Source organism: Pseudorca crassidens, chromosome 3 (genome assembly GCF_039906515.1).
Source record: "Pseudorca crassidens isolate mPseCra1 chromosome 3, mPseCra1.hap1, whole genome shotgun sequence".
In the NCBI taxonomy this organism is placed as follows: Eukaryota; Metazoa; Chordata; class Mammalia; order Artiodactyla; family Delphinidae; genus Pseudorca; species Pseudorca crassidens.
In genome coordinates, this window is record NC_090298.1 from 4,424,523 (window position 1) to 4,712,880 (window position 288,358).

The 288,358-nt window shown below is 43.7% G+C and overlaps 1 protein-coding gene across 1 annotated transcript; it reads left to right on the plus strand.

The window, feature by feature from the left end:
- Window positions 1-65,859: 65,859 nt before the first annotated feature.
- ADAMTS16 (ADAM metallopeptidase with thrombospondin type 1 motif 16) lies at window positions 65,860-220,153 on the plus strand. The gene is made up of 22 exons (XM_067730343.1): window positions 65,860-65,962; window positions 72,364-72,689; window positions 104,898-105,180; window positions 108,916-109,115; window positions 110,599-110,682; window positions 112,893-113,052; window positions 114,612-114,717; window positions 122,006-122,143; window positions 129,808-129,961; window positions 139,518-139,613; window positions 144,365-144,513; window positions 145,686-145,858; window positions 147,679-147,809; window positions 149,774-149,897; window positions 150,307-150,551; window positions 152,412-152,550; window positions 169,734-169,860; window positions 205,656-205,857; window positions 205,964-206,158; window positions 209,103-209,327; window positions 218,079-218,226; window positions 218,992-220,153. The coding sequence occupies exons 2-22, from the start codon at window positions 72,426-72,428 to the stop codon at window positions 219,105-219,107; spliced, it is 3,459 nt and encodes a 1,152-aa protein (XP_067586444.1). The 5' UTR covers window positions 65,860-65,962; window positions 72,364-72,425; the 3' UTR covers window positions 219,108-220,153.
- Window positions 220,154-288,358: the final 68,205 nt, after the last annotated feature.

Consider the following 288,358-nt stretch of genomic DNA (forward strand, 5'->3'; position numbering starts at 1 on the left):
GTTGTTCATATTCTTATTTCTTTGCAAAATGTTGCTGCTCTGATGTGTTTTTCTAAGATCTGCACTGACCCTGGCAGCTTCCCTAACTGACCTAGTTCAAAGAGATTGATAAAGACCCACATGGAGCTGTTTCTGCAACAGGTAGACCAGTTGGAAGACAGGATGCTTTGCACCAAGAGACAGGATTTGAGAGTTGATGGTACGGCCTCAACGTAAAGATGTTTGTGGGTTTATGATTTAGCACCTGCCCCTCTCACTGGACAGCTGTGCAGGTGAGGCAGGAGGCTGGTCTGTCACATCCCCTGGACACTCATTCTTGGAGAAGCACAGGCATTTTGTCAATGTGCTTACAAACAGGCCTCTGGTGTCTCAGGGTCTGGATTCAAACCCCAGCTTGACAGCTTCCTGGCTATGTGACTTTGGTAAGTAAGTCAAAATACTTATTGTGCCTCTATTTCCTCATCTATCAAATGGGCCAATAGCAGTACTTCCACAAAGGATGTTTAGAGGTTTAAATAAGTTAATATAAGGGTCATTTATTCAACCAGCATGTGCCTAATATGTGCTAGGAACTTGCTACGCACACAGGAACCATCAGTGAACAGAGGAGAGAAAACTACCTCTGGATATAGAATTAGTGTAGGTAAAACCTACCACTGTGCAAGGTTGGAAAGTAGGGACTTACTTGATATTAATAATAAATATATAACAGGATTGATTTTTCCATAAAATACAAACATTTTTAATAAAAATATGAAAAATATGAAATTAATTTCCTCACCTCACTTAAAATCTCTGGGAACTTTAAACCCAGTAAGTTACTGACTCTGTAATGTCTTCATGGGGTTCTCATTAAAGCCTCAGCTGAGCTGACAAACAGAAGCTTGGGAAATGGATGTCTAAGGGGCTATTATAGAATTCCACTTTGTGTATGGAAAATTGGATAATCCAGGGTTCTGAGCTTGAACTCCAAATACTCTTGAGAAAAAGCGACCAGTCTATAAAAGAATGTAATTGTAAATTCCCATACTTCAATGGAAACATGCCCACTGGGAAAGTTCAGCAAGGACCAATTTGTATCTTACAATGAACTGAAGTTTACAAATGCATTCTAAATTTGTCTATCACCCAGGGATTCTTGTAATCCAAGACAGCAGAACAGCAGGATGCATTCTGCTTCTGAAACAACCACAATCCCTTCTCCCTGACTTGGACTCCTGCCAAGCAGGGTTCCTTCCAGAAGTAGCATTTATGCTAAAGGAAATGGCTCTGAGTCCATCAGCCCAGCTGGATTTGTATGGCGTTCATACATTTGAAGTGACCACTACCTGATACATGCTCACACATCTGTGTTTCATAGGTCGAGATATACCTGTAGATATCTGTGTGTGTGTGTGTGTTAAAATCTTTTAAGAAATCTATCCCATTTTAAATAGTTCAAATATTTGGAAAAAATTAGCTAGGAATTTGAAATATGGCTGGTATCTATTTTAGAACCTGCTAAAAATACATTTTTGTTCAGATGGCCACGATTCATTTCACTATGTCAGTATATCCTCTGTGGTTCGTTTACAGCTGGTTACTTGCCAGTGTACAATATAAGCAATTTGAGTCCTTCATAAGAGTGTGTTTGACGTATTTTAACAAATTCACTCTCCTCTCCTGATGATGCAGTGGTCCTGTGCTCAAGTTTTCGTTCTATGGCTGGCTTTAGAATTTAGAAAAACAGGCACACTGTAATTATTACAGAGTCCCACACCTCTGAGAGAATATAGGAAAAATCAGGGCTCACATACTAGCAATGGTACAGCCAAAGTTTAGATGAACTCTCAAAGTTCCGTGGTATAGTCATAGGTATGAATAGATGATAACCTAAAGACTTATCTATTGGTCAGTCCTTTATCCATCCACCTAAAACGGGGCCAAGCTAAGGATCAAGGTTGAAGGATGAGTGTAGGGGTGTGTGTGTGTGTGGGGGGTGTATACACACACATACATACAAGTTTATGTGTATATACACATACATCAATGTGTGCATGTGTGTAGTAGGTATCCTTCTCTCTTCCTCTGTCTTTGCATCCACACATTTCTTTTGCTTCAGAATCATGTGATAAAATTGCCAAAAATCTGCTCAAAGATCTCAGGTTATTCACACCCATGTAGGCAACTGTTAAACCCCAGGATCCTGCACCAGTGTAGTCTCTGTACAGATGCCATGAGGAACAGCTTTCTGGTGTGACATAGAGCATAGCAGAGCTGGCAAGAAGGAAACTGTCATCACTGAGCAACTGCCACCCTCAGTTGTTCTTGTCTAATCATTACAAAATGCACATTTAGAAGCTCAGGCTTGAGTCTGAGCCCTAGAACTCTGAGCCTGGGTTTCCTCATCTATTAAACAGCAGTAGCAATTGTTCTCCTGTCTGGAAAAGCTAGAGGATGGGAATGAGGTAATGGATGCACAGAGTCTTCTTAATACTGTAATGCATCTAGGGATGCTTGCATGCCCTGCCTGAACCCCTGTGTCCAGTGATGCCTTAGATCCTGGGAATGAGCAAGGCAGGATCCCAGGCCCTCGGGGTTTGAACCACAAGGAATCCCTAGGGAGGCTCCCAGCCAAGCCCCTGGGGTGAGCTGAGAATGTCATGTGGGTAAAAGACTGCAGTCAGAGGACAGAGCCAAGGCTTGGGAGCTAAGCAGAGCCTGGAGGGACCCCATGGGCTTGGAAGTGTGCAGAGGGCTGGGTAATCAGAGGATGAGACTGGGGCTGATCTTCCCCAGTGGGTGCATCAGACTAACTCAGAGAAATCGAGTTGGGGCAGGTTTTCTCCCAACAACTGACAACATTTGATCTTCATTTTCAGGCTCAATTTCCCCCTACCTACATGATCAGTTCTCCTGAAGCCAAGGCAGGATAAGAATTACAGTCAAGGGTACAGGAAGGCAGGTTTGAGCTGACCTGACAGTGACAGTTCTGCTGTTTGGACAGAGGATGCCCATTCTACCCTTCTGATGTCATTCCCTGTCTGAAAACCTCAACTTTTTTCTGTGTCCTGTCTTCCAGGGTGTCTAGAGTCATGTGTGAGTGCCTCTCAGTCCATCCTTAGCAGGACCTGACCCTTTGTGTCATGGTAGCAGGATTTAAAGCAGAAAATTTCTCAGAAATGCCTGGCGATGCACTTACCCATTTATTTACCCTTTGCTTTGATTTAGAGCAAATGGCTTCTTTTTGCTGTTTTTTTTCATTGTAAGATGCTGTGCTTTTGAGTAAGACTTTCAGTGTGCACTTCTTCTGATGTTACCATTTGGATTTCCTGCTCCCATCTTTACACCTGCATTCATACTTAGAAACATTTCAAATCTTTGTAATTGGACATCAGAGGACTTCAAGGTGAGAGATGACAGATGTGACATCTTAAGTGTGACCCTTCACCAATCTGGGGTACCACCATACCTGGACCCAACATAAGCTCTGCTTCTTCTTCTTCTTCTTTTTTTTTTTAAATATCTTTATTGGAGTATAATTGCTTTACAATGTTGTGTTAGTTTCTGCTGTATAACAAAGTGAATCAGCTATACATATACATATATCCCCTTATCACCTCCCTCTTGCATCTTCCTCCAACCCTCCCTATCCCACCCCTCTAGGTGGTCACAAAGCACCCAGCTGATCTCCCTGTGCTATGCAGCTGCTTCCCATTAGCTATCTATTTTACATTTGGTAGTGCATATATGTCAATGCCACTCTCTCACTTTGTCTCAGCTTACAATTCCCCCTCCCCATGTCCTCAAGTCCATTCTCTAGGTCTGCGTCTTTATTCCTGTCCTGCTCCTAAGTTCTTCAGAACCATTTTTTTTTTTTTAGAATCCATATATATGTGTTAGCATACGGTATTTGTTTTTCTCTTTCTGACTTACCTCACTCTGTATGACAGATTCTAGGTCCATCCACCTCACTACAAATAACTCAATTTCATTTCCTTTTATGGCTGAGTAATATTCCATTGTATATATGTGCCACATCTTCTTTATCCATTGATCTGTCGATGGACACTTAGGTTACTTCCATGTCCTGGCTATTATAAATAGTGCTGCAATGAACATTGTGGTACATGACTCTTTTTGAATTATGGTTTTCTCAGGGTATATGCCCAGTAGTGGGATTGCTGGGTCACATGGTAGTTCTATTTTTAGTTTTTTTAAGGAACCTCCATACTGTTCTCCATAGTGGCTGTATCAATTTACATTCCCACCAGCAGTGCAAGAGTGTTCCCTTTTCTCCACACCCTCTCCAGCATTTATTGTTTGTAGATTTTTTGATGATGGCCATTCTGACTGGTGTGAGGCAATACCTCACTGTGGTTTTGATTTGCATTTCTCTAATGATTAGTGGTGTTGAGCATTCTTTAATGTGTCTGTTGGCAGTCTGTATATCTTCTTTGGAGAAATGTCTATTAGGTCTTCTGCCCGTTTTTGGATTGTGTTTTTGGTTTTTTGATATTGAGCTGCATGAGCTGCTTGTATATTTTTGAGATTAATCCATTGTCAGTTGCTTCATTTGCAAATATTTTCTTCCATTCTGAAGGTTGTCTTTTCATCTTGTTTATGGTTTCCTTTGTTGTGCAAAAGCTTCTCTGCTTCTTTACTCTGTCTTTGTTCCTGAAATAAAGAGATGAAGTTCTTGAAGCTGGGGACCATATGTTGATAGACACAGTAGTTTTGGTCCAATTCTACAGAAAATTCAGGTGATTCAACAATCAGATCTTTCCCTTAGTTTTATTCTTGGGCTGCTAAATGGCTTCAATTAGAACCATTTGCTCTCAGCTTTATGTGGTCTGTCTACCACCAGCTGCACGTCTCAGATGGGAACATCCTGGCGAAGACCAGTTCCCACAGATATTTCTTGGTCAAATGTTTTTTTTGTGGATGGTGAATCAAGAAAGGTAGAACCTTGATAATACTGACAGTTTCTTCAAGGGCTTTGGCCAAAAAGTGACTCTGAGTGGAGCACTCTCCTCTCATGCTTACAGCTGCAATGGCGTTCTCAGAAGTAGCTCTCAGGTGAGCTTTGGAGGCTGTGTTGCAAACTGCTACACACAAGCTACTTCTGATTTTTAGGACCAGAGTTCAATGTCACAGGACAATTGAGTTTGGGCCGTGAGCTTGGAATTCCTACATCGCTCAGCTAGCTGCAACCGTTGTCAGCCCTGACTCTTCCTTTTAGTTAAAAAAAATTACCATGAACTAAAAACAAGCCTACCCAAATCTGTATAAGTTTTTCTCAGTCCTGACTAAGGACTATGTAGGTTATTTTTCTGGGTACTTTTGCATGAGCATTCTAATGATGGAGTGTAATTTGTTTGAGTTTCAGCTATGGAGAAGAGCCAAGATTCACTAACCTGGGTATATATCCTTGGTATAATTGTGTCTTGCTCGATTTCTTTGAAATTCACTCTGCTTTTCCTGAAAAGCTATCTTCTCAATCTCTTTGGTTTGTGTCTGCAAATCTCAATGACCTGAAAACATAAAGGGAGCTGATTCATAGGTTTTGGAAAACTTTGCAAAGAGGCTCTCATTTGGCTGGGTTCCTTTGTCAGGGGCCTGAATCTGATCCCACTCCCCGAGAGGAGTGTGACGGAGACTCTGACTCGGGTCCTGTTCAGCCCCTCCTGGGAGTGATTATTGAAAGAACAACCCTACCACATTCAAATCCGTAATTGTCTTGGATAGTATTTTTTCCTAAAGTTTCTCATAAGTTCTTTGTAGGTAAACTTGCCTCATCAGCCAAGGAACTGTCCAATTTCCATGAGGTTAAACGATTTCCCCAAAGACTATTAAATCTTAATCCAATTTCAGTAGAACAATCTCGTTCTATTGAATTCATTACAGAAATGTTTCCAAGCTTTAATTGTACGTGCCTATCTAGAAGGATGGTTTTATGTTCATCAAGTTGAAAGAAAACTCTTTTACTTGCAAAATGTTGGGAAACATTTATGCTCCTCATTCTTGTCTTATTTAAATATGCAATTTGTAGAATATGCCTTGTTGCTGAAACTATTAGTAAATCAGATTAGTATATTCCAGGACTTAAACTAACCTAAATATAAAAAGTATTTTAAAAAGCTGTATTGTAGGTTTGGAAAATAGATAGTGTTTGTTTGTAAACTATAACATTAAAAAGGGACGATTAGATTCCCTCTTTATTAGCCCTGGTAGGAAAAAAAACAGGCTATGCAAGCCGTGTGGTCACATACATGTCAAAAATAAAGAGTTTTTTTTTTGTGTGTAGGAGCTGGAAGGATAGTAAAGGTTTTTGGAAGAGCAGAGCAGAGAGTGCCACACTTCCAGGGAAGCACCCACTCCTGTACACATTGCAGAAGCCGTCCAAGATATCTGTTTCCCATTGAGGGGCCACATCAACCGAGGTTGGTGAGAACCTAGGACACTTTTTCGGATGCCAGTGCCTATCCAAGTGCAGAGTGGCTACTTAAAGGAAATCACAGATGACTGCAGTGCATGACAGGCGTTCAAAGGTGGCTTTGAGGAGGCACCTAGTCAGAGTGGGAACAATAAAAGGGATGCCAATGTGTATGTTGTAGGTGAGAGTTTAATTTGTACTCAGCCTAGTTCTCCAAACAGAGGCTGTCTTTGCTTTATACAAGCATTGTGTGCCACCTGCAAGAACCCTGACCATACACACGTAACATGTCTTGTCCTGTGAGCCACAGTCCTACAAAGCATTGTCCCACCAAAAACGTCATTTGCCCCTGTTGAAAAATGCAGAATCCATCTATTAGCTGCCTCCTCCAATTTCCCTGTATGTCACAGTCATCACCATTTTTCCCAAATCACCCTAACCCCAAGTACTAAGTCATATCTTGATCATTGCTGCTGTTGATCAGCTAATCGGTACCCAAGTACAGACATTCATCTCTAAAGGTCCTTCTTCCCAGCTCTTCCAGGCCGATTAGTCTTCCCAAGTCCATTAGCCCAAGTGTGGACAATACCAATATTCAGTGCTGCTCATCCGAAATGTAACATATGTAATGTTATATCCAACATTCACATTGTTAAACTATTCCTAGTCTGTCCATCTTATTCCTCTTGTTTCCTCAAGTAGATCAAACTTCATGTCCCCACATCCTTGCTAGATGAGTGACCCCTAGGGGATGATCGTTATCAGAGCTGGTTTATAAATCACAACTCTGACCCACATTAATGTATGATGTTCAGCCAACTACTTGAACTTCTCAGCATATCAATAACAACCTGTGTGACACACATCAATCATCCTCCCCAAACCAGAAAAGATGTCCTTCCAATACTATCACTCCTGTTCCAGATAGGTCTGCTTTTGGGGTCCCACCACCTCATCCAAAATCTCCATCCAGGCATCTGGTCAACCTCTGTTATTGCACATTTTGTGCCCACTATCCACCTTCTCCAGGGTCTCTCATTGCCTAGAACAGCACTGTTCAATATAAATATAAAATTAAGTGAGATATTTTACATTCTCTTTCTGCACCACGTCTCTGAAATCCACTGTGTGTTTCTCACTTACAGTAAATCTCAGTTCAGACCGACCCAAGTTCAAGTACTCAGTAGGTACACACAGCCAGTGATGGGTGTACTGGAAAGTGCTGGCCTAGAGAATCACAGCAGTGCCTGTCTGGCACTTATCACTCTACTGCCCTATCTGTGTTATGTTCAGATCCTAGGGCACCATGATAACATTTAAAATCTTTCAATGCCAAACCACTGCCAAACTAATAAAATAAATATTTCCTAGATGTATTAGTCTGCCAAGGCTGCTATAACAAAATACCACAGACTGGGTGGTTTAAACAATAGGAATTTACTTTCTCATAATTCTTGAGGCTGTAAGTCTAAGATGAAGTTGTTGGCAGGGTTGGTTTCCTCTGAGGTCTCTCTCCTTGGCTTGCAGATGTCAGCCTTCTTTGTTCTCACACGACTGCCCCTCAGTCAGTGTGTTATCTGTATCCTAATGTCCTCTTATTACAAGGACACCAGTCATATTGGATAAGAGCCCATCTCAATGGTCTTAATTTACCCTTAATCATTTATTTAAGGATCATATCTTCAAAGACATTCTGACATATCAGGGGTTAGGAGTTCAACATGACTTTTAGGGGGACACAATTCAGCCCATAACACTGGACTGTCATGGAGGGCCCTCAATAATATTAGCAGAAATATTTCTCATATCCTTCTCTTTTGTTTCCTAATCTCTAGGAAATTTTACCCCTGACTCACCTTAGAACATCCCACTGTCTGTTTACCTCCACATCTTCTGTTTGTCCCCCACAGGGATATGTGCCATGATCACCCTGCTGCCACGACCCTTCAAATTCTCTTCCAAGTTCCCTCCCCCAGTGGGCCCCTCCTTATCCCTTTATTAAAAGTAATGCATTCTTCAACCAAACCTTTAAAGTTGGCATGAACAGTGCATTGCCTCAGGTTACAATTATTTATTTGAAATATAATAGCACTATCGCAGGGTAAGTTATATGAAACTATGATAGAATGCCTAGCACAGGGATTGAGCAAGGGGGACATGTGGGATGCATCTGAGTCCCTTGCCTTTTATTACACAACCACATAATGAGAGCTGGTTGAACTGAATTAGGGCAGTCAGGAAGAACTTGGCAATAGGCGGTGATAGCTCAGTGGCTTATATTAGTATCTGAGTTTGATGAGATTACCATAGAGCCCACGCTCAACTGAAAGCCTTGTCGTAGACACAAATCTCAACTTGTCTACCAAATGGGCACAGCTATGCTTCTCCTGCGCTCTCAACAGACACTTGCACGCAGGCTTCTCCAACTAAAGGCAGGGGACAGCAGGCTTCATTATACCTTCTTGGCTGCCTCTGGCTGTCCAAAGCAACTAAACCGCCTCCCATTTAATCAAAGACTCACCTAAATCTTTGTTTTGAAATCACCTGTGAGTTTTTAATGAATATAATGATTTTTGTTTGTGCAACAGGATCAGTATATGACTTCTTTAATGATAAAAGCCCAGGTAGGAAGGGGCTAAGCAAGCACCTGGCCCAGAAGCATTTGTTGGACAAGACACATCTGAAAGCACCTGGCACCTCTCTCTGGTTAGCCTACTAAATGTCTCTGCTCCAGGGTCCTCGGGGAAGATGAAGCATTTGTGGTCCACTGCCTGCCTTCGGCCACCTGCAGCCTTCCAAATACAGGGGCTGTCGTTACCAGTGTAGATCTCCCCGACTGCTCTTTCCTCTGTCTGGAAGCTTAACCAGAAATTTCCCCAGTACAGTAACTCCTGGACTGACTGTGGAGTGACCCTGACTGGGTAACTCTGAACCAATATTCATCTCTTTTTTTTTTTTTTTTTTCCCTCATGACATGGATCAGGGGCAGTCCCTGAGAGACAGATCTTTTTCCTTTTTTTCTCTCTAATCCTTTATTCACTTCACTAGAAAAAGATAAAGGGATTTACCCTGTGCAGATGACTAGATTCTCTTTATTCTTTTTAACAACAAATGATGCTTCTATCAGATGTGACTCTTTAACCCTGTACAGTAAAAGGAGAAAAAGGAATCTTGAGCTAGAAACATATTTTTATGATTAATGTTTTGCTTATTCCTCACCCAGAGTTTAATGACCAACCCGATTTCAAGCCCAAACATTCACAATATTCCTTTTAAACAGCAGACTGGTAGGTGGGCTCTAGTTCTACCATCCCTGGGGTCAAAAGTGGTCCAACAAGGAAGTACTCAATAATTATTAACAATTATTAGGAGAAAAGTGGAGTGAGTATTTGCCTTTTGAGAACTACATCCCCAAATTAATGTTTTCTGAAGGAAAGAAAATGGTTGGCAGATCCACCCACGACTTCACAGTTTCCACTTGGGGCCCATGGTAAAGGGTGTGGCTGGGACTTGTAGGGAGGAGGTTACTGAGGGTAGCCCTGCCCAGATACGGACAGTTCCTAAAGGATTTAATGTAAGGGGTTTGCGTCACCCTCTGAGACTCCCAGGACTTTTCTATCTAGATCAAACTTCCCTGGCATTCTGATCTCCCCTCAGAATGAGAAATAAAGGAATCCCATACAAGGACTGTCATCTATGACCCCACACTGAACCAGAAATCCAAACAAATAATGTGAATTTTCTCCAAGTTCAAGGGTGACATTTTAATAAAGTGGGTTCAGATTGTATCAAAGTACTTGTTTCATGTTTATTCTAAGTTATTCAACAAAATCCCCACTGTTTTCTTTTGGAAGGTCGTGCCAAAGCCAAGTTCTATCTGATTGATGGATTGTTGATCATAGTGATCTGAAAGTCATTTCCTGCCATCAGGATAACCTGGGGCAGGTGGGGAATCATCTGGACATCTCAAGGCCACCGTAAACCCCTGACATGGGATCAGCCTCAGCAGGTTTACTCTGATCCGGGTCTGTGCAAAGTCCTCGACAAGGCAGAGCTGAGCTGCCCAGAGGATGTTGGCCTCAGGCTCTCTTCACTCCTTCCCCACAAGGAGCCCCAGCCCTGGACACCTCGTGGCCAGGCCGCCAGGGCATACGTTCCTCCCTCCAGGCGGTAGCATCTGACTAGTGATCCCTGTACCCTCGGTCCAATGCTTCATTGGTCCCAGTAGGGAACTGAGCAGAAACACCTGGTTTTTAGAAGCTGGTGATGGCTGCTAGCAAGCACATCTACAGCTTCCCAGAAAGGAAGCAGTCAGCCACCATAACAACGCACATCATGCTCGGTTGTGCAGGCATGCCATGTTTCCAGTGAACTCCACGACCTCAGCAAGGCTGACACAGCCAGTCCTGGGGTAGTGGTTTGATGGTGAAATAAAAGAAAACTGGCACCTGGCCATGCCCCAACACACAGGGACCATAGCTGCCCAGCCTTCAGAGGGCTCCCCCTACCAGGCACAGTGCTAGGGCCTTTGAGTGCATCATCTGGTTTACTCCTCACAGAAACTCTAATGGGACAGATGTTTGTAACCCACATTGCAAGTGAGGGAACTGAAACTTCTAACGGTTAAGTGATTTATTAAATATTTGCCAATCAAAGGAAGAACTGGGTTTGAACCAAAGTTTCCTCTTCTCTCTAAATGGCTGTTAATGTTAGGACTCAGCCGCATACACTGTCTCTTCTATACACCCATCTGTCTCTCTTAAAGCTTCAGTTCAAACTTCAGCTCCTCTGCAGAGTTTCTTCAATTTACAGAGAGGTCTTACAGCTATGTGCTCAGTTATCACACCAGCCCTGCTGAAGCAACGAGCTCTGCCATGGTTAGAATCTGACCTAAATCTGCTACTCAAGAGAATCTGAAGACCTGGAAGACAGGGAACAGGTATTTTGCTGTGAGGACTGCCAGCATCCATCACAGGATGGACAACATCCATTTGGCAAAGGGGGGAAAAAGGAAAGGGAAGAACAGAGGAAGAAGGAGGGATGGAAGGAAGGAAAGAAGGAAGAAAGGGAGGAAGGAAGGGAGGGACGGACTGGGGAGGAGGGAGGGAGGGAGTTAGGAAGGAAGGAAGGAAGGAAGGAAGGAAGGGAAGAAAAGTAGACTTTTTGTATGACAACCACAGCCATCTGTCAGAAAAGAATATTATTATTTCTAGTGTATGAATTGAAAAATAAATGGACAATTAAATGTGGCCTGAATTTTTCCATTGTGGGGTAATTAATGGGACAGTTCTGACCATGTGATCCACAGGAGGAAATTATCATATGTCCACAAACAGGGATTAAGAATCAGAGAGAAAATATTTGATTTCTATTAGGAGCCAATTAATGAAATTTTAATTCAACGTTTGTTGAGAGTGATAGCTTGATACTTACATTATTAATTGACCATATTTTCCTTAACTCGAACTAAAATAATAAAAATATTTAAGTAAAGAAAAACTGGTCCATTTTCTGACCTAATAAAAATATGGAATAATCTTCCCTAACACAGAGTACGATGCCAATAGGTGCTCAATGAATGCATGCTGAAAGCATGCATAAATACATGAATGTCTGAATCAGTGAGTAAATGAATCTTTCTCAACCATTGGCATAGATAATATAACAAAAGTGAAGACAGTCAAACTGAAAATAGGAGTGAAAAGCAAGATAAAGTTGAGCTCCCCAGAGGATTACTGAGTAGTAAGATAGCACCAAGAAATTCATTAAGAAGGGATTAAAAGAAAAGTCAAGGAAAACTAAGAGACACTTAAGAAGATACACATAGAGACTCCAGTAAACTCTCAGTAGCAACAATAGTCTACAAGTTGAAAATTGAAACAGTTTCCAATTTAATAAAAGCCCTGCATCTTTTATAAGAAACTCAATCTGATATCAAAGTGAGTTGAGAAAAACAAATCCACATAGGATCATAAGGTAGGGAAATTTAGAACAACAAAGCAAAGGAAAAAAATGTAAACATTTTCAGAATTTTGTTTAACAAAAAGAAATATGTTAGATTGGTAGCAGACTTCTCACTAGTAAAATTGATGAAGAAAGCATTGGAATAACAACTTGAAATTGCTAAGGGGAAAAAAAATCAACCTTGAATTATGTGTTGTTCCATGACTATTCAAATTTATGATATAAAATAAAACATTTTCAGTTTTAAAATTCTAAGCGAGTTAACTAACGTCCTACAATTAAATAAACTATACATGATAAAAAGAGGAAAAGTGTAGGTAGAGGCATGGAATGGGATTACAGAAACTATGCTCACCTAAGACCTTGCTAACATACATGTGGTATTATAATTAATTATGGGTCTAAATTTGATTTTTGTGGTTAAAGGGCTGACACTAAAATTCTAGATAACAGAAACAGAATGAGGAGGTCTGGGTGGGTAACTAAAGCACAACATGCTCCTTACCCTACTGTAGAAGAACAGAGATCCTAAATAGTTTCAGACATCGTTACAAAAATTCAGAGTGAACCATAATTACTAAAAGTATGGGTAACATTAAAGAAAGAATGAAGAAACTGTTTTAACCTAGTAGAAAGCAATATTAGAAAAATAAACCAAGAGAGAAAGAAAGAGAATTGCTGTTTAAATTAATCATTTTAAAAATCTTCCAAATGTTCCCTTCCAGGGGTTAGTGAATCCCTCATTTGTGAGTTGGTGCTCTGCCCTCACAAGGAAGAAACTCGAACTCACGTCCCAGACTCTTGCAGCTTAGGTGCAAGCATGTGACCTTGGCTCCACCAATCAGCATATTTGGACAAAACTGAATGAGGCTTCTATCCAGAAACCAGAACATCTAAAAAGTAGATGCCTTGTGGATTCCAGCATGGTGAGGGGAAGGGTAAAGACCCGTCCACCAGGTCCAGCCCTGGCATCCACACTGAGCACCGCAGGGCTGTCGGCAAAGGCTGGGCTGAGCGGGGCAGTGGGCTTTTCCTGCTATAGCAATCCCGCGGTGTCGGGTGGGTGCTGCTCCTGACTGAACCACCTCAAAGGATGGTTCTCTTCCTCTGGGACACTCTCTGAGTGTCTCCAATATTTTATTATTTATTTTCATGATTATTTTTTCTGTTTTAACGATCTAGAATTGATTTATGTGTAACCAACAACCCTGAAACGTATGATACCTGGTGAAGAAAACACAATGTCATTATGGTAATACTTGATTCAAGCAGGATTCTTCAGTGGATGCAAAAACTAATGAGTGAACATTTGATAAACAATAAACATGTACATAGACTCAAAATTACTTGTTAATTACAAAGGGAATATTAACTTTACCATGGGTTCACCTAACACAATCTTAACCAGGTAATCTGAGTTAATATCCCTAATGAGATAAACTGACATCCTCTGAATACAGATATGATGCCCTAGAAGGAAAACATTTTTTTAGCATTTATGCCCCCAAAGAAGCATAACTTGTGTTTATCATGAGGAAGCATGCAATAAACCCAAATTGAGAGACATTGTACAAAATAATAGGGCTGAATTCTTAAAGTCAGAATCATAGAAGAAAAAAGGACGACTGAGTACATATTCTGAATTAAAGGAGACTAAATAGACACGGCAATTAAATGTAATATGGGATTTTGAATTGGATCCCAGAGTATAAAAAAGAAAAGTAGCTGCAATAAATATTATTGGGAAAATTAGTAAAATTTGAAGGTGAACTGTGGACTAGTATGTAGGTAAGGTATGTACACGCTTATGGTATGTAAAGTATGTAACTGTATGTAAAACCTTTATGTAACTGAGAAGATGTACGATGCTGAGAATCTTTTACCTAATGGAAATACCAAAGATGAGAAACAATTTTATATGCCAACCCTAAAATTCTGGTTCTTCCGTATTTTCCCTCAATTTTATTTGTAAATTGCCTGTTCTTACTTTAGCTCATTACTTAGCGAATAAGAGCCAAGTGAACATTCAGCATTCTGCCTTCAAAATATAATTGTTCAAATCCAAAAGTTTATTTGGTACCATTGCTTTTCGCAGGATACTGCGCACCATGGTTTTACAAATTGTTCCACCACTGGTAACATGGGCCACCATAATTCCAGCCTCCTGAAAAATCCCCACCCCTTTTTCCAGTCTTGGCCACCCAGCCCCAATGCAATGACAAGCATTTTAGATTTTTGTTACAACACTACCCTACTTTGAAGTAGCAATGTCAGCATTAGTTCCCTATTATCATGATAAAGATGTTTCACAAACTGCCCTGACAGGCAATACCTTAAACCATGCCCAAGTATTACTGCCCATGTGCCAGTGGTCAGTTGGATCATTTCAGTGATCTCAGGGGCACCTTGGTCGACTGCAGTTCTTGTGAGTGCCTTTGCTGATGGATTCCGGGCTGTCTCACACATTTGGGGTCAGATGACTGTTGTCAGTCTAAGATGGCTAATATGACTGGGCTCTCAGTCACGGGTCCCTCACATCCTCCATCCCAACATGCATGTCATCATAGTAAGTTCAGAGATCCAAAAGAGAGCAAGGATAATCATGCCAGAGGACACGTGGAAATTCACATGTATTTGACATTCTTGGCTCACATCTAATTGGTCAAAATAAGTCACATGGCTGAGTGCAAAGCAAAATTGGAGGGAACAAAAGTTCTAGGGCCAATGAGTGGGTACAGGGAGACCTTTAATTGGGATCTTTATGCAGTCCATATACCACACAGAGTCACCTGACTTGCAGTGAAGGAACAACTCCAAATCAGTGTGGAAAATATGATAATTTCCATAGGTAATACTTGGTGAATCCAGTATCTATATAGAAAAACAAAAAAGAGTCTTGGCTACCACCTTACGCTAGAGACAAAAATCAACTTGAATTGGACAGACTTAAATATGCAAAAGAAAACAACAAAGCTTCCAGACACATCTCCTCTAATTTGTTCCCATCCTTATTATTGGAGTTGCCTCTAGAAAACACAAATCAGTCCATAAAAGTCCCCTCCTCAGAAATATGAAATGTCCCTACCGTCTTCAAAATAGATTTCAAACCTTTTTGCATAGCTCTCCAAGTCCTTCAAAACCTTACCTCAAGCTATAAGTCAGCCATCTCAGGCAGGAGTCACACCAGAAAACACCTGTTTTTTCAGAGCCTGGCTCTGCACTCCCCCACTCATGCTTCCAGCTTTCTGTGCCCCCTTTAACTGGTGAAATATTAATTATGATAATCAAATGGTATAGGCTCTTGAAACTTTCCAGGGTTCCCCTATCGCAGGCAAAAGGAATTCCTTCTCCTCTTTGCCTTTGCACGATCTGATTCAGAGCCACTTTGTTGGCTCCTGTGAGCACACAGTGTGACTCCTTTAGCATCCCAGCTCTCAGCAACATCCCTGCCTCCTGCTGGACAGCCAATAAGTGTTTGTGCAAAGAAGAAATTGATGGAAGGGAGACACAGGATGTAAAAAGGAATTTGAAATCCCACAAAGACTCAGAGGCAAAAAATATACCAATCAATTTTCACTGCAAAGTAAAGGAGCTGTTACAGTGGAGGATTACTGGACTGAAATGTCAATATTATGACATAGTACGAGTGTGTTTCATGTTTGGTAATTGCAATCATTGTTGCTTTTGTTGTGGTTATCCATTTACAATGCTTGGTGTCAGTTGATTTATCTCTTGTAAAAATAAAATACAGTGTGTGTGTGTGTGTGTGTGTGTGTGTGTGTGTGTGAGTTGTGAGCAAATGAAGAATCAAGGTACAGTTTACTTGGATTTGGGAGAAATGGGAGTTCATTAAAACTTCACATTATAATGTGAAATAAATGTTGATATTTGTTTCACAGTGATGGCCACAGTATCCTCCCCCCCCCCCTTTTAACTCTGTAGATTGCTAGGGATGGGGGGAAAAAGGATGTTACGTTCTTTATTGACCAAGTAATTTAAGTTCCAATAATTATTTAAATTAGGTTTCCCATTGTCTCTTATTTTCATTCTCACTGAGGGGAAACAGTCTTGTAAAAATAGTGGAGAGCGTCTTTCTAGAGATCTTTCTAGACACGATGGCTGAGCTTGGCTGGATGGCCCAGAGGGAAGTTCTTCGAACCAACAAGAGATTTTTGCTCAAGACATGCCCGTAGGAGCCTGTTATGATCGCAGGTAGTTACCCCTCAGCCAACCACAGCAGCTGAGATTCGTAACTTGGGTTATGTCTGTTGCTTAGAATGAGCTGAGACGTATTCCCTGGAATATTATTAGCCTTGAAGTGATTTTCCAGGCAGCCCATGACAAGGCTTATTTATTTTTAAAGAAGTCTGTATGATATTAATATTTGCCTTACTAATAAGATATTTGAAGACTGTTTCATTTTTTTCCCCTATACATGTTTAAGTGGAGTGAAATCCCCAAATCTTAGAATCTATTGTAATTTATATAAGACTTAAATTGAGACAGATCTTACTAAACTCTTTTGTTATGACTCAAAGACACATCTTTTTCCTGGTCACAAAGACAGATTCATTCTCCTTCTAATGACTCATTTTGATTGTTCTTATGGACAGAAGCTACCACCAGGTGAGTGTGGACTATGGGAGTGGGATCCACCAACTTGGTTGTACAGAGATCTCGGGTTGTTCCAACCCCTCCTTTACTGTCTGGTGCACGTCAAACACAAGAAGAAGCTTCAGCGTTGCAATGAAACAGCTTTGGCTAAGCTGATATTGGAAGAGCCAATAGCTTGCCATTCACAGTAGTGGAGACCAGGTTCCTGAAAACCACAGAGGGAGTCTGTTCCTGAAACATGAGCAATTCTTGCCCCAAAATGTGTTGTTGTATTGATATCTGGAGGATTTCTCCCACTTCCAAAATCATATTTGAATTTTTTGGGCTGCTTTTTCATTTTTTTTATTGAAATATAGTTGATTTACAATGTTGTGTCAGTTTCAGGTGTACAGCAAAGTGATTCGGTTATATACATATGTTTTTTCGGATTGTTTTCCATTATAGGTTATTACAAAATAATTAAGTATAGTCCCTTGTGATATACAGTAGCTCTTTGTTGGTTAATCCCAAACTCCTAATTTAGTCCTACCCACCTTCCCTCTTGGATAACCGTAAGTTTGTTTTCTATGTCTGTGGGTCTATTTCTGTTTTGTAAATAAGTCCATTTGTATCATTTTTTTCAATTCCACATATGAGAGGTATCATATGATATTTGTCTTTCTCTGTCTGGCTTACTTCACTTAGCATCAGGAATCTGAAATCAACCCTGGTCTTCCACACAGGGTGAAATACGAAGAGTTGTAGTCACTTAATGATGCTATGGAGACAGAGAATGTGTACACACAGCCCGAGACGCTACTGTTGGATCTGGGGCAGGGGTGGTGAGGTGGAAACCCTGGGTCAGCACCACTGGGTGGACAGACACTCACTAGGAGGCTCAGGCCCATCAGCACGTGGCCACCGCAAAGCAGCCAATATCACTCCAAAGCAGAGTCCACAATTTAAGGGAGAATTAACAATAACTGCTCCAAGTTTCTGTCCTGCTGGTTTGATAAAGAATGATTCCATGGGGCTTCCCTCGTGGCGCAGTAGTTAAGAATCAGCCTGCCAGTGCAGGAGACACGGGTTTAAGCCCTGGTAGGAGAAGATGGCACATGCCGCGGAGAACTAAGCCCATGCGGAGCAACTGAGCCTGCACTCCAGAGCCCGCGAGCGACAACTACTGAAGCCCATGCTCCTAGAGCCCATGCTCTGCAACAAGAGAAGCCACCGCAATGAGAAGCCTGCGCATCGGAAAGAAGAGTAGACCCCACTTGCCGCAACCAGAGAAAGCCCACGCACAGCAACGAAGACCCGACACAGCCAAAATAAATTAATTAATTAATGAAAAAGAAGAATTCCATGAGATGCACATATATTTGAGCTCTTAGATATAAACTAATTATAGATTACTCTGAGTTTTAAAAATACTAAAGCAAATACCTGCAGACTTCATATTTCATATTGCTCTGATAGGAAATGAGTGAGAAAGGAGTTGAAGAGATGTTTCAGTTAACTATAATCATCTGAACATTATTATATAAATGGCAATTCTAAGGTACCAATAGTTTTGCAAAACTATAACCGGTAATTTAAAAATACCCAAGAAGATGTATAAGGCCATGGATTTGAATCCTTACCTCTCCCAATTTGTTTCCGAAATGCCAAAAATAACATAACAAGGAAAATATTATACAACTTATAAAGTATAAAGAAGTCCTACATGCCTAAAATATGGAAAAGCTTTGGCAGAAGACTGAACTGGTGGAAACTACTGGCTAAGAGGAATCTTCTGTAGAGAGAAGGGAAGTTCCTCCAGTCCCCCTGAATTTCCTGTCCCATGAGCACCTCTTGGGTCCGAAGGTCTGAGGGTTAGATCAGAGCCCAGTGAGCAGAAGTCCTGCTTGGCCATGTTCACCGAGGATGGGGGAGGTCAACCCCCTCTGTCCTCAAATTAGAGATGTCAGTTTCCAATGACTTATCAATAATGTAAACAGACTTTAGAAAACTCTTCGAGTCCTTCAAGAGGTTATGACTTTGGGCAAGCAACAGAAAAACTTAAACCTTCAAAACCTCCTTCTTAAGCCTACGATGAGCATGAAACAGTGTGAAAGAAGTAAAGCATTTTGGGAGATAGCGTGGACACCATATTTTTAACTGTTATAGAGGAAGTTAATAACATAAAAGCTACACTAGAAAATCTAATTAGTGAATTAGAAAGTCAGTTTTTAAAACTCTTGAATACAGAGAAGGGATAGAAAATAGCTTTCATTTTGTGCACCCATTATTGCTGACTGGGGGTGGCTGTTTGTGTTAACAAAGATCATGAGGTTTTGCTTGGGTGCAGCAGGAAAGGATGTATTGACTGATAGGGCTGTCTTCTATGGTATGACTTCTGAATCTGAATTTAAAATATCATCAAGGATCTGATGAATATGAAGAAAAATAAAGCACACGTCTTCTAGGAACCGACCATTTTCCTGCAAAGAAACAAGCATCAGATCAGCTTACATGGCTGTGGAACCACCTTCACATAATTCTAAGGGAAAATTATTATGATTGTTGAATTCTATACTCAACCCACCTTCATGCATGTGCAATGGCAGAAATAAATAAGTAAAAAATTAAATAAATAGAAAAGAGCATAGAAAATATGTCATCTATGTGCCTCCTTTTACAAATTAATTTTCTAAAACTGAACTAGAATGAAGAAATCAAGAAAGAAGACATGGTACAGAAGAAAGATTGCTGAGCAATAGAAAATATTAAACATTTATTTAAGTAGAAACTATTGCTTTCTATGTATTCTAAGAAATACAAACATTTCTTAATATTTGTGTTTGCAAATATTATGAAATTATTCTTGTATTGTGTTTAATATCTGTATCAAAAATATTGTATTATTTCATCCCAACTGAGAGGTGGCAGTGTGGATAAAGAAAGACTGTGAGTTAATGAGAACTATTCATTCTTGACATTAATTGAAAAATAGAGACTCAATTGTATTCCTTTTAAGATGTGGTTGTAGGGCTTCCCTGGTGGTGCAATGGTTAAGAACACACCTGCCAATGCAGGGAACATGGGTTTGAGCCCTGGTCCAGGAAGATTCCACATGTGGTGGAGCAACTAAGCCTGTGCGCCACAACTACTGAGCCTGCGCTCTAGAGTCCGCGAGCCACAACTACTGAGCACATGTGCCACAACTACTGAAGCCCGCATTCCTAGAGCCCATGCTCCACAACAAGAGAAGCCACCACAGTGAGAAGCTTGTGCGCCACAACCAAGAGTAGTCCCCGCTCGCCGCAACTAGGGAAAACCTGTGCACAGCAACAAAGACCCAACACAACCAAAAACAAAAAAGATTGGTTGTAAAATTTCAGAATAGAAAAAATGACTCCAAAAAAGGCCTTCAAGAAAGGCTGAAAGTGATGCCTTGTTGGGAATAAATAACCAGCCAAGGGACCTGGGAGAGGAGGACAAGGACAAGGACAGTGACTCCAGTAAAAAAATGGGAAGTGCAGCCCCCAAATTCCTCAGGGAACATGGGCAGCAGCCGTTTTTCCTGGGATGAGGCCAAAAGGCTTAAAAATAAAAACATGTTGTCAGGCTGTGTCTTGGATGAGAGTTAAAGAGGGGAAAGGTGAGCTGCAAGCCACAGGACCAGCGGGCTCAGGCTGAGTCCTGAGAAGACTAAAATCATCACTTTGGAGGTCCTCCCATGGAATAAGAAGCTGAGAACTCCAGGGGGGTGGGGCTGGGGGTGGAGATGAGGCTGAGAAGGAGAAAAGGTTCAGTCTGGGCAACTGGGGCCTTGAGAGGCTGGTCTTACCCAGGAACTCGGTCCGTCTCTACAGGTAATGTCTGGTAGATGTGCTAGAGAGGATATATATATATATATTTTAATTTATTGGGGGCTTCCCTGGTGGCGCAGTGGTTGAGAGTCCACCTGCCGATGCAGGGGACACAGGTTCGTGCCCCGGTCTGGGAAGATCCCACATGCCGCGGAGCAGCTGGGCCCGTGAGCCACGGCCGCTGGGCCTGCGAGTCCGGAGCCTTTGTTCCGCAACGGTAGAGGCCACAACAGTGAGAGGCCCGCGTACCGCAAAAAAAAAAAAAAAAATTGGAATTGATTTACAAGGTTGTGTTAGTCTCAGGTGTACAGCAAAGTGATTCAGTTATGCATATACATATACTCATTCCTTTATAGATTATTTTCTCATATAGGTTATCACAGAATATTGGGTTCCCTGTGCTGTACAGTAGGTCCTTGTTTCTTATCTATCTTATGTATAGTAGACTGTGTGTGTTCATCCCAAGCTCCTGATCTATATACCTCACCCCACCACATTTCCCCTTTGGTAACCATAAGTTTGTTTAAGATATCTCTAAGTCTGTTTCTATTTTGTAAATAAGTTCATTTATAACATTTTTTAAGATTAGATTCCACATATGAGAGGTATCACATGATATTTGTCCTTCTCTCTGACTTACTTCACTTAGTATGACAATCTCTAGGTCCATCCATGTTGCTGCAAATGGCACTATTTCGTTCTTCTTTATGGCTGAGTGATAGTCCATTGTATTTGGAATATTCTTTACCATCCCTCTGTCAATGGACATTTAGGTTGCCTCCATGTCTTGGCTATTGTAAATAGTACTGCAATGTGGAGGATATCTTTAATTATACATTTTCATAAATTGCAGTTAGTATGTGTACCCAAAATTTTAAAACACTGTCTGTGAAGGAAAGGGACAGAAAAAGGATCCCCCAGCTTGGCAAGTTTCCAGAAAACAAACCCAGCAAAGATGTCCAGTAAAAATGTGTCGATGCTGGTCTTACCAATGTAGATGTTAGGCTGAGCCACATGAAACTGTCGAGATTCTGCTTTTTCACCTACAAAATAATAATTTCACATGGTTCAAACTAATCGCTGAAGGTCTCTGTTGACACGGTAAGGAGTTCATACTTGGCCCTGATCTGATTAACATGTATTAATCGTGTTGAAATTGAAGGAGGGTGCACCCCATTTCATTCAAGGAATCACTTGGCTTCTGGAGGGCACATTCCAGATTTTGAAATATAAAGAGAGAAACTGACAAGATCATTTTCAGAAGTTTCTTTTCATATGTTTACTAATGTGCATTTAAAGAGTTTATTTTAAAATTGTTTATTAGTATGAACAAATGAGTGACCAGAAGTAGAAAAGTTTTGTTTCTTTGACTACAAAGAATATCTTCACCTTATGGATAGTAAAATGGTTGTTTTTTTTTATATACTCCCCCAAACTATTCATAACCATTTGTGAAAATAAGCATAGGGATAAACTTGGAAGTTTGATCTAATGATTTAACGTAAAGTGAAGTTAATAAATAATCATATTTGTTAATTATAAGTAAATTGAAGTATTTAATTTAAATTTAATTTAATATATAATTTTGTTTCACTCAACATTAGCGACACTGGGTCATATTTAAAGAAACTGAATTGGAAACATACTAGCTATAAATACTGGATGACATGCTTAAGAGATGTCCTAGCGTTTGATAAAGGCTTTAGCTGCAGATCTGTGGCAGCTGGCAATCTGCCTGGATAACTTCTAGAGAAAAGCTGAAATTACTCGATATCTAAAGACTAACAAGTGGGGCTTTGGGAAAATAAGATTCTGGTCTCTGGCTCCCCTGGGACCTTCCTAAGCCCTAGAAGTCTGGTCAGGCAAAAAAAAATGCAGAGAAGATTATGCACAAGGATGTTAAAATTAAACTAAATACAAAATAGAAGCTTTAGGGAGCTACAAATTGGGAGAGAAGCCATTCCCTAATAGTAAACCTTTTGAAAAGCCTAACAGAGGAAGCACAATCACCCTGGAAACAAAACTGGCAGAATCTCCTCTTTAAGTTTAATATGGATCAAGTGAATTTTCCAGGTCTGAAAATATGTGCCCAGTTCTGTGTACACATGCATGTGTGCACACACACACATGCACACGGGAAACCAGAATGCTGCTGCAGGCTTGAACAGAAGAAGGAGAGATTGGAAAGAAGCTGAGACCATGGGATGTGGGCAGTGTGAGAGAAAAAGAGGGTGTCTCATCCATGCCACATCCCAAAGAGGGACACTGAGCCGTGTGTGCAGTACACGTGGAGACAAACCCAGGATGGGACCATGAACTCATTCCCCTCTAGAGTGTATAAGAGAAAGTTAACAATTGACAGGAAAAGCAGATTGGGGCTGTTCTGAGCCAAGTTAGACTGATGCACATGCATTCCTTCCCCACCTCAAAACAAACAGGGTCTTGGAGGGAAATGACCGGACAGCCAAGAGTACCTGCTGGAATGGAGACTCAGGTCTGTCCCCTGCCCTCCCCCTGCTGGGGTTTTCCCAGCTGCAGAAGCTCCTGCCAGGCGTTGCCCTGGACAGAAATCTCAGTGTGTCTCCTGGTTCTTGAGGGAGACCAGCCCCCCCAGCGTTCTCGCCTGGGCAGATGTAAAGATGGAGGCTGGTGGGAGCAGCCCTGGATGCCCACTGAGCAGAGAGGCGCTGGTACTGATGTTGAGGCGTGAAGCTGACCTTTCCTAAAGCCCGAGTAGATGCTTCCAGATGTAACTGGGATTGTGTCAAGCTGTCTGTAATGACCCCGTCCATGTAGAGCTATAGGTGCATATCCCAACTGCCTGGGACTTACCCGCCCATTGTGTTAAGATCCAGCACTCAGAGATGGGGAGCCCAGGAAAAGGACTCCCCTCACCTGAGGACTTGTTCCAACCTGTGTTTGCCTCACATTTAACAGTCATGAAATGATAAGGAAACCCACTAGTCTGATGGCATGAAGACTAGAGAGAAATCTTCAAACCATAAAGAATTAAAAGGAACAATCAACACATCTGAGCAAATGATAAATATGGGAGCTGAAGAGAGGAGTGTCAAATGCCTCTTGAAGGATTCAATTCAGGTCAATGAGAAGATGAGAGAAATGAGGAGGGACTCCGTTTGGAGAGCCTGGGTAAGGCATCCGACTGACGCAACAGACACATAGGCGGACACCCAGGCAGACAGACTCCCAGACAGACAGACACCCAGGCAGACTGACACCCAGGCAGACTGACACCCAGGCAGACACCCAGGCAGACTGACACCCAGACAGATACCCAGGCAGACATCCAGGCAGACACCCAGGTAGACAGACACCCAGGTAGACAGACACCCAGGCAGACTGACACCCAGGCAGACTGACACACAGACAGATACCCAGGCAGACAGAGCAAGCAGGTGTTAAAAGAAGCAAGAGTCAATCCAAGAAAGAAAGAAGAAAGGACCCAACACTTGGTCCATGAATGAAGCTCTGATGGAGGGAGAGAGAGGGAGCTTTTCTGAGTCCACGCTGATTATTGTAAAATGTGAGGCTGGTACTAATCTACCCAGCGTTACAAATGTTGCAAAGAAAATGCTAAAGGAGTACAAAGGAGGGAGGAATTATTGCCAGGAGGGAGACAGTCACAGTTCAACTGACTCTCGAAGGGTGGACGTTAGAGAGATAGATGCGGCCAGACAGAGCAGTGGACCTCAAGTGGGTGAGGCAGTGTAACCAGAAACCCAGAGGCAGGAGGCCAGGAGACTGCTCACACCCCCAGCCGCCGGGGGTCTGCGGGGGCACAGGAGGGGCGTTCAGTGTGGACAAGAGGGGTTGCATCTTGTACTAATTTTGATGAATTGGTGGATTTGTTTGTTTGTGGTATGCAATGAGGGCAGAGGAGTTGGATAGGAACTGGGGTTCTTTTTCAGAGAGCATAACAAAGATGAAGAGAGTGGGTGACAAGAGAGAGGGAAACAGTCCCAGCTCCTCCTCCGAAGGGTTTCTGCAGCGTCTATGACAGTGATGATCGGGGAAAGCCGAGCCCAGTAGCAATGGTGGAGGAGAGGCACTCAGACTTGGGGACACCTTTGTTGCTGGGAAAAGGAGCAAGATGAAATTGAAGAAAACAGTCAGATATTGAACAGGAATGTTCAGAATCATGGTGAGAAATATAGGAAGCTAAATAAACATGAAGAGAAGCTTTGGTTTCCTATTTGGCATAATTGCAATGTGTTGCTGAGACATTCAGATCAACACCTGAAACTAGCAGGATGAAGCTGGAGATGGGAAATTTGAACTGTGCTGGGAGACAGGAGAGCTCATGCCTTAGACAGGTCATTTCCAGACCTCAGCACACAGTGACATCATCTGGAGGGAGCATTAAACCTCCAGAGAGTGTCTGAGTCATCAAAGCCTGGGAACTGGCATTGTTGCTGCTAGTCAGGGCACCACACTTTGAGAATCACTGCCTTAGAAAGTAAATTACAAGGGGATGGGCTGTGGGAAAAGAACTGAAAAGGACCAAGGAGCAGGGATCCTACGAGGAGCTGTTCTCAAGCTAAACCACCCATCAGAACACCCAGAGGAGCTTACAAATACCAAAACAGACACAGCCACCACCCCACCCAAGAGAAAAAAGCTCAGTCCCGCCCCCCTCCCCCCCACCCTGAGACCCTGGTTGAGTTGGCCTTGTCCCAAATGGTGTCACTGGTATTTTTAAAGCTCTCTGGGTCATTCTAATATCCATCCAGGGTTGAGAATTGCTGATTAAGGAGATGAGAAGAGAGAGAACTATTTATTTATTTATTTTCTAAAGAGGCAGATAAAGACCCCAAGTTTCCTGGCACAAATCTTATTCTCTTTGCTTTCCTCAAGAAAAGCTAGGGAGACACAATTAGTTCAGAGACAGCCCAATTGAAATACTGGCAATTAAGAGAAGAATTACTCACTCTCTTGACATCTTCAAGAAATGAACAGTAGATGAAACTTCAAAAGCATCAATGTCCAGCCCCCACCTTAAACCTCCTAACCCAGAAAGAGGTTGAACAAGTGCTGTGGAAATTGTACAAGGAAGGTGCCTGGTGTGGTACGCACCATAGAGGAGATATTAAGGGCAACTCGATGATTTCCTGATCAGATGATCAAATGTAACCTGAAGTTGAATTGAATTGAATTATAAGACAAATTGTATTTCCGGCACACTGGGAGTTATTGCACTGCATGTGGATTTGCTATTTTTAGAGCTTGGAAAGCCCTTACAGGTGATGTAGACTGTATCCAGCCAAGGTTCCCCAACTGAGAAGGCAGACCCTGTGCTGGACCCTCTCCCACTCACCCCCAGTCGTGCCCAGGTCTCACTCACTTAATTTCTGACTCTGGCAAGAAAATTCTTTCTTTCTGCTATCCTCGGAGACAACTGAGGACATTTTAACTGATAGACATGTTGGTAAATTCAATCCAAGAAAAGTAAAACCAGTGCCTTAGCAAACCTGCCAAGTGTCCCCCATTTTGACATTCTTTCCCTCCATTCCCTTTTCTGAGTATAGGTGCTCAGATGAATAAAAACGTATTTTCAGCAGTCTGAGCCCAGAGACTGTGAGTACCAGGCACGCGTTTGCAGCAGTCAGCAATTCTGCTGGGTTGAATTGGCCATGTTTCAAGCTACACATTTTTGTAAAAAAAGAAGTCCCCAAATACATTCATGAAATAATTTATACTCTTTCCCACTAACTTTTAGCTGCCTCCACAGTACAGCTTTCCAAGTTTCATAAAATGCCTCTTGCTAGGGAAGTGGAAGTAATAAAAAAAAAAAAAAAGGGAGCCCTCATGCTCCCTCCCCACAGCTCCTGTCTTGCAAGTGGAGCTTGGGACCTTCTAATGCAGGCAGAGTTTGGAGAGTTAGACTTTATGCCTGCAGGCAAGCCTGGTGAGATTTGATTTAGAATAAGGATTGAATTCAAGGAGAGTCACATAGACAAGGTAGACTATCATTTCCATAGACATAGAAAAGGCTGGTGGACTCAGCTATAGTTTCTAAGTTGGATTCTCTGCAGTGAACTCTTAGTGATCAGGATAGACTAAAGGGTCAGTGACTTTATTAAAATTAAATCATCAGTTTTGGTTCATCAGTTGCAAGACATGTACCACACTAATGCACATTGTTAAAAATAAAAGGGAAAGTTCTGTGAGAGGAAGGGGACATATGGGAAATCTCTGTTCTTCTGCGTAATTTTTCTATAAAGCTCAAAATGCTCTAAAAATTATCTATTAATTAAAAAAAAAGTAAATTATCCATTCTGAGTGAATGCTATATAAAATTCATCTACTCATTTACCTACCTCTTCAAACTGCTGACCTTCCCTGAAGATGTTTTCTTCATTTTGAACTTTCTTTTTACTCCCCAAAGCCCGGTCATTTCATCATGGACTATCCTGTAATCTTGCATCATGCTGTAGTCCAGTGAGCTCTTCAATGTATGATATGAGGTAGAACACTAGGAGATGTAACATCAAAAATAATATTAGAAGTTGTGTATGTGATAATTCAAAGAGTAAAACAGCAACATAGAATGTAGAAAGACATGTTAATTATGTGTATTTTCAGCCTATTCAACTGGAATCATGAGGAAGAGTTTCAAAAGGCTATTAACATGTGTACTTTTTTTATCACATGCTAACACATATATATGGAATCTAAAAAAAAAAAAAAAGGTTCTGATGAACTTAGGGGCAGGACAGGAATAAAGACGCAGAAGTAGAGAATAGACTTGAGGACACGGGGAGGGGGAAGGGTAAGCTGGGTCGAAGTGAGAGAGTGGCATGGACATATATACACTACCAAATGTAAAATAGATAGCTAGTGGGAAGCAGCCGCATAGCACAGGGAGATCAGCTCAGTGCTTTGTGACCACGGAGAGGGGTGGGATAGGGAGGGAGACGCAAGAGGGAAGGGATATGGGAATATATGTATATGTATAGCTGATTCACTTTGTTATACAGCAGAAACTAACACACTGTTGTAAAGCAATTATACTCCAATAAAGATGTTAAAAAAAAGTGTGTACTTTTTAAGAAACTCTAACACAATGGAAATAAGATGTACATTTCTAGAAAATTCCGTGTTTCAGACTTTACTGTAAAGTCTCCGTGGGTCTGATCTTTTATCTGAGATGGAATTTCTCTGTTCTGAGTGTCACTGTGTTTGTAGTTGGTTCACAGAGAAGGTGAAGTCTCTGAAGTGTCCCTCCCACAAGGGGACCCGCCAAGACACTCATCCCTCAGAGGAGTCCTGCACCCGCCCCCCAGCAAACAGTTCTGGGATCCGAAATCAAATCCAAGCATTTGCTCCCTGGGAGAGAAAGATGAAGAGGAGGTCTGAAAGAGTAAACTGAATGTACTATATCATAGATATCAAATAGAAATATACAGAGAACTAGCTGGAAGAATACTCAGTAAGTCTAAATAATAGAAATAAAAGTAGAAAGAGGAAGTGTTGGGTAGAGATTACAGTGATGCAAAGTCAGAAAGCCAGGTTGAAGTGGACTTGATGATGGGAAAGGCCATTCATTCAACTATTTGAGGAACAGCTCCAAACATTTCTGGAATGCCAAGGAAGGTTTGCAAGAATCTCCAGGGCTGGAAGGAGGGAATTCGAAGCACCTCTGCCTGTTCCACAACCACCCTGAGTGTTCCAGGAACAACTCCTTGCTTGATGTTATGACTTTGTTTATTGTCAGCTGCTCTTGGCACTGCCCCATGTGGCCAAAATCTCTTGCCCACAGGAAAGCCTTCCTCACACAATAGGCCTGGGAGAAAGAAAACTGTCCTTGAGAAGAATGGCATTTCAGCTGGAAAGGAATTCTACCAGAGGCCAGGACCCCTGTATCTGCAGCCCAGAGTTCTGTGTCTCTGTGTCTGCCCTGAAGGCCAGCCTGGAAGGCCTCAGTGGCTGGCGTTATAACCCCAGTTTCCAGATACATTTTCTGAAAGTGTAAACTTTGCTGGCTGGTATTGTATAAACCTGGAGGGAATTTTTACTTTTTCTTTGAAGGCATTTGTCTCCCAGTATCTTAGAACTTAACAGTCACCCAGTATCTTAGAACTTATTGTGACAGTATGGCCTTCTAGCCCAGGAGCCTAACTCTGTGTGTGTGTGTGTGTGTGTGTGTGTGTGTGTGTGTGTGTGTGTGTGTGTGTGTGATATGCATGATTTGCCCTTGTTTCCTCTGAATTCCCTCCTCTAGCCCCTGTCAGGCCACAGGGACCTTGCTCTCTGATTCCTCTCTTTATCTTCTCCAGAGATGTAGCAAGTTTGCTTCTAGATTGCCACGCTGCCTGACTTCCATGTTGATATTTTATATTTAACATAAAGTTTGGATTTACAGAAACACAGAAAAGGGTGAGATAACTGACTATTTACCAGCCTGGGACGCTCTCCTCACTTTGGGGTCTGCTGTGTTAGGGATTTGCTATTGGACAAAACCATAAACCCTTCTCCTCAAAGCTGGTGACTCAGGGAACCAAGTAGTGGTACCAGAGAGAAGTAAGAAACCAGGAGGTATTATTAAACAAAAACAGACATTCTCGCAGACTGGGTGATCTATAGTAAAATATTTAGGCATGTAAATGTTATCCATCACACTCACTGTCATATTCCTTCATGCACCTTCGAGGTGCAGCCTTAGAAAGGCAAGGGTTTTCACATCAGAGTTGCCAGCATCATCTTAGACAATTCTGTTTCCTTATGTGTCCTCTTACCTGAATCCTATTTGCCCTCACTCTTCCTCTCCACTGTCCCCCACTGCCCTACCCTGATATCAAAATCTCTTTCACCAACAGGTGGACCTCATGTTGTTTTCTTCCTGTGTCCCTTGAGGCCAAATTCTCCATGAGGCCAAATTCTCCACAATGGAGCTCATCAAACTCCAGGAATTATCCATCACCTCATACCATTTATCCAAAACAACTTGTTACTGAGTCCAAGCTTGTACTACTCACCACACAACAGACCAGTAAATTGAGAGACAAGGTGTTGGGGCAAGGAATAGCTACTTTATTCAGAAAGCCAGCAGACCGAGAAGATGGTGGAAAAGCATCCTATAGAACCATCTTACCTGAGTTAGAATTCAGGCTTCTTTTATACTAAAAGGGGAGGGGCTGTGCCTGGTTGTTGAAAACTTCTTGGTGCTGGAATCCTTTGTTCTTGCAGCTGTGCAGGTAGGTCTGGTCACGGTCTTCCTATAAAACTCTGCCAAATGTTATTTTCTGTTGTGCAACTTTGTAATGGAAATGTTATACTTTTAAAGGCCAGAGCCTTGGGAATGGGCTATCCTGTGTATGTCAGGTTACAGGTAACATTCTTTTACAAAAGGTGTGGAGCCAGCATGACTAAGCACAGGCAGCAGACCCAAGGGTTAGAGCTAAAGGAACAGGTTCACTATGGAGTCAGGTTTGTTCTTCTCTGGTACAAACTGAGTGATAATGTGTTAGGGCACCTGAATAGTTTACCTGAGCCTGGCCATGTCATACCTGGATGGCCATTTTCTAAAATGGTAAATTCTAGAACAAACAGCACGCTGGAAAGGGGCCCCCTGGGCCCCAGCCCTGTGTCACTCCTCAGCATCCTCCCCCCACCCTTTCTCCCTCTTGCCCTGTGCTCTACCTGGTCATCCCTCCCTCCTGACTCAGGTGATTCCCTGCCCCTTTAGCAGGTTAAAGGCTCTGGAAGTTCTGCTACAGAGGAAACTTGCTAGCTACGTTCCACTGTGCTTTTCTGAAATGGATTTGGTCACAGATTCCTGCATCAAGAAATATTGCCAAACACAAGTTCATGTATCCAATGCACAGTGAGGCCAAACAAACTGAAACATCGGAGTTTGGAGCAGAGAAAGGTTTATTGCAGGGCCATGCAAGGAGAACAGGTGGCTTATACCCAAAAAACTCTGAACTCCCTAAAGAGTTTCAGCAAAGCATTTTTAAAGACAATGTGAGGGACGGGCGTAGTTGGTTGCTGCAAACTTCTTGGTGTTGGAATCCTTTGTTCTTGCAGTTGTCCACATAGGTCAGGTCGCCATGTTCCTGTAAACCTCCAACAAGCAAACGTTATTCTCTGTTCTGCAACTTTTTATCTCTATATGAATGGAAAAGTGTTATACCCTTAAATGTCAGAGCCTGAAGAATGGACCATCCTATATACTTCAGGCTATAGGCCACATTCTTAACTCGAAGAAAAAGCAATAGAGGACAAAGGTTAAAGTAAAACAAACAGATCTAATATGGAGTCAGATTCATTCTTCCCTATTACAGAAACACCTATGAAGATGCCTGAGAACACACAGTGGGAGTTGTGGGCCTGGAAGGTTTGCTTGGGTAGAGTAAAACTTGACTGCTAGTCATGATGATTAAAAATCCCAACTTGATTTTTGTAATGAGACAATCTCAAAATGGTATATGAAGGACAATGAAATGAGTACACATCACAAGGCTTGATCAGAAAGGACTCAAAAATCAAATGCAAGGGCAGCCCAGAGACAAAATCAGCATTGACATTATACACGGTTACCATAACTAAACTCACAGTTACTCCTCACATTATTCCCAAAACATGTGAGCTTTGACCAGAAATGGCAGAGGTTGGGTGTGCTGTCAAAAGGGGATGCACAAACATGAAACAAGCATGAGTTGACTGTTGATGTTTAGATTGGCAGCCTTAGTTGCATCTTTAATGCATGGAAAGAAAATCAGACTGTAAATGTGGTGATTTCCTTGTATTTCCTCACTTCTTAGTGTGTGTATAGCGGGAGTGCAAGGCATGTGTCTAGCAAAACAATAATTATTAGGGACCTACTTTTAACATCAAAAAGGCCACCAGTGATCACTTGCCTTGGGAGGTCAGGACATATATTCTCAGAAAGCTGGCTGTCCAGAGGCATGGAGGGGGTGGGAAATCACCACGAAAACCTCAGCTTTATGAATCCTGATGGAATCACTCTTGTCAAGACGGTTCTTTCTTGATGCCCAGGGTCCTGAGTGTCTCAACAGCGGTAGTGTTTCCCTCATCCAGGTCAGCAAATCAGTCCATTCATTAGACTACACAGCTCCGAGGACTGGTGGTGGCTTTCCAGGAACCTCTGCAGAGAGGATGTGGCCAGAAGCAAAATGTTGAAGGCAGGCCGACCAGGTCAAATCCCCACCTGGGCCATGGTCTTCCTTCACGCCTCTGGGTCCCCATGTCCTCATCCCTGAAGTGGGGATCCTCGCCCGATCCTTGTCCACCTAATCTACTGCAAAGAGTGATGGTGATTAAATACACTGAAAATAGAGTCTCTGGCACATATTCGGTGTCATGGGACCGTCAGCTGTCACCTGGAAGTTTATAATCAAATGGGGAGGTGCAATCTTCCTGGTGCTCTCAGGAGCCACGTGGCCAGCTGTGAGCATCTCTGGTTCACCAGGCTGTTCCTTACTTGTTGGGCCAACCATGCACAGGGGCAGAGAACACACAAGCCACATGCATGAGGGCTTTCTAGGACAGAGCAGACTTGAAATCCCTGTTTCTGTACGCGAGACACACTCCTGCTCGGCCCCCCCAGACATCCAGGCTTGCTTCTCAGAATCACATTCAATGGAAAGTATTTTCCCAAATATGGGCAAATGCCTGAAGTGAGAATCTGGTGCACCTTTAACCAGAAACCTCGTTGAAAACCAATATCAGACAGGAGAGCCTCTGGTATCCAAGAGCCTCGAGGTTGCTGGCTTTGAGAGTTTGTGGACACAGCGGACATGCAAGAGTGCAAGCCGGGGCCCTGAGCCCAGGAACCGGCATCTCTGACCCATGTGATGAGCAGAAAGGTGGAGAGCGCCAGCCAGGGGTGTTTCAACACCTGTTTAAATGTTGGCTTTGAACAAGATCCTTCAGCTTTTCCCCTTGGAACAGTTCTGTGCTTTAGAAAACTGTTTCTGAGCCAGGGAGTCTGTGGTGACCCCAGCAGAGATGGGCAGGATCTCCCCTCCCTCCCCACCCGATACGTGTTCCTGTGTGTCCACATGGGGAGTACCCTACCCCCCGCACCTACTCAAACAGGGGCACCCTCATCTGACATTTGGGCAATAGCCCCCTTGCCACTCTCAGCACCTGGATGACCTGCTTTGTCTCAGAACCTTAGCCAAACTCCTCGGAGTTCCATTGCCCTCCTAGGGGTTACGGAGTCAACTCAGATAAAGCATGAGTCTTTTGGTTGAAGGGCAATTGAATTCCCAACGTGATATATGGCCTAAGAAAGAACAATTCTGAGGGGCTGCAGTGATGTGTTTTGTGTTAAGCTCCAGTTACTCAGTGATGAGACCCGTCACTGGAACACTGAGAAATTCCATGGGGGTCAGAAGTAAGTAACGTGAAGGGTGAGGTATTAGCCGAGGTGGAGAGGCAGGCGGGCTAAGTAGAGTGGGACTCCAGGGACATCATGTCCTCCAACCAAAACCAGCGTCAGGCGGAAGGAACTTCACAGGACCCAGTGCCCTTCATCATAGGAAAGGAGCGGTGATTAGCTTGTCCCCGTATCTCTCTTTCGTCCGCACCGTCCCTTCCACTTATCTGCACACTGGATGGAGACATTGTATTAAATATAATTGTGCCCAATGGACATGGATGCTTCCATCTGCAGGCTGAGCACCCACATTCCAGCGTTCCGTGCCCAAGAAAAACAACTGTGATCTCCTGATGCCCAGCAAAGTAACAGTCATTCAAGCCAGCTATCCAATTATGGCAAAAGAACTCAAGAAACTCATCAGTAAATAAAATGTTATTTACACAAGAATGCTAACAAAAATGAAGGTAAATATATTGCTTTGATTTTAATCATTAACTCAGGTTCAAAGGGTGAATATTAAGTCCTTCTTAAACCATTTCAGGATGTTATTGTTTCTTTTGTTTCCTGAAATGCCTACACTTTCCTCATTCTCATCTCTTTCTTATAGATAACTAGGTATCACTCTGGACCTGAGTCAGTCTCCTAACGTGGGAGTGACATAAAGAACAGTCCTTCATTACCGCTGTCCCTCCAAGAAGTAGGTCTGGGTGAAACAGGGTCGACGTGTGTTTCTCCCGCATGAAAGAGGAGTCCGGGCAGCCAGTAGGAGAGCTGGAGGGTTGCACAGGGTTACAGAGGTCCCTGCAATCTGAGTGCAACCCATCCTTGGACACAGCACAGAGCCACCTTAGTGTCCAAGATCATCACTGGAGCTCCAGCCACTGCATCCACGTTCCAGCCAGCAGGAAGGAGGCAGACAGGAGCACACCCTCCTTCGAGGACACTCCCTGGAAGGAGAACTTGCCACCTGCGCTGACACTCCACCAGCCAGAACTGCTCTCCTGATCTTACCAAGCTTCACAGAAAACTGGGAAACATAGTCTTTATTCAGGGCAGCCATAGGCCCAAATGGGAATAAAGATCAGGGTCCTGTTAGGAAGGAGGGAAGACAACTTGCTGGCTCCCCCATATTCGTTCTTCCTATGACAAGAGAAGAATATTTAAGTGACCACAAAGGTGACATTTATCATGCAATTCAAGTTCCTTTTATGTTTCTGGTTACTGGAGCCAGGACTGGATACTTGCTTCCTGTTTTTCTGACACCTGAACTGTCCCCAAGAATACCACACCTTAGCATGCATTGAAGTCTCCATTCTCCCACAGGGGCTTCATCCAAATGCATTGTGAAAGTGCAACTAAAACTTTTGTCCAAAGGAGCATTGCCATTCCTGCCTGGATTATGCTGTCTAGCCGCCCCTTAGGAGTCCCCCTTTAGGAATAGGCTTCCGACCAGCTCCTGAGGAACTCCAGAATTGGAAGCCCACACCTCCACATCCCAGGGCTTCCTCAGCTCCGGAGAAGCCCGGAAGCTGACGAAGGCTGCACTCTGCTTGCTGTGCTATCCCGTGAGAAGGATGACCCTCTGTATGTCAGGCGACGCTGAAGATCACTTCCCTTCAGGTACCGCTTTTGACAGTCCCCATGGTGACAGGTGTGTTGTTAAGGACTTTGCATCTTATGGATTATTTTTTCTTTGTATTTATTTACTTTTTAAACATTTAAAAAAATTAACTTTTATTTTATATTGGAATATAGTTGATTAACAATGTTGTGTTAGTTTCAGGTGAACAGCAAAGTGATTCAGTTATACATATACGTGTATCTATTTTTTTTCAAGCTCTTCTCCCATTTAGGTTATTATAGAGTATTGAGCAGAATTCCCTGTGCTATACAGTAGGTCCTTGTTGGTTATCCATTTTAAATATAGCAGTGTGTACATGTCAGTCCCAAACTCCCTAAAGATCCCTTCCTTCCACCCTTCCCCACTGGTAACCGTAAGTTCGTTCTCGAAGTCAGTGAGTCTGTTTGCTGTTTTGTAAGTAAGTTCATTTGTATCATTTCTTTTTAGATATCATATATTTCTCTTTCTCTGTCTGACTTACTTCATTCACTGTGACAATCTCTAGGTTATTTTTTTCTTGAGACTCTAGAAATAGACTTCTTACCCCAGCCTCACTTTCCAGGTGAGGAAACTAGGGCTTGGAGATGGAAAGTGACAGTCCCTGGTCCATGCAGGTTGATGAGTAGGGAGCTTGGGCCAGGTGACCTCAGAGCCACAGTCCCACCCCCATTCTAGACACAGTCCCCTGCAGCGTCCGGTTAGGCCAGGTGGGGCCTCACACTATATCTTTGAAATGTAGTTAAACTAAAATGCATTTTTAGATGAGTAGGCAGCAAATGCTGCAGACTTTGCTTGCACAAGATTCTCCGGAGACTTAGTCCAGCCAGTTTATCGTGGCTTCCAACCAAATTTAGTTGCCACTTTTCATTAGTATTGTTTCAAAGCCAATGATGGATTTGGTAATGTGATTTTTATATGTCTAGCTTCTCATCGGCTGTCTCCCCAGAGACGGATTTTTATGTTGAGAGCCTCAGCACTCACATGTGTCTTTTATTGTCAGTGGTATTAACCAATACCTATTGATTTCCTGCTTATGGCCATTGGGACCCAGGCCTGGGAGCCGTCCCAGAACCAACTTGGCCCTCGCTGCTGTGATTCATTTTGTTAGGGTAAAACCTTTCATAATCCTGTGCTTTCTAAAAGAGCGATTGAGCCCCAGGCTGAAGCGAGCTGGTGGGCGAGATACCAACCATGCGGCTGAGCCTTTCCTGCTCTCTCTCCTTCTTCTCTCTGCCTGTTCCTAGACCATGTCCCTTGCCACATTATTTTCCATTATTGATAAAGTTCTATCTAGGAAAACGGTGGTATAAAAATCCATGGCAGACCTAGAGAACACTGCAGTTATCAATAGCATTGTATTGAATCATTTAATAGGTTGTAGTGTGGTACAGTTTGACCTATATCATTTCGTGATTTTCACAGTAAACAGTGTAAAATGAGCAAAATAAGGATTATTCTCATGTAGAGATTAGGATATTGGTTCAAAGCAATATGATTCACCCCAGTTCCTTTAGCTAGCTATTCAGAATTGCAAACTCACACCAAAGTCTTATCTCTATCCCGCTGCTTTCTCCATACATAACACAGCACTTTAGCTTATGAATTTGACCTTCATTTTATTTTATCAGCATGTCAGTTACTCAGTGCAGCCCAAAGTGGAAGTGGGAATATTTTTCCAAATGCTATTGATGGTGGGTTTTTTTTAATGAGTGCAACTAATAAGTCTTTGAAGCTTTCATGACTGGAAGAGTAAATTCCAGTTGAAGTTGTAAACCACCTAAATAAGGAGTGAATAGAGCTCTAAGGAAAATCTTCACCAGTGGTTCCTGCCAAACTTGTGTGTAAAATATGAACAACTCTTGGAGTTGAAAAAAATATAATCATTAAAATTAAAATTAGCAATAGCTAGGAGGGGCTCTAGACTGACCACAAACAAAGAGTTAATACATTGAATAGTTGTGCTGAAGATTTTTCTTATGATTAAGCCGAGTGGAAAAAAAATATAAAAAAAAAAACAGAAAAGCAATAAACAGGAACAGAAGCTAAATAGGAAGTAAAGAGATTACAAAATAAAATAGAAAAAGGAGTTAAGAGGTATGGAAGACAGATTGGAAGAACAGAACACATCTAAGTAGGACATCCAGAAGACGGCAGGATGACCCCCTGTCCGGAGGCAGGTCCCACCCTCACCCTACAGGCCTCCCCTGCCAACTGTCCCAGTGGTCCCAGTCCCTCCCCTGGTGCCCAGCTCACCCTCCCCCAGCTCCAGCGACTTAAGCTCCAGGCATGTCCCCCTCCATCGCTGCCCTGCCTGCCCTCAGCCCCTCCCAGTTGCTTGTGCTCCTTGGGAACATTTTGCCAATTCGTGGGCTGTCACCTCAAACCTGCCCTGCCTCAACTCTGCCCTTCAGAAGCTCTTCCGAGTTTCTTGTCCATGATGGCATCTTTGTTTCGTTCCCAGGTGCCAGTGCCAATGCTGTTTTCTTCCCATTTTCCTTATCACTTTTGTTATCTGGTAGAAATTCGGGAAGCAGCAATGGTGGGGCTCCTTCACATCTTTATGGTGAACCTGAACTGAAACACCAGTGGGAAAGACGTAGCAGACAATCAATCTTAGAGGCACATGTGACTGTCTAATCAACACTTGTGGCAAGAGAGTTGATTGAAGCTGGAAAATGTGGATGCAAGTTAAATTACGCCAGACAGAACTCAGGATCTGCTTGGAAATCTTGAAGGTACTGCTGGATGTTATATTGAGTACATTTAATACATCAAAAAAAAATACTTTTTGCTTTTCTTGTGTTGCTAAAAAAAGCAACCATTCTTTTTTTTTGTTTTTGTTTTTGTTTTTGTGGTACGCGGGCCTTTCATCGTTATGGCCTCTCCCGCCACGGAACAGAACATAGGTTCCGGACGCGCAGGCCCAGCAGCCATGGCTCACGGGCCCAGACGCTCCACGGCATGTGGGATCCTCCCAGACCAGGGCACGACCCCGTGTCCCCTGCATCGGCAGGTGGGCTCTCAACCACTGCGCCACCAGGAGAGCCCAAAGCAATCATTCTTTATGTAACTAAGTAGTTGATTCATGAAAGAAAAAGAAACAGTTACGTCTGGTATAAAGTCTAGTTTTAAATCGATGTCTGGGAATGTTTGTTAAATCCCTAAAACCCTTTATTTTCTGATTAAGTTTTGTTGCAAGCATTATAAGTTTGGTTATAAAAGTTCTCACTTGATATATTAAAATTCCTCATTAAGTATGTTTGTCATTGTTGTTGTTTACTGAAAGAGTCTTTCTCCCCAGTAACCTTGAATAGAGACAATGGAACTCAACAAAGGTGATGAGAAGCACATGTTTGTTTTCTCCCTCAGGTAAGAGGATATGAGAAGGATATGAGTTTTCATCACAAAGTGGGTGGAAGGCAAGGAGAGACCTGAGGTCTGACCATGTCCCCTGAAACACTGTCTTGGGCACAGGATAGGTGTCTGAGAACCAGAACATGTGCCTTTCCAAGTAGCTTTCTCCCACGGAAATTCTTCTCTTTATTTTTCATCTCTTCTTTTTTAGTTATCATTGAGATTCAAACTCTTTCTTCTAGTGAATCATGATAAAATGAAATTAGAAGATCTGAGTTCAAGTGCTACATTTGCCACTCCCTAAAAAAATAAATTGATGCTCTCCAGTTTTGGATTTTTAAGTTTTCCTCTATGTGAAATGGGAAATAATAGCGACTGAACTGGATTGATATGCGATTTTTAGGAAATATCACTGGGAAATGGGAGTCTGAAATCTCTGGGAGGCCCTCATGTGCTGCTTGGATTTAAATCCAAGGTCTTATTTGTGCACAACAGCAAATGGTGGGATTGGACACCCTCTCCTCTACCACTAGACCAATGGCCCAACCCTAGGTCCACTTCAGACCACGTGCCAAGCTACAAGCCTTCCCCCATTCTTGCCAGCAGTTCCTGATGTGCTCAGAAACTCAACACAGGACAGGACAGCTGGTGACAAAGTGTGATCAAGAATGTTCATCCCTTTGCAGGGAGGTCCAGAAAACCACAGCCCAGGTTCCTACAGAAAGCTTGTGTCTAACATCGAAAGACCAGCATCAGTGTTGGGACAGAGTACAGTTGAGGCAACAGGACTAATAACACATAACGAACACACACGTGACTCGTACATCTGGAAACCACTCACAACCCTTTTCATATATCAGCACATCCGATTCTCAAAGCAGTCCCATGAGCGGCACCATCATCAGCCTCCTTTTGGAGATGGGCACATTGTGCTGGGCGGTGGTGACTCACCCTATCTCTCAGGCAGTGGCTCTGGCATCTGTGCTGTTGACCTCGCTCTCCACTGGACAGACATGTGCTTCCACTACTCTGGGTTTAGGCACCCTCTGCTGAGAAAAAGAAAACATACAGTTTAGGACCTACCCTAAAAGAACAAGAATGTGAAAGGAAGCAGCCTGGCTAGAAAAGTTAAGAAAGGCTGTTGTAGTTGGCAATCAAGGCAACCCGGGAGACATTCACAGAGAAGTTTCAGGAGGTCCTTTGGGGGATGCAGCACGAGGAAGGGGACATGCTCAGGCTTTGGACAGCAAAGAGAAGGACGTTATGACAGTAGTTTAAGCATGTGACAAACTCAGAAGATCCTCCTTATAGGAGGTGAGACCTGCGTGTGTTTTAGTAGAAGGAGCAGAGCCATGAAAGGGGAAGATGTGGGAGATTCAAAGCCAATGTAGATATTGATGGAGCGAGGGTCTGGAGGAAGCTGGGAGAGGAAGGGGATTGGCTTGTAGAGCACAGATGGAAGAGATGACATTGCCAAAGAGGAGGTCTGCTTGTCCGTCTAAGACGGAAGCTTGTGAGAGAAGCTTAGAACCCATGACACCACCGGCACCACCTCCCTGGCTCTGTCACTGATGTCACAGGTGTGCCCTGGGGTGTGCCTGTGCAGAGACATTTATACAAAGTTCACTGTGTTCATCAGTAAAGCAAGAGGACCGCTCCAGTAAACTGTGTTGCTGTATGAAAACATCCTCCTTGGCTTCATTAGCCCTGTAGTCTAGACAGTTCCACTGAAAGCTGCCACTGTACTTATTCCTGATATCCTGTGCTCAAAGAGAAAAGTTGAAAGATCTCTCTCTGGATTATGTCAAGTCAGAGCAGAGACAACCACTTTCCAAAAGCAGCTTGTAGTCAAGGCTTGGTGTTAAAATCACCTGGCCAGATTTATGCCTCACTTGTAAGTATTAATGAGTGTCTTGTGTTTATTTTGCTTTGAAGTTGTTAAATGGAGAAGATCATTAGATTAACACATACTGTACAAATAGTCCCTTATCCTCCGAATCCCCCACTGAGGAAAAGAGGCATCTGCAAATCTAATCTGAAAGGTTAGTTTGAAGTAAAACTGTGGCAAACTTCCCAGAGGCTCATGGCTTTCTGGGTCCCTGACCCTGCATTTGTGTCCTGAAACCATCTCAGCAGTGTGAGCCCTGCCACCAACCTCAGGCCATTCCCCAAATACCCAAGAGGGAGGGAATTTAGTCAGCATAAATACTCACACCCACACCTGTGAAATAAACGTGCGTGTCATGTGCAATCTACTTAATCATAAAAGCCTCATGTGCTTGTACAGTAATCAACTTATAATTGTTTTTTCTAGGAGGTGTTAAAAATGAGGACGTGAAAATAAATACCAGGTGAAGGAAAGGTAGAAGGGTTTATCCTTTTTAGCTCTTTTATGACTTACTAATACTTTTGCATTTTGTGAAGTTTTCTTTAGAGATTCAGTACACTAGACGATTACTAATAAATCATTCATTTACAGGTCAAATGGTGAGTCTTGCAGACCAAATACACACATTCTATTTACTTTGAGTTATCGGTCCCCCTGGGCCTGAGACACTTTATAATCACTCTCTTCTTCTCTGCTGCTCTCTCTTCTCTGTCACATCCCAAGGAAAATGTCTGTTGTGCTGTATTTTGGTGAACAAATATCATTGAATATTTATAATAAGCATTCAACAGTAGAGAATGTTGCAAAATACACAAAATTGAACAAGAAAGCATCCCTTTATTAAGGAGGTTAGTGAATTAGCTAAGTTAACAACCAAGACTCTATAGCAGGTCTCCAAAACAATAGAAATAAAAGCAAAAATAAATAAATGGGACCTAATCAGACTTATAAGCTTTTGCACAGCAAAGGAAACCAGAAGTAAAACAAAAAGACAACCTACAGACTGGGAGAAAATAGTTGCAAATGATGCAACTGACAAGGGCTGAATTTCCAAAATATACAAACAGTTCATACAACTCAATAACAAAAAAACAAACTACCTAATAAAAAAATGGACATTTCTCCAAAGAAGACACATAGATGGCCAATAAGCACATGAAAAGATGCTCCACAATGCTAATTTTTAGAGAAATGCAAACCAAAACTACAATGAGGTATCACTTCACACTGGTCAGAATGGTCATTATCAAAATGTCTACAAATAATAAATGCTGGAGCGGGTGTGGCGAAAAGCAAACCCTCCTACACTGTTGATGGGAATGTAAATTGGTGCATCCACTATGGAAAACAGTATGGAGGTTTCTCAAAAAACTAAGAATAGAGCTACCATATGACCCAGCAATCCCACTCCTGGGCATATATCTGGAAAAGACGAAAGCTCTAATTCGAAAAGATACATGCATCCCAATGTTCATATTGGCAGTATTTATAATAGCCAAGATATGGAAGCAACCTAAATGTCCATTGACAAATAAATGGATGAAGAAGCTATGATACATATATACAATGGAATATTATTCAGCCATAAAGAAAAGAATGAAATAATGCCATTTGCAGCAACATAGATGAACCTATAGAGATTATCATACTAAGTGAAGTAAATTAGACAAATATCCCATTATATCACTTATATGTGGAATTTTAAAAAAGATGATACAAATTAACTTATTTACAAAACAGAAATAGACTCACAGACATAGAAAACAAACTTACAGTTACCAAAGAGGAAAGAGGGAGGGATACATTGGGCATACAGGATTAACAGATGTACACTACTATCTAAAATAGATGAACATCAAGGGCTTACTGTATAGCACAGGGAACTATATTCAGTATCTTGTAAAAAACTATAATGGAAAATAATTTAAAAAATATATAGATGTATACATATGTGTATAACTGAATCATTTTGCTGTACACCTTAAACTAACACAATATTGTAAATCAACTGTTCTTCAATTTAAAAAAAAGAATTTATGGCAGAATAAGTGCCAAGAGAAAAGATGGTTTATTAACCGTGACTTTTCATTTTCTGTATGTTTGGTGCTTTGACATTCAGGCCTTGCTAACCCTGGAGACACTGCCCCTTACAGGGCCAGCCAATTCCAAGAGATAGTGAGGGCACACCTGCAAGCAGGCCCTTCATATGCAAACCAACCCACTCAGAGCCCATGCCCCAGCTGCCCCCTGTATGGGGCACTTACACTTGGGATGCTTTTCCCTGCCCTAGACACACCAGGTACCAGATGACTACAAACAGAGCCCCCTGAAATTATTCAAATTAGTCCAATCCTAAAACTGCCTACAGAGCCTAGCTTGTTTCTTCCTGTGGAAACCACAATAAAGACTCTTGTCCACGTTGACCCCTCACTTCCTCTGCCTCCTAACTGACCCTGGTGCTTCCCCGTGTGGCCCCCCATCGTGTGTTGCATCCTCCTCTTGGGATCTGTGAGTCACAAACTCTAATTACAATGACTGTCATCTCCTGATCTGTTGGCCTCGCCAACCACCCTTATCCGAATTCTCTAAAATCTTCTAACTGAAAATGAGAGCTCCATGGACAGAAACCTGTTCTGTCTGGTTTACTCTTGTCCTGCAGCTTCCAGCACCATAATTGGTGCACAGTAAGCATGTAATAAATGTTTTTTGGATGAATAAATAAGTGAATGATCCAAATGCACTCTTCAGTTCCCCATGCTTGAAAACAAGAACTGTTTATCTTTTAACAGTGGCAGTTTATCCAAATTCAAACAATAATAATACTGAAATTTCATGCAGGCATTTCATGGTCATTGTATCTTTTCTATCACATCTCCTAATCCATGTTGCATTTTCAAAGCTGTAAGATATACGTGACATGAGGCCTCACACATTGCTTCTACTCAAGCGGAAAGTGAGAATCAGTGGATGAGAGGATGTGGAATAACAATCACCACTCCACCTCCACTGTACTGCTTCTGCCTGGGAAATGGTCCACAGGCATCAGGGACTTGCTTGTTCTTTTTTTCAGGGGGGATTTGCCCTTTAGCTCAAACTGAATGCTTTAGGATATAACTACGCACGGCTTCAATGGAGTAAAGGGGTGGCATATGGACACTTGCACTTAACAAAGAACACTTATTGTGCTCATTCCTTTAAAAGACACTGTGTCGTGTGGTTATTACCTTCCCAGGCCCTCTGTTCTGAGGCTGTGCTCACTAAGAACAATTCTGAAATGATCTTTGCCTCAAACCACTAGTCTTCTAGCATTGAGATAAGAACCCAGGTTTCATAGCCAAAGATTTTTTGGCTTTTGAGATGACATAAAAACGAACTAGGTGTTGACCAGGTGGAAAAAATGATTGCTTAGCCTCTCATGAATTTCGAAAAGAATTTTACCAAATCTGCCTTTGGACCATATCCAGTGTTTGACTTTTCAATTAGGGGAAGGATATCAATTATCACCCTAGCTGTCAGGTGGGTAGAATGGAGCACAGAGTGAATTTTGTTTTCTGTATGTTCACCCAGGATGCTGTGAATTTCCTGAGGCAACTAATACTATTAGTTAGGTGAAGCCTCCCTACATCAAAGAGCATATGTGCATTGGCTTTTCAATGCACCCAGGGCATGAACACATGAGCAATTGATTGATGTTAACAGCAATGGCTCTGAGGCTGTCAACCACATCCCTAGCCCTGGCTCTCTGAGTCTACTTGGGGTCCTTCATGCTGCCTCTTCCCTAACTTGTGGTCAAGGCTTGGGCTTTGCTTCCAAAAACACCTGGTAGAGCCCTCCAGTGACCCAAGGACTTGGATCCAGCTGGGTGTCTTGCTAGGTTTCTCTCCAGGATTATTTTTTTTTTTTCCCTCTGATCAAATCCTGCATTTTGGCTCAATAAAGGCTACAGAGAAAATTCCTCTATCACCTTAAACCCAACCCCAGATTCCTAGAAACCAAGCTTAGTTCAGGTCAGTGCCCAAGTCTCACTTTCCTGGAAGAGGGAATTGCACCCAAAAGACACACAGAGGAGACAAAATGTAACCAAGAAGAAGAGAGATCCAGGCCATACCAGGAAGTTTCTCCGTTCCAGGAGCAAAGCATCCCCCATAAGAAGGAGCAGGACCCGTCTGTCCATAGACCAAGATTTACCTCTCATGACTTACTATACACAATTGTAGCTAAACTAAGGAAAGAATAAATAATGTGAAACTTTTATTTAATAGTTAACTTTTATCTTTTATTTTTTTATTATTATTATTATTTTTCCTTTTTTTGCGGTACACGGGCCTCTCACTGTCGTGGCCTCTCCCGTTGTGGAGCACAGGCTCCGGACGCGCAGGCTCTGTGGCCATGGCTCACAGCCCCAGCCCCTCCATGGCATGTGGGATCTTCCCGGACTGGGGCACGAACTCGCATCCCCTGAATCGGCAAGCGGACTCTCAACCACTGCACCGCCAGGGAAGCCCTATAGTTAACTTTTATTTAATTCCAGCTGATTATTTTGTGGGTTTAACAATCTGGGTTAAAGAAACCTTAATCATTGCTATCCTCAGATTTCCAGGCTGTTTGGGAAACTGAGTGCCGTTCCTTCAAATATGCTGCTTTCACAAGCTTACTTCTGTCTGGCAATGCTCCACATTAAAAAATGACACTGAACTCACAATAATTTTAATTAGACGATTTAAAATGGTGTTAATTTTTTTTTTAAAAAATGTATTCTCAGAGAAATCTCAAATTTATTGACTTATGCCAAATAATTAAATTTTTAAAACTACATTAAAGCTTAAAGGCTACAGCACAATAATAATCTAGGGTAAATGTGTGATATTCCAATTTTGGAAACTAGTTTATTACATATATTCACTGAGCAATGTGAAGTTCTTTTTACTCTAGAACCAAAAGTAAAATTTTAAGACAGCTGGTAAGCTTGATACCAAAAAAAGCAATTCAAGAGGTAGAATTTATACAACAGAATCTCCCATATGGGACAGTTATAAACCCAGGGAAGCAGATCACTCTAGGAGGACTGCATTTTCTGGAAAGACATATAGACACCATTACAGAGGATACAGAGGATAAAGGACAGCCATACTTTATATTTAACTTACTTGGCAAGCTAGGCACATGGCAGCAGAAGCATGCTGCAAAATTCTAGAAAAGATCTGTTGAAATATACCAAGTCTTAGTGAGAATTCTGTCCTTACCAATAATCCACAGTTCAGCCTACTGCAGAGATAAAAGAATCATAGAATTATATGCCGACTCTGCAGATTGTTGAAAGGGGAAGACTAGTACCCAAGGGCCAGATCCCCAAGAAGAAAGGCATTTCCACAGATCATGTTTTCACAACCTCTCTTTACTGCACCAAAAAGCAGAAAAGCATGTAATGTCCCAATGGGTGTCCTTGGGAACATTCCTTTTTCAAGTATGTGCTCTGGGAAGTCAACAGAGATCAGAAATAGGAGATAAGATGGAAAAGGAGAAAAAGTCAGTGAGCAGCCAAACTGTACACTTCCCCACCGTGTCTTTTAATACTCTACAGGTACAAAAGGACATTCCAGAGGAAAATGTCCAGAGGGGCCGTATAGACAACCACAGAGAGCATGGGCTCCACCAAGCGTCTGCTTGTCCAATCCCAGGCCAGTAACAGAACAGGACTCTCTCTCTCTGACCCTGCCCTCGGGGGAAAGCACCCAGACTGGATGTCTGAAGGTCCTGAGGTGGGGGCTCCAAGGGTGTCCAGGGGCTGTGTACCCACGGGTCAGCTGGACCTCTGCATAGCACGTTTAAAATGAACAGAAATAACCAAGATGTACAGAGGAAATGTGCCTTTCTGGGTTTTTTTAGTATGTATTTATTCCATAAATTTTATTTTTCATATTTGTATTTCAGCAAAGTCACTAATTGTGTTGTTATACAATCAAGATATTCACATCAAGTATGTTCTACATTTATTTTTTCACCTCTTTATTGGAGTATAATTGCTTTACAAAGTTGTGCTCATTTCTGCTGTACAACAAAGTGAATCAGCCATATGTATACATATATCCCCATATCCCCTCCCTCTTGAGCCTCCCTCCCACCCTCCCTACCCCACCCCTCTAGGTTTTTTGTGTTTTTATTTAATTTTTATTGGAGTATAGTTGATTTACAGTGTTGTGTTAGTTTCAGGTGTACAGCAAAGTGAATCAGTTATACATAAATATATACCTACTCTCTTTTAGATTCTTTTCCCATATAGACCATTACAGAGTATTGAAGACCTACTGTGCTATACGGTAGGTCCTTATTACTTATCTGTTTTACATAGAGTACTGTGTATATGTCAGTCCCAATATCCCAGTTTATCCCTCCCCCCTTACCCCTTCGTAACCATAAATTCGTTTTCTACATCTATAACTCTATTTCTGTTTTGTAGATAAGTTCATTTGTACCCTTTTTAAGATTCCACATATAAGCAATATCATATGATATTTGTCTTTCTCTGTCTGACTTACTTCACTCAGTATGTGCCTTTCTTTTTTCTCTGAATCTGAGTTCACCTTCAGTACAAGCCCTCAGTTTCCCTGGTTAATAGCAAGGACAAAAGAAAACAAACACAAAACCAGAGTGAATTCTCGACCTGCCTTGTAGGTACCTTAGCAATGGAAGCTGGAAATAAGCAGCCGGCTCCTTTGGGGTCGCTCACTCTCTAGGGTGCCCCTCCCTCCTCCTGGGGTGGCATCTGCTCAGCGGTCTAGGAGCCACTATGCAAGGCAGACCCCTCCCCGCACTGAGTTCCTGAAGGAACCGGCAGGGAACCCCTTCTGCTCTGGAATCCTGGGCTTCTTGGGCACCCCTATTTCTCCTATGACCCGGGCAGCTTTGACTGCAAGGTGTCTCATAAAACCAGCCCAACTAGAGGTGGAGTTCCCTCCTGCCCCACCGGCCACTAGGCCACCCCCTCCGGCTTCCCCACTAACCAGGAAGGTCCTTATCCCCTTCCAAGGTGTAGGAACTCTTCTTGATCAAATTCTGGATCCTCCCTGCTAGAGGCTATAACAAAGTCCAGGCTGCAGCCTCTATGTTCTGCTTTTAAATGATTACAGCCTAGGTTTCAGGTTCTGAGAAAAACCCTTTTCTCCCCCCAGAACTTGGCTCTCGCCTTTAACACAGGGCTCTGGTGGCCACTGTCCCCAGAATGCCCTTTCAATGCTCACTCGAAACATCACTGCTCAGCGTGTGTGTCATGTTTCAGGTCCCAATGTGCACGGTCCACTAAGCCGGCACTTTTCAGCTCCAAGGCCTGGATGGTCCCAACCAATTGGTTCAGAATTCCTGTGTCTGCCCACCGGGCCTGGAGGTGATCGGCAGAGGCTGACCACCAACGTCCATCCCTGGTAAGGCTCTCAAATTCCTGCGGCTCCCAGCCAGTGCCACCAAGTTTTCCCCCAGGGGCCGGAGTCCAGACCTCAGGGGTGTGGCCAACCCTCCTTGGCTAGCCACCTCCTCCCCAGCCCCTCACCTCTTAGATCCCTCCTGGTGCTGATGCAGACAGCTTACAGAGAGCATCCTGGTGGGCTCTGTGCCCTCTTGGGGTTCCCTTTTCCCGAGTTGATTTCCTGTTCTGTCCCTTAGTGGGGTGGGCCCTGTCCCTGTTGGAGGGACAGAACAGCCTCTGAGGATGGCTATGCGAGTGTGAGTGTGCGTTGGACTCTCCGTATAAGTAAGAATAAATCCCCACTGTGACCCCTCATCTTCACCCACCTGCTCTGTAGAAAACCTAACTTTGGATCTCCAGCTGTCTCCCTCTGAGACCCAAGCTTGGGAGGAGAAAGGATGACCCGGGGGATGTTCCCCTAAAGCTCCAGGTTCTGTGTGTGGCCCGGCAGCACAGGTTACCGGTTCAGGGGCCGACAGCACTCTGGTATGCAGACGTCAGTGAGCAGCCCAGCGGGCCCCTGACCTCCTGTGAGCCCTGCGGGGACGTGACTCAGGCTGTGCTGGCCTCACAGGTGTGCCCTTGGCTCTAACCCAGCGTGGGTCACATGCAGTACTGTTAGATGGCCCCGCCACCGTCCTTTGCCTGAACAAGGCAGACAGGGAATCTACAGAAGCAGGTGTTGGGACGGGAATTACACGCCTTTAAAAAACACTTGTGGGGCTTCCCTGGTGGCACAGTGGTTGAGAGTCCGCCTGACGATACAGGGGACACGGGTTCGTGCCTCGGTCCAGGAAGATCCCACATGCCGTGGAGCGGCTGGGCCCATGAGCCATGGCCACTGAGCCTGCGCATCTGGAGCCTGTGCACCACAACGGGAGAGGCCACATCAGTGAGAGGCCTGCATGCCGCAAAAAAAAAAAAAAAACACTTGTGCCCTGCTAAACCACAGGTAATACAAAGACTAAAGAAAACACATTTAGCACTCACGGCTTGTAGCAGGCTGAATAATGGCCCCAAATGTTTCTGCTCCTAACCCCTGGAACCTGTGAATGTTACCTTGTAAGGGTAAGGCCTTTGCAGATGTGATGAAGTTATGGATCTCGAAATGGGGAGATGATCCTGGATTATTCAGATGGGCCCTAAAGGCAAACACTGATGTCCTTAAAAGAGGGGGAAGTGAGGGATTTGACTGAACATGGAAGAAGAAAAGGCCATGTGACCAGAGGCCAACAGTGGAGGGATTTCAGTCCAGTGAACCTGACTTTGGATTTGTGGCCTCCAGAACTGTGAGAGAACGAATGTGTGTTGTTCTAGGTCACCCAGCTGGTCCTTTGTTACAGCAGCAACAGGAAACTTATCCACTGCTCTGATAGCTTGCCACCAGCCCAGAGAGGGACAGCTACTCCCCCATAGCCACAAATCCAGGAATCCCAGAGACAGGACCCCAGCCTGGCGGTCTGGTCCCTGAGCCTCCTGTCACCTGGTGTCTGGTGCAGGCATAGGGGAGGTACTGGGCAGGAGGCCCCAGCCTCCTTGTGAATGGCATTCAGTGCTACAGGAGCAAGCTGTGAGGACACTTACCTCCTATAAGGCTGTGACCCATCCATGGGCTCAAGAAACACACATACCCCTCCTTGCACCGGGCCACGGTCTTCCACTGACTCTGGATTCACTGATCACGTCTGCACAGAGAAAGGCCTGGCACACAGTAAGGGCTCAGGAGATGCTGGTGAATGAATGAATCACAAATTGTTATACTTTCCAGCTTCCGCGTGCAGAGCCCCAGAATGTGGTGCCCCACGCAGGCAGGTGGGAGACTGGGTGAGCAAATGCCTCCACGGGAACTGGGGCCTCGTGCCATTATAGGGCCAGAGGTGCAGCCTGGACAACACAGCAAACTCCCCGTCCCCCCAGGGCTGCAACCTCTCCTTCTCTGAGGAGGTTGGAACCCCAGCCTTGGGGGAAAAACCCCTTCCACGTTGCTCCTTCCTCAGCCCTAAGGTGCCGCACGGAGTCCTCTTTACACATGCAGCCGCTCCATCGTGCTTCCACAGCTCCTTATATTACTCTCCTCCTGTTCAGATCACTGTGTGCTTTCCGTCTCATGATCGAATCCTGCCAGATAGGAAGGAAATCTAATTAAAGGGCTGCCTGACCTGTGTCAGAGTCCTTCTGGGGACAGTGGCCTCAGGGAGACCGGAGGAGAGATGGGGCACATCTGGAAATGGCTTCAAGTGGTGGACACAGACCTGTCCATTGCTCTCCAGGGGCAGCCACACCTCTGATGGCTGCCAGCCTCATCTGAAATCGACCAAATTGGGAGAACCAAAGCTGTGTGTTGCTGGGTAACCTGATGACCTATTCCTCGTATCTATGAGGAGGACAGGTGTGGACAAAACACACCCAGCTTCTCTCCACCCCTCCCTCTTCCTGCCCTGGGGAGGAGGGACAGCTCATCAACACAGTGACCTGGTGAGGAAGCGCTGCCATGGTCAAGCCGCTGCTTCACGTCCTCGCCTGGGAAGCCACTCCCTCTGCTGCTCCTTGTGATAAGGATGGGGTGGGGAGGGGACGGGGCAGCTGCCAGCGCTGCCCTCCTATGCCCGTCCCTGTGCAGAAAAATGATTCTCACATCCCTACTACAGCCACTGCGGTGATTTGCATAGCCACCTCCCACTTGCAGGGGTTTTATGCAGCTCTGCATGTTAAAGAAGGTGCAGGCATTCTTGTTTGCAGTTGAGATAAAGAGAAAGAGCAGCCTGGGGTGGGAGGGCTGCCATGGGAACTCCAGGAGGTGAGGGCTCACCTACAGACCTGGGCCACCTGGACTCCAGCACGTCAGGGAATTTGCCAGACAGCCCTGATCTATTGCACCATCTCTGCAGGCACACCTGGGGAGGACACTTCCTCTCCCTTGCCTTCGACTTCTGAGACCCGTTCTAGCAACTTGAATATTCATGAAAACCTGCGTGTCTGAGATCAGTGTGACCCTTCCCCAGGTCATGCTGTGAACAGTAGGACAATACATTTAGATTTGTCTAGAGTTCAAACTACTAGATGCCTTTCAGGCTAGATTGTGTCCCTGCTAATTCCTGAACCTGACCCCTGGCAGCGTCCACAGCCTCTGAGCCGCCCCCTTACCTGCCTCCCAAGATGCTCCAGAGACAAGGCAGTTCCCCCACCTCCGAGCTGGTGCAAGGGCAAGTACTGGGTGGTTCAAGGTCACACTTCCTGAGGCCCCTAGTCAGGCTTGTGCCAGAGAACACAACTGCAGTCCTGCAGGCTGTGGCAGGCAGGGCACGTAGCTAAATGCCAAGGCTGAGAGAGGGTGGAGGAGGCAGGACTGAGTGGAGATGCAGGCCTGGAGCTAGGGGTGTCAGACGAGGGTGTCCTGTAGGCCGCCGGCCACCTGGCACCACTCCAGAGGGTGCTCAGAGGTCTGGCCACGCATGTCCCCAGGCCATGGCTGGAATGAAGCCCCTGCAGAATGGCGTGCTCTCTGGACATGAGTGATGTCATTGAGAAGTGAGGGACGCGGTTGTCAAGAATATGCATGAAGTTACTGCCTCTTGTGAGCTCTGCCCAGGGGAACTCCTCTGACCTGGACTGACCGGTCTGCTCTTCAGTGTGTGGCCATCCTGTGGGGCCAGGTGGCAGCCTGCCTGCTCACTCCCGGGCAGTGGCAGGATCACCTGTAAAATGCACACCCAGTCTGGAAGGCTGCAGGGGGGCGAGGGAAAAATCAGGTCCCCATCTCAGCACCTTAGTTACTGTCAGTAAATGGACTTTTTTTGATACAGAAAAGATTGCAACACTCACTGTTAAGTGGCATGAAGGAGAAACAATGAGAGGACAGGGGAGTTAAAGTCCCCGGTGTCAAGGACATGAACGTTTTCCTCTGTCTCCTCAAGCTCACAAAATCAGATTACCTGGCATGTGGCTGGCAGGTGAGGCTGGAATGAACCCAGGGGCCGAGGGGAGGTGCCTGGGGCTCAGGCAGGCTTGTGAGTCAGGCTGGACTTCATCATCTGGTAGTGATTGTTTGTGGGAGTCAGACAGGACCTGGGCGGAGTGCAAAGGGAGGGATGAAGGAGGCTGTGTAGGGGCCGCTTCTGAGCAGGGTCAGGAACCATGGGAGCCGGCTGCGAGTTAAGGCAGATGGCCTAGACGTGAGCCTGGGAGTCACATGCAGGTCAGAAGCGTGGTATTTTGGATGGTGGCCATGTGTGCAGGGACTGGAGACCAATTAAAGGATCTGGGTGAGACCCCAGACACCCTTCACACGTTGTTCTTCCAACTTCCTTCAGCTATGAGCTACGAGCTGCCATAACGGAGTTCAGTTTGGTAGGTTTCTCCCCCATAAAGACAGTTTCTCTCTGTTTACTGCCTCTCTCTTAACCCAAAGCTCATCACATGCACATTTCTTTCACTTTAGAGCAAACTCTAGGACATACAGAGGAACCTACTGTGCCTACTTTCCATGGGCTCCTAAGGAAGATAAACCCGAACTGGCCAGGAAAGCGTGACCAAGTACACGTCTAGATCCTTATAAACATAATGGGTTCACAGAACTGAGCAGGAATTCATGACAACTGCACCCACGCTATTGTGTACTCTGTTATTCAGTGCCACATTTGTGGGTGAATCTAGGGAGGGAGACTTTATTATGGAATTGCAAACTTATTGTATGACTGTGAGTTCCCAGCTTGTTGGCACTTGTATCAAAAACCGCACATGGGGGCTTCCCTGGTGGCGCAGTGGTTGAGAGTCCGCCTGCCGATGCAGGGGACATGGGTTTGTGCCCCGGTCCGGGAGGATCCCACATGCCGCGGAGCGGCTGGGCCCGTGAGCCATGGCTGCTGAGCCTGCGCGTCCGGAGCCTGTGCTCCACAACGGGAGAGGCCACAACAGTGAGAGGCCCGCGTACCGCAAAAAAAAAAAAAACTGCACATGGTGCTCAGATCAGAGGCATAAAACAGGAGGAGAAGTCACTAAGTGTAGGGGACACCCAACTGCTGCTTCCTCAAAATCTCACAGCATCTCAAAGGGCAGACACTCTCCCTTTCATAGCTATCATCTCCACCTGGCCACTGGGATCTCTTGTTAAATCTGCCCTGTGCTCTGATCTTCCCATGGGCCTTTGCTCTTAGCATCTGCCTCTGTGCCCTTCGTTCCAGCCCTAGAGCTTGTCTTGGCTTTGCCAGGTTGCTCTGAATTGATCTGATGTCCGCGTGGCCCAGCTCTGCGCGCTGGTGTCCCCTTGCCAGGTGACCCCTGAGGTCTACCAGCCGCTGAGCCTCCCTGGTTTAGATCCTTTCCTGGAATCTGATCAACCTTTCCTCTCCTGTCTAGCCCGGAAGCATGACAAAGAAGAAGCCCAAATCTTTTAAAATATATAGGCAGATTTTGAATTGAGAGCCTTAAATCCGCTTCGTGTTGTAAAACACAAAGTTTCAGATTCTCCTCTCTGTGCTCGCTGCCGAGTGTATGGAGGAGAGGAAGGACACAGAGATTAAATGCCCACAGTTTATAAGCTTTCCACCTGGGAAGACAACTTCTTCCATGCCAGCTGCTCCGTCTCTGGGCAGAAAAATAATGTCATTCTTCCAACAATTTGCATGCTGAAATATATACAGAAGGCTTGTACTTTCCGCCTATCACTGGGGCAGAGTTTGGAGATTTTTCAGGACAGGCTGGAAGATACCAGCTCTTCTTTGACTGTTCAGGAGGGAGAGAATCATGGGTTTTCCTGAGAACTATAAAAGGTAAAATGAAACTTGAAAGTAGATCCGTTCCACCATCCAGGTAACTAACAGGCCTTGAACCCTATGGCGTGCTGGGCCCCTCTGGGTGGGAGAGATAGCCGTGAGCGTGGCATTCCAGAGGAAAGGTGATCAATAAGCAAGCCACCTGGCAAACAGAGGCTGTGGTACCAGGGGAAGGAAGAGGAAGAAGAGAATAAAGCCAGGTGAGCAGATAGGATGTGATTATCTGTTCTGAGAAGGTGTTTGTGAGCAAACCTTCTGACATGGAAAGATAGGAAAACATGAGAACCGTGTTTCCCACGACTGATCAACCGTGCTTTTTTTCAACAAAGTGACTTTTCAGTGTCTAATCCCATGTCTGTCCCTGCTAAGAGGGGCCTGTCAAATGTTTGAGGCAGTTTGAAAAAGCACAATCTACATTTCCATTGATTTAACTGGCCTTCATTATTATATATTGAGTTTATTTTTGAATCCCAAATTGTGCTGAAGGATGCTATCAGATTTGTACGCTTATCACACTGGATGTGGCTTAAAGACATTTCAGAGACATTAGCCAAATTCATCGGTCCTTTTGAGGAAACAGGTAGAGAAAGTTAGAGAGTGAGAAGCTTTTATTTGAATTACTAAGAAGTAACAATTGTGAACTCAAATTTCCCCAAAGATATTACTGTTTAGTTACTTTTGTATCTTAGTGATTTTACAGACCCACAGCTAGTTTTGTTCATAAACGCAACCTTAATAAAGTAATGATAAATACTCTGGTTTCTGTCTGTAAAGTAGTGTCACGTGGTTACTGATTTGGAATTATGTAATTTGGGAACTTGGATTTTTTCATCTCATGAAGATAGAATGAGACAACTGAAATAAAATTGCTCAATAACAGAATCATGATGTTAATTAGTTGTCCAAGGCATGGTTTCCCATTTGAATCTGACCCAGGGCATTAAGCACAGTACAAACTGTGGTGTTTGCAACATTGTAGATGAGATTCTTTTTCTCTGAAAATTATCCATACTTTTCTCTTTTGCAAAGATAAAAACTGGGTTCTCTTCCTCCATAATTTGTGTGAGTCTGAGGGGCAGTTTTTCCAGTTATCCAAGTCTTTACAAATGAGATGTGATATGGGAAAAACAAATCCAATTTGTCACATCAGATTGGCTGTGCTGTTCTTGGTCTTGGGTCTGCAGAAACGCTGAACTCTATTCAAGAGATGCAATCTTTATTCTGGAAGGATCACTGCAACTATTTCCCATGTAAATCAACTGGATTTGGAAGCAAGACTTAAAGCAAAGGAAATGATATTCATGTTGAATTTGGTCTTTACTGATCTGATACTGCCAACTATTTTTTTCTTTTGTTTTATTTCTTTTCAAAATAATATGCATTATTTTTCATTTACATGCATTAAAATTCATTTAAATTAAAGTACTATTAAACTTATATGTCAATTTCTACATTCCAGGCATTGTTCTAAGTTCTTTATAAATATTAACTTTGTCCTCATATCAACCTTCTGGAGTAGGTTCTGGTTTTATCATATCCATTACACAGATGGGAAAATAAAGTTTCATGTAGGATAGGAAACGCACTCTGGGATTCTCCATTTTATTATTCTTACCTGAAAAATATTTTAAGCTTATATTAATTTAATATTTAATTCATTATATCAATTTTCCTTTGCAGTATGTATGCACTTTTAAGAGTATGTGATTGAGTTTTAGGTCCATAACAAAATCTAAGATTTTGTTTTATAATAAGCAAATTTAATCTATTGTGTGTGTTGATATAATTTTTTTACATCTTCTGTTGTCCCACCTATATTTTCTTATTTTCATTTTTCTGTTGTTATTCTCTGGGTTTTTTTCCATGTACTCAAAATCTCTTTACTTTTCTCTTCCCATGTATTCTCTTTATTTTTACCACCACTATTTACTTTTAACTTTTCAAAAGGATTTTAGCTTAATTCTCTGATATCCAGAGTCATGAAGAAAGCAGTATATATTAATACTACCAGTAGAGTAGAATTTTTATCCATCTCATTTAGTCAGACATACATATGCGGATACACTTTATTTTTCCATAATGGTCTTTGTCATTTTGTAATGTAAGCAGTTACCTAAGCTCTCTATTTACCTATTTTAATGGTAAACTCTACTCATGTAATATCATATCTCCCAAATAATAAATACATAAGTATCTAGATCTTTTCAAAGCTGAAAAAAATCTATACACTTATGATGTTCCAGGCAAAATTAATGACAAAATGCACAGCCAGCCACATCTTGAAAAAAACATAAGGACAAAGACACGTGATGATTCTATGAGGATCCAGGCTGAAGAGCCCAACAGGTCACCAAGAAAACAAGACTGAATTTGCCTCTGGACCTCTCCTCTGCCAAAGCAAATGCCAGATCACAGCGTGCCATGCTTGAAAGAAAACATGCACCGTGGTTTGGACATTCTATCCAAGTCAACTTTGTCATAAGGTGGGGAACAGAAATACCTTGTCAAATGTGCTCTTGGTATCCCTTCCCAAAGATAGTCTGACTTGAGTTCAATTCTTCCATCGTCTTCCTTGAGGACACTTGCTCCGTGTTGGTCGCCTCCAGTCCTTGTGGTATCAGGCGGACAAAGAGGGGTGCAGGGATTCTGTGCTGTGTGTTTAGATTATTTCATGGAGCCCTCACACATATGCAAGACGCTGCTGTCACTCTGGTTGCTATGTAAGAAAACTGAGTCCCAGAGAGCCGAGGTCAGCTGGAAAGAGGCTGAAGGAGCATCTTAACAGGCTGGTAAGACCAGAGGGCGATTCTCGGCACGGGAAGGAGTGGAGACAGCCCCTGTTAGGGCTGCAGTCAGGAATTTACTGAAGGATGATTAATATTGAAAGATAAAGGGAATGGGGGGGGAAGGAGGATGACATTAGAAAAGAACAAAACTGACTTTTACAGAAGGGAAACGAGCAAGAAGGGAGATGGGGTGGTGAGATGTTTGCTGCAGGTGCCTCGCTCCAAGTGGCCCAGGCCAGGCACGGAGATGACAGACACGGGTCCATGGGTGGATCCTGGACCCCTCCCTGGCTGCACGGCGCACTTGGTATCTACTCCTCCTGTGCTGCTCTCCAGAACGTTCAAGGGTGGAGGACTGATGCTCACCGCTCTGTGACGTGGAAAATGCAGAGGTGGCAAGTGGCATCCAGGAGCCTTCAAAGCAATTCAGAGCCTTTTACGATCACTTGAATCAATGAATTTAAAAAAGGATTGGATATGGTATGTCTACTTCATTTCATTGCTCTAGTCATCCTTATTTTTTTTATTAGAATATAAAATTTGTATTTGTGTGTCTGCTACAGTCTGAGAAGAGAAAAAGTGACTCATCACCTCATACTGTTTGAAAAGCCATGTTCTGGTTGACTTTCCCATCTGTTTGTGCCTCCTCAAGACTCAGGGTGCTATGCTTTTTCCTAAATGTAATGGGAACGACCTCCCAGTTACTGTCATGCTTCATTGTCACAGTGACACAGTCCACACACAGGCCATGTTAAACAACAAGACATTCCTTGGAATAAGCGTAATTCTGAACTGTATTCTCCTTCCCACACCTGTGAAAGGGGATACTCCTCTCCATCTCCTTCCACGTTGAAGGAAGCTCTGGGAAGCACAGCCTTCCTGACTCTCCACTTCCTCTGCACTCAATGCTTCCCAGGAGGAGGAGAAACATAGGTCTGGTGATTTTGGAAGAGCAACTGGACGCCATAATCTCTCCCTTCCTTTTCCCTCTTGGGAGCTGCCAGACCCCCAAGGGCACGTGCTATTAATTTTGTTTGTCCCCATGGCATTGTGTAGGTGCTGCCCCTTTCAAAAGGACTGGAAGGCCAACACTTTGGGGGGGGCGGGAAATAAATTTAATGTCTGGGAATGTTGACAATTACAAAATAGACCTCATTTGTGGGAGCAGTATGTACTTGTAAGGAGGGTTTGGGTGGACTTGGGGTTTGTATTATAATATCTGGTGGGTTTGGAGGCCTTTCAGGCTAGGCAGATGTTTTTGTGAGGCCATTCTGCTTCTTCCACCAGTGCCAACTCATGATTTACTGATCAAGCAAGAACGAGAGGTGCCAAGCTTCAGGCTCCTTCCTACTTAGAATCTGGGGGATATTTTTCCCAGGTCCACAGAACATGAAAAGGAAGAGCTGAGCCGGAGGCAAAGGTGGGAGGTGCCGGGTCAAGGTGTAGACCCAGAACGTGTGCACTGCAAGGGCAGCCCTGCCTAGCAAACGTGGCCAAGGCAAGGATTCTGTTCTAATTGTTTCTACCTCAGGAAGACTGGAGGGAAGATTCCAGGATGTAAACCAGGGAGATGCCTTCTGGAAGCAGGATCCAGGAGACCACTGAGAAGCACAGAGGCAGCCCTGAGAGCCTTCATCGGTGATTCTTTTCCAGATGCAATTCATTCTAGTGTCTTTTCTTGGCTCCCAGATTCTCCTTGAACTTTATAGCCTCTGTCAAGTCAAAACACTACAGATATTCCCTTACTCAACACTTTCTGCTCGTCATGATTTCATTTTTTTAAATTGTTTTACAGCCATGATGGTTAGTGGTGAATGAAAACAATCAGGTCAACATAATGGGCATTTCATTAAGTTAAGGTCATTCAATTTAGACAGAAGTCTTAATTCTGAGATAACACACTTACCATATTTCGTCTTACCTTAGGAAAATGAAAGGCTGGCAACCCCATGGTGGGTTTCTTTTAGAATTTTCATTTGGAAGTTTTACTAACCCATAAAATCTAACACTCTGCCCTACATTCACTATTGTCTGTCCTATTCACAGAAGTACTTACTTAAAATAACTTGATTACTCTCAACTTGTTTTCATTTGTGTGCATTGTCTAATTTCCAGCTTCTGCCAATCCTATTTCTTAAATAAACTTAACATCAGTCCATTTTTCCACAACCCCATTGTCACTGTGCTTGTCAAGGCCACCATCATTTCTCACCTGTTTTCTGATAAATTAGCCCATATTGGTCTCTCTCCACAGTGTTGGCATCTACCATCTACTTCCTGATTCTGATCCTGCGACTCTCTACGCAAACTCCTTCAGAAGTACACCATGACCCTTCTCATTCAGAGGGTCCATTCAGAAAAAACAAACGAGCAGCATGCAGGAGGATGGTGTGAAGAAGAGGCTGGGACATGTGAGGTGAATTCCAGAGGCAGAGACGGAAAAACTGGCAGCAGCAAAACATTGGGAATGAAAACTTTTTATGTTCTAGAATGATTCAGAGTACTGGGGAGACATCACGGCAGTAAAGCAGAGGTACACTTGCTGAAAGCTTGTTAGAGGTGGGAGTCAGAGAAGAACCAGCTGTACTTGTAGGAAGAGGATCACGGGTGATAGTGATGGCTAGAGGTGAGGGCACAGGTGATCCTATCAGCCTGGCTGCACACAACCCTGAGTGGCGGACAGCTCCCGCTTGTGGATACACAGAGATCAAAGACATGACTGAAGCAGAACACAAAAGGCCTTGCACAGCAGTGGAAGGGAAACAGCATTTGGGAAACTCAGAGGTAGAGTGTCTATGTGGAAATGACCTCCCTTAGGAGTCAGAAGGAAGTTTCAACTCTAGTTACCCCCTATCCAAGGAGAAACCTGCCTTCTCTAAAACAAAAACACAAAATCATGAAGAAATATGAGATCAACATGGAAGTAAAAAATATAGAGAATAATTTGCTCATTTAACAAATACTTATTGGTCATGAAAAAAATTATGTAGTAATGAATTATAAACACAGCAAGTGGAACAAGTTAAAAGTAGAAGCAGCACCCTGAAAAAAATCAAAAAGTAAACTTTAACACATTTCACATAATACAGGAAATAGAAGAGAAAGATCAAATTGATGTCAGAAGATGTTCAACAAAGCATGTGGATGACTGGTTTGTGCATCACATGGGACAGAATTGGGACTTGGAGGGGTGTCAGATAACCTCTGAGCTAAGACACCATGGGACCAGGAGTCTAACACTAATGATGGGAGAGAGGGTAAGGAGGAGGTTGGGAAGGTACTCTATAATGTTAAATATATGTTGAGGTGATAAGACACAATCCCAATTTAAGAAGCATTCAATTGGGAAAAATGAATATCACAACTGAGGAAATGCAGATAAGAATAAAAAGTCTACTGATCAAAACTTGGGGGGAATTTAACCTACAAGTTTAGATAGGAAAAAACAATATATCTACCTTAACAGTATAATGATGTGTTGGCAAAATCATTCCAAAGAAGCCCACGTTAATAGATGTACCCCTAAAAAATATCTCAAGCCTAAAAGTACAGAAAAATAAGAGGTAACATCATCATTCACACAGCCTCCTTTACTTCTTCATAAAATGCAACCTCTCTTGAAAGTACTAGTTCAAAGTTTGTCTTTTCCCTGAGTTATAAGTTCAGTGAAGAAAGAAGCCCCATGATGGATTCTCAGTAGGTAGATAACTATTCACAACTAGTCATGAGTAATGAGCGGCTAATTATAACAGGAAGGGGCAAAAGAAGCTATTCTAAAATGACTGAAAATCTTGATGAAGTTAACTATTTTCTAGGAACACATACATTGAAAAATTGCTTCAAGAAGTAGGAGGAAAACAGAATAGTCCATGAACAATAAAAACATTGAATAATTAGGCAAAAAGTTCCCTCCAGAACATAAATCAGACCCCAATAATTTTATAAGTGTGTATTTTCAGATCTTGGAGGCATAGATAATTGCTATTTACTTGAAATGCTCATTTGGAAATTTTTCTGGTTAATTTTACGAAGTTGCCAAAGACCAAACACTAAACCTGAAAAGGAGGTCTGCGCATGTGCATTTCCTCACCTCCGCTTCGCTCCATCCCTGAGGGAGGGACTCCTGCCCCAGCGTTACAGGACAGCCAGACACAGGACGCCCAGCCCGGGCACGTGAGATGGGCAGCATTTATCAGCCATGCCTACTCACAGCCCTGGGAGGAGGACACCGCACACTACGTGCGGCCCCATCAGGAACAGAGTCGACAGTCAGGGCTGTGGGGAGGCAGGTGTCATTGTATCCACAGGGTGGGCTGTCCCCGGGTCCCAAGGGGGATCGTAATCGGATTGTTTGAATGAGTCATGCACTGGCCTGGAACTGAAACCCACTACTCAGGTAAGCAGGCCCCCTTCCTCCCCAGTGCCTCTGCTTCCCAAAGAGCTACAACCCACCCATTTTCTTTCTCTCTAGAATGTTTCTTAGAATTAAAGGTATCAAATAACAATATACACATTCCTTGCTCACTTACTTTAAATGATAGGTGGATGGATGAACATACACACACGCACGCACGCTCAAACCAGACTACCATTGCACTCACAGACGTGTGCACGCCCACTCTGGCTCACACACACAGACACATATAAAACATTTCTAGGTGGGATCACTTCCATGGCAGCAAGCTATCCCAGAGGCTGGACACACCCTAGCCACACAGGCATCTCCCTCCGATGAATACTCGGGAGTACCCCAGCTGTCGCCCTCCCAGACCCCCCTCCCTAGGGAGCAGGTGGTGAGATTCACCACCCTCGCTCCATCTCAGCCTGGGTTGCTTACAGAATCCTCTGGGAAGATTTTACAAACACAGATGTCCAGTCACCACCACACACCCATGGTACTTCTCTGGTGGTGGGGCCTGGGAATCAGGAGGTCTGCAGCCTCTAGAGATTCTGTAGGCAGAGCAGATGGAGGACCACTGCCCTACGAGCCTTCTCAGGGCCAGGGTTCCATGGGCCTCCACAGAGAAGTCCACTGGGAGGGGAGCACTGCAGGCGATGGGGAGAGCAGCAGGCTTGCTCCAGGTGGCATGAGATGGAATGTCTTCCCTTGATGAGGGGCTAAGCCTCTGTGCTCATAGGTCTCCTGGGTGCACAAGGAAGACAGTGGCAAGCAGACCCCCTCCCCAAGGTGGCACAGGGCAACTGAGAAGAACTATCTCCCCCACGAGCTCAAAGATGTCCACCTGTGCCTCGCCCACTGTCCCGGACCCTCGGCTGAAAGGCCCCTGGTGGGATTCTTTGAGCTCCTCCAGCTGCTGGATTCAGTTGTTATCTTGTTACTTGGGCCTTGGGATGGAAAGAGGGCCATGCCTGGATACTCATGTTAGAATTTCAACTTGACATTCCTTCCTGGTCCATAGAGAACTCACTGATTGTACTAGTTCTGGGGCTGCTATTACAAAGCACACAGACTGGGCAGCTTAAACAGCAGAAACGTATTGTCTCATGGTTATCAGGCCTGCAGTCCCAGATCTAGGTGTCCACAGGGTTGGTTCCTTCTGAGACTGTGAGGGAGATTCCATTCCATGCTCTTTCCCCTGGCTTCTGGTGGTTTTCTAGCCATGTTGGGCATTCCTTGGCATGTAGAGGCATCACCCAATCCTTGCCTTCAGTGTTCACATGGCATTCTCCCTGTGTGTATGCCTGACCCACAATTCACTCAGCACTCAGGAGCAAACCCAGCCAAGATCAGCAAGCCTGGTCTGCACCACCAGGTAACCAACCAGCATATAGTCCTTGAGCAAGAAGAAATGGTTCTCATTTTAAGTTATGTGGTGTTTCCTTGCGTAGGGATAGCTAGCAGATATACCCACCTTCAACACTGATTTTACCTGTGGAATCATTAGAAGCAAATAAGTTTAGCAGAAGCCAGTGTAATTCTGGACCAGACGACACAAGGGAACAAATGTTGAGTCTTATTAATCAAGGTTTCCAAGTGATGGATCTTCTGGCACTGGTTACCTTATGAACAGCTTCAGCACTGGGGGGGATCAGGGGCCTCACTGCAGGAGGGGGTGTCAATTACCAACAATACTAATAACAAACAGTTAATGAATACTAGTGATTATCATACATCTATCATATTATTTTAATACTAAATGATTATATTTTATATAATGATAGAAAGTATTATTATTATTTGAGATAAATTTCTATGTGTTTAACAGGAAAGAGCTTACAAAAGTCACATTTTGAATTCAGGAATCCAGTATTGTTTGTCCTCCTTGGATCCCAATTTTCCTTTCTTCCTTTTCCTAAGAAAAGTCAAGTCTCAACGTGGAGGAACCCAGGTTCTAGAGTGTAGCCAGGAACAGAACCAGCATCAGAATCAGCAAGCTGTTTGCTGTCTGGTTAGGTCCGAGGCATCTGGGCCCACAGATGGAGGGCGTGTAACCCTGTTGGCCCTGGGAGCTGAGTGGCTCAGGTTCAGCCAGGACCATACGGGATGTCAAGGAAACACAGGGGCTGTGTTATGCCTAGCCAAAAATTTCCGAAGAGCATTCTTCCAGGATGGCCTGATTCCTAAAGTTGTACTAAGTCAGGCTTCATGGCAAGTTCTAAGTTTCACATAATCCATAAGACACATTGCCCTGTCCTAACCTTTCCCTTTAGGAATTCAAATTTTCTTGCATCAAAAATTTCCTTTTCTTGTTTCTTAATATGCTATTTTTCACACTGTAGAGGTATTCTTTCCACTTTTAAGCCTGTCAACCACTTTTTGGGAAAGTGTCATGGGGCCTGGCCCAGTCCGACCTCCCATGGGACAGGGAACAGTGCTCTTACCCCACTCACCTGGGAAGCCAAGGGCAAGTCCGGGTTGTCACCTGTGCCTCTGACCCACCAGCAATAGATGGGAGAGTCCTACAACCCCCTCCTTGGGTTACATTCATTTGATAGACTGGCTCACAGAACTCAGGGAAACATTTTACTTACCAGATTACTTGTTTATTACAAAAGGATATAACTCAGGAACAGCCATATGAAACAGATACTTAGGGCAGGTATGGGGAAGGGTGTGGGGTTTCCATGCCCTCTCCAGGCACCACTCTCCCCTAAACTCCACCTGTTCACCAACCTGGAAGCTCTGAGTCTGGTCCTTTTGGGGTTTTATGGAGGCTTCATTACATAGGCCTGCTTGATTAAATCATTGATCAACCTCCAACTGATTCAACCTCCAGCCCCTCTTCCCTACCTGGAGGTCAGGGGATGGGAATGAAAGTTCCAACCCTCTAATAACACGGTTGGGTCCCTTGGCAACTGGTCTCAATTTCGGCGCAAAGTCAGCTCATTAACCTAACAAAATACACCTTTATTGCCCTCTGCACTCAGGAAATTCCAAGTTTGGAGAGCTCTGTGCCAGAAACTGGAGGAAGACCAAATATATACATCTTGTTATAAATCACAAATGGGTTCCACGTGTCCTATGGCCTTTATTTACCTTGTCCACCAGTTTCCTTCACCTCAGCCCCCAACCTGGCCCCCGGGCTGGAGTTTGCCCTCTATCTGAGTCACTCAGAGCACTGAATTCAGTGAACGGCTAAAAAAACTGGAAAACGTTCATCCCTGAAAAGGATATTGTTTCTCTCTTCACAATGGAAAGATTCATTTTGGTTGTATTCAAAAAGGGAAAAACATTCCTAAAAGTGAACCCTTTTATACCAGCTATCCTTCTTTCATTTCATCTGTTGAACTTATAAAAAGAGAGCCCCTGGGTGTCCTCGTGTGATCGTAGGTAAGAGTTGGAAAATCTGATTCCCTTGCAGGCCACATTCAACACACTCAGCGATAATTAGAGACCCTCGTTTACCAAGCATGCAACGCCCTGAACTCAGGACACAAGGACCCTCTGCCGACTGCAGAACCTTTGCCAGCCCCCAGTCTGGCAGACACTAACCAGGAGCTGTGTGTCTGTGTGTGTGGAGCAGGGAGGGGGTTCTAAGGCCACACACACCCCCAGGCAAGCCTTTACGGAAAAATTCTCCCACTTTTGAAGAGTGTTTTCAAGGAAACAAATATGACAGAGAGATGGAGCAGAACGCCCTGCGCAGCCAGAGGGTCCCACTGTCCCTGCCCAGGCTGCCTGGCGCTGCAGGGCTGCCAGAAGCAAGCGGCACCTACAGGCTCAGGGCGAGCTGGGCGAAGGAGGCCTGAGACCGCTGCCACCGGTTTCCTCTCCATACTTTACAAAATGTGCAAAACCGGCCAAGCTGGGCTAAACTGAATAGGAAGGACTCTGGAACCATGAAGCAGGAGCCCAGACTCCTCGGATCTGCAGGAGGGAAGAGGTCAAGGAGGCCAGGAACAGTCAGTGGAGCAGAGTGGTCTCAGGCGGGACACGTGCCTGAGAACACGCACTGGCACACGTGTGAACTCAAGCTCCAGCGCACACACATGCACGGGGGGGGGACGTGCAAGCCGACACTGATGCGCATTCGCCTACACCCGGCTCATATACGCGCGTGCTCACACTGGAACGCGTGCACGTGCGTTCACACACACATGCCGTCAACAGGTGTAGAACACGAGCTGGGCTTGTAGCCGTGCCGGTGGACGCGCCTCTGCTGCGCCCTCAGACTCCTGGAGCTAGTAGCACAACTGCGCAGTCCCCGACCTGGGCCGGGACCAACCCGCGACCGCAAAGCCTCCGCGATCGATGGCTACACCTAGGCCCCCAGCAGCCCCGGCACAGGCCAGTCAACTGCTGCCCAGACCCCAGGGCCAGGAGCGCAGCTACATCCCAGGAGGACGAAGCTTCCTCGACCCCCCTCGTCTCCCATCACTTCACAGACTCGAGAGAAAAGCACATTCGTGTACATTCAGATTTGCGCATCCCTAAGGAAGTCCGGGCACCCCTGCTTCGCAGCTGATCTCCCCACGGGGCGGGAGGGCGGACCCAGCGGGACCCAGGCGCCGTTCTGCCGCATTCCGGCGGGCGGCAGGTGTCCGGCCATTGGATGCGCCGCTCCGGCCCTCGGGAGTGGGGATCGGGGCGCAGCGCGGCGAGGTGCCAGCCAGTGCAGCCGTGCGTGGACTGCAGGTCCGGAGAACAGAGAGGGTGGCCCGACCTGCTGACGCCGCCGCCCCGTGCTCGCGGTCCCCTTTCCACCCGCGTGCGCCCGGGACGGACGGCAAGGTGCCGACCGCGGGCCAGCGAACGCCCCGGTTCTCCCCGGTCCTCCTCCCCTCGCGCCTCACCCCGCCGCCCTCTCTCGCGCCTCTGTCGCCCCCCTCCTTTCTCCCCTCGCTTCGTCGCCCTCCCCTCCCCTGCCCTCGCCCTCCCCCTCCCCCGCTCTCCCACGGTGCGGGCGGGTTCTCCGCCACCGCCCCGCCGCCGCGGCCGCCACTCCGCCCCCAGCGCGGCGCGGAGCCGCAGTAATAACCCCGGCGCGGGCGGCGCAGTGACTGCGGGCATCGTCCTGCGCGCCGGTCGGGCTGGTCCTCGGTGCCCGCTTGCACGGTCGCGGGGCTGGGTAGCATCCGCGGCCCCGGGCCCCTGAGAGCGCCCCTGGATGGAGCCGTGCGTCCTCCCCGCGGGGGCGCAGCGCCGGCTGCGGGCGCAGGGCGCGCGGGGCAGCCCGGCCATGCTGGCCCCCGGCTGCGCGGCGCTCTGCCTGCTGCTGCTGGCGCAGGTGGGTGTGCAGGTGAGTCCCCGACTGCGGGGGCAGGGTCCCCCGAAGCTCCCCTCGCGCAGCCCCCGTCTCACCGAGGTGTCGCCGCTGTTTTCCAGCAGGCACCTGCGTGCGCCGTGGGACCCACAGCGGCCTCGCCGGGGAGCCCGAGCGTCCGGCGTCCTCCTGGCCCCGCGGAGTGGCCGGGCTGGGTGGAAAAGGGCGGTAAGTGCGCGAGGGGGGTTCGAATCCTTGCAGTGCAGCAGCTTGTAAACCCTCTAAGGCTAGTTTACCAGGCTCTGCAAATGTTCATAACTCTGGGAATTCTCTGTAAGGTGCTGCCGTGCTTCTTTCCAACCGTAAGAGCGAGCGCCTCTGAGTCAACTTTCACCAATATTTATATTGTTTCCCTGTAAAACAGAAATGGCTTACCAGCGTTATTACCATAAACATTAGGGAAGAAAGCAAGGGAATGTATTTATTTAAAAAAACGAACAAACACACACACACAATTAAAGAAGGAGGAAATAATCTAGGAGTTGCATTAATGTATACACAGCAATTATAAAGAGCTTATTATGCCTTTCTTCATCCCCTTGTCCCCTCCGCCTCCTGTTCCCCCTCTGGCCTTTTAAAATGAACATCCTTCACTGTCAGAGCACGGGACAAAAAGACAGTCATTTTGCTCAGTATTTATCACCTTCGTTTCAAAAGGGAGGTCTTCAAGAGTTGGCAGAATGGGTAATTAGCGTTTTGTGACGTCACAAGCAATGTCCAAGTCCTGTGTCATGATTTGCCAGAAAACAGGTCTGATCTTTCTGCAGTGTGTGGTTTTACTTTCACTGCTCACAAGCGGCATTTATCATTTCATGCCTCAGGGGATGGACCTCTCTGTCCTGAACTGCTTTTGGGTAAACCGGAAAGCAAGTGTGGAATGTCGGTAGCTACCGGGTTTTTAATCTGAACCCAGTCCACTGGCAGTTGCTAAATATGAGTACTTTGCATCAATTCCAACAATGCGTTGCCATCTCAAATGTTATTAGTGACTTACAGAGGAAGAACTAGGTTTTATTATCCCAACCTATTTTCAGAAAACCTAGAAAATTTGAGTTAATAATCAAGAATTTCTGAGTGCAGTTTCTTCATATTGATAAAATTCCATAAAGACAATCATTTAATATATGCATTAATTATTGAAATTCTCTCCTCCCGAGGGCTGTATGAAGAGTAATAGTGATCAATCCGATGAACGCGGGAACATAGGAACTTTTCCGCGACCACCAGAGGGCGCTAGATGTAAATAATAGAAAACGTTTAAAAATTACTTGTCACTATGTATTTGCAAGAGAAAGTTATCTATTTAAAGCTCACTTCCTTGGTCTTGCCCTTGTCTTCTTTAATGTTTCTCTTACGATTCATTCTAGTATGTAGTTATTTATATTGTAGTTAGCTGTCTTCTTCCACTTAAAAAAAAATTGTTTGTGAAAATTCTAGTTTTCTAAAATCATGAAAATTCCTGAAGGTCTCAGGAGAATTTTCAGAGTGTTTTCTAGTAGTTTTGGGGTTTTCTGTGAGGTAAGAGCATTAGAGATAGAGAACCACTTCCAGGAGGAGAAGCCAAGACTTCCTGCCCGAGGGTGCCCTTCTCCTAGGGAGGAGCGTCCTGCAAGCTGGACTCCAGCCTGGCTGGCATGTGGCTGTAATCACCTGGCACCTCAGCTGGTGTCACAAGCCCAGCGTTCCCATGACAACCACTTAGCTCACTTGGTCAGAACCTCAGGGGGAAGGTGGGAGCCATCATCATTGAGGTTCTCGCCTAGTGGACACACCACTCCCTCATCCCTCACGGTGCAGGTGTTTTAGGTCTTTAATTACAAAAGGCTAAGTTGAGAGAGTGGGTTTCAGTGGAAAGCTTTCACACGACCAGAGAAAGACTCTTTATGCTCGGCAATGTTACCTCTTTTGACCTAGGATAGCAGATGTGGAATAGACTTTGTGTGATGCTGTGGTTACTTTACTGTTGCATGTCTGGGTATCCCTTCACAACACAAAGGTGCCTTTGAAATAACTCTTTGGCCATAAAGTTTGTTTAACACATAGTTCAACCTATATTGCCAATGTTCCTGGGAGTCTGGAGTAATTATGCAATAAGATAGAGAACTCCATGTATTCTGTGAGGCAACAATAGATAACTTCATTGAGGTCAATTCTATTTTCAGACCTTCAGTACACCCATTTCATTTTGGCTGATTCAACATAGCTTTTCCCTAATAGGAGCCTCGAATGCTTTTCCTACAAATTTACCATTGTCATAATAATAGTGGGTTTTGTTAAGAGCAAACACATAGCACGAGTTTGTTAACTTTTAAAAATCTAGAGTGAATTAAGCTTCCAGGTCAAGAGTCAGAAATTCTTTAGAACTTTGTTTCATTGGACATGAGAGATCTGTGTTTGTGTGTGTGAATCTAAAGTATATATTGATTTATATTCACACATTCACGTGACTTGAGACGGGGCAGGTTGGCCCAGGGATCTGCTAGTAAATGTTTAACAACAGATTCTCCAGGCCTCTGATTTTGTAACATTTGCTGGTTCCCATGGGGTAAATACTCCCACCATGGCTGATTTCAAGCTGTGGATGTGATGCCATTGAACACAGAGTTAGGACTTGATGTGCAAAATCTGTTCTCCGCAGCTGGTACCAGCAGCCCCTAGCATGCTCACAGGTGCTCCACACCTCATGCCCTCAGTCTGGAGCTGGAGTCTTCCTAGACTTGATGCTGTGGTCAAAACACCTTTAGAAATGAAGTAGATCAGGGTGCTGACTGAAGCAGCCATGTGTGAATTTCTCCTCCTTAGAAAAACCTGTGTAGGACGGAGGTCTTGTTTCAGGGATTCTCAAGGATCAGGAATCTCACTAACTTCTTTATTCTTGAAATCACAAGCCGGTAGTTTGGGGGATTACAATCTTAAAACATAAGCTTGAGAGTTAGTTTAGAATTGTCATTTTATAGCAATGATCTATTGCCTTCTGCATGGGGAGAAGCTATGCTTACTTTGTTCATTCATAGAATTCTTTAGCTATGACCCTTTTCACATTTATTTATACATAACCGACAGTGCATATCTGCACTAAGGACTGCTCTTTGATGAGATCAGGGTTTCTCTGCCTTGGCACTCTTGACCTTTTGTTATGGGAACCTGTTCTGTGCATGGAAGAATGTGTAGCAGCCTCCCTGGATTCACCCACTGCATTCCCAGAGCACCACTATCCCCTGCGCTTTCGTGAAAACCAAAATGTCTCCAGACATCCCAAGTGTCTCCTGTGGGCAGGGGTGTGGGGTAGCACTCCCGCTGAGAACCACTGGACTAAATTTTCACCCATGTGCACCCTCATTCTCAGAAGGGATCGTAACTGGTTACAAGAAGTGGCTTTGCAGTGATTGGAGCTGGTGTTCTGGGCAGGCTCAGGCCAGTTCTCCAGAGCTGATCATTACCTTGTCAGGAATTTTGTGAGCTGGTGTGCCGAAAATCAAAATACGTAAACTTGGGTGAAATAAATAATATTCAAAACAAGATTCAAACACTGAAAACTCATCACTTCACACTTCTTTAAGTTTTGAGGTTACGTATCCTCTTGAGGTTCTTTGTCTGTATTGCCTCTGTATGGTGGAAATACTTTATAATGGTGTGCTACCGTGCAAACCTCTAAACTCCGTGTTCAGTGAGGTCACATGGTAATTGAAATTAGCCATGGTGGGAGTCTTTATACCAGGGAAACTGGCAAATGCTTTCAACCAGGCTACCCCATGACTCCCACCCGTAGCTGGTTGTGAAAGTTGTACCAGCACAACACGTGCGTTTCTGTACAACAGACTTGAAAGTTGTCATTTTGAAAAATAGATATTATATGTCTCCCTACCAATACAAGATAAAGAGTGTATGCCCTCCAAAGTAAGGTCATAAAAATGGCCTTTTAATGGTAACCATCTTTTTATGTGCAGTAAATCTGCTCAGTAGCCAGTGTTTGGAACAGTCCACCTGCTTTGTCCTCATTCCACGGCCTCTGTTGGGATGGAAACAGGCTAGTGTGAGGTGCAGACACTCCCTGAGAGCCCGCAGGTCAAGAAGAAAGTTATTAACACGACCACGTCACACCAGCTTTTCCCCTGAGTCCGGAAGGCCGGGGATGAGGAAGGTGGTTTGGAAAAATGCAAATTAAATGAGCAAGTGCTTTTCACTGTTTTTTAGGAGTAGCCGGGAACAGACTGTGATCACATACTTGCACCAGGCACATTCATTCCTAATTTGTTTCCCCCTATGTTTTTTTTATCATTGCATAGAATTTAAGCAGATTTGTTTCACTTTCTCGTTGTCCTAAGTAAAGTATGAAGTGATCCCAGTGCATTTTGCCTTGGCAGACACGAGTGCCCTGCTTTGACAGGTATTTCCAAGGTTGGTTGTCGAGTTGCCAGCCAGAACCTGCTTCCTGTCTAATCTGCATGGGCCACAGCTCACCGGTTACCTGCACTGGGCATGTGGGGCAGGCCTGTGGGCCCAGGAGGGGCCCTTTGACCTGAGGAAACAGGAAGCCTGGGCTCAAACAGGCCATCGCTAAGCTTTTGGTTATCCTGCTGCCTGATGGGTTGGCTGCCAGGCCTCTGACTCTCACCTTGCCGTGGGCCTCAGCCCAGGGGACTCTGGACGGTGCCTTTCCATCCTTGGCCTTCTCTGTCTCTCCCAAAGCCAAACACATGCCTTTTATGACCATCCCCTGGCTGCCACCTTCTCTGTTCCAGTGTAACCTTTCAGATACCTGCCAGGATGGCCCAGGGACATGTGGGCAAGTACCTATACAAAAAGAGTTCTGGTTGTGAAGAAAAATTACTTTTTCCAGAAAAAAAAAATAATTTACCTGAGTACAGTTCACTTATGACCAAATAGCACTTCTGTAGGACGTTGTTTTATTTTATCTCATAGCACCAAGAAGCATGCCCAATTCATGCTAAAGGCCCGGTTATTAAGTATCTAACAGAAGAGCCTCCCGAAAGCATATATTGGCAATAAAAGGGGAATATATACAATTTCTTAGGATGTTAGAATCAGGATGAGAATATGAGAATCAGGTCTTGTCATACACGTAAGAGGAAGTTGCGTTTTGAATCGTTAGGGACTTTCCACCTCAGTATAGGGCTAGCCCTCTGGGGCTTGGGTCTGACATCCATTTCAAAGACATCTCAGAGGAAGCTTGGAGAAAGCCTGACATCCTATTGCCCTGTTATTTTCTGGTGTTTAGACAAAATGCAGGCTAGGAAGCTGGCCCTCTCCAAAGGTCCATCGCTGGCATGCAGATGGAGACACTCACAAGATGTGTTTAAATATTTGCTAAGAGATTGTTAACTAAAGTATTTTGTAGCCTCTGCTTTGACAAATCTACCTTCGCATGGTCTAAAAGTCCAGGTTCAAGTTTAGAACATGGCGGTGCAGGAAGATCCTACCTCTGGCGTGAAGCCCACCCCTAGGTCTCTAGTCCATGTCTGTCCTGCCCTCCCAGAAACAACCTCTCCCTGACCTCTGGATGGCAGAGATGATGTGTTAATGGTGGGAATGAAAGGAAGAATCCCTGTCAAAGCAATGAAAACTACATGATGCTAGAAGGGAAGACACCTCTTTGGAGAAGACAGTTATGATATTCGAGAAAGGCAGGTGAGGGCCACCGCCCAGGATTCTGGTGGAGTTACAGATGTTTTCTCCATACTTTGCACAGAGAAGGGAATGACACAAATGCTCCCCAATGCAAAACTATAAGACAGTCTGTGACAGAAGCCTGGCAGATCATATGGGTGCCCCAAATCTGTTAGCTCCTTGGGGTTTTCTTGACTTTTTTAAAAATAAATCGTTTATTTGAATACATTTTTACCTGGTATAATACAAATTAGAATTGGAAGAAGAGTGTGGTGCATGTCTTTGAATAACCTTGAAGTGTGAAATGCCAAGAAGCCAGGCCAGTCAGAGGCTCAGCAGTGGTTTTCATTTGGAGAAAAGACACATCTGAGCATCTACCATACCTGCATTCTGCCTTTTCTGCTGTAGTTCAATGATTTAATAATTAAATATTTAAAAATGAAATGCCAAAGAATGTCCATCGTATTTGTATTTTTAACTGTTTTCTGAAAAATGATCAGTAGTTTTAAGCTCAACTTTCTTATCAATAGACTAAAGATGTTGGTAAAAGACAATATGACTAAAGGAATATTTAAAGCTATAAAAATAATGACATTATAATTACTCTACAGTAATTACTCTGTAATCTGAAAAGCCCATTCTTAGTTTCATTTGCTCTGTAATATGTTTCTCCTTAGAAGTGTCATAGCATTTGCTGGATTGGTAATAACACATTATAGGAACAACAGTGACTTTGCAAAATGCCCCTTTTAAGATTTTGCCTTTTAACTCCGATTTTATGCTTTCTGTAGTTCGGATTTGAGGCTGGGTGGTTGTTGACGCTTCCTCCATCCTTTTTTGCTGGGTGAAAATACTATCCGGTAGTAAGTGATATTCGAAGACTTCCTGATCCTTTTCAGAATTCTGAAATTACTCAGCCACACCCCCTCTCTCACTTTCAGAGTATGACCTGGTGTCTCCCTACGAGGTTGACCACAACGGAGACTACGTGTCCCATGAAATCATGCACCCCCAGAGGAGGAAAAGGGCGCTGGCCCAGCTCGGAGCTGACTCTCTGCACCTTCGGCTGAAAGGCTTCAGGCACGACTTCCACCTGGATCTGAAAACTTCCAGCAAGCTGGTGGCGCCTGGATTTCTCGTACAGACTTTGGGGAAGGGGGGCACTAAGTCGGTGCAGACTTTCCCACCCGAGGATTTCTGTTTTTATCAAGGCTCGTTACGATCCCACAAAAATTCCTCAGTGGCTCTTTCGACCTGCCAAGGTTTGGTGAGTACAGTTGTTGCCACCTGTTTTGAGACCGTGGGGGCAGGGATGTAGGGAAGGGAGCAAGTGACAAAATTTGGGCTCCTTCTCCCATTATTGCAGTACAGATTTCTTTGATCTCTCAAAGCAGAAGGAAAATTGCCAAGCAATGCTTTCTAAGATATGCTGGGCGCTTCCTATCCCCAATTTGGAAACAGCATCCAGGTTCCGCCTTCTGTTGTCGTTGGTCTACAACGATTGTGGCAGAGCACTGCAGTTTGAAAACTGTGCGTGAGAACTTACGGACAAGTCTGAAGACTTTGACTTCTTTGGGGATGGTTTTACTCTGACTTACTGGTTACTCTAACTTGCTGGTCACTTACTAGCACTGGAGGAATGTTTTCATCTTGAATAGAACAACAGTGTTCAACTGATTGGCCATGTGCTTGAAAGCACTTTATTTCTGTCATTCTGATGTTGATAGTATATTTACAGATTAGAACATTCATTTCAAAAACAGTGGTGAATCCATGTCAGGGCAGTGCTGATCTTATTGAGCTAAAGATTCTATTAGTGCTTTCTTCATTTTCTTAATATCTGACTTAGACATTAAACATCCTTAGATGCTTCAGGTGGTCCCCTTTGCTTGGATCCTAGAGTAAGGAGCATCTGGCCAAGTTGAGAAGGTACCTAAATCCCTCAGGCTGACCTAAGCTGAAACTTTAATGGCTTACCTTTTACTTTTCTTAGAATATTTCCATAACTTTCGGGAAGGAAATCTTAGTAGATGCTTAGATTCTTGGACACAAATTGATTAGTCAGACACAGATGAGGGAGACATGACATAAGTAGCAGAGTGAAAAGGTGTGGTCCAAACAATAAGGTCTTGACCATGTTAAAGGTTTGGCAAATAGATTTTTGAACATTTGTTACATCTCCAGAAAGTGATCTAAGCCTGTCTTATTCCTTTCCCTCTTTGAAAAGAGATAATTCAGACTCTACAGCTCATAAGGATTTTGTGTACATGTATGTGAATACTGGATGCTGAAGGCACATTCATAACCAATTCCTTAAAATACTAAATATGTGGAAATGCTATGTCCTGTTATTTTTTTAAAAATATTAACATTATGCTTTTTAGGGGGAATTCAGTTTGGGCTGGGCTCATATCTACTTTCTTTGGAAAGACTTTTGGTTTGAGAATGGACACAATGGGGAATAGTCAAGGGTGGGGTGGTGGTTATTTGGCACACTTGTTAAGCATAAGGACAGTGTGGTTGATTTCTCCCATGCTGTCTCAATAAAAATAGATCTTTCTTAATGAAAGAGCTAGAACTCTTCATGTAATGCACTAAAGGGAGATATCTCTTCCTTGGCTTTCTTCAACAAAGGCTTGCTCAGACCAGAAATGGAAGCCATCTGTGTGGTAAGGAGATGCGCCATGCCCTTCAGAGCCCTCTTGGATTTGTGGAGACGGAGCAAGGTGCTTTCTTCCCATTAGCCCAGCAGGGGTGCAGGCTCGAGGATGCCCCTGGTCTCTGTGAGCCTAAGGCTTCCTAGTGATGGCGTGATGGCTGAGCTATGCCCTGGAGTCTGTCCCGTGAATAGAGTTGGCTGACAGCAGCTTGAAATTTCTGGCTCTCTTTGAACTCAATGGGAGTTAACAGCGAAAGTTGTAAATGACAACTACATGAAAGATAAAGGAGTGAAAAGAACAGGAAAAAGACTCCTCTGGATAATAAACACTGGAATGTAATATTTCAGTGACTGCAATAGAAAGCTGTGTGCTTTCACCATTCATCTTCCAAATACATTAATTCCAACTAAAGAGATATTTTGTCTGTAGATGGTCACTACAAACATGACCTCAACTAGACTTATGAGTGTGAGATCCAGGGGCATTTGCCGTATGATAGGACAAATCAAAGGCATTTTAAAGAAGAAAAGGGGAGGATTAAGAAGTCCTCTTTCTTAGCCAGATAATAAAGTTATTGAATGGAAATGCCCCTCAAGTAGTTGCCAAGTCTGTTATTTCTTTCCTGATTGATGGTTACCCCATCTGTCCTCTTTCAAATCTGTTAACACATGAAGAAAAGTAGCATACCTTTTGCATTAGATGACGGTTCCTTTTTTGTTATTATTGTTCTTCTTGGTTCTTTCAGGTTCTAATTAAAGTTCCAGGTAGATCCCAGTTAAACATTTTTTTTAATTTGGTTTCTAGATGACTCAGCTATCTGATAGGAGTCAGGAGTGTGGTTCTAATTTATAGTAAATACATATTCTTAGTAAATACATATTCTTAAAGAAGAAAGACAATACTAAAGTGAGCATTTTACTTTGAATCTCTTGTGAATAATGAATGTCATGTGCTTCAGAAGTGTGTCTCACTGGAACCTGTCAAAGTTGCATCCAAGGAGTGTATTGTCTGATGAGACAAGCAGGGAATAGGCAATTTTACTGAAGAGTGATAAAATAAGGACAAATATGGGTGCTAGGAGAACTGAAATGAAGATGCCTCATCCTATCTTGGTGAGAGATAGCAGCATCAGGGTAGGTTTCTGGAGGAAATATTGTCCAAGCCAAATCCTTATTGTAGAATTGGAATGTGTTGCTCATGAATGGAGGAGTAACAAGCCATCTCAGGGAAGATGATGGAGACCAGTCAAGCTCATGGAATCCTTGATAACACCATCCATGACTGTTCAGAGATTAATATTTGTATATGAAGCCCAAGTATATTAAACTAAATAAGGTCTGTAAGCCCTAAAATGACTTCTAGAGTCACTCTGACATTGCCACCAAGTATATTGATTCAAGATATTTCTCATTTTGCTAAATAAGATTAATAAAAAAAATAGTATCTGTTAAACTTATGTCTCTACCAAAATGACATAACAAATCTGTTCTGATTACCAAACACAAGCACATAAACGTGTGTCACACAGCAGGTGCTTTTCAGTACTTGTTAAATAATGGATAGAATTACTGGGTGTCTTACAGTGTAAGAAACAATGATGACAATGACAGTAGCAGAGGGAACAGTAATAAGTTACTGAATGTTATTTGCCAAATACTTGCCTAATAGCTTCCCATTTGTTATCTCACTTAGCCTAATGATAACTCTAAGAGATAGGTACTATTTTTTTAACAGCTTTATTAAGGTATAATTTATATATCATAGAGTTTCACCCCTTGAAAATTTATAATTCAGTGTTTTTTTAGTATATTTCCTGACTTCTGCAAACATCACCACAATCTAATCTGAGACATTTACATCACCTAAAACAAAACAAAACAAAACAAAAAAAAACCCAGTCCAGTCCCTCCCATTTCTCTCAAGCCCTCATCAGTCCTAGGCACCCATTAATCTGTCTTCTTTGCTTATAGATTTCCTAATCTGGCCATTTCTGATAAATGGAAGCATACGATATGTGGTCTTTTGTGACTAGCCTCTTTCACTTAGTATACTGTTTGTTTAAGATTCATCCGTGTTGTAACATGTTTAAAGATTTCATTATTTTTATTAGTAAATAATAATCCTTTGTATACATATGCCACTTTTTTTTATTTTAATGCCTATCAATTGATAGACATTGTTTGTATTTTCTTTGGTTGTGTGAATAACGTTGCTATGAACATTTGTGTACAAGATTTTGTGTAGACATAAGTTTTCATTTTTTTTGAGTATTTACCTAGAAGTGTAGTTAGTGGATCCTATGGAAACTCTAAGATTAAACTTTTAGGAGATTCTAAACTGTTTTTTCACAGTAGCTGCACCATTTTATGTCTACCCAGCAATGTACAAGGGTTCCAGTTTCTCCACATTCCAGACAACACTTGTTCTTGTCCACCTTTTTTTCTTATAGACATCCTAATGGACATAAAGTAGTATTTCACTGTGGTTTTTATTTGCCAGGTAGAGATTATTGGTTGACAATTTTTTTGTTGTTGTTGTTGTTTTGTTTTGTTTTGTTTTTCCTTCAGCACTTTGAATATACCATCCTACTGCCTTCTGGTTTCCATTGTTTCTGATAAGAAGTCTGCTGTTTATCTCGTAGTTTTGTTATACTTAAAGCATTGTTTTCCTGTTGCTGTTTCCAATGTGTCTTTGTCTTTCAACATTATTACTGTCAAGTGTATAGGTGTAAGTATCTTTGAGTTTATCCTTCTTGGAATTATATGAGCATCCTGAATGTTCATATTAATATTTTTCCTCAATTTGAAAAGTAAGTGACCATTGTTTCTTCAAATATGTTTTTCTGCTCCTTTCTCTCTCTCCTCTCCTTTGGTACTCCCACTATTCATATGTTGGTGTGCTTCATGATGTAGCAGGTTTCTCTGAGGTTCCATTCATTTTTCTTCATTCTTTTTCCTCTGTGCTCATTAGATTGTGTAATCTTGATTGATTGATCTGCAAGCTCACTGATTCTCTGCTGGTAGTTCAAATCTACTGTTAAGCTTCTGCAGTAAATTTTTCATTTCAGATATTGCACTTTTCAACTTCAATTTGGTTCTTTTTATAATTTCTTTTATTCTGTATTATATGAAACACTGCTATGAGGCCTTGCTTTAATTCTTTTGATATAGTTTCCTTTGGTTCTTTGAACATATTTATAATAGTTGCTTTGGAGTGTTTGTCTACTAAGTTAAAATCTGGGTCCCCTCAGAAGCAGTTTCCATTGCCTCTTTCTTTTCCTGTATATGGGTCACACTTTTCTGTTTCTTTGTGTGTCTCACAATTTTCTTGCTAAATACTAAACATTATAGATAATATATTTTAGCAACTCTAGATACCTTAAGACTGACCACACACCACCACTCCAGTGCTTGTTGCTGCTGTTTTCTTTCTTACTTGTTTAGTGACTAGTTCAGTGAAGTCTGTTTTCCCTGCAGCATGCAGCCTCTAATGTTGCTTCTCAGAGAGTGCAACCTCGGGAATGTGCACGGTCTTTCAGAAAGCCTGTGCTGATCTGCTGCCTCTATTGGTACCACAACCAGCTGTTACTCTACACTAACTGCTAGGTGATTGCTTTTTTTTTTTTCCCCAAGCACACTTCAGCATAGATTGCTCCACAGTCTAATTTGATTATAGAAGAGCCTTACAGGATTAGGATGCTGCCAGGTTTTGAGACTACTCCAACACCAGGAGGAATCCTCTTGTCTTTTTCCCTGAGTCTCTCTGCTAAACTTCTAGTCAGTGTACTGTTTTGCTTATTGTTATGTGTATCATGGAACAACAACCTTCTCTTAATTGCTTGCAAGTAAGATACCCATTATTTTTGGCAATACCATTAGACATGAACTTTCACACACTCTGTTCCAAATATAGCCATTCATTTTAAGTGAGCTTCTTGTTCTTAGAGCTTGCTTCTGGCTTCTTTTCCTGGGAAAAATGTGTGTGCCACATTTTGGAGCTGGAACTAGTAGTATGCTTCTCCTCCCAAAGTGACACCGCTACTCTATGAGTGGAGCTCTGGGTGGAAATAGTAGCTCCTGGTCTTCTCTGCTTTTGCTTCCTGGCTTGAAATCTCTACCATACAAATGTTCCTGGTTGGGGATGTTCAGGGATCAATTATTCTCAACCTGCTGAGCCTGGAGTAGAGCTTCCATCTTATAAGCAGGGGCTGCTTAGCACAAGGGAAATCAATTCTTATGGCCATGCCTGTCCAGAATAGAGCTTCTGCAATATAGAACTGAGGGGATAAGAGATGTTGGTGCCTTGTTTCTCCTGACTTGAAAATACAGCCCTAGAATGGGTGTTGGGCAGGATAGGGAGCCCTGGTCTTTTTAGAATATACCTAGAATAGAGCTCTGTCACATTGAGCAGGGGGAAAGGTGAGCATGTGACTATACCATGGCTCAAAGGTCACCAAATTTTACCATTCTTTTACAGATTTACTAAATTTAATTAGATAGATGATTTTCCACTTTTTTTATTGGAATATGGGAGGGATAAATCAGAAGCTTTGGATGAACACAAACACACTACTATATATAAGATAGATAACTAAAAAGGACCTATTGTATAGCACAAGGAACTCTACACAATATTCTGTGATAACCTATATGAGAAAAGATTTTCCACTTTTTATGCCCTTAGGACAATTTCCAGAAACTTCAAATGGGGTGTGTGTGTGTGTGTGTGTGTGTGTGTGTGTGTGTGCAATTTTCAGCAGGAAAATGGTTGTTTCACTTGAGAGAGGATCTTCCACATTCCTTACACTGCCATTCTGGAAGTCAGTCTCTGCTAAATGCTATTATTAACATATTTTGCAAATCACTGCCCAAAGCTATTTTATTATCCCCATTTTACAGATGATTCCTTAGGTAATTCTTGAAAGAGTGGGATTTTGACCTAAGTTGACTGACTTCAGAAACAACACTTTAAATCACAATACTATTTTGCTTCCCTTGATCATGAGGTCATTGCTGCACTATAGGGACCTACAAAATCATTTATATGGATTTCCATTGCATCATCCTTGAATACTCTCTAAAGTCTAACGATGTTTGCATTTGGTTTCCACCTCAATACAACCTTCCTCAGTATCAAGCCCTCTCTGAACTTAGTAGGCCCATTTGTAACGTATCAGGCCCTTATACTAAAAAAACATGAATTCATTCCATAATCATTTATTTATAGGTTTGTTTTTTTATACCAGATTGTGAGTTCTTGAAGAGACACTGTTTTATTCATCTTTGTATCCCCAAGTTCCTGTTAACACAACCTAGTTCTCTTTTTTCTTGCAATGAATGATTGTATTTCAAATTAACAACCAAAAATACTACATCTTCTCAACCTCTATTTTAAGATATGAATAAACATAAAATTCATTTTATAATTCATTTCATATGATTTCCTTCCATGACTAATGTCAAATAATCTAAATTGTCTTTTGAAGCACAGTTTATTCAGAAGTGGTCTAATCAATAAGATTTCTGACAAACTATTTTTAAAAATCCCCATTGTCAATACTTTAAATGAGGTTTCTTTGGAAATATTTTCTGTTACATGTAACAGGATTAGATTTTCTTAAAGGATTTCATGCACGTTCTGTACTTGGATTAGTACTTTACCAAAAAAATTAAATAAAGAACAGCATCAAATCTATTGTCTGTCCTTGGCACAAAATCTGCCTGAATTTTAGCTCCTCTTGTGTAATTGTTAAGGCATTAATGCAAAGGATACATATCACTTCTCCTAAAATCTAATTATTCTCTTGCTTTCAATAGTGTTGGAAAACTTGTAAATGCCACAGTTCTCAGTTCAGTTTGAGAATTCCCTCACTTGGTTGCAGACTTACTTGTGGCCCTGGTTTGAATTGTACTAGATTTTATTTCCAGATAAAAACTCCAGGGATTCTCTGGAAACTCTAGTCATTGAGAGTTTTCCTAAAGCACCCAATAAATCCTTGGAAACTGTCTGAAATGTTGCCAAGTTTTCAATGGACTTTGAAAAATGTTCTTGAGCAAGGAAAATAAAACAGGAGCAGAAAGGAAGAGCCAACACAGGAGATGGCTAGAAGGGCTAATATGAGTTTTAAAAGAAAAGTATCACTGTCTGAGGAGGCCAGTGATGGCATACCAGTTGAAAATACATCAGGCTTAGGAGACATGCAGGAAAATGGTAAAGAAAATAAGGTTTTTGGATAAAGTATCACCAAAGTTATTGATTATTAGGAAATTTAAAAGGTGGGTGTGGGGAACTAATTGAAAGTACTGAATCATTACATGAATTTCTGCTAATTACTTAAGAATAAATACAGAATAAATCTTTAAATTGACAAAATGGAATATAGTTCATTATTACAACTAGATCAAAGTAACATTTATGAGATAATATTTTGTACTTGTTATGACCAGATTTTTCTATTAGCTTACCATTAATTGTAAACAGAAATGAGATGATTAGAGAAATTTAAGTATAAAATGTATGATTTTGTTCCATTTCGCTTATTTTTCAAGTGATGAACCTGAGAATCAAAGAGGTGGAGTGGCTTGGCCAATATTACAAAGTCAAGTGGGGTTTAGGACGGTCTAAGGATGTATGTCTTTAGGTTCTCTGTCCTGCGATATTTTCACTGAAACAAACAGGATGCTATTACTTTTCGTTATAGTGAGGGAACAGCTGAAGGCTTTAAATGTTGGACTATGTGCCAGAGATTTTAAAGATAAAGCAAGGGAGCCCTTGCTCTGGAGGTGTGGGGCAGGTGGCAGTGGGAAGAGAACAGAGCGGCAGGCTTCCTTCTGGTTAGTGTTTGGTGTTCCTGATGCCCTTTGTTGGGAATCACATGTTTCCACTGTATGGCAGCTCTCGTATGGACAGTCTCTATGGCCAATAAAATATTTGCTGTGAGGGTCATCGGAATGGTGTTTATCTCCACAACCAGTATGACCAGGATTTTCTCCAAGGCCAAGATTAGCCTGAGAACAGCCATGTGATCCCCTTGGAGGGGCAGGAATGTGATTCCTGTGGCCAATTCCTCTGGGGGATGACTCAAGTCTAGGATTTTCCAAAGGACAAGGATACTGAAACCTACATTTTCGAGAGTGACTGTTTAAGAGAAAGTCCAGGCCAGAGAGAGTACAAGAGGAGCCCAGATGAAACCAGACTCTAAAAGCACGATCCTGCCTTGCCTGAGGTTCAACCAGAGCAGTCTGACTGTATCTGCTTAACACACAGGTGACATTTTTCTTCTTAAATGTCACTTTCACCACGAGGACCTCCCTGATCCACCCCCATCTAAAATCACCTACTCTTCCCCCTCCACACATACTTCCTATCCTCTTCCCTATCATATCTGTATTAATCATAGTCCAGTTAGGAAACAGAAACCACACAAATTAATTGAAAAGAGAGAACTAACACAATGCATTAAGTAGGTATTAAAGAACTGAAACAAGAAAAAGAAAATACCCAGATACAACAGGGTAGCAAGTGCAGGAAGCTGCTACTGGACCTGGAGCTGAGGGACTGAGGGAAGAAGTTGGGACTATTAAAATTTAAATGCTTGGAGCTGGGCTCAAACCCCTGAGTAGGAGGAGCTGGCCAACTGGTGCCAGGGCTGGGAGGGGCAACTTGCTGCTGGTTTTTTAAGTAACCTGTAAACTGCAGTCAGCTGCTGTTACTAGAATTAACTGCCACTGCCAGGATGAAGCCAGGCTGACAGGAACAGGAAGTAGACAGGAAGTCCATGTTGGGCACACAGGAAGTCCACAAGTCCACAGGGGCAGACAGGAAGTTCACAGGGTGAAGACAGGAAGTTCACAGGGTGCAGACAGGAAGTTCACAGGGTGCAGACAGGAAGTCCATAAATACCAGGCAGGAAGTCTATAAGGAGCAGATATGAAGTGCACAAGTCCACAGGGGGCAGGCAGGAACAAGTTCTTCCACCTTCTTTGAAATCGGATTTGTAGAGTTCCAGACCCAGTATCTCAAAGCAGAGTTTAAAACGGGAGTTTAGAACTGAGAATGGTTTCCTAATACCAAGCAGGCTATTTATGCTAAATATTGAGAGTATAGCAGGGATTTATGTCTAACTTTTTCTTGCTTTGTCCCCAGCACTTTCAATAATGCCTGACACATATTAAAGCCCGCAATAAAAATGTATTCAATGAACAAATTATTTTTTTAATGGAGAAACTGGAATTCTGGTGCTTTGCAAAAATAATTTGCGCAGCCACTGGTCTGAAGGAGTGGGGGAGGAGGAGAAACGAAAAGTTGAAATAGTAGGGACATCCCACCCCTAACTAGGGAAAGGTTTAGACCTCAAGAAATGGGCCTCACCAGGCCTGGTGGCAGGTTTATTCCTGTGAGGAGATAGAGCTGTCAGACCCATGCATGCAGACATTCCTCCCCTATGATGGACTATTCTTGCCCTTTTTCCTCACTTGATTAAAATTAAGTCCCATGTGTAGCTTTCCTGGAGGGAGAAGCAGCACAGCATTTCCTCAGTAGGCTTAGAAGTGGTATTTCATGACTTATTACACAGGAATAAACTGGCATTCAGAGGCTCGTGTGTGCGTATGTGCATGTGTGTGTGTTCAGTGTCTGTGAGTTTGGTTACTCTAAACCACTCCTGAAGGAGACATTGGAGTAGCATCATCTGTAGGCTGAGGCCAAGCTGTGTATCAGAGTGAATTTTTACACTCAGTGGATCTTCTCTTTGCTCATTCTGGACAACAGCCGTCCTCAGTAATCTCACCCCTACTCTCAGATTCCCTGAGCCTCAAAACTCAACTGGAAGCCACTATTTGGATTTGCTCTTCTGTCTATATTCCAGTCCCCATTTATTCCAAGTATGTATCATTTTTACTAATTTTGACTCCTTTGTCTAATGACAACATTCATCCTTTGTCCTCTATTGCACATATTTTTCACTGCTCAAGGATTTGTCTTTAATTTTTAAAGAAGAACAACATGTATTTTAAAGACATTAAATTAAGTAAATCCAGTATTTTTAATTAGTAGCAAAATCAGTGCTAATTTCATTTTCTCTATTTCTGTGAAATTATAGGAAAACTAAATAAAATTATCTCATTTGAAAAATTACAATCTAAAGAAATGTAGGCAGGATTCTTTTTTTTTTTTTTTTTGTATAGTTAGTTTACAGTAAATAGGTGTATCTAGTAAGGCATGCACTGTCAATGTATGAAAAGTTACCAGTTACAAAACAAAAATTAAACTGAGACAAAACTAAAAACAACAACAACAAAAACTACACACTGTTACCAGATTTACAGTTACATTAAAATGATTGGTTGCCTTTAGCTTAAAAATGGTACTAAAATGTTAGAAAGCTTCAACAGGCAATGACAGATATCCAGTTCTTCCAGTTTTCTCTCATTGAATAGGTATATCTCCATCCCTTAAGACATTAGAAATTTGGAGTAAGACATGTAAAGTAACATGTAGTTTAGGTAATTGGTGATTTCTCTCAGTATGCAAAGCCTGAGAAAAATATTTGCCTTGATGACCTTAGGGTCATTTCATCATAGTTTAAATTTTCATGTGAATACATTGTATCTTTCTCTCTTAGATGAAAAAGCAGGGGCTATCCCTTCAATGTGTTTAAGTTCATGCATGTTGGAAACACTTTGAAAGAAGATTCTTAGTTTTGATTGGGCTTGCAGAAATAGCCAGGGCATCCATGCATGGTAGTTCAAGTTGGACCCTGGGAACTGTGAACAGACATGGGGAAGGAGGGGGTCAGAGACTGTTCCATGAAAGGTGAGGCCACCTACCTGCACTCCTACCCTTCTCCTACTTTCCTCCAGAGAGCAGCCTCATTGGAGGTTGAAAAGCACAGTTCTGATCTTTCATTTCCTTACTTGTCATGTGCCCATTGCACTCTGGGGAAAGCCCACATCTTCACTGTGGTTGATGATGCCCTTGGGGTCTGCCCTTGCTTGCAACGTCAGCCTCATGGAGGAAACTCTCCAGGCTTGAGTGGCACCAACTCATTTCTTTCAAGATAAGGCTGAGCTCCTCACACCCTCAAGGCCTTAGCAAATGCTTTTCCTTCTGCTGCCTGGAACACAATTCCCATCCTTCCTCCTCCAGTTATGCATCAGTTGGAAAGACACTCCCATGAGTCATACTTCTTTGCGGCTGCAGACTCCCTAGCAATACACTCATGACTCACCTTAATTTTCTCTTTGAAAGGAATTATTCTTATTTTGGTTACTAGTTTAGTATTTACCCGTCTCTCCCACTAGATAGTCAACATCCTAAGGGTAGCACTAAGGGTCAGGATCCCTTAAGGATCAGAGCGCCCGCATTGTTCCTGGCCCTTGGAAGGAAAAAGATAGATGAGTGGAGGGGTAGGTGGATGGATGGATGGATGGATGGAGGATCCTAGTTTCAGACACTAGTTGGAGAAAGTTCCTGTTTCCAGAGAGAAGGTGCAGTGACTGTGAAAATCTCTGTCTAGAAATGGCTCTAAGTTGAGTTTGGACAGCATGCATTTCCCAGGCACCACACAGATCCAAGCCTGTCTGTTAAGGCTCTGGGAGTGTATTTCCACAGCAAAGAAGAACAGAGCAAGTGCTGTTCACATTCAAGTAATTTCAGCAAAACCCATCTGCTAGTGAGCACTTTGCAATCCTAACCATATGAGCAATTTCTCTAATGACAGAGAGTATCTCTAAATAAATTCTAAATAAGAAACATTGCAACATACTTAGGCAAGAAGGTATGTATAATTTATATAAAGTACAATTTAAGAAACTAAATGGCATTCATCCACCTCTTAGCTTCTTATACCTTACTGCACGAGCATAAAGACATAGTAATTTCTGTGTCTCAGTTTCTTGGACATAATCTTTATTTATCAATCTTATGACCAGGATGGATTGCCTATTACACATGACAATTTCTGAGAAATGATACTCTTCCCTCTGTGAATCCTTCACAAAAGGTGATGCAGCAAGTTTTTTCTATACTAACTTTCAGCAATGTCAGAAAAGCTGACACTTCTCATAAAATAAGAAAAACATTTACTTTGTTTAGTTAGTTAAGATACATTAAATATTAAGCAATTGTTTCATTTAGAAGCAAGCTGGTCAACAGCGTTTTAGAGCAGCTACAATTTAAGGGCTGTGATACTTTTCCAGACCAGCAAGAGGAGGGAAAAGTGTGAACTCTCCACATGTGAAGGAAGATACCTACTCAGACATTCAAATAAGAAACAGAGTAAAATGACTCCTTAAGATAAGCAAATGGGAAATTGAATGAAAAACATAGCCTTTGGAATCACACAAATCTTGTTCAAATCTAACTTCTCTTACTACTAGCCAAATCGTTCACTGCTATCCTTCAGTTTCCTTAGTTTGTAGATAACCTTGGCCTCACAAGGTCACATGAGGATTGGGTGAGCTGACATATATATGAAAGACCTTAGCACAGGACTCCTAGTAGGAGCTAAGCAAGTATCTGTTCTCCTCAACAACCCCCATTACTAAAATATGAAATGTAGGTTAAAACCTAACTAGAAGGTGACTGCACACATTGTCATGCAAGCAAATTCAAGTGAAGTTAAAGAACCCAGAGGTGGACTTCCCTGGTGGCACAGTGGTTAAGAATCTGCCTGCCAATGCAGGGGACCGCAATGAGAAGCCCGTGCACCGCAACAAAGAGTAGCCCCCGCTCACCACAACTAGAGAAAGCCGGCGCGCAGCAACGAAGACCCAATGCGACCAAAAATAAATAAATAAATAAGTGATGTGTGATCACTACACGCTTATTAAAAAAAAAAAAAGAAGAAGAAGAAGAAGAACCCAGAGGTGGAGTTCCGCTGACCTTCAGAGAAAGAAGACCTGCAGATGAGATGGCGATAGGATTAGAATACTTTGATATTTACACTAAAACCTTTTGGGTGATTTATTGAAAGCACTTAGGATGATTAAAATACATATCATTTAAGCAGGCGATTTAAAATGCAAGGGACTGTTTATGTACTTTTTAGAAGCATTGCTTATGCCCACACATTTGAAAGAAAGTTGTCCATTCCCAACACTTGGGAGATTACTTTGTGCTTACAAGGTATCATAAATGAGAAAAGTGCCCAGAATAGCTGACATCTTGGCTTTGTATTCCCCCTGCAGCAGCCAAAGGAGCTATAAACCTTGTTTTATTTGCAGAGATTATCTCTAACTGAAGCTGGGGGAGTTTTGACTATTCCCTTTGCAGGTCATCATTAGGTAATAAAATAAAGAGTGATGGATTACAGAATAATAAGCCAAAAGAGAAGCTAGGATATTTTATAGCACCAGTCTATGTCTAGATGAAATGTACAAGTATGTGTAGAAGACTTTGGAGAATAAACAGTAAATGTTTAAACATGTAAGGGCTGTGCTCTGTAAGCACGGCATATGTGGAAACAGAAGTCGTTATATGTTTCTTAAGAAGGTCAATAATATAAGCTGGCCTTTTCTTAACCATTTAGTATCATTATTCTGAATTTCTAATATCGACTTGACACATACCATAGTTATGTTTACTACTTCAATACATTTTTGTATTTAATATCAATCATAATTTCCTACCTCTGCCTCCAATAATCCAAAATGCTGTCCACTGGAGAGTAGTTTATGGGCTATACATTCTAATAAAATTGAGCTTATTAATCCCCAACACTTTCAAGTGTCCTGTTATTAACCCTCTGAAAAGATATAGCAATACGTGTGTCATACCTTCCTCTACTGGAGGATTAAGAGACACTTTATTTATGAGAATTTTAGAGGAATGACTTATGCCCACATATTTGAAAGGGACCCACATCTAAAGTCTCAGAATGACTACAACCCCAAGCTGTGGTTGGTGCAGAGGCTTTATAGGACAACAGTTTTCTTTGAAAACAATGAAAATACTCTCTACATTGATTTAAAACTTTTAAAACTTAAAGCAAAACAAAACCCCAGCTTCACTTCAGGCTTGCATTACACGTGTGCACCAGCAGGGGGAGAATGGGCAAACCCAGCTTTTAGCCTCACCAGAAAGGCTGAGTGCCCCGGGAGCCCTGTGCCTCTGTATGTATGAAGGAACACATGTGTTTGAAATGATTTGGCCACTTCTGTCTTAAAATGTGAAGTACACTAGGAAGAATAATTTGACAGTTTCACAGATTGCAATTTTTTTTTATTTTATTTTATTTTATTTTATTTTTATTTATTTATTTTTGCCTGCATTGGGTCTTCGTTGCTGTGCATGGGCTTTCTCTAGTCGCGGCGAGGGGGGCTACTCTTTGTTGTGGTGCGCGGGCTTCTCATTGCGGTGGCTTTTCTTGTTGCAGAGCACAGGCTGTAGGCGCACAGACTTCGGTAGTTGTGACTCACGGGCTCTAGAGCGCAGGCTCAGTAGTTGTGGCACATGGGCTTAGTTGCTCTGCAGCACCTGGTATCTTCCCGGACCAGGGCTCAAACCCATGACCCCCACATTGGCAGGCGGATTCTTAACCACTGCGCCACAAGGGAAGTCCCACAGATTGCAATCTAAATGTAAAAATCTCTTAAAATCCCATCATTTAAAAGTCAACTGTCGAGTGGCAGTCTTCAGCCTTGTAGATCCTAGTATGTTACCTATATTCACATCCAGCTATGAAGTCCAAGCACATTAATTACATTTTGACATTGTATCATATTCCCCTGTATAGTTTGCAAATTAATGCTCTCATTTGGCAATTATTCACGGTTCAGATTTCTCCTTTATCTCGTACACTCTTTGTTTGATCTTGGTTTCAAAGTCAGCCCCAACCAACTTCTCCCTTCTCTGGTTTCAAGCCCTTTCATCTATGCTTTGTCAAAGGTGTGACTGCTCCAGGCTCTGTCAGGGCATGGAGTGGCCATGACACAGCTGTTGTAGAAACGATGCACATGTGGGTAAAGTTGTAGGATCCCTAAGCATAATAGGTAATGTATTCTTATATTTGCCAAACATAGAGACAGATGTATCAGAAAACTCTGGTCGCTATTGCCATCATGTTTAGTTGGATGCTGGTTGGAGAATTCCTTTCATGATGAGCTAACTTTCAAAATTCCTGTGGTGTTTTAATTATCTTCCATTCGCATGTTCTTTCAACTACTTTTTTTTCATGTTAATAATGTCACATTCCACATTTCCAGCTCTTGCCCAGACGGGTAGCCCCTGGTAATATTGATACTTTTTCTATCATAGGAAAAGCAGACACATTATTAGGCTTTGACCTGCTTCAATTTGGTGGTTCTTTGGAAATGGTGGTTCCACTCTTCCGTATAAACAGACAAATGGGGGTTGGGGAACCATGATGCTTTCATGGAAAGGCTGTTTAACTCACTTTCTTCCTGTTTAACCTACCAAATGCTTTTCTCCAACTCCTAAACCAGAGCTCTGGAGAAAAAAATCTGAACATAATTCAATGTACCTGGGTACCAACGTGTCACCATTTTGAAAAGGCCTGCTTTCAACCTATGTTCTGTGTTTGGTTGTTATGGAACAAACATATGGTGAACTCTGCTTTTTTACCATAGGGACGTGTACAATAAAGTACGTACCAATGATGCAATTTAAATAGTTTCAAATAAAAAATGAAAATGCACCATTATAGGTAGGGAGGAATATTGATATTGAAGTGAGCACTTATTGTATACCAGGGCAGGCATTTCTGCACTCAGATTCATTGGTGCATTACTTTTGCATTTCATTATATTTAAAATATAAGAATAATTTTTATTTCCATTGTAAATAAGAGAAATCTCAGGATCAGGAGGATTTTGTAGCCTGCCCAAATCTGCCATCCTACAAGGGACAGAGCCCAAATTCCAAGCCATGTCCATTGGAACCGAGAATAAATGGTGAGCTTCCCCACTAGCACTCTCCAAGGACATTCTTCCTCTGTCTTCTTGGAGTCTAATTGACTGTTTGGGCAGCACAGGAAGAACTTAGATATACAAAACCTGTGCCTTTAATCATTTTGATGTTTACATGGGGGACAGCTGTACGATTATGCACAACCTCGATCAGATGGCATGATTCCTCCAGAGAACTTTGGGGGGCTTCTGTGTCCTTTATGGCTCTAGTGGTTACCAGCTCACATGATTATAAGATTTAGTGATGAAAGACCATAAAGACAGACAGACAGGCATAGAACATAAGTTTATAGCATTTTTTAATCCAAAACTAATCAAGGAAGGCTACAGAGATTTCAAGTCATAAATAGTGGCTGGTCCCTGTAATTCAGCCTAATTCACAACTATTGGGCCCTGTGCCTTTCTTAAGGATGTGACAGCAGTGTTTCTAACAGCATTATTTCTTTCAGTGTGGTAGAGCTAAAAAGGCATGTAGAGAATTGGCAAAAGGGCAGCCTGAGGGTGCACTGTGATCATAGCCGTAACAGGCTGATTGAGAGAAATGAATGTCTCACCTGGAAATAACTGAGAGAACTGGTCCCAGGCATTCTCTTTTTTAATTTCTTGTGTGAAGAAAAAAAAAAATACATAACTGTTCAGGAATCATCCTTGTCAATGAAATACATGCATACATACTCATATATACTGATTTCAAAAAACTGTTCTTCCAGAAACTTTTTAACCTTCTGGATCATATTTTTTGGTGGATTGGGAGGTAACCTGAGCATGAATAACTTCACAGGTCCAATAATTGCCCTATAGATACCAAGTCTGTGATTTGACCAGAGTCATGGAGTTCTTGTGTATTGGTCATCTTCTGTGTTTCATGCTCTTCCCTATATTTCTATCATATTTAACCATACTATTTGTGCAATATCTTACACTTCTGCAGAGCTTGACATGTGGATTTTGAGCGCTCTCTTGGGGACCACACCCAAGGGTTTCAGTGTGCTGACCTGTAGAAGAGCTGGTTACTTGGGGCCAGGCCTCAGTCTTCAGCAGTCATTGTTTTATGTGCATGACTTGTGTGAAAATGCCAGAAGTCAACAAGTCAGCAGATTCCATGGAGTCACTGGCTAATACATCCTTTAAGGCAGTTGGATGTTCCCCACCCTCCATTATCTATTTGACAAACTCTTTAAGGGTACACCCATTCTAAAAAAATGTACAACAAACAGATACATACTACTATATATAAAATAGATAACCAACAAGGACCTACTATATAGCACAGGGAACTCTACTCAACATTCTGTAATGACCTATATGGGAAAATAATCTGAAAAATGGGCTTCCCTGGTGGGGCAGTGATTGAGAGTCCGCCTGCCAATGCAGGGGACACAGGTTCGGTCCCTGGTCTGGGAGGATCCCACATGCTGCGGAGCAACTAAGCCCGTGCACCACAACTACTGAGCCTGTGTTCTAGAGCCCGTGAGCCACAACTACTGAAGCCAGTGAGCCACAGCTGCTGAGGCCCGCGCGCCTAGAGCCCGTGCTCTGCGGCGGGAGAGGCCACCACAATGAGAAGCCCGTGCACAGCAACAAAGACTCAATGCAGCCAGAGATAAATAAATAAATAAATAAATTTATTTAAAAAAAAAAGAATCTGAAAAAGAGTGGATATATGTATATGTATAACTGATTCACTTTGTTGTACACCTGAAACTAACACAACATTGTAAATTAACTATACTCCAATAAAAACTAAATTTAAAAAACACCAGTTTTTTTAATAAACAAGACTAAATTATGATGTATAGGCATGCACACTTGAATATTCAAAGTACAAGAAATTTTAAAAACTAGTTACTGTAAAAATAGTAATAGTGGTTACTTCTATGGGGTCACTGGGGGTTCAGATTGAAACTGGGCACACAGGGGCTTGTGAGATGTATGGAAAAGTTCTATTTCTTTGCCTGAGTGATAGTTGCTTTACCTTATAACTCATTATAAATGTATAATTTGTATGGGTTTTCTTTTCTATATTTGTGTATTATTTTACAATAAAATTTAAAAAATATCAAAAAAATTAATAAAAAATGTACAAAAAATTCCCAGATAGGTGAAAATCCAGCTAAGCCATGATACCCCTCTGCTGAGTTCTTACAGAAGGGACTCTGGAAAGACTTGAATCACAGTCAACAAATATTTATTGAACACAAACAATTATGGGAGAGATAATGTAGGTGAGCCTCATCTATTTGGGGGGCTCTTTGGAGGTTGAGAGAATTGAAATGGTAAGGCGTGGAGGAGGCTAAATCATCAGTAATGTCCAGTTAATGCAGAACAGTGTATCTGTATGATCTAGAATAGCTGTCTGCCACGCTTAGGACCACAGGCTTAGTCTGTGTTGCTGGGCTGCTTTCATGGCCCTAGGAAAGGAGGATGGAGCTGATTCCAAGCTAATTTGGACTTGCTTTCTCTGAGCCATCATGGGAATTGAATCCTTTTCTCACTGGTTGGCAAAGGTAACCTGCCATATGGTGGTTTAGAGAAACCAGCTGTGAATCACAGGAAGGAATCAGCCTTGGCCTGGTTTCTTTTCTTTATTTGTTGTTTGTCTTGTTTTGGTTTATTTGTCCCTCTGGAAGTGATGGATCTGCCCATTTTCTGTAGTGAGCTGTCTCCTTGAGAGGATGCTATTTGGAAGACACCTAGATTTGTATGGACTAATTTTGCCATAGTGTTTTCAATGCTCTATTTCTACCAAAAAAAAAAAAAAAAAAAAAAAAGAGGTGGTATTTGCCTAATATGTGCTTGATAACAGCTTATTAAGAAGGCATTCTATTTTGTTTTTACAAATCATGGTGCTATTATTATTTGTTTCCAATCTACTCTTTAATGTAGGAGTATGTAGCACATATTTGTTCAATTCTATTATTCTTATGTGACCACTTAAAGTTTCTATTTGTATTTAAAATTCAAAACAGTGAAACAGAGTACAAACCACAAGGTGTAATATATTAGTTTGGTTAAGAGCAAATTCTATTTCATAGATAAAATGTTTTTACTAAATTTGAATACTTTAAAATTGAAATGTATTTCTATTTTTAATGACTAACTGTTTTAAAACTAAAGAAGAAATCAAGAATTTTTTTTTTTTTAAAAAGAAGGCATTCTAAAATAGACCATTTTGAATATGCATTGCCACATTATAATGATCATGCAATTTGAGCTAACAGTCTGGAAACAGGATTAGTCGTAACTTCTATAACCCCCTCGGGATTCTGACATGTGTATGAGAGTATATGCAGTCATATATATAACTAAGGCTGGAATCTGTGAATGGTCAAATTTGGTATCCATAGGGACAGATGTTTAAAGGAACTGCCTGGAAGGTTACATGTGTAACAGAAGTTGTGTCAAACACACAATGTTGGTACAAATGACCATTCCCCAGACCCCACGTTACAAAAGCCATTATGAGGCCATATTGATACTGGTGTCTGATGTCCACTTGCTTGAAAACAAGGAAACTTAGTTATAACAAACCTCACCCAAAGTTGAATTGTGTCTTAGCAAGCCATTCAATAAACGGTAAACATCTGACAAAACTGTATAACCCCACAGGGATCTTGCCTGTCCCATTCCCTGAGTGCAGGGCTGGAAAGGGAAAGACGCCAGGTGAGCCCGGGGCCTTGGAGACACAGATGCTGGGTGTGTCTCCGTGTCAGGTCTGTGAATCTTATTAAACATGCACGTTGTCACAACCCCACCCAGACCCGCTGACTGAGCACTTCAGGATGGAGGAGGAGAGCATGGGTTTTCATGGACAGAAAGTTTTGAGAGTCATGGCTGGATATGCAGACTCCATAAGCAACACCCTCAACCTACCAGTCCCTCTTCAGGGAAAGTCCATGAAGTTCCTATCGTGTATCTGCAGCAGGGAACCTGCAGATGAAAAGCTTGGGCCTCTCCCCGTGCTTTGCCTGGTCCAGGGGTAGTGGGGAGGAGACAGGTGAAGAACTGAATTCAGATGCTCATCACTTTTAGCAACAGCATTAGTGAAAGTGGTTAAATGAAACGGGACAGATGCTTTGCATTCAGCTTTGCGATGCCCCACATGGATCTCTGGGAAAGCAGCTCCAGCACTGGCCCCTAAGCTGCCTGCAGTCTCTAGTTTTCATTGCCTGCCTCTGTGTTCTCTTATGAGTAATCTGACCCCTTAGAGGGCCCTGGAGTCCGGGCTATGCTTGTTCTTAGGCTGGTTGTTGCCAAGGGCACGTCTCTGAATGACTTCACCCCACTGTGCCCCCAGGAAGCCCCAAGGTGTGGAGGGAATGTCCAGCTGGGAGCCCAGCAGTCCTGGCTGCCACCCTTGTTCAGGTCACACTCCTGGAGCCTCAGGTTTGTTTAATTTTCTAAATACTTTACTGATGTATAATTCACATAAGAAAACCTCACTGCTTCAAGTGAACAATTCAGTGATATTTTAGTTAACATACGGCACTGTGCAACCATCTCCACGATCCAGTTTTAGACCATTTCCATCACCCCAGAGAGAACGCTTGTGCCAGCAGTCACTCCCTGTTCCCACCCCAGCCTGGCAACAACTGCTCTGCTTCCTGCCTCTGTAGCTTAGCCTTCTCTGGACATTTCAGAGAAATGGAATCATACGAAATGATATGGCTTCCTTCACTCCACATACTGTTTTTGGATCCATCCATGTTTATCCATACTGCATCCCTTTTAACGGCACAGTGGTGTTCCATTGTAAGGATGTACCACATTTTGTTTATCCATTCACTCACTGATGGACGTTTGGGTTATGAGGGCCTCAGTTTCTTTATCTACAGAAATGTAGCTGCTGGTCCCTACCTTGCAATTCTGTTCTGAGGATTATTGGTAATCAGATGGTATCCAGTCCCTGGAACAGAGGCAGGGGCATGATAGGCAATCAGTAAATGAATGTCATCAATATTAATATGATTAACAGAAATAGGGTGGCACGTTCCTAGAACCCGGAGCTTAAAGGACACTGTTGTGAGAGACTAGATATCAACACCAAAACCAGTGAGGAAGAGAAATATCCCCAGTGGCACAATTAAATAGCAAAAACAGCTGATTCATGAGCTAAGTGTGAACTTGATGAGCTCGTAACAGAATTCACCTAGAGCCAGCAGCTTGCCGACGCCGGAGGGACGGGTGCCTGAATCACCCACTGGGATGGATTGAGTGTGTGTGGAAAAACTTGCATGACTTCAGGAATGGCTAGTAGATGCAAATGATAGCACCCCGGGGACCCATGGCCTCTGATGAGAAACACGTGTGCCCGCCCCGCCTCGTGACGCTGGCCGACTTCTCTGCCCTGACCATGCAGCAATGGCTGTCCAGCTCTGCTGTGACCCTCCCGAGCTGTCGTTGGCCTTTTGGTCTTGGTTTCCCAACCTGCACAAAGTCCTGCACACACTTTACTTCCTCTCTCTGCAGATTTCCTTGTGCAGCCCTCAATCTCCAAAATATCTACTGGGATCTTGATTGACATCATTAAAATATCTTTTTTTTTGGCCACCTTTGAAGTGTATATATTTAATCTGCACCAGGTGACCTAGGAAACAGTGGTAGATTTCTTCCTCGATTTACAGAGACAGAAGCTAGGTCTCAGGACACATGCACACGCGCACACACACATGCACTCACCCTCTGAAGAGAGGCAGAGTCAGGCCTTTAACCAGAGCTTTGGCCTCAGGAGCCACCACTGGCCATTGCATCGCTGCAGCACGTGTTACAAGGCTGGGTTTAACACCTGCTCTGCCCTTAAGAGCAACACAATGGCAAGCAAGTCCCCACACCTCACCCTGTCACTCCAAACGGAAAGGTAAAGGAGGAGCCAGGCCAGTGGAGGGCTAGGGGAGGTGTGCACAGGAAGCAGGACTAGTGGGCGCCAAGAGAGACCAAAGAGAGCCTGGGTGTTCCCGAGGCTGGAGGGTAGCTGGTGCAGCAGAGGCATCCTGAGCCCCCCGGGGGGTGGCAGGAGCACAGCCCGGAAGGAAACTGAGGCAGGTCAGAGGGTAAGGCTCCAGGAATTGTGCTCTCAAATCAAGGAAGGCAATTGCAGGGTTGTAAGTAGTTAGTGATCTGATTTATGCTTCTTTTTTCCTCCAAAAAAGTAGAGAAAACATTAGAAGGAGGGCAAGAGTGGAAGGGGCAGAGAGTAAGCATAGCCCTCTGGGGGAGAAGGTGGAGGCGGGATGCAAGGATGAGCCCAGAAGCTTCACGTGTCCCCTCTACCAGATGGGCTGGAAGAGATTTCCCAGAGCCTTTGCCCAATTTGAGCAAGGCCCTGCTGAATCAGTATTAATATTATTAGTAGGTGAATCTATCACAAACGGATATTTTGCAGAGAACGTGAGCTGATGCCGTGTAGGGCCACAGGGCCACTGCCGTGGCTGTTCCCTCTGCCTAGCCCACAGCCTTCCCTCTGGAATCCGCACAGCCAAATCCTCACCCATTTAGGGCTTTACTGAAATGCCACCTTCTCAATGAGGCCTAACTGGTTCCCTATCTAAAATTGAAACCCCCTTTCCTACTCTCCCGGCGTCTTCATTCTGAGTTGTTTTTTTAATATAATTTATTTTTAGGGCATTTTTAGCAAAACACAGCAGAACTGGGTGCAGAAGTTTCCCATCTAGACCCTGCCCCCCCCAGAGGCACAGCCTTCTGCCACCAGACGGCACATATGTTACAACTGATGGACCTACACTGATACACCATAATCACCCAAAGCCCGTAGTTAGGGTTCACTCTTGGTGTTGTACACTCTATGGTTTTGAACAAATGTATAATGACATGTATTCATCATTATAATACCATGTAAAATAGCTTCACCACCTTAAAAATCCTCTGTGCTCTGCCTATTCACACCTTCTGCCCCCCTATCCCCCAGTAACCACTGTTTTGTTTTGTGGTTTCTTTTACTTTTCTTAATAGTTTTGCCTTTTCCAGAATGTCATATTGTTCGCATCGTACCGTATGTAGCCTTTTCAGATTGGCATCTTTTACTTATTAATATGCATTTAAGCTTCCTCCCTGTCTTTCCATGGCTTGGTAGCTCAGTTAGTGCTGAGTAATATTCCATTGCCCGGATGCATCACAGTATTTATCCATTTACCTTCTGAAGGACATCATGGTTGCATCCAAGTTTTAGCAACTATGAAGTTGCTATAAACATCCTTGTGCAGGTTTTGATGTGGATATAAAGTTTTCAAATCTTTTGGATAAATACCAAAGAGTACAATTGCTGGATCTTATAGTGAAGTTTGTTTAGTTTTATGATAAACCTCCAAAATGTTTTCAGAAGTGGCTGCACCATTCTGGATTCCCACCAGCAATGAGTGAAAATTCCTGTTGCTCCACATCCTCACCAGTATTTCATATTGTTGGTCTGGTAATTCTACTAGGTTTATAGTGGTATCTCATTGTTTTAACATATGATGACATATGATGTGGAACATCTTTTCATATGCTTATTTACCATCAGTATATCTTCTTTGATGAGAGACTGTTAATGACTTTGGCTTATTTTTTAACTGAGTTGTTTTCTTATTGCTGAGTTTTAAGAGTTCTTTGTGCATTTTGGATAACAGTTCTTTATCAGGTGTGTCTTTTGCAAAATTTTTTTTTCCCCAGTCTGTGGCTTGTCTTCTCATTCTCTTGACAGTGTCTTTCACAGAGCAGAAATTTTAAGTTTCAGTGAAGTCCAGCTTATCAATTCCTTCTTTCATGGATCCTCTGGTATTGTCTCCAAAAAGTCATTGCCAAACACAAGGTCATCTAGAGTTTCTCCTGTGTTATCTTCTAGGAGGTTATAGTTTGGCATTTTACATTTAGTTCTGTGATCCATTTTGAGTTAAATTTATGTGAAGCATGTAATGTCTGTGTCTAGATTTCATTTTTTCACATGTGGATGCCCAGTTGTTCCAGCACCATTTGTTGGAAAGACTATCTTTGCTCCATTGTCTTGCCTTTACTCCTTTGCCAAAGATCAGTTGACTGTATTTGTGTCTGTATCTCTTTCTGGACTGTCTATTCTCTTTGTCTATTTGTTCTCCAGAACCACACTGTCTTGGTTACTGCAGATTTATAGCAAGTCAGGAAGTTTGGTAGTGTCAGTCCTAAGATTTTGTTCTTTTCTCTCAATATCGAGTTGGTTATTCTGGGGCATTTGCCTCTCCCTATAAACTTTATAACCAGTTTGTTGATATTCACAAAATAATTTGCTAGAATTTTGATTGGGATTGCATTGAATCTATAGATCGAGTTGGAAAGAACTGACACATTGAATTTTAACTTTTTATGATTTACATATTATTACATCAATTGTTTACTACCTGTCCTCCACCCCCCAACTCCACGATGGAATTTAAGCTTCACAAGGGAAGCTGTGTTGTCCATTGTTGTATCTGGATTGACAAGAAGAGCACCCAGCTCATAATAGGCAGTTAATGAATATTCACTGAATGCATAAATGAATGAACGAACATGCTACACATTCCCTGGATGAGAGGAACTGTGAATTTCCTCCACTATGGGATCAAATTCATGTCTAAATGTTACACAGCTCTGTAAATGAATCTATTGAATATTAGAGCGTTTAATCCATGGTGTTCTGATTATATTAGGTAGCAGCAATATCGTCAATGCCTTGACTAGGTGACTGTTTGCTTAAACATTTCTCTTTGTGTCTTGGGAATGTGCAGAGAAATATAGGATCTGAGAATTTAAGTTCGAGCCGTTCCTAGTTCAGATAGTTTTGTGTCAACCAAAGGCAATCTTACTAAGCAATCAGTCTAGGACAACATGCTCTGATTATTTAGCTGGCGCAGTTTTATCAACACGCTAGTGGATGTGATTTATAAGAATGTTCGTAGGTGACATATACTATTTATTATGGACAAATACCACAGCCATGTATTTAGCAAACTAGTCTTAAGAGGTAAGCTCCCAAATATTTGTTAATTACCAGTTGTTCTAGAGCACTGTTCTTCCATAAAACTTTGTGCTGTAATAGAAATATCTGTGCTGTCCAGTACGGGAGCAACTAGTCATGTGTGGCTATTGAGCAATGTCAAGACTAAATTTTTAACTTTATTTGATACTAATTTAAACTTGAATCCCTGTGTGTGACTACTGAGCAGTTGGAGGACTGCATTCTTAATTTTCTTCAGTGTTAATTAAAATTAGTGGCCACCATTTTGAACAGCACACATCTAGAAGTTTTCCTCTAACAGAGATTTAAATCCTTGCCATAGATTGACCTGAAAGATGTCATAACATTGAAAAGCTCAAAAAAAATTACTAATGAAAAATAAGAATACACACTGCAATGATACTTAAGCTCCAAGAGAAATTTGATCTCCCTTTATAAATAACAGCCATGTCCCATTAGGTTATCTATGTTCTTGACTTTTTTCACATTCATTGTTTTTTCATGAGGTATTCCCATTTCAATCCAAAAACCAGATCTTGGCTTTATTAGAATTTTCAGCTTAATAAGCACATTCTTTTACTATTTACTGATTCATTTATTCTGAATTTATTTTTTAATAAGTCCTTTCTGGTTTCTAGGTGGTCATTCATTGCATTTTTAAAAACCTTTTGGGTTAATAGTTGGTTGGTTTGTTTTCTTTATTTTTTTTAAATTTCTCTAAGTGCAGTATGAGTACATCTCACCATTTTTAAAGAACCAGCTTTTGGTTTCTTTGTTTTTCCTCTATCAATTTCCTATTTTCTATTTTATTGATTTATACTCTAATTCTTATTATTTCTTTTCTTCTGCTTACATTACACTTAATTCAACCTTCCTTTTCTAGTTTCCTATGTTGGAAACTTAGATTATTGATTTTAGATCTGTCTTCTTTTCTAATATCTGCATTCAGTATTATAAATTACCCTCTTAGCATTCATTGCATCCTACAAATTTTGATAAGTTGTGTTTTCATTTTAATTTAGTCCAACATATCTTAAAATTTCTCTTGAATTTCTTGTTGACCCATGTGTTATTCAGAAGTGTGTGGTCTAATCTCTACTTATTTGGGGATTTTCCAGTTATCGTGTTTGTTATTGATTTCTAATGTAACTCTGTTGTAATCTGAGAGCAGACATTGTATAATTTCTATTCTTTCAAACTTGTTAAAGTGTGTTTTATGGCCCAGAATGTGGTCTGTCTGGATGAATGCCCTAAGCAAGCTTGAGAAAAAAGTGTATTCTGCTACTGTTGGATGAAGTAATATACAGATGTCAATTATATCCAGTTGACAGATGGCATTGTTGAGGTCCTTAATGATTTTCTGCCTACTGAATCTGTCCATTTCTGTGAGAGGAGTGATGAAGTCTCCAACTACGATAGTGGATTCATCTGTTTCTCCTTTCAGTTCTATCAGACTTCACTTCATGTAGTTTGGCACTCTGTTGTTAAGGTACATACGTGTTAAGAATTGTTGTGTCTTCTTAGAGCGCTGACTCCTTTTATCGTTATTTAATGCTCCTCAATCCCTGATAAACTTCCTTACTTTGACGTCTGCTCTATCTGAAATTAATATAGCTACTTTTGCTTTCTTTTGATTAGTGTTTTCATAGTATAGTTTTGCACCCATTTACTTTTAATTTATGTGTGTCTTTATATTTAAAGTGGGTTTCTTGTAGACAGTGTATAGTTGGGTCATGTTTTCTGATCTATTACAATCTCTTTTAATTGGTGCATTGGACCACTGACATTCAAAGTTGATGTAATTGAATTAACATCTACTATATGTGTTACTGTATTTTATTTGTTGCCCTTGTTTGTTATTCCTGTTTTGGCCTTCTACTCTTTTTCTGCCTTTTGTTGTTTGAATTTAGCATTTTATATTGTTGTATTTTCTGTCCTACTTTAGAATATCAGTTCTACTTCTTCTTTTCTTTTTTTCGCCCAAGAGTTTGCAATATACATTTACAACTAGTTCAAGTTCACTCTCAGCCCCCACCAGTATTGCAGTTATTTTCCAGGTGCACATGGTGGTAGAGAAACAACATGGTGTGCTGACAACAGTGTGTAAATCTGAGTAATTCTGAATTTTAATCTTAGCTACCCCACTTCCTAGCTCTACAATGTTGGGAAAATGTATGCATTTAATGTCCCATTCCTTTAAATGGGAACATTAATTCTCACTTCATATGTTTGTTATTAGAATAATAAATAGAGCAAAACACCTAGCATATTACCTGCCACATAGATGGTGCCCAAGACAAAGTAACCATAAAAGTTCTATAAAAGTTGCATCTGTCTTGTGTTTTGGAAACATCACTAAGGAGACTAGAATGAGTAGAATATTCCCAATACAAATCACACTTTTGGAGAAATGACAAAGAAGTACAGTAAAAATGAAATGAATTAAGAATTGAAATGCCTGTTTCTACTAATGAGCTGGATCACTTTTTCACAGTGTTGATTGACACTCATGGTGTCACCTGAGACAAGCTTGCAACCAGTTCAGTGAGGAATCCCTTACGCAGCAGGAAGGAATCTGATACACTGCCCAACCAGGCTCATCTCTTCCTAATTTACATTTTATTTTTTGATTCATGCAACTTTTATAGACAGCCTTTCTAAATATATATACATTAATAAAGATCTATCAGCATTTAAGTGTGAATAGCAACAAATATAATACAGTAAACATCCTACCTTCAAGCTTCAACACTTTCTTACATTGCTCAGAGCCAGCATGTTTTGTTTTCTTTTATTTTTTATTGAAGTATAGTTGCTGTCCAATATTATATGTTACAAGTGTATGGTATAGTGATTCACAATTTTTAAAAGTTATACTTCATTTATAGTTATAGAATATTGGATATATTCCCCATGTTGTACAATATATCCTTGTAGCTTATTTTATACCTAACATCATAGTTTGTACCTCTTAATCCCCTAGCCCTTGATTGCTCCTCCCCCCTTTCCTCTCCCCACTGGTAAATACTACGTTGTTCTCTGTATCTGTGAGTCTGAGAAACAGCACTTTCTCATCACTGACAGGACACCCACTCTTTCTCTCTTTATAAATGCAGTACAAGTGTCGAGTTTCCCAATGTCAAATGATTTACAGAACTGGCGACGAGAGATGCAGGTGTCTGGAGAGCTCCCCTGCAATGCCTGGGAGAAGCTGACCTTTTCTGAAGCCGGTTAATAATCCACCCAGCTTACCTCCCAGTGGTTACTGTGGGCAGGTGTACACCAGACATTTTATGAGCTACTAAGTAAATATTCTTGATTCAGTAAAGAAAAGCACTGATAAAAAGAAAACATTAATCTGCCACAATTTACCTAATCATTTAAATAAGCTTGCAAACTAATAATACAGCAAGATTTATTGCAAGATTAATGCAGCAAGAAAAAAGGAGTAACTTTTTTCTTGTACTTTTCAGTATGTATTGATTATAGAGGAATATCAAAATATCAGTCTTATCAGTTATTGCGTCGTTCTATGTAGTTAGTGAAATAGGGGATTATTTAAATACAGAATACTGTAGCTCAGACTAAATTATAAATGAAACAAGCATAAACACTTGACTACTGTGTTAGTGAAAATTCGGAAGTCCTCCAGAGGCAGCTCTCTCTTGCCTGCGGATCTGGTCCTCTGGGCCACCCAGGATATAGCCTTAAACCCAGGGGAAAGCAGGAGGTGGTTTTGAATCTGGAACAGCTGTCATAGAACACAAGTGTTTTAGGGGAGGAAGCCAGAAAGCCTGAGGCAGCAGGCCAGAAGCAAAGATGCGTTTGGGGTGATGGTGTTGGGATACACCCACACAGGGTCTTCAGAGGGATCTCGTACTGTAGAGTGAAAAATCCCCCAGAAACACCTTGCATTACAGAAGGGAATCAGACATCATCAGGGTGAAGTACGATATTTTACACTCTTTGTTTCATTAATGCAGCAAATATTTTTGCTTAGGCCATGTATTTTGGAGGCCATGTATTTTAAATATATATTATTTGTTAAATCTTACAATCTCGTGGCAAGTAGCTGCCTTTGTATCCACTCCCTAGAGGACAAAACAGCACAGAGGGGATGAGTAAATCATCCGAAGTCACAGAGATCATATTCAAAAAGGATAATAAATGCTGGGTGTCTGACTCATCAGTCTGTTCTCTGCGAGTCCCCCCAGTTTTGCATCAGAGATGCTGAACATTATCTACTCTAGAGTACCCACAGGAGCTTATCATCTTTTCAGGGTGATTTGAAAAGCAAGGGATTGTTTGCATGTCAGAAAAGATTTTTTTAAAAGCAAAAAATTACTAGTTTATTTTTTTCAGTTTAACATTTCAACTAGTTACCTTAAGTAGTGTACAAAAGCTCTCTGGGGAGTGTTATCACACAAGGTTGAACATATTCATGATTGCTCATGTGACTCCTGAGTTAGTTTAATTGCCAAAGGGATGAAACTAGCTTTAGCTATTATTTAATTCCATACTAGGCTCTTCCTTGATAGAACTGAAGACTTTAAAATATTGACTATCCTAGTTTAGTTGGTAGAGTTCTAGGGCAAAAAGATTCCCAGGGCATCCATGGAGCTCACCAATGAGAGCCCCTCACCTCCTCCACCTCAATCCAGAGCATAAATTCCAAGTATTTCACCTTTCCACTGCTAGCTGGCATTTGGGCCCCGGGAGGTCTACACCCCATTGGGCTGATGGCTTCATTGATAGCTTACCAAGTTTACCTTCTCTTACCTCTTTCCCACCAACAGAACACCATGGTCAATGCTTAATCTCTGAATGTACGATAAGCCCAGTTGCCCCTCTCTTTTCTATCTCCACCCCCAACCCTCCTGTCCCTGAGAGGTGTATTTGGCCCTTTCCCAAGATCTCAGAAGTGCTTCTCCATGTCTGTCATCCTGCACTGTACAAATATTCAGACCCATGCAGGACAACTCAGTCCACCACAGAACTTTATTTGGTGTGCAGTGATGGGCCCTAAGCCCCCCCAGATAAGAATCAGACTCAGGCATCTAAATCAGAGGCACTCTTAGAACAGGCAACCAAGCATCAGTGTCTTTGAATACCCAATAAGGGTCTAATCAGTGTCCTAAATTATCAAAATAACTTGCAAAAAATCAGTACACATATAAATACTGTACTGGAGAGTTCTAAAGTATAGCTGGATAATTCTGTAGGAGTAATTCTTTGTATAATAAAATTATAAAGGTATTTTAAAACATTTAGAAGGATTTAAAAAATTAATCTGTAATCCCATGATCCAGCAATGCCATTGACATTTTTTTTAAAGAAAGGATGCACACAGAGTTTAAAAACTTGAGTAGTGCCTAAGGATGTAAAAATGGTAGTGGAATCCCCCTCTTGTATCCCTCTTCCTCGATTTTCTCTCCCTGAACATAACCAGCATCAAAAATTTCTCATCAGTCCTTCTAGGAAAATTCTTTAAGTGTAGATGTACACTTTTAAAAATGAACACATTTGGAATCCCACTATATACTTTATTATACACTTTTTAAAAATAACAACTTCTGGGACCCCTACAGTATAAGCCTTAAACTTACAGGTTTTTAATTTATTCTGATTTTGTTCCAATCCTTATACTTTGCTTCCCAGGTGACCTTGAAAATGTTGTTTTATCAGCCTGATTCTCTATTTCCTCATCCATAAAAGGAGGAGCATAATGATACCGACCTCACAGAATTGCTGTGAGTGATAAATAAGGTGTAATATAGAAAATGTTGGCCATAGTCTTAGGAGCTCACACACACACACACACACACACACACAATGTTTAGTTAAGATTATTATCAGGACATAATTAGCTGGCCTTTTTAAATCATTATGTTCTTGCCAAATATGTAAATGTACTTTTAAAGATTACCTTGAATTAGTTGGTAAACATTTAAATTATTTCTTGTTTTAATTATTTTTTCATTTTGTTTGTATTTTTTATGCTATTACAAACAAGGATTCAATTATACATTCACAAATACTTATCAATATCGGGGACGTGCCTACAAGAAGTATTTGGCAAGAATTCCAAAAGGTTAAAGCAGAAACTAACACACCATTGTAAAGCAATTATACTCCAATAAAGATGTTAAAAAAAAAGAATTCCAAAAGGGTAAAATCCTAGAATTGAATTATACATTTTCAATGCTGATAGATGTGGCAGGTCTGGCCCCAGTCTACCCTTTCCCAGTGTCATTGCCTGTTTGTTCCCATTTCTCCTAACAATTATCAAGTTTGAAAAATACTTGTCACTCCAAAAGGCAAGTCTCTCAATTTTCTCTCCTTCAAGATATTTTTGTCATTGTTTGTGCTTTCATTGTCTGTTATGCTGTACAGACATTTTTTGTGTTTTCATAATCAGTTCTTTCCTATTTCCCAAATACTTTGCTTAGAAAGACCTCCCTGATTCCCTAAGAAATTCCTTGTGCTTTCTTCTGGATTAATTTTGTCAAGTTACACTTTTATAGAAAGTGTCACATTTTATTGAAGTCTGAATAGAATTTTGCTACTTACTATATTAGGATTATAATTTTATGTCTTTATTTGGGAACTCCCCTCACCACCTCCACCCATATTAATATCTAGGGTTGTGTGCTTTCTCCTCCAATTTTTGCTTTGAAGGACCTGACCTTAATATGTTGTGCACTCTCTTTGCTCCTGGAGTTGAGTCAGGACACCTCCACACCAGTGTCTCTACCAGGGTGCGGGTGGGGAAAGGGCTCAAGAGTGGGGCTGTCCCATCCCTAATTCTCAGCCCCCTGTGCGACCCCTTTCAACGTGTGCTCTCAGTGGCGGAAACAGCACGTTTGTGAGCAGATAACAAAACAGTGATGTGCATTTCTTTCTCCCTCTCTATTTTGCAGTCAGGCATGATAAGAACCCAGGAAGCGGACTACTTCTTGAAGCCCCTCCCTTCACACCTGGCAGGGGGCCCCAAGGACTCTGCGGGGGGTGGGCCTCCCTCCCACATCCTGTACAAAAGGTCCACCGAGCCTCGGGATCCGGGGTCCCACCAGGTCGCGATGATGGAGAGAAATTGGCGGCTGGAAAACCGCCACCTCTTCCACCACGAAGATCAACCCCCGCGCGGCGGCTCCAGTGTCAGGCACCCACAGAAGCTGCATTTCTGCGGAAGACGCAAGAAATGTATGTAAGGGCGATTCTTTTTAGTATTTAGCGATTTGGACATTTCTGTAAGCCGACGGAGTATTTTTAATTTTCTTCAAAGTAGTCTGCCCTAGAGGTGAAATTTGTTGACTGCCTTTGCTAAACTTAAGTGATGATTCCAAAGCAAACCCATCAACTGTATGTTCAGTTTAAAACATCTCTCCCTCATAGATGGATAGATAATGGTAGATGTTTTTCTGTGTTTGTTTGTTTTGTTTGTTTGTTTGTTTGTTTTTAAAGAGCTGTTCCCTGGGCAGATTAAATGACAAGGTGCTCAGAAATGCAGAATCCACCAGATGTCTTCAAAAGAACCCTGGCATGTCTGCCCGGTAATTCCGTACTTTTGAGGTCTAGATTTATTAAAGCTCACATGCTTCTCCTGCAGAGGTGATTTGTCCCTATGCAGGTTTATATACTTCACTCACCACGTCAGAAGACAGAGTATGCATGACAAAATGTATCTGCAATGTATCACCAAGGCTTTATCGAAGTTCTTTTTGTTTGTGTCATGGACATTTAAAAATAGATGTGATATTTACATTTTATGTAGGAACATCTCACAAACTCAGGAACAGGAGTTCAGTGTTTTCTGGACTTTTCCTCACTTCCTTCGGCTTTCCCCTCAAGCATTGCTTTATTTAGCAAACCTTCCCCAAGGAGCCTCTGGAAAGCCCATCCTTCTCTGCAGCTTGGTTTCGTTGGCTGCTAGACCCAGCACCCTCAAATAGAGGTGGGCATGTGCAGGGTCTCCGTAAATACTGTGGAGAAGAGAGGATGACCCAGAATCACTTGGCATCTTTGATGAAAGAACAAGTACCGTTGACCTGTCAGCACCTGTGCGTCATCTGAACTCACATCTGAACTGTGTAAATTGTAACTAAGTCTCAGGCTACATTCAAATGGACTTGAAAAACTCAAGCCAAATTACTAAGAGTGAGTTCGGTCTTAGGGGAGGCACCGGGAAGAACAATGTTGAGCACAAGTAGAGGGAACGGGAGGCTGCGAAGGTCAGGGAAGACAGACTGAGCGGGTATTGGAACAGGGCACACTGACCAGCCACAGCTTCCTGAGTCTGCGCAGACAGGGAGAAGCTGGCGGAGGCGGCTGGGGGCGGGGCCAGGCAGAGGCGGGGCGGGGCAGAGCGGGACCGAGGAGAGGGACTCAGGCACAGACAAGGTCAGAGCCAGGATGGTGCTCACAGGGCTCCTGGTGAGGGTGTAGTCAGAGTAGGACAGATTCTGTGTGTCGGGGACAGAAAGATGACCAAGCACCTGGATCCAGGCAGGAAAGATGGTCAGGGCTGTCTTCACCTCTTTGACAGGACACACCAGGGCCTGAAGCACATGTTGCAGTGTCTCTGATCAATCCAGCAGTGCTGACCATTCTGGAATGAATATGACCCTTTCATTCTTATCTGGAGGTGATCAGAGTCATTCAGGCCAGTAGCCGTAAGGCACAGTTGTGCACACAGGGCGGTACGATTACGCTGTTTGGTGGGGCTGTGTGTGCACGTGTGTGTGTGCATGTGTGCACATTTGTAGGTGTATTTGCTTCCACAGCCGTTTCAGAATCTCAGTAGATGGGGTTGGGTCGTGAGAGGCAGTTATTTGAAAAAGATACTAAACTGTACAATAAGGTTTGTGTTTGGAAAATGAAAAAAGAAGTAGCCACTGTTTTCATAATAAAACTAGGAAAAAAAAGTGCAACGAAACGCCACTTGCTGGTGGGCGGCGTCAGTGGTTGATCCGGTGCTGTTTGACTTGCCCCCGTTTCGGTCCCCTCCTGCTGGGTACATGGCAGCTCCTGAGGGACTGGGGGCCCTATCTAGCAGAACTGACACACAGCACCTCCAGGATCAGCATTTAATTCTCAGGACTCAGTTACTTGTGCAGGACAGTTCCATGTTGTCCATGAGGCTTGGGGCTTCCCTGGAGGAATCCTGGTCTTCTGTCTCAGTGGGGTTCACACTACAAAGATTCTTCCGTAGAGTTCAGAGAATGAGAGATTGTTCTGTGTGTTTAGGCATCTCTCTCTGCTTTTGGAGACAAAAGCAGATTGATTTGCTTAAAATCAAAAGTGATTCTGAACCTCAGACTCATGAGTTAGCTTGCTACTTCCAGCTGCAGGCTTCACGGGTGGGTTTTGAGCTGGGACTCACGTGTTTGGGAAAATGCTGCAGGACCATATTGAGGGGGGAGTGACTTGTTTTGAGGGACTTGTCAGATCCCTGGCTAGTAAGATCACCCCCCCACCCCACCCCGGTGCTTCTGCCAATACTGGGGGCCTGGGAGGCTGCTATGCTCCTATACTGTGTCCATTTGCACCCTGTACCTATGGGAATTAAGACTAAGGGTCCTGGGACCACACTGCCAGATCTGAAATCCATTTCCAACACTTTCTAGTGAGGGATTGTGAGAAAGTTACGTTCATTCCCCATGCCTTCGTGGCCTCACTCCTACCCATGGCTGGTGTAGAGAATGAATGAGTTATACATAGACATCTCTTAGGGTGGGGATCACATCTGTGTAAATTGCATCAATGTCATCAATGCATGATGACTGCTTATTAACCTTTAGCCAGTGTAACAGTTATCCTCCGAAAGGTTCGTTTAGGTTTGGAAGTATTTTAGCAGAGAGATAAAATGCAACAGACATGGGAATCAGTCAAACAAAACAGCATCTTCTAGCAGTGTGTTCCATGAATAGAGCTGGCATAGCCTTTGAATTAGTACCACCTAAATATGGGGATATTTTGAAGCCTACTTTCACCTGAAACCATTCTAACCACATTTTCTCAGGCATCCACTAAACCTAGTGATTTTTAACATAATGTTAATTTATGGATTATTAATGCCAAAACTTTTTTTTTTTTTTTTTTTTTTTTTTTTTGTGATACGCGGGCCTCTCACTGCTGTGGCCTCTCCCGTTGCGGAGCACAGGTTCCAGACACGCAGGCTCAGCGGCCATGGCTCACGGGCCCAGCCGCTCCGCGGCATGTGGGATCCTCCCGGACCGGGGCACGAACCTGTGTCCCCTGCATCGGCAGGTGGACTCTCAACTACTGCACCACCAGGGAAGCCCCAAAACTATTTTTAAATGGCTTACTCCAAGAGGACCGAGTACATTTTGTCTTTTCATTAAATTAGATAAATATTTGCAATACTTTCTAGGAAATTCAGTTCTGCAGTGAAGTGGATCTGTTTTGAGCAGTTTATAACCCATTGGAAATACTACAGACAAACCAGTTGTGTGTCTAGACATGGGAATCAACTTTAAAAACTTTTAGGTCATTAAAAGTCTTCAAATAAGAACACAGTATAAGACAGCACTCCTTTTTGTAATTATTAGTTTCATTGTTTTATCAATAACTCCTTTACAGAGCCCTGTTGAACAGATCTTTATGTTCATAGTCTTTGAACATCATGCTTTTAGATAATAAGAGCTCAGAGCCAAAGTGATCTTCTTTTTGCTTTAAATCAGGACAAATTTATACAAAAGTCAATATAACAATGAATTCCATGACATGTAGACTATGCACACTTTACTTAAATGTAGTGTTCCACCTTAACACATGTTTTGCATCACAGTTTTAAGGGTTTTATGATTCGTTTTATGAACATTCATTTTTAAAATCCATTTTCTTTAGCACGAGTTCCACCACTGGTTTTGTGTGACAACTTTACATTCATTTCCTCTCTGAACGCCCCCCCTGTAGACATGCCCAAGCCTCCCAAGGAAGACCTTTTCATCTTGCCTGATGAGTATAAGTCGTGCATAAGGCACAAGCGGTCCCTTCTGAAGTCTCATAGGAACGAAGAACTGAACGTGGAGACATTGGTGGTGGTTGACAAAAAGATGATGCAAAACCACGGTCATGAAAACATCACCACCTATGTACTGACAATACTCAATATGGTAGGAATGCCCTTCTTGTTGAAGTCATGTGTGTGATTCCACCTAATGGGGTGTGTGTGTGTGTGTGTGTGTGTGTGTGTGTGTGTGTGTGTATGTTTTGTGTCCTACTTTTATTTGTGGATTTATGTCTTGTACACAAGAAATATTTTATCTGTGATAACTCTTTCACTTTTACTATGCGCCAATAAGAAGATCCTTTTTCAATCCTTCGGAGAATAAAATTCAGAGGATGAATAATTTGACTTTCTCTGTAAGCCAGTAACATATTTCAAGTTTACTGATGTCTTCATTTATCAGAAATCTATAAGAGGATGTGGAGACATCTGAGTGCAGTAAACTGCCCATCAGCATTATATGTGAGATTTTAGATGACTGTATAGAAATACCCATCTTTTTAGGGATAGGAGTGTTCAAATATTGAATATGCATCTTTCTATCGACAAGAACAAGGAACAGTACTCCCTTTAGAAGGTTGCTGCAGAGAAGATGTGACTGTGGCAGCTTTAGTCATTAATGAAGAGTGGAGCAAGGTGTCTAAGCCCCATTCCACCCAAGTGAGACCTGCATAACAGAAGACACAGTATGGGGTCATCAAAGTGTATTTTAACATAGTTGTGATGACAATGTTTGAAAATGTTTTATGTCCTACCTCTATAAACAGAGTACCCCTAAATGTATTTCAACTTCCCATGAAGTGGTGTGGTTGCTATTACTGTCCTCATTTTTGGTGGCCAGACCCTCGTGGTTTATGATCTCCCAGGGAACTGAGGGAGGAGGTGACACAGACTGCAGGTCTGTGACAGCCCCCACTGCAGGTCTCTGATGTGTGCAAGCATTGCCTCTGTTCTGCAGAGCTTTTCCAGCATTTCTACACCTCAGTGCCAAATTAGTTCCCTGCTGCTTCCCATGTCTGGTGACTTGCCCTCGCTCATCACCCCATATGCCACTCGGATCACTCATTTTTACACATGTGACCATCATCCCTAATGATGGTCACATCATCCTTCCCTGATCACCTTCTCTCCACATTGTTTTCCTTCTCTTTCTTGTATCTTCTTGGTCTTTTCCCAAGAACTTCTCTTATTCTTCTGGAATATTTTGCTAGGACAGCTTCAGGAGGGCACTGCTGTGTATCATCACTATGAGTTAAAAAATAAATTAAAAGAAACAAAAAGAAACCTCCTTATGTCTAATGAGGACACTTACCAACTAGGAGGCCTGATAAGAGGTGTTTGATAAGAGGAGGAACCTGCCTCCACAGACTTCATTATTTTACTTCCAGGCACCAAGAGTAAGGATCCAACAGTTGGTATCATTGGCTGTTAGATATTCCCATACCTGTGTGTCTAGCAATGTAAGAACCTTAACCTTGCTATGTCACTGGAGAACACAGGATTGGCCTTCAGCTGTGGACTCCAGGCTAAGGGCTGGGGGAAAAGGGTGCCGTGTATAGGGACTGATGTGGATTACCTGTCCTTTTCAGGTGTCTGCTTTATTCAAAGATGGAACAATAGGAGGAAACATCAACATTGCCATTGTAGGTCTGATTCTTCTGGAAGAAGAACAGGTATTCTTTGAAACCAGTAGTTTTTTTCCCCCAGAAAAATAAATTCAAAATAATGCTTTGTTTTCCTAAATATAATTGTTCTATGGATTCTTTACTTCTCTTTCCCTTGGGGACAAAAATGTTTTAATATTTTGTGTCTAATGCAATGAGTTTCTTGTCAGTTCCTGTAATGCTTATTTGTTTTGTGTGTGTGTGTGTGTGTGTGATTTTTGTGCAAGAGTAGTAAGAAATACTCATTTGATTGGCTAATAAGAAAATGGAATAGAAGAGCTACTTTAAATACCCTGTTGGAAATACACTAGGAATGCAAGGTGCAAAACTTGTCCTCAGCCACTGTGAGCTTTGATGATGGAGATGAAGTGAGCCCTTTGGTCTTTTGCTAGAAGACTAACAATGTCCTGTAGCCCAGAAGTTAATTTGTACTGTGTGGCAGTGCATTGTTGTACTCTATTGCCTCCCAACTGCTGAGACTGACCTCCACCACCTTTGGTCTCGGGATTTTATTTTTGTAGAGATTCTAGGATGTCAGGCACATTCCTCTCATTGCACACAAACCCCCAGATTATGCTGGATCTTGGGAGCAGTGGGCATAAGACTGTCTGTTGCCTTCATTTCAGAACCCTGTGTGAACACACAGAGGTACCCCTCCATTCACAATAAGGACTCGTGTGAATATTCCATGGCAGAAGTAAGGGGGACGTCTTAGCCATAAAGGGCTCTCACTTGTATTTTGCCCCAAGCTGGTCATTGATTGGACCTGGGGGCGTAAACCCTGGGTCCTAGTCAGGCACCCTGCGTCCAATTTCACCCGGGCTGACATCTTCACAGAGTCTCCTGTTAGCCACAGTTGTCTTGTTTATGAAACAAATGATTTTTAGATGAAATCTGAGATCATTTATGAGATTTAAGATGCCTTCAGATTTTCAGTTTCTGGGGTGCTGCCCTCTTTCCCTGCAGGATGGGGCATGCACGGGTAGACCTGCTTCTAGCCTGAAGAGTCAGCACGATACAACTCCATTGTCTTTTGTGTGAGTGTGTCTGCAGAGGGGGTGCTGAACTAGCAGGGCTTCTCAGGTGACAGGTTAATTATTCTTTGTATTAAAACGTTTCACCTTGGAACTCATCCAAGCGGCAAAGAATAAGCGAGGTTATCATTTGATCGTACACCTGTGTTAACTTTAATTAATGCAGTTTTCCTGGAAATCACCCGCTGAAGAATGTAAGGCATGTCCCAGGGTTGATGTACAGCATTTAGCTTGGGTGCATTTGACTCTCTGGAAAGACACAATAAACATTTAAGGGGAAAACATAGTCAGTGACTGAGAGACGCAATTTCAAAGCAACACTCTGGTCATGAAAGCTTTAAACAAGTTCTTGTCCTGAAATTGAGGTATTTAACCTGGTTTTCTCTGACCATCCTTAGAAAAATATATCATACCTATAAATAAGCTTTAAAGAACTCATCTGCCTGCCAGTTTTGGGAGATGTCCTTGCCACCCACCCCCCACCCCCAGTTCTTCATTTACCAAGACTTCGGGTAGCTTTCACTCTGATCTTTCACTGCTGATCTATTAGAACTTGGTATATATGGATAAGGTGAAATGTCATTTGTATAGTTTCCTTCTAGTTCCAGCCTATTTGCTAGAGATAAAGCTTTGTCAGTTGAGCTGCCTCTTCTCATAAACATGGTGCCTCTGTAGGAAAGTGACTTGATTTAACACTGTAATAATAACTCTTAGAAGAGTTACAAATTTGAAATCTTACTTGCCCAACTTGGTTATGAAATAAACACAGCACCATCCGGGTGTGTTTTTGTGTATGTGCAAAGTCTCGTATAAACGATTCTGTTGCCTTATATAATTTTTCAGTGTTTTATAAAGACTTTGAATGTGAACATTTCATGCACAGAAGTCATCTTTCTTGGGTCATTGAAATGTGTTCAGAGTCAGCAAATACATCCCAACTGTTTTGGTACAGAACTAGAGAAATAAACATGAGTGTCTACACTGAGTCTGTACAGGTTTTATATATGACACCCTCCTTTGGATTTTAACACATAAAATGGGTAAATTAGTTTCTGCCATCCAGTTCCACCTGTGTAACTGAATCCAAGTTAGTGCTAGTTTTCTGTGATGACAGAGCCAGTAACAACTGCATGACAACATGTTTTCTTCCTGTTATCTCGGGCTCCTGGTCTGTCTCCTGCATAGCCAGGGCTAGTGATAAGCCATCATGCGGACCACACCTTGAGCAGCTTCTGCCAGTGGCAGTCTGGATTGATGGGGAAAGATGGGACTCGCCATGACCATGCCATCTTACTAACCGGCCTGGACATATGTTCCTGGAAGAATGAACCCTGTGATACTCTGGGTAAGACCCTCTGCCAGGGTTTTGAGAAACACATGTGTGCTGTGTGCCTTCAGTGGCCTAGGATATGGAGTATTTTTGCCCTCATTCCAAATCTGTAAGCTGTAGCTGCTGCTGGGTGGAATTGTAAGGAATAAACTCCCTGCCCTGTATAAACTGTGGCCAAAGAGAAGAGTATGCATTTATTCACCAAAATCAGTTCTTTCACAAGAAAAGGTCTCTCACAGATTCAAGAGCTTCTATCTCTTCTAATTTAAGAAATAATTTCTTCCATTTCTTCTTCCAGTGGTGAGAATAGGGTCAACAGATTCAAGGGTGTCTCATTCTATGAAAAAATAATAATACATTTATGAATATTTGTAGAGATACTACAACACTATTGGATCCCTGATTTTTCCATTTCTCTATGAATATCCCAATCTTAGCCATGTTCAACATGTTTATTAGGCTGGATGTATCTTGGTGGTATTTTATAATATGATGCAAGTTTTTTATACTTTTCCAAACAGTGTAAAGCACAGTGTGATACTGAGCAAGGCTCTCCTGACCTTTTTTCCTAATTCTCCATTTCTTCCCAAGATCTTAGGGAAGAAGGGTCTTTATTACAAAAACATTCAGATAAGACTTGGTTTAATAGAGGTTAGTCCTGACTACTTGTTCCCAGAAAGCCCTGAGTGCAAGGTGGACCCTGGGCTGCCTCTGAGGACTTAGAATTCAGGAGGTTCCCACCCTGCACATGATAAGCTCACTGGGCCTAAATTGTACAAATAATGCTGTTTACACGGAAGACTTGCTTTCATTCTGGGCGCCTGGAATTTTGGCCCACTCCAGGCAGGGGTGCTATGTGACCAGCCCCCAACCAAAGGCCAGGGCTTTGTGTCTCTAATGAGCACCCTGGTGGGCAGTATTCCCCTTGTTGGAGGAATTAAGTCCGTTTGTGCGACTCCACGGCGGGAGGAAGCCCTGGAAGCTCGTGCCTGATTTCCCCGGGCTTCTCCCCAGGTGCTTGTCCCTTCTGCTGATTCTACTCCATATACTTCCATCCCTATTAAATTACACCCAGGAGCATGACAGATGCTGAGTCCTGTGCACCCTCCTCGAAAGTCCTCCACCGTGGAGTGGCCTTGGGGACCACCTGACACCCACTCTCTACAGCACTTTTTCTCAGGCTTTTGAGAACACAGCTGTTTATAGAAAAAAGCTGAAATTCTCCATCTGCAGGGAATGCCCTCTTCAACTACGCCGCCATTGTAACCTGTAACTTGAACATTACATAGAACCATAGATTGGGAAGGGAAAACAGACCCCCTTCTCCCACATAATTCAGACCCCCTTCTCCCACATAATTCAGGTCCCTTTATATGATTGTCCAAGGGTTTCCCACATAATTCAGGGCCCTTTATATGATTGTCCAAGGGTTTCCTGTTTCATATTTCACCTGACAAAATGAGAACCAAATTTCTCTAAAGGACAGAGGTAAATACACACACATGACACACCCTCTTTCTTTATTTTACTACAATATTGCTCCCATATGTTCTTTTGATCTTTATGTCCTGTAGGATTTGCACCCATAAGTGGAATGTGTAGTAAATATCGCAGCTGTACGATTAATGAAGATACAGGTCTTGGACTGGCTTTCACCATCGCCCACGAGTCTGGACACAAGTAAGTGCATCTCCCTGGGAGGATGGAGCCTGGGGTCCTCTGCGGACTGGAAGATTGTCTAGAGATTCTGGTGCAGTAGCTCAAGCCTGTGAGGGGAATTCACACATTTGCAGCGAGAACGCCAGTAGGAAATGCTCACGTAGGCGCTTCTGTTTTATTTGAGTGTCTCGTCGCACATATTCTAAAGCTGTGGCAACACACATGTTTGCACTTTCCTCACTCCCTTCTTCCCTTCCTGCTCACACATGTGCATACAATCACAGACTACAGACTCTTCTGTCTCTGCTCCTTTGTCCTGGGTTTTGAACTTGGTCCTGTGAGCTCATCTCATTCCATGGTTAACTCCTACGGGAGGACTCCACGTGACTGAAGATGGTAACAAGCCCGCCCATTGGTAACTTACTATTCTCAAGTTTGCATTCTTATATCACTTTCAAAATTTGTAGAGATGGGTTTTGACTGGTGTGCAGGGTTTGGGACGTACAGGGAGGACAAGAGATGCAGCCTGGTGGGAGCTGGTTTGCTTCCCACATCCCCACGTTCCCACCATTGTCAGTTGTGAAATGGGGCAGCATCAGGGGGAGTGGGGAACCCGGGACTTTGGCACAGATGGATAGACACCGATGCAGGACAAACAGCTCTCAGCAATGGGTGGCATGTCATTAGGAGTATCTTTTTAAGTGAGAAGCTTACCTTTGTTCCTGTAGAATGAAACACTTCTGTCCATTACTTATAGTAACTATTATTCTTAAATAAGATTTCTTAGTCTAATAATCTATAGGCTGCCTCACTTCGAGGCACCATCTATTAAAAAAAAAGTTTTTCTCAGTGGGGCCCACTTGCTGATTTCCTGCAATTACCCTGATTTATATGAGCATCAGCAGTGGTAACACAAGTGTTTTCCTGCTGGACTGAAACTGTACTTGAAGCTTCTCCTAGAAAATTCACAGCCAGGAATTACAGCTTTTCTATTTTCACTTTCATCCTCATTTTATTTGCAAATTACAAAACTTGCAGAAGGCAATGTTTGTGATTTGGTCTTTGCAAAGTTGATTTCTCCATCCCCTGTTAGAAATTGTACTGAGGCCACTCATGTCATCCCGACCTGTTCAAAGCATCTGTGTGTGTGTGTGTGTGTGTGTGTGTGTGTGTGTGTTTGTACACATGTGTGCCTGTCCTTAATGGGCTCTCACAGAGGCCCTGCAGACTTTGGCTCTGTGTGAACTGATGACCTGAAAGTGAAGCTTATATCTTATTACTGATCCCTTCATCATTACAGGTAATGATTGACTTTTTCAGTGCCTAGAAAATTGCACCTACACTTTACAAAGCTTTCAGTTAAGTCATAATTTTAAATAGGCTGCTAGAGTTAAAACTTCAAAAAAACTCATTATTTTAACGACATGGGGCTCTTGCTGTCCTCTGAACCATACCTGAATTTAATTAAACAATCAAAGTAAGAAATATTTAAGTCATCAAGGGCTGAACAAATCAGCATTAGATAAGCCGTTGAGATTCAGGCCCCTGGTGCGTCCAAGACGAGGCTCTCAGTCTTCCAGTCAACAAGGATTCGTGTTTGCTTTTATTTTTTTCTTAGAAGTCAAGTATTAATATTTCCTTTCATCACTAGGGCTGGGTGTAGATGGAAAAAGAATTTCTTCCAAACAAGAGAAAAGTGTTTTTACTTGCAAGTGAGAATACAGATGGGAGGAAGGAAAGGAACTCTAGATTTGGACGCAGGCAAGTCCCACTCCTGATAGAACTGACCTCCAGGAAATGATCAGCTCCTTCTCCAGCACCTGCTGCTTAGAGAATATTGTACAAGAGTCAGGAGGACTGAGAGCTCTGAGTGTTTGACGTCACCCGTGAAATAGCTTCTGATCATATTGAGGAAATAGGAAATACATGTGGGATACATACATGTATACATACATGAGGAAATAGGAATACATGTGGGATACATGTATTTATGGGAGACATAAAAAGCACGTGCTAATTGCCAAAATAAGTGATCATAATAGTACTAATAGTAATAATAACGCTAATACGTGCTCTTTGTGGAGTAGTTTCACATGTAACTCTAAGCCTGGAAACCCCTGGGGATGATCTCTTATCTTCCCTTCACTAGCTGGGCAAGTAGCCTGGGCTGAACATTCAGCACAGGAGGCGTGGAGGAGCTGCAAGGGGTCAGAGGTGAGCTGAAGGGGGCGTATTTCTAACACATTCTTAGCTGTGGCAACTGCATCAAATGAGAGGGGCCGCAGCAGGAAAGATTCAGCAACCCAGCTCTGTGCAGTTCAGGTGAATTGAAAACAAACAACTTTATTCAGTTTATTCATTTAAGAACTATTATTACTTGGAGAAGGAATCCTAAGTTTAATGCATGGATCAAACAGCATGCCTTCCTCTTATCCTTGGCAAAGAGCTCTAAGCAGTCAATTTCTGAGCCCTGTACCTTAAGAATTAAAAAAATAATTTTATATTTATAAGTTGTAAAACATGCTGTTTCACAGATGAATCTTACTTCTTCAGTTTTACGTTCAGAGGACATTATTAAGGTGGAGGAGTACTTCTCTGTGCCTTTCAGCCACAGGTTTCCTAACCTTTAACTCAAAGAAAGATGCAGTTCATGCCCAGCTAGTTTCTTCTATGAGGTTCAGTTCTTTTTATCCTAAGACATCTTGTGGTTTCTACTGGAGAGTCTGACCTAAAGATAGGAATTGCTAAGAGCCAGTGTTTGGATCTGTGTTGGGAAGGGGAAAAGAGGGTCTGGAGCTGAAAGTGAGGATGTGTGCTTTCCCTTAGTGTGTGGGACTGAGCCGGGACTGGTGCAGGGCCGGTTTCCTGCTTGTATTAAATCATTTGTCACAGGATGTGTGGTTTCCTAGATGCAGGTGTTGAAGAACCGGCACAGACACACTGAGGGTTCAACTACACGTTTTGAAGAGTATGCCATCTGGGCATGGATCCATTTGAAAAATTCTCATTTGTCAAAGGAAGTCATGCCATGAGATGGGTAGGGCCCTGGGACTCGTATTCTAGATACCCTGTGGTTCTCTGGCAGCCTGACAGTGACCAGGCTGCATCTCCTGATCTCCTCTTACGTGGGTTTCCATATGCAAAACCCGTAGAGCCTGTGAGACCTCAGCAGGTGTGTGCAGGTGCAATTTAAGTTGCATTGTTTGAGCTGAACATTCCTTGTATATAAAGTCAGCTTAAATACTTAATTTGCATGATCATTTTAGACCATCAAGACAATATTAAACATACTTACTGTGCTCAGGAGTATTCATGATCCATCGTTCTGTCCCCTATCTTTTCCACTACTTACTGACCCATTCACCAGGCACAATTTGCATTCTGCCAGCAAAGCACTGTGTAACGTTCTATAAAATGACTAGTGATCCATGCCCTTCAAAGCCTAAAGAAAGATAAGGTAGGCATGGCATGCAAGGGGTCAAGCAGTGAGGGCTGTAGGCATTTCAAGAGATGCAAGGAAAATCAGGGAAATCTTCTGGAAAGAAACAGAGTTGGTGTGCTGATACCATTCAGCTCAACCATATTCAGCTGGTGATGTTAGACTCCCTTTCAAGCATTTGATGGTGATGTGTGCACCTCACTGATTTATGACTGTGCTCTGTCATCAACCTGAGCCCCTACAGCTGGGGCAGGGAGGTGCTGGGTGATTTTAAGGATTTGCGGAATATTAAAGCAAGTGGCTGCTTAAAGATCACCTGGTCTGGTGATTGTCAGACTGCCCCCTAGGGAGCTCCAGCATGTTGGAGCATCATTTCTTACAAATTTTATTTCCTGTCATTCCTCCTAAGATTTTTGTTTGTTTCTGTGTCCAGAAGGTATTTGAAAACCATTGACCCTTGGCTGAACTGCCTCCTCACCCCCCTACACACACACACACACACACACACACACACACACACATGCACAAAATATGTATACAAGTGATATCTGACATCTAGGTGTTGAGAGATCTGATCAAGACCACATTTGAATCTGGGAAAGATACATTTTGAATTTTCCTTTTTGACATGCATGGTGCCAGGTATTCTGAACAGTTTAAGAGGAAGGTTTTATTATCCCATTTTATAGGTGAGGAAACTGAGGCTCAGGGACTTGAGAAATTTGCCCCAAATCAACCCACTTGTGAACGACAGGATCAAGACCTGATGGAGGTTCCCCCGCCTCCACAGCCTGTGTTCCCCCAGGTTATCTGACCTGCCCTGGCCCTGAGAGTCCCACATGACTGCTGTCCCCATGTCCACTTCCCGTCTCTCAGGGAGGATGGGTTTGCTTCTTGAAAATCCTGCATCAGGCTCTGGACAAGTAGATCCTACCTGTGGTGCTATCATCACCTCCAGGGTGTGATTTACCATCCAGATGACTTTGACCCATCGTTGCTTTGAAGGGTTTCTCCTTTCCTTGACCTACTGCTGTCTGATCAGCTTAAAATATTGGTACAACCTCTAAAAAAGCTTGGCTGTTCATCATTCTGGGTATATCATTAGTAATAAAGAAATACTTGCTGATGTAATTGAATAACTCAAGAAAATTCTATAGAAGACATTAAGAGCATCTGATACAGAATATAATTCTCAAGTCCAAATTAATCTGAAATTATGTTTACATTTGGGTATTTGAGTTGTTGTTGTAGCTGGAAGGTTGTTCTTTATTCATTCAACAAACTTCGGTGGAGCACCTGTCACGGACTAGTGAGTCCACCTGCACTCGGGCTCTGAGCATTGTTAAGAAGAGTCCCTGTAGATAAGGAAGAGAAAAAAGTGCATTGTTTTAACATGTAGGGTGATAACCACTTTGAATAAAGTATTGTGAGTCATGGAAGCAAAAAAAAAAAAAATGTCTGGTAATGTATAACTTGAATAGTAATTTTATTTCTTAGTTGCCAAATACCAACCTTATCTTCAAAATGTGCCCTATTCATTCTTCCATGACTTATTAATGTTAATATCAACTGTGATTATCGTGTGGTATTTTCATGCCACTGTGCTAACACCCACAACAGTGCAGAATATGGGATTTGTACTGCTTGGAAAAGCAACTCGAGACATAGTAGTGCTGAAGTTTGGGTGGGCATCAGAATCACGTTATTGTGTTAGGATTCACCCAAATGCCAGAGCCTAACCCCCAACTTACTAAATCAAAAATCTAACAGGGTGGGCTTTGGGGAGGCACATGTGTGGTGCATTTCCCAGATATTCTGATACTCAAAAAAGTCTGAGAATCACTGAAAATGCCTTAGATGAAAATGGTTAAGACCAAGGTGTCCCCAGATCTGGGATGTTGTGGCTTTGAATTCCTTAGAAATGTAGGCAGAAGTGGTAGCAAATTCATCTAGGGCACTCGCAGGACCCAAATTTGTCTTCTTATATTCAGGTCAAGGGCCAGCCAGGGGAGGGTACTTTGTTATTTCGTTTTTATCACTTTCTCCCCAAAGCAGCCTCTGCGTGAATCCTCTCCATCACCGTGGCACATTTCTCCAGCCATGTGGTTACCCTCACCTTGATTGATTGCTTCTAATAGAACTTCAGAGAATGGGTGGAGGCCGAAATGACCACAACTACATCATCCTTGGTACTGAGCAGGAATTTTGCAGAAATTCGACAATGTTTGTGTGCCAGATTTCCTTGGACACACCCTTCAATCACGCTCCGGGTACACTATTGCACGGGTCCCGCCTGGGCTCTGACGTCAGAGTATCGGGTTCCAGTCCGGACTCTGAGACCCTGGACAAGCCTGTCTCCAGCCCTCAGTCTTGCTGTCATTGTAGGCTTGTAGGCTTGTAGTAAGATTCGGGTTAGAAAATATAGATAATGTGCTTAATATCTTGTCTGAAAAATAGTGCTTACAAATGGGAGTTGTCATTTTTACTGATATTATTAAACAGCTCTAAGAAGAAACAGTTAAGTCTTCAACCTCGGACACAAGTGCAGATTCCCTGGCCCCCTTTTGGAGCCCACTTCCCCTGGGTTGGTGTCTCCTATCCCTGTGACCCTCCCTCCATTCATCCTGGGATTCTTGGTGGCAGAAAGCCCACAGATGCAGTAACCCACCTGTCCTTCTTTGCTTTCTCCCCTCTTGCTTTTCCCCTGCCTTCTGTATCCCACTCATTCAGAACTGCTCTCTGGGAATCCATACAGTGATCGGGTGGGTACCAGACATTAATGGCCAAAAATGGCTTGACTCTCCAAGGATGTATCTACCCTAATGGGAAGTCTTCAATGTCACGGAGCTCCCAAATTCCGGAGGCTTTCTTCCCAAGGTAGTCATTTGTGCTCTTCTGAGGTGGGTGAAGATGGTAACATGAGGCTATCCCACAGGGCTAGCTTTAGGAAGTTAAGAAGAAGAGCCTACTTGGTGGGGAGAGGTAGCATCTCAGTCAATGGGATTTGTATAGGTGCAAGGCTGCAGTTTTCTCGAGTGACAGTAAGGGGTTGCTGTTGGCATTGTAGGATTTGAACATCTGCAAAGGACCCTATTAAGAGGTCCCATAGCCACTGTAGCCTGAGGTGTTTCCATATACTAAGCTAGGGCTGGAGCCCCAAAGTGCTCTGGTTTCAGTCAAGAGTAACAGACGTACCTTCAAACAACGCCTGCAGATAAACGCCACCACAGCTACTCACGGGAGTTCCATGGCGTCACTTCCTCCAAAGGGAAGTAGGGAGTCTGGTCAAGTACTGGCCTGCTGTCACAGCCTCCAGCAGTGAAGACCTAGCACGAGCTGGATCAGCACTGGGTGTAGGGACAAAATTTCAGCACCACCAAGAGGGGCAGTAGTGGTTTAGTCGTTCTTAAATTGTGTAAACATCACACTCCCCTGTGGAGCCTGCATTTGTGTTTCTTACAAACACCTGGAAATCCTGACCATGGCTGGTGAGCAGCAAAGAGTGTAGAGAGAGAAGAAAGCAATAAGAACATCATCAGCTTTCTCAAGATCAAATAAACTGCCCTCTACATCCCACTGGAAATGCTTTTTTATAATTAAAACGTCTGCCTTTGGCAGACATCTGGACATGTGCTCTGTTTTGATGTAGGTGTACACTTTCAAACAGCTGGACAAATGGTAGTTCTCCAGGAGAGGTCTGTGACCTCATGGATATTCTCCCCTGTTTGGCTGTTAGGACTCTTTCTTCTGCCTGCCTAGCATACAGGAGAAGGGGGGCCTTCACATTGTTGACTTGTGTTTGTTAGAGTGTGTTAGACAGTTGAAACTGCTATTTGTTTTGAAAGACCCGTTTCTTTCTCTCTCTCATAGCTTCGGCATGGTCCATGATGGAGAAGGGAACGTGTGCAAAAAGTCTGAGGGCAACATAATGTCCCCTACGTTGGCAGGACGCAATGGGGTGTTCTCCTGGTCACCCTGCAGCCGCCAGTACCTGCACAAATTTTTAAGGTATGAACCCCTAAAGCTGGTTGTGTATCTCTCTGTGCCTTTGATGTTCACTGCTGGGTCAGCCTAATCCTGTCCAAGAAGCCCCAGACCCAGGTGCCCCTTCCGCAGATGGTCCCCATTTAAAGGCATCTGGAGACATTCATTTGACCAAGGAGTTTGCCGAACACTTTCTTAGAGCCTCAATTTCTGCAAGCTTAATCTGACCTCATTTGCCCTTTAGAGTCAAAAGAATCCCTTAAGATACTTAGCAAACCAAAGTATTTGTCACTACCGTTTGTTTTTTTTTTTGTTTGTTTTTTTAATTCTTACTTCTATAACCAGACATTTTCAGTCCATGATTTTTTTTAATTTTTTAATGTTTAAATATTTTCTTGTACTTTTATTGAGATATAAGTGACATACCATGAATTATTATTATGTTTTTTTACAAAATACATTTCTCATTAGGAGGAAAAAAAAAAGAGTATATAAACCTTCACCTGGGTCTAAAATCCTATAATTTTAAGAATTATTTCTGGAAGGTTTCATCATAGCTCTAATTCATTTAGGGTATAGAACATTAAGGAGGTACAGTTTGACCCCCTGAAAAAGAGATCGTCAGTAGATTTTAAAATTTTAGAGAAATAAGGGACTTTAAGAAACATTTTTAGATCTGCTAGTAAAGTGGATTATCCCCCTGGTTTCCTCTCTTTCTTTCTTATTTTTTCAGTAGAGCCCCTCTTCTTTTTTTTTTCTGCTGCACAAATTAACCCGTCTTGTTTCTAGAACATCATTTGAGCAGGATCTCAGGCCTATTTCTGTTGGTTTTACTCACCACGTTCTGTTCATTATCCTATGGATGGTTCCCTGTGCTCACCTGAGGCAGTGAGTGCACAGCTGGTTTCTCTTTCTTGCTGCCTCTTCCATCACTTCCAGACCTCATAACACATCTTCAGAGCTGCGTCCTGACTACCAGCCTTGGGGGCTCCAGCCTGCAGCTGTGGTCCTTCCTCACCGCCTTACTTTGAGACCTCAGCTGAGATATTTTACCACTTAAAGGAACGATGACTGCTTTCCATATTTTGTGCTACCCAGGAAGAGTGAGAATTTTGTAGATAATATCTGTACCCTGGTAATATAAACCTATATTCTAGGAATATACACTTGATCATTTTTTTAATTTCTATTACCCAAAAGACAATGTTCACATGACACAATCAGTCCTTCCAACATTTGCTGTGCCCTGTATGGTGTTCTCTTGGAGTCAAGTTGGGGATTGTTAGCACTTGTTTTAGCTTTTTCATGCACCTGTTCAAATGTGCGTGTGTGTGTGTGTGTGTGTGTGTGTGTGTGAAGGACTCTGCTTTCCCTAATAAAGAAGATAATTCACTTTAGCTCACAATGCTCTTATTTGTATTAACAAGGAAATTTTTGAGTTTTCTATATCCCAAATCCTTTCTATAAACTTCTACATTCTTTTCTTAAAATTTTACTTCTTTTTCATCTTAATGGCTATGATGAAGATATATAAACATTTTTAAATTTTTCGAAATATCCTCTGACAACTTGAAAATCCCAGGGATGCAAAGTATGGGCCTGCAGTGAGAATCAGCATCATGAAAGCGTCCAGAAAAAGTTTTTAAACTGCCAAGAAATATAGGAAAACTCACAGAAAGGAAATAGTTATAGGCTTAGAGAATAATTGTTTTGATGACATTAAATATGGGCTGTAATCTTCAAGTCAGAATATGATCCTGAGAATACTTATTAAGATTCTGGAGTTCAAAGACATTTTGTCCAGTGATACTGGAATGGTTAAACATATGCTGAAGTATGCTCATTTGTTTTTGTGCCAATCAGTAAAACCCTTCTGTAGCCATGCAGTAACAAACATTTATTTTCAGGGACTTTACTGGTTGTTTTGGACCACATAATAATAAAAATACAAGATTTTACATGCTCCCAAATTGGATTTCTCAAAAGATTAAATTTTCTACGATAGCCTTTCATTGTCAAATTCACTCTTAAGATTAATTGTACTTGAGATGTCTAGTTGTGAATTGGACGTGTCCCCAGTGCATCAATCCTGATTTTTCGTTGGCTTAATGAACCTGAGACCATCTTTTATATGTTTGCTGACTTCCTGATTTGTAAGTAATCAAAATACTGTTATATTCTCCACCAATTAGTTGGCAATTTGGACATGATCCCAACAGTGAGTAGGGATAAACGGCCAACTTTACAAAGATGAATCTGTTCTCCTTTAGGATCAGCCTAGCATTGGGTACACGGAAAAAATATATATAATAAGGGAACTCAACTAGCCTGAAGTTGTCAGCACAACTTTTCTCTATACTCAGTAGAGTCAAGAAGGACAGATATGTTTTTGCAGTAAATTCCTCAACCTCATCAATAAAGACATATGTCATTTCCTATGGGCAGACACAGACCTCATCACATTCACTCATGTCTGTATCCGGGAGGCCTAAGACTTAGGGAAATTTTAGCTCATTATTTTAAACTTAATGACAACATGGACTCATCTTCAATTTGCTTTTTAAAAACTTGAATCATGCACTTCTGATCAGTGAACACACCTCCCCTCTTGTCATATGACTCTGCATCCATACATGAGAAAGGTCATCATAGGAAAGCAGGAATTTGAGGGATGCCCTGCCATACCCCCGACCACCCTGTCAATGGGAAAACTTGATTTGGCCTGAAAGAGTATGTTTTGGGGCATAAAAGAAATAATACATTACAGTTCACATCTTGCTCTGCTGTATAATGTTCGTCTTAAGAAATATAAACCAGCAAGTCATGGCTGAGTGCAGTTTCTGGGAGACTGGAGAATGGGCACTGCCGTATCGTTGATCAGCAAGCGAATCAGAGTTCATGTGCCGATCAGGTCTTCATCACTATGCCGGGGAAGGCCTTGACCTTGGCAGCTGATATAACCTATAATCCATTGTCTCTCTTGGAAAAAGAGGGGATACAAGTAAAAGAACTCTCGAGCTCTTTAACATTTTATGGTTCATGAATCAGAGTGGGAAGAGGACTTTGAAATATTGTTGCAGAACCTCTGGCCTTGCCTTATTTCCTTCATTGACGTTGTATATGTAGTTAAACACATATATAGAAAAGTACAAAATTATGAGCATATAACTCAGTAACTTTTCACACAGTGAACATTTTAGTGTAACTTCTACCTAGATCATGATATGGAGCACGTTACAGTAGCCAAGTCACGGAAACAGTCTAAGTGCCCTTCAATGGATGGAAGAGTAAAGAAGGTGTGAGATATATGATGTATATGTGGTATTTATATGTGTATATGCACTGTATCTAATTATATCTCTCTATCTATCTACCTGTCTACCTATCTACACACACATTGTAATATCATTCAACCATGAGAAAGAAGGAACTTCCGTCATTTGTGACGACATGGATGGTTTTTGAGGGCATTATGCTGAGTGAGATAAGTCAGAGAAAGACAAATACTGCATGATCTCACTTATATGTGGAATGTTAAAAAGAAAATCAAACTCTTAGAAACAGAGAGTAGATTGGTAGTTTCCAAGGGCCAGGTGAGTGGGAGAGAGGTAATGGGTGAAAGTGGTCAAACTTCTAAAGATTAGGTGAATGAGTTTCTGGGACTGTCATGTACAGCATAGTGACTACAGTCAACAATACTGTATTTTATAGCTGAAGTTTACTGAGAGAGTAGATCTTAAAAGTTCCCACTACCAAATAAAAGTTCTAACTTTGTGAAGGGATGGATGTGTGAACGAACCTAAAAAAAACATGGAACACCGCTCTCCCCCCCAGAATACCCTTCCCCAATGCCGTCATCACCTCCCTCTTCCCCACAGACAACCATTCCTCTGACACAGACGCCACCGTAGACAGTTTTGTCTGGTTTTGAACTTACTATGAATGGAGTCATGAGTTATGTGCTATTTTGTGTCTGGGGTCTTTAGCTAAATATTTTGATTTTGAGATTCATCCTTATTTCTGCATAAAAATATGATATTCATTTACTTATTTTTAATTGTGTGGATATGCTCCAACTTATTAATCCATCCTGTTAGTGATAGACATTTGCATTTCCAGTATTTGACTATTATAAGAAATGTCACTGTAAATATTCTTTTGGTTTACACATATATCTCTGAGTATACGGAGCAGAGAAACTTTGGGGTCATAAATATATATGTACAGTGTCAGTAGACACTGCCAAGTAGCTTTCCTAAGTGGCTGTGCGAAGTTACAATCCCACAAGCACTTATGAATATTCAGATTGTTCCACAATCTTGCCGACACTTGATCTCGCTGGTCTTTTTCATTGTGGCCAATCTTGTGGGTCTGGGTGGTGGATCAAAGTGGTAATTAATGAGATTGAACACCTTTTCACATTTTAAAGCCTACTTTAGAAACCTCTTTAGTGAAGTGTCTGTTCAAATCTCCTGTGCATGTTTTTGAAATTAAACTCCTTTATTTTTCTTATCTCTTGTTGGGAGTACTTTATATATACTGAGTAGGAACACTTTGTGCATTACCGGAAATATGTATTGCAAATATCTTCTTTCACTCTATGACTTAGTATTTACACAGTATTTACACTTTTAATGGTGTCTTTTGATAAACAGAAGAGTTTTCTTATGTTTTTAAGGGAGTCCAAATTATTCATATTTTTCCTTTAGGATTAGCACTTTCTGTACACCACTGGAAAAAAACTCTGCTTACCCCAGAGCCATGAATATATTCTTCCACAAGCTTTGTTGCTTTGCTTATCACATGTAGGCCACCTGACTTTTGTGTAGGGCATGCAGCAGAGTTCACACATATTTTGTCCTGGTGGATATCAGGTGATTGTAAACTGGCTGCAATGCTTTTGCTTCATGCACCCACACCCTGTTGTATCCCTGTGCCCACCTCACTGACTCTGGGCTTAGCTGTGTGACCTGCTTTGGATGAGGGGACAAGTGCAAACACGCCCAAGCATGAGCCCAGCCAGAAGAATCAGGGGTGGGATCTTCTCATGGCTCTTCAAATGCGATGCTGACCAGAGCCGACTTTCACATCACAGTGTTGACGTGTGTGTTGCTGTGTCTCCCCCTGCATGGGACCTTCCAGGCCCCTAGTCTGTGCACTGGACCAGGCAGGCACCTCATCCTCAGGGCCATGTACAGATTCTCTGTGGCTCCTTTGAAAGTTTTGTTTTCAGGTTACTTTTGACATTTTTCTGTGATTTTGGTTTTCTGTAGAATTTCTTTCATGTACCCACGTGTTTTTCTTTTTCTTTTTCCTGCTTGGGGTTTTAGAACTGCTTACATCTGTGGTTTATTGTCTTTCATCAGTTTTTGAAAATGTTCTGACATTTTATCTACAAATATTGGTTCTGACCCTTTCATTCTGTCTTCTCCTTTTTGGATTCCAGTTGTGTAAGTGTTAGAACTTTTCACAATACCTCACATACATATTTTGTATATATTCATTCTCTGGTGAAATTCTCCATCTTAACCTCTATTTTCTCAAAGCTAATAACCATAATAATTTTAAAGTCCATTTCTGACTACTCCAGTATCTGGATTCCAGTATCTTGTGCATTCTCTTGGGTTTCAATATTTTGGTCTCATCTCCCAATACATTTGGTAATTTTGAACAAATGAAGGATATTGTTAATGAAAAAATTAAAGACAAGATAGAGCCCCAAATGATGTTATCTTTTCTTTCTAGCAGACAGGGCAGTTGCAGTTTATCAGTAAGTCACTTTGGGGTTGAGCTGATGTCATCCCGGCATTCGGTCTTCCTAAACCGGCCTTTCACGTTATTTCTTTACTCCTTCAGCAAAGACGTAGTATGGCTTCCGTGAAAATTTTGTTTACCAGGGTTGACCCACAATTTCAATCTTTATCTCCCAGCCCCACCAGATTGCCAACACCTTGCTCAGCTTCTCAGCCTCGTAAGGACCACTTTCTACTCAGCCACTAGGCTCCTTAGCATCTTTTTATGACTCATTAAATTCCTTGAGGAGAAAAATATTACTGGGTGTTGGGTTCACTTCTCTACTTTCCTTTGCTCTGGAAATGTTCATCCTTCATGTTCTTTTTACTTTGATAGGCTTCTGATGCCTGTAGAACAATCAGTCTCATACGTGCTGGTCCACCATAGTTAAAAGTGGAAGTCCTCTTTGAATTAAATTTTAAGGATGAATAAAAAATAATAGGTTCCATTTGATCAAACTATAAAAAAATCCTGAATCTGTGAACTTTAAAAAGTTTTTGTTTTTCAATCTCTTGCTTGGGTTCATCAATGTAGCTGACTTTTCTTAGTTTCCTTTCTATGCAATGGGAATAGTATTGCCAACCCTGATGTAACTTTAGAGAGATAATGGGGAACATCTAACTAGTATATAGGAATCATTTGAGATCATTAGAGAGAGGTGCTATGGAATTCCAAAGTTGCCAAATCACTCCTGTCATGGAGTGTTAGTTATGCTTTTATTCATTTTTCTCTACTTATAGACCCTTACATCATGATCATCGTAGCAGTAATAGAAAGATCATCTATTCAACACTCACAGTGAGCAAGTCACTGCTCTTAGCACTTTCCTAGCCTTTGATTTAATCTATTAAAAGGCTTGTGACCTCCTTGCATGTATGTTTAATGTCCTGTCCACAGTGACTGGTGCCCTTCCTCATGTTTTATGTATGTGGATATTAATTAAGGGCACACATGCATCAGTGGGCTCCAAGGCAATAGAATCTGGGGCCCGGGTCCTGGAGACTGGGGACAGAAAGATTCCGATCAAGGTGGACAACCACACAAAGAAAAGTTTGGGGATGCTTAGGCAGATCTACTGTTGTTAAGTTTATTGTGATTACAGAGGTGTTTTGTTTTTGTTTGTTTTTGCTTATTGAAATTTATAAATAAGATTTAGTTGCTATTTGCAAACACTTGTTTCCCCTCCCTCCGAACGCAAAATTTATACCAAAGCCTGTCTCTGGTAGGAAAGAGGATACCCTATTTGTAGAGGAAGAAATCATTTGTTGGCCTTTAGTCCATCTTCTAGGGAACTTAAGGAGAATTAATTTTCTTCTTGACTTTGGAATCTAGTCAGAAATCAGCCTGCGTATAGAGCATTTCTGGTGGAAATCATTGCAATGCTCCATGTGGAAGCTGGAAGCTATTGTGCAGGAAAGGAAGGAAGGACGGAAGAAAGAAAATTCCAGCCTTTGAAATTGGCTGATTGTGTTTTGCTGTTTACAGTGCTCATTTCATCTTTTTATTGTTCCTGGCAAGAAGTGTACTTTTTAAGGTGTCTGTTATAGAAGCTCCTCACATCGAACATCTGGTTGTATTATCCCATTTCACTCTCCCCATGATAGGTTTAAGAAATCCGATGAAGAACAAATTGCCTCCCTGGAAAAGGTGAAACATATTATGAACAATTTCAGAAAATGTGGCCTCTGTATTTTAAGAGAATTAAGATAAATGTTATATTGGACCTCAGGAGAAAAATGTCCCCTCTTCTTATACAAGACATGTGGTAAAATTGCATGAGAAAGGAAAGGCATGATTGAATTACGTGTAATTACATGTAATTCAATCATTGAATTACGTGATTGAAGTTACATCTTTGGTAATTTCCGGCATCACCAGCAGTTCCTCTGTTTTAGCACTGCCCAAGCTACATGCCTTGCGGATCAGCCAAAGCCTGGGAAGGAATACAAGTATCCCGAGAAGCTGCCGGGAGAGTTATACGATGCAAACACACAGTGCAAGTGGCAATTTGGAGAGAAAGCCAAACTCTGCATGCTGGATTTTAAAAAGGCAAGTGACTGCTGGCAGATGTTCAATGTAGAATTCTTCATAAAACCGTTTTATTCAGTGAAGCTGACATTGATGTATTCTGCGTTTATTGGGTACCTACCAAATGTCAAATCCTGTATGTTAGGGCTGGTCCTATATAACAGGAAACACATGTTTTACTGGCAAAGAAAATGACAGTGGATACTGTTGTGGGGATCAGTTTCCTCTCAAGTACTGACTTGGCCTGTTGGGTCAGTTCTTTCTTTCTGATTTATCATGTGGGAGCTCAGCAAGAACTCTTGGTTGGTGTAAGATGGCAAATTAATACACTGCATTCCTTTCAAATGGTATTTAAGAAACAATGTCCCCCCCACCCCCTTACCTTCCTCAGATATAGACAAAATTTACTAGAAAGCAGTAGCCTATCTCGGACTTCTGATTATTAAATTCCTCAAATTAAGTGTTTCTAGAGAAGTCTTTCATAGAACTCCATTGACCCCAGGGACACCAGAAGACTGGTTTCCTCATATAAATTACTCATATAACACAGAGACATGTGCTCTCGCTAGACAAGGGAAAATCGAGATTTCACAGCTTGCCCTACTAAACCACTAGGAAAGCTACCCATAAATTAAACGAAATTAACTATTTTTGAGGTTTCTTTTATTCTAGTTTATAATGAAATCAAGAGAAAAATAGACAAAAATATATAGTCTTCCAGAAACGTCCAACATTTCAGAATGCACTGGGAATATTCCCAATTTCAATCTAATGTGATAATCTTCTTTCTTCTAAACTAAAGTAGCTCTCCCCCCAAAAGTCAATTACAGCCATGTGCCAGAACTGGATTCTTATCTCCTCAGCTGGGTAATCTCAGCTGGGAACAAGAATAATAAACCAGTCAGCATCAGCATATATTCCCAATGTTGCCTTTTCATTGGCAGAATATGTGAAATCCCTGAGAATTTTTTGCGTGTCACTCTCCTGTTTGCTAAGGAAAAGGAACATAAAATTTTTCTTTCAAAGATGGAATCTTCTACATCATACTGCTGGTTTTCACATTATTTTGCTGTGACCATAGAGTTTCCTCCGTGGTAAACTAGTGCCGTTTGGAAAATACAGGAAATAAGAAGTTAAATGCAGCAGGTCTTTTTATTACTGAGGAAATATTTACCTGCAGGGAAATGTATTTCTTATAGGTGTACAATTGGGTTTTAACAAATGTATTCCCTCATGTTACCAGCATAAATCTAGAATGTTCCCTTTTGCCCCCTTCCATTCAATTCCCTTCCCACCCCAGTAAGCAACCATTGTTCTGATTTGTCACTGTACTTTCACGTTGCTTATTCTGGAACTTCATAATTGCCAAGTAAAGTTTCACATTTTGCCATTAAATATGATGCTTTCAGTTTTACATAGCTACCTATTATCAAGTTGAAAAAGTTCCCTCCTGGTCCTATATTGGTAAGAGATTTTATCACAAACTTATGCTGACTTTTATAATACTTTTTTTTCTGCATCTATTGATACAAATGTATTTTTCTCCTTTATTCTGTTAATGTAGTGAATTGTACTGAAGGGTTTAAAATTATTTTTCATTGATTTTTGAATGTTAAACCAACCTATATTCCTAGGGTAGCTTTACTTGGTCATAATCTATTATTCATTTTTATATTTTGTTGATTTGATTTGAGAATATTTTGTTCAGGATTTTTATATCTGTGTTCTTTTTTTTAGTAAATTAATTTATTTATTAATTTATTTATTTTTGGCTGTGTTGGGTCTCCGTTTCTGTGCGAGGGCTTTTTCTAGTTGTGGCGAGTGGGGGCCACTCTTCATCGCGGTGCGTGGGCCTCTCGCAGTTGCGGCCTCTCTAGTTGTGGAGCACAGGCTCCAGACGCGCAGGCTCAGTAGTTGTGGCTCATGGGCCCAGTTGCTCCGCGGCACGTGGGATCTTCCCAGACCAGGGCTCGAACCCGTGTCCCCTGCATTGGCAGGCAGATTCTCAGCCACTGTGTCTACCAGTAAGCCCTATATCTGTGTTCTTGAATAGTATAATTTAGAATTTTTTTTTCTTAAAATTACCATTCAAGAATTTATATCAGGGTTATGCTGCCCTCAAAAAATGATTTGAAAGTGCTCCCTACTCCTTTGCTTTCTTGAAGAGCTTGTAATAAAATTGCTATTGTTTCTTCCTTAAAGTTTTATTAGAACTTACCAGTGAATCCTATCTGTGGGAAGGTTTTTGTAATCACTAATTCAACTACACTAACACATGTAGGGTTATGCAGAAGAAATTCCTATCTAGACTGATCAGATTCATTGGAAAAAAAATTAAACATCAAAAAATGACACAGAAAGAGTCCTTTTCCAATGATTTTGTTTGTTTGTTTTACCTGTTTTTTTTTTGGGGGTGGAGGGGGGTTACCAAAATTTGTTTGTAATATTCTCATTTATCCCTCGAATGACTGAAAGGTCTATAGTGACATTTCTTCTTCCATTCCTAATAATGATAACATGTGTTTCTTTATCGCTTTTTCTTGGTCAATCTAACTAGAAGATTATCAGTTGAATAGTCCTTTCAAAACATCAGTATTTATCTTTATTAATTTTTAATGGAAATATTTGTTGGGTTCTTTTCTATTTCATTAATGTCTGTTTTGTCTTTATTACATACTAAGGCTTAATGTGACTTTCTTTTCCTTGCTGTTTATGGGATAAACTTGGATCACTTACTTAAAAATTTCTTCTTTTCTAATATAACCATTTAAATATAATTAAAGCTAGTAATTTCTTTTTCTCAGCAGCATTATTAACATATATCCTGAACATTTTTAGATGTTGAATCTTTAATATTATTAGCTATGAAATATTTTCTAATTTAAGTGGCGATTTCTTCTTTAACCCATGCATTATTTAGGAGTATACTATTTAACTACCAAATAATTGGTGATTTTCTAGACAGCTTATTAATTTTGATTTCTAATTTTGTTCAATTTTATCAGAGAATATACCCTATAAGTATACTTTTGAAATTTATTGAAACATATTTCATAGCTCAGCATTGGTCTACCCTGGTGAACATTCTATGGCCACTTGAAAGAATTGTGAATTCTGCAGTGGTCAGGTATAGAGTTCTAGATATATCTAGTTTGTTAGTTTTTCTGATAATATTGTTTATAGCTTCTATATCCTCTTCAATATTTGGTACTTGTTATGTAACAATTTAATAATTTAATAGATATGAGTGTTAAAGTCTCTAACAAAGATTACATATATTTCTATTTGTCCCATTAGTTCTATTAGTTTTTGCTTTGTATATTTTGAAGCTGGGTATTTAGGTGCATACACATTTAGGAATTTTATGTCTTCCTGACTCTCTCATTAATATATAATAACTTTATTTTATTGTTGATAATGTTACTTTCCCTTGAATTGTACTTCATCTTATGTTAATATAGCCACATCAGCTTATTTAAGAATACTCTTTGCATGATATCTTTCCCCACCCTTTTACTTTCCATTTATCTGTGTTTTTATATAAAATATGTCTGTCATAACATCCTTTAGTTTGGCATTGCTTTTCTATCCAGTTGAACAATCTATAGCCTTCCACTGGGATGTTTAATCCATTTATATTTAATGTAATTATTGACATAGTGGATTTAAGTCTACTATTTTGCTATTTGTTTCCTATTGTTCTCTTCCTTTTTGTTTGTTTTCTTTTGGATTAAACATGCTTTTAAAAATTCTATGTTTGCATCAATTTGCTTTTTAGCTATATTTTCTTGTATTTTTAGTGGTTACTCTAGAGATTACAGCTGCATCTTTAATTTACAACCTACATAGAATTAGCATCATATCACTTTATGCAAAATGCAGGAGGATCCTTACGACAAATAAGTCCATGTATCCCTCTTTCACAGTATGTACTATTGTCATCGTGTATTTTATTTCTATGCATGCTGTAAACCACACAACACAATATTAAATTTTTTGTTTTAAAATAATGGGTTGCTTTAAAATAAAATAGGGTCATCTTTTATATTTACCCACATGTTTGCCATTTATTATTTATGCTTTCTTATAGATCAGTTTCAAATTATATCATTTCCTTAGGGGATGAGAAACTTCCTTTAACATTTCTTGTAACACAATCTGTGGCCACAAAGTACGTCAGGTTTTCTCTATCTGCAAATGTCATTAACTCACCCTCAGTTTTGAAGAACACTTTTTCTGAGTACAGAATTCTAAATAGTTTATTCTTTTTTTTTCTTTAGACACTTTAAAGATATAATTCCGTTTTCATTTGGACTCAGCTGTTTCTGATAAATTGTTTGTGATCATTTGTATCTTTCTTCTAACATTTCTAATCATTTGTTTAGACAATTCAGCAAGCTATGCATTTGGGTTATTTTAAGTTTCAGTTCCAGAATTACTATTTGGTTCTTTTTTTATAGTCTATATTTTTTTTAGGGAATGTCCCATTTGTTCACTTATTATGTCCATTTTTAAAATATATTTATAACATATTACATATGTTACAATTATATATTGTAACATATTGTTATTTTATGTTGCATGTATTTATATTATGTTATTATAATAGGTGAATCCTTTTGATCCCCTGAGGCTTGTTTTACTCTTCCTTAGGGCTCATCTATTCTGGTTTTTCCTTAGCCCTAGGGCATGTCCTGTACTCTAGTTTGTGGTTCTTACTCATGAGACATGGACACCCGGGATGCTTACTGAAGTCTCTCCACTTTATGTGGCCAGAACACTGCTGTCTCCTAGCATTGTGCATCTCTGTCTTCTAGCCCTTATCAGCTTTCGACCTAAAGCTGTTGCTCTCTTCCAGGCCACTTGGAGTCTCATCCTGTGCATCAACCATTCACTCACCAGATAAGGACCTGCAGAAAATCCTCATGGAGACCTCTGGTGCTTCCTACTCAATGCAGCTTTCTCCTTTCTGGTCCCATTCCCACAAATTCTAGCTACTTCTGCAGCCCCAACTCTGATCTATGCACCCTCCATTCAGTGAGACTGCTGTTGTCTTCATGGGAACCATGTCTTTGCACCGTGGCCAGCAAAGTGTTCCCAGAGAGAGAGCTGGGCAAAGGTGATGCCCACCTTACAAATTCCCTTCTCTTGAGGACCATGTACTGTGTTGCTTGTTGCAAGGGTCTGAAACAACTGACCAATACATTTTGTCCAGTTTTATAGTTTTTGCATGTAGAAAAGTAAGTGTGGTACCAGTTACTTCACCATGAACAGTAGAGAAAATACCTTTTGAAAAATACCCATTAAAGTCAATATTGTGAGCTTATTCCCTTTTCTGACTGAAGAATATAAAATAATAAATAACAAGGAAACTACCCAATGCCTCAACCAGCACTTGGCACTTATGGCCCATTCAGTAAGACTTTGCTGGGAAGGGTGATAGATGGATGGATGATGTTTTAGACAGGGTTGAACCTTTTTTAAGTACCACGTGCCATTTAGTTTGGAAAGTTAAGAGATAACGCGAATGCATATGCATTCTTCTTTTGGATAAATAGATGTATTTGGTGTATATGTGTGGGTGTTTACATACTTGTTTATAAATCCACACACATGTATGGCCATGGCTTTCTCTGTCCACTGATGACTTGTTGATAATCAAAATTAGTGATAAAAGCACACCACTGCTTGAAAAACAAATAATTACAATAAATTATATATCCTATTATAACATCATTTGTATATGCATTTTTAGTTTGTGTTTTTGGAAAGTCTGATACTGACAGTTTGAGAAAACTAATCTGGTGGCATTCTATTCACAGTATGGAAATGCCACAATAAATCCAACACAGTCATCTGAAAATGTTTGTTTTATTTGGGGTATTAGGTTGCGATGTTAAACTTAACTAAGTCAGTATTATCAAAATAAGTCATTGTGAATGTAGCTCTTAAATTATGGGAAGGAATAGCAAGTGAGAGAGCCTTCATTAAAGACAGTACAGTATTCCTTAGCAGCAAAGATAAAAGCAAGCGTGAACTCTGTACATGGTCCTCAACTTTCTTCTTCTTAAGTCAAGTATTAGTTATTTTAAACATTGTGTCTTTATCAAGTTCCTATTCTGCTTCGTCATCATTGCTTGGTGGCCTGACCCTGCAGTCTGAGATGCAAGTTGCCAGAATTACTTTGAAATTTGATCACCTTAGTGTCCTGGGTACTGTTGGTAAATTGGGAACCCACCCTCCAATCCAGCAGATATTGCATTCCAACTTCTTGGCCCTAGAACCATGATTTAATAGGGTCATTGTTCCAAGAGGACCCTGAAGTTTTATTAAGAATGTAATGACCTACAACCATAAAGCAGAATTTAATACAACCATTGTACATTATGTCCAGAAGTTAGCAGTTAGGTCAAAGTGTGATAAAACTGAGAGGAAGTAATCGTTTTTTGGTTGTTTATATAATAAAATAAACATTGTTTGAGGTACTAGAATTTTTATTTGTTTTCCAGGATGGAATGTCACATTTTTATTAAATGACCAGCAGTTACATCTATAGGGCACCAAAGTCTCAAATCCTTTTTGACATGTTGGAACACAGTAACATGAATTATATATTTCAAGGCTCTTGTAACTCTGATTTATTTCTGCCTGGAGGCCTGGAATTGGGAATTGAGCAGCTTCTAGAATGAGGCTGAAATACACAGATGGCATAAGCTGGGCACAGACTGAGTTACAGTCACATGCTTTAGTGGTGAGCTGTCACCAGCATCCTATACTTGAGAGCTTCTTACTTAGAATACTTAAAAACTATTGCCTTCAATAGTATCTTCCATCCATATTTCTTTAGTCTGCAAAATGTTCCCCCAGACTACAATGTAAGAATATTATGAAAATCCTTTGAATAGTAGTCTAGGTGTAGTGTTTTCATATCATAATGTCACCCTCTTAAGTCATCTTAGAAGCTTTTATGATCACAATTCACTGATCACTATTCATTTCATTTTACACTAAAAATGTTCCTGCTCATTCTGTCCAAGGTTTCCATAGAAACAAACTAACAGATGTTCAACTCAGAAAGCATTTATTGAAAGCCAGCCAGGTACTAAACACTGTTCCAGGTATTGGTGACAAATACATAAAAATAATTTAGCATTTTAAAACACCATTTATTTTATCATCTTGCATCATCCCTGAAACTGCCTCCAGACTTAGTACCACTGGCTCCCTCAGGCCACAGCCATGAACCCAGGCTGGGGGCTGGGATTGAGCTCACATCTCCTCACACCTTTGAAGTGAGAAAGGACACTGACATGAGTTTGGTGCCTGTTAGTTGCCAGGCCCTGAGTTGGGCATATTACCTACCTATGCTGCTTCATTCAGTCCCCAGGACAAGTCGATGGGTGGTTGCATTCAGGGAGGATACCGGGACTCTGCCTGCCCAGGTTTGCCATGCCCAATTCACACCAGACAAGTTTACCTTCTCGGAAGCCCTGGACCACTGTGTCCGTCCCCCGCTGACCCAACAACAGGAGCAGGTATCTCTGTCACATCCACCATTCACTCATCATTCACTCATCCATCCGTGTGTTCATCTGTTTGTGTGTGTGCACACCCAGCCACCTAAATCAGTAGGTCTCTGAACCAGCACTCACGGGCAGGTATGCCTACCCTGCACCACTGTCTGGATTCTGGCTTTGATCCACCATATTTCCACCCAGATATTAAGCCAGGGTCCACAAGTTCAGGTTTCAAGGGAGCTTTATTTATATCCTGATTTCTGTCACGATGTCATCCCGGGAAGCAAACAGAGCTTCCCAGTTGTCTCTTTGGAGACTTACAGATGCCCAGGCCCCTGCTTTTATGGATGCCTTGTGGTCCTCTTATGAGTCTGATCTCTAACCACCGTTCTGGGCAAGAAGAGAGGTTCTCAGCACAGCATGCTAATTGATGTCATGAGAGCCAGGAAAGCACTAACCACCAGCGTGACACATTTGCCCCATAGCACTTAATGATTCTGGAGGACTTCCAAGCAAATGAAGTTTAGTGGTACAGTGATTGTAATCTTAAGAGGTTACTATGAATGAAATATAAAATATTCATATTTATGAAATAAAAGCAATTAGTTGATATCAAAATTAAAACATTGAGTGTTTGCTTCTTCACAGTCCATGCTCTGAAAAGCTGTCTTATTAGTGAGAGAGATACAAGTGGAAAAAAATATAAGGCAGTGCCTTTAACAAATTCCTTAACTTTTAAATATATAACAAGTACATTTATAAAGGAGATTTGAGAATTAGTTTTATGAAGGTAAAATTAATATGGATTATTAAAAGAGAAATCCTTCAAGAGTTCACTCACACAATGCAGAAAGTCTCCTGTGAGCACATCTCTAGCATCACTGAAACAGAAAATAAAGGCACAAGTGCCGTGAAATGCCGTCTTTCAAGCAATATTAGATGGAAGTTTTGCTGTGTTGCATTTTCTTTATAACACAAAAACCCCAGTAGATGCAGCTATTAAATGACTTGGGAAATAGTGCAGCACTTGTTCAAATGTTCAGAACAGTTGTGCAGATAATTTAAGAAATGTTTCCATCGTGTGCAGTTGAAGCTACCACCAGCATTCCTGAAGGTCCCATCATTTCATGAGTCCCACTGCTGACTGCCCTTCACTAAGATGTTCCTTTGGGCTCAAAAGGATATAGAAGTAAAAATAATTCCTTATACTTGGAGAGGCCTTTATTGTGTATAAATCTCAGATCTTGTTTTATTTTATTGACAAATCAGCCATGTGGGCTTTCCTTCCTCTGCACACGTCTTTCTTCTTTGTCATCTTCCTTTGCACGAACCCTTCATTCCTTTTCCCTTGAATGTGCCATCCTTGAGCTCAATAGTTGGCTCAGATGTCCATCTTCTCTGACTTCTTCCCTGGGTCCTCCAGGCAAAGCCCTTTTCTCCTGGCAAGCCCACCCTGCACTGTGTTCTTCCCCTTGTAGGGGCATCTCTTCCCATGTGCACCACATGGTGATTTACAGCTAATATATCCCGCTAAGACCATTCTTGAGAGGGTAGGTCTGGTCATATTTCTTATGGAACCTCCTGCCTAGTAAGATAACTGGCATATTCTAGGACTTCACTGAAGATGTGGGGATGGTGGATGAGTGGGTGGGTGGATGAATGGATAGCTGAATAGAGGGATGGACAAGGAGAAGTTAGTGAAAGGGAGGATGAAGAATGAATTATAAAATGTTAGGTTTTACTGGGTTTTTTAATTTTAATATTTCACAGTTTTCTTCCGTGCCTGGATTAAGCATATTTTACTTTTATTAATTTAGAAAGTGTAATTTTGTTAAATGTAGGATGAATAAATATAAATAAATAGAGCTTCAGGGATAGAATTAAGTTGAAGCAAGTCTAGAACATGAGTCTTCTAGGTCCTCACTATCATATGCACCTACTCTTAAGTAGATGTCAGCTTTCAATTTATATCAGTTGTTTTCCCCTTAAATTTTTCAGTGATATTTTTTCAGAGTCATATGGATCATTTGTAATACTGATGACCTTTTTTCCTCCTTTAGGATATCTGTAAAGCCCTGTGGTGCCACCGGATTGGGAGGAAATGTGAGACTAAATTTATGCCAGCGGCAGAAGGCACAACTTGTGGGCGTGACAGGGTAAGAAGCTAATCTTAGGCACATACATCATACTCAGATGTCAGTCTTTCAACCATGCATCTTTCCTCTGCTTGCCTTGGTATTTTTTAAGCCCATCCTTCTGATATATATGTCCATATCTATACCCATGTCAAAAGATTGTGTTTAATTTATATTAATTCTATGAAGAGGACTCCCCTTCATACTTTTCCAATGATATAATTGATGAGCTGCCTGGAATAAATAGACATAAATGTCAGGCAACAGGTGATGGCTGAATCTGTTTAATGAAGGAAAATGTTAAACTCTGGACCACCTTTTAATCAAATAAAGAACCAGCATTCAGCAGTTCTGTTAAAGCCTCAAAACATCAGCTTGAAGACTGTGGAATAGATCCTTCTGACCTATTGTTGCTCCTGTGAAAATGAGAGAGGTGCTCTAGTGGGGAAAAGAAGAAATTCATAAGACAGCAAGTTTATTACTAACTGGGGGGCAATGACAATTCTGTCATTAACACTTAAAAATAAATTATCTTAACACTCAAGAGTAATCTTTTAATCCTTTTGATTTAAACTGTGATTGTATTTTTTTTCAGAATATAAAAGACTATTGATAAAGATAGAAACATATTGGAACCAAATTGTCACTGTAACCATTTTCATCCGTATGTATCTGAACTTTTTAGTGATGCTAATGAGTACACAATAGAAATCTATGCCTGAATATCATTGATCCAGGATGTTTAAAGTCCGAAGTAAACCTATCATACCATAAACATATTTAAATGTGAATACAAACAGAAAGGATTTAAAGTATTAGGACACAATGCTAACATAATGCTCTTGGGTTGAATTATTGCAAAGCTGACTGAGGAAATGAAGAGAAATGAAGTAAATTTGCTTAAGAATAGCACCCAGCGACCATTCATCCTACACATGTTAATATGCTTTATTTTCAGACTTTCCCAGGGTGAGACTGATATTTAAATCCTTCTAGGGATGTAGGCAGCAGTAAATTAATCCATAACAAAAATGTCTAATTAAAATGCTTTTAGTTTCTTGAAAGGGAAAATAGATTTGCTTAGGTACTGCAATGTGGAAATACCAACCATCACGGGATACCAGGGAATTTACCTGAACATTAACTGCAGGTGATCACGATTCTTTGCACATAACTGACTAAAACTGACCAAATTTTGCAAATCTGATAGTTTGCCAAATTATGCCTATTTATGGAAAGGTTGGCAGCCCTTCCATTGTTGCCTTGGTGATGGTTCACACAGGTATGGTGTGGTTCTCCAGGTGTCCTACTTTCTTTAAAATCTACTATTTTCCTTGGATGAAGTTACAGCTGTGATGCCACCCATATATTCCTGTTACGTTCTATTTACCTTAAAAGCAATTAAATTGGTTTTCATTGGTATTTTAAAATATTTTTTTCCTGGTGTTTCCTCATATTGAAAAGAATTAAAGCACATTAAGCTGGACTGGATGCCTACAAATTACACAGCAGTGAGTGTTCTGCCCAGGATTGAATGGCTGCCCAGTGGCCATGCTGGGACAAGCATCAGAAGTTCATGTAAAAGCCCCCTTTCGTGTTAGTTGTGTCATCCTGTATCACTGGTCCACAAGTGTCCATGAGGTTCATTGGTTGAGAAGCATGCATTACCAAAAGTCAGTATCTCAGTACTTTGGAATATTCCAGAACAATGGATGGGCTGTAGATAACTGACAACTGTACTGCTTCTGTGCATCTTTCTCCTAGATGGGAACCTATTTTCCTCCATCAGCTACCAATGCTGAGGCTCTGCATGGGTGTGCATGCTGGTGAACCTGAGTGGTCAGTGTGTCTTTCAGTGGCAAGCACTGTACTAAGAACATTATATACATTGAATTGTCACAGGCACCCTGGACGGTGAGCCTAGGGCAGCCCCCCACTGTACACCAAAGAACTCTTCCAGGAAAAAGACACTCGGTTTCTCTGCTCTCATGCCATGAGAAATCCAGAACAGGGGTCAGGACCACAGCCTGTATGCATGCTGAAGCAGATTCCGGTTCTTTAATGATCCCTAGTAGAAAATTAAACCATCTCTCACTTTGTGATTACGTTGCAAATGGTCCGAGGCACTTGGCCTGTGTCATTGCATTGGGTCTTTGGAACAAGCCAGTCTGGTGGTTTCCCTCATCCCTGATGTTCACAGGAGGACGGACAAGCTCAGGGCACCTGAGTCAGTGCCCCAGGTCACACACCTAGTTGAAGTGATACACGGGGCTCATTTTCACCTCAAGAACGGTGTACGTTCTTGTGCCTCATTATGCTGCTGCCCTGTCTGTACGGGGTTTAAGTGTAACAATGGATTCCTTGAACAGTATCACAACAGGGTGTGAGCCTTATCATGACATCACACTGTCCAAGATAAAGCCTCTTTCATAAGCCACACTCTCCATCGGTAAAATGTAAAATTGTGATAAACATGGGATTGTTCTTAGAAATACAACTGGTGCTTCAGTAGACATTTTATGTGTCCATTTCACACAAGGGTCTTACCCCCGACCACCCCACTGACCGGCTCCACAGGTCTGTGACTTGCATGAAATTAGACTCAAATTGTATGTATGTATGTCCGTGTTTGTGTGTCTACGTGCACCTAGGTATTCCCCCCAACCTCCTTGGGAGAAGATGTAGTGCTTTCTCCTCAGAATCTCAAGAAGTTTTCTTAAATAATTTTTAAGGATAGTCACTTAAGGATACTCCTGGGCATATATCCAGAGAAAACCATAATTTGAAAAGATACATGCACCCCAATGTTCATAGCAGCACTATTCACAGTAGCCAGGACATGGAAGCCACCTAAATGTCCATCGAGAGGTGAATGGATAAAGATGTGGCACATGTATACAATGGAATACTACTCAGCCATAAAAAGAGAATGAAATAATGCCATTTGCAGCAATGTGAATGGACCTAGAGGTTATCATACAAGTGCAGTAAACCAGAGAAAGATGAATATCATATGATATAGCTTATATGTGGAATCTAAAAAAATGATACAGATGAACTTACTTATACACAAAACATAAATAGACCCACAGACATAGAAAACAAACTTATGGTTAACAAAGGGAAAGGGGGGTGTAAATTAGGAGTTTAAGATTAACATATACACACTACTGGATGCAAAATAGATAACCAATAGGGACCTACTGTATAACACATGAAACTATACTCAATATTTCTTAATAACCTATAAGGGAAAATAATCTGAAAAAAATGGATATATATGTAAGTATAATTGAATCACTTTGCTGTACACCTGAAACTAACATAACATTGTAAATCAACTATACTTCAATTAAAAAAAGGATACTCTGGCAAAAACAAAAAAAAATGCATTTGTAAGACTGTTAATTGCAGCAATAATTATCAAAGCAAAAGCCTGGAAATGATGCAAATGTCCATCAGAAGGGGACTGGTTGGAAATATACCTAATGGAGCGTTCTGTAACTGCAACAGAGGAAAGAGGGATGTGTCTATCTTCTTCTGTGGAATGAACTACAGAACATATTGTTAAATGAAAAAGCAGGATGGAAAAAGATATGGATAATATGGGGTCATTTATGAAAGAAAAGGAAATACCAGTCTATATATAATTACTTATATTAAAAAATAAAAGGATAAACTCTAAATTAAAAAAAAATAAACATTTTCTGTAATTTTAAAACAAAACTAGACCAAATTTTATTAAAGTAATTCATAAACATCCCAAGCAAAATGAAACAATCTAACCTAAATAGGTTCCATTTAGGCTTTAAGTCAAGCTATTGGCTTAACTATGACCTCAACAGAGGAATTATCCAAGTGACTTTAAAACCCAGCACTTTGTGCACCTCAGGTAGAATTCATCCAGTAGACACCAAGTACTGCAAGGAACCTTAAACAGTTCAGCAATCATATCGACATTGATAGGTTGGATTTGCTCTTCTGAAACTATTATTTTTATAGACTCCTACACAACGCTTTGCCGACAGAATGTCAATTGTGCCCAGTGAATGGGTCCATCAGTGGGAAAACCAGCACCATTGAATGCACGCTAGATCTTGTGTAGTTTTTGCATGTGGTGGAAGTGAAGAAACCATGTAGATTTTGGCAGAATTAACATCTATGAACGCTTCTCTGGAGAAAGGGGAGCTGATAGCATCTCCAGCCTCGTAGGGACAGGAGGAGCCCTGTGTGGGTTATTTCGTGTCCTTAGAAAGCTGTGTGACCTCTGACATGCATCACTTATAACCTCCAGGCTCCCAGCCCAGGTGCTTTGGAGCAAAAGCACAGAGCACCGGCCAGAAATGACAAGGTGTTGAGCCACATGGAACCTCCAGCTGGATTTTTCTACCTGACAGTCAGTCTGTTCCGACAGTGAGAGGTGAAGAGCACGTTGTTTCCAGGAAAGGTTAGAGCTCCTACACCTGAGAGGTGAACAATTGGACTGAGTGTTCCTGCAACACAACTTAACTACACGTGTTAGGTTCCAGCAGCTCAGACAGGAGTTTGAAAATGATTTTGCTCTGTACCTTCCCTTTATGTGGATGTATAGAACAAGGCTGGGTCTGGAAAGAAGAAAAGAAGCTGCATGAAATGTATATTTATTATGTGCTACCTGAGGGTAGGGATGCTGATGTCTGCCTATGTGACCAAACTCCCCTTGGCTCAGCATTGCAGTAGTGATGTACTACCCACAAGTCATATCACTGTTTTGTTTTGTTTTTAATTTTCAGTGGTGCCGCGGAGGGCAGTGTGTGAAATATGGTGACGAAGGCCCCAAGCCCACCCACGGCCACTGGTCAGACTGGTCTCCCTGGTCTCCTTGCTCCAGGACCTGTGGAGGAGGGGTGTCTCACAGGGACCGGCTCTGCACCAACCCCAGGTGAGCGCACTGGACTTCCCTCCTCATCAACACCCATCTCTCTGCTACGAACTTTGCAAACAGCATGTAGACATAAGCTCAGTGAAAGTAATTCTGTACTCCCCATATTACTGTAAAAGAACGCTAAGTCAGAAAGCCCTTTTACTCAAGCATGTATTGTACAACGATGTCTCTGTGGTATAATTGAAGGTGCTTATAACTACCTGACCACAGCAAAAGTAACGGAGCCAACAGTGATATTCAAGAACTGGATTTTAACCATGCTTACATGAAATACCAAGGTTCTGCTTAAAATAAGGAGATAAATCATAAGTATAGAGAACCCAAATCAATAGATAAGTATCAGTAAGAACAATTTTTTCATGTGAGAAAACCAAAGCCTTGGTTTTTCATCAAATATATTTCCCTTCACAAAATGTGGTCTCAGTGTGTCTTCTGTAGACGATGAGGATGTTAAAAGCAGTCACCAATGCAGTGGAATGAAGGGGTTTTTCAGTTCTCCTTTTGCACCTATATGTGTTTAACTTATGTTAAGACTAAGTAAAATGATTTATTTCAGTCCTGTCTTTAACGCATGAGACCTGATTTGTCCCCTTCATCGACAGGGTGCTCTTGTGTTGGTGTGTCCACGTGAATTCTAAGGGGTGAGAGGGGTGTTTGCTGTCTCTTCCAACCAGTGGAAGACAAGTGCTTGTTCTGTCCCCATCCGGTGTCCTCGCCTTGTCACAAGGAGGCTGGTAGGGGAAAGAAGTTGCCATCTGGACAGCAAAGTAGTTGAATTTCAGTCTCAGTTCTGCTTTCTCCCAGCTGCCCTCCTGTAGTCATCCTCTCCTTTATGGAATTCGGAGAACAACGATGCTCACCCTGCCCACTACAGGGAGACGAGCAAATACGTGCAAAGTCACCTGTTCTACCAATGCTGCAATTATTTGCACACTCAATAGAAAAGGAAAATACTACCCATATCATTAATATGTAAGAAAATGCCAGTGCCTTCTTAGGAATGCACTTCTTTTAACTGGTGACAGTAAGTATCTTTACTTAATGGTCACCAGTATCCTATGTTAAATCTTTAACATTATCTGCTCCATCTCCCTAATAAGCCTCATTTCAAGGGAGGGGTGAGTAGCTATTCAAAGGCAAGGTTTCTAACTGGACACTGTACATTCCAGACCATCGAATGGAGGGAAGTTTTGTGCGGGATCCACGCGAACTCTGAAGCTCTGCAACAGTCAGAAATGTCCCCATAACAGTGTCGACTTCCGTGCCCTGCAGTGTGCCGAGTACAATAGCAAACGGTTCCGAGGATGGTACTACAAGTGGAAGCCGTACACCCACGTAGAAGGTAAATCTCAAATCCCACTTTCTGGTGGCAGCCGCGGACTTCTTTACTCTTTAAAGAACTATGTGATCAATAGTGTGCATCCAGATAGACCGAATATTGCTGTTAGGGCAACGTCACAGGTTCTTTCCCTGTTGCTAGTTTGATTCTGTCTGCCCGAAGGCCACTGGCACCTTATCTAAACTTGACCAGCTGTGGGCTCAGAATAAAAGCAAACAAGATAGAGAGCATGTGCAAAATACCATGAAATCTTTAAAGAAGTGATAAAGCACTCAAAGTAGACGATTTATTGGTAATGAATCAATTCTTTTTTAATACAAATCATGGTAGTTGATGGTGAGATGGTGTTGAGTATGTCACCCATTGAACACTCATCATTGTCAGAGAATGAAAGCAAATTCACGTCTTTTGGAAAATCAGATAATATACTACGTATCTGGAAAGTCTTGATCTACAACTTATAAACCAGGAAGTTTATTTGTACCATATATAAGACTGTACTCTCCAGTTGAAGAGAAATATGTACTGGCCTTCTGATCATAGTAACTTGAACTCAGTAGCTCAAGTAGCATAATTTGAAGACAAATTCAAAGAACACCTAATCATCTCATTCTTTGAAAATGAGAGTACTGTGTTACCCAAGAAACACTTGAGAAATACGTAAGTTAGGCCATCTCATCTGGCACTTAACTTTTACCATCCCAATATATATAATGTTATCATGGTGAGAGTTTTATGGATTCAGCAAATTCTGGAAGGAAAATTTAAGCAGTTTCAAACAAAGCTATTTTTTGTTGGGTTTTTACTCCTAAAATTAAGTAAACGTTAAGAAAAATTAAGCCAGTGAGAAACAAAGGCACAGGAGAAAATAGTAGAAAGAACTCCGAAATTGGGGTCAAAAAATCTGTGTGCTATTTCTGGCTTTGCTAGTCTGCAGTAAATAAATTTGTTAATCATGGAAACACATATTCAATTTGATTCTTAGAATTATTCAGTTGGGTTTCTTATCCTGCACTCTAAAGAAAATATTTGTACATGAGTCTCGGGCCTGTGAAAACTCCTCAGGCAGATAATTTTTTATTATCAACTGTTCTCTTCTTTACCAAGAAGAGAACGAAGGGAAAAAAAAAAGTTTCTACAAAAGTTCATATTAGCCATATAAGTCATAAATCCTTGAAATGGATTATCGAGAGAGTATATGCACTTGATCTGCCAATCTGTAGTAGATAATGAGACCTATATTCCCCATGTATCAGTGTTTTTTGACAATCCATTATATTTATTTAAAAAACAATGTTCTCTGGAGATTTCATCCAAAAGTTATTCTCTTTATCAGTTTAAAAATACTATGTATTTTAGTAACTGCATTAGCTATTAAGAAATTTTGTGATTGAGTATTTTATTACACTTTATTGGTAAGAACTTTGTGTATTGCTACAAAATAGTAGTGACTTTTTGCATTTCTAGAAAGAGTAATTAACTATACTAGTAAAATAAGTGAACAGTAATGTAGTTCAAGTCAACAAATGTTTATTGAATGCCTACTATGTGCCAACCACTGTGTACGGAGCAAGGACCGATAAAGGACACAGTCGAAAAAAAATAATAGTGAAGCTTTAAAAAATATTTTAAAAAATTCAAGGGGAAAAACCAAGCCTAAAGAGGCAATTTATAAAAATGTCTTTGCAATGTATTATTGTGTGGGAGTTATTTTATGGGCAAAAAAGAAAAAAAAATAGTCTATCTAAAATTTAGAGCAAAAAAAAATGATCAGAGCTTAAGTATCTTTCTTATTTGTGTTTGTGTGTGTATTTCTTTTTAAGATCAGGACTTATGCAAACTCTACTGTATCGCAGAAGGATTTGATTTCTTCTTTTCTTTGTCAAATAAAGTCAAAGATGGGACTCCATGCTCGGAGGATAGCCGTAATGTTTGTATAGATGGGATATGTGAGGTAATAATGATCATTCATTCATTCAACAAACATCTCCCAACAGTCTGCTTTATGCCAGGCATCCTGTAAGGGGCTAGAGAGACCAGACATTTAAAACACACCCTTTCCCTCCAAATCACAGCCCAGAGGGAGAGAAAGCCAGATGAACATCTATGGAGACAGGCAGTGGCTTGTGGCAATGGAGGCGTGTGCAGAGAGCATGGCCGGGGGGAAGGGTGGAGCTGATTCTCTCTTAGATGTGGACCTAAGAGATTTGTAGGGTTCCTCAGGGAAGGGAAAGGGAAGAGGGGTGTTGGGGAAGCAGGGAGGGGAACACAGAGATACAGGAAATCATGGGATGGTAGGAACCAGTTCAGGGGTCAGAGTACCCAGAGGCAGGCAGGAGCTGGGGGATACTGAGGAGGTGAGTGAAGGGGAGAAGCTTGCAAAGGGCCATTTGCTGCGGGGACGAGGACTTGGGGTTTTTATCCACATGTCCCTGTGGAAGGCACTGGGACTGGGGACGCGTAGAGTCGCCCAATCAGACGGCAGTAGCCAGGCAGTGGCGCCAGAGTAAATGAAGGCAGGGACAGCACAGAGACAGGGGCCGCTTCACTGCTGTCGAGGGGTCTCGGGAAATCGGCAACCTCACTTCTGCTGGAGAGGGACTCAGGGCACAGGCTGGGAAAGATAGGCGGCTAAGTGAACACAACGCCTGAGCTTGTTACCAGGCACAGAAGTGAGATGTAGGAAGAATTTTATTATAAACAAAGGGAGGGTGTTACATGCAATGGTCAGATACATTGCATGTAAATAATGGGCTTTTCAGGGAAGAAGTTACTCAATATTCGTATTCAGTGGAGTCCAAAGACCTTGGTCCCAGGTCTGATTTTCTTTAAGGTGTAGACCATGACCACAGTAAAGTTGAATCATCCACTCAGACCCTCAGTGTAATCGTTTGAATGCATGAAGGTTAGACTAAATGATTCTGTTCGGATCTCTTTCAGCCTTAAAATGCTCAACTGTCCACCCATTGTGTCCAATTATCGGTTGATTTGTTAAATATGTCATTGTTTTTATGTATTCTTTATGATACAGTATCACAATCCTTTATTTGTAATTCTGAAATCCAAAGATGTGTGAAATGGAAAGTTTATTTGACAGTAAAATATAAGCTGACCTGAATTTATTTGGTGGCAAAACTGTCTTGAATTGATACGACTATCTTCAGTTATGTTTATCCCGCTCACTGTAGAGATGTGCGCATCTTAGAAACATCGTTGCTGTCCGGAGCCCTGCAGGGACTCTCACATCATATATGTGTTAATTACCTTCCCACAATCCAAAAACCTCTTGAGTTCTGAAATGCATCTGGCCCTAGGATTTCAAACAAGGGATTGTGGACTATAGTTCATCCATCATTTCTGAATGGATTTGTTACATAGCTAGCCTATATTCTTTGCTAGGAAATGTAAAATTGGCAAGCATCACAGAATATATAAACAGCTGCTAAAATTCTAGACAGTAGCCAAATGTGCCTTTTACATAATTTACTGCTGGGAATAATTGCCCTGTGGCCTGTGTTCCTTCTTTGCCTCTGCACAAGGCGATTCAAAAAAGCACAAGGCGAATTCCAGTGGAAACTCGTGAGGCCATATTGCTTGTCATTTGTGCTAAGTGCTTTATATCGGTCTGAAATTTACACACGTCTCCAGCATGACAACCCGATAGGTTTAATTCTGGGCTCAGTGTAGGACAGTCGTGTAAAAACGCCAAAGAGGACAGGGTATGTTTGCCATGCGAAGGTCTCCTCCTTTGGATGGAAGTGTAGTTGACAGTCGCGCAGTGCACATACTGGGTATCCAATAAATATTTGTTAACTCTCCCGTGTTGGTGAAACTTTCAACTCGACGGGAAAAGGTTTGTGACTTTGCCCCTGTTGTCTTGTCTTTCATGAATGACACGTGACCTCATGGGTCCCACAGAGAGTGGGGTGTGACAATGTGCTGGGATCCGATGCTGTGGAAGACTCCTGCGGTGTGTGCCGGGGAAATAACTCCAGCTGCACAACGCACAAGGGCCTCTATGCCAAGCAGCACCGTGCCAACCGTGAGTCTACCCACCGGAGCTGCCTGCCTGGCTGATCCAAGGGCGAAAGGAACCACCTGGTGGGAAGGATGGGAGGTGTAGTGCAGACAGAGTCCTGAGATCCCTACACAGACTCCTTGCCTGCTTTGCTTCTCAAACCTTCTGTTTTGATTGGAAGTGGTTGCTAGGGTATTTGAATTCAAGTGGTTTTTAGACACAGTGAATATTACAATAGCTCTGCTCCAATTAAAAAAATTTAAAAAAACCTCATTTATAGGACCCACGCAACTGGATTGCCAAAACAGATCTCCAGTTTCCAAATTCTGATTCTCAGGGTTTGGTTATGGAGAAGAGCAGGTGCTTAGGGATTTGCCTTGGCAGTACTGAGAGAAGCATCCCATCCTCCCCCTTCCTGTCTCCTTTGCTCTAGAGTATTACCAGATGGTCATCATTCCTTCTGGAGCCCGGAGTATTCGCATCTATGAAATGAATGTATCTACCTCCTACATTTCTGTGCGAAATGCACTCAAAAAATACTACCTGAATGGACACTGGACAGTGGACTGGCCCGGCCGGTACAAGTTTTCAGGAACTGCCTTCGACTACAGACGGTCCTACAGGGAGCCCGAGAGCTTAACCTCCCCTGGGCCAACCAACGAAACATTGATCGTGGAGGTAGGTTCCAGCCTCTTGGTCTCAGGGCTTGAATTTGAGGTCTTAGGGTGTTTCTGTAGGTTCAAGGCTACTGGAAAAATATTACATCCACACAAAATTGTTTTCAATTAGATAGTGTCTCAGAAACAAAACTAATCAATATATAGACTAAACGGGCCAGTGGACTTGTTTTGATCGCCTTTCATTTCTAGGTGTGGGATGAGATTTGTAATTACGCATATCATGCAGTCCCCATTTTTACATCTTGATCAGTCGATTTTAACAAAAATCTGCTTCTCTCCTGTAAGCTCTGTGGCTCTGAGAAGCAGCCACTGTGGGTGGCTCTGTGTGTGCCTGTTTGGGTGGGACCAGCATTCTGCCGAGTTTTGTGGAAATGGGAGTGAGATGAGAACCCACCACCTGGGCCCAGTGCCTGGCAGGGGACTGCACACTCACCCCCTACGCAAGCCCCTCTGTGCTCTACCCCAGATGGCAGAGGCTCACGACATACAAACGGGCATCTTCTAACAATGTAATTTGTCCTCATGGGACCGGGCAGGTGGTGGCAACAGGCAGTGGACACGCTAATTCCCTACTTTTTTTTGTATTTCTGTGCACACTTAAAGAAAAGACTGGTTCAAAAGTTGCCCCCTCAGCCCACACCTATGGGTGCAGGTGTGAACCATCCACAGGCCCTCCACCTGCTCTCCAGGCCTGGCAGCCCCATCCCGGTGTCCTTGCATCCTCCTGGGAGACACCCCATCTCCACACGTCCTACTGCCATCGCCCCTCCTGACCCGGAGCTGCCTCCTCCGCCCCTTTATAAACATGTTCACTGTGAATTTCTGCCTTGGTTATTTCTCTCCCCCCATCTCAGGCTTTTAGCTTTAATACCCATGAGGAAAGAGAGATCGGTCAGGGTTGAAGGTAGTTGAGGCTTGTTGGGCACCTGTTTCCTATGCAAGAGGCTCAGGATGTCAGGCGGCAGAGTGGCTCAATGGTCATACATTGAGGCCACCTGTCCAGGGCTCATACCTGTCCTGAAGCATCTTCTCCAACTAGACTCGAGCTATGTTGTCAGGGAGGGAACTGTAGGGCCAGGGAGTTTAGGGAAGCTTCAGTGACTTCATCCACTGGAACCTCCCATCAGGGACCAGTGAGACTCCAAACTTCAGAGATGGGATTTCTATTAACAGGCTAATGGTGAGGTTTCCAGAAAAGCCGCTCACCCAGGTCAAGGGATCGATACCTTTATAAAGGAAAAAGTAAGTGGTCCATGTGGTTGAGTTTCCAGCTAGGAGATGAAGAGTCCAAATGCAATTCCATGTGCTGAGCATTGCTCACAGGTGTGCCCAAGCTGAGAGATTTTACTAGTAAGACGTTTTTCTCCTGGAGCCATACAGTACATGCCAGTAGGCAAAAGTCCTCTGCATCCCATCACAGGAGGAAGTACTCAGAGTTAGCCTTCATCCTGCATGGATGAGATCCATTCACCTGTTCTTGGGGGTTTGGAACTCACTAGGAATTGTGAAGGTGCTTTTTAGGTATCATTTTCTGATTTGCTCAGATGGAGAGCATTGGTGGGGCTCCCACGGTAACACGGAGGGAAAGAACCAAATGCTCTTGTTAGGTGGTAAAGGCTGTGGAAGAAACACTAAATGTAAGGCAAAAGAGTCAAATGTCTATATATTTTATAGATGTGCTTGTGTCTAGTTTAATTCCTGTTTAGAAAGTTAATGTAAAATTTGGAGGATGGACAGTTTATTACTGTAATCATCTTCTGATGGATATGTCTGGTGTTTCAAGTAGTTTAAAACAAATTAGCTTCTATTTATTGGTTCTAATTTAACTCATTGTATTTTTCCCTTTCTTTTTTTATAGCTTCTGTTTCAAGGAAGGAACCCGGGCGTTGCCTGGGAATACTCTGTGCCACGGTTGGGGGGTGAGAAGAAGCTCAGCACCCAGCCCAGCTACACGTGGGCCACCATCCGCTCCGAGTGCTCCGTCTCATGTGGAGGGGGTAGGTCACTTCCCACGGCTGTCCTGGTGATAGGCACAGAGGTGCCGGGTGCCTTAGGACCATGGGGCACACTGCCCTGGTCCTCATCACACTGCCCTGGTCCTCATCACACTGCCCTGGTCCTCATCACTCTGCCCAGGTCCTCATCACACTGCCCTGGTCCTCATCACCCTGCCCTGGTCCTCATCACGCTGCCCTGGTCCTCATCACCCTGCCCTGGTCCTCATCACCCTGCCCTGGTCCTCATCACGCTGCCCTGGTCCTCATCACACTGCCCTCATCCTCATCACTCTGCCCTGGTCCTCATCACTCTGCCCTGGTCCTCATCACTCTGCCCTGGTCCTCATCACCCTGCCCTGGTCCTCATCACCCTGCCCTGGTCCTCATCACCCTGCCCTCATCCTCATCACCCTGCCCTGGTCCTCATCACTCTGCCCTGGTCCTCATCACTCTGCCCTGGTCCTCATCACCCTGCCGTGGTCCTCATCACCCTGCCCTGGTCCTCATCACACTGCCCTGGTCCTCATCACACTGCCCTGGTCCTCATCACGCTGCCCTCGTCCTCATCATGTCCTGATTAGGAGACCAGGGTTTCTGCCTGAGGGAGGTACTAACCTTTCTAGAGGCAGAGTAGAGAGCAGTGCTGCTGAGTGTTACTTGAAGACTTGAGCTGTTTTCTCTAATTCATCTGTGTCAGCGTGTGGCCTTAAGGTTTAGTGAATTGGTTTCTGCTTTTCATTTAATTTAAGATTTTTGAAAGGGTGATAGTATTTGAGACTATTAAAATGGAATTCACTCAAATTATTATACATTTCATGTTTATGATGAGAAATAGAAACTTGCATGGAAACTATAGTGATACAGAGTGAGGTTTTTATCAAATGGTCTTGTTCAAAAAATTTACTGGAAAAAATTTTGCTGTGAAGTCATATACTTAAATTCACTCAGAAAATGTAAGAATTTTATGAAAGTTGCTGTGAAAATGACAAGAAACAACATGTCGAGAGAAGAATTTCACATGATGGTAGATGGGTTTATCATCTTAATACCATAAGAATTTTAAGCCCATGATTAATTGATAAAGCTAGTTCACTAGAGGAACATTTTTAGCTTAGAGCCAGTATGCACTAACTGGTAAAGGGTGGAGAATAAATAGTGCAAACTTAGAAACAAAATATTAAGTTCTCTCTGATTTTTAAAAAACAGACAAGTTTCCATTCAGACAAATGGATTTCAGCTTTGTGCATTCCAGTTTTTAATAATTAAGTAATTAATCCAGACAGTACTATATATTTAAGTATAATGGTACACAAATGAGAATAGTACAAATTTAGAATATAATGAATAAGGAGAAAATAAAAGTAAACTCGTGCCTTCTTTATAGTTGCTCTAAATAAATGAGATGAAGAAAATAAAGGAAAACTGAATGATTAACCAAAAAATAAGTCCGAAACGTTAACACTAGATACTTAATATATATTAATTCTTCTCATTATAAACTAAGAACAAAATATTTAAGTCATATTTAAATTCTGACATTAAGAGCTTTCTAAGGTGAAATAGAATCCCCTTCTGTACAGCAGGCTAGCAGCAAATGGCTCTAAAGGCAACTAGAGAAAAATGGGATGTCCTACACTGGTGATGGACCCACAGGAGCTGCTGTTTTACTCCATTCAGAAAAAAAGTAGAACAGAGCCATACTCTGGGCATCTCTGTGTGTGACCTGGGAAAGTTAACCTACTTATTTCCCTTCCCTCTTTCTTATAACCATCCCCTACGACTCTCTTGCCCATATTGGGTATGCTTGATTTGATCTGCCCCTATTTAGGATTATCTAACAGTGTTTGATTAAAATAATAATTAAATCAGAAAGCCTTCTATTTGTGTAAGGACATGACGATGTTCATGTGGTGAAAGGAGTGTAATGAACCACGTGGCAGCACCTGTAAAGATGTCTGGCCCGTGAGAGTATTTCATTAGGACAGTTTCCCTCACATCTTCCCTTTGAGAGTCAGGCATGTAGAGGGATGCTCAGTTTCCTCAGCACCGACCAAATTACCCATCTCAGCAGCCTGAAAAACACCGAGTGGATGGTCAGCATACTAGCAAATCTCCTAATTTCATCTAAGGACTAATTTTTACATTGAGGTTTCTAGAGGAAATCAACCCCAAACCCATTCCCTAATCATTTGCCTAAAGAAGTGTGTTATAGAGTCAGAGAATGGGTGTTTGTTTTTAATTTTGATGGAAAATTCATGGAAAATCAAGGTTTCTCAATTCAACAGCAAGAAGGACTGTGGGATACCCATCCTTTATCACCTTGTGTAGGCTGCGGCTCTTCCATTCAGTCCTCCGGTGGTAATGCCCATGCCATACTGCTCCCAGGACTCAACACCTAATCAAAGCATCCCCTCCCAGGCCACATGTGAGCACTTGTGAAATCCCATGGGCTTGAATTGAAGTGGACCCTCCCATATTTTCCTAAAAGGACAAAAGCACAACCTCACCCTCCCTTCTCTCTCTCTTTCCTCTCTTGTGTCCCCAGGGATTATCTTACTTTCTGTACAAACAGGAGGAAAATTAGAAACACTTCGCTGTATTTAACTGAGCAGCTGCTATGTCTTGTCACTTACATGGCTTTGTGGAAACCCTCAACAGGGCTTAAAAGTCGAAAGAGTCCATGGAGGCTAGAGGCAGCCAAATTGGGTTCAGGTCTTAGCTTCATTTTATCTGCATGTTTTATATTTTGAAGATTTCCACTTGCATAGACCTCCCAATAACCTGGATTTGGAACCTTGGAAGCATCTTTTACTTAGCTATCTTCTTGTGACCTTAATGTCTACAAGGGGTTCTTTAAAGGAACCAGTTAGGGAATTAATGAACTGGGAGAAGATACCTGGGAAATCCCCCACCTCTTGTTTCATTCCAGAAACATTACCTGGCATCAGTAAAGGAAGGATAATCCCATTTCCTTATCTGTTCTAATGGGCCTGTCTCTCTATAGAAAATAAGATTTCCTGACAGTGCCTCTCATCTTCTTTTCTGTCAGCTTCCTCTGCTCTTTTTTTTTCCCTTTCCACTCACTTTTACAACATAACCATGGGATTTTATTTCAGTTATCCTGCTTAGTCGTGCCTTGACCGGACTCTCATTGGGGCATTGGTGATGTGCAAGGACTCATACAATGAGATGCTAAACCAAGAGTATTTGGGGGGATAGGAACCAGCTTAGCCAATTATGTCCTACTCTAAGATAAGGGCTTTTAGACATGGTGATGACTTCACCAGACTCTTGTTGACAGTGTAAAGGCATCAGAAATTTCTCAAAATTACATATGCTGCAATTTTTTAAAATCTACTTCTGTGATTTAATCGGCTCAATGCATTTCAAATAGTAACAAATTTCAAACCTCTGATTTACTTACTCATGAAGAGGCTTGTTCAGACGTGGCTTATAGTTATGTTTAATTTATCTGATATGCATCATGCAATGTCTGGGGATTATCATCTTTCAGATGGAACTATTCATCTGTTTCACAATTAGAGTTCCTCAGACAAATCTTAAAACTGGCTTGTAAATCAGGCTCTTTCATGCTTTCCCAGTAATGGTCTCTTCACCATCTACAGATATTTTTAGGGCTTAAACTTTAATTAGCTTAGTTGTTAGGTTTAGAAAATGGAATAAAAAATAAAAATGAAATTAAGTATTAGCAACCTTGCCCTCGTTTTGTTGATATGAAACCATTCATTCATCCATTCACTGTTCAGTCAGCAAACATTTGTGGGTGTCAAACTTCTTTAAGCCACATGGGGAAAATGTAGAGACCTTTGCTAATTCTCTCTGTTTCTGAAGTGGATGATGAAACACCAATGTAATTGTTACTTTATAGGAAAAGTCTTTAGTGACCTATTAGCATTAAGGCTAATTGAAACATGGTACCTCTGTACAGCTCACCCAAGGCGTTGAGTACTTACACTCTTCCTCAAGTGTGCAAGGCGCCACACTGAGTTTTGAGGCTATAATGAGGAATCATACAGACCGGCCCTGTCCTTCCAAACATGAAATCTGGAGGGAGGAATTACCGCACACCCATACGTAACATGCGAGATTATGCACTGTCGTATGTAGGCATTCATGGGAACTCAGAGAGGACCCCAGAAACGTGGCACAGAGGGTGCTGGGTTAGCTGCATTTTGAGTATCTGTCGTAGTCAGAGGTGGAGAGCTGAGGTGGCTTTTGAACATCAGTCATTCATATTACTCATCTCACTGGCTAAAAATCACATCTTTTTCACAGGAACTATTTCAAATTAGACGTCCCCCGTCTTTATATTCAAAACGTCCTTACCTATTTTGAATGTTAGAGTAAATGTGCATTTTACTTTTTTAAACTTTACCTAAAGGCTTGGGCTTGTCCTTCTAGGTCTCAGAGATCAACTGAAATTACTCTGGCTTTTTCCTCCCTGACTTGGGTCACCTTTGAGCCAAGTTCATGAAACCACTTCTCTGTCTTTATCCAAGACCTGGATAAATTACAAAACACATCCCCACTTTAGCCCTCTTACCCCCCAGAAAAGCAGAGGAGAGGAAAACAAGTTCATCCCCTGGAGAGGGACCAACTTCCTCAGGAGGCCTGTGCGATGTCCACCCCATCCCTTTCTTCAAGAGCCCCCAAAAGTTCAGGGTAATATGAAGAAGTCCATCTCGTCCACTCTCTCTGGGGAGCAGGAACCCTCCCCTGTCCCCAGAGCCCCACAGTCCTGCACACACACCCTCACTGGGGGCATTGGGACCCATCCTAGGCCCAGCCCCTCTCAGGCTCCTGTGGTGGTCACGTGGTCACGGATGGCTCCCCCTTCCACCATCCTCCTGCAGGGGGAGGGAGGTGCACATGTGGCTTTCAAGTCCTGCTGCCCCCTTCTCATTAACCAAACTTGGAACCTTAAAGACGGGTAACACCTGCCTATAGCAAAATGAAGGGCATGTCCTGCTGTCATTTCACACAGGTCAGTGTGGTCAGGAAAATCAGATACCGGGCCAGCTTCTTGTTAAGCAGAACAGACACAAGGATGTCACGGGCCATCCGTAAATGGCCATCATCACCACCCTCCAAGCTCTGGTGCCCGTTAGGGCGCCATCATGCCAGGAACGCTGTCACTTAAGCGCACCTGGGCATCATTTAGACTCTAGCAGCAGCTCCCAGGAGTTCACCCTCTCTGCTTTCCTGGAGTTATCTTCCTTCTTCCACTGTCAAGGTCCTTCAATGTGCAGGCATTCATGTCTGTACTATATCTAGTGCTTACCACAGAGATGATGCATGCGTCTCGTGGAAACACATGCTTCGTTTATGGAATATTTTCCAGTTTTCTGTGTAGTTTTGCTTAAATGATGGGTTTCTTTTCCTTTATTAAAAAAAATGGTAAGGATTTTGTCAACAGCTGGAACTCATTCTATTGTTAGAATTACTGAAAACTTAGATATTCTTTGATATAATCACAGTCTTTTAGACTGAATACTCCTCGTCCAGATATTTTGGCAAAATGTGAAGATTTTTAAAATGATTTCCAAAGATCTGGCAAGAGCTGGTTTCTGTAAAATGATAAAGGTAGAGCTTCATCAAATTGCTCGTTAAACTCACCACCTTCCATGGCTAGGGTTCAGCTTTGGGCTTTCCCCAGTTAAAGGATTATTCTCTCTTTTTTAATGTATTTTTCAAATTTTATACTCTTGTTCTCTCTTATCTATTAACATGGATCATTTTAGAATATTGGCCAGCTTGATTCTAACATTCCTGTGGACTATGAGATTTTTCTTTCTGACAGATAGTTGAGAGATTGGAAGCACAGTTGAGAAATTACTTTACAGATGTGCCCCCAGTCAGAGAAATGATACTTGTGTCTCCATAAACACTCAGCCAGGTGGCTGAGGAGACCCCCAACTGACATGAAACTCGTCTGAAAACATAATTATCTAAAACCTAATGTAAAAACAGAGCCCAGAAACCCTAAATACCACTGGGCATATGGCTGTCTATATTTTTATTTTCCCAGAATATTCAGATGTCTGAAAACAAAGGAAGAAACATTTAAATTTGCCTTTAGAGTTTACTATTGTTTATATGGGGAAAGTAATTTTAAATTAAAACCTCGAGCATCCCTACCACCTACAAACAGATCTGACCTCCAAAATTCATCATCTCTTGGTGCATTGCTGAACGTTTAGATTTGTGACCATTTCAATGTGGGATAAAGTGGAGTGTCTAGTATCCCCAGGCTAAATCCCTGTGAAAATCTTGTCTTTTGGAAAATGCTGTGACTTGATCTGAGATGCAGAGACAGGAGTGTTTTCCGGCATCCTCATATCCATAGGCAACTAACTCCCAACCTAGTCAGGGCCTGCACTGATATCTGAGGGTCTTCACCCTGGGATGGTGGGTGCCGGTGTGTGCCATCTCCTCTCTGATGTCTGAATGTCTCTAAGGACCCCTTCAATTAAGAGAATAGCAGTTGAGCCTGGCCATTTCGACCAGCCTGGCCAGAATTTGGGCATCACTGGTCCATCCCGTAGGCACCTGGCATGTAATGTTTCATCCATTCACCTATTCCTGTCCATGTGGAGAGGGAATGCCTGCAGCCTGAGAAGCCCGGCCTGCAGGCTCCCAGCCTGTGGCTAGGAAGGATGCCGACCCACAACCTGCCTTGGCTTTATTTCTTCATTCTCGATTTGACTTAATCTCGGTGAAAATGCACAGAGACATCAGGTGCAATTCTCCTTTTAAAAATGCAGAAATGGAGGTAAATGGCTATAGTATGACTGAAAGGATATTGTTTTCTATAGGCTCCCAAGTCAGTCTCTGCAGAAAGCCCAGGATCTGGGCACGCTGCATGGAAGTGAAAAAGTGTCCTGCAGAGGAAAGAATTTGTATTATGCATCCTCACATCTCATCATTCCTACATGCTATCGTGTTGAGCAATGACTGGATTTTTTCCCCCTTTCTTTGGTTTTGATTTTTTCTACACTGGTTTCAATTTTATAAGCTTTCTCAATGTTTTAAACTTTTCTTGGGTCTGTGGACGTGCTTTTTGTAGGTTCAGTGTTCCCTGCACCTCTGGTGTGCCTTTGCTGTGCTCTGCTCACCAATGGTCAGCTCCGGGACGCCCTCAGGCAGCAAGCCGTGGTCCTCACCACCCCAAAGCAGCATCACCCTCAACTTTCCTGTCCGGATATCTGTCTTCATGGGTGACGTGTGTACATGTCACTGCAGTCTCTCTGTGGTTTAGATTCTGTGGCCGTGATGGGATGGTCTAGGGTGGTGGTTGGTTGGTGATGTTTGCTGTTTGTTATTAGCTGCTATGTGCTCAGGATCCAGCACATCCCAGGTATCAGGTATACACTTGTTGAATGAACAAATGCAAGATATCAACCGCTTTTCCATTTGTAAATATGCGAAGGCCACAGATGGAAATGGCGATGCAGGGTCAGCCCGCTGTCACCCCTCCATGGTGGCTTCCCCAGGGCTGCCCCTCAGGCTTCTCATCCTTCTGCTCCTGGATGTAAAGAAGGGAGCATATCTGAAAGTGAATTGAAATTCCCTAGAATTCAAATTCCCTTGCTTCTAGCTTTCTACTCAGCTCCCAGTGAAATAGAGTTAATTGTCCTCCAGTATATGAAGAGTTCTGAAACAGAATATATTATGAATCTCTTTCCTTCTCAAACAGGAATCAAACAAAAGCTTAAAATTCCTACACGTGCATGTCACGTTGGATAGAAAGGCCAGGCCAGCAGGTGACCTGTCATGCCAAGGCTAGAACGTGCAACGTGGGGTTTTGGCCAGACTGTCAGGGATCGAGTCCTGGCCCAGCCTCTTTAAAACTCGTGAGCTCCTTAAGCCTTTTACGCCTTAGCAAGCCCATCTATAAAGTGAGGATAATAATGTAATCACCCGTATAGGGTTCCTTTAAGGATTAGGGGAGAGAATACCTGTAAAGCTCTAACACTTAGTCTGGCCAAGTAAATGTCAGATTCTATTCTTTTCCATTAGTGTTATAGCTTTGCTTAAGAAATTGGACTGTTTAGGTTACTAAACTCTTAAAGCAAGAGGAAATTACACAATGATACTAGTCACGTGGCCCCAGGCAGGGGAGATGAACACGTTCCTCCCTATTTTGGATTGTGCTGCTGTCTTCAAGGTCCTGTGTGTTTTTGCACACTGGTGTGTTCAGGCATGTGTGGTGGACACACATACTTGGAGAGGGGCATGCAGCATGTCTCTGTGTGTCTCTGTGTGCCCACGGGGTGTGCAAGCTGGTAGCTGCCACAGTGAGTGGACAAAGCATGGCCTGCCCTTTTCCTACCAGGATGATGGGACAACGGCCAGTGGGCAGGACTTTGGGGCAGCTCAGGAGGAGGAGTGGGGGCGAAGGGTACAGGAAGTACGTCCTGGAAGCTGCAGTTTCCAGCATAACAGATGAGTTTACTCTCCTATGCAGCATTTAAAGGAGATGGAGAGAAATGGTCCTGTGAAATGCTTTCTGATTCCCCAGCCTCATGGATGGAGCGTGCCCTCCTTGGGAGGACTCAGGTCGCCACGCGGAGTTCAGTCCAGCACGTTGTGTGATAAGGCAGCATGTGGTCCTGTCCACAGGGGCAGCCCTGACCTTGCAGAGTCCTCGGCCTCCCACTGAATGTCCCAAACAGGCCACTCGTTCTGAAACCTGTCCTGTGGAGCTCCTACTTTCCCCTTCTCCACCCAGTCTGCTATCTTAGCATCTGACCTTGACAACATGCCAGCCTGTAACCTTTTCAGACTCACGAACTGAGAACTTTAGGTCCAGGTAAATGCTGAACGCAAGATCTTGAGTGTACAGAGTCTATGCATATTGTGAGCGAAAGTCTCTGCCTAAGGACCTAAGAAAAGCCCTTTGATACAACGGCATAGACGTTGCACACAAGCATGAGGACCGTTTCTTTTGCTTAATCTTTAGTTCACCATTTTTTCTTCAAGTGAGGTTATGGGTTGGTTGAAATACAGGTAAGCACAATGTAATGAATAGACAACAGAAAAGCGGGAGTTTGAGAGAGATTTCAACTCATAAGGCAACTCATAAGGGAGAAATGATCTGATAAGAACCATACAGAAATTAAGAAACAAGATCAGGAGTATGAAAAAAGAAATGCAGATGTTCTCGGCCACGACTGTGGGTTCAGATTTTCAGATTCTCAAGTGAAGCAAAGACCTTCTGTTCTCATGGAATTTTCTGCAGCCCTGGATAAACTGTGAAAAATGGTTTCTCAAAGCATAACCAAAACCTTTACAAGCAGCCTGGCCATGTGATACCTGGGATGCTCCCTAAGAGCTCAGGTGTAAGAGTCTGGGCACAGCCCAAGGAGCAGAGCCCTGATGTGAAGTCTGCCTTCCACTCCGCCCTCCACTGAGGAGGGAATGTGAACAGGCCCAGAACCTTTCCTTCTTCTTCAGTGCCTGTGTGGGTGTGTGCTTTATGGGGCCCCTGACGTGCTTTCCAGTTTGACTTTCTGTGTCAATCGACGATTACCACGTGGATCAAAACAGAAACCAGGATGTCAGCTTCCCCTGCTCCCAGCTCCTCCCTCCCTGGTGCATCTCTTAGGCTTTTGTTGCTAAGCTTTCTGGGGGGCAGAGAACAGGAAGGGGAAGGGGAGGCCCGAGCAGGTAGGCAGACAGGCTGCAGGCCAATATGAGGTCAGGTGAGCATCACCTGAGAGGTCAGGCCCCTCCTGCCTCATCCTGCACTGCCCGGTGTCCTTGAGAAAAGACTGTCCAGGATGTCAGAAAGAGGAGATGTGCATTTTCATGAAGGCCCAAATCTGTAGATGTTGGAATTATTTTTCATTACAAATGTCACAAACATAAAAAATAAGGAAGACAAATCTTCCTCTGACCCAAGGTCACTGCAAACATTTTAATAAGTCCTGTCCCATCTCTTCCTTATGTTCCGGTTTACACGTGTGTGCTCTCTTTCAGAGGTTCGTTAATGATAAGCTTTTCCATGTTATCACATCATTTGTATCCTTCCTTTGCAGAGAGTTCCTCCTTACGTATTAAATCAATAGCTCATTTTTAATATGGGAGTTCACATTCTTGAGCAAATACATTCAACCATTATTGATACTTTTGTTGATCTAAAACAATAAAATAGCTAGTTATTTTACCGGCCAAATGGGTTTATCAGGGAACAGCAAAGAACTGCAATTCTGGACATGCAATTTATGTCAAACCACAGGCAAGTCCAGAGAATAAAGGAGAGGAACATTCTTTTATAGAGGAGAAAAGGAAGTTGTGATGGGTTGTTATAAATGAAAAGTCCATTGGAGGAAACTGGGAGTTTGAAGTATAAAGACTTTCCATTGGCTGAGCTGTGCAGTTTCTCACTGGCTGGACTGTTGCCAGACAAGGAGAAATTCTTCCTTCCTTCTGCTTGTAGTAAAGTAATAACCTTCTTCCTGTTGGAGATGCAAGGTACCTCTCTTCTTGTCGATAATGCAGTTGACATCAAGTGGTAGGGCATGAGAGCTCCCCCTTCTAGCTTTCCCATTACTTTTTCTTTTTTTCTTTTGAATATAAGGGACCTGAATGACTCTTTTTTCTTTGAAAATAAAGAGTATTATTCTTATATAAATTAAAAAATGACCTTTCTGTGTGTGGTTCTATACTACAGTTTTAAGTAAGATGTCATCATTTAAAGTGTGAGAGTCTAGTAGCCAATAGTTTACCTTCACTAATTCAACCAATGTTTATTGTGTACCTCTTCATTTTGTGTGTCAAGTACTATGTGTTGAAGGGTTTACAATAAATACTCATGAATTTCACATTCTATGCATTAAAACTTTAGTATTATCAGAATATTTAATCATACTTTCTTATTAATTTTTTTGAAGACTATAGATTACTTTTTGAAAGTAAGAATATCTGTGCAACCACTACCCATATATAGAACTGGAACATTGTCAGCACCAAAATAACCTCTGAAAATAACCTCTGAATCTTACTTTTAGTTACACACCGTAAATTCTGTTTTATAGCATTTTTGTCATTGTCATTTTCTTAAATGAATTTTGCTGTGAACCTGATGACCACTCTCCTGTTTTGTCCTACTTCCACTAATTGCTTAAAATTTCCAGGCAACACTCTACATTTTCCCTTTCTTCCTTATCTGCTTGTGGCCCATCAGTGTCCTCCACTGAAGATTGTACTGTCTTTCAGAAGGAGCATTTGGAAATGTGCGCAGGCATTTTAGTTGCCGTGATGAGTGGGGGTGGGTTGCTTTCAGCATCTAGTGGGCGGATCCAGGGTTGCTAAAAGTCTTATGATATGACAACCGTGCTGCACAAGTAATGCTGGCACCTAAAATGTCAGTAGTGTCCCACTAAGAAAAATGAAAGGTCTCCAATGTCACCAGCTAAAAGAACTAACTGACAGGGCTTCCCTGGTGGCGCAGTGGTTGAGAGTCCGCCTGCCGATACAGGGGACACGGGTTCGTGCCCCGGTCTGGGAAGATCCCACATGCCGCGGAGCGGTTGGGCCCGTGAGCCATGGCCGCTGAGCCTGCGCGTCCAGAGCCTGTGCTCCACAACGGGAGAGGCCACAACAGTGAGAGGCCTGAGTACCACAAAAAAAAAAAAAAAAAAAATTAACTGGCAGAGTCAGAACTTGGACATGCATTGGACAAATTCAGTGTTTTTCTTTGGGTTATATTTTTTCTATCACATTGTTACTAAATTATTCCATGAATGACTAGATCTAGATTTCCCTCTTATCCGATTAACCTGTAAAAGTTTGGGACTTGGCTGACACCAAGGTCAAACAAATGTCTCCACTAAGAAAGAAAAATGAATACATTAATAAAGTAAAGTTATGTTTCTATTTCAAAGAAAAACAATTTCCTATTTGCTTGATCGAGAGCCTGTACCTCACTCAGGACCATCAGTGATCATTAAGGCCTGATTCTTTGTTAAGACTTGAGCATAAGCATTGAATTTCACAAGTCTTCAATCTCAAAACTGGAAACCAAACTGAAGACATTATTCATAGAGTCACACCTAAAAAGCCAGAAGAGTTTGGTTAAAGAATTTAAAAAAAAAATTGACTTTTAAATTATCATATAAGTGGAGAGAAAAGATTAATTTTCCTTCTCTACTATTAGAACTGACAACCAGCAGTTTTAGAAAATGGTACTCTTGTTCAGTAGGTCCTCATGTAAATTGGGTCATTAAGATTATCTGGCTTAATTTCGAGGAGTTCGCAGGATTTAATTTAGTGGAGTTCACAAGATTCCCTACAGAACAGCTTTAAAATGACATGTGTTTCTTTTTTTTAATTTAATAGTCTCTTATTCCCTGTTAGCAAGTGGAACAGTAGACTCATAAAACATTGATTCAGATTTCGTCTCTGCATTGATACATGGGTCAGTCATCAACACTGTGCCTAGTTCATCCTAAGTACTGTATAAAGAAGAGACTATACCCTTACTTGGATGATTCTTTCTGCCAAGTATTATTAACTCACTACAGTCATCCTTCCCTGTTGGTTCCAGGAACCCGCATGGATACCAAAATCTGCATATGCTCAAGTCCCTTATATAAAATGAGGTGGTATTTGCAAATAACCTATGCACATCCCTCCACACACTTTAAATCATCTCTAGGTGGCTTATAATACCTAATAGAATGTCAATGCTACCTAAATAGTTGTAAATACTTGGTAAATGCTAGGTAAATGGTTGCTGGCACAAGGCAAATCCAAGTTTGTTTTTCTAGAACTTTCTGGGATTGTTTTTCTGATTTTTTTCCATCTGTAGTTGGTTGAATCAGCAGACTCGGAACCCTTGGACCAGGAGAGCTGACTGTATTAACTTGCCGGGGCTTAGAAGTTACTGAATATAATGAAATTGGCCGATGGCTGAAAAACTGCCTAATAAGTGTGGGAGCAGATCAATCCAGGCAGGCTGGACTCTCCGCTCTCAGGAAATTTGATCTAAGGGATGACACATATATGCCCACTGAACTTTGACATTAGGTTCACCATATAATGTCTTACCCAAACCTGGATGCTACTGAGAGGCAAAAGGGTTGCTTACCATTTTTCTAGGACAAATGAGCACAAACCTGGGCTAGCCTGGCAGGAACTGTCTTTACTCACAACACTCCGGACACCAAATGTGTGGGTTTTGTCCACACCAACCAGCATTGCCGGATTTTCCAGCTTCCAACAGGGTGTCCTGCATTAATCTAACTCCGGTACTAACTACCTAGAGTCACCATCAGACCCCACAGGTGAAGGGCTCAGTCCCACAGCACTGCTCCCACTTCAGATGCCATTTGCATGCCAGGGCACCCACACTTCTGTCTGACTTGGCTACAAAGCTGTGGGTTCTATACTCTCCTACCCACCCCCCGGTTCCAGGTTCAATAATTTGCTACACCAGCTCACAGACCTAAGGAAGGCACTTTACTTACTTACTGTCACCGGTTTATTGTAAAAGACACCAGGGAACGGCGAGATGAAGAGGTACACAGGGAGAGGTCGGGAAGGGTTCCGGACCCCATGAAGCCAGGGTGTGCCATCCTCCTGGAAGCTCTCTGAACACGTTGTTTAGGGGTTTCCATGGAGATTTCATTACACAGCATTGATTAAATCATTGGTCATTGGTAACTGGACTAAATTTCCAGCCCCTTTCCCCTCCCCAGAGGCCCAGGATTGGGCTGAAACCCTCTAATCATGCCTTGATGCTTCTGGGGTCCAGCCCCGTGCATAAGCTGTGAAGGGACCCCGCCACCCGCCGGCTCAGACACTCCAAAGGTTCTAGGAGCTGTGTGCCAAGAGCCAGGGTCAAAGACCAGGTATTTATTTTTTACTACGTGTATATCACAGCTCTGTAACCTGAGACATAAAAGTGGTGGCCTTGGGTATTGCGTAAAGCGCGGTTCTCAAAGTGTGGTCCGCAGGGCAGCAGTGCCAGCAGCACCTGGGCATCGGTTAGAAATGTAAATCCACAGCCCCCACCCCACGCCTGCTGAATCCAAGGCTCTGAGGTGGCCAGGATTCTGTGTTTAAACTACCAGAGGATTCAGATGTGCTCTCAAGTCAGGGAGCACGGGAGTTCAGAGGCAGGGGGATGTGGGTCTGACTTAAAGGGTTAAGAAGACTTCTGCCAGGTGTGTCAGGGGTGGCAGCAGAGGACCGTATTCCAGGTAGAGAGACAGCTGGGAGTCAGAGGACCAGGGGGGATGTCGGCATAAGAGAGATGCAGCAGAGCTGGAGGACAAGGCTGGGAAGTCTCCAGCTTAAAAAAAGAAAAACAGACTTTTAACCTGGGAGTGGCATGAGCGTGTGTGTCTGTGTGTGTGTGTGCGTGTGTGAAGGAAGTATCCATGGTATCAGTCCAACAGCTGGACTTGAAGGAGGAATGCCTGGAGTAAGGCATGGGCGTGGGGGGCAGGGGACTACAAGACTGATCCCTTGACCACACAGAGACCACAGAACCTCAGACAGGCGGGGCTGGAGGAAGCCTGCTTTGAAATGGATGTTTATGTATTTGTGCATCTGTTAGACGGCCAGGTCTGTGAGTCCAGGAGGCAGCCTGGGGACATCGGGGCTAAGAGCGGGTGCAGGGCAGGAGACGGGGGCGGGTCAGTAATCCATCGCCACGTGCAGTCAGGGTGATGCCCAGGAAAGCACCTCCAGGAAAGTGGACGAGGGCGAACCTGTGCAAGGCTTGGAGTGTAAGACGTGAGGGACCCTCCTCCAGTGCCCATCACTTCGCGTTTGCGTCTGTTCTGTGTGTGACGTAGTGACAGGGCACACAGCTGGCTTGGTACCACATCAAGGACACTGAAAGAGATGGATTTCCGATATGTGTTTCCTTCCACAGTGAAGCCCAGCAGGTGTCAGTGGGTTGTGTTGCCTGACGTGCCTCTTGGTTCCCCCCGTCCCCAGGAGAGCTGTGGCCACGAGGGCTCCATGGCCTTGCTACACAGGTCACCAAGCCCATCTTTGATTTTACTAAATCTATATATTAGAACAAATGCCACGGCTTCAGTCTTAGCAGAGCCTGGAAATATTCTTTTTTTATTATCATTCTTCTGCCTCGTGGGATTGAAGTTCACCTTGACCTTCTTCCTGTTACTGCTCCGGGACCCTTGCTGTATGTGACTTAAATCTTGTTCTTTCATAGAAATACTCACTTTCAAGATTCTCAACATGTTTAAGTAAATTTTCTTAGATTTCTGCAGAAATATTCCATGACCTTTATCAAAGTCACTTTTATAAATATGCTGTTCCTGATGAGAGACCATTAAAATCAGGAAGATACAGTTGTGAAATCCACACTGGGGTGCATCAAATGAAAACTGTTTAACTTGGTTAAAATATGATTGGGTCACGTTGGCAGAGAGCTGAATAATCGCACAAAACCACAAGGGTCCTGTGTCACCTCTGATTGTCCTCCATCAGCACCGACAGGGCCATACCCAAGGCAGGAAGTGGTCTGGGGCTCAGACGCATGAGATCTGTGCTTGGGAAACAGGAGGGCTCTTTTCCCTCTACTGATCAAGGGAACTGATTCTCTAGAGAAGGGAACTTTCCCCATCGACTTGCCTTATTCCTTTTGACAAAGCAAAGCCAAATGTCAAACTTGTTTCCACGTATATCTTCGAGACTTTTAGTGTCTTCGAGTAAGGGACTCGGTTTCATAGAGAACCGAGCATTAGATGCTGTTGAGCCTGGAGTTGCCAGCCTGTGGCTTTGGTCCTCTGAAACCATGTCTTGGGTCCCTTCCTTTATGAGACACCTCTGGTCATCTGCCTGTGGGGACCAAGTTGGATGCAGGTCATTCTGAGCAGTGCAGCCTTGACTGCAGAGGAAGTAAAACAGATGGGCCTCACGGACAGGAGGACTCCATCCATTTTCCAAGCACTACAATAAAAATCATTTTAAATCTTAATATTAATTGTGTTAATTTTTAAAATCAACACTGGTTTGGTTCTTTTTCTTTCTTTTTTTTGTTCCTTTTCACTGAATGAACTCCTTAACTTCATCCTTCAAGATATATATCTATTTACAGTCCTTTTGTATTGTGGTAAAATATATGATATATATTATATATGATATAAAATGTACCATTTTAACCACTTTTGAATGCATGGTTCAGTGGTATTAAGCACATTCATATTGTGCAAATGTCACCACCGTCCATCTCCAGATCTTTTCCATCTTCCCAAACTGAAACTCTGCCTATGAGACACCTCCCCACCCCGTCATCCCCCATCCCCTGGCAACCACCCTTCTACTTTCTGTCTCTGTGATTTTGACTAGTCTAGGTACCCTGCTGTAAGTAATGGTTCCTTTTTAAAAAATTATTTATATTTTGGCCATGCCCTATGGCACGTGGGATCTTAGTTCCCCAACCAGGGAACAAACCTGCACCCCTTGCATTGGAAGGGCAGAATCTTAACCACTGGACTGCCAGGGAAGCCCCATTGGTACCTTTTTTAGTAAATTTAATGAATTGAAATACCGAACATATTGAGGGATGCTCAGAAAGCCTGAGTAGCCCTGGGGATGTAAATGGAGCTGAGAATCAGACCAACTTTCATTTCCATTGACCTCCTTTGAGGCAACATCCAAGCCATGATTGTGAAAAGGTCACCATCCAGCTGCAACCCTGGAGGTATTTTGCTCTGTGAATTCTCTGGTGGGGAAGCGCTTATCACTTTGTTGTCCGTATTTCTTTCTGGTTTATTACCGATCATTTCCTGTTGTGCCCTCTCACTTAGAAGCACAAGTGAGTGTACTTAATATGGGTTTGTTTTGAAAAAATGGCTGGTGTTTCCAATTCTGGAAACAATAGAAAAGAACCAAAAGATTGTTTTGTCAAATATATGTTGGCACCCATAGCAAGACACACGTTCCAAGATGTTGAAATGTAGGGGGAAGATACAAGCCATCTTAGAATTTATGCAATTCACTGATAGAAATCACCAAGACAGGCCAGAAAAGTAGAATATTAGTAGTCAGCCCAAGGCCATTAATGCAAAGACGTGCCAATACAGTAAAGATTTTCTTCAAGAGAGTTCATGAGCTCTTCGTCTGCCTTTTACCACAGGGCATGTTTGTGAGTCTTCACTGTGCACCCCACTCTCTCACAGGGCAGATGACCACGAGAGCAGGCTGCTACAGAGACCTGAGGTTCCCGGTGAACGCATCATTCTGCAGCCCCGACACCCGGCCTGTCACAGGGGTCGTGCCTTGCAAAGTGTCCGCCTGTCCCCCCAGGTAAGAACTGCCATGTTCCTCTGAATGGGTAGCAGGGTTTTGCAGATATAATGCTGAGGCCTTGGTGCTCCTGAGTCTGGGGAACAGAAGTACCAACCACTGCCACATAATCCGTGACAGCAGAGGCAAAAGGAACAAGAACTGCCTGAACAGGTGAGCCAAATAAAGGGTGCCGGGGCTGGAAACAGCCTGCAAAGCCTTGTCAGTGGGAGCGAAGGTCTCGTAGTAGACGGCGCTTGTTCTGTCTTACTCAGCGCAGGCTGTGGGAGGGATGGTGTGCTGTGGACATAGGAACGCTTTCCCTCGCAGCCTCTATCCCCTTCGCTGGCGTTTCCTTTTCTTACTGAGTGAAACCTGTTAGAAGAACCTGCTGGCGAGGCCTGTCCAGGCTGTAGAGGGAATGTGGACGCTGCACACTTGTGGGACGGGCCACAGAAAGCAGGGCTCTGTCATCCCACTCACCTGTCCCCAGTACTGCCGCCCCTCCACGTTACTGAAGAAAGTTCAGGTTCCCTGACACGGGGGTTGGGAAGGACCCCTGGGAGGCAGCCGTGGTCCTGCCCTGCCCTCCTCAGCCATCACTCCCTGGGCTTGTCCGTAGTCTGTCTGCTTCTCACTTGCTTCATCTTCACAGAGGGGCTGTGGAAATCATCTGAGTAACGTATTTATGGGATGAAAGGCCCACTAGACCCTTCAGACAGCGGAGGTACCCGCCACAACACATGTGATCTCATACATCTTGATTTTAAAGATGCACAGGAGATGGCTCTGCTTGAGCTGAGCCTCAAAGCAGAGAGCCGGATGCCTCCCCCAGAGACAGTAACACCCAAGAGGGAGGGAGGCACTGTCTCCCTTCTCTCTGAGTCTGTGGGTCCCTGGTCCCTCACTTAGGGTAGAGATGGAGGACACAGACCAGCATCTGAGAGGCCCGGACCTTGCCCCCCACCGCTGTGAGGGGCGCGGGGCCTCCTTGGGAAGATGTGTCCTCCCTCAGAGGGCCAGTGGCCCGACTCAGCCGGACTCCTCGGCTAGCACGCCCCACAGCCTGGTAATGAGAGAGAGAGATGGGTCGGTATTTGCAAAAGGAATTTAGCGCCTCAGGCCCATCACCCACCGAGGCACTGGAGGCCCACCTGGGGGTTTTTCTGGGACCGAAGGAGCTCCTGGAACTGATACCCAACCTGGTCCTCGCTTCACCTGTCAGCGATCCTGCAGCCAGCCGGGCGCCCCCATGGTCTGCGCAGGGCTGGACGGCAGACAGGAGCTCAGCCACTGTGGGCTCCTTCTGTGCCTGAAGCGACACACCCAGTGCACACCGTCCAGGATGGTTTACGAAATGAAGCCCCTGGCCAACCAAGAGAAGACATAGCACAGCACCACTTCTGCAAAATGAACCTCCCGTCCGAAGGAAACAAGGGGCCAGACAGCCAGGGCTCCCAGGGTCCGCTGAGGTGTTGCACCAACCTGACCCCTTCTCCCCGGACAGCCGGTTCTGCACCTGTGTTCCAGGTAACACAGCGTGGACCTCACTGTGACCTCTGATCATACCTCTCCAAGGAGCCTTGGGGAGAAGGATGTTAAGAGCACTGCTGCAGGCACTGGGCTTCTCTTTCCACAGTGCACCGAGTTCTTGCTAAGTCAGAGGAATCCAGGGTGCCTCAGGCAACTAGTTAACCGTGTTGAAAAGCCGAAAAAACCTCACTAATTTAGTCTAAGAGGGGTGTGTTTGTGCGTGTGACTTCTATGTGCAGGGGAAACTAAAGTTACTGGTGACTTGGGACTAAACCCATCGGAATGCTAAAGCTCAGGCTGATTGGGAATGTTTAGTTATTGCATGGAATCTCTCCCTGGGGTCGTGTGAGTGGCTCATCCCCTTGTAGTCCAAGCTGCCCAGGTAGCCTTGGTGAAGCTCATTACAGTGGACTCAAGTGAACACTGACCCCAGCCCCGGGCTAAGTCACCCACTCCTCGGCTTCCAGCTTCGTGATTTTAAGCATCCCATAACTAGGATGAGAAGTGGTGGTTGGGACACCCTGAATAGGCCCCTCTGCATCTCCAAACCGTGCAGGACTCAGCCCAGGATGCAGGAGTGGCTGGCAGCCCTGAGGGGGCAGGGGAAGCAGAGGCAGCCGCGGTAGCCAGCAACTGATGCTTCTCCGAGGACGGCCTCCACCCCATGGTGCGGGGAGAAAGCTGGGGGTTCCCCTCCCTCCCTCTCCTGGGCTTCCTCCTTGTACTGAACCCTTAGGGGAGGCATTTAAGCGATGCCCAGCTGCTGTCTGTTCAGTGTTACCCCAGATGGCAGGCTGCTTCTACCAGTGTCTGGTCCCGTGTAAGTGCACCAGAAATATCACTTTCCACGAAGGTCACTTATTGGATTGGATTATTGGTTATTGGATTTCAGTGATAGAACTCTAGCATACCTTACGTGGTCGGGCAAAACTGTCCTTATTCTCAACCATTATCCATGACTATCATCATCATCTCTTGTGTCTGTTTATATAAATCTTGTTTCCTGGTACAGAATTTTCACGCTCATTGATTCCAGAAAATCTCTCCAGGGTCAGATGTTAGTTTTGTCCACTGTCGTATCCTGAGGGACGAGAGCTGCACCTGTCTCTCAATAAATGCTTGTAGAATTCAGGGATGAACCAGGGTCCCATGGGTCAGGGCAAGAACTCCAGGCCTGTGGCATGGTCTCGGGAAAGTGGCTTCACCTCCTGATGCCTCGGTTTCCTCAGCTGTGAGTTGACAAAGACAAAACACACAGACGTATGCCCTAAGTACGAAGCTCTGTGACCCCACTCTCCCTTGGGGGGTCTTGTAGGTGAGCCCAGCCAGTCCTGTTTGTATGCTGCCATTGAGAAATAAGACGCTGCTTTGTCAACTCTCTTGTAATCTGTAATAAGCCTTATTTGTATGTTTCCACGTGTCTCTCACGTAAAGTACCCGTCCTAGGCCAGCCTCCTTCAAGATCTGCCCCAAGAGTAAGAGAGCTTGTACTATTCTTGATGAGCCATAGCTTTAGGGACTGAGGTCTCATCAGACGCTTTTGGTCATCAGAGCCACCTGTGGCCATTAGCATCCACGTGAGTGACCACGTTCCCTGACTCTCCAGTCCTGTCCCAGCCTCTCGCTCCTGCCGTCAGCAAGGACTGCCAGGCAGCGCTCCTCCATGCAAATTTCCTCTTTCTTGTCTTTGTTAATAGAACCCCAGACACACACACTCACACACCCACGCTCACACACATTCTCACGCTCACGCACGGACGCCCTGGTGGACGTTCCCCATCCCCCTCCTAGATCATCGTCAGCCAATGGGATGCAAGCCGAAGAGATGCAGGTGCCTTCAAGGGAGTCCTGCAGAAGCTCTACTTCCTCCCCTCCTGTCCCCTCTCCTGAGCAGTAGCAGAGCTGGCCTTAGTCAGCTCCAAACCCGACAAAACATGTGGAGTCACAAGACAGCATCCCTGATGACTCCCTGGGGCAGAGCTGCCCCCCTCCGCCCCATGTCTCCAGCCCAGCCCTCCATGTGAAGGGGAAGTGCTCCCTCCCATGTTTGAGCTGTGCTTCCGTGGTCTCTGTTGCAGCAGCTGAGCCCTCTCCTGCTTCCTACCTGCTGCCCCTGTGAGACCTTGTTTCTAAACACCCTGCCCTGGCCATGGCCTCTTTGTCTTTGCAGCTCCTGGGTTCCCAGATAGATCCATGCTCGAGGTGTCCTCCTGTCCCACCAGGTGTCCAGGCTTTAACCCCCTTGTCCAACTCCACTTGCCCAGAAAACCCAGTCTGGCGACACCTCTCTCATCACTCACTCTGCTGCTTGTGGAGCTCGGGAGTTTAATGCTGCCAGAAGTTCACAAGCCCACGTTCTCACTCTGAATGTATGGCCATCAGCTTCCCTGGCCGTGCAGGATGGCAGGCAGTCCTCTCACCCTTCCCTGGGCATCTGGTCCCTCGCAGGACAGTGATATTACATCACCTCCTGTCTCCTCCAGCTTTCTTCTGCTCCAGCTCACACTCTTGGCCCAGGACCTCAGACCTCAGAGATGGGCTGAGGCAATGGCCACACCCTCCTCCCACCAATGCCGCCTGAGACACCCCCGTCACTCTGCCTTCCTTCCTTCACGCTGGACCAGGGTCCTGCTTCTCCCCAGGAACCTTCATAGTTATGTCTCTCCTTCTCCTTCATGCTGATGGACTCCTTCCAAGAAAGATTTTTAAATGGGTGTTGGGTTTCCTTAAGCAAGATTATAAACGTATATATATATTTGTATGCTACTAGTTTTTCCAGTAGGTCCCCTGTTCAGCCCACTGTTTCTCTCCCTTGGCCTCCTCCCCCCCACCCCCTACAGCCTGTCTTCCTGGTTGTCAGGGACCCAGAGCCAACAAGGTCTCTGGATTCTTCTACATCTTATATTCTGTACTTAACTCATTGGTGTAGAATTTTACAAGTAAACTCTGTCAAGAGCTTTGTGTGCAAAGAAAAGGCACAGCTCAGGAGCAACAGGACCAGTCTCAGGGAGACTGGAAGTGGTGCATGGGAACAGCCTGTGGAGAACACAGCGAGGGCACCCAAATCACCCCAGAAAACCCAGAGGCCCCCACCTTATTGAGCTCTTTGATTTATACATCTCATATTTTTTGATATTTATATTTCCTTTGAAAGAGAAAGCTTTGGGAGACAATAGAAAGCTGGCAGTGAAACTAATGCCATGCGTCCCTGCTGGGAGACCCCTGAGGAGGACAAGAGGGGCGCCTACAGGGTTTCTTCTTCACCCCCAGCCAGTTGCAGGAGCCTGAGGACAAGCCAGCCCGCAGGTGTCTATGGTCCGGGTGGGACAAAGTTTCCCAGTTCCCAGCCCACAGCTCTTCTGCATCCAAGTCCTTTGGTGGAGTGGACTTAGCATGCTAAGGGGCTAGAGCAGCATAGCCCATGCCTGCCAGCTCGCACCTGGTTGAAGGTGTGAGCTGAGCTGCCACCTTGGTACTCCCACCTGTACGTAATCGGGGCAACACAAGGTCAGGATTTGTTGAGGGAATCCACGTAAAAGCTCTTAGCCCAGTACATGTGCTAAAACATTCAGTAAATCTTGGCTGTTTTATTTTTTGCTGCAAAAGGAGAAACAAATTCACATTAGTTATTAGTCTGTGAAGCAAAACGATCAATGACAAACACAGAAGAATGAACCTGTATTATATGCCTCAGTCCTTGTGGATAATCATTTTAACAGTTGAATTGGGAAAATAGATCTTAATTTTAAAAGTTGTTTTGTTGTCCTCTGAAATGTGAGATACATTTCTCTCTTGCCCAGAATACCGATGATTTTTTGTCCCTGATTAAGTGGGCAGCAAACCCAAGCTTTATTTGTCCAAGCAGGAGAACCCTTGCCTTTCTTACTAGACTGCTCCTGCGAGGCGGCCGTCCATGACCCTCTCGAGCCGCGTGTCCACCTGCTTCTCCACGGCCTCACAAAGCCACAGTGGCCACACTGCGTGGCTGCAGTCCTCAGCCTCCCACCTCTTCGTCTGACTCGGGGCAGGGAGGATGAAGCAGGGTGCAATGTGCCGTCTCCAGCTCCACGTGAAGTGAAGGAGGCTCGCCAAAGGACCGCGAAGCGGAGACTTTAAAATAGCCTAATCCACATCCCTTCTCCTTTGTAAGTTACAAGAACAGGAAAACTGCTCCGCTGGTGGGAACCCCTTGCCTCCTGAGCCCTCCCCAAGCACGTGTGCGTGCAGCGCGTCGAAGGCGCGCACGCACAGTGTCGCGGATGGGGTCCCAGCTCGTAAATCTCCGCGAGGCAGAGACCTGGGAGTCCAGGAGCCTCCTAGCTGGAGGAGGAGGATCTCAAAACGTCTGCGAGGCTCCGGCCAGCAGGAGCATCACGGCCAAATAATGGCGCGTCAGCACTTCGAGAGCTGCTCCCCTGGGACTGAGCGAGGCCAGCGCCCTGCAAGGAGGAGGGCCTCTCACAGACGGCAGCGTGCGGCTCTCCCACGGCTCATTTGAGGGAGAATCAGGCATTTTTATCGCTTGCTTTTGAAACGTGAACTATGAATCACACGGCTATTTATTTCCTTTCTATTTCTCAGTTTATCTAAATGGAGTGGCTCTTCCTGTCATTTATCTTATCTCTCTAGTTTTCGAAGCACAGATACTAATTGTACGCCTTCCTGGACCATGGACTGAAGGTGGAACGAGAGGAAATACTTTCCAGATGGCAAACGAACACTTTTCCTCTCTCTTCAGTATTATTCTAGGAATGCAGAGTAAGCGTGTAGATAAAACATACTGTCATCAGATGCCCCCCACCCCAGTACACGTGTAGCCCCCCTCTGTATTCCTCTCTGCTTGATATTTGGATGGTCGTATTGTTTTTGCCGACACTTTGCTGACCCTCTACAAACCTATCATCAAAACTGCTTCTTTTACGACCAAGATACCGAAGCGGGTGACTGCATCCATTTGGTTGCATCCATTTGGTAGAAATGACAGAGAAGATGCACCAGAAGAAATTTATGACTAATGATCTTCTTATGGCAACACTGCCAGTGACAGGAAAGGGGGCAGTAAATTTTTGTCTCATCTCTTAGATACAAGCCTTGAAAATATTAATGCCCAGTAGTGTACAGGTTAGCAAGGGAATGAAAAGGTCCGTGGTCACTGAGGTGGTCCGTATAAGTGAAATGGCTTAACTCCCAGGATGCTAAAGAAGTGAGTATTTCAGTTCATTTAATTAGCAGAGTGACGGAATAAACGAGCCCCAGGACTGGCTTCCTGGGTGTGTGACCTTCCCATTCACCCAGGGCCTGGTGCTCCGAAGGTCCGCCTCTTGGTTTAATTCTCTGATGCAGCCAACTTGAAATCCCTCATGATTTTGCACCTTTCAGTGGATTCCACAAGTTATACAGCCAGCCCTGCCCCGCAGCCCGACTTCTGTGTCAACATTCTTTTCTGGAATCTTTGGAAACTGTACTGGAATGTTTCTTCTTTTAGTAAATCAATTATACATTGCTCGAGTTTGTAAGACAATGACTTCAACTCATGGATTTCTCTGGTGACACCACAGTGGCAGATGTGAAGGATATACTTGGTACAATTATCTTTTCTTATTTTCTTTCCACTTACGGGCTGAGCACCAATTTTGCTGGACTTAAGAATACTTGCAGATGCGTGAAGTAATGCTGAGGAGTGCTTTACAGAACCTGTGTCCTCTGGGTTCCCCAGCTTCTCTGTCCTGTTCTTCTTGTAACGAGCCTGCCTGTATCTAGGGCACCTGGTGCTGCAGCTCAAGCCCACACACGCCACCTCCCTAAGGAGGCCTCACTTTTCTTGCGAAGCCTTGTCCTCCCTCCACTGCACCCCCTTTGAAAAGGCATCTAACCCTCTACGGTTAATCAGGGAAACCAGAAATGTTATAGCATCTCTGTAATTGACACTCTTTGGAGAAGCATTCAGCTTCAGTGTGAAGTTGCCAGTTCAGGTGCTAGGGTCACGACTTGAAACTGTATAATCACCTAGATGTGACAATATCTCAATATAAAAGAGGATGTCTTACTCTATCTCCTCCAGGAAAGATGTCACTTAACCAAAACAATGAGGTTAAAATACATTCAGGCTGGTACAGATATTTGTTACAATATATTCACAATGAAAATCAAGTTACAAATATGGACCAACTGGTCCTAAGCAAGACTGATTTGATTTATTTCCTCAGTTGCTGAAATATTAACATGGAAACCGTTGCAGAAGCAGTGGGGATATAAAAATTATAGCTAACTTTTTAGATCTGGCTTCATCATTTCACACCTAAAACTCGGCCTTACATATTTCTGTAAAACAGTTTGGGTTTTGTTTTGTTTCATTTTTTGTCTGCTTATTTGTTTTGCTTTATTTGTTTTGGTGCATGCATGTGTGGCAGTATGTGTGTGTCTGTGTGTTTTGTTGTTTTAATATATATATATATATATATATTTATCTATGTGAGCAAAGGCAGAAAGGCACTTTAGGAATACTTCTATATTTCAGGGAACTTACTTGGAACTCACTTATAAAAGTTAAATAATACCTAAAATTTTCATAATACTTTTATTATTCTGGCCTTCAGACTTCAATATGAAGTCAAAACTAAAATTCATCAAGTCCCCTAATAATATACACTATGGCATATGCTTCAAATACAAAAGTGAAAAAACAAGTCTACAGATAGATAAATAGAATAGATAGATAGATGACAATTAGATAGGTAAGTAGGTAGTTAGATAAATAGAATATATTTTACTACAAATCTATACGTATATCTGTATATTCACTGCAAGTATACTAATCAGGGCTTCTGAAAATATCTGAAGCTTCTCTCAGAATCATATCTTTTTTGGGAGAGAACACAGTATGTTGGTTTTTATGTAAGATTAGGCACCATTGTTTTGTTCTCTGATCCGTGAATTATTTAGAATGATTGTTTTTTGCATTTCTAAATTTATTGAGGCTTCAGGGGAAATTTTTTGTTATTTCAGATGTTACTACATTGAGATCAAAGAAAGAGTTAAAAACGATATCATTTTTAGCATTTTCAAGACTTCCTTTATGTCTTAGGAATGGGAGTTTTTATAAATATTTTCTGTGGGAATGAAGGAATGTGTGTTTTGTGTTGTATTAGGGTTATTTATATGACAGGTCAAGCTCCTTATTTATTCAAATATGTTCTGACTCTTTATCTATCTTGTGTGTCTGTTTCTGAGAGAAATACTTTAAAATCTCTCATTATGATTGTTTATTTTTTCAGTTTCTCCTATTAATTTTACTTTATAGTTAACATTAAAATTCCACTTTATGTTGTTAGGTAGGGTTTTCTGCACGTGTGGTTTCTGCATGAATTGTTCTTTATTATTAAATAATGTCCATCCTTATCCCTAATATTGCTTTTCAGTGGATGATCTATTTTTTTCAGAAATGAACATTATGGCATGAGCCTCCATTTACTTATTTTTGACCTGGCTTACATTTCTTCATTACCTTTATTTTTAAACATCTGTATTATTAGGTTTCTCTGCACCTTGATTAAATAATTTTCTGTTGGATTTTGACTTTATCAAATCAAGAATATCTTTCACACACAAGCTTAGCCCATTTATATGAGGTATGGTTGCTCTTGTACTAAATTTAGGTCTGGATTTAGGATTTGTGTCCTCCATTTACCAGGCCTTGTCTTTGCATCTGATTGCTCCATGGCTTTACTCTTTTCTGATGAGTTTATACAGTTCTCTTTATGCTCTTTTATGGCCACTCCTGCAAGAAATTATACTTTCTCCTTCTTTCACACCACTGCTTTTTGATATAAATAAACAACCATATAAATCAGTGTAACTTTTAAAATATACGAGATTACCCACACGTGATTATTATAAAACTCTCAGAAATAAGTAACTTATAGAAAAAAGCTAAGTGAACTGTGACAGAGCTTAAACTGGATTAAATCTCCTTACAGAGCAGTTATAGAGAACTGGCAAAATTGCTAGAGTTCTCTGTGTGCTTTATTTGAGGAGGGTGAGAAGGCACTGGGTCAGGAGGCAGACAGCAGACAGAAGACACCTGCGGGAAAGAGGGAGGGAGTCCAAGCGTGCATCACCTTGGAGGCCAGGCCCACTCACATCTTGCTCCTCAAGTGTTGAGAACATTTAGGAAGGTCAGGATCACCAGCACCATGTGACCATTTCCAGTGGGGCTGGGAACAAAGGCATGGGGTTGAGAGGGAGAGAGATGAGAAAGCAGAGCACATGAGCACAGGCGTGTCCCCACGGAGTCTCACCGTACAGGGAAGCAAAGGGATAGAACCACACCTGGAATGGCCATGAAGCCCAGGAGGGTTGGCTGCTGCTTCCCTCGTTTTCACATGAGAGCTGGTGCAGCGAGCACGTGCATCTTTGGAAATGATCAGAGAGGGGACTGAGAGCTCAGATGTGTCAGCAGCTGTGAGGGTGGCCCTAGGCGGGAGCAGGAGAGGTAATGGCCAGACACTGAGGAAGTTCGTTTTCCCAGTGAAGGAAGCCAAGTCCTTCTGTTACCAAATGCAGGTCCAGCTGAAAGCCAATACTCGAGAGACAAGTGTTGGTAGGATAGGAAAATTTGCTTTATTCTGGAGGCCAGCAACCTGGGGAGAAGGTGGACTTATATCCAAAGGCCAACTCCTCACTGCCAATCAGAGGGCAAGAGCTTTCAAAGGGGAGTTTCAGGCGTGCACAGGCAGAGGGAGGGTGCTACATGCAGAAACAGTTCAGTCAGCTCTGAAATCAAAATTAGTCATGCAGTGGTCTGATCAGTAATATCTTGATTGTTGTAAGTACAGTTAATCTTCAGTTCCAGGGCTGGTTTGTTCCCATTTCCTTGAGGCCAAGTTCTCAGAATTGTGTAAGATGGTGCAGATTTTGTCGTGGTTACAATCTGGTCATCATGCAGTTAAATTCTTCCACCTGGTGAAGGTATCAGTATCTACAAAAGAGCTTTAAGAACATGACTCAGAATATAATCTACAGCCCTTGAGAAGGAACTAAAGGTCCTTGACTTTGTTGAATGGCTAAACTATTATTATTTTGTCTTGTTTGACTTTTTCTTTGCTTCTGCATTTTCTCACTTCTCTGAATAAACTCATTTTTTGGATAAAATTTTTCTACAACCAGGAGGCAGGTGGAGGACCTGGGAAGGCCCCGTAGGGTCCTGCTCCATTTCACTACCTAAGAGTGAGGGGAGGAGCAGCTGCTGCCTTGAGGGGAAGGAGAAATCAGGGTGGGTAGTGCCCTGACCAGCCATGTAAGTCTCAGGTGGGCATCTCCCTGAGAGCCCACTTAGGCCTGCAGGTCCTAAGTTGAACCCTAATTACCCAGGTCATGGGTACAGATTTGGTGGGGAGATTTGGCTTAACCAGAATTAGGATAAAAAGAAAAAAAATAGGTTATAATTCATCTCATTTCAGTGATTCACCAATAAAAATATGTGTATCCAAGAAACCCCTGGTGGTTAAGAGGGTTCACACTTTGGCAGACATGCATTTTGCCAAAATGCATGATTAGTATTTTTCAGGTACTGATTAGTGCTCAATTAATGAAACGAGGAAAACAGGTAGATTCAATTCTGGAAAGGGGGGTGGCGTCCTGTTCTTCCCCCCCAGGTGACCTCGTTTTTACCTCCATCTAACAGGGCTTAGTTTTTATCCAGTGTTCAAAGATGTGTGTTTTATTTCCCACCTGGACACCAAATGTGAATGAACTAGCAGTCAGTCTGTGGCTCAGTTCAGGAAGCAAGAACACCCACTGCAGGAGGCCACCCACATGGGCATCCCAAGGGCTTCCACTGCCCCTTTCTAGAAGCATCTAGAAGCATGTGACTCTGCCCCACAGGAAGTCTCCAGGCCCATGTCTGTACTGAAGAGCTTCGGATGAACACTCCCAGGAGTGTGGGACGTGGGAGCACTCTGCATCCTGAGGAGCCGTGTCTCAGGAAACATGACTTCAGAAGCCAGAGAACCGGGTCGTTCGTTGAGTGGACTGAAATCATCCCCAATTTGTCATTTCAGGCCAAGTTGGTTTGTTTTTCATGTTGTATTTTCCAGAGGGCAAGACCAAAGGGCAGGAAGGAGGATAGCTGTTTGAATATTGATTGAATATTGGCCAAGTATTTTGAACTATCTGTCAGTTCAAAATCAGTTATTGAAATTGAACATTCTTCTCTAGGAACCTCCCTGAAAGAGTTGATCTGCAGACATCTCTTCTGTGCCCCGTGTGTGATGAGTATCTATATCCAGGGCCTGTGTGCAGCCTCCCTGCCAGGCAGACATGGGCTCAAGCTGCCAGGGTCTTTTTGGATTAGCCCTCTCCTGAGCCAGGCATAAGGTGTCAAATATTCTGAGCATCAGTCCTAGAAAAATCACATATTCACCTGATGATTCAGCTCATGAAATCAACATCATGTGACTTAAATATAGACAGTAAGGATCAAAAAAGAAGGAAAAAGCATTTTAGACTGCTAACAAGTCCATCTACCAGAATGTCACATTGCTGTCTTCCTGAACGTACTTGAATAATATACTCTCCATATTCAGTTTAACTATAAATCATCCTATCTTATTTAACAACACCCAGTGACTTTCATTCATGAGAGTGGCATTTTTAAACAGCGTTTAGGTTTAATGGGAAGATTCACAAACTACCGTTTGTATACTTGGGGTGGGTCACACATGATAATTCAGGCCATCAGTCTGAATTTATGCTCAGAAACCAGGCATATTCTTTTTATGCTGGAAAACAGGTGACAAGTGTCCAGCTTGGCTCCTGGTACTTGACATGATATGACACTGTAATAAACTAGGTTTTTAGAGGAAGATACTTTAAGAAGACTGTCTCCCTTTGTTTTGTTTTGTTTTAGTGTATGAGAAGTCCAAGGCCATAGTGTCAGACAAAATTCCTGAACCTTCTCTTCAAAAGTAGCATGTGCCCTCCCCAGCTTTCCCAGATTCAGAAGTCAGCGTGAACATGGGAAGAGCAGGAGGGGACCCATCCTTTATTTCTTCCCTAAAGATGACCCCACAAGTCTGAATTGAGCAGGCCAAAGAGGAGGGGAGGGAAGGGCAGGGGATGGAAGAGGCCAAATGTGGCTCTCCCTTTGCTGCATCACTGTAGCCCCTCTAAGGGCTGGGTTCCTCCACCACCTCAGAAATTCTGCATCCTATGCTGGCGGGATGCTCAGCCACGCATCTGTCTCCATAGCGACCTCTGCAAAAGTGGGCACCTGACTTGTAGAGCCTCTAGAGGTTCCTTAAGATTTCAGACCAAACTTACAAGGTGGTACCACGTGGTAAAGTATGACATGGCTCCTTTCGGCTCCCTGAAAAGCTACCTGAGTCATTTTGGAAGGAAAAGTTACTTTTTTCCCACCATAATCTTTCTCCATTTTGTCTGCTTCCACACCCCCAGCACCTTAAAAAAGTTTCACTAAATTAAAAAAAAAAAATCACTGACCTTACAGGACTAGGAAATTGAACAAATGAGTATAGTGAACTCATGTAATCTTGAAAGAGCTTTAGCTTAAGAGGACGACCAAACTAATTGACTAGAATTTGATATAGGAATTTAATAATTTATTTTGCAAATCACATTAGAATTTGCTTAAGAATTCAGTTTAGTTCTGATTGACTTTTGATGTGTTGTCATCCCAAAGTCACCTATAAGCCGTGGTTTTGCCAAGCATATTCACCAGTTGTAGAGATCTTATAGCATTATTGAGGTCTAGAAGGAAAATGAGATTTATGCATTAATTTTATCACGTGGCTATGAGATTTTTTTGACAAGTATGAATATCATTACTGAAACTTAGATTTTTATCATCCGTTTTTTGGCAGTGTTTCTGCTTAAGCAGTCCTTATTTTATTTATAAAGTTTCCAATAAATATTACCCATGTTTCATTGCATCTTTGAAGGTACACATGAATTTTTAAACAATATTCCCAGAACCAAAGAGATCCTCAAATTAATTTGTTTAGATAAGCTACATTTTCAACTAAATACTACCTTCAAGACTAGACCCCATTTCAACAAAGAAATGATGCTGCAGGATGAAATAGGACCGCATGACAGCATAAATTTTTTTGTGTTCAACTTGGTTTCTTTTCCTACAGGTCCCATATAAGTTCAGGGCAAAAGACCTAAAAGAGAGCAAATTCTTAATATGCTTCTGACTGTGGTCACCAGGAATGTAATTGTCGTAATGACCACAGTCTCCTAGAATGTTTAGATTTGACTGGATCCCACGCAAGACAAGAATCCACACAAGTATCCCCCTTCTCCCTCCAGCTGCCACACTTCCGTAGCCTTATTTTACTCCTACGTCAAACAAAATTCCAACAAGAGGGATTTTTTAAAATTGTTTTGATGCATTTATTACATTTTTTAATGAAAAAGAGGACTGAAGAGAAGAATTCATTTAAATTCTCAAAATTCAACATTTACACTAAACCTAGATTTTTGCTTCTTACCTCTATTATTTTAATAGATTTTTATTCTATTTAGTAACTCTGCAGATAGTTTAAAAAGCCACTCTGTACTTTAAGGGTTACTTTGGGAAGTCACACTCCCTGCCCCACCTGCCCAGCCCACCCCCAACCTCACTGACCAGCAGGAGTAATTCAGTTACCTTGGGGTCTATTCCATTATTTCTGAAGACTCTGTGTAATTACCATTTTCCTATTTGTCGGTTTTGGAGATTACCCTTTTACCCATCACAGGAGAGGATGTAGCTCTTCTGCATCACTTTGTATCACTCTCACATCACCAAGCCCTCTCTTTACACCAACTTCCTTTACCTCCATCCTCTCAATAAGGGTATATTCCATTAGTATTCGGTGTTTACATCATTATTTATTATTCTCTGCTGTCTAGGTAGAATACACTGATGCTGTGTCCTTTTGTATATAAAATTGTGTTTTTTCTAAAAGTGAATAATTGCCTGAATTTTGCCTGCTTAGGTGTTTTTTTTTGTTTTGTTTTTTTTGTTTTTTTGTTTTTTACATAAACCCCCAAAAGATTCATGTTCACGGATTCATTTAACCAATAACCATTGAGAGTCTGCTCTGTGCCAGGCACTTGGCCAACATCAGTGAGCAACTAGATTAAAGTCTGTGTTGTGGAGAGCTTCCTGGGGGACAGACACAGTCAACAATAAGCATAGAATACTTTTTAAACAACGGCATATTTAGGAGGTGATACAAACCATGGATAAAAAGAAAAAAAAATAGAGCAAGGCAGAGGAGACTGGAGCTGTGGAGGCAGGAGGTGCAGGGTGTTGGGCAGACCTCACTGAGCAAGTGTGGAGTGGACAGGATTTGGAGGAGGTGAGGTTGTCCCATGCCTGTCCCGGTGCTTCCCACACAGTTAAACACGCCAGAGACCTCAGTTCCCTCTCCCCTGGGCATCTCATCCTGGTGCCACCATCTCTGCTCCAACCTGGGCCTGTCAATCTTGGGGCTTCCCTTGTTTCTCTAGGATGTGGACTAATGCTGTTTCTTGGTTGCCAGGACATTGTCTGTCTCAGTTGACACTGTATTTGGGAAACAGCCTCGTTCTGCTCTCTGAGAACGTGTCGGGGGAGTTGAACTTTCTGAGCCTTTGGGGATGACAGAGAGTTTGAGAGAAGAATTCAGGGGTGGAGTTCACTCTCCCTTGGAGTTTTATGGCCATGACATCACCATCTTCCTTCTCCTGCAGCTGCTGCAAAGTCTGCTACTATTCAGATTCCCAATCCTTTATTTGGGAACTGTTTGGGTTTTTTCATGATAATCTCTCCCTTTGTGAAAGCGTTTGAGTCTTTTATTTATTCCCAGGTTTCTAATGTTCATTTGTTTGCTGAGCCCATAATGGGCCCTTTCAGTTTAGGGAAAAAGAAAAGTTTAATAACCTCCCCCTTCATTCTTTATATTCTTGCCTTCTGAACTCTTAATACATTAGACTCAGGTTTTAATGTGCTTGTGTTTTCTTTTCAAATGTCCGTCTCTTTATCTTTTTGTTCTAGGAGATATTTAAAATTGTATCTTTGAGGTTTTCTACTCTCTCTGTTTTGAAATTTTTTAATATCTGACAAATGCCTTTTTTTTTCTTTTAACTTTGTTCCCTCTCTTTTAAGGCATCCTGGCCTCTCTTTCCTTTTTGAAATTCTATTGTTGCTCTTCCTTTATTTCTATCTTTTTTCTCTGTTTCCCTCTCTTCCCCCCCCCCTCTCTCTCTCTCTCTCTCTCTCCCCCCCCCCCCCACCCACCTCTTGCCCACAGATCCTTTTCCCTCTATATTCCTTTCCTCTAGTAGTTGGATGGTGGATGTTTCTCTTTGCCTTTCATGATGATGTCTTCCTCCAATACGTAGTAATCCTTCTCTGTCTAGGCATACTGAGACTGAGGCATCAAGATGCTCATTAGACATTCTCCGGGCTGAAACAGGATCCTTCAACTGCTCTGTCACTTCCCCCAGAATTATCTATTTCTCCAAAGAAGGGTCCCGTTATTAGTTGTGTGTGTTTGGGGGTGGGCCAGTATGTGTGCCCAGCACAGCAGATAAGGGGCCTGGGGCTGGGGGTCTCAGAGCTTCCCATTTTAACAGCTCCCCTGGTTCTCCCAAGTTGGCCTCTCCAGTGGGAAACCTCCTTTCTGGCCCCCTTTAGCATTAAGGGAGGCAACAGAGATAAGCATGCATACTCAGTCTACCCCATTTTACTAAAGGCATCTACCATTGTTACTTAGATTGACAACTAAACAGTCGTAAGATACTGCAACTGTACACATTGCTGTACTATTAGCAGTGGTAAATAGAAGCAAGGCAATTGAAATATGGAGGAAAATTATTGGAAATTTTTACCAAAGTCTATGGTTACATCTGTTTGTATTGAGAAGAAAAGAATATGTTACCCCTAGAGTGATCAACTCATCCCAAATGGTCCAGGACTGTCCTGGTTTTAAAACTAAAAGTCCCATGTCTGGGAAACCGCCTCTGTTCCAAGTCAACCAGAGGGGCTGGTCACCCTGACCCCTCGCTCACTGTGTGACATGAAGAATTAAATTATGGTAGAAGATGCTCATCTACTTCTCTTATAACCAGTGATATTCACCATTGGATCACTTTCAAAAGAGGAGTGGAAATGGGGATCCAGGTACAATGTCAGTACAGGAATGTTAGTGATTAGGAAGTTATGTGGAGCCAATGAAGCTGGAGCTTTAAGGCTCCTGTCAATCTCATCTAATTTCCCAGTGTTGATTTTACTATTCTTACAGGGGTTGTCCTAAATTACATAAGCTTCAGGTCTCACAAAACCTGGATCTTCCCACTGATGGTGATGATGATAATGATAAAATAATAGTACCTGGCAAGAACCTAATGCTTGCTTAAATGAGGGATTAAGTCATTCAATCCTCAGAATAACCCCAGTAAGTGGATACTATTTCTATCCCCAGGGTATAGACATGGAGACTGAGGCAGATGGGCATTGGAGATTATATAGCAAGAAAATTATCAAGGAAACACTTAAACCAACCAGGCAGTTGTTATATGTACGTGAATCAGTATGAAATTGTATTCACAACTCATCTTTACTTTATTGGGTGTGTGTGTGTGTGTGTGTGTGTGTATAACATAGAAAATAGAAGTCCCCTACATTCCAATTTTCCCAGAACAGTTCCAGTTTATCCACAGTTATCCAATTCCTTCTGTCCCACTGTAAGTATAGTGCTCCTTTTACCCTCAGAAGTGTCCTAGTCTGGATGATAAACTACTCGGTTGCTCAACACATAACCCTTGCTCTCTAGATAATCATTCATGGAAATTCGTTGTAGGACCTTGTCAGACGCACTTCTTATAACTGTTACATAATATTTTTTAATTAGTCTGCAATGAAATGTATATTATTTTAGTAAAATCTTGTTTATATAACATCCTTAGAAAGTTTTTTTATACTCTAATGTTATGAAATATTCATTCATACTCTCTTCAAACATTTTGGTTACTTTAAATATTTGACTTTGGTCAAAATAAGATTTATTTTGATATAAAAAATGAACTGAAGGGAACTACAATTTTTCTCCAATTCCCAGCAATCTGTCCCAGCACTATTTATTGAAAATTAATCTTCCGCCCACTGAGTTGGAAGGCCAGCTTTTGTCTTAGATATGATATATCCCTGTATATAATTGATAGGATATCAATTTGGATACCAGTGACATGGATAGGATATATATCCATGGATATAATTCCTTGACCGGCCCTACTGCCCTTCCCTGTTTCACTGGTTCATCCTTCTGTGCCAGAATCTTACTGTTTGATGACCGTAGCATTTGACGAATGACTTACTTTCTTGGAACTTTCCTGGCTTCTTGAATCCTTTTTTCCAGATGACCTTTATATTCATGTTGTCAAGTTGAAGAATGAAAAAGATCCCTTTTGACATTTTAACTGGTATTACATTGCATTATCAGGTTAATTTAGACAATTGAAATCTTGAAAATATGGAAACTACCTATCAGACAGCAATGTTTTCTTCCTCCTTATTCCATTTGGTCATTGGGATTTTCAAGAACAGTTCATAGATTTATTTCCGTGAGTGAATGTATTTATATTTTTCCCTGAATATTTCATAACTTTAATATTATGAGTGAAATCTTTATGCCATTATATTTTAATGAGTTATTATTTTCTAGAGTAAAATATTAATTTTGTAACCTGACACAAAAATTTTATACTTTCTAATATTTTCAGTAATTATCTTATATTTTTTATATCATAAACCAATAATGTTAATTTTAGCTTCCTTTCCTAATGTTTATACCTCTTGTTTACCCCCACCCCCAGTTTAATCCCAATGACATATGCTTCTAGAATAATACTAAAATGTGTTCTTCCTTTTTTGACTATCCCTATCGGAATACGTCTACATTTTCACAAGTAAGCTCTGGCTTTTCACGTGATAGAAGCTACCCATTGCATTTTTATTTGTTTACCTTATGGAAATGCCACTTGTTTCTCAGGACTTACTGAATTTTAGCTGATGCTTTTTCTTCCTGACATAACAGTTTTGTGGCAGACATGGAGAGATTTTAAGAAAAGATGTTGACAAATCTGTTCTATGAAGTTTGTGAGGTCCTATACATATACAGGGTAGTGCCATGATCCTACCCCCACCACACCTCGAAGGAAGCCCCCAGGACACTGTCACCTCAGGATCTGGAGCTGTAGTACCTGGGTGAATATTCCTTTGATCAAAAATATTGGCCTCTCACACACAGGTCTGTGGAGGACACTTGAACTAGGACACATTTCCATCATTCAATCAAGTGAGCACTTGTGACATTAAATTTGTGAAGAAAAGAAAAGCACATCTCATTCTCCAGCCTGAGATGAATGAGGCCTGGGATGTGTGGTTAATTGCACCATCCTTGCATTCCTATCATGAACCTCAGCAATCACTGTGTATTCTTTAATGCATTGGCAGCTTTAATTTTATAGTATTTCTTTGTGATTTTAATACATTTTGTGAGATCAGTCTGATTTTATTTGTGTGCTATTTTTTAATAGATAAAGTCTTGTAGTCATTATTTCATCTCAGTTTGCTTCCTGTTTTTAGTTATTTAATGTTTCTCTACTGTTACTTTTCTAGCTTTTGATTTATGGCCTTCTCTTTTTCACCCCACTGTTTATTTAGGAAACATACCGTATATTTCTTAATCTACTTTAGTTACCTATACTATTTAAAATCATATACTTCAGCATTCTTTTCTGATTTATCAACTTCACAAATTAAAACTATTAAAAACCTTACTGGGTGAAATAAGATAATTAGTACATTTCTACTTCTTTCATTCTCTGCTCTTCACACTTCAGTTCATGCTCTAATCTTTGTTTTAATTGCTTGCATGTTTCTCATTTCAATTTAGCTTTAATATTATTTTTTTATATCATGTATCTCTATCATTTCAATAATGATAGCATGTTAATTCTGTGTTACAATCTTGACCACAGTTGTGGTCAAGCTTATTGGTTAAGCTAAATTGTCTGTTTAAATGGATCCAGTGGCCTCACCTGTCTTTCCATACAATAACCTTCTCATTCTTGAGTTTAATAGTTTAATTTTTTTCCTGGTTAGCAGGAGTGTGTCTCAAGGAGAGTTTTCAAGTCAGATAATTAAATCATGAATTTCCTCACTCCTTGCTTATCTGGGAGTGTCCGTCTGTTGCTTCTCTTCCAGCTGCCTTTCATGTCATCCTGTCATCTTATCTCTTCCTTGATGTCTTGCTTCATAGAATTCTTACTCACTTCTAATTTCCTGACAGTGTAATCTGTTTTGTAAAATTGGTTTTGATGAGTAAGTTTTCTTTCAGAATATTTCATTTCCTTAGTCTCTCTTTTGAGTGGTGTGTATCTCTTCTGCATGTGCATTTTGGTGGACAGAGGGTTGCTCTACAGTCTTCACATAGGTTCCAAGTAAGGTTCCTTTTTCTCAGTTCAGTTCTGATCAAGGCATTTGCACAAAAGTCTTTTATACACCAAAAATGGAGCTGATCTCCTTCCTCCCAGCCTTGTTCCTGTGGTGTAGTTTTCCCAAGTGCTTTATGGAGCAAATCTGAATGATTTGTGATGTGAGTAATGCCTTTATTTTGATTCTTTTGATATGTTCACAGCTTCTTAGCCATTTATTTGTTCTGGGAAAGGAAAACAAATAAATGGCTGGGAAAAGGAATCTCTTTCTTGCCTTACACCATCTTTCCCAAAATCTCCACCATGATTTTTTAATTAAAAAAAAAAAGAGTTTCAGAGACATGTGCTGTTTTCAAAATAAAGCTTTCAAAGAGTTTTCACACCCGCCAAACGGTTGTGTGGCCTACCTGTGGCTATTAGAGACACTAACTCAGAATCTGGTCTATTGATCAGCAAGAGCATTTTTTTTTTTTTACCTCTATAGACAATGCTACCATCCTGACTGCAGCAAAGGATGTTTGTGAAATTTTCTTCAGAATTGGCAGTTTTCCACACTGCCCTAGAGGCCACTGTGACCCATATTTGTGACATACCTCCAGTTGGCCTCTGAGTGGTGGGTCTCACTCACAACTCCAGGATCCTGGTTCCACCACCTGCTCCCACATATCCTTGAGCACATGAGTTAGTATTTCTCCACCTCAGTTTCCCATCTCTGAAATGGGCATGAAAATCATAACTGCCATATAAATTTGTTGTGAGAATTAAAGAGTTAATATAGATAAAGCATCTCATTAAATACTAGCTGCCATTACTAGTATTGGAACTAGTATTGGAACTCAGTAGACTTGGAACTAGTATTGGAACTCAGTAGACTAGAGGGACCTTGGCATTGGATTCATCAGTCCAGGTTGTCTGGCTATAGATTCCTCAGGACTTGGAATATATATTGGTTTCTTTAGGGCCATGAAAACTTCCACAGCCTGGCCGATGTCACTGCACACCTGTTAAACTGGGGTACACGATGAGCTGTACACGGGACTCTGCATGCAGCTGTCCACTGGCCTCAGCATTTTCTGATGCCTTTACTTGTTCTTCCTCAGGAGACCCTTTTCTTTAGTTCAAAGAAGTGAATTTTCCACCGATTTCTATCCCGTGTCTGTGGACACTAATGCAATTCTCTCGTGGCTACTTGTGCATATGTAGACCTTACATCATACAGGCAGTTAAAGAAAGACATCACTGTACTGTCTAAACTGCCCAGACACCGTTTCCATGTTCTGCATATTATATTTTGGAATAAATTATCATAAATGCTACACTGGTTGGCCGCTGTCCCAATTTGAGTCGTTTAAACTAGCTGAGTTAGAGAATGAAGTCTTTACATGTGGGGTTTCTCTCTGCATCAACTCATTGTAAGACTATTAAGCATATGTGAAACCTTTTAAATACAAAAGAGTGTTTTCTTATGTCTATATAGATAATGTAAATACCATTGAGTTATTAGGCTCTTTTTCAGCATAGGCTAATCAAGCATGCTGATTGTAATACAGCAAGTATCATTAATGAGACACTGGGATAGTACATGCCTTTTCATATTCCCTTAGTCTTTGTGCCTCAGCATTTTTAACGGGGTCGGGGGATTAACTGGGAGATTGGGATTGACGTATATATACTATGATGTGTAAAACAGATAGCTAGTGGGAACCTGCTGTATAGCACAGGGATCTCAGCTCCGTGCTCTGTGACGACCTAGGTGGGTGGGATGGGGGGTGGGAAGGAGGCCCAACAGGGAGGGGATACGTGTATACATAAAGCTGACTCACCTCACTGTACAGCAGAAACTAACAACATTGTAAAGCAACTATACTCCAAAAAAGAGAAAAGAGCAGTGGATCATATAATATTTACAACACAATTCATCTGATAAGTTTTGTGATGTTATATCTGAAGCTTTAGATTAGGAAGCTTATTCCAAAGGATAAATCAGTATTTAACTAAATAATTATTTAGTAACTAAATAGCAATATTATTTAACTAAATATTCTTTAAAGTGTTATAACCTTTCAGTATTTACAAATACGTAAGACCCACCTGATGGGAAGCAATTCAACCAATGAGTACCTAGGACTTAGTAAGAAAATAAGAAAGAACTGATCTGCAGTGTCTTGAAGAAGAATGAACACGACTCAAGAAGGTAGTTTCCCGGGGATGAGAGCCAGAAGGTTACATAAATATTGTTCTACATACTCTGTGTGTTCATTTCCTGGATCTGATTAATCTCCTCAAAGTGCTACGGTGAGAAGTCCGTTCCTGCAGAGGATGGAATGGTTCCCGCCTTATGGAGAAAGAGGACTCCAACATCAAATATTACCCACACATTCTTGGCAGACGCCCGGCCTAATGGCACCCCATGGTCAGAAACATCATCACAGCATGGGTGCCTTCATACCTGGACCTCAGTTTAGAAGCTGTTTGACAGCTTAACAGATAAAACTCAGAGATTCTTTGAAATCATTGTCAAGTCAGATCCTGCCGTCATCTTGTGGAAACTACAGTAAATATTCGTACGTCTGCTGTCATTTCTGTCCTTTACTTTTAAATTATTTACCGAGAAAACTCTCTATGTAGGTTTATGCCTCATATTCCCCCATCATTCAGTTGTCATTACTGCTTTCATAAATTAAAAAAAAAACAAGGAAGGAACTGAGTTTACCAGTTTTGTTTAGTTTTAGCACACTAACCACTCAGAAAGCTCTGTGGCTACTTCGTGGACTTGGGTTGTGTGACCCTATGACCACGACCTTCTTAGTGTCTCTTATTACCTTCCAGCAAAGAATGCGATCAAGGCTCTGGACAGGATATTGACGTTGATTTCATCCATGGTGTCAGTGTGCTTGCGGATTTGCTCTGTGTAAAATATGGATTTGATCTGCTTCTTTGGTTTCTCTCTTAAAACCCAATGGATTTATGGCCATTCCTGGCAACCCTGGTACATAAACCCTCTGTTGATGGTAAGTGACCAATCCCACGTGGCCCAGACCCCTGCAGCACCCCGCCCTGGTCGAGGGAAGAATCCTCGGGAACTGAGTGGCTGTGGTCTGGCTCAAACTGTCCAGATGTGCTGGACAAGGCCACCTGGAAAGCTTTCTTAGAAAATTGACTCCTGTGTTTGGAGAAGATGATTGCAAAGTATTTACCTAGGAGTGAAGATCCAAGAAACCCTACAGCAAAAACACCAGAAAAGCCTGACACTGTAGGAGTGATGCCATCATTTTAAAATCCTTCCATAAAAGGAAGAAGCCACCGTGGGGAGAGTTCAACTTCTGTATTAGAACAAGAAACTGACATTCCTTCCGAGGAGAACAAGGATCCAAGGCAAGTGAGTCGGCACAAAGTTCTTAGTGAATCTTCCATGACTTAAATTACATTTTGCACCTTGAAAGATGAATTTAACCATCTCCTATGGGAAGGTCATCCATTCTAAAAGAAAGAAAAATGAACCTAAGCCAGTTGTGAAATGTTTAAATCCATGTTAGACACAGGCTTTCCCTAGAGCATCACTAATAGGTTTTCTTGAGAAGCAGGAAAAGATATTACAGTTGTTACAGAAAATCTGGATGTCGTGGTGACTAAGGGAAGACCATGGACCTAACTGAATATTTTGACACTGATTCAATAGTGAATCATCACAGATGTCTCAAAAAACTGTTCTGTACGGTAATTAGTCATAAAGTAGAAATACACAATTTTACCAGAGTAGTGAATTCCACACTTACATGTGTGTGAAAGAAATACACAGAAAATTTGCAGCTATCCAATTAAGATATATAATGCCCCCCAAATGCCTGAATATATGCATTTATCTTAGGATGGTTTATTGCTAAGCCACACTGGATAACTGTCTCATTCGACTTCCTCAGCTGAAAAGCCCACCTTGCTGAAGCCTTGACTCACTGAGCAGCAGCAGTACAGAAGGACGGGTGGGAACACGGCTCTCTGCATGTCCCCCCGGCCTTGCGGCTTACCAGCTGTGTGACCGTGACCATCTAGGACCTGAGTGGCTGCATCAAAGGCTCTCACCATCTCTGGGCCTCGGTTTCCTCATCTGTAAAATGAGAATTCTAATGACGCCTCCCTGGCATTGTTAAATGTGTGGGTGTGTGAGTGTGTTAATCCGCATAAGCATTTGGAAGAGCTTGGGGCACAAAGCAGGCATCATGTTTGCGTAGAAAGGGACCCAGAGTGTGTCTAGGTCCTGAAGCTGGACTCTGGGCTCGAACCGTGGTCCACACCGCTTGTAAGACCTTCCTGAGCTTCACCTCCATCCTCTTGGAAATGAAATAAAGAATAGCACCCACCTCACTGGAGCTCAGAACAGCTAGGAGTTCACAGCTTTCCAGAGCCTGGCTTGGCTGTACCTTCGCTGAAGCACTGGCCGTCCACTTGCCCCTTCTTGCCACATATGAAGCCATCTGCTTTTGGCCTTATCCTCTCTTTAAGATTTACAACTCTTCTGCTAGAACTTCAAGATTTAGCATGTGGGACTGGGTGTTTTTATTGTTAACTTCTGTCTCCCACAATATCCCACTCCTCCCAGTAATCTGCTTTGGCTGCACTCAAGCTAGGTCTAAACCTCCGACACACCGACTTTATAAAGCCATTCTGGCCATTGTAAAAATACCCACCGCTTCCTGGTTTCTGCAGATGTGTGCAATCCTATTCCTCCTAAGTGGAGCTGGTTAAGTTTGGGGCTGGCAAACTATGGTCCCGGGGCCACGTGGAGCCCACCACCCGATTCTGTAAATAAGGTTTTATTGGAACACTTCTTGCCCATTCATTTACACGCTGCCTCTGTCTGCCTTCTCCCTGCCAGGGCGAGGTTGAGAATTTAAAATTGTGTGGCCACCAGCCTAACATACATATCTGGCTCTTTAGTAAAACGTTTGCCAACTCCTGGGCTAGATGAAAGCATTTTTTCAGCAAAACAAGTGTCTTAATAGAAAATGGTGACTCTATTTTCTGTCACCCATTTTCAGGGCAAAATTAGTGTTAATGTTATCACAGCGACATAGTCCGACACCAGCATCTCACCCTGCAACCTCAGAAGCTTCCGGATGGGTTTCCACCACCCGTCTAGCTCCCCATCTCTTGTCCATTCTGCAAGGGCCAGGCTCTTTGTCAAATACAAACCCGACATAGACACTCTGCTCCGTCAAGCCTGCCATGCCCCTCCATTGCCGTGCGCCTGGAACCCAGATCCCATTGTGTGGCCCCAGGATCCTCAGGGCCAGTCCCATCAAGTGCTCCGTCCTCTTGATCCCCGATCCTTGGTTACTAGGGCTTCTTGCCTCGCCTCCACCGGCCCTCCCACCTTGGCTTTCTGCAGCATCTATCTTAATGCTCACCCCTCTTAGGGTGTGTGTGTCCATCCCTTTTCACAGTTATTCTTGAAGACCCACCAGATCCAGAATCGGGTCTGGCTGAACCACACGCCCATGTGCATGGCCCGTGGGCTGCATGTCCGTGTTTGTTAAAAGGTGACCTGCATTCACTGTGTCACTTCGGCAAAGGGAATGCATGGAGTGGTGTGAAAGTGTTCCACGCAACATGTGTCAGGGGAATGTGAAGCTGGGAAACCACAAGTGACCTTGTGAGTCTGCAGTCAGGCTCTGGAGAAGAAGCAGGACCTGAGGTCAATTTTCCTGGGATGTGAGAAAGTTGCCAAAAGATGCCTCTGAGGGGTCACAATGTCCTAGTCATGTTTCATGGGTGAGGAGTATTTCCTGACGTTGTTTGCTTGATGATGGCAGTGGACACATTCCTCGCTCAGTGAGGGTGAGACGTAGCCTACAGACGCTTAGGAATTATTGCTTCTTATGGCTGTTTGGTCCCAATTTCCTCTCTCCTTTTCTTCACTCTTGTCCTTTGTATGAGGAGCAGAGGTTCAGGGGGAACACTCCTATCAGAACGAAGCCTACAGACCTTTCCTTCTTGCTACTTCCTCTTTATCACAGAACAGTCTCTCTCATTCCTTTAAAATGTGGAATTCTCATCGAGATTTGATTCTTGCCCTCCTTGCATTGTGATTTCTCCTGTTGAGCCCTGTCAGAAAGGAGCTAACTGAAGAGAAACACCAGGCTGGGAGAAGGAGTGAGTGAGCCTCATGGTGCAGGCTTAATTAGTACTCTGGACTTAGTACTCTATACTTAGTACTCTGTGCCTAGTGCTCTATACCTAGTACTCTATACTTAGCACTCTGCACCTAATACTCTATACCTAGAACTCTGTGCCTAGTACTCTGTGCTTAGTACTCTATACCTAGTACCCTGCACCTAGTACTCTGTGCCTAGTACTCTATACCTAGTATTCTGTGCCTAGTACTATGTGCTTAGTACTCTATACCTAGTACCCTGCACCTAGTACTCTATACCTAGTACTCTGTGCCTAGTACTCTATACCTAGTACCCTGTACCTAGTACTCTATACTTAGTACTCTGCACCTGGTACTCTATACCTAGTACTCTGCACCTAGAACTCTATACTTGGTACTCTACACCTAGTATTCTGAACAATCAGTATCTGGGGGGGAAGAGAAGGAGCACAGCAATGCAGCAGGTTCACCTGGGTGGTGAACTGTGTATTCTAGGAAATGGAGCTGACAAGGACTTCAGATAGTGAAGGAAGCACATTCATGTTAGCAATGAAACTAATTTTTCCTAGTCTCAGAATGGAGATTGGCTTTTATCAGACCAAACCCAGGAGCAAGGGGCCAATGTAGAGTCCATTCAGATGAGAAATGACAAAAATCTTGTACTAGTCTGGGTCCTCAGAAAAACAGAACCAGTAGGGTGTGTGTGCGCGTGTGTGTGTGTGTGTGTGTGCGCGCGTGTGTGTATGTGTGTGGAGAGAGAAATTTTAAGAAATCAACTGATGTAGTTGTAGAGGCTGGCACATCCCAAATCTGGAGACCCAGCAAAGGGTCAGTGCCATGGTTCAAGTCCAAAGGTCGTCTGCTGGCAGAATGTTCTCTTCTTCTGGGGAACCTCAGTCTTTTGCTATTAAGGACTTCAACTGATTGGGTGAGACCCACCCACATTATGGAGAGCGATCTGCTTCGCTCAAAGCCTACAGAGTTAAATGCTTACTTCATCTAAAAAACACCTCCCCAGAAACATCTAGAATAATGTTTGAGCAGATATCTGGGTTCCATTACCCGGTCAAGTTGACACATAAAATGAGCCATCATAGACCTGGATTTTGTCAGATGTGCAGGAGGGAGCAGTTTTGCTGGAGAAGAGGGAAGTAGAATCTATGATTTGGGGAGATGCAGGAAGGGTGGAGGATGGAAGCCAGGAGGGGTTCCACCCCCTGAAAGGGCATGCAGGGCAGAGGAGTGAAGGTGGGGACTGTCGTCTCCGGGTGGCCATTGCACCTCAGGTGGAGATGCTCTGTGGTGGAGATGCAGGGCTTTATATAGGTGAGGCACTTATGGGGGATTTGGGGGCTCTCACCAGAAGGAAAAGATGCTCTCCTTCAGCCCTCTGAAAAAAACAGTAAATTAAAGGAAACTCATTTAAAAATAACATACATACACATACACCTTGAACCTTTATTTTCACTTAAAATACATACATGCGCCCATTTGCTAATTTTTTTTTTTTTTTTTTTTTTGGCTGCATTGGGTCTTCGTTGCTGCATGCGGCCTTTCTCTAGTTGCGGTGAGCAGGGGTTACTTTTCGTTGCGGTGTGCGGGCTTCTCATTGCAGTCGCTTCTCTTGTTGTGGAGCACGGGCTCTAGGCTTACCGGCTCAATAGTTGTGACTCATGGGCTCTAGAGCACAGGTTCAGTAGTTGTGGCGCACGGGCTTAGTTGCTCCACGGCATGTGGGATCTTCCCGGACCAGGGCTCGAACCCATGTCCCCTGCATTGGCAGGCGGATTTCTTAACCACTGTACCACCAGGGAAGCCCCCTGCTAATTCTTTTAGTTATAGCCAAAGCTTATTTTGAGTAGGAAGATGCCTATTAAAGATCTAAGTTGATTACTTGCATAAAATATGCCCAATACCCATGATGTTCAGTATGAGTTTCTTGACAGAAGGCTGAAACTCGTCCTATTCATCCAGGTGCAAAATCATCTTAAATCTTTCATTTTTTCTTCATAGTTTACTTTTCTCTCAGCCACACCTAAGCTGAGAGCAATTCCATTTAATGACTGAGCTCTACTGAGTCATTCCAAAGATTCAGCTTAGTTTTCATAGAAGCAAGTGTCTCGTTTTCCATGCTCATGTTCCATTGAGCTACACCAAACTAATTATATTACACAATTCCTATAACAAGTTCAGCTGGCAGAGGCAGATTTGAGGGCAGGCTCAGCTGCTTCCCCGTGTGCCCACTGTCGCCAGGTGGTAGCAGAAGGATGTTGACAATGTGGACAAGGCTGGCTCTTCACCCCACCTGGCACTCAGCATGGTGTGGGCAGTGGCCTGGGGGTTTTGCCAATGGAGAGGCCCAACTGTCTGACAGGTCAGTTCAGAGTAGAGAGCTGCTCCTGAGGCTAGAAATGAACCCATGGCAGGAAGGCATTCATCCAGGTGGTGGTTCAGAGAAGAACAGATGTAGAGAATCCCTAGGACAGGCACTAATGGGGGAGGATCCCCCTGCTCTGTTCTCCTGGGGGCAGACATTGGAGGAGTCTCACATAGGAAGTTATATTGGTCCTTCCCAGTGGAAAACCAGTTGACTCCCTAGAGGGCAGGGTGGTAGAAGAGGGGTCTTTATAACCTAAATGGTGTCCTCAGCTATGAATGCAATCATTGTCACGACCTGCCATGCCCAAGCGAAATGTACATTACCGAAGACCTTGCACCCCATGAAGCCATCCTTGGGTAGGAACTGCATCTCCCCAGCTGTCAAGCTGTGTTGTTTGGGAGGATTGGAAGAGTGTCAGCACTGGACCTGTTTACCTTTACTTCTCAGAGCTCATCATTTTGAGGTGGGAAGGGCCAGCGCAGGAGGAAGCACCTCTGGTCCATCCCAGCTCCTCAGCCACTTTGGTGTTGGGGGGTCTTTCTTCCTGAAGGAGCCTAAGCCTGCATGAATTGCACTCCCGGAAGCTCGGGCGCTGGGTCTGGGGCCAGGCACCTGCTCCAGATCAGTCTTTAAAGCCAGGAGGGCTGTGCAGAGCAGGGGCAGCTGGACCAGGGGGCTGCTGGGCGATGGGGTTGCCTGGGTGGGCTTTTCACATTTGCCTATGACAGGGAGTGAAGGATGATGCCTCCTGCAGAAGAACCCACTCACCAGGCTTTTCCCCTGATGCTTTAATGGCACATCTCAGTTCTTATAATCGTTAAAAATAACATCAGTACAACTTTAATACAAAGGAGGGAGCAAAGGCACTTACCACCTTCAAAAGCCAGAGCGCTGGACTCTCCTGAGGAGCAGGTGTCCCATTTCTCAGAGTGTGTTCCCAACCCTGATGGTCATCTCGGCCACCAGGCTGGGGAAAGAGGGCTTTGTAAAAATTCAGATTTTTGACCCTCAACCCCAGATTTGTGATTCCTGCAGAATGGAGGAGAGGCCAGGGATGTGCAGATGCTTGAGGGGCCCGCCATGCAGCTGTGGTTGGGGAAACATGGTCTCAGCCCCAGGCTAGGTCACAGGGTCCTCTCAGCCCCTTGGTGCCATCCTTGGGCACGAGAATTGGAGATGTTAAACTTGTTAAAGTGGAGGGAGGTACCGCCTACCCAGTCATTACTCAATTTCAGTTGCAACTTGGCGTAGATTGCTAACTCGCCTACCTGTGTGCAGTTACCACCTGAGTTTTTTTTTTTTATCCCATAGCAGAGGGGTTTGTGATACAAAGAGTTGGGTACTGAGTGGATGTAAAAGAGGAGTGAGAGGGGGTTGCCTTCCCCACGTTGAACTCTGATGATGGGAAAGATGTTTATTCTTTCCAGAGCGGGGATGAGTCCTGAGGACAGTGCTGTGGGGGTTCCCTGCATCCTCTTTGCATCTTCCACTCCCTCTGTGACTGTCTTTGCTTCTTGGGCTGCCATTTCCCCATCCGTAAAACACAACCAGAAAAGCAGACCATTTCTGCAGTCCTTCCCAGCTCTACTGGTCAGCCTCTTTTTTTCCAATTTTCCATGGAAACCAGATGGAGGAGCAGCCCCACAAAGAACCAGCCCTTCATTGTCCCTCAGAATCTAAGGACTTCCCTTTCACCTTCTATGAGCTGAGGGTTTTCATTTGAGCTAATGGGGTGCACACACCCTCCGTGGTCTGCAGAGAAGAACCTTCAGATGAAGGATTTTTGCTGAAACAGGGAATTATTGGGGCTGTCTGCAACAGCGAGGTAGGTTTCTTTCACCTGTGTGTCCCTCATAATTCCATTTCCCCGCCTCCCATGTGTAAATGAATCCTACTGATTCTTCTCAAGATAACATCCGATGACAGGACAATGAGACAGCAAAATCTGGTAAAAAATTAATAAAAATCTCCATGTCTTTGGCTTCTCACAGTCCATAAAATTAACACCCACCACACCTCCTTTATGGGGAGCTTTTGATGTCCTGCAGTTTGGCTCGATGTGAGTCAGCAAAGAAATGCCGCATTTAAAGCCGAAAATTTACAGTCCTGTGTCTGGCTCGTTATAAATCTCTCCTTCAGTTTCACATCAAACAAAGTAGTTTAACTTTCGAGGCTGAACAAAATGAAGTCACTGTCAAGCTGCAGGCTTCCAAGTGCTGATGGCAAGAGCTTGGCTTCCCGATCCAGGTCCCCTGTTTCCTGAAGTCTGGCCCCGTCCTTGCCAACCAGTGGTCAGCCATGGACTTTCCCTTCTGAGGTGATGGTGGAGGCCAGTCCCCAGCATTGCTTCTAGAAGAATGCGTCCAGCAGACAGTCGGAGGGTTCAGAACATCCCTGCAAACAGGCTGTGGTGGAGGGGGATGCATGTGTGTCCGGCGTGTTGCTGTCACTTCTAATGCACTTACTACTGGACCCCGGGAGGATTTGCTCCAGACGTTAGAGTGTAAGCACAGAGCGCAAGCTGTTTGTCCAGGAACTCTGCCCCACCGACACCGTTCACTTACACATTTGGTTACCAAGATCGTTGGCCCTCTCAGAGCTGGATTTCTGCCCTGGAACTTGCCTGGAGTGCAGCTGGCATCCTACGATGCTGATGAAACATCCTTAGACATAGACCAATAATTCCCCAGTCAGCAGATGGACCAGGCCAGCTAATGGCCTGTGCGTGGCCCGCTGCCAGATGGGCTCAGGAATCAGCTTCTCTCCCTCCTCGTCCTCCCAAGACCTCTGATCCCGGCTGCTGTGCTTTCCGCTCACAGCCTGCCTGTCCTCTTTAAGTTAACTTCTTAGCTGGCTTTTTTTTTTTTTCCCCCTGTGGCTAAGGCAGATTTTTCAAACTGTCATCTGTTTATTGTTGGATGTGCACTGTTACCTTGGAAACAGTTCATTTAGATGAAAAGCGTGGTAAATCTCAGATCACCTATACATGTGACGGGGCTGTAGTTTCATACAAAGACAAGGTCCTTCTGTCTTCAAATCCCACACGCTGCCCTGCCCGTAGGGCCGCAGTGGCGTCTGTCATAGGCCCTGGGCCACTGAGTGTGGAGCCTGTGAATGTCTGTGTTTATAGTCACAGAGGATTTTAAAGATGATGTCGGAAAGTAAAAGTGGGCGATTTGATTAAGTACAGCCTACCTGAAGGTTGTGCTGGATACACTAGCACGTGAAGGTCGTGACTGACCGATGTGGGAGACACCTTGTAATCGGAGCTGTGTCTGAATGTTGTCCTTCACCCTGTCCAGCTCGCACCTCCCTGGAACTAAATCCAGCTGTGAACGTGGCCTTCTCTAGGTTCAGGCTGTGACCCGGGTTCTGCCCCGTCATGACTCCTTGTGTTTATTGAGTTAATGAAAGACCGCTCCGCAGAAGATCAGAAGTTATTCCTCAAAATGGAATTGGCTTAGTGCTTCATCTTGAAACTTTGAAGAGAACAGAAGAAGAAACTGAAACCGAATTCCAAACTGAAGGGAACAGCTCCTAATGCTGAATCCGTGACAGCCCTGGGCTGGCCGTGGGTGATGGTCCGCTGTGAGCCTCAGGCGCTGGTCCCCACCGAGGGTGGCCTCTGAGCCTGAGTGGCAGTTACAGCACCGTGCCTGCCTGGCGGGGGAGGGGGTGGTGCTTCATGACAACGTATTTCACTAAACCAAATACCCTTGTTGGGAATTTGTATTTTCAAAGGAAACATTAAATAACCAAAACCAAAACGTTATTATTATTTTTTTTTTATGAGGAGGTGAAAGTCATTTTCTGATAAACAAATAATTACTGTTGACAATTAGGGATGTTGAATATGGAACAGATGGTGCCAGGAAATTCTGCTCAAACTGTTGAGTGACAACCATAAATTCCACCACCTCTCCTGGCAGCACTGAGGGCTGTAAGGGTGAGCCCCAGGGGAGCCCTCAGCCAGGGCAAGTACTGTGGTGGCTGCGTAGCTGAGTCCTCCAGATCCTGCCGGGGAAACATGACTGATTTGGGTTATACCATCCACCTGCTTTGTTCCAGATGGCAAACTTGAAAAACCAGAACAAAGCAGGACAAGTATGGCCACTGGTAGCTACCCAACACACCTTGTTCTGCTCATGGAACCCTCAGACGTCAGCACAGAAGCTTGCATGGATTTCGACTCTTCCATAAGCTGAAATCAAGACATTTCCCCAGAGCTCTTCCTGCGAAACAAAGCAGACACTTGGCATTTCCAGATGCTGTGTGAACGATCTTTGCTCAGGACCACTTCTTAATGATGTGCAGAAGAGAAGGGCAGAGAGTGGACCAACCCAGTTGGAACAGCTTAAGATGGTGGAGATAGAGGACTTAACTCAGGGGTGTGAAAAGCCTTGGAGGAGCCAAGACGCCTTTGCACACCAATTATAGTTTATGAGGCTGCGGGGTTGAGAGAGCAAACTTAAGAAGTGGGAGGAAACATAAAAACAACAGAAAAGCAATGGAGAAGATCCAAATGCAGACTCATCACAGCCAGGAGGCCAAAGCCCATGTTTCATAAGGGTTAGGCATAATTTCCGTGGTTTAACATGATATTAAAGAACGCTAATCTTGTTGACATTGAAAAATGGAAGCATTTCCACGGTTGATAGAGAACAGTTCCTACAAACTTGACATAGTTTATTATTATATGAGTAAAACTTTGCATTCTTTTTAAATAATTTTCTTAGAAATATAATAGAGTCTGTTCATGAGAAACACTTGGTATAAAATAGTTCAAGGCTTCTACAAACAAAAATAGGTAAAAATATCATGGTACACCTCAGGGTAAAGGCACCAGGTGATACTGCAGGGCTGCTGAGAGCCCAGGCATGGCAGGGGGCAGATCCTTTCCACTTCCCATCCAGGGGAACTTTCACAGGAGTCCAAAATCTGGCTCTAAAATGATTTGGGTCACAGACCCCTTTGAGAACTTGAGGAAACATGCTGGTGGTTTGCTCAGCAATCTTGGAGGCATGGTCCACCTAGAACTTGTAGGATTTCAGGTGTCTGTGGATCTCCTGGTCCTTTATGCCTTTATTTCCTTATTTAGATATTCATCTACTCAGTCTGGTACTGCAAAATATTACAGACTCTGAAAATATGTTCATGGAAGCTTTTCAGGGTAAGAAAAATGTTTGTTTTAGACATTGAGTTATAAAAATGTTGAATTTAAAAGTTGCTCATACTTCCCTCAATCATGTTAAAAAAATAACATATATTTACACACACACACACACACACACACACACACACACACACACACACACAGAAAGCACCTGAATCAAAGGTGAGGAGCTAATGAGGAATCATTGTCCCCGGGAGGAGGGATGGTGAGTACTTTCCTCCTCCCTTGTGTTTCTCCCCACGTAACCCGGTGCACACACTCTGTCCTCACAGAATCTCTTCTGTTGGTACAGCATCTCTGAGAGGCCCCTAGTGAGCTCTCGGCCAGGCTTTCTGGACACTGCTTTGCATCCTCAACCCAAGTGTGACTGTCCAGGCACCCTGTGCCTGGAGAACCAGGCATCTTCACAAATCCTGTCTTCCCTCCAGATTCAAGAGGAAATCTTGTTCTATCAGTTCACACTCAGAAATGCTGTGGAACAGGACACAAGTTTTCTGCTCGGGGCCCTTGAGCCCTCCTCCTAGACTTGGCCGAGGCAGAGCCTCACGACAGCTTCCTGGGCCCTGCTGTCCCTCGATGTCCCATCACGCTGACAGCTGGACACATCGCCAGACCCTGCTCCACCTGCAGGGGTCACGCTTCTCTGTCTGAGGGAAGGAGATCACGGCTTTTCCTTTCTCCTTGGGGATGATTTTTAACCACCACCGACACGGAGCCCCATGGGCCCTGAGTTTTCTGTAGAATTTTCAAATGTTGCTTACACGCCCTGAACAGGGAGACAAATATGAGTGGAAATCAAGTCCTCTTAGAGTCCAAATGGCAAATGGCCGTCTCCCCGGGACCCAAGGACGTCCGTCCAAATGGGTACTCCTTACTGGACCGCATCTCACCTCCCGGCTCTCCCGCCCCAGACGGGCCCCACCCTGGCTGTGCCCTCAGCCCTCCTGCGGGTGGACTTGTGCAAAGCTCTGGGGACACATGCAGGCTTATCTGAGAGCAAATGGTGATGCCACGGGGCTGAGCTGGACCCAACATCCCCACCTCCATCATCTGCCGACATGCCTATCGACAAAGAATGCTTTTACAGTCAGAAGAGAGAGAAACAGGGCTGCTTCGAGAAACATCCTCGAGCATCAGCAGCTGCTAACAAATTGAAAGAAAGACGAGCAGACATTATAGGTCTCCTGCTGGAAGTCATCACTTTTAAAGTAATCACACAAAACAAACAAACAGACAAAAAACCCGCATCTGACAAAGGCATTAGATCCACCTAAATTACAGGAAGTGCAGAGGAGCATACTAAGTGATACCACAGAGATGTAACTTGCAAAGTCCTGAAATCAGCAAAAAAAAAAAAAAAAAAAAAAATGGAGACGCAGTAAGGTATGCAATCTTTCTGTCACAGATAAATGGAATAGAAAAATAAATGAGATTACAGAAGAACCTACAGACTAAAAGAGAAGAAAGACACATCAACCAATTGCAAACTATGAGCTTTATTCAGATTCTGACTCTGACGAGCGATGAAATTTTGACATTGACGACATACTTGGGAATGGAACGCTGAATATTTAATGGGGATTATCGTTAAAAATTTTAGATGTCACCATGGCATTGTGGTTATGTTGAAAAATCTAAGACTCCTTATCTTTTAGAGATGTGAATTGAAATATTAATATGTCTAGAATTTGCTTCAAAATGCTATAGGGATGGGGGCATAAACTGATCATCTTTGGAGCTGAGTGGACACGGAAGGCCTTTATTTTTGTACAAGTTTGAAATTTTCTTTAGAAAAAAGTTTTCTAAAGAAAAAAACTTTCTTTAGAAAAAAGGGAACAGACACACTGTTGAGGGGAGTTATTTCCAAGTACAAGTGAACCCGAAAGCCAAGGGAGGGGAAGCATGACCACCAGGAATGCTAATCGTGGAAGTTAGAAGGGGTAGGGGCTCAGGGAGACTGCCTGGCAACTGAAAATAACTGTGCACCTATAGACAGTAGGTGGGAAATGATGCAGGTCGATGCCCGCACAGACACGGCCCTCCTCTCTGGAGAGCTGGCACTGTCCCTCACTGTGGGTCTCTCTGTCCCCCAGGTGGTCCGTGGGGAACTGGAGCGCCTGCAGCCGGACGTGCAGTGGAGGAACCCAGAGCCGGCCCGTACAGTGCACGCGGCGGGCACACTACAAATCGGAGCGGGTCTCCGCCAGCCTGTGTCCGCAGCCCATGCCCTCCAGCCGACAGGCCTGCCAGCCTCAGAGCTGCCCACCCGCGTGGAGCGCCGGGCCCTGGGCGGAGGTAATGGGGCAGGGCCAGCGTACGGGGACGGCGGGGCCCCTCCTAGGCAACGTGGGGCTGGAGTCTTACCAGGCCTTGCAGGAGCTGACGCGCTCTTCCCGTGCAGTGCTCTCGAACCTGCGGGAAGGGGTGGAGGAAGAGGTCCGTGGCCTGTAAGAGCACCAACCCCTCGGCCAGGGCGCAGCTGCTGCCCGACGCTGTCTGCACCTCGGAGCCCAAGCCCAGGACTCACGAGGCCTGTCTGCTCAGGCGCTGCCACAAGCACAAGAAGCTGCAGTGGCTTGTATCCGCCTGGTCCCAGGTAGGTGCACTGGTCCCAGGTGGGTGCACTGGTCTCACCTGGGTGCACTGATCCCAGGTGGGTGCACTGATTCCAAGTAGGTGCACTAGCCCCAGATAAGTGCACCTGATTCCAGGTAGGTGCACCTGATTCCAGGTAGGTGCACTGATCCCAGGTGGGTGCACTGATTCCAGGTCGGTGCACTAGCCCCAGGTAGGTGCACCTAATTCCAGGTAGGTGTGCCGGTCCCAGGTGGGTGTACCTGGTCCAAGGCAGGTGCACTAGTTCCAGGCAGGTGCACTAGTTTGAGGTAGGTGCACTGGTCCCAGGTAGCTGCACTGATCCCAGGTGGGTGCACTGGCCCCAGGTAAGTGCACTGGTCCCAGGTGGGTGTACCTGGTCCCAGGTACGTGCACTGATCCCAAGGGGTTGCACTAGTCCCAGGTAATTGCACTGGCCCCAGGTAGGTGCACTGGTCCCAGGTAGCTGCACTGATCCCAGGTGGTTGTACCTGGACCCAGGCAGGTGCACTAGTTCCAGGCAGGTGCATTAGTTCCAGGTACGTACACTGGTCCCAGGTAGGTGCACTGGCCCCAGGTAGGTGCATTTGGTCCCAGGTGGGTGCACTGGCCCCAGTTGGGTTCACTGATCCCAGTTGGGTGCACTGATCCCAGGTAGGTGTGCCGGGTCCCAGGTGGGTGCACTGGTCCAGGTAGGTGCTCCAGGTCCCAGGTGGGTGCACCAGGTCCAGATGAAACTGGGTCGACCAGCTCCTGCCTTGGGGCTGCCTCTCATCTGGTCTCTCTGCTTCCACTTCTCCTCTGCTTCTTCTTCCCCCAAGTCTCTGATCCCTGCCCATAGCCCAGTATTCAGTCCTCCCTCCTGGCACGCACTCGTTGGAGTGTCCTTCGGCTTTCTCATCACATCCCTGGCGTACCTCACCCAGGTCATCCACGCGCTCATCACTCCCTCGTGTTGAGCAGCGATTGAGTGGGTGAACGGGGGCAGGTGTGAGGGGAGGGGTGTTCATTGCCCTGACCATGGGGTGGGGGCACCCACTGCACCCCAGAACACCTGCAGCCACTTCTCTGGCCATGCTTAGGTAGTAGAGCAGGTGGATGACCTCAGGAGACAGAGGACCCGTTCCCTGAGAGGAATGTGCATAGGCAGGCTTCTCATTTGGGGAAGAGACTGCTTGTGCTGGGTTTGCTCAATGCCTTGTGCTGCTGAAGGCTGGGAAGCCCCTGATCTGCACTGTCGGGGGACTGTCCCAAGCCCTGCTCCTCTGAGACCAACATTTGGAAACAAGAGTTTGAAGTGTTAAAGGTTTTGTGCCTCGCTTTGGCCCAAGTTGGGGCCGGACATCCTGCTGGGGAGCAGACAGAGCTGCCCACCCCCGTGCCCGTGAGGGGACATCGGGAGGCCATGCCAGGCCCCTGCCCGGGTGCAGCGAGCCCAAGGGTTGCCTGAGCGGCCTGTGAGAGGCTCCTTCAGAGAGGTGTGCATCACTCAGAGGCACAGGGGTCAGTAAAGCACAGCGGACATCAGAAAGCCAGCCGCCCAGAGAGCAGCAGCCGCCGCCACCCTCGGGAGCTCGCCTGTGATCCCAGCTGCGGGGCTGCCTTTCTAGAGCGGACGTGAAGAGGAAGGCCCCAGCTCCCGGATCCCGCGCCCTCAGGGGCAGACTCAGGACCACAGCCCCCGTACCCACACCTCCAATGGCAACCTGCTCAGGAGGGAGGAATGAATCAATAAAGGGATGGTGTGCCGAGCAGGGCATTTAACCCGGGTGAGACAACACTTCCATTTGCCACTGAAAACTAAAAACATCATCACTCTTGGATAAAGCCTGTTTCTGCTAAGGTAGAATTCCTGGTCCTCTGTCTCCTGGGACCTGGGAACATCAGAGTCTCTAGGACTGAATCGCGTTGTCGTCAGAAGACTTTTGTTTCTGTGCATATCCCCAGAGGCTAAGTCCTTAGGAAGGAAGCAACTGGGGCTGCATAGTGTCTGGGAGGTGTCCCCCTGGGAAGCCCTTGCACTGAATGTATAACACATACGGGTGCATACACACACACACACACACACACACACACACACACACACACACCCCAGAACTTCTCTCTTAGGCATGGCCCCAGCAAGGCCCTGGGAAGAGTCCTCCAGTTCATTCCTGGCATCAGGACACACTGAGCACACCCGTAAGCCAGGTCTGAACATGAGTGTGAGACCAGAACCCAGGCATCTGGGCTCCTCCACTTATGTGATCTGCAGAAATGTCAGCCCAAGACAGCAATGCCAGCCACTGGGACCTTCCCCGTGACCTCCAAGCTGACCTTTTGGTCTTCTCTGTCATCCCTCTGTGACAGGTGTCTGCAGCCTCTGCCTGGCCACAGATTTGCCCAGAGCCCCACCGCCCATGCCAGAAGGTCTGGCTGCAGTGACAGCTCAGGCTCAGAGCACATCACCGTGGGACCGAGTAGGTTCGCTGTCTGTGCTCGCTGTCTTCAGGGCAGCACTCGGCTTTCTGAGGATGATTGTGAGCCCTGGGTTTCCCCTGCCTGCCCCTGCTTCAGGGGCCAGCATCACGCTGCAGTTGGGTGGTGTGAATCCATGGAGCTATTACATTTCAGTGCATTCTGGTGTCAGGTACAGCCCAACATTTCAATTTCCCAGTGAAGCAGTAGCTCCAGAATTACTCTCTTCACGGTTTCTGATTGCCCTGCCCCAACTCATGCCCCCAGTGCTAGACCACTGTGACCACAAGGTCTTCCTTTTTATGGCAGATACTGTCACACCTTTTTAACATGCCAAGGTCCCATGTATTCCACTGACCATTTATACTTAGGAAAACGGTCAAGCTGATATAACCAGGAGGCTTCTTGACTCAATGATTTTGTAGAAGAGACAGCCACCACAGGAGAAATACCTTTCACCCGCATCCTTTGTTGTCTTTTCTTTTCAGTGCTCTGTTACGTGTGAAAGAGGAACACAGAAAAGATTCTTCAAATGTGCTGAGAAGTACAGTTCTGGGAAGTACCGCGAGCTGGCCCCGAAGAAGTGCTTGCACCTACCGCAGCCCCACCTGGAGCTGGAACGCATCTGCGCCCCATTCCCCTGCCCTAAGCACCCCCTGTTCGCGGCTGCAGGCTCCCCACAGGCTGACTGGTTTGCCTCGCCCTGGTCTCAGGTAGGGGTGAAGGGAGGGCGAGCAGAGCCCCTGCTCAGTGTTGGTGGCTGGCCTGGGTGGAGAGGTTCCGGCTGGATGTGAGCTGCTCGAAAGCAGATAGTCACAAAACAACCATCCCAACTGGTATTTACCCAGAGATCACTTTGTGGCAAGTGTCCTGCTAAGTGTTTTACTGTGTATCCTACACACTGACAGGTGGGTAGATACATACATGCATACATATATGTACATTTTATATATACAGTCCCCAGTGCCTACCAGGGCACCGAGCCCATACAGAGTATTCACAGAATATTTGCTGAATATGGAATTCTAAATGAAAAACAAATTCAATGAGTGACTCAGGGGGGCTTCCCTGGTGGTGCAGTGGTTAAGAATCCACCTGCAAATTCAGGGGACACGGGTTCGAGCCCTGGCCTGGGAAGATCCCACATGTCGCAGAACAAATAAGCCCGTGTGCCACAACTACTAAGCCTGCACTCTAGAGCCCGCGAGTCACAACTACTGAGCCCACGAGCCGCAACTACTGAAGCCCGCGTGCCTAGAGCCCGTGCTCTGCAGCAAGAGAAGCCACCGCAAGGAGAAGCCCGTGCACATGTGTTTCTAGTCACTGAGGATCTCCCCAAGTCTGTGTACCTGATGGGATGAGGGAGGAAAGCTCCCAGAGGAAGCATCGGGAATGTGGCCAGACCAGCTCCTAAAGAAGCAGGCTGCTGGGTCCCCAGCTCCACAGAAATGTGTAACCAGTGTTGATCTGGGTAAGCTTTACTAAGGACTGAACAATTACTGTTATTGATCTGCCAGTGGGGCAGGCCACATCCCAGGCAAGACACGCTCGTCTGCACCACCTGTCCTGGAAAGGACATCAGTGTTCTGTGTGGAAATCAGTGCCAGCCAGGGGCCAGGCAGGAGGAGTGACTGGTGCAACCACAGTGCTTAGCCAGACGGGACCAGTGGGGCCAGACTTTGACCAGCTCTCCCTCCATTTGAGTCTCCTCACGTATTTCCTGGCCTCCAGGACCCGTCTTCAATCCCTCCTGATGCAAAATCCCTTTCCTGAGGCCCCTGCACCATGACAGCCACTGTGCGTGGCTCCTCTCAGAAGGGACACCACACCCTGCCTCCTGGGCATGTCCTGTGTCTTGCCGTGAACAGTGTCCCCAAAACTCATGTCCACCCAGGACCTCAAAATGCGATCTTATTCAGAAATAGGAAGTTTGCAGGTTTAATTAGCTAAGATGAGGTCATTCTGGATTTGGGCGAACCCTAACCCAATGACCAATGTCCTTATAGGACACACAGGGGAAAGGTCATGTGATAATAGAGGCAGAGGTCACATTGATGCAGCTATGGGTCCAAGAACACCCAGGATTGCTGGCAGCCGCCGGACTCTGGAAAAGGATGAGCAGATTCCCCCTTAGGACCTCCAGAAGAGACGGAACTTGCTCCTTCTGCCAATGTCTTGATTTTATACTTCTGGCCTCCTGAACTGAGAGAGTTGTTTCTGCTGTTTCAAGCTCCCCAGCTTGTAGTCATTTGTTCCAGCAGCCCTGAGCATCTAACATGGTTGTTTTTGGTGTCACCGAATCTAGCCTGGGTCTGCTTGCCCAATGCACAGCAAAGCCAATCTACTGACACCATTTTGTGGTGAAGGAAGGTACAGTGTTTACTGCAGACACCAAGCAAGGAGAACAGCCTCAAAAAGACCTAAACTCCCTGACAGCTTTCAGGAAAGGGTTTTTAAAGACTGAGGGAGAGGGTTACGGGGTACATGATCAGCTTGTTCACAGTTCCCTGATTGGTTGATGGTGAGGTAACAGGGTGGTATTTCAGGAATCTTGCCGATTTTCTGGCCCCAACCGGTATGGGCTCTATGTGCTGGCTGGTGGTCAGCATGCAGTTGACTTTCTCTGGTGGGGTTTCAGTGTCTGCAAAACAACACAAGGACATGGCTCAGGATGTTATCTGTAGCCCTTGAGGAGGAACCAAAGGTCCTTGACTTTGTTTTATGGCTAAACTATTATTTTGTATTACTGGACTGTTTTCCTTTGTTTCAGCATTTTTTAACTTCTCTGATTAAATTTTAATTTTTGGTACTTGGGGAAGGCCTAGGAGGTTAAAGCTTTTCTACAAACAAGAGGTGGGGGACACTGGGGGTGTCTGTCCCCAGGAAGGCCCTGCAGGGTGCTGCTCATTTTCAGTTGTGTCCTTGTCCCATCATGTTTCCTCCTGACCCCCCAAGGGTGACTCCCAGCAGCAAGGGCTGTGTCTTAAGTTCCTTCACATTCCTCTTAGCCCAGCTTGCAGTCTGAGGACAGTGGGCATGTGAGCTACAGCAGCTGAATCCGACAATACCATGGTGTCCGCCAGCACAGGGTTTTCTCCAGAAGGAGGAATGTGAATCTCAGAGGGGAGACCTCAAGGCTCTGTGACCCACAGTCCCCTGATCCAGGAATGGCCAAGAGGTGACAGGCGGTGGGCTCTTTCACTCTCAGGTCTCCTGATTCCCCACAGACCGGGGTCCCCAAGCATGGCACTCACCCTCCCTCATGTGTGCCCGCCACCCACAATTCTATTGAACAATCTTCTGACGTAAACTCAACCCTGAATGCAAATCTGAAATGAACAAGTTTGACAGAGCAAAAATCACACAGAATTATGATTTTTATCTAAGGCCAAAGGAAACAAACGGAAATATATATTGGAACCAAATTAATCCACCACGGAATTTTTTTCAGTATTAGCTAAAATTTTACTAGAATAAAACCATTTTAAAATCCCCCCAAATGAAGCCCCAATTCATTCTGTTGGAGCTCTGCTGTGTATGAGAGCCCAGGATTGGCTGGTAATCAATAATCTTCTCTAGAAATCGCAACATCCCAGCCCGGCCATTGCCGTCCCTCTGGTGCCTCTGCCACATCCCTGGTCCCAAACTCTGAGCTCTGAAGAAGGAAACCATCCCTCAGTCCTTGGAGAGGAAGAGGCAGAAAGACCTTCCACACACTGTATGCACTGCCCTCTAGCTGTGTTCTTGCTTTGCTTGGTTCCTCTTATCTTCAAACTTGATGTTGCTTTTTCATTTACAAATATATGAACTCCTCCCCAAATGGTATTTAAATTAGAATTTGTTTAATTTAGAATATTGGACCAGGGGACCTTTGAACCACATCCTTTTCAAGCATTTGCTGTTTTTAAGTAGGTCAAAAGTATCACTTGCTACACACGTTTCCCTTCTATTTTCCTCTGAGTGCACAGGCTTTCCAGCAAGGTGAAGGGATGGATGAGCTAAGAAGCTGAGGCGAGTTGTTTCTGAGGCAGATGCTTCGCTTTCTCTGTCTTTTTGAGAATGTGAGTCAGAGGCAAGTACAGGTGGATCCCAAGACCATGGTCCCTCTGTCCGTGGGGAGACTGAGGCTCCTGAGACTGAATCAGTCCAGTATTCACTCTGCTCAATTCAGAGACTTCAGGCAAATTTAGAAAAAGAAAAACAAGGTTTATCCTTATTTACTTTAACCCAAAACCTAAAACCTAAAAATACATCTTGCATAGTTTTCACCAGCCTGAAATATTCAAGCTGTCTGTCTAATAAGTCATTTTTATCATAAGCTGCTTGAAGATCTTATCCGGTGTGACTCATCTGTTACATTCCGAGTCCGTAACTTTGGGGAGTAATAACTCAAAGGTGATGTTTGCCATGAGCTCTTGTACCCAAAGCTCTGTGCCCTGCCATCGTGGGAAATTGTGGGACAGAAATGCGTGGCCAGCGCCTGGCTCAGTTTTGCCCGCAGACAGGTTATTCCTGTGACAGCAGGAAGGTGGCAGGTTCTGTTATTTGACCAGGAGAGTTTCTATTGGTCTCAATGGCCCAGCTTATCATTTTGGTTAGTAGTACGTCGTCTGGCAGGACTGACCTCATTCGTTTGGGTCGTTTGGGCTTAGCATCCGGTGGATCACACGCTGACCTGGTCTTGAAAAGGCTTAAGCACGAACACCTGCTGGACTATGTCTGACTCTACATGACAGAGACTGGGTGTGTTCTCAGCGCTGGAGTGCCGGGGCCCTGTCTCGTTCTGGGGTTCCTCACCAGGACTGTGCACAAGTTGATGTGGAGACCCTTGGGCTCTCAGGGGCAAAGAGCCACGTCCCAGACGTCATCGATAGGGTTTTCCATCTGGGCAACTATGACTGCAACAATGTATCAAACACACACACACATACACAGACTCACACATATGGACATACACGTGAACACACACACATGGGCCCACACAGAACATGTGGAGACTTCAGCAGGCTTGGTCTGGATGAGTGTGGTCAGTCCATCACAGAGGGCTGCCCTGCACTCTTGACCCATTCGCCCACCTCTAATAATTTGCTCTCATCCTCTTCTAATTATGAGGGTGCACAGGAAAACAGGAACCGTTTTGTTGACATTGATGGATAAGGTCGCCTGAGCTGGAGGGAGTCTGCCTGTAACCAATTGAATTCGTACAAAACTACACAGCCCCGTTTATGTTTAGAGCAGAAATTGTGTGTGTGGTCCCATCCTGACTGAGTAGACATTTGGTCTCTGGGAGAAGTTATGGTGGCTGAAGCTCCAAACTTGGAGAGGTCCACGAAGGTGATAATAAGGGAAGAACCCGCCCCCCTCCCGCCTCTGCAGAGGCTTCCCAGAAGGAAGATGAAGGTGTGAGGCCTCTGGCTGTCTGCAGTTAACATGCATTTGTTTACTAAGTGTCCATGCATTTGAGAGATGAACTTTGCCCTGGAAGAAGCCCCGTGGTTTTACAGGTTCCTGTGAATGTGACAGGTGGACGGTTACCTTAGACTAAGACCACGTAGAACATCAATCAGGACTTAGAGCTCTCAGACATCGCCTTCACTAGCATTTTTCCATGAAGACCAATAACATAAACAAGAGTAGTCGCTCTAATTTAAAACAAACCCAGAGGCAAATGTTATTATTTTAAAATGTATCTTTGGGTTTTTTTGATAATGACTAAGAGTAATCATCAATTCCCCCATTTCTCCAGTCAGAGGTTATGCAGTGCCTCTTATACAGGGGTGGTCAATCCTCCTAGGAACACGGGGATTGCCGAGGGGTCAGGGCACACAGAGAACATCCGAAGGGAGAGGACTTTCAGCATTTCAATGTCCGTAGAGTCTGTCTGAGTAGATGCCTTCCCTGAGACTCCCTGGAAGGGTGCAGGACTGGTCAACCTACAGGGGCCCTTTCAGAGCAGAGTGTGCTGGTCTGCATGAGGTCCAGGTGAGGACGGGCATGCATCACCCTCCAGAAGGCCGTTTAATTCTAGAATGACAAGAAGACCCTCATTGCTAGACCTCAGGGGGCCATCCCATGGAATCCTGACTCGACGTTTTTCTCCCTCTGGTTCCTTGGTTCTTGGACAGAGCCCTGGTCTCAGGCCCTGTCACCAGCAGCAGCATGTGGGGGTGAAGGGCCAGAGGCAACAGGAGGGGGCTTAAGGCCCCGGGGCCCCAGCAATGGGGTGAGCAGCCCATGCCCAGCTCTTCAGTGGTGATGTCCCTGCTCTGCACCCTGAAGCCACACGCCCCAGAGTCTGGAGGGACCCCCTCTCCCCTCAGCAAACAGACACAGAACTACCCACCCACCCACAGAGTGGGAGTCATCCACATTTTCTGGCTCAGGGACATTCAGACTGAGGCCCTGGAAGGTGAACAGAAGTGAGCAGGGTGCGGGGGGGGGGTGGGGAGAGTCCATGGACTGAAGATGACAGTGACTGCCAGGGCCACGCGGGGGAAAGTCTCAGGTGCTCATTTACTTGTTTGCAGTCAAGCTGCAGGTCAGCTTGACATGCGAGTTTTGTTAGATTGAATGTGACTGAAGTCAGTTCTGAAAATAGAAGAGGAAGGTGCTCTTGCCAGTGTGGTTCCGGTCACTCACTGGAGAGCAGTTCTCCGGGTATGTCCCGACCCGTAGCAGCGTGGCTACACATGCAGGTTCTCGGGCCCAGCCCAGACCTGCTGGTGTTCAAGCTTTGGTCCTGGGCCCCAGTATTCTGCTTTGCTGAGTCCTGTGGTTCATTCGGACACGCATTCTAGCTTGAGAGCCACTGGTGTGGAGGGTGTCTCCAGCAGCAGGGGTTCTGGACAGAGGGCGACAGCAGCTGTCACTCTGCAGGTCAGAGAGCAGGTGCAGGACACCGTCAGCACCCGGCACGGTGGCCGCCTCTCCTGCCATCAGTACGAGGAATGGCCTGAGACGCTCAGGCTAAGCCCCATGAAGCTGAGGAAGAAGACTTAGCCTTTGACTTCAGATCTGAGCTCCGGTCTCTCTTTCCACCGAGTATCCCTTTCCCAGCAGTGTTGTGTCCTGTGACTTGTCCTCCACACCTGCTGCTCCTGCAGCCCCAGCCCCTCGCTCTCCACCCTGGGAGTCTGCACAGAGATTCTTAGGATCAACCCATCTGCAAATCCAGTGGAAAATCTGGAATGTGATTTCTAAACCCCATGCTGAGTTTGAGGCCATTATGTTTATGATATAGCTGAACCACTTGCATAGCTTTTCCTTCCTGGGGAAAACAAACCAAAAAAAGTGAATAAACTTTTTCAGATTCCTTCTTTTTCTTCCCTCTCCTGCTCTATCTCTGGTTCTATCAATGTGAAGTATTTTCAAAATCTGCAGGCAAACATCTTAGTTCTTTCTGTTTACATGAAGAAACACAAAAGTTGAGCAATTTGGAGGTTTTTTTCCTAAAAAATGTCTCCCACGGGGAGTTTAAAATCTCTCTAGACCAGCTCTTCTCACACTGGGTGTTCTCATGGATCATCTGGGGGTGGTGCAGATTCTGAGGCAGCGTCCAGAGGTGGGAGGCAGGGATGTTGACAGGCTCCCAGCTGTTGCCAGGGCTGCTTGTCCAGAAACCAAGCTTTGAGTAGCGGCTTTAGAAAGTGCCCCGAGGAAGGGCGAGCTGCTTGTGCTCAGCGCTAGTGTCTGGAGCCTAGAACAGTGCCTGGTAAGAGGAGGAGGAGGATCCCTCTTTGTGAATAAATCAACCAATGACGAAAAAAGAATCAAACCACTTGGTGCTGTTTAAGTGATGCAACATGCTGGCCAGATCCCTTGATTTCTCATTGAGGCAGAACATCTTTAGCAAGAGTGGAATTCTGCCTCTGCTGCTGTTGATGAAAGAAACTCAACTCACAAGGCAGAGACATTCATCACCTACAGAGGAAGATGTGACCAAAGAGACCCTAGGAACCCTGTGGCAGTGCAGCCCTGTAAGTTCTCAGTCCACAATGACAGCTGAGGGAGGGCCTGGAACCAGAGTGCAAAGCACCCAGGCCAGAATTGCGGCTCTGCCGGAACGTTCAGAAAGATGTTACAGGCAGTGGGAAACATCTAGCTCTATCACGGATGGGCCTCACGATTGAGGAATCAGACGTGAGTCTTCCCACAACATTGTTGTTTTCCTGGCTGCCACAGTCATATACTGAAACTGAACTATTGATGACGTTCGCTGAAATTGGTTTTGAAGAGAAGGGGTAAGCCTCACAGAATGTTCCAAACCCACATGCTTATCAGCTAAAGCCCTGGATTTTCTCTCCAGGGGCACAGCCATCCTTTCCCTAAAGACAAAAACAAGAAGCAGGAACAGTTCCTTCAGCTTATGAGTTTTCAGGACTCTCTGTTTCCAACTTTTCTCCCCCCGAGGGGCAGATAGAGATGTTTTACTTACTCCATCACAGAGTCCCTATCCCAGGGGATGTCAAAGCCACTTCTCCAGGCTCTGTTTGCAGTGGGTCCTGAACATCCGGCTGCAGGCAAGCATCTGGCTGTGGGCTGTTTCTGCTGTGGAAGACCAGCCCCAGGGCTGCCCCAATGGGGTCCTGGCACACGGACCTGTACATGCTGGCAGCAGCCTGAGTTATGTGTGTCCCTAAGTCTGCACGGCTTTAGCCTCGTGTTTTAAAGCAACCATTTAGCTTATCCACAGGATATCCAAAACGTTCTCTGACCCCGACATTTTGCAGGTGCTCCTTTAATTGCTTACATTCTTAACTGTCTTGAACTCACAGCCTTGTCTGAGCACAATTCACATGCTTCCGTCTAGACCTCGAGTCTCCTTCTGTTTGGGCATATTCACTGCTACCCGTTTGGGCCCCTCCTTCTCTCTAATCACCCACGTCCCTCCTGGTTTATTGCCGGCAGTTGATCTCAGATGGACCCGCTGCTGTGGTCTATGGGGTGTGCGCCCGGCCAGCTGGTGAGGGATGGTCTGATCCAGCCTCTCCTTCCTACTCTGGCCCCGCTGTGCTCTGTGCCTTAGAGCGCGGGGGCCTCGGCGTCGGGAAACAAAGTTCCCGGGAGCACGCGAACGAGCCCGGGGAACCTCCAGACACGCAGAGTCCCTGCGCTTGGGGTCTGGAAGGGGCTGAGTGCCAACTCCTGCGGAGTTGGCTAGTCAAGCGTTTCCAGGTCAGGGGCACTAGAAGGGCTGGCTTGGTGACGGCATTCCACGAGAGACCCACAGCCTGCATCCCCAGATGCGTGTGCCACTTTTTGGTGTCCATCGGACCCTTGATGACTCAAGGACGTTCAGGCTTCTGGGCACTTCTCCCCAGGGTCCATACCTGGGAAAAATCCAGAACTGCTCAGCCACCCACAGTGGTTGGTTGAGGCAGACCACCGTGAGGAGCCTGTTGGGGGGCGGGGGGAAGCTTACGAGACCTGGTGGCCCCGGTGACTCTTGCTTGTGCTTCCCGCAGTGCACGGCCAGCTGTGGAGGCGGCATGCAGACGAGGTCAGTGCAGTGCCTGGCGGGGCGCCGGCCGGCCGTGGGCTGCTCCGCGCACCAGAAGCCCGCGGCCTCCCAGGCCTGCAACACCCGCTTCTGCCCCATCGCACAGAAGAAAGGTGAGTGTCGGAGCCCTTCGGCTTGACCTTGGCGTTTCCGGGGGGGGCTGTCCCGTTTCCGGAGTGTCTCCTAAGAGGGCTGAGCAGGTGCGGGGCGCCCGCTAGGTCGAGGGGTTGGTGTCGGCTCCCCGGTCCTCTCTCCATCTCCTCCCCCAGCTTTCCCATGACATAGCCCACAAAGCAGACCCCTCGCTTCTCACGCCTCCCCAGAAATGCCACGGACGGCTGGGAAATCAGATTGCTCCTGCTTCACTGCTGCTCTTTACATTCAGAGAAGCCGATTTTAAGTAGAGCAGCCTTTTCCGCCCGAGGTAAAGGAGAACCCAGATTATTCCTTGGATGCGCTCTAAACGCCATCCCTGTGCACACGCCCTCGGTGCCTCAGGTATTTGCGGGGACCACGCCCTGTGTATCTGTCGAGGTTTCTGGAAGAGAAAATGGGGCTGGAGGAGAATGAGTGGTCTGGCTCAATCAGGGACTCAGCAATTGGAGTCCAGTCCACAGAAGCCCCATCGCCTTGGGTGGATGAGTGGTTATGTGGATGGGTTTAGCACAAAAAACAGAAAATTTCAACTTTGCGGGAAGCTTCCAAGAAAGGTCTTGTGAAAACAGTACAACCCACATGGCGCATTTGACCTGAGGAGCTGCCCTCCTTCAGCAGCTTCAGGGCAATGACAGATTTACCTTGATTTTCTGGAGTTATTGGCAGTGGCAGCAGACACGGGGTGCTGGAACGGTGACTAACTCGGGACTGCTCGCTTTCAGACGCCTTCTGCGAGGACCGCTTCCACTGGTGCCCCCTGGTGCCCCAGCACGGGATGTGCAGCCACCACTTCTATGGCCAGCAGTGCTGCAAGATGTGCTCCACATCCAACCTGTGAGCTGACAGGGCACAGGAGGTACCTGTTTCCAGCACCAGCGAGCTGTGTGGTCTACACCGGGGTGCTTCCGAGGAAGATGGAAGCTGGGAGAAGAAAAAGCATCTGGGGCTCTTATATATGATTCTGTGCATGCCTGTGCGTGTGTGTGTGTGTGTGTGTGAACACGTGAGCATGTGTGTGACTCGTGTGTGTGAGCGCATCCCCAGGCACATGGACATGCTCTCGGGGAGGTGGGGATGTCGAGTCAGGCCACAGGGTGCACTGTGCAGCAGGGCACGTGCTCACCTAGAACTGCAGAGCTTTGTCAAGGAAGGCAGGCCGGGAAATGAGAGAGAAGTACGGAACACCTGCCTCTAAGGATGCCGGCCCAGGTCCCACCTGGAGGTCCCTTCCGACAGCGGGATCAGCTTTAGGCTGCGTCCCCAGGCCCATCCTGCCCCAAGAGCAGTTTCTCTTCACAGGGACCCGGGGCCCGGACGGGAGAGCTGGTCTCCATCCTGATTGGGGACCTCGCCTCTGGAAACGGGAAAATGAAATCCCTGCTAGGGTGCTCCTGTCCCTTTCAGACTTGTGTGCTGGAGGAGAGAATTTTCTTATTTTATGTTTTATCTTCTCAGTTATTTACAAGTGAGTGTTCCTATTTAAACCCATTTCTTACTGCTTTTCTATTTCAAGTGACAGAATGACAGGTTGTATCTGAATTAGAGACTTACCGGTTACACGGAATCCCCACCGTCCTACTGAGGACTAGTGGTGGGTCCATTTGGGCAGATGTCAAGTGATGACCTTGGAGCCCTGTGTTTCGTTTTTGTATTTTGCGGGGTTTTCAAAAAAAATGTTTCCGTAAATTTTGGTTGTTTTTGTAACACCCATTCAGAAGGAAGGCCTATTTCCTGGTGAAAAGCTGCACGGCTGGCCTCTGACATCCTCCCGTCAGTATCCGTGTGGCTTTTAATCCTTTCCTGTGGTGCGATCTCCATTCCAAATGGCACCTGGATATTTATATTTACTGAAGTTTTATAATAAATTTTATATTGTGCGGCGTGCTTCTGAACTGCTCGTGAGTCTTCATGACGTCTGCTCTTAGATGCGAGGGCTGGCACAGAGACCGGGAAATTGGCCTCAAAGAGAAACAGGGCTCCAGAACCTGGTAGAAAGTGCTGGAATCAGTCTGAGGAGAAAATGCCCCCGAATGAGGAGGCTTCAGGGAAGACGGTTGGTGATGGTGGCAGCCTGTGCAGGGGGGCACTTCTGCAGTGTCATCCTGCCCAGGGACCAGGTTTTCTACAGCTTCACCTGCAACCTGCACAGGACAGGTGCAGCCTCTCTAGAGATGACACGATTAATTGAAAGGTGACCCCTGACCCTGTTATCCCTGCTGTATTAGTCAGCATTCTCTAGAGACACAGGCACAATATATTTATAGAGGGGGTGGGTGTTTTAAGGGATTGACTCACACGATTGTGGGAGCTGGCAAGTCCAAAACCTGTACGCCAGGCAGCAGTCCACAAGTTCGGGTTAGAGTTGATGCTGCAGCCTTGAGCCTGCAGAGGTTCTGCAGAGCAGCAGGCTGGAAACTCAGGCAGGGTTTTGTTTTTTTTTTGAAATTGAAATCAAAAATCCTCCAACAAACAAAAGCCCAGGACTAGATGGCTTCACAGGTCAATTCCATCAACATTCAGAGAAGAGCCAACATCCATCCTTCTCAAACTCTTCCAAAATATTGCAGAGGAAGGAACACTCCCAAACTCACTCCATGAAGCCACCATCACCGTGATACCCTACTTTTTTCTCCTGTAGTAGAGAATGGAACCACCATTTACTGACTTCGCATTGAACATGAATCCCAGAATTCCTGGTTGCCCACTGGTTAAACCTTGGTGCTTTCACCGCCATGGGTTTGATTTTGATCCCTGGTCTGGGAACTAAGATCCCACTGGCTGGATCGTACTCATCGGCATGGCCGTCCCAGCAGAGTCTGTGGGTGAACATGGGACCGGGGCACAGAGGCCCCTCCCGGCCCCGAGACAGAGTCAGGCCAGATGATGCCCACACCGAGCCTCAGACCCTTCTCAGAACAGCAGGCACAGCACCCTCCTGGCTCTCTTTACCTCGGGCCGGTCCAAGGTACCAAAGCTCCCCACCAGCGAACAGATCCCTCAGGCAGGGTGTCTATGTTACAGTCTTGAGGCCGAATTCCTTCTTCTCAGGGAAACATCAGTCTTTGCTCTTGGGACCTTCAACTGATTGGACGAGGCCCACCCCACTGTGATGGGTGATTGGCTTTACTCAAAGTCCACTGATTTAAATGTTAAATGTTAATCAGGTCTGTGCATGCGCCCCAGTGTTCATAGCAGCACTATTCACAATAGCCAAGACATGGAAGCAACCTAAATGTCCATCAGCAGGCAAATGGATAGGGACTTCCCTGGTGGTGCAGTGGTTAAGAATCGGCCTACCAATGCAGGGGACACAAGTTCAAGCCCTGGTCCGGGAAGATCCCACATGCCTCAGAGCAACTAAGCCCACGCACCACAGCTACTGAGTCTGTGCTCTAGAGCCCGCGAGCCACAACTACTGAAGCCCATGTGCCTAGAGCACGTGCTCCGCCACAAGAGAAGCCACCGCAGTGAGAAGCCCCCATGCCGCAAATAAGAGCAGCCCCCGCTCACTGCAACTAGAGAGAGCCCATGCACAGCAACGAAGACCCAATGCAGCCAAAAATAAATTAATTAAATTTTTTAAATACTTAAAAAAAAACATGAATGGATAAAGAAGATGTGGCACATATATACAATGGAATATTAGCCATAAAACAGAATGAAATATTGCCATTTGCAGCAACATGGATGGACTTAGAGATTATCAAACTAGGTGAAGTGAGCCAGACAGAGAAAGACAAACATCATATGATATAATTTATATGTGGAACCTAAGAAAATATACAAATGAACTTATTTACAAAACAGAAACAAATTCACAGACATAGAAAGCAAACTTATGGTTACCAAAATGGATAGTGGGGTGGGTGAGATAAATTATGAGTGTGGGATTAGCAGATGAACACTACTATATATAAAATAGGTAAATGACAAGGTCCTACTGTGTAGCGCTGGGAACAGTATTGAATATCACGTAATAAACTATCAATATAGTGGAAAAGAATTTGCAAAAGAATATGTATATATGTATATGTGTATGTGTGTGTGCAAATATATGTATATATATATACACACACACACACATACACATATATATATATATATGGAATCACTTTGCTGTACAGCAGAAACTAACATAACATTGTAAATCAACTAAACTTCAATAATTTTTTTTTTAATTTTTAAAATATTAATCACATCTAAAATACACCTTCACAGCAACACTAGTCTGGTGTTTGACCAAGCAAGTGGACCTCAGAGCCCAGCCTAGTTGATATGTACAATTAACCATCACACCAATCTCCCTCGGACTGGATTATGCCAGCCCTAACTGGGGACCCAGAAAACCTGCAGCGGCGCCTGGGATTACAATCGACACTTGCCCTCCCAAATACCAGCTGCCCCAAGTGCAGCTCCTGGTGTGGCCAGCCCCACTCACCCTGTGCACCTCCCTGGCTTGCAATAGCACCTGCACCACCTCAGTGAGCCCCTGGGCCCAAAGTGCGGGAGATGGTCCGAATCCCATTTCACTGGCCTGGCTCTGTGAAGGATGCAAAGTGGCCCCTCACGTGGTCCCGTCTTCAAGGACTTGTTTCATCAGGAAAGTAACGTCAGGCCCCAAAGCGCTGTATTACAAGAATAGGGAGGCGCAGAGAAGGGGGAGATTCGCTCCCACTGGGAGGGCAGTGATAGACCAGAAGGGCAGGCTGCCCTCCAGACACTAACGTAGGGAAAAAAGAATGGCAAGAGGTAGCTGCAGAAAGAAGCTGCCCCGTCTGCCCTCAGCTCTGTGCTTGAGGAAGATGAAAGATAAAGGGCCTCACTGGGCAAAGTTTTGCAAAATCCTTTGCAAGACAGTATTATAGCAAGAGACTGAAATTACAGGCCAAATACAAAGAAAGCTGTGTTTCAATATGTAATTCAGATGCCACTGTGTGGGTGCCAGAAGCCGGGGCCCTGTGTGAGTGGTCTGGTTCCTGCCATCCTGAAGGGGGCTCAGTTCCAGCTTGAGGCCACTTGCCCACTTCAGGTACATTTTTTCTGCTAAAACAGTATCACTGATTTCAGCATCAAAATTACAGTTCAAAATTTAAAAATAGTCATTCTGCATTTTCCACATACTAAGTTTGCCATTCCTTTTTTTAAAAAAAATTATTGAAACATAGTTGATTTACTCTGTTGTGTTAGTTTCAGGTATACAGCAAAGTGATTCAGAGATATATATATATATATATATATATATATATATATATATATATATATATATATATAAACTATCTATAGATATATAACCATCTACATATTATTTTTTAGATTCTTTTCCCTTATAGGGTATTACAAGACATTGAGTATAGTTCCCTGTGCTGTACAGTAGGTCCTTGTCAGTTATGTATTTTATATATAGTAGTGTGTATCTGTTAATCCCAAACTCCTAATTTATCCCTCCCCCGCTTCCCCTTTGGTAACCATAAGCTTGTTTTCTATGTCTGCGAGTCTATTTTCTGTTTTGTAAATAAGTTCATTTGTATCATTTTTTTTAAAATTCTACATATAAGTGATATCATAGGATATTTGTCTTTGTCTGAATTACTTCACTTAGTATGATAATCTCTAGGTCCATCTATGTTGCTGCAAATGGCATTACTTCATTCTTTTTCATGGCTGAGTAGTATTCCATTGTGTCTGTGTGTGTGTGTGTGTATACACACACACACACACACACACACACACACACATATAGACATATATATACCACATCTTCTTTATCCATTCCTCCGTTGATGGACATTTAGGTTGCTTCCATGCCTTGGCTGTTGTAAACAGTGCTGCTATGAACATTGGGGTGCATGTGTCTTTTCAAATTAGAGTTTTCTCTGGCTATATGCCCAGGAGTTGGATTGCAGGATGGTAGCTCTGTTTTTTTTTATCCATAAAACCTAAAGAGCATTGTAATAGGCTCTAATTTTCTCTGCTGAATCCTAAAACTGACTATCACATCATCACAAGCTCTGGGACGCAAAGTTCACCCCTCTTTTTCCCCTGTACTAGATTCCTGTTCTTTAAAAGTCAGGTTTGTAAAGACATAAGGAGGCTGGATTATAGTGAAACTCAGCTTATGAATGGCAGCCCTCCAACAGGGTCATAAATTCAGAGTCTTTAAAATAAGTCCCTTTGAGCAGAGCAGCCGTTCCAGAAAACGGTTCTCCTGCCACTCGCAGAGGACAGGTCAGGGATGACAACCTTAGCCTGGTCACCGGCTGGTGAGGGGTCATCAAAGGCCAAAGCCCAACTAACCTAGCTGGTTTCTTGCCTTGGCCTAGTGTCTGATGCTGGTTTCCCCAGTTGCTCTGTAATCATCCAGCTTCCTGGTGTCATGACACCCAACACTCGGAGACTCAGAGTGAAGCCTGCTGTCCACTGGGGGAAGCTCTTGACCTGCCCAGGTTGCTGCTTCTCTCAGGTGACCAGAGTCACTGGATCAAGGGGAGATGCCACAGGGATGATGCTTTGCCCCAGAACCAAACGCAGCTTTTCTCCGTCCCTTAGACGTGGAGAAAGGGTGCTGAGATGAGGGACTGGAAACACAAATCTGTCGAGTCAGAGTCCTGTTTTGTCTCTACACAGATACTGACATGCACATGCAGAATGCAAGGATGGGCATGTATTTGAAGTCAGGTTTTGTTCCTCATAATTAATTTTGACTTTTTACAACTGAAAAAAAGCTTTTGGCTTGCACACTTCAGCAAGTCCTATTTGCTAATTTCCAGGTAGAAACAGGATCACTTTGGAGAGTACAAGCGGACACAATTAATATGCACGCCAGGACGCCAGGGCCAGACACAGGAGTCTCACCTACACACACGACAGACCACTTCACTCACTCACGCTACTTTTATTCTCTAGGTGAGAAAATGGCTTTATTTACCACACTTACCAGATGCCCCAAGGCTGCCAGAAGTGGAGGCAGCAGGGCTCATGCCCTCTATGGGTCCCGATAGCTGAGGCCTGCAGCTTGCACCAGCTTTGCAAAGTGCAAGGGACCGGCAGCTTGGTCCAGGCTAGTTTCTAACACAACACAGTCCAGCCATCACGGTGAGCCCGCCCAGGCCCAGACTCCTCTGGCTCAGCCTCACTTATCACACCACCAGCCTGGAAGAAGCCATGGCCACAAATGAGCACGTAGTCTAGAGGCACTGAAAGAAAATGGATTACTCACCTTGTCATTTATGCCACCATGAATTCCACATGTAGTCACCGCACACCAACTCTGTCGGTCAGCTTGGTGGCTGCAAGGACAACCCCAAGGTCACGGAGGCTCATAAGGACAAAGGTTTATCTCTACCTCTGTGGCTGTCCATTGCCTGCGGAACTGTTCTGGGTGTTTTCTTCAATCCCGAGTCCAGGGTGAAAGGCAGCCCCCCACCCAGGCCATCCTGTTTGGACGGCAGAGAGAAGCAGGTCAGCAGCTGCTGGTCACGGTCGCTGCCTGTTACCGCTTCTGCCCAGAACAGGCCCCAGGTCACATGTACTCACACCCTGCCTTCCAGAGCAAAGAGCACTCAAAACCAGGGTGAATGGGGCGGGGACCTGAACTCCTCCCACAGGGAGGCCCTTGTGGCAGACAGCGTGGTGAGGTGTGCACTGCATGTACCAGGAAGGGCTTGGCTCTCAGACCAGCCGAATCACCCGTCACACCTACTATGTGCCAGGCATAGCACTGCTTCTACACTCACTCACGTGAGAATAAATAGGGCCCCTTCCCTTAAAGCTGCTGCAGTGTGATGGTCCTGGACGAGCCATTTCCCCTCCCTTGCTGTTGGATGTATTGCCTATAAAACAAAGCAATTAGATCTTTCAGATTCCTCAAAAATTCCACGATGCTATCCCTTCCATTTTATTTATTTTTAAACTAACCCTTGACTGGAAGTCATGAATTAACCCTGAGCACAGAATCTCGTATCATGCAATCCAGCCAGATGGAGGGGAGGGTCCCGCTCTGCGTTAGAAGCAGATAAAGAGGGCTCAAGGGAATTTTTAAAGACCGTTTTGGTAGTGCCTATTGAAATCCTTACACCTACACTCATACACTCACAGACTCCAGAAATGAGCAGAGCAGAGCCCACCTGTAATTCTCCAAGAGGCCAGGTGGGTCGAGTCCAGACCAGGGTGTCCAGGGCTACCTGCCCACTGGCAACGGAGGGAACCAAAGGGAGTGCCGAGGCTCCTCCTGCCGGGGTCTCCAGCAGGAACCGTCCCCGGGCCCACGTGCCTGCTGGATTCGCCCTGACAGCGGCCTGGCTGCCGTCCATGGTCTCGGGCCTGAGCCAAGACGCCCAAGGCTCCCACCTGGGTCACGTGCAGCCATGGGTCACAGCGGCTGCAGTTTCTTCTGATCTCAGGTTCGATGGCTGACCCCAGCAGCTGACACCCCAGCTGGGGTCCTGCGGTGGGTTTACAAAGCACGAAACCTAGAATCTGAAGTCCGGCAGAGACCCTGTGGCACCCGTGTACCCTGTGGCTGAGAGGCGAGGCACCCTGCCCCCCAGGTGGAGCGTGAGGTGTGGGTGAGCACATTTTACTGCTTTGCTTCGACATCTGTCCATCACCATCTGCTCAGGGGCTGAGGAAGGATGCCAACCTCCCCAGGAAAACCAGGCTCAAGCCAGGAGATGAATGTGCAGGCCACCTATCTCCATGATTTCCCCAACACCTCCTCCTCCTATTGCAAGGCATGACTCTGCACCACAGGGCACCTCTCGCCCCCCTATCGCCTCCAAGTAGAAAACCACGCCTTCCCACGGGGACTGGAAAACCACAGAGCTGCCCGCACCACAGGTCTCCTCCTGCAAATGCAGATGGGACCCTTCTGCTTGTCCGCTGCAGCCGGGAGCACCTAAATGTCCCGTCACAACCCTCAGACCCACTGCCTGATGGGGAAATAGGCCAAATGCTTGTGCAGCTTTAACTCTCTCCCCTCATTTTTGAGTGAGAGCAATAGTCCTGGAAGGTGCTGCACTTTGTCACACTTCTGTACCCTTCCAGGTCACTCCCAGACCCTGGAATACCCTAAAACCCCTCCTCCAGCACACTGTTGGCTATGGACTGAATTGTGTCCCCCCATTCAATGCTGAAGCCCTAACCCCCAAAGTGGTTGTATGTGGAGATGGAGCCTGAGCAGGGGTAATTAAGGTTAGATGAGGTCATAGGGTAAGGCCCTGATCCCATAGGACTGGTGTCCTTATGAGAAAAGGAAGAGGCATCATTCCTTCTCTCTCTCATACACACACACACACACACACACACACACTCACCTGTGTGTGTTGGGATAGGAGACAGGAGAACATTATAAGATTTGCAAAAAACAACCAAATTATTTTTGACTCTTCCCTTACTCTCAGAAAACAGGTAAGAATAGTTTTCTTATTCTTTCTTCCACTTTTGTTTTTTTTAATGAGTGCTATATATCCACCTACACCTCAAATCAACTCTTAGAAAATTTAAATAAAGAGAGACGGCAGGAAGTAAAAAGAAAACATGTGATATCTTTAGAGATTCATGGTCAGGTTAAGGTTCTAGGCACAACGATTCATGTTGGAAGTTTCATCAGGGTGGAGCAGCCTGCATGGACAATTTGAAAGCAAACACACACAGCTGTTTCTTTATTATATTAACTGAGGGTACGGCATGTGACAAGTGGCGTTCTCTTCAATTTTGAGAGACACTACTGTGTGAAAGCACAGTAAATGAACACGAAGGATCATCTCAGCATCATTCCTCCTCTGGTCCTTCTCTCCACAGCAGGAGAGCATTCCTGCCACAGTGGTCATTAGTTTTACATTAGTCCCTTTCTTCTGTCTGTACCTGGAGGTCAGCATCCCCTCTCGTGTGGCATGAGGACAATGCATTCCGGGTTTTTTGGTGAGTTCCAACCTCAGACACTAATTTGTCAGCCTTTCCTGTATGCTCACGGCTCTCCCAGCCATAGGGTTGAGATGCAGATCAGGGGCAGAAGGGTGAAAAGGCTGCATGTGGAAAAGTCACCCCTTGTGTTCGGTGGGCCATGGGGCAGGAGGACCTCTGTGTGCAGGTGCCATTCAAGGGGCTGCGAGAGGCACCATCAATGGCCCGGGTGGCTTCCAGGTCTTTGTGGAGGACAAGGCCCCTTCTTAGACTCTGACTTAGAGGAATGATCTTTCTACAATGTCCCCTAAATAATTTACCAACTTGTTTTCCACATTTTCACCATGGCAACAATGGTGATTTTGGAAGCTGAGCTCACCTTAATATTTTTGCCCACATTAGGTCCAACTGAGTCAGAGATGTAAGAAAACAAACCCTCCATTCTGATTCCAAGTGGCTTCTCCCCGAATGTCCTCCGCACCTCGTTTGCCCGGCAGCAGGATCCCCTGCAGCTCTGCCGTCCTCCGTGGGCCCCTCCTCTGGAAGCTGCGGCCCCTTCCACAGGCCCTGCTTGGTCTTCAGCCTCAGAATCTTTTGCCCTCTAGGCTCTGCTTTTCAACTGGCCTCTGTCTGAGTCCATTCAGGCTGCCATCCCAGGACACGACAGACCGAACAGGGGGTTTAAACAGCAAACAATTCTATCTCATACTTCAAGATGCTGGGAAGTCCATGATCAAAGTGCAGGCAGATCTGGTGTTGCTGAGAGCTCTCCTCCCGGCTTGCAGGTGGCCTCTCATGGCAGATAGAGAGGTCATCTGGCACGTCCTCTTCTTAAAAGGGCAGTAATTTCACCATGGGAGCTCCATCCTCACAAACTCATCCACATTTAGTCACTTCCCAAAGCTCCCCCAACCTCATAAATACCAAAACAAAGAGGATTTAGGCTTCAGCATATGAATTTGGAGGGGACACAAATGGTCTATCCACAGCAGCCCCTGAGATGTGTCCCTTCAGGGGCCCTGGGAGAATCATCAATGCATCACGTCCAAATACGAGCCCCCTCCAAGCTCCGCTGCTTCTCTCTGCAGGTACCTCCCACCTTGGTCACCATCCTCCCGCCTCCAGTCACTGCATGGTATCTCTGAGGACCGCCACACATCCTCTCCTTAGCCACCACCCACTACGCCTTCGATCGGAATAGCCTCAGGCCTGACTGACACAGACATGTACCCACTTATGCAGAAAGTGGTTTTCATGTGGACAAAGCCCCTTCCTCAGTAGAAGCACTTTTTTTTTTAAACAAAGCTGAAAGGACCAGAAACTTCTTCACACGTTCCACAAACATCATAAATGAACAAATATGTCACGAGTAGAAGAACAAAGATTATCTTCCAAATAGATTCTAATTTTCTTGCACATTATTTTGGTGGGGAAGGGAGATGGGGAATCACCAAGGAGAGAAGAAATGTGTGTGTCTGGGGCATATTTCTTTGCCAGTGAAACAGCAAATGCAAAGTGGGTAATAAACACTAACTATTTAATAAAGATTTGCCGAAATGAAATGCAATCACCCAAATTATGAATTTGCGCACAGAACCACGTAAGGAAAAGGCTGTGTGCTGGGTCCGGCTTCCTCTTGAAAAGCAAATGTGTGAAAGACATAAAAATGCCTTGAAAAGGCGAAGCCCTATAAAAGGTAAGATATTGTTAGGATAGAGTCACCATAACCCAGGATTAATCACCATTTAAACAGTGGTCTTTGTGTGCAGAGCTCAGATCTCTTTAAAGCCCTCCTCAGGGGCTGTCTCCTGACAAAGGAAAGCACAGCCCATCACTGGGGGTGCTTTTTCTTTTCACCTCTTCAACCCTAACATCTTACTAAGTAGAGTTCACTGCACAGTGAGTGTGAGAAGGAGACACTGACAAAACATTCTTTCTAACACAGAGAGAACCTTCAAGTAAAGAAAAAGCCTACTTTCCCCATAGTTTGCTTTCAGCCACTGTGTGCCAGGAATCTCCTCCCGGGGTCATGCTTTGAGTTTGATCGCATGGGACATTCTCTGTGAATGTTCTCAGATCACGGCCCTTGCAGCGAATGTGCTCAGCAGCCCGTCCTTAACGCCAGGACCACCAGCTTGTGGTTTCTAGGCTCACAAAGCTCAAGAAAACCTTTCCTTCCAGGAATCCCCCCCAATTCTTCCTTCTCTCTGTTCTCCTCCCTTTCATCCCGTGCCATCCAAAGTCCTGTGAGACCTCAAGGTGTCAGACATCCAATATAACACCATGAGGATAGACAACGTTGCTCCCAAAATCCCAAAGGCTAAAAATAGCAGCAGTTCAGTGAGCTTGTAGATAGATCCATTCAGTTCATCACTGACTCCATCTGGGCTCCCACCGGTGTGTGACCCAACCCTGTCCTGAGCTGATTTCTGCACTTATCGTGGAATAGGTGTCACAAACGTGAAGCAGGGAGCACCTGGCATCAGAGCAGGAATAGAAACGCTGCAATGAATATGTTCAGGTTAAAACCGTGGTGTCAGTGTTGAGGCTGGGGTGAGGGTGGAAGAAGACCACATATCAGATCAGGGGGACGGGCTGGGGTCCAAAGGAAAAGGTAGAGACCCTCCAGGCAGATGCCACAATGTGAGCAATATATCAAAAGTGCACAAAACCACAGGAAGCAGACACAGGGCCGTGTGCAGAGAGGGCCACCTCCTCTCGGGAGCCCCCTGTGAATGGAGGCAGGGCTAGAACTGCCTCCAGAAGCAAAGTCCAGCCCTGGCCCATCACTGAGCAAAGGGGCAGATGGTTCAGGTTGCTGAGTCCCATGACTTGGGTGGGACAGCGAGGAGGAGTCCATTCTCAACATGGTGCAGCATTCGTAGGAACCGGCCGTCAGCTAGGAAGTGGGGAGTAAGTTAGTGGGCGTGGAGGGGGCACAGAGGATGCAAGACACCTCCAGCCACTGCTGAGCACCTGGGAAAACACTGCCAGAGGAGGTGGGGGGCAGCCGGGGGTGTTCAGCATCACAGAGGACCCAGGACTGCACTAGATGGACCACTGATCTGACTTTGTCTTCTGGAATCCTAATTCTCCTGCACTGATCATGTGACTCATGGTTTCTCAAGAAGTACTAAATGAAATTTCTGGGACTTTTCTTTAACCTGGTAATGAGGTTTTTTAGTTGATTGTTTGTTTGCTGTTTTAGGAGTCAGGGTTGCCCAAAGTAGGCACCACTGCATGGGGGGCAGGATAAACCTGCACCATGAATAATTGTCCTGCCCACCGTGAGATGGTTAGTGCCATGTGCCCTGGCCCCAGATGAATGCCAGCCGCTCCCTGCATCAGTCCTGACAAACAAGACCACACCACGCTTTCCCAGTGCTCCCCGGTCGGGGCATTGTTCTGCGAAGGGGATTTGTACGCACGGCTAACGTGAGTGCAGCCTACGCCCAAGGGCCCACTTCCAGCCCGAGTGGCTCAGTTTCATCTGCTCAGAGAAAAGGGGAGAGGAGGGCAGGGATGTAAATAAGTAATTGCACTTCAGTAATGGAGGTGTGTAAAATACCAAGTCCAGAAGCCCCAGGGGTGACACAGAAGCCCTGGGACAGCTTCCTCCCAGGAGGACAGACTGGAACTGAGTTTTAAATGGCAAGAGGAGGCCAGAGCATTTCAGGAGTGGTACAACATGAGAAGGGCATAGGGTTTGTAAATTATATATTTTCTTATACAAGACACACTGGAGAAATGTTTTTAAGCACTCAGCTTTTGTGCCTGTTTCAAATCATTTTGAACATGGCAGTTAAAATCACCACAAATTTTAAGAGATATTGTCCAGTGAAAACCACCAGAAATGACTCTAATGGAACTCTGAAATTAGAAAAAATGTAAGTCAGATAGTAGATTTCAACTTTTTATTTACAATAAAACTTCAGTTAAGACACTTTAATGGAGAAAGAGCAGGCTTCTCAACAAACGCTGATGTGACATGTGGATTTCCACATGCAGAAGAATGAGGACCCCTACTTCACACCATAAACAAAATTAACTCCAAGTGGATCAAACACACCTAAACGTAAAAGCTAAAACTATAAAACTGTTAGAAGATATAAATCTGGATGATTGTGAATTTGGCAATAATTTCTTGGATATGAACAAAGGGAAAAAATAAAACCAGATGCCATCAAAATTATAAACATTTGTACATCAGAGAACACTATCAAGAAAATGAAAAAAAACAACCCAAAGAATGGGAGAAAGTATTTTCAATTCATAGTGATAAAGATCTGATATTTAGCGTATATAAGGAACTCTTAGCAATTCAACTACTTAACAATAAAAAGACAAATAATTCAACTTAAAAATTGATAAAGAATTTGAAAAGACTCCAAACAAAACATATGAATGGCCAATAAGCCCAGAAAAAGATGTTAAGCCTCAGTAGTCATTAGGGAAATGAGAATCAAAAACCAGAATGAGAGAGTTCATCATATTCACTGGGATGGCTACGATAAAAGAACAAAAGGAAGGAAGGAAGGAAGAGAAAGAAAGGGACACAAAATAACCAGGTTGGTGAGGTTACTGAGAAATTAGAACCCTCAGATCTTGCTGGTGGGAATGTCAAGTGTTCCAGCCACTGAGGAAAACCCTTTGGCAGCTCCTCAAAAAGTTGAACATAGAACTGCCATGCAATCCAGAAGCTCCACTTCCAGGTGTATACCTAAGAGAACTGGAAATGTGTTCACACAAAAACATGCACGCAGTGTTCATAGTGGCATTATTCACAATAGCTAAGCCCAGACAGGAGGGTCATCAAGGCACTAGACTTTGTGAGAGGAAATTTTAGTTCTCTCCTCATAGAGCAATCTATTAAGAACTTAATAATCATCACCCTTTTAGAAGTCAAGAAAGAACCAATTTCATCAGGCAGAGAAAGCCAGGGGCCATTAGAACTGGGGCCAGTCTTTCACCATCAGGCTCCCAGGGCTGCACCAGTAAGCGGGTGCCCCTCAAACTGCTGCTCTCTCCGCTCCTCTCGGGTTTCCATGACTCCCACTGGCTTAGATCTCAGTAGCAGGAGAAGCTCTCTCACAGCCCAGGGGGAGCTGTGCACCCACGCTCCCTCCTTGATTTGGCAAGCCCAGGACCTGGAAGAAGCTGGTCCAATTCCCCCCTTCACTTTCCCTGGGACATTTCTGTAAGCCACTTCCCAGAGCTGAGTTTAGAACTCAAGGGCAAGCTCACCACCACGTCGCTTTCTTTCCTTCTCAAAAACACTAAACCATTTCTAGAGCAGGGCCTTTTTGTTTTAATTACTGTGTTTTACAATTAACCCCCAACACTTCAGACATTTTGCTCTAGGAATATTTAGTTCTTCCTTCATGGTACTCATGCTACAGTATATTCCCATGCAGAAGTCTCTACCACCTCCTTTACCTCTATTATTCTTTTCTCATAACTTAGATTTCTTTCTACTTATAGTGAACAAATCATGCCTCCTAATACTGTAAACTCTTTAAGGCTGAAATTCATTTCTGATTCATCTATCTCCTAACCCACCTTACATAATTTCTAGCATCTATTAGGTCCTCAATAAATCTTCAGTGAATTAAGTTTTAAAAAAAATAATAATAACCCCCAACTGTTCAGGGTGTCTAAACAGTCCAATTTTATGGAACAGTTTTCATGTTGCCTCTTCTATTTGTATTAATACAATTTGTAGGAAAGTAGATTAAGTTTGGCAGCTTCATCTTGGGACTTTCCTCTCTCCTAGAAGGATTTGAGGCCAGAAGAAAAATGCACGGGTCACCAGTGAACCAAATCCTTGACGTGGGAGGTGAGGGACGTGGGCAGGACCTCAAGAGCAAATAACCAGTCCACTGAGGGAAAGTTAACAGTGATGCAACACTGCAAGGGGGTTGTAATTAGCGATGAGGGAATCCCAGAAAAGCTGGTCCTAAACATCAGTGTACTTTTCCCAGACCTCCCAGCACATTCTGTCCCAGGGGCAGGCCTGGCCTCCCTGCGTTTGTGGAAGCCTCCATACATTTGTTTCCTCACAGTATTACTCATCTCACGGTGACTCAGCTTCCGCAGGGCATGGGATTCCCTCACAGCTCCCTACGGCCAACAGATCACCTTTGCCTTTCTTTTTCTCTTAATGGATTCTGAATGATTTATCTTCAAGCATCTGAGAAATCCATTGCAGATGGAACTACAACTTCCCTACAGCCTGTGTGGGAGCTCATCAGACCCAGATGCCGGCAAGGGGTCCCGCACTGTGCTCACAGAAACAGGGCCTTCCGTCCCTTTAAACATATTTAGTCCTTCAGATTGACTGGGGAGTTTATTTCAAGGAATGCTAGCCATTCTGCAGAACCGGAAACAGAAGTTCCATCTCAGAGCAACGTTATGAATCCATGGACCACAGACTCTCCCTGCGACTCTAAGACCTACTAGAGAATGGACTTGAAGATACGGGGAGGGGGAAGGGTAAGCTGGGACAAAGTGAGAGAATGGCATGGACATATATACACTACCAAACGTAAAATAGAGAGCTAGTGGGAAGCAGCCACATAGCACAGGAAGATCAGCTCAGTGCTTTGTGACCACCTAGAGGGATGGGATAGGGAGGGTGGGAGGGAGGGAGACGCAAGAGGGAAGAGATATGGGAACATATGTATACGTATAACTGATTCACTTTGTTATAAAGCAGAAACTAACACCATTGTAAAGCAGTTATACTCCAATAAAGAAGTTAAAATAAATAAATAAATAAAATAAAGAGCCCTACTTATAGAGTACATTTGTTTAAAAATAAAAAATTAAAATTAAAAAAGAACCCATTAGAGAAGATGCCACCTCAAAGTTCCTTAGAAAATGGATGTAGAGAAACTCTGTATAATCCTTTGAAAATGGTATGTCAAGAAATTAACAAATGAAAATAAATTTAAAAAAAGAATCTTTGCAGCGAAAGGAATGGCAGAACCATGCCAGACACCCTCCCACAACATATGCATAAAAACAGGGGCCAACTGCAGCCAAGGGGCCCTGCTAATGGATGGTTTTGTACCACGGGGGGAGGGGGAAGGTGCCCGGAGGAGAAGACGGCAGGCTGAGGCTCCCCTGTCTGCCGTTTGATTGGTTAAAGGCTGAGGTTGAGCAGTAGGTCCAGGACCCCCAGCCAGGGCTGGATCTGGAGCTCACAGCTGGATAAGTCTCTGTGGTCTTGGGCTTGGACCCCAGGGGGAGAGCTGGGTCAGGCCCATTGCCCACTCCATTCCCTGCCTCACAGGATGTATCATCCACCAACCCACTGGTTCAGCTGAGCCATATACAGCAGCCCATCACCCATAACACCCCAAAAATGTTTATCTATATTTCTGGCTGAAATAATTGATGATCCAAAGCTTTGACCTTTAAACACGACTCCCACTGTCTTGTTTACAAATGGCTCCTGTGTGCACTATGCCTTCTTCCTCTTTGCTTCCTTTTAAAACATTAAGACATAATTTACATATGATAAAATGTATCCTTTTAAAGTGTACAGTTCAGTGGATTTTAGTATATTCACACAGCTGTGCAACCATCACTGCTGTGTAATTCCAGAACATTTTTATCATCCCCAAAGACACTCCATATTATTCACAGTCAGGTCCTCAGCCCCTGACAACCACTAATCTACTTTCTGTCTTTATGACTTTGACTCTACTTCATATAAAAAGAATCCTACATATGTGGCCATTGTGTCTGACTGCTTTCACTCAGCATCATGTTTTCAAATTCATCCTCATTGTAACATACATCAATGTTCCATTCCTTTTTGTTGCAGTTAATAGAAATACCAGCTTTTGTTTATCCATTCATCAGTTGACGGGGATCTGGGTTGTTTTTATTTCTTTATTATTATGAATAACACTACTATGAACAATTGTGAGCAAGTTTTTGTGTGGATGTTTGTTTTCTTTTCTCTCGGGTTTAGAGCTAGGAGTAGAAGAGCTGGGTGACCCTACCTCTATCGTTCTGAGGAACTGACAAACTGTTTTCCAAAGAAACTGCACTATTTTACAAGCCCACCAGCAATGTATAAGTGTTCTATTTTCTCCACATCCTCACCAGCACTTGTTAATTTCTATCTTTTTATGTTAGCTGTACTAATGGATGTGTAGTGGTATCTTATTGTGGTTGTCATTTGCATTTTCTGATGACTAATGATATTAAGCATCTTTGAATATGCCAATGGAACATTTGTATATTTTATATGGATAAGTGGATACAAATCCTTTGCCCATTTTTAATTGGGCTATTTGTCTTTTTATTGTTGAGTTGTAAGAGTTCTTTATATATTGTGGTACTAGTTTCTTATCAGATATATAATTTACAAATATTTTATCCTATTGTGTGGGTTGTCTTTTCACTTTCTCCATAGTGTCCTTTGAAGAACAAAAGTTAATTTTGATAAAGTCCAATTTATCTATTTTTTTTATTTTGTTGTTCGTGCTTTTGGTATCATACCTAAGAAATGAATGCTGAGCAAAGGTCATGAAAATGTATGCTTATGTTTTCTTCCAAGAGTTTAATTTTCTTTTGCTTCTGATGACTCCAGTGATGAGTTGCACTTTTCAAAGAGGGAAAGAAAAGGAAGAAAAGTACTACAGAAAAGATGAGTCAGTTCATTTTATTATTTTCTAAGTAAGAGATTAATTCCTGACATGATAGAGAAGACCAGTACTCAAGACAAAATGGAAATAGCTTCCTTGTGTATTTTGGGAAAACTCCTGGTCCTTCCTCCAGTGTCTCTTCCTTATGTAGCCCCTATCTTCTTAGGATTTGCATTGTGTGTGTGTGATTTAGTTGAGTGTGGCTATAGGTCAAGGGCAGTGGAGACTCTGAGACTTTTGATGCCTGTCTCCTGCCAATCATTCTTCTGCAGTTGAACTTCCTCCTTCTCCCTTTTTCCACTTCTTGCTGAAACCATTGTAATTTGACCTGATGACTGGCCCTTGTCCAGTGCATGGCTGAGCTGTGACATGCAATGCAAAATTCAGAGTCAAAGCACACTAAAGACGGTCCTTTTATGCTGCATGTTACACTCTGAATTCGAAATCTTCTGAAGGGAGTAATCCATCTTTTTGGAGCCATTATTTTTTTTTTTAATTAAAGTATAGTTGATTAACAATGTGTTAATTTCTGCCGTACAGCAAAGTGATTCAGTTATACTTATAGATACATTTTTTAAAATATTCTTTTCCACTTCAGTTTATCATAAGATATTGAATATAGTTCCCTGTGCTATACAGTAAGACCTTGGTGTTTATCCATTTTATATATGAAAGCTTACATCTGCTAACTCCAGCCTCCCAATTTAGCCCTCCCCCATCCCCCTCCCCCTTGGCAACCACAAGTCTGTTCTCTATGTCTGTGAGTCTGTTTCTATTTCATAGATAAGTTCATTTGTGTCATATTTTAGATTCCACATATAAGTGATATCTTATTTGTCTTTCTCTGTCTGACTTCACTTAGTATGGTCATCTCTAGGTCCATTCATGTGGCTGAAAATGGCATTATTTCACTCTTTTCATGGCTGTGTAGTATTCCATTGTATGTATGTACCACATCTTCTTTATCTGTTTCTTTGTTGATGGACATTTAGGTTGTTTCTGTGTCTTGGCTACTGTAAACGGTGCTGCAATGAACATTGGTGTGCGTGTATCTTTTTGAATTAGAGTTTTGTCTGAATATATGCCCGGGAGTGGGATTGCTAAATCACATGGTAATGGAGTCTTTCTTAAATCATCCCACATCCACACCTGAGCCCCCCAAGGCCCTCCCTTCCTAGTTTGAACTGCAGAACAAAAGGCCTCCCAGTGTAGGGCCAGCCCTGCTTACAAAGGGAAAGCATTTTCCAGCCACCTGCACATGACATGTCAAGCGGCCTCTAGGCCCTCGGTGTGGAGCTAACCCGTCCTTCCCTCACTCCCAGACAGGGAACCCAGCTCAGCTCCACAGATGGCCTCCCTGAACCGTCCACTTTCGCTCCATTCTGTAATTCCCTGAGAGCGTAGGTGCATGACCGCAGCCCTCCCCCCAACCCCGGGCCTTCAGGGCTCACAACTGTTGCCTACATAGTCAGGAAATTAAGAAAAAATCAAATAAAAAGCCATTCAACCCACACATCCTGCCCTGGAAAACCCCAAGACTTATTCTTTCCTGGGCAACATCCTTAAAGTCCCTCAGTGTGACAGATGTGACCACGTCAGCCCCTGGAGGCTGGAGTTTCTCCTTAATACACAAGGATTCCTGGAGTGGGTTTGGTTTGATTTTCTGTGGCCAAGCTGGGGGGTTGGCAGTTAAAGCCAAATCTTGGTGTTTAATCACACTTTACGTTTCACCCATCCATCCTCCTCCATCACTTTTACCAACTGATGTTTAACGGGAAAGAGAAAAAACTCCTTTTAAACAGACACATACACCATAGTGGTAGCAATATCTCAAATATATTCAGCTAAAGGATTAGAAATTATCATCATAATGCGTGTTAATTTGTAATGACTGCATATTTCATATTGCTTATTTAATGTCAAAAAATTAGACATTCCGTAGCTAATGCCCTACCTCTACCCCTGATGCTTCTCTCTGACCAACACTGTCAGGCTTTGCTTAACAGATTTCAGATGACTCAAGTGATCAACCTCTCCCTGGATACATCCATGTTCTCCACACTCTGAAATATGATGAAAATCAATCAAACAGTTTACAGGTAAAATGTACCATGTGAGTTTCCTTCAAGGTAGAGAGTAATTGTGCCGTCTACTCAGAATACGAGAGTAGAAAATGTCACGTCTCCAAAATATCTGAAGAAAAACTGTCCCCAGCCCCTTTGGGAAATAAAGAACTAACGGAATGCATCATCCAAATATCCTTCCCTAGTTTGGACACTAGTCTTTATTTTGTTTTGATGTTTAGGACACAGAAATCATCCGAGGAATTTTAAATTGCTAATAATGTATTTAATCACAGACCTCTGTGAGCCAGGCAAAACGTTAAGTGTTTATAAACAGGAACCCAAATTGTATAAAATAGTATTAGTGTCTTAATTGACAATACAGTAAAATCAAATTATTTTTGAGGAGCTAACTCGCGGTCATACGGGTGATAAGTGGAAGACGGAAGGCATTACAAGCAAGTCCACCCACCGTCTCCCCAGCCAGCTTCTTCATCACTGGAGGGGGTCTCAAGCCCAACCCATGTGACCCTCAGGCTAAGACCCTGCCTGGAACAGAACACAGAAAAACTGGAGCTGAGTTGGTGCGGACCAGGTGCTGAATAAAGGCAGCACAGAGTGTCCCCAAGACAGAGCTTAAAGGCAAACAAGTCAAGATAAACACACACACACACACACACACACACACATATGCAACTTACATTTTAAAAAGTAAATTGTGCTGTGTATGTGTGTGTACTGTGGGTGTGGGTATGTGTGAGGGTGGTGTAAGCATGTGCACATATGTGAGAGTGTGTTCATAGATTTGTATGCGTGTGTGTGTGAGTGTGGTGTGTGTGGTGTGTGTGACAGTGTGTGTAAAAGCATAATAAAGGGGACTGAGCTAGCCTGACTCGGTCTGAATTTAGTAAAATAGAACAGCTGCGCTCCAGGTACCTTTCAAGTAATATAACTTTGAGCTTTTTGCCGCTCAGGGCCACACTAGAAGCTCAGGTGACAGAAATGTTATTAATGGAGGCTTTCCTTCCTTAGAGCAGCCCCTCCGGCCTACGGTCCCCTCCTTGCCACCTTGGTTCAGCGGCACCAGGAGAAAAGGGCAGAGCAGCCTTCTTGCATCTTGCTTGTTGCTTCCTCACCTGCAGACACGGTACTCTGGTCCTGCTGCAGGGGACATGCTATGCCTTTGCCCCCGGAAGCATCACACAGGTCCCTACCCTCAGGCACCAGGGAGAAATCACCTCTCAGCTACTGGAACATGCATAGGCTTTCTGAACATCTGACTTACTTTTTTTATTTTTATGGGCACTGTAACTAGTAAACATGCATGGTCTTGTCCTGCTAATTTTTCTACCAAATAAAATCAGGGACTTACGTCTCGCAGACCACGGCTCACTGTCATTTCATAGCCCTGGTTCCACTGCTTTTCATGCTCATTGTTCTTTTCCCCAGATGCCCTTACGTGTTAATTTTGTAAGTAGGTAGCACCTATTTAAGTTTTTAAATATTGAGTCAATTTTAGTATCATTTATTATTGTTTTAATTATCAGTTTAATTATACTATTATTACATAATATTAAAGAGGTTTGAAGGGAGGCAAAAATCATGAAGGACTTACTTGCATGACATGAACTCAGGAAATATGAGTACCCCAACACAATGAAAACTCTCTATAACTAGACAGAAGCTGTCAGAGATCTTTTTTTTTTTTTTTTTTTTGCAGTACGTGGGCCTCTCACTGCTGTGGCCTCTCCCGTTGCGGAGCACAGGCTCCGGACGCGCAGGCTCAGCGGCCATGGCTCACGGGCCCAGCCGCTCCGCGGCATGTGGGATCTTCCCGGACCGGGCCATGAACCCGTGTCCCCTGCATCGGCAGGCGGACTCTCAACCACTGCACCACCAGGGAAGCCCTCAGAGTTCATTTTTAACTTAGAAAACCTGGCTATATGCTGTTACACGTGACGCGTCTATAAAATCAAAAAGTTGCATAAAACCTGCAAGAAGAAAAAGGGAAAAAAACAGTACAAAGAAAATACTAGTGCCATTATGCTACAGCAGAGCCAGCTATGCTAGTGTCAACCTCTAAGGCAGGAAGCACTCGGGGTAAAGAAGGTAGCACGCCAGCAGAAGTGGAAGGATAAGAAGAGACATGTTGTAAATGTGTACATACCTAGTAACAGAGCCTCAAAACAGATTAACCAAAAAGGCCCCAGAACAAGCTGGACACCCACATCACACTGGCAGGTGCTGTAAAGAGAGAGAAAGGCGACTTCTGCCACAGCCAGCAAGCGCCACGTGCCTGCCGCCCGGGCCTGCAGGGGGCGGGGAGCCGTGAATACCAGGGGGTGTCCGAGGAGTTCTAAGCGCTCACACGTGGGTCAGAGGCTACTGCTGGGGAGGTACAGAGGATTAGGCTGCGCCCGACACCGCAAAGGGCTTGGAAGGTAGGTAGGCGGCTTGAACTTCATCCCCGAGGGGCTGAGAACTCACTGTTCATGTAGGCTGTGGGAGGGTGTGGTATGATCAGATTGTTTGGGGAGAATTGGTTTATAAGCGTGGGATTCCTAACTGCACCCCTTCCAAGCATTTAAGCGGAAAGGGAACTACCCCAGTGGTCAGAGTCGCTGCAGCCTGAGGCCAGGTGGAAATTAAAGCAGCTGTTTACTAAAGGCCTGCCCCACACTCTCTGAGCCCAGGATCCTGCATTTGGAGTAGTCCGGATTTTTTATTTCTTAGCTCAGATATTATCCTGCTGCTGGACTGAGCAGCTGTGGGCCAGGCAGCACAGCCTGCCTCCACATGTTCCTTAGTGAGGACTCAATGGGCATCACCTGCTTCTAAGCCCAGACATCCTTCTCTTTGGAGGGATAGGGTAGGCTGAGTAATGACCACTGAAGGCATCAGGCCCTAATCCCCAGAGCTGGAAATATCATCTTCTGTAAGGCAAAAGAGACTTTGCAGATGTGACTGACGGTGCTGAGATGGGGAGACCCTCCTGGATTATCTGTAGGCCTGTAATCACAAGTGTCCTAGGAGAGGAGCAGAGAGAGATTTGACCACAGAAGGGGGCCATGGTGAAGACAGGACACAGAGAGATTTGAAAAGGCTGACCTTGAAGATCCCAGTGATGCAGCCATAAGCCAAGGCATGCGTGCAGCCACCAGAAACTGGAGGAGACAAGGGACGGCTTTTCCCCTAGAACCTCCAGAGGGAGCACAGCTCTGCCAAGAACACCTCAGTTCTTCCCCGAGATGCTGATTTCAGATGTCTGGCCTCCAGAACTGCGAAGGGATACATGTGTGTGGTTTTAAGCCAGGAAGTCAAGTCTGGGGCCATTTGTCACAGCAGCCCTAGGAAACTAACAAGAGGGCTCTATGGTAGGGCACCTGGCATGATGGCGGGGAGGTGGAGGGGGAAGTAGCCCTAAGAGATGGATGACCAAATGAGCCAGCACTTCCTTAGAGGCTGCTGGGAGCCTGGCCTGTCTAGGTGCAGCGTGAAAACACAGGTGACCAACACTCAAGTCTGGGCGACCCCAGCCCGAAGCGCTGTGTTCTAAGTTTTAGAGCATCCATCTGTGTGAGTCCGGATAGAGAGGGAGCATGGGGGAAAGCTGGGAACAGACACGGGGAAGTGGGAAGAAATCCTAAAAGATCCCTGGTAAAAAGCTTAGTGCTAGGGAAAAGTTTTCATTTCTCTAAACGCATTCATCCCCAGGGGCTGCTTTCCAAGAAGCAGTCTCTTCCCTGCATCCCCTCACCTTGCAGAAGAGACGCGTTTTCTGTGAGCTTCCCCGCTGGTCTCCAGCAGGAAGCCCTATCAGTTCCTGCATTTCTGGGTGCTGCAGGTGATGAAGGAGGGATGCTGAGTTTCTTCCTCCCATGCCCCGTGGCACTCTGAGCTGCTTGCCTCGAATACCCATTCCAGGAGAGGTGGGGATGCTCAACAGGGGCTTAGGGAGCCCAGAGTGGAGCCCTATCGGAGTGGAGCGCACGACAGTAACACACAGCCTAGCAGAGGAATCTGCTTGAATGGAACAGGGGTCTGTACCCACTGCACTGAAAGAAATAGGCTCAGTTCCATTTCCAAGGTAGCATCCTTATGCCGAAAGTCTTCATCTCAATTCTGTAACCAAAAAAAGGAGCGAATATCTTCTACTTGACTAGCTCATATGACCTGAAAGGGTGTCATTCTGCACATATGCCTCTAAAAGTGGTGCAGTGATTGACGATTGAAGCTTAAATCTATTTATTGGTTAGGGTCTGCAAGTAGCAAATGGGTAGTTTGCCTCTGTGTCTCGGAACTCGCTAATCACTGGCTCCAGGGCCAAGACTCACACGCAGAGAGCTTTTGTTTGGCCCACAGTTGTGCTCTTCTCATGAGCGCCTTTCTGTACGATGTGCACATTCTGACTGGCCAGCTTCTCCAGGTGCCAATTCTCTCACACTCTGCCACTCTGTGGATGATGCTCTTACCTAAGTGCTTGAGTGTGAAACCCTTATTTCACATGCCTGTTCACACCAGAATGATTACTTTTTTGCTAAAGAAGGCTGGGAACAAGAAAAAATGCAGTCATAATTTATAAACTGCCTCTACAGCATCATCAGTGTTGGAACAATCCATTATTTGCTGATCTTTGGTGACCTTTACATAATGGTTGAGCTTGACCTGAGGTAGCTAAGTTTAACGATATACATAGGTTTGTTTTTGTTTGGTTTTGAAATTTAGATGTGTTTACTTGAAAAAAAAAACCTTAAAGATGTCTGAAAAGTCCTCTGTCTGGAAATTTCTGTTTATTGAGTAATCTAAAATGAAGAACAAAACCAGATTAAGACTTTTTTTTTTTAATTTTCATAGTTGGAAGAGACTTCGGTGAGCATCTGAGCCCCTGATTTTCCTTTTGAAAGAACTGAGGGCTGGAAGAGGAGTTTGGACACAACCAGAATGCTCGACTTCTTGTTTGGTTGGGGTTTCTTTTTGTTTTTTTCTTTATTTCGTTTTGGGATTTTTTTTTTTTTTTTTACTTTTTTTTGGGGGGGTGGTAATCTTTCCCTTTGAATATATTGTAAGAGGCCAGTCCCACCTCTACTCTGCTGAGAAGGTATTTCCTGGAACACTGTGCTGGTGCTACAGGCAAACTGGATGTACCTTCAGTGTATGCAAATGATGTAAGTGCAGTCACTTGTGAATAGCTGAGCCTGCATTGTATGCAAATATGTAGATGCAATCATTTATGCTGATAGAAAGAGAAAGAGGACTCATCACCTGGGCTCAAGCACCAAGATTCAGCTGAAGAATAGGTAATGTGACCACCAGAAAAGGTGAATGGAAAAAGAGATCTGGCAGAAGATGGGGGTCGCCAAGGGAACCTGAGATTCCCTGGAGAATGTCAGCTGTTTGAACAGTCAAGAAATAGAGTAGGAACAAGGAAACCAACCATGATCACACTGTGTCTGTGATTATATAATGCTCAACTGTAAAAGTCCCTATTAATTATCAACAACTTTGCTGAGGAGATGACTGAGGCGGAGATGTTAGCCAGAAGAAATTAAAATGTGTACATTAATAATAATTAAAAAACAGAGGAACAGTCACTTGCTGTCTTTCTTTAGCATCACAAAGTTTGAATCTAAACCTTTTCATGTTCAGTCCAGTGATGCTTGTGAATCCGTTTTGTATTTTTTTTTTTTTTTTTGCATTGGTAGCTATCCCAGCAGAAATGATCAGGTGATGGGAATTGACCTCTTTTTACCTTTGGATTTACTCCTTTAGGTTGGACACTACCATGACCTTGATTCTGTTCCAGGGGCCGAATGGATAGGGGTGAACAGGGCAGCTGAACTTCCTCCCATTCTAGTAGGGGGTTAAGATTGTAAGTTGCAAATTATAAAAACACCCTGTTATGGGCTGAGTTGTGTCTTCTCAAATTCATTAAGTCCTACCCCAGTACATCAGAATATGACCTTATTTGGAAATAGATTCTTTGTAGATGTAATTGTGTTAAAATGAGCTCGTTAGGGTAGATCTGGATAAAAAGGATGTCCTTACAGGAAGAAGAAATTTGGAACACAGAGATATGTACTCAGGGAGAAGGTCATGAGCATGAAGGCAGGTATCAGAGTGATTTTACTGCAAGCCAAGGAATGCCAAAAATTGTCAGCAAACCACTAGGAGCCAGCGGAGAGGCCAGGACCAGATTCCTTCCTGCAACCTCAGAGTATATAGGTGCCAGCGCACACGCGCACACGCGCACACACACACAGACACCTGCACAATATGTCAAAGTCTTGAGTGTTCTGGAGTGCAAGTGCAGAGATGCACTGGGATCAGGGCTGATGGAGGGCAGGTCGCCACTGTATAGGGAAGCCTCTTCTTTATTTAGGGACACCTGAAATCTGAAAGAAGGAGGAGGGAGCCACACATGCATACAGAGAAGAGCGCACTGGTCAGAGGGACAGCAGAATCATGCCTAGAGAGGCTGAGAAATGCCAAGGAGGCAGGGAGGTGGGAGTGGGAGCTGGGTCAGTGGTAACAGGCACCATACTGTGGGACCCTCCTAGACCACCATGTTCACGTGTCTGAGCGAGCTGGGTGCAGGGCAGGAGGGTGGGGTGATGGGTGAGGAGAGCTGCAACTGGTAAAATCATTCTGGCTGCTCTAAGCAGACGAAGCAAAAAGGCAGGAAGGCAGAGACAGAGGGGCCAACTAAAAGGCAATGGCAGCTGTCCAGGTGGCAGGTGTTAGAGGTTGAGACAGAGACCAAACCTGGACACGTTCTGCGGATGGAGATCAGGAGACTTGCTGATGGATCGGATGTAGGTGTGAGCGGAGAGAGGGACCAAGGATGCTGCCAAGGTTCAGGCTCACACAGCTGCAAGGATGGACCTGGGGTCCCCGCGGTGACTGAACAGGGATAAAGGCAGAGCCAAAAGTCTCTGCCAAAAGGCAGAACCAGTGCGGCAGCAGGACAAGGTAAGTATTGAAGAGGACTAGGTTTTCATCTATATTTTCTATTTGGTTAAACGTTTTCCTCCTTGAACTGTGTATCATTGCAGGTTAAACAGCAGCTCTTGGATGCCAGCCTGAAGATCCTGACAGGTAAACACTGGCTTCTAACACCCTCACCTGCCCCTAGAAGTTGAGCAGCCCTCACTGCCTTCCACTGCTTTGACTGTCAGTGGACTGGTGACCACCTGGGCGCACACAACTTTTCTTCTTCTGGTTGTATCACGTCAGCCTCCTAAGGGCTGACTCTCCTGCCTTGATGCCCCTTTATCCACCGAGACCCATCTGTGGTCCATGGGTCAACTCATGGTGGGCCATGCAGCTTCAACCCTTCGAAGGGACAGCTAGAGAAGAAGTATTGAGAGACATTTAGAATGAAAAATGTGTATAGGGCAGTTCTGGCGTAAGGAGGAGTTTGAAAGAGGGAAGTCACTTATTGGGACTTGGAGTCTTTCCTGGGGCTCGCGGGCACCTTCAGCTGGGTGAACTCTAGAGTTTGGGAATGAGAACCCTGCAGTTTGGGAGTAAGGGTGAGAGATGAGTGGAGGCATAGGACGTGGAGAGAGAATGATAGCAGACTCCAGGGCACCCATGAGGGAAGGATTCTTTGAGGTTTCCTGGCATCTCAGAGCAATGATTAATTTTTCCCAAGCTTTGCTTGATGGTGGCCTTTGAGTTTCCAGGGGAAATACTGCCTAAGTGATTGTGTCAGAACAGCCCACAGTTGTCTTCAAGGCAGGCTTATTGCTTTTTTTTTTTTTTTTATTGATGCCCATGATTCGGTTCCCAACCTTGTAAACTTTCTCAGGCACTTTGTTCTAAGATCCTAGCGACAAGCTATGGCAATTGTCAAATGAGTGACAAATGGACCTTCCAAGCTGACATGATATTTATGGGTCAGCACTAAATACCTCTGTCTGAGCTATAAATGTCCTAGGGCTCTTTCATCCTACCGAGTAATGTAAACAGCGCTTGTGTGCTTGTCTGCCCCCTCCTCAGTGCTGCAGATTCCAGGCTGGCAAGCTGAGTCTGGGCAGGGGATGGGGCCGCCAGAGCCATGGGATGCTTTGGTTGCCCTTCTTCTCTGCGGCTCCCGTGGGACATCCAGTGACTCATCTCACTCTGGAGCCAAGGGGATCTGTCACCTGGATGGGGAGCTGCTGTGCCTCTGGGGACTATGCCCTCCGCAGACAGACATCCGAGGCCTCCCTCTGCAGATTCCTTGGTGCAGATTTGCCAGGTGGGCCCCCTTTGGTTCTAACACTTTGGGGGCTCAAAGATGCATGTGTTCACTTTGCTCCTATGGGAGTCCCTCCTGGGGAAATCTCCTTACAGAGTTAAGTGGAAAGCAAATTGTCTCAAAATTCATCAATGACTTTTCAATTTTTCTGTTAATTTTAACCATCGTCTAAAAGGCCTTGCAAATAGAGGAGAACCTAGTGCTTTTTAAAGTATCAGCCTTTCTCTCTGCTGCTTTCTGGTTCTCCCAGCAGCGGCTCTTTGTCCTCACCTGACATCTCCCGATGTTCCGGCCGCTGCCGCCCCTGCACCTGGGGTCTCTTTCTCCCCACAGGCGGCCGGTTTTCGAAGCCTGAGGAGCTCAGTCCTCTTTGCTCCTGCTTTTGCTTCTTTCTCTTCCACTCATTTTTTTAAATTTTAACTGTGAGATCTTCCAAACATGTAGAAAATGACCTGAAGGTACCCACATACTCACATCCAGTGCATAGGAGGAAAGGATGCCGCCCACTCAGGCGCAGAAGACCCCAGCCAGCCCGCCCCAAGGTGACTCTCATTCTGTTCCCTCCAGGCAGCCCCCTCCTACCTGAGAGCTCATCCAGGAAGAGCATCTCCCTGCAGCTGCCCCCCTGCTTCAGTTGAGGCACACAGGACCTGCCACATTTTCACAGAGACACGTCCCAGCAGGGGTGGTGTAGGCGGAGGGCCAGGTGAGAGCTGTGCCATGTGCAACCATCGTCTGAACACAGAAGAGTCCAAGAAACAGCAGAAACAGGCCCTTTTTACTTAAAATCCATATTTTTAACCTCAGGACTCAAACTCATCCTTAAACCCTCCCAGACCTCTCCCCAGTGGGGGGCTAGCTGCCCCCTCTGCTCCACCTCAAGCCACCATCCACGCCACGTGTGGTGCATGGTTACAGCACCAAACGCAGCCATGCGGTCAAACCCCAATTTCATTTTTGGCTCACTTCATGGTTCTGGCTACACATTAGCACATCATTCCTTGGTGCTCCCCATTTCCCCCCATTCTCCCCAAATGGAGTCACTGACTAGTTGCCTTTCACTATAGAATCAGCCTCTCCTTTTCTCTCATCCGTGACTCAGATTGCCTCTCTTCCTATGGTCATGACTGCCCATCGAGCAAGGTCCACGATCACGGTCGGTCGAGGGGCTACTTGCTGTGCCTGCAGTGAGGCCCCTGTTCCCTCCCCGCCAGCAATTCACACCAGTGCTGTTCTGGAGAAGGAGGGTGAAACCTCCAATGGCCCCTTACAAGTGCAGATGTTGAATTAACCACTCCGGAGGCTCATCCTTGCACAACATTGTGACCTGGTGAGGGGGGATGGTCTTTGTCCATCAAGACCTACCCTAGCACGATGCCACGCCATGGAAAGGGGTGAGTTCTCCAAAGGAAATCAGGGTTCACTTGATGGAAGGAGCAGGAAGGAAATGCTAAAGGCAGGAGAGGCACCAAAAACATGAGTTCTACACTTGGCTTTAGTTCCCCCTTCACAAAGCTGTAGTTTGGAAGAAATCATGATGTGAAATGTGAACACACTTTAAATCTCCTTTGGACCCCTGCCAGCAGTTGATCATATCCAAAGTATTACCTTAACACTTGTGGTCAAAGAATGCCACCTGCCATATCAGTAAACAAAGGATGCGGGGACCATCCAGCCCTCAGCCACTATAGCCGCCCCCAACTGTGCGCCCTGAGGGGATTCAGGATGGAGAAAAACAGGATACTGGCCCCAGATAGCTGAGGGGCGTTATCAAAGGAATGATTCTAATGACCCCAGACTCTTGCATCTTCCCATACATAGAAAAGCACTGAATTAATTAATTTGAGATGTCTGGTTATTTTCTTTAATTAGCAGTCATCTTTTGGTGTTCAACTACCTGTTTTATGTGTTTGTTTTTTGGGTTGTTTTTGCAAAAACTCCTATAAATCCTGGCTCCCCCCTTACCTCTTCAGAACAGTCCGTTAGACCTATCTGAGAGACTGTTTCCCGGGCTTATGTCTGCCAAATGAAACATAATTCTCAACTTTTAGGTTGTTCATTTTTTCTCAGTCATCATACCTTAGTGACTCTCATAACCTCTTATGAAGTTTCCTCAGCTTTTAAAACTTTATTTCACTTATCTTACATCCATGCTCATGAAGGGATTTTCACATCCCTAGACCCGTCTCTTCATTCACCCTAAATGTGAACCTCAATCTGATATTAATCCCAATAATAATCACTGAAACTAATGTTTTCCCTTAATGATGGGTCTAAGAAATTTACATCATTTCATCTTTTCAAAACTTCCTCAGATTCTCTTCTCTCTTTTTTTTTGTTCTAAGACTAAAGCTTTAAATACTTAATCTTATTTTAAATAGAACGTGATATTTTGATGTATAATAAGGAGTATATATTTGGACTTCATCCTGCTCCTGTCACAGAGCTCCTAAAACCCTTGGAATCGCCTAAGTGATAAGAGTAATAAATGTGCCTTTTGTATGTCCGTGAGATGACTTTTGGAAAGCCCCTAAGTAACCTAAGGCTGGGGGCTGGTTGTCAGGGGACCCAACCAAGTGATTAGAGGGTTGGAACTTTCATCCCCACCCTCCTGACCTCTGGGGAAGGGAGAGGAGCTAGAGGTTGAATCCATCACCAATGGTCAATGATTTAATCAGTCCGGCCTACATAACGAAGGCTCCATAAAAACCCAAAAGGACAAAGTTCGGAGAGTGTCCAGGTGGGTGATCACATGGAAACTGTGGAGAATGGTGCCAGAAGAGAGTATGGGAGCTCCAAGCCCTTCCTCATACCTTCCCTATGCATCTCTTCTGTCTGGCTCTTCCTGAGTTATATCCTTTTATAATAATCTGGTAAATGATTAACCAAACTGTTTCTCTGAGTTCCATGAGCTGCTCTAGCAAATAAATTGAACCCAAGGAGGGAGTCATTGGAACCTCCAATCTATAATCATCAGTCAGAATCACAGTTGACATCTTGGACTTGTGATTGGCATCTGAAGTGTAGGGGAAAATCCTGTGGGACTGAGCCCTTGACATGTGGGATTTGATGCTGCCTCCAAGTAGACAGTATCAGAAAAGAGTTGAATTGTAGGACACTCAGCTGATGTCAGAGAATTGCTTGAAATGGGGAAAAAAGTCCCACATACCATAAATAGGAGCAGAATAAGAAGAACACTCAACACAATCCCAACAATGTCACGCTAGGCTACTGTTGTGGCTTAATTGTTGAAATACACAGATTTTGCTAAAGGATTTAACCCTTTCCCTTCAAATCATATGGGATTTCACATCCTCTTATGACCTACTTTTAACTATAAAAGGATGTTCATTACACAGCATACCACAGTGGCCACTGCCAGCTGTCAGGGCGACGCCAACACGGCAGCTTCTAATCACACCTGCCAACTTATCCACAGACCAGCAGTTGAGAAAAAGGACAAGGGACCATGTGTCTGACAGTGAGGGAACATGACAGTGTGATATTCCCTGACCACAGAGAAACTAACCATAGATGTACGTGGGTCAGTTTCAACAGAATTGGAAACTGGCTATTTAAAGTGGCCCCAGCTCCTTAGTCAGTGGTCATTGAGGCATGTGATACAGTTTCTCCTCCAGTTTCAGGAAAGCAAGGAGGAGCTGGTGAAGTCAGTGACTGATTGGACTGTAAAGAGGCTGGCACCAACCACTGTCATGGCTACACTGATCGTGTTACATGATAGAAGGCAGATCAGGCTTTGATCGTCATGTATGGAGGAGAGTTGAACCAGGAGATCTGCACCACAGTGCACTTACTCTGGTGCCGAAGCAGTTCCCACACAGCTTGGGGTGGGGGACAAGGACCATTTCTCAGATTGAAAAGGCAGAGTGGACAGGCCACACGTGGCATGCAGAGAGTTCTGTGCTGAACTTGTGTATGGGTACATGTGTGTAGCTATGTGTATGCATGTTTGGATGTGTGTATTGGTGCATGTGTAGATAAAACAGTGCAAGTTGAAGACAAGCTGGGACCAGCTGTGCAGACCCGGCCTTTTGTTACTTGCTGATTTGATGTGAAACTTCCTTGCTGGCTGTACCTGCACATCTAAAGTTCTTAGGTTTAAACTCTGTTGGTCCAATGAATGCCAAGAAAACGAGTTTCCTCTGATATCCAGTGGTTTGGGCATTAGGGAGATACAGTCATAGAAACATTAGACGTGTTGGTACTAGTTCCATTTCATTTATTTGGAAAACACCTGCCCGCTGGATTCTAAGGAAATCAAGACACTTGCATGGAGGGAGAGCCAGGGTTGGCTTGCTCTCCCCAGGCACAGCAAACGTCCTCTTTGATAAACTGATAAAATGTCCAAAAAACAACAGTGCGTTCTGGAGAGTTGTTGAATTGGAAGACCACAGATGCACCAGGAGGTCGCGCAAAGTACATTAAAAATCCACACTTTAGCATCAAGCGTAGGGAGAAGCGTTTCATGAGTTCCAATTCATTCAGCCATGCATTTGCCATTGCCAGCGCACGTGGATTTCAAAACACTTAAAGAATTACTTTACCCACTTCGGCTTAGTTGATCCTCAGAGAAACCAGATGACATGGCAAGGACAGGATGCCCCTCCCTCTTCTACAGGTAAGATGCAGGCTCGGTGAGTGCAGTGACGTGTCCTGTGAGCAGTAAGATGAGATCGGCCCCCAGCCCCCTGTGGGGACTGGTTTCCAGGGCTGCCCTTGCTCAGGCCTTTTCGCAGAAAGGTGCCACCAGCTTGGAATGCAAAACACGCAGCTTCATAAGCATTTCACTTAGGTGTCTCTTCCTTTCCGATACCCTCTCTCTCTTGCTCTCTCTCTCCCACACACACCTACTACAATAAATACAAAACAAAGTCTCCTTAAAAAAATAATTGTTATCAAAACATCTTAACTGTGTTAGTGAGATGCAAATGTGATTATGCATGGATACAGAATTCACAGTTCACTCAACAGAAAAACAAGAGCTAACATCATCTTTCCTTGAAGACTTTTTCATTGGTTACCATTTAGGAAAATTACTCCTTGGAGAACCTTTAATGTAAAATTCTCATTTGTTGCGAGCAATGCTGAACCACCGTTAACAGCCGCTATCCCACTGGGAGGCCTATCTGCCCAGCAGCACCAGCCTGGTGTGGCCATGCCTCTCCCTCTGGTTCGCCACACGAAGACAGTCTGCCAAAAACTGTAGCCCACTTCACTTTCTCCCTGATTATGAAATTCTCTCACAGTCACTGTAGGGGGGTTAGAAAGTACTGGAGAAAATTAAAAGAGAAAGGAAGGAAGGAGGAAGATCACTGATCCCACCAGCTGGAAATAATCACTATGAGACTTTTTTGTATATTTCCTTCCAGCCCTTTTAGAAGTATTTTGTGATTGCAACTTTGTGGTTGTTAAGATTCCTACTCCATTCAAAAATAAACTTGCAGAATTGGTATTGGATGTACAGAATCTCACAATGGAAGAGTGAAGGGGTAAGAAAGAATATGTGTGTGTGTATATATATGTATATATACACACACACACAGACATAACTGAACCACTTTGCTGTACAGCAGAAGTTCACACAATGCTGTAAATCAACTATACTTCAATTAAAAAAAAAAAGAGTGCTACTGGAGAACGGACTTGAGGATATGGGGAGGGGGAAGGGTGAGCTGTGACAGGGCGAGAGAGAGTCATGGACATATACACACTAACAAACGTAAGGTAGATAGCTAGTGGGAAGCAGCCGCATGGCACAGGGATATTGGCTCGGTGCTTTGTGACAGCCTGGAGGGGTGGAATAGGGAGGGTGGGAGGGAGGGAGACGCAAGAGGGAAGACATATGGGAACATATGTATATGTATAACTGATTCACTTTGTTATAAAGCAGAAACTAACACACCACTGTAAAGCAATTATACCCCAATAAAGATGTTAAAAAAAAAAAAAAAAGAGTGAGGAGACCAATAGCTCCAGAAAGGTATTCCCTTGCCCAGGACTTGTCTCAGGAGGGTCTGGGGGCTGTAAGTGTGTATCGACCAGGGGCTGCTGGCTTCAGTCTAACCCATTTGCCTGCTCTACCCACTGGGTTTCCGTGTGTTATGTTTTGAAAGTAGGGTGGTTTAAAATGCTGCCTGCTTCTTTCTGTAAAGGACAGAATCACACTTTCTCATGTTGCTTTCACGGTGTACCCACCACCATCTAGTCCGACCCATTTCCACTCCAGGGACACGCCTGCCAAGCCCTCGAGCTGTGTCTCAAGGTCAAGCATCTGACAGCATGAGAGAGACACTTCCTAGCTTCCTAGTAATTTAATTTTGTGGAAAGCATATTCTTCCTGAATTTCAGATATTCTCAAGCGTGCTGATAAAGCATCTGGGTGAGTATGGAGGCGGTGAGAAATTTACAGTACAACTCAGATTTTCAAGAATAGATATGGCCTCTTGATTTTTTATGTTTTTATTTATTTCTTTTTCTGGCCACGCCATGCGGCACTCAGGACCTTCGTTCCCCGACCAGAGATCAAACCCATGCCCAGTGCATTGGAAGCACAGAGTCTTAACCACTGGACAACCAGGGAAGTCCCCAGCCTCTTGATTTCTTTATACTGAACTGAAATCATTCAACTGCCTATCATACTGCTGACGGCAGAGAAAACTTGAGTTGGCTAGTGAACCATCAACTTCTCTGTCTGCTGCCTTTCTGATGAAAGTGTTTGGTCATGTTAGAGCTCACAGCCTCTGCCAGGGACACTCTCTCTTCCACGGGGGCCCCAAGGGCCTTTCTTCCAAAGGTGGTCGCCCGGGATCCAGGGCTCCTCTCCACCTAGGAGCTCCCTGCCCTGCTGTGCGCATCCTGTGGTGTCCTCAGCTAGAGGGCCTCATGGCCTGAGAGTGTCTGGTCAGAACCATTCCTGTAGGAATGTATTGATCTATCACCATGGTTTTACTTGGCTCTTCCCTGGTGTCTGATGATGTTGAGCTCTTTTCTATGTACTTAATTGACACCTGCTTATTTTATGTTCACGTCTTTTGCATACTTTTACTGTATTGTTTGTTTTCTGATTATTGAGTTTTGATTATTTGGTATAGGAGCCCTTTATCAGATGTGGGTTTTGCAAATATTTCCTATCTGTGGCCTGTCTTTTCATTCTCTTGACATCTTTCCCAGAGCAGGCTCTTGCCATTTTCATGAAATCCAATTATTTAATTTTTTTTATTTTACGGATTGTGATTTTGGTGTTGTATGTGAGAGGTCTTTGTCTAATCCAAGGTCACAGATATTTTCTCTTATATTTCCTCATGGAAGTTTTATCGAACTAGGTATTCTTTTTGGGTCTATGATCCACTCTGAGATATTTTTGTATAAGATGTGAGGACCACTTTTTGGCATATGGAGGTCCAAAGCTTCCAGCACCGTTTGTTGAAAAACCTTTATTTTTCATATTACATGTTACAGCTACACAGCCCCGGACAGAGGGTTTAAGTGAACGTCTTTATTTAATCTTCAAAACAATCCTGTGAGCAAGGGGGGTGGGGTTATCCATCATCTCTATCTGTAACAGACAGGGAAACCAAGGCAGAGAGGGGGCGAGCGTTTGCCCAGGATCGCCCAAGCCGTAAAAGGCAGCGTTTGACCCAGATGGTGTCTCACTGGCCCCCAGCCCAGGACCCCCTTGGAGAGGAGACTAGTGGGCCAGACTAAGGCAGCTTCTTGGGCTTTGGGGCAGAAGACCTACCCTATGTGCCCCAAGGCTCCTGCAGGTCTGGGAAAGCAGATCTCATGGCCAACTCGCTATGGGGTCAACAATTGTTGGCCAACCCAAACTTTGGCCAACCCAAAGTTTCATGGCATACTTAACCTGTCCTACCCCAGCCCCCAGGACTGGCCTGGGAACCCCTTCCTCCACCACATAGCACCCTAGCCAGGTGAGTGAAAGGACGGGTAGTCAGGAGACACAGGCCCCTACAGGCCAACCAACACCTTCTAGGAGGAAAAGGGATTGACTGCTTCAGAACAAAAGGGATGGCCCTCCCCTAGTGCCAGGCTTTGCTTCAAAAGACAGGAAACGGGATCCCACCCGGGATAAACATCTTAATGTGGTCCCACCCGGGATAAACATCTTAATGAAAAAGCCAAGGGGCTTGTATTTTGTTGCATTTTTGGGCTTCCTTTATCCTATTCTAAACATTGGTTTTGGACGGCATGCTAAAGCCCCACTCCCATTTGATCTTATCCTTTGTAAAATCATGACCATCCCAATGGTCTTATACTTCTTTTAAGTTTTCAGTAAATAAACACAGTCTAGCACAGTTGCCCTCCATGGGGTGATAAATCAGTGTCCCAAACGTGTCTCATCAATCATAGGATGGCAAAGCCCCACTGATTTTAAAAAGGTTGTGTAATTGTGCATGTTCCTGATATTTCTTTATTTAAGAAAATCATGGACTCGGCTCTTTAAAAATTATGTTTCATCTTAGATTACTCAAGAGAAATTCTTGCCCAGTGAAGCCCAGAACTATGTGAGCCCTGTAATTTTAGATCTTTGATTCATTGAAAGGAATCATAATCTGTCATAAACCACTAATATTATGCTCTGTTGGATTAAAGTGTGCATTGAACATTGGACTTAGCCCACAGACTGATTTGTTCTTTTCTCTTAAAAGAGTAAATTGTTTCATCTGATTGCTAAAGTTTGTTTGTAATGTTAGCAGCACTGATTTGGTCAATCAGTCCATTTGTTCTATGGCCGATCTCTGTCCTGACTGCAACCATCACCAGCTGTGTCTAGGTCTGTGTAACTGTTTCAAATGCCACCATCATCAGGAAGAACTGGTTCCTCCATGGCCAGTCTGGCCACGACAGTGGCACAGGTTGATCCTGCTGACCCACTGCAGGCCCCAGTGATTGCAAAGTGGTCCTCCACACCCCAGAGGGACTAAGAAACCACCAGTGATTCGGGGCAGACACCCACCTTCTTTCCAGATTGTGCTCCAACTGCAAGAGTCAAACTGTCAAGAAGCACTGTTGTGAGAAGCTGCTGGGCTACTCCGGCCTCAGTCCCTGGGTTGCTACAACAAATCACCATAGCCCAGCTGTTTAAACAGCAAACAGGAATTTCTTTGGAGGCTGGAAGTCCGAGATCAGAATCCAGCAAGGTGGATTCTGGGCAGAGCTCTCTTCCTGGTTTACAGAGGGCCAACTTCTTGCTGCATCTTCACACATCACAGGAGGAGCCAGGTGCCCTCTTCCTCTTCTTTAAAGGGCACCAACCTCATCATGGGGGTCCCACCCTCATGACGGCATCTAATGCTAATGACCTCCCAAAGGCCCCACTTCCAAATGCCATCCCACTGGGAGGAGGGCTTCAACATGTGAATTGAGAGGTACAAGCATGCAGTCCATTGTACTTCTATTTCCATAGCAGTTCTAAAGGCTCTGATCACAGGCACAGTCTTGGCTTCAAATACTCTCCAACGTTCCCACCATTCGTCTAACACTATATTCTCTCTAACTCTTGAAAATGAATGAATGCTGACCTGAGAGGAGGAATGAAGTCGAGATAAAGGCGATAAGTGTCATGCTACATAATTCTCTGCATTATTTCCCACAACAGAAGGAGAACCCAACTCATGACCTTTTGAAAATAAATACATGCGTGAATGATGGATGGATGAGTGAATGGGTGGATGGATGATTGTATCCTTAAAACTTAATATTGCTGGCAAATCAACTTTATTTTGTTTAGTATGGCCAAAATATTTGGGAGTGAAGGTCACAGGGGTTTAAATTACTCAATTATCAGAAATTTGAGGCCTCAAATTATATTTTATTTTTCTATGAAAATCATTTCACCAAATTCCACAATCATTCCTGTAATAATGAATTAAAGTTCAGTGTTACTAAATTCTGGAAAATATGCCATTCCTTACTTAGGCATTGTCAATTATTTGTAAGGTCTCTGAATTAGATGTGCATTAAAAAAATAAAAACCCAATTCTTCAACAATGAAGTAGGAACCATAGTTATGAATATACTTGTATATGTTTGTGTGAAACAACTTTTGATCATAATATCTAATATTTAGTTCTTTATAGAATACAAAACATAATCATCCATCATGTCCATCAAGCCCACAGATCTGAGACATTTACCTTCAGGAAGATGCAATTTTTGTTAACTTTGTCATCTCCTGGGGATGTCAACCAAAGAAAACTTATAATTTTATTTTCTTCCTCAAGATGAGGCCATAAATATTATTGGACAAAGAGGATGGTGTTTTTAGAAACCTGGAGTGAACTCTACTCAGTGAAATTCTTTAGAATGTAAACAGCCTCCGATAATGGCACAGAGGTTCACTTTTGGACAGGAAATAGTCCCACACCTAAAAGCAAAATAAACCAGCCCAAATACACAAACATAAAGCACAGCATCACCAAGGAGGCACTAAGAGACTTCTTATCTTGCTGCAGGTCATGAAAGAAATAGACTAGTGAACAGAACCCACAGAATCAGCAGTTGGAGCAGCCCTGTGCAGCTGGGATGCAGGTCCTGGGATGCAGCAGGTCAGTGCAAAGACAGAGAGACGGCTTGGAAAACGAATCAAGATGTCTAGTCAGTACAAAACATTTTGATTACCCTGACTAATGCAGTAATTTCTTTCAAGTCATAACGAGATGAAATGTCCACATCCTCTGATGTTCCATGGAGGAAATATAGGAAGGAAATGTTATGAAATGGATATTTCAGATTTTGATGTTTTGGGCTGCCTTTTTACAAACTTTAGTTTGGCTCTTCAGGTCAGCTGTAGCAGTGAAATCACTTTGCATGATCAGATGCAACCTGGACTGATGTCCTTATAATAGTGACAAGCAGGTTCCTGTCGTACTAGAGAGAGGAATTAAAATAGTAGGTGGGAGAAAACTTTGTCTCATGACTTTGCCGAATATACTCTCCTGTCTTTCCTTGTACAAATGTGTTTATTCTTTTTTTTTTTTTTTTAATTTATTTGGCTGCACCAGGTCTTAGTTGCAGCAAGCAGGCTCCTTAGTTGTGACATGTGAACTCTTAGTTGCAGCATGCATGTGGGATCTAGTACCCTGACCAGGGATTGAACCCAGGCCCCCTCTTTGGGTACACGGATTCTTAACAACTGAGCCACCAAAGAAGTCCCAAATGTGTTTATTCTGTGAGTACCAATATTTCCAGAAGACAAACAAGACAAACATGTTACTTATATGTCTTGTTCCATTGAGGTTGATCTAACAGAATACCGTAGGCTTATAAACAAAAGAAATGCATTCCTCTAGAGGCTGGAAGTCCAAGGTCAGGTGCCAGCAGATTTGGTGCCTGGTGAGAGCCCCTTTCCTGGTTCATAGATGACTATCTTCTCATTGTGTCCTCAAAGGGCAGAAGGGGTGACAGAGCTCTCTGGTGTCCTTTTTTGGAAGTTTATTTTATTTATTTATTTTTTGAAGTATAATTGATCTACAATGTTTCAGGTGTACATAAAAGTGACTCAGTTATGTATATATATTATTATTCTTTATTATATATATTAATATATATGTATTATTATTCCATTATAGGTCATTACAAGATATTGACTATAGTTCCCTGTGCTGTACAGTAGGTCCTTGTTGTTTATCTATTTTACATATAGTAGTGTATATCTGTTAATCCCAAATTCCTAATGTATTCCTCCACCCCTTTCCCCTTTGGTAACCATAGGTTTGTTTTCTATGTCTGTGAGTCTATTTCTGTTTTGTAAATAAGTTCATTTGTACCACTTTTTTAGATTCCACATGTAAGTGATATCATATGATATTTGTCTTTCTCTGTCTGACTCTTGCCTGACTTTGTAGGATAATCCTAAGTACATCCATGTTGCTGAAAATGGCATTATTTTATTTTTTATGACTAAGTAATATTCCATTGTGTATATCCCAACTTCTTTATCCATCCATCTCTTGATGGGCACTTAGGTTGCTTCCATGTCTTGGCTATTGTGAATAGTGCTGCTATGAACACTGGGGTGCATGTATTTTTTTTAATTAGATTTTTTGTCTTTTCTGGATATCTGCCCAGGAGTGGGATTGCTGGATCATATGGTAGGTCTATTTTTAGTTTTTTAAGGAATCTCCACTGGGATCTCTTTTACAAGAGCACTAATCCCATCATGAAGGCTCCACCCGCATGACCTAATCACCTCCCAAAGGCTCTAATACCATCACATTCGGGTTTAGGACTTCAGTATGTGAATTTTGAGGGGACATAAGCATTCAGTCTATGGAAGTACCCTTCCATACATTTCCTACACACAGAATTCACTGGGAGAAACTATTCTGTCTTGACAGAGGAGAACAAAGATCAGGTTGTAAACTGTAACTGACAGACTGTCCAGGCTGTGAGCCCACTCTGGACAGCTGATTAGAGCTGGCCCTCTCCTTTCTCTTCTCGGCTTCTCCTACCTCTTTGGTTTGGTATATGGATCCAGTACCCCGGGTTCTGGATTTGATAAGGCAGCAAACACTCCCAAAGTGTGTCTCTACTGGCTTTCGTCAGGCCCTTATGCCCTGCCTGGCTGAGAGCTTGCCAAGGCCTGGGGTTAACCAGCAATCCCACTCTAACACTTCAGAACCAAAACCTGAAATAAACCCATATGCAAACATCACCACTCATGCCCTCATACACCACATGCTTCTCCTGGAATGGATTTCAATCTTTTGTTCTAAGTAACAGAAATCACTGAAGAAAGCAGAGAGGCTGGGAAGAGAGTAGACTACGAGGTTCTGACAAGAGGGCTCCCACTTCAGCAAACCCAGGACGGGTGCACATCATCCGGCCAGCAGCACCATCTCCCGACACCTCACTCCTGTAAAATGTCAGAGACACACCCACAGTGTTCATACAAAGGAGAGTTTTCTGGTATGCTGTGGCTTTTTTACTGCTGAAATTATTTTCAAGAACCATTAGTAGATTTTGACCTGAAAGGTCTTCTTGTTGTTGTTTCCATCGTTGCTTTCTTTTTATCATTTTAAAGTAAGATTGGCTTTTGAGGAGACTCCATAGAAAAACTTTGGAAATGCCACAGTTTTGTGCCAGGAGACATCTGTCTAAATGTTTGTATAGTCAAACATGTTCCTAACAGTCAACCATTTATTAAGTGTTTAGGGCCAAGTGTGACCAAGTAATTGCATCCATGGTCTCAGCACAAACTTAGGAGTATGTGGTACTCTCTCCAGTTTACAGATGCAGAAAGACCAAAGTGGAAAAACCTTGTCCAAGCCACTCAGTGATCAAGTAGAAGATGGAGCCACAATCCAAAATCAGGTACTTCTGGTCAACCCAGTAGGCTTCACTGTTTGCTGCCAGAGAAAGATTTCCAGTGAGGCTGGTAAAGCTTTGCTCTCTGAGTCCGAACTGTAACCCTAGGCTACTCTGGGCAGGGAAGGGAGCAGCCTGCCATTAGGGACCTGTACCAAGGAAACCTTTCTGATAAATCCCTCTACCAGATCTTGGAAGAAAGTGATCTGAACCACCAAGGCTCCCCAGTCTTTTGCTTGGCTTTCATTACTCATTCTAAATGAATGCCACTATCATACCTAATTTTGTATTATTTCTTCCTACAGAGGGCCCCTGCAGTTGTAAAGCTTGAGACCCCCCAAAACCTGGATCTGCCCCTATCATCCTCTAAGTTATAACCTTACAGTGGATTCCTTTAGTGGATTCTTTGGGAAAGTGCAATGTCCTAAAGCAAAGGGATGTGGGACAAGCATGCTTTGGATGGTGTGGAAGGAGGCAGAGGTTCAGGCCTCCAAGGACACACTCTGGGCCTGGGAGAGGGACCTATTTGTGGATATCTGTGGCAAAAAGAAGTGGACAGAGAAAGCAAAGCAAGAGGAAGGGAGGGCAAAGGAAGGGCTGGGAAGGGCCCCACTTTAGGGATGGCCCTGTTCTCCCTCCCCAAGGCACATCCACTGGGGGACAGAGAGGGACCTGGCTTCGTAAAGGGAGCAGCCACAAACTCAGATCAGCAGTAGGAGGCTGAGGTGTGCAGGGTATGCATGGGCTGTGAACCACCTTGGAGGAGACAGATGGTTACGGATGGAAGGCAGAGGGTGGGGCTCAGGGTGTGGGAGTGTTTTAAGTGCACCTGTTTAATTGCAGGCAGCAGAAACAATCCGGCCGGTTTTGCTGCAATTTGGTATTTTATAGTTGGCTGATATAATTTCACTAAGAACTGTAAATCTCTAAATTTCATGTATTCTTGCTGAATGAATCCTGTATTCATGAGCATGCCTTGCTGAAAGCATGCCTTCTCCGGGGCTGCATCTCATTCTGCAGAACATGAAGAGAAGAGAGGTCTGGTGAGTCTTCCCGTGTGTGATGCTACGGGCTTTTAAGAGTCAGGCTCAGGACAGCTGTTGTATTTGATGGAAAATTACCAATGGAATGAAGACTTGTCAGCCAACCACCACCCCTTGCCCAACATCTCTGTATGAGGTCTCTAGAAAGCATAATGTCTAGATTTAGAAGTTTAAAGCACTACTTCATTAAATGAATAGTTCCTGCAGTTTTGCCTAAATAAAGGATAAGTATTTGAGCAGATTCTGAAAGTGAAATGCAGAAAGTTAATGCAATAACAAGACAAGAAGTGAAAGGCTTTTTTTTCTAATCTAACCCAAAGAAATATGAGGTGTTTGTTAGAAGGTGCTATCCTCTGTGAACTTTGAATACACAAAGCTCTTTCCATCTATGCAGGAGATAAAATCATCTCCAGAGACACCAGACAGGTTTGGCAAACAGAGCTGGCTGGATACAAAAGGTGCAGTCCCATAAATCTTAATTTCTCTTCATCTGTCTGGAAGAGGTAGGATAAATGTCTATGTCAGAGATGTTCACCTGGAAAATGGTGGCAGACGTGGGCAGATATCCCAAGGCCGAGATGTGAAAGCAGGTGATGAAGGGTGTTAGCAGGGAGGGCGGGGTCTTAACACCTGTCCGGTCCTGCTCTCATCACACCCGTCATGGACAGACTCAGATTCCAGGGCTCCTGGTAATGAAAGGGCCGCCATCAAGAGGGGATTAATTTATGAATTTGAACTCAAAGAGAGATTCATCAAAGGAGCTCCACATATGTGAAGCCACTGACTTTGTCCCTGACGTCGTATAAAAAATGATGCATAACACATCCCAACTGAATGGGGAACTGCCTTCATTTTGGTGTTTTGGGGTTGATTCTGTCTGAAACCATTGTTTTATGTAACAGTCTCAGATGATAGTTGCTTTCAGTAGTAAAAGAAAAAAAAAATCTTTAAATCGCCTTAAATTAAAAAAAAAAGATTAAAATGACCACTTTATTTATTTATTATATCTTTATTGGAGTATAATTGCTTTACAATGGTGTGTCAGTTTCTGCTTTAAAACAAAGTGAATCAGTTATACATATACATATGTTGCCATATCTCTTCTCTCTTGCATCTCCCTCCCTCCCACCCTCCCTATCCCACCCCTCCAGGCGGTCACAAAGCACCGAGCTGATCTCCCTGTGCTATGCAGCTGCTTCCCACTAGCTATCTACCTTACGTTTGGTAGTGTATATATGTCCATGCCTCTCTCTCGCTTTGTCACAGCTTACCCTTCTCCCTCCCCATACCCTCAAATCCATTCTCTAGTAGGTCTGTGTCTTTATTCCTGTCTTACCCCTAGGTTCTTCATGACATTTTTTTTTTCTTAAATTCCATATATATGTGTTAGCATACGGTATTTGTCTTTCTCTTTCTGACTTACTTCACTCTGTATGACAGACTCTAGGTCTATCCACCTCATTACAAATAGCTCAATTTCGTTTCTTTTTATGGATGAGTAATATTGCATTGTATATATGTGCCACATCTTCTTTATCCATTCACCTCATGATGGACACTTAGGTTTCTTCCATGTCCTGTCTATTGTAAATAGAGCGGCAATGAACATTTTGGTACATGACCCTTTTTGAATTATGGTATTCTCAGGGTATATGCCCAGTAGTGGGATTGCTGGGTCATGTGGTAGTTCTATTTGTATTTTTTTAAGGAACCTCAATACTGTTCTCCACGGTGGCTGTATCAATTTACATTCCCACCAACAGTGCAAGAGGGTTCCCTTTTCTCCACACCCTCTCCAGCATTTATTGTTTCTAGATTTTTTGATGATGGCCATTCTGACTGGTGTGAGAAGACATCTCATTGTAGTTTGGATTTGGATTAATGAAATTGAGCATTCCTTCATGTCTTTGTTGGCAATCTGTATATCTTCTTTGGATAAATGTCTATTTAGGTCTTCTGCCCATTTTTGGATTGGGTTGTTTGTTTGTTTTGTTATTAAGCTGCATGAGCTGCTTCTAAATTTTGGAGATTAATCCTTTGTCAGTTGCTTCATTTGAAAATATTTTCTCCCATTCTGAGGGTTGTCTTTTGGTCTTGTTTATGGTTTCCTTTGCTGTGCAAAAGCTTTGAAGTTTCATTAGGTCCTATTTTTTTATTTCCATTTCTCTAGGAGGTGGGTCAAAAAGGATCTTGCTGTGATTTATCACATAGAGTGTTCTGACTACGTTTTCCTCTAAGAGTTTGATAGTTTCTGGCCTTATATTTAGGTCCTTAATCCATTTTGAGCTTATTTTTGTGTATGGTGTTAGGGAGTGATCTAATCTCATACTTTTACATGTACCTGTCCAGTTTTCCCAGCACCACTTATTGAAGAGGCTGTCCTTTCTCCACTATACATTCCTGCCTCCTTTATCAAAGATAAGGTGACCATATGTGCATGGGTTTATCTCTGGGCTTTCTATCCTGTTCCATTTATCTATCTTTCTGTTTTTGTGCCAGTACCATACTGTCTTGATTACTGTAACTTTGTAGTATAGTGTGAAGTCAGGGAGCCTGATTCCTCCAGCTCCGTTTTTCGTTCTCAAGATTGTTTTGGCTATCCGGGGTCTTTTGTTTTTCCATACAAATTGTGAAATTTTTTGTTCTAGTTCTGTGAAAAATACCAGTGGTACTTTGATAGGGATTGCATTGAATCTGTAGATTACTTTGGGTAGTAGAGTCATTTTCACAATGTTGATTCTTCCAATCCAAGAATATGGTATGTCTCTCCATCTATTTAATTTCTTTCATCAGTGTCTTATAATTTTCTGCATATACGTCTTTTGTCTCCTTAGATAGGTTTATTCCTAGATATTTTATTCTTTTTATTGCAATGGTAAATGGGAGAGTTTTCTTGATTTCACTTTCAGATTTTTCATCATTTTTGTATAGGAATGCAAGAGATTTCTGTGCATTAATTTTGTATCCTGCTACTTTACCAAATTCATTGATTAGCTCTTGTAGTTTAATGGTAGCACCTTTAGGATTCTCTCTGTATAGTATCATGTCATCTGCAAACAGTGACAGCTTTACTTCTTTTCTGATTTGGATTCCTTTTATTTCCTTTTCTTCTCTGATTGCTGTGGCTAAAACTTCCAAAACTATGTTGAATAAGAGTGGTGAGAGTGGGCAACCTTGTCTTTTTCCTGATCTTAGTGGAAATGCTTTCTGTTTTTCAACATTGAGGGCGATGTTGGCTGTGGGTTTGTTATATATGGCCTTTATTATTTTGAGGAAAGTGCCCTCTATGCCTACTTTCTGAAGGGTTTTTATCATAAATGGGTGTTGAATTTTGTCGAAAGCTTTCTCTGCATCTATTGAGATGATCATATGGTTTTTCTCCTTCAATTTGTTAATATGGTTTATCACATTGATTGTTTTGCATGATTGAAGAATCCTTGCGTTCCTGGAATAAACCCCACTTGATCATCGTGCATGATCCTTTTAATGTGCTGTTGGATTCTGTTTGCTAGTATTTTGCTGAGGATTTTTGAATCTATGTTCATCAGTGATATTGGCCTGTAGTTTTCTTTCTTTGTGACATCCTTGTCTGGTTTTGGTATCAAGGCGATGGTGGCCTCATAGAATGAGTTTGGGAGTGTTCCTCCCTCTGCTATATTTTGGAAGAGTTTGAGAAGGATAGGTGTTAGCTCTTCTCTAAACGTCTGCTAGAATTCGCCTGTGAATCCATCTGGTCCTGGGCTTTTCTTTGTTGGAAGATTTTTAATCACAGTTTCAATTTCAGTGCTTGTGATTTGTCTGTTCATATTTTCTATTTCTTCCTGATTCAGTCTTGGCAGGTTGTGCATTTCTAAGAATTTGTCCATTTCTTCCAGGTTGTCCATTTAATTGGCAATTAGTTGCTTGCAGTAATCTCTCATGATCCTTTGTATTTCTGCAGTATCAGTTTTCACTTCTCCTTTTTCATTTCTAATTCTATTGATTTGAGTCTTCTCCCTTTTTTTTTTTTTGATGAGTCTGGCTAATTGTTTATCAATGTTGTTTATCTTCTCAAAGAAGCAGCTTTTAGTTTTACTGATCTTTGCTATCATTTCTTTCATTTATTTCTGATCTGATATTTATGATTTCTTTCCTTCTGCTAACTTTGGGATTTTTTTGTTCTTCTTTCTCTAATTGCTTTAGGTGCAAGGTCAGGTTGTTTATTTGAGATGTTTCCTGTTTCTTAAGGTAGGATTGTATTGCTATAAACTTCCCTCTTAGAACTGCTTTTGCTGCATCCCATAGATTTTGGGTCGTCATGTCTCCATTGTCATTTGTTTCTACGTATTTTTTGATTTCCTCTTTGGTTTCTTCAGTGATCACTTCATTATTAAGTAGTGTATTGTTTATCCTCCATGTGTTTGTATTTTTTACAGATCTTTTCCTGTAATTGATATCTAGTCTCATAGTGTTGTGGTCATAAAAGATACTTGAAACAATTTCAATTTTCTTAAATTTACCAAGGCTTGACTTGTGACCCAAGATATGATCTCTCCTGGAGAATGTTCCATGAGCACTTGAGAAAAATGTGTATTCTGTTGTTTTTGGATGCAATGTCTTATAAATATCAATTAAGTCCATCTTGTTTAATGTATCATTTAAAGATTGTGTTTCCTTATTTATTTTCATTTTGGATGATCCATCCATTGGTGAAAATGGGGTGTTAAAGTCCCCTACTATGAATGTGCTACTGTCGATTTCCCCTTTTATGGCTGTTAGTATTTGCCTTATGTATTGAGGTACTCCTATGTTGGGTGCATAAATATTTATAATTGTTATATCTTCTTCTTGGATTGATCCCTTGATCATTATGTAGTGTTCTTCTTTGTCTCTTCGAATAGTCTTTATTTTAAAGTCTATTTTGTCTGATATGAAAATTGCTACTCCAGCTTTCTTTTGGTTTCCATTTGCATGGAATATCTTTTTCCATCCCCTTACTTTCAGTCTGTTTGTGTCTCTAGGTCTGAAGTGGGTCTCTTTTAGGGAGCAAATATACTGGTCTTGTTTGTGTATCCATTCAGCCAATCTGTGTCTTTTGATGGGAGCATTTAGTCCATTTACATTTAAGGTAATTATCTATATGTATGTTCCTATTCCCATTTTCTTAATTGTTTTGTGTTCGTTGTTGTAGGTCTTTTCCTTCTCTTGTCTTTCTTTCCTAGAGAAGTTCCTTTAGCATTTGTTGTAAAGCTGTTTTGGTGGTGCTGAACTCTCTCAGCTTTTGCTTGTCTGTAAAGGTTTTAATTTCTCCATCAAATCTGAAAGAGATCCTTGCTGGGTAGAGTAATCTTGGTTGCAAGTTTTTCTCCTTCATCACTTTAAATATGTCCTGCCAGTCCCTTCTGGCTTGCAGAGTTTCTGCTGAAAGATTAGCTGTTAACCTTATGGGGATTCCCTTGTGTGTTATTTGTTGTTTTTCCCTTGCTGCTTTTAATATATTTCCTTTGTATTTAATTTTTGACAGTTCGATTAATATGTGTCTTGGTGTATTTCTCCTTGGATTTGTCCTGTATGGGACTCTCTGTGCTTCCTGGACTTGATTAACTATTTCCTTTCCCATATTAGGGAAGTTTTCAACTATAATCTGTTCAAATATTTTCTCAGTCCCTTTCTTTTTCTCTTCTTCTTCTGGAACCCCTATAATTCAAATGTTGGTGTGTTTAATACTGTCCCAGATGTCTCTGAGACTGTCCTCAGTGCTTTTCATTCTTTTTTTCTTTATTCTGCTCTGCAGTAGTTATTTTCACTATTTTATCTTCCAGGTCACTTATCCATTCTTCTGCCTCAGTTATTCTGCTATTGATCCCATCTAGAGTACTTTTAATTTCATTTATTGTGTTGTTCATCTTTGTTTGTTTCATCTTTAGTTCTTCTAGGTCCTTGTTAAATGTTTCTTGCACTTTGTCCATTCTATTTCCAAGATTTTGGATCATCTTTACTATCATTATTCTGAATTCTTTTTCAGGTAGACTGCCTATTTCCTCTTCATTTGTTAGGTCTGGTGGTTTTTATCTTGCTCCTTCATCTGCTGTGTGTTTTTCTGTCTTCTCATTTTGCTTATCTTATTGTGTTTGGGGTCTCCTTTTTGCAGGCCACAGGTTCGTGTTTCCTGTTGTTTGGTGTCTGTCCCCAGTGGCTAAGGTTGGTTCAGTGGGTTGTGTAAGCTTCCTGGTGGAGGGGACAAGTGCCTGTGTTCTGGTGGATGAGGCTGGATCTTGTCTTCCTGGTGGGCAGTTCCACGTCTGGTGGTGTGTTTTGGGGTGTCTGTGGACTTATTATGATTTTAGGCAGCCTCTCTGCTAATGGGTGTGTTTGTGTTCCTGTCTTGCTAGTTGTTTGGCATAGGATGTCCAGCACTGTAGCTTGCTGGTCGTTGAGTGAAGCTGGGTGCTGGTGTTGAGATGGAGATCTCTGGGAGATTTTCGCCATTTGATATTATGTGGAGCTGGGAGGTGTCTTGTGGACCAGTGTCCTGAATTTGGCTCTCCCACCTCAGAGGCACAGCACTGACTCCTGGCTGCAGCACCAAAAGCCTTTCATCCACATGGCTCAGAATAAAAGGGAGAAAAAGTAGAAAGAAAGAATTAGTAGAAGAAGAAAGAAAAAGAAAGAAAGAAAGAAAGAAAGCAAGAAAGAAAGAAAGAAAGAAAGAAAGAAAGAAAGAAAGAAAGAAGGGAGGGAGGAAGGAGGGAAAGAAGGAAAAAAGAAAGAAAGAAGATAAAGTAAAATAAAATAAAGTAAAATAAAATATATTAAACATTAAAATTAAAAAAAAATAAGAAAAAAATTAAAAAAAGGAAGGATTGAACCCTAGGACAAATGGTGGAAGCAAAGCTATACAGACAAAGTCTCACACAGAAGCATACACATACACATTCACAAAAAGAGGAAAAGGGGAAAAAATCATAAATCTTGTTTTCAAAGTCCACCTCCTCAGTTTGGGATGATTCGTTGTCTATTCATGTATTCCACAGATGCAGGGCACATCAAGTTGATTGTGGAGCTTTAATCCGCTGCTTCTGAGGCTGCTGGGAGAGATTTCCCTTTCTCTTCTTTGTTCTCACAGCTCCCAGGGGCTCAGCTTTGGATTTGGCCCCGCCTCTGCGTGAAGGTCGCCGGAGGGCGTCTGTTCTTCGCTCAGACAGGACGGGGTTAAAGGAGCAGCTGAGTCAGGGGCTCTGGCTCACTCAGGCCGGGGGGGAGGGAGGGGCATGGAGTGCGGGGCGAGCCTGTGGCGGCAGAGGCCAGCGTGACGTTGCACCAGCCTGAGGCATGCCCTGCGTTCTCCCGGGGAAGTTGTCCCTGGATCCTGGGACTTTGGCAGTGGTGGGATGCACAGGCTCCCCGGAAGGGGGGTGTGGAGAGTGACCTGTGCTCGCACACAGGCGTCTTGGTGGCGGCAGCAGCAGCCTTAGCGTCTCATGCCCGTCTCTGGGGTCCGCGCTGTTAGCCGCGGCTCGCGCCCGTCTCTGGAGTTCCTTTAAGCAGCGCTCTTAATCCCCTCTCCTCGCGCACCAGGAAACAAAGAGGGAAGAAAAAGTCTCTTGCCTCTTCTGCAGGTCCAGACTTTTCCCCAGACTCCCTCCCTGCTAGCCGTGGTGCACTAAACCCCTGCAGGCTGTGTTCACGCCGCCAACCCCAGTCCGCTCCCTGCGCTCCGACTGAAGCCCGAGCCTCAGCTCCCAGCCCCGCCAGCCCCGGCGGGTGAGCACACAAGCCTCTCGGGCCACTCGGTGCCGGTCGGCACCGATCCTCTGTGCGGGAATCTCTCCGCTTTGCCCTCTGCCCCTCTGTTGCTGCGCTCTCCTCCGGGGCTCCAAAGCTTCCCCCCTCCGCCACCCACAATCTCCGCCCACGAAGGGGCTTCCTAGTGTGTGGAAACCTTTCCTCCTTCACAGCTCCCTCCCACTGGTGCAGGTCCCGTCCCTATCCTTTTGTCTCTGTTTTTTCTTTTTTCTTTTGCCCTACCCAGGTACGTGGGGGGGTTCTTGCCTTTTAGGAGGTCTGAGGTCTTCTGCCAGCGTTCTGTAAGTATTCTATAGGAGTTGTTCCACGTGTAGATGTATTTCTGGTGTCTCTGTGGGGAGGAAGTTGATCTCCGTGTCTTACTCTTCCGCCATCTTCCCGGAAGCCTCCCACTTTATTTTCTTAATCTTTGAATTTTATTTTATTTATTTTCTATACAGCAGGTTCTTATTAGTTATCCATTTTATACATATTAGTGTATATATGTCAATCCCAATCTCCCAATTCATCCCACCACCACCACCCCCACTGCTTTCCCCCCTTGGCGTCCATATGTTTGTTCTCTACTTCTGTGAAAATGACCACTGTATTATAACTCCCTTTATGTAAACGTAATATTGGGACTAGTTAGGTTTTACCTGAAAAGAATGTATAATTTACATTCACTCTGCGTACAAGGCAAGTGATTTATTTAAAGATGTTTACAAATAGAACTGCATGAAGTGCTTGAAGCTCTAGTTACTGGAATCTAGACACAGAAACGTTGTTTTTGGCTTTATTTTTCCCAGTTTTCAGTCCTTTCTGGGACTTATAATATTAAATGTATAATAATTATTATTTATGTACTTTTATGTTTATTTATAATTATAATAATTTATAATAAATTAACGTTCTCTAGCTTATTGAAAAGTTTCATTTGCAATATGGGTTCACAGAATCAATAGCTGCTTTGTTCTTGGAGAAAACTAAGGCTTTGCAACTCTTTTGCCTCATAAAACTATTTCCCTCTTTTTGAGGCAGGGTTTTGCCCACTGCAAACAAAACTGTTTTATCCAACATGTTATGTTTGAGGAGAGCACTACTGAATAGTACCTGTAAATAGTCACATTTTCTTGCAGGTCTTTTCTATATTCTCATTAAATTCTGCCTGAGGAGTTCTCTGTTTCCCAAGGTAGTGTGGGTGGGTGACAAGCGGGCTCCATTACAGAGTTGAGACTGGGATTTTAATCACATTCTGCTTAACACCTCTCTTTGACACCAGGAACAAGGCCTCCATTGCTCAATGAGGAAAACAAGGGGTTTGGGATTGTTGATTCTCTGGGGTCTCTTTCAGCTTGAATTGACCTAAGTGTGCACCTCTAATTGTTCTCAGGTTCTCATTCAGGCTTTAAACTTTCCTGCTATAGTCACTCAGAGGGTCAGTTCTTCATTCCTCTTATCCCTAAACTTCTGGTTTTGGCCCCAGAGTCAGAGGTGAGTCTGGGGATCCTTGACCCACCAAAGGCCGCCTGGCCGGAGCCCTGGGCACACTCACACTGCCAGTCTGCCCAATGCAGATCCTGCCCTCCCCACGGGGTGACTTAGGGTTTCAGTCCCTCCATCCTGGGGTGAGGCTGGCCCTAGGGCCTTCCTCCTCTGGCGTGGGTCCAGGCAGAGGGAATGACTTGAAAAAAAAAGATGTAGAAATTAGTGTTCAGAAATCAGAGAATATTCTGTAGACCAGAGTCAGCTTAAAGGGAAAATTCTTGTTCAGGCAAGAGTGGAGGGTCCCTGAGAGAATTAGGCGGGAGCTTGTGGGAAGTTTCCGACACCCCCTCTAACGCTGGGGGGTTCCTCTCCCAAGGAGTGAGGAGCCTGGGGCGGCCGAGGGGTTCAGCTGAGGGCTACTGCTTTGGGTTTATTTCATGTTATTTACGTAGCTTTTATTTGGGTAAAATTCACATAACATTCACCATATTACTTTCAAGCGTGGAATTCAGTGGCATTCACTGTTTTATTTTAGTGTATGAGCCTGCTCTAAATTGTATAATAACTAGTTTTATTTTTAACTCAACTCAAATCTGGACATAAACACGGTGCTTGGCTTTTATTCAGATCAGAAAGGACAGGAAAGAAGTAGCTAATTCCATCGTATATATGTACCACATCTTCTTTATCAATAATTTTAAATGGAGTATAGTCTATAAAAATATTGAATTGCTATATTGTACACCTAAAACTAATATAATATTGTAAATCAACTATACTTCAATTAAAAAAAATATTAACTAAAAGAAATCAGAAGCTGTGGAACTCTCTACTCCCTTGGCAGGAGATGAAGTCACAGTCACTCCTTATGAAATGTGTTCTTACCTCTCATTGTCACCGTTTAGCTTCTTCCATCCTAAATTTATGTGGTGCTCTTTTCATGTCCTCTGAATAAGAGTGATATAAGGAGAAGCGTTCCTCAGCAGGGAAGGACCAGTCCAGGGTGGTTCTGGAGAGGAGAGCAGGTGGGCATGTGGTTAGAATCCTGCTCTGTGGGAAAAGCATGGCCAGTTGTCTGATAACCTGCAAAAGATGCTCTGAAGAAGTAGAAGAAAATGTGAAATTTTTCTTGAACTAGAGCTAACCTCCAGCTATAATCCATTACTCACCACTAACATGCTTAGTGATGGAAAAATATGTATATTCGTAAAAGAAGAAACAGCAGGGGAATGAATGATGGGGCTAAGAAAAGAGGATTCTTGGACCTAACTTGTCCTAAAATAAGTGAGTTTGGAAGGCCCTTGTGTGTACGTGTGAGTATGTGTGCTTAGAACGTTCTTTCTGCAAGGGGGTCTTGTGAGTGAAGAAACGATTTTTCACGTCATATATATATGACTTCATCTCCCTGAGCCTATTCCTTTATCAGTCAATGAGGATAGTAATAAGATTATTATATATAATATATGTGTATTATATGTATATTACATGTATTATATATGTATTTTACATATATTATAATACACATATATTATGTGTAGAATAGTCATATTAATATCCTCATTGGCTGATAAAGGAATAGGCTCACGGAGGTGAAGTCATAATCCTAGGTGCACTGCTGGCAAGGCTGGGTTTAGAATTTAGGGTCTCAGCCACCTCCAAGTCTCCAATGTCCTCCCCACAAGCCTAAGTAAATGTTTCTTTCTTCCCTGACCATACCTGTCAAACTAAGGTATTAGTTCTCTACAAAAAGAATGAAATAAAGTACAGAGACAGGCAAATGCTTTGCCATCGTCCTCCCTGGCCAGTGTCCCAGCCTGTGTCCAGCTGCTCTGGCAGCCGGGCCTGCTGAGCCATCCGCACCATGCCCGAGACCTGGGTCCTGCCATCTCTCTCTTTCCCCTCCTCCTTCCCCCTCTCTCCTTCTCTTTCCTGCCACTTTTGAGTGACCACTGGGACTCTGTTGTTGATTGAAGGTTACAAGGAGAGTGCACGCACACACACTCACTGCAGATGCACACACTCACAGTCACACACACATATACACACACATGCTCGTACACACTGAATACACATGAGCACATACATACACCGTGCACATATACACAGTCATATACACTCACACATGCACATACACATATACACACATATATACACATACACACTCACACGTACACACAAGGGCCTTCCAAACTCACTTATTTCAGGACAAGTTAGGTCCAAGAATCCTCTTTTCTTAGCCCCATCATTCATTTCCCTGCTGTTTCTTCTTTTACAAATATACATATTTTTCCATCAGTAAGCATGTTAGTGGTGAGTAATGGATTATAGCTGGAGGTTAGCTCTAGTTCAAGAAAAATTTCACATTTTCTTCTACTTCTTCAGAGCATCTTTTGCAGGTTATCAGACAACTGGCCATGCTTTTCCCCAGAGAGGATTCTAACCACATGCCCACCTGCTCTCCTCTCCAGAACCACCCTGGGCTGGTCCTTCCCTGCTGAGGAACGCTTCTCCTTATATCACTCTTATTCAGAGGCCATGAAAAGAGCACCACATAAATTTAGGATGGAAGAAGCTAAACGGTGACAACGAGAGGTAAGAACACATTTTATAAGGAGTGACTGCGACTTCATCTCCTGCCAAGGGAGTAGAGTTCCACAGCTTATAATTTCTTTTAGTTAATATTTTTTAATTGAAGTATAGTTGATTTACAATATTATATTAGTTTTAGGTGTACAATATAGCAATTCAATATTTTTATAGACTATACTCCATTTAAAATTATTGATAAAGAAGATGTGGTACATATATACGATGGAATATTACTCAGCCCTTAAAAAGAATGAAACAATGCCATCTGCAGCCATATGGATGGACTGGGTGTTATCATACTAAGTGAAGTAAGTCAGACAGAGAAAGACAAATATCATATGATATCGCTTATATGTGGAATCTTAAAAAAATGGTACAAATGAACTTATTTACAAAACAGAAACAGACTCATAGACTTAGAGAATGAATTTATGGTTACCGGGGGAAGGGTGGGGTGGAGGGATAGATTGGGAGTTTGGGACTGACATGTACACACTGCTATATTTAAAATAGATAACCAACAAGGACCTACTGTATAGCACAGGGAACTCTGCTCAATACTCTATAATAACCTAAATGGGAAAATAATTTGAAAAAGAATATATACATGTGTATGTATAACTGAATCCCTTTGCTGTACACCTGAAACTAACACAACATTGTTAACCAACTATACTCCAACATAAAATTAAACTTTTTAAAATAAATAAAAAGTCATTACAAAATAATGGCTATATCTCTCGGTGCTGGACAGTATATTGCTTCTGTTTTATGCATAGTAGTCTGTACATCTTAATCCCCTACCCCTGTATTGTCCATCCCCCATCCCCTCTCCCCACTGGCAAACACTAGCTTCTTCTCTCACAGCTTCTAATTTCTGACCTTGACTTTGGTCTTTGCTACTCAGGCCTTGAGAAGCCTTCTCTGAGGTCTGCATTCAAGTTCTATAGAAATGAATGTCTGATGGTGGATGAGGCGGGGTCCTGAGCCCCTCCCACCCCACTGAGAGAGCCCTGCCTCTTGGCCGAGTTGGTAAAGAACTTCCTGCTCCCATCACAGCCTGTATTAGTCAGGAGAGGTGTCAGGGGCTGAGGGTCAGGGAGATCAGGGTACACTGGAGAGACGATGGGGAGCTCCTTGGCCCAACGCCTTTCCCCTCAGTCCAGTGAGGAAAGCAGCCTCGCCCTCTGACGTGGACCACAGTGGACTACAGCATGGGTGGCTGTGGAACCCACGATCCCACAGGTGCCAAAGACAAAGATGAGATGGACCCTAATCCCCAACGCTCCAGTGGCCCCTAGCTTCCCAAAGGGTGCCGTTGATAAAGGGAAGCACAGCCCTGTGTTTGTGAGCTCAGGGCTGATGGGCCCCCCACCCATTCCAGACCCTCAGGGTTTGCAGACCTCCACCCAGTGGTGTCTGTGCCCTGGTTCAGGCCAGAGCCTGCGGCATCTCTCCTGGACACCCATATGCACCCTGAAATGTGCGAGGACTTCCCCACTCTGAATGGGGACATGGCCTCAGCCTGAGCCTGGCACTCCCTCTCTCTGACACTGCGCCTGCCAGAACCCGGACGGTGAGCAGGGGGACAGACAAGGCAATCTGGAGCACACGTGTGCCAGTCTCCTTGCCCGGGCCCTTCCGCAGGAAATCCCTGCCCTTCAGAGGGAAGTCTGACATGCCCCACACGTCCTTGTCTGTTGCTGGATCCAGAAAGGAATGGATTCTGCGTGTCATTTTGCAGTAAGGTTGAGCAAACCTCTTCAAATTAGATAAGTCCTGTTTGATGTGATTTTGAATAAACAAATAACAAGAAAAAGAAAATAGAAAATGAGAAATCTTCTGATCAAAGTACCTACATTTACAGCAAGGCACAATCATTTGACTGGCTCCCCCCAGGTTTACAGGGAGTGATAGAACTGGATTAAAACCTGGCTCCTTGAGCAATTGACATTCCATTGGAAATGAAAGCTGGAAGTGAGATGTAGCCCAGCTGCTGTCACACTGTAGTGGACACGGAACCACCCAAGGGCTTGTTAACACACCCAGAGCTCTGAGTTGGCAGGTCTGAGTGGGACCTGATCGTTTGCATTTCTCAGGTTCCCGGGTGGTGCTGCTGCTGGTCCAGGGACCCCACTTCAGGAACCACTGAAGTTGTCCCTTTAGCTTGGCCACATGGCAATGACACAGTCCCCAACTCTAGATGTTGCCACGAGGGAAAAAAATTACGCATGCAGGAGTGGCTAATGTAGTCACGAGGAGCTCAAGGATTTGCAGATATATGCTGATCCAATTATTGTCCACTTAGAAATGAGGATCCCTGAAATCTTGGAGTCTAAGTCAGTGGATTTTTTCATTCTTTCTCTTACCCTTGGGGCTTTAGTTCTTAGCTGTGGTTTCCGTGAATTGATGTCAGCTAATATTGAGCAGAATTACATCCTCTAAATCACTCTTGAAGGCCTTGTGGTATTTAAAGTATCTTTTGTTTCCAACATCCTGGAATACTTAAGTAACTCTTTTCCAGATCAAATAATGTCCCCTGTGTTTTGGTTTATTTACAGTTTTTCTGAGGCTGCAGGAGAGCCAGGCCTTACTGTTGGCATGCAGCTGGGCTGTTTTCACCCTCTGCTACCTGTGGGTTAATTGAAACAAAAATCCTGGAAAAGAGAAATTCGCCAAACAGGGGACCCAAGAGTGCAAGCCCTCAGGCCGGGCCTGCTACCGCATTGCTGAATTCAAACAGCAAACCCCGAAACTGAGAAAGCTCCCACTGCCCAGGCAGGTCTGGGTTTTCTTCCTTAGGAAGAGATTGCACCACTTTTGCTGTGGTTTTTAACATTTTATTGGGAAATATTTTCGAAATTAGAGAAAAAGTTTTAAAAAATCAAGCAAGAACACTCATATACCCTTTCCTCAGCATCACATATTATTTCCTTTTTCCCCATCTGCTTTTGCATTTGTTCTCTCTCTGTCTATGTGTGTGTGTGTATAATGTTTTCTGAACCGTTTGAGAATAGCTTGTGTGGGTCATGGCACTTTACTCCTAGAAGTGGGTCTGCTTTTGCATAACCGTAGTACCATTATCAACTGCAGTGAATTTAACCTTGGTGCAATTGCTTCATCTAGCCCACTATCTATATTTCAATTTTGACAACTGACCCAGTAATGTCCTTTACGGCATTTCCCCCTCCAGTAAAGGAGCTGGTCTAGGACCATTTCCTTCATCTGGTCATCCCACCTTTTAATCCCCTTTCACGTGAAACGGTTCAGAATCCTGCCCTGTATTCTCAGTGTGGGTCTGTCAGTGTTTGTTCATCTAGAGCTGGTCCATGCCCTGCGTGAGGGACACTATGCATCGTGCATCACACCCAGAGCACAGGCTGTGGTCTGCCCTCATTGCTGAGGCAGATTTTGATCGTCCAGTCACTGTGTGATACAATGTCTCCACTCTGTAGTTACTAGTTTTCCCCTAATTTCTAATAAGGAATCTGTGGGGAGGCACATTAAGACATGTCAACATCCTGCTCCTCATCCAGATCTATTGTTGCCCCCGAATAGACTGAGCGTTCACTGATGATTCTTGCCTGAACCACTTTGTACAGTGATGGTTGCCAAGTGGAGCCTTTTCAACCCAGCTCACCCTCCACTTTATCAGCTGAACGAGGCATTCCACAGTAGGCAAGAGCCCGCTCCTCTCCCCCACTTATTTTGTGTATCTACTTATTGGTAACAAGGAGGCAGGAATTTTTGCAAAAATTCATTACCATCCTCAATGATGCTGAAATAAAAATTGACCCAGATGTGGCTGCTGTCCTTCCAGTGGCAACTGTGATCTTTGTCCTCATGACAAGACCCTGTCTTTTTTTTTTTTTTTTAACCATTTTCTTACTTTCTGACACAATAAGACGTTCCAAGTTCATCTTCTACTTTCTCTGTCCCAACCCTGGGATCTGCCATTTTTATATCTAAAACAAGATAGTTGACTTCTTCTTGGTTTGCTTCGATGCTAAAAAGAGAGTTTTCTTTAATAAGTACTTAGAGTCTAAATTGAAGTTTCCTAGTTAAATAAGACTCCTTTGGTGACAAGAAACAGAAAACTTGACTTGAATGAGCATAAACAAACACCACTAAATTGGTTGACAGAATCCAAGGAAAGGTTGAACAACCAACCTCCGGAAGTAGAGTGGTGCTTCTGAACCCCAGGGGGCACTGACCCCCAGATATAGATGGTGTCAGGCTTCCTTAGTTTCAGGACCTGGTCTTTCCTTCTCTCAGGGGGTCCACCGTGAGCCCAGACCCTTCCTCCAAAGGGCAGGAAACAAGGCACTCGGAGTACCCTTGGCTCCTGTGTTCAGTTTCCACATTGGGGAATTCCTGTTCAAAAACCCTGGGGAGAGACTCAGTGTTTCCTAGAGGATCAGGTTTCCATCCCTGGATTAATCAGGAAGGCCATGGAGAAGGTCTCGGAAAAGAACAGGGCAGCTTCTGAGCTGGCGGACTGGAGGCAGAGGCGGCGGCCCTGGGAGCACTAAGCAGATCCCCGCACACACATCTGCTCAGACACCATAATCGTTGGTTGATTTCCTGCTCACTGTGCTCAGGTGCTGCAAATGAGTTATTCTTTTCTTCTAAGAGACGCTGGAATGTAGTTTCCAACAACCACAAAACCATGTCATGTCCCCGACGGAGATTCACGGGTGGCAGCAGTGAAGTACTTAGAGGAGCAGCCAGCACACCCCTTGCCTCACACTCACCTGTCTGCCCTGTGACATTAAAACAAAAAAATTAGGAAAAGGCCACTGGAAGGGAAGGGGACTTGGAGACAGGTCCCACAGCTCTGTGACCTTAGGCAACTGGTCAACCTCGTGAATCTTAGACTAGCTTGAAAGTCAGTTTCTGCTCTAACGTCCCATGACTGTGTGGTCTGTGTTCAAGCAGAGTTATTATTTTGACAACTCTGGCCTTGCCTCCACATAGACCTCGGCCAGCCATGACTGTTGGTGACTACAGACAGACAGAGAGTCCAGTCCTGGACTAGCCCCTTCCCCTCCCTATTACCTAATCCTCAAATCCCTTCTGGCATGCCTTGGACATTTTTCTGGTTTGGACCCAATCTCTGGGTCCTGTTTCACCCGTCAAATTCCAAATTAGGTGTGTCTAGTGCCATAACAAGGTGTGGCCAGAAATAAGCCAGCATGCCAGGCTCCTCTACCCTGAAGTGGCAGGCACTGCCCTCATCATCCTAAGAACAGCCTCACTGCACTCAGCTGACCTCGTATCCCCAGACTTCACCATCATCATCCACGGTGGTCGTAACACAGCCACTCCCACCACCAGCTAGAAAGGTCTTTTCAATGAGTCCAGGGCTCCCACCACGGTCATAGAACTTGCAGGAAGACACTGGAAGTGGGTGCTAGGTTACAGGTCTAGGTGACTCATGTTTTGGCTTTATTATGAATGTGTCACATTTCTAGGACTGTGAGCATGCCTGCAAAGTGGATATGAGACTAAACGATCGGTTCCACCATGAGGGATGGGATTAGTGGTTCCGGGGCCCTGCCAGAAGCGCAGCTGTATAGACAAGCCACAGTGACCTAATCTCCCAAACTATGAGCTGGTCCTGGCCAGCTGCAATGGGGGAGTGCTAACTGGGGAGTGTGGAGGGAGCCTGAGTGGAGTGGGAAGGTATGTGAGTGTTTGTGGATATGGGAGGTGGGGGCAGAGGACTGTATAAAAGAGAAAGATAAAGATTTCAGGGAGAGGCCATATGAGCAGATGTGAGCAGTCCTGTACTTGGGGAGGAGTGAAGACATGACAGCTAAACAAAATGAAAAGAAGCCAGTGCCCTTGGGAGGAGCAAAAAACAGCAGAAGAAGGGATGGACTGCTTTTGTCCAGAAGAAGTGAGTCATATTTCATTCCCAGAAAAAAAAAAAGCCTAATAAAAATAAATCGTTGGGAAAATAAGTGAGTTTTAAAATACTTGGTTACTTGCAAGAAGGGATTGGTGAGCTGTTGAGTCCTCACCTTGACAAGGTTTTCCCTGGAGATAAGTGTACACAGGCTCACATCTCTCCACCATGTGACTCCCTGAGGCTTAATGAGTAGGCATCTGGTGGGGATTCCTTCCATCCCCTTAGTCGATGTCTACTGAGCTCTTACTGTGCACTACACTCTGTAGAAGGTGCAGGGGAAACACGGAGGAGGAGGCTTCACAGCCCAGCCTGGAAGAAGAACAGAGATGGGGACAGGTGAGAAGAGGGTAGCAGGGCACATGTTGCACACGGGCGTATGGGTGACAGCAGGTCAGTTCTGTTTGCTCTGGGGACACCAGGGTGATGATCCCCAGGAGAGAAGCAGCTAAATCTCACTGGGGACTCAGGGGACATGCAGGACCAGAGCATCACTCCAGCACATAGAGGATGGTGGCACGTGGGGCTGGTGGACAAGACCAGAATCCCAGCTGATTCCTGTATGGATCCTGACAAACATCAGGGTCAATGCAGAGCATATACAAACATGATGAAGGCTCTTCCCTGGCCTGGGATGCCCATCTCACCCACTTCACCTGTTGAATCCTTCATTCCCCTGTGATCAGCTCAAACACACCCCCTAAAAGACAGGCACCTGCCCTGAGTCAGCTCACGCCAGGCTGCTCCAAAGTCCCAAGGTTTTACATACAGTCTCCCAAAGTAACTGAATTCTTATTTGACCCTCAAATGAACAAGCTCTTATTTTATGTTTCCATCACAGCAAAGCAAGCCATAATGGAAATTTCCTTTAAGTCTAAAAATGACAGGACCATCTCTGTTCATTCAAAAGCGAGTAATTTAAATTCCAGCTACAAGTTGGAATGAACCCACATGTTTAACAAGAAAGAACATTGTGTTTTCTTGTGCCCATCAATCTGTTAGTACTGAATAGCATTTTCAAAAGCAAGGAATTTCAAAGCAGTGACACGTCTATACTCCAAAGGGACACTGGATGTAGGTGCCTACGGCTCCAATCGTTTGAGAACCCAAGAAGAGGGGTGGGAGATGCTTAGAGCCAACGGGGGTGCTTAGACTTGGCGCCTAGTCACCCCTGTCCTTACCACACACCAAAAGGGGAGCTGCTGCCCTGGGACACAGTCCAGCTACCATCCAATGAAGTCGCAAGTTCAACTGAGGGGAGGCGTGACCAATTGGTGTGACGCGATGCATGATAAAATTATTGAGAAATTAAGTACTTCAATCTCACTGTCACTTGTTTGAGCATCTGAACATTCTCTCCAGCTACATTTTTGTCTGCTTGTCATTTTGGTGCTGATACACACATCTGCTTCCTTGAGACACTGAATCGAGTTTCTGCTTAGCACTTGAATTCCAAGGTAGGAATGCAGTACTCAGGGTCCCCGTGATGTTGCAGATAGTTGTCCAGACAAGAGATCGGGGGTTACTCAACTGGCCCCCAGATTTGCCGACTTTGAAATAAAAACCAATCCTCTCTCCTGTCAGTTTTCAGTTTCTCAGTAAAGGTAAAAATTGGTTTTCCTGGTTAAATATGCAAAAACAAGAACAACCTGAGGGTTGGTAATGAACAGCAGAGGGCCATGCTAAAAGCTCACTCACGCTGAGGTGATGGAAGCTGATGGCAAACCAGTTGGAAATAAGGTGACTTCAGTCTCAGTGTGTTCTCCCAAGCAAGCAGGAACGGTTTGGAAAGAGACTTGCAAGCCTTAACACAGATTCTACCGAGATGTATTCGAGCCATTTTCCCGGGTTTTGCTGCATGATAACTTGCCTCATAGGTGAACTTTTACAAAGCAAAAAGGCAGACTTAAGGAAACAAAAAGACTGCTTGTCCGGAGTGAGGTCAAATATGAAACTGGATTCCATCCAATTGGCGTTATTAATTAAAAGGACCCACTGGACTCTGAGGCTGGAATAGCTCAGGCTGCTCTATTTCCATCCCTTTCTCTCTCACACCACAGTTCAGGGTCTTAAGAAGATGCCAAATTCAATAAGGACAGACATTTAAGAAGAAAAACTCATTTTATTAAACTCAAGGAATTTGTGTCTAGGTTTAAAGAGGGTTGATCCGATGACTCAAAGTTTTCGTGTTGGCCTCCTCTGAGGGCTTGGGAAAGCCTCACATACCCACAGAGGATGCAGCTGACAAAACAGACAGTTGCTGATCCTGACATCAATGGGTACTTTCAGTTGATTCAGATGGGTTAGAAATGCCCCATTTGCGTTGAGTTCTCCAGGGCAGGAAAACAGAGAGGAGAGGCATCAGGTGCGTCCGAGGCCAGGAACAGTGTTCTGCCTTTTCATCAGCTCCATCTATGACTGTTTCTAAATTTGAGAAAATTGTCCAGCTGCTGATGTGTCCAGATCTCCGGCCATACCTTCCTGCAGTGTCAACGCCACAGACGGATGACAGTAATGGATGTCGTGCATGGACAGAATAGATCACCGGCAGAGCACAGCTTCAGCAAAAGGCAAAGCCTCGTGCAGAAAGGCAGTCACGCCCACCCTCAGGCATGGCCCACGCAGTCCCCAAACATGAGCTTCAGTGGGTAGCTTGTCTGGCAGCCGTGTGTTTGTGATCATCAGGAGAAACACGCTCCGCACCGCAAACACTGAAAACTGCCGTGTATGTGCAGAACAATGGAGTACAGATGTTGACCCTTGTAGGAGATGTTTTACAACGGATTCAATTATTGAACATTTTTGTCATTCTTAATCCCATAAACCATCCTCGAAGAGCATACAGGCCTCCTTTCAACCCAGAAAATGCTGAGTGATGCCTGGATTAGAGGTACAGTTGAGACCGTATGCCTCTGTTCAATGGGGAAAAGAAGATGTCTTTCTCCCTAAAAAGACCCTATAAGAGTGACTAGAGGTCATTTTCTTAGAAAGTTTAGTGTGAAACGAGACAAAATATATTTGCCCAACACACACACACACACACACACACACACACACAGAGATGTGCATGCAACCCATGCAAATATCTGTGTCTTTAATTATCATAAGTAATTAGGAGAGTAGATTTTACTCAGAAGAGCTTAGCTGAGACATTTGTTTGTAATGAGCTTTTCCCCCTCTACAGAGTTAGAAATATCACTGTAAATGTGCTGGTTAACAATGTCTATCTCCAGCTCAGGAAGTGTTGACACAGATGTTTGGCTAATCATTGATAGCACACAGCTATTCCCATAAAGGCGAAGATTAGTCGGAATTGGCATGCATTTCTTTCTTCTGTGAGCCTCGTTTGATTATAGATGGTGTTTTGTTAGAGTGTATCCATGCAACCTCATAAATGATGTAAAACCCAAGAAAACAGGAACCCTGTGCCAAAACCAAATTAAATATGCGTCCGAAAAATGTAAGCTTGATTCGGGTTCGGGTACCATGAAGCTTGCCTCAATCTATTGTTGCTAAAACCTCCAGGGAAACTATAAAAAGTAACCCTGATATTAATATCAATTTAGAGTTGGTATCGCTGCCAACATTTATTCCATATGAAGCCCAGCTGGCTGTATCATCTCGAGCACAACATAGAGTGGCAGCATTGCAGCCTCCAAAAGGCTATGAAAAATGGTCCACACAGATTGGGGGAGGAGAAGCCCTCTTACCTGTGTAAATGCACTGCAACTGTCCCGCTTTTCCTTGTGAGCAGCAGAGGTGGCCTGGGATTTGGATGCAGAGCTTGTTCTCTGGGTAAAGCAGCTTCAGAGTCTCCAAGCTGTGTCATGACCCTTCCTCCTTCCATCAAGAAGTACAAGAATCCCAAGAAGTACATTCAGATGGCTGCCTCTCCTTTGCCACCCAGCTCACAGAGGTCCCTGGAAAGCCACACAGAATTACCATACGGTTACTTCCAGAGCATCTTGGGAAATCTAAAGTCCTCTGTCTTATTTCTCTCCTACTCACCACCATGGGATGGGGTTCAGGGGAACCAGAACAAGTCCAGAGTTCAGCTGAGTACTGGGCGGCTTTCCTTCATGTACCATTTTAAAAGGCACCCATTCCCAGGAGAAATGCCTGCTTCCAGGAAGAACCCTGCCAGGTGCCCTGGAGGAAAGGAAGACCGGGATGCGAAAAGTTGCATAAACTTTGACATGGAACTGAAACATGGACTCTGGGAAGCAAAGTCATAGAGGAAGGAAGATGGTTGGTTTGGGATAGTTGAAACCCCTGCATACCTGGCAAGAAAGTCACTGACATCAGGTGTGCAGGGAGAAGGCTGAACAAGCTTCCCCAGCAGGGAAGTAATGTCTTGTGTCCTCGGAGGACCCGCACTTGTGCATGGACCTGTTCCACGGCTCATCGCAAGGGAGCTCCCTCGGTAGCAGGTGTGGACTCTGACCATCCTCATGGCCTTACACTGAGACTTTTTATTCACATGACATACAGCACCTCACACAGTCTTCTGCTCTTTCTTCAATTTCACAAATGTTAGTTTAGCTTCTTTTGTGCAGAGTGACTTATCCCAAACGTCCACTTTTACTGTGATAAACCTCTACACAGATCCTCCTCAACTTACTATGGGGTCACCTCCTGGTAAACCCTGGTAAATTGAAAATGTGGTATGTCAAAAATGCATTTAATATACCTAAGCTACCAACTGTGGCTTATCCCATCCTGCCTTAAATGTGCACAGAACACTTACATTAAAAGACAGTTGGGGGGATTCCCTGGTGGTGCAGTAGTTAAGAATCTGCCTGCCAATGCAGGGGACACGTGTTTGAGCCCTGGTCCTGGAAGATCCCACATGCGACGGAGCAAATAAGCCCATGCACCACAACTACTGAGTTCGCGCTCTAGAGCCTGACAGCCCCAACTACTGAGCCTGCATGCCACAACTACGGAGCCCACTTGCCTAGAGCCCATGCTCTGCAACAAGAGAAGCCACCACAGTGAGAAGCCTGCACACCACAACGAAGAGTAGCCCCCGCTCGCCAAAACTAGAGAAAGCCCGTGCACAGCAATGAAGACCCAACACAACCAAAAATAAATAAATAAATAAATAGACAAATAAAATTTAAAGATTGTTGGGAAAAACCATCTAACACAAAACCTATTTTATAATAAAGTATTGAATGTCTCACATAATTGATTGAATACTGTGCTGAAAGTCGTGTGGGCACAGGATGGTTGTCAAGGTATCAGTTGTCAACCCTCATGATTTTGGGGCTGACTGGGAGCTACAGCTCGCAACCGCTGCCCAGCATCATGAGAGAGTATTGTGATACATTTCACTAGTCCAGAAAGAGATCAAAGTTCAAAATTCAAAGTACGGCTTCTACTGAATGTAGAGACATTTTGTGCCATCATAAAGTCAAACAATCATAAGTCAATATTTCTTTCTCTGTCTGACTTACTTCACTCAGTATGACAAATTCTAGGTCCATCCATGTTGCTGCAAGTGGCATTATTTCATTCTTTTTAATGGCTGAGTAATATTCCATTGTATATATGTACCACATCTTCTTTATCCATTCTTCTGTCGATGGACATTTAGGTTGCTTCCATGTCTTGGCTATTGTAAACAGTGCTGCAATGACCATTGGGGTGCATGTATCCTTTCAGACCATGTTTTTCTCTGGATATATGTCCAGGAGTGGGATTACAGGATCATGCAGTAGCTCTATTTTTAGTTTTTTTAAGGAAACTCCATACTGTTCTCCATAATAGCTGTACCAATTTACATGCCCACCAACAGTGTAGGAGGGTTCCCTTCTCTCCACACCCTCAAAAGAAATGATACAAATGAACTTATTTACAAAACAGAAACAGACTCACAGACTTAGAGAATAAATGTATGGTTACCAGGAGGGAAGAGTGTGGGGAGGGATAGTTAGAGAGTTTGGGATTGACATGTACATGCTGCTATATTTAAAATGGATAATCAACAAGGACCTATTATATAGCAGAGGGAACTCTGCTCAATATTATGTAACAACCTAAATGGGAAAATAATTTGAAAAAGAATAGGTACGTATATATGTATACTGAATCACTTTGCTATACACCTGAAGCTATCACAACATTGTTAATCACCTATACTCCAATATAATATAAAAACTTAAAGTGAAAAAAAAATTGCATGTAGAACCATCGTAAATCAGGGACCATCTGTATATGTCAGTCTCGCCAAAAACAAAGGTGTCACGTTCTTTCTTGTTAAGTGAAATGAATAAGGACGTGGGGAAAGGTTGCAGGGCAAGCAAACACACTCTTGGGGTGTTACATCTTCTCCTAAGGTCTTCAGGTATTTATATTTACTCTCAGGATAGTTGGTAGGGTCAGCCCCACATTTCCACACTCAACTCTACCTGATGGCTCCTGTTCACGCTTGAAAAAGCTCAGAGTCATCAAGGGCAGGGCTTCTGCGCTAAGTCCTCAGCGCCTATGCAAACATCTACCAGAACTAATTAGCTGCCATTTACCCACTTGTCCTCCCCCAGTAGACTCTGAATTTCTTTTCTTTTCTTTTTTTTTTTTGAGGTCCGCGGGGCTCTCACTGTTGTGGCCTCTCCCGTTGCGGAGCACAGGCTCCGGACGCGCAGGCTCAGCGGCCATGGCTCACGGGCCCAACCGCTCCGCGGCATGTGGGATCTTCCTGGACTGGGGCACGAACCCGTGTCCCCTGCATCGGCAGGCGGACTCTCAATCACTGCGCCACCAGGGAAGCCCGACTCTGAATTTCTTGAAGAGGAATTCTCTTTCTCTTCTTACAAGAGCACTGATCCCATCATGGGGGCCCCACCTACGTGACCTCGTCTAAATATAGTCACCTCCTAAAGGGCCCACCTCCAAATACCATCACAGTGGGTGAGGACTTCAACGTATGAATTTGGGGAGACACTAGCCACATGTGACTATGGAGCCCTCAAACTGTGCATAGTGTGACTGAGGAACTGAATATTTAATTGTATTTTATGCTAATTAATTTAAATATATATTTCAATAGCCAGATACTGGGAGTGGCTCTCTCAGCTGTCTGCTGGGAGAAGCGGCCTGGCCAGAAGGAGAGGCAGAAGAGGGGGAGCCAATGGGCCATCCTGTCATTGGATCTGAGGACACGAGAGACCCAAAAACACTTCCAAGGGTGAGTTCTGCGGGGAGGGGGAGCTACCAACTGAGAAGGGAGAGGTTCCAGGGATGCTCAGGTCGGCTCGGGGAAGACATGTGTGCAATGCCTATGGGACCTCTACATGGGCATCTCAAGGATAAAACAAGCAGAGAAGAGCCTGTGATGACTGACTCCAGAGTCATCACACTGTTCTCTGAAATATGAAGTCTGTCAACAGGACAAGACACTGCATTAGAGGCGGTCCAGCAACGTGTCTGTTTTCTCTCTCAGAGAGGACCAGACAAGTCCTACAGGTCCTGGTCAGCCACTCAGCTCAGATACAAACAGCCTGTCATGGGGCTGGAACATTTATGTAGGGGCAAGGGGATGGCTGAAGCCCCTTAAATCACCCCCACGCTCTATTTCCCACATACCAAACTGTTAGATAAAGTTGTTGAGAAATCCTGGAAAGCCCCCCAGATTTCCTTAAACTTTATTTCTCACAGTGAACTCTCAGCAACAAGATAAATTTAGATCCCCCCGTTCAGCAAGCCCTGCACCCTGGTGATTGTACAAGATGATGTTTTCGATTACACGTTTATTATCTCGTGTTTCTCTTCCAACTGAGAATCCCACTTTCTCATCACTCTCCAGTTCCTCCTGATCTGTATTCCTTTCTCCTCCTCACAAGACCATCATGAAACTGCTTCAATCACCAGTATATGGTGGAAAGAATGAATGAGTTTGGCTTTAAACACTCCTAAGTAGACAGTTGGGAAGTGGTTGAAAATTAAAACCAGGCAGCTTAATGACATTAGTGAGGCCTGCTTGAGAAGATGAGCCTGACCTCCAGCCTCTGGGCTCATTGTACCGATGACATCAGAGCTCCGATCGGGTGGCTGAGGCCAGGAGCCCTGGAGCGAGGAAACCATGCAGTAGGGCTTGTATCTTCTGTCCCACAGGAGCCCAGCTTGTCTCACGTTGAAGTAGGAAATCACAGCTTCCTCCCATCAAGGAGGGGAGCTGAGGGTTCCTGCAGAGAGGAGCTTGGCATGGAGGCAAAGGGGGGATAATCATTTAGCATCTCCCCAGGGTTCAGCCCTCTCCCCCCAACACTGGCTGAAAATGTGGAGCTGCAACCATCCAATTGCCGACCCCTGGGAGCCTGGTTGGACTAGATGTTTTTACTTGCTAGATTTCACTAAAAACTTTACAAATTGACTTTTACAAACTTGTGATCCAAAACTCAGAAAGGGAGATTAGGTGTAGCTTGGGGAAAACAACGGGAGGGAGCATGTGATGCTTTCCATATTAACAAGTCTCAGTTTGGGGGTTTGGGATGGGGGTTTCTTTGGATGTATCATTGAGAGAAAACGAAACATGAATTGTCCTGGCACCCCATAAAGAACATCAGTGCCACGATTGTTAATTATCTAATTGTCTCAAATATATTGAGCATTTTATCAACCACAAGCAACAATGAAGCTTAAAATAGACTCTTATTAAAATATTCATTAAAAGGCAACCATGGAACCACCACACAGATTCTTTCAATCCCCAGTACAGCAAGCCAGGCAGCAGTGGGGAAAGTGATGTTGCCACAGACATGGAAAGAACTTTGCCAGGTTGTCAGCGTCAACCTCTTGGGAGCCTCTCTGCATTTCCCATGCATTCTACTTCCCCTAACCAAGATCAAATCTCTTCTGACTCATTTTTATTTTCCCAATCACACAAGGAACATCTCAGTAGCGCAGAAAATATCTAAAGCCAGTGCAATCCTGGTGCCCCCAACAAAAAGACAGTGAGTGTGGAGGCAGTTCTAAGACAGCCCCCAGATTCCCACCATGGCCCCTCAACCCCATGGTGTACACACTGGCTCCCAGTCTCTCAATCAAACACTGATCTAGGTACCGCTGTCATGGGATCTTG

Coding starts and splice junctions, on each gene's coding strand:
- ADAMTS16 (XM_067730343.1), top strand. CDS start 72,426: ATGCACCCCCAGAGGAGGAAAAGGGCGCTGGCCCAGCTCGGAGCTGAC. Junction 147,810..149,773: donor GTATAGATGGGATATGTGAG/GTAATAATGATC, acceptor TGGGTCCCACAG/AGAGTGGGGTGTGACAATGT. Junction 150,552..152,411: donor ACGAAACATTGATCGTGGAG/GTAGGTTCCAGC, acceptor CTTTTTTTATAG/CTTCTGTTTCAAGGAAGGAA.